The 288,358-nt window shown below is 48.1% G+C and overlaps 3 pseudogenes across 3 annotated transcripts in view; all 3 read right to left on the bottom strand.

The window, feature by feature from the left end:
• LOC146839463 (uncharacterized) overlaps positions 1-3,425 on the bottom strand; it is a 49,596-nt pseudogene extending 46,171 nt beyond the window's left edge. Inside the window, exon 1 of the transcript XR_014981085.1 lies at positions 3,242-3,425. The product of XR_014981085.1 is annotated as an uncharacterized LOC146839463 (transcript). The remainder of the gene's footprint in view (positions 1-3,241) is intronic.
• Positions 3,426-64,623: 61,198 nt separating this feature from the next.
• LOC146839462 (uncharacterized) lies at positions 64,624-188,169 on the bottom strand (annotated as a pseudogene). Its single transcript, XR_014981080.1, has 2 exons — positions 188,022-188,169; positions 64,624-67,606 (listed from the first exon to the last, which is right to left on the bottom strand). The product of XR_014981080.1 is annotated as an uncharacterized LOC146839462 (transcript).
• A 76,747-nt stretch (positions 188,170-264,916) lies between these two features.
• On the bottom strand, positions 264,917-287,338 carry LOC146839461 (uncharacterized; annotated as a pseudogene). The gene is made up of 2 exons (XR_014981081.1): positions 287,190-287,338; positions 264,917-269,058 (listed from the first exon to the last, which is right to left on the bottom strand). The product of XR_014981081.1 is annotated as an uncharacterized LOC146839461 (transcript).
• Positions 287,339-288,358: the final 1,020 nt, after the last annotated feature.

The following is a 288,358-nucleotide window of genomic DNA, read 5'->3' as shown; positions in this document are numbered from 1 at the left end:
CCTGTTGCTGTCCTAGCGCCTGGTGAGCGCTTTATTCCTTTGTCTAGAGCCAAGCGCTTTATTTTTCCCAGAGGAGGAGCGAGCAGGCTTTGCAGCGCTGGGCTGCGATCTCCGCCGAGGGAATCCCGACGTAGGGATTCCCCCGTGATGCTGCCTGGAGTGGGTACACACCCCACATTATGGTGCCTTTGATAGCGGGAGCCTACCCCGCTTTATTCTTATTTTTACACCGAGGAGAGGGAGCCTACCCCTCATTGCCGTTTTCGTTATCTCTGTTGCGGGTGCCCACCCCGCATTCTTTGGGAGCCTTTGCAGGAGCCCACCCCGCTTATACTTTTTAATGCGGGTGCCCACCCCGCTTTGGCGTAATTCCTTCACGGGAGCCTACCAAGTATTGCCCGCAGAGAAATCCCCGCCGCGGCTGTGCCTCAATGGAACCTCTTCCGGGCCGCTGCCCAGCGCGACCCGGAAGGAAGGTAAGACTGTTCTCGTGGGCAGGGCTTCCTCGCCGGAGGAGGGAAGCCCCGCAAGTGAGAGGAGAACGTTGCTGAGCGGGGCTCCCGTGACCGAGGGGAAGCCCCGCGTCCAGCTACTGAGGAGCAGAAGTCCCGGGTCCCCGGAGGGGGCCGGGTGAAGGAAGGCTCCCAGAGAGCCCCACGCGCCACCCCAGCCGTCCGGAGCCTCGCCGGTTCCAGGTGAAGTCCCGGTGAGTGGGGCTGAATTAGTGAGGCGGGAGGCACAGTGTTGGTGCCTGAGCGGTCCCGCCGTTGCGGGCCGCTCCAACGAAGGGGCCAGTTCTTACTCTGAATTAGGGCAGAATCATTTCAGGAGCGGGTGCGCTCCATGGGGGCATGTGTATTTCTAGAGCCCGTGCGTGGCTCCAACATTTCTGCATATTGGTTACAAGGGCCAGAGGGGCCCGTGTTTGCTCCGCCATGTATACAGATGTTCACAGCGCCAGTGCGCTCCACAGTATTGAGGGCACCTTCCAGTTTAAAACCACAGTACTGGGGGACATGTTGTGTTTAGAGCCTAGGTGGCTCCAAAGTTTTGACATTATTTCAAGGGCCATTGAGAGCCCAGGCCTCATTTGACTTCCACAGCTGCGCAGCACTTAGTGCCAGATGCAGCGTTTAGGCCCTGTTCTTGTCCCCAGCTGCCCAGCAAGTAGTGGGCAGCTGCTACGTTTAGGTTCTGGCGCAACCTGGACCCTAATGTGATTTAGGTGTTATTGTGATTAATATACTAATGCGTTGGGTGGTAGGAAATGATACTGTGTGTAGTATGTTTTGGGCACCCTGTGTTTTATACCTCTAGATAGGATTTCTGCATAGGAGGTTGTTTAACCTGTTTAGGTTGATGTTAGGGAGATTATACTTCCCTGTGTGATGTACTCCCCTAGTGTAGTTATACTTAGGAGGTTAGGTCTAATGCGTTAGACTAATGAGAAATTGCATAATGTGTTTATGCCCCTGTGATGGATACAGGATAGGTTTTATACCTGATTCTCTTGTGATAATGCTGAAGTCATTATTGCGCCAGTAGTTACTGGTTGTGCTCTGCAGTGATAATTTGTGTTACAGTTAGTATATGTTCTACATGTACAATTGGTGATTTGTGCTGATTCTGACAGTGGTCCATGTGGCCCTGTCTTGTGTAAATAGTCCCCTGTAAAATTCTGCCCAGTGCCAGTTGGCACAGTGTAAATTATGTGATTATCATCTAATGTGTTTATTATAATACAAAGGCTATTTTTTATATATAACCTTGTGTAGAGTTTCTTTTGTGGTGGGCCTAGGGTGTTGTTGCTGTGTGCGCGCGCAAACGCTTTACACACTGCCTCCGGGATAAGCCTGACTGCTCGTGCCAAGCTACCAAGGGGGTGAGCAGGGGTTATCTTGGCGTGTAACCCCCAGCCCTGACTCAGAGTGGTGGTTTCTGCCTGGCTTTGGCGCAAGCCTTAGCCAACCAGAAATCCCATTTCTAACAGTCTAGAAATAAATACATATATATACCTGTGTGGTGTCCTTTCATTTGGTAATTCAAGAGATTATAAAGGTAAAACAAGCTGTTTTACATTCCTCAGAGACTTAGCCTGAAGGCTGCTCTCCACAGCTACCACTAGGATAGCTTTCTTTAAAAGGTTGTCTTAAACCTATCTACCATAAGAGTCAAATTGGACTGGTGCAAGGTGGCCACTATAACTAGTGACCAGCATACGCCAGGCCAACTTCTCACAACAATCCTCATCAACACACCGTTGATGAGAGAGTGCAGCAACCTCTTGTAGCATTGTCATACAAGTAGCCCTGGGTGCTTGTAATCACTCACACATTTGGATGTCGTGCTGAAGTCTCACTCAAAACTGCCAAATTCTTCCAAACTGTGGAGAAGAACTAGAAGTTCACATGTGACTTTGCCCAGACATCTGCCATGAGCCGAGTAGTACCTGACTATTCTGCACAGAGCAGACCCTCTTACAGCAAGCGGTGCTAAAGATTCCTGTACAGAGAGGAGAGGCCAAGCAGAGTGACTGACAGTACCGCCAACATCTTCTAAAACAGACACACTTCAAAAAGACATACTTTAGATGCGCCTCAAACACACACACAGCCTGCAAAGACAACTCTACCCTGTTCAGATGCACACACACATCCAACCTGCAGAGGTACATCAAAAACACACAATTCCTGAACCAGACACACAACCTCTGCAGCAGATAATGCTATAAGCCAACATATGCCGCTGGAAACTATTGCAATGACTGAGGTTTTACCTAGACTGAGATATAAAAAAGAGGGGCAAAGGGGCATGGGGCAGCAGGGAAGGCTTGATGTTCAACTGCCTTGGTGACATGCTTCTGACATAGGGGTACAGGTGGGCAAGTCAACAAGCTAACAGCGAGAGCCGAGCAAAGAGAGTGCACAGATTTCTCATGGAGCACTAAAATGCAGTGCAATTTGAACACATTTTTCACAGTGCAGTAAGATGCAGTGCAGTGGCACAAATTTCTCAGTACAGTAAGATGCATTGTAGTGACACAGATTCCTCATAGTGCAGTAAAGTGCAGTTTGCACAGATCTGTCACAGTGCATTAAGATGCAGTGCAGCGTGCACAGATTCCTCATAGTGCAGTAAGATGCTGTGCACAGATTACTCACAGTGCAGTTAGATGCAGCGCAGTATTCACAGATTTCTCATAGTGCAGTGAAATGCAGTACAGTGTGTACAGATTACTCACAGTGCATTAAGATGTAGTGCAGGGCACAGATCCTCTCTCTTTAAATCAAACGATGACCACACACACCCCCAGGGCCGGACGGAAAGGCCCTCAGAGGTCCCTGGATTGAAGAGCCTGGCTCCTGAAGGAGATTTCCTCGAGGATTATTCAGTCTATTTCTACAAACACACCACAAGGTGCTGACAATCTCCTACCTGAGCAGAAACCTGTACAGACATTTCCAGGCTCTCTCCCCCTGCTATGGCTGGGGTGGGGCAGGTGCAGATTTGGAGTCTGGGGGAGGCGAAGGGACTATGTCGGGATGAAGATGACTGTACAGAGAGACAGGGCGTCCTTCCTCCTTTGCAGCAGGCTGGACACAAAGGGAGAAGCCGGAAATGATGTCAACATTCGCTGCTTGTACTGTCTCTGCCACCGCTGACCTGGAACAGGAAAAGCTTCTCCCTTTCATACAATGTGTTCAGTGGATTTCATCAGCAGGCGAGGTGCGCCCTCTGCTGGCTATTTAAGGAACCTTCACATCCAGTCTCCAGGAGTGAATATACAGAAACAAGCATTTTGTGGCAGGAAATATCTGGGTTTTTAGTTGTCACAGAAATGAATGTTTTTAAGATACACACAGTCCTCGCACAGGGTCTCACCCTTGGTTGCTGCTGTAAAAAAGTATTTACAGCTTGTCTTCATATGACCATCCTCAAAACACTGATGCAGAGGACTAAAGAGTATTTACAGAAATTATCAAGTGGAAGTGACAGTTTATATTTCATTAAATATATGAGAATATGTGTTAGTGGTGCAATTAAACTGGTCAGCTTATTAATTTTTTCATTTATTTTTTTAAACACTTTATTTATCGGGTTTTTCAAGAGCACATCATGATACATTGCAAAGTAAATAGAGAAAAATACTATACAATTTTATACACCAGACCAAATATAGTGTGGTATAAGTCATATGTCAAAGTGAAAATTAAAAGAACAGATTTTTTCTAATCTTCCTGTGTTTCGGGGTTATTTCTTATCATAGCTGCCAAGGTTTCAGATTGCTATGAGTGACATTTCAATGACTATGAGTGACACTTTCTAGCCAGCATAAGTAAGCGAAGAAGAAGTGGAAAGCATATAAATATCAGAAATTACACCCATCTGAGCAACAAGAAATTAAAACGTTAAGTGCTGCAAAGCACCAGAAATGGAAGGGCACTAACCTAGTGCCCTTGTACAGTCAGAGGCACAACACTACTGTTAAATGCTGCAACTAGTTAAAATATCTAAAACACTCCTAAAACCATTTATCATTTTTTTACGGAGTTCTATATAGCGCGAACTTGACCCAGTATCGGTATCAGAGTGCTTTACATAGTACCAGTTGCATTACATGAGGACACATTCATCATTTTGTTAAGCATGGGGAGCTTAAGTGATGTGCCCAGAATCACAGAATTTTCAGTGTCATTGACGAGCATCGAAACCGGTTCCCCAGATTCGAGGTTGACCGCCCTAGCCGTCAGGCCAAGTATGGTTTCACCATTCATTTTCACCATGCATGCCATGGTGTAAAGCTATTTCTGTGATACCGATTGATGGAGCTAAATCTGTTTGTCTATTTCTGTATTAAACATGCAGTACAAATGGTGTAATTCATAAGGATATATGCAGACTGCTGTGATTTCTGTCTTAAATCAAGAGGCACGCTGGACGAGAGAGGAGCTCTCTGACCTGGTGGATGTCACCAGCTTCAAAGTATTAGTGTTGCCATGCGACAGCAACAAATCCAGGGGCCCAGGCACGTAGGAAATTGAAATTGAACTAGGGACATGTTGCCACAGCCTCAGATACCTGTTGGGAGGATGGGCCGGTGTTCTACGGGCACACAAAGACGGGGAGATCAAAACAACGTTACACCCGCAGAAAAGCAATTAGTAATTACAGCTTTCACCAGCCTTAGTACACCCACTGGGCCCTAGGCCTTTTGCTGGCAATCAATCGCGGCAAAGGAGGAACATCACTGGCCAGGCGGATCTCTCTGTCCCACGCGTGACCTGGGTCCAGTCTTGTAGGATGTGAGAGGCCCCGACACAGATTTCCGTTGCCTCACTGTAGAAAGGGAAACCCCAATAAATCCAGGAGACTCTCCGCATATAATCCAGACTACTATTTTATTAGTATTTAGATAAATAGTAGTAAAAGGATGGAGCCCACGGTAACAGCAGTAGTAAGAGCAGGAAACCAAAGGTAACTGAACTAAAGCACAGAATACAGTGACATAACAGAACACTAAGTAAAGATACAGGCTGCTGTATTTCAAAACACACTCACTAGCAAAATAAAAATCATTAATTACAGCTGTGATTCTGACTGCCACATGAGCCGGCACAACACACGCCGACGACCTCAGTTTAGTTGCATGAGTATGGCCAGCCCTGCCACGTACCAAGCATCAGGCGTTAGACTAATGCATTTCAGTGTGGTGGTCTGCATCACTGCACTGAAATCTGAAGTCACACATTATAGCGCCTCCTCAGCTGCTATGATGCACCATGACTGAGTGGCAATGCATGTTGCACGCTGTTCCTGTTAGGTTTCAGGGGCATGCTCATGATCTGCTCCTCACCTCTCTCTACTTTGTTACAATGTATTGGGACTGGACACACCACGGGCCGATACGACACGGCATCACTGATGATTCACTACCCAATGACTTGGCTACTTAGATACTTAAAATATAATTGTGAAGCCTTGAGACATTTTAATAAGTGGGGGGGTGAGTCACGGGGTCAGTCCTGCAGTGCTGCCGGCCCGCACTACCCGCAGCGGTGCAAGTGCATGGCATTTCAGGAAGTGTTCGCTGACACTTGTCAGTGTGTTGGGCAAATTAATGTTAGTGCAGGTTCTCTTTGCCCCTCACACCACAGCATTGTGGATGAGGATCGATTCCCGGGCCCAGAGTTGACCACGCCTGACTTGCCATTTTGGTGAAGCTGCTCAGCATTGCCATATGCTCACCAGCCCGGCGGTATGGATTCCGTGAGTTACCATGTCACACACAGGCTGAGCCCACCAGCACAGGCAAAAGAGCTGATGCCAGTCCTAGTCAGCAGCCTGCCCCGCTGCCAGAGTGAATACTGTCAGCAAAACACACACAAAGGAGTAGGAAAGTGGATAATACAAGTTGGCACGCGCTCAGTGAGAACAAACTGCACTCATTTACAAAATTGTGACATGCATCATCATTGGGCTCGCTAACTAACAACCTTGTGTTCCATGATGCCCCCTTGCCCCATGAGCATCCATCTGTGAATAAAACTAAATAAAATATGAGAAATACAAACAACAGAACATGCTGTGTGGCTATAGGTAAAACTTGATGAACGAAAAGGTAGGAGAGACACAAGTTAATGCGAACCTTAGGAGTAAGAATATTGAAGTACCATTAGATGCCAGAAATCCAATACAGAGTTTACTACACACTACCTAGAGGAACACCACACAGTAAATGACCTATCCTGGACGGTGCTGGACTAATCCAGAATCATACCATCTACAGGAGATAAAAAGAGATTACTCCCGATGAGGGAACAGGAGTGGGTGTACAGACTAAAAAGTCACATGTTGGTATTGAATGATGTTACTCCTTGGAACACCCTGAATATATAACGTTGACGACTATATAGACTCCGATTTTGATTAGTGGCCCCCTTGCCCATGAGCATCTATCTGTGAATAAAACTAAATGAAATATGAGAAATACACACAACTGAATATGCTAGGCAGCAATAGAAAAAACTTGATGAAGGAAAACGTAGAAGAGAAACGAGTTAATGCGAACCTTAGGTGTAAGAAGGTTCCCTACATTTAACATTATCTATATATTGTATCGGTTTGAACATGTATAGGAATTATCCCCTTGTCAGTTTGACTAATAAACTTAATTAAACATCAGGTACTGTTTTTATCATTTATAACACTATGATGGGTGACCCCCCAGCCAGAAACAACATTCCTCCCGAAGGGAATCTGTATATTACATTCACGCTTCCAGTCGATTATAATTCATCGGCAACAAGATGGGGGCCATATATGTTTATATCGCCATGCAACCTTGAGGAATGGACAAGCATTCAATAAAGTTATCTTTCCAATAACCTGTAAATAAATCACAGTATAGATCTGCAGATCGGACGCATGACGCCGTAGACGTCAAAATCATGTGACTCCTACGTCCCCCACGTGACTGGAACTTCTCCCGTCTTAGGGTAGGAGGAGGACAGCAACTCGCCACCTACACAGCGAGAGTTGGAGAATGTCCAGGAAGTGTACCCACCTTGACGAAGTAAGGAGCTAGAGGTGGGGTTCCGTGGGACGGAACATCTACAAGATGTGGACATAGATCATGGTACTGGGTGTGCAGTTACACTGACAAATTAAATACGTGATTGCTTACTTTAATTGTGACTATGTGTAGTGGTATGCACATGTATATCATGAATTGGAGCATTTCCACTGTAATCCAGGCCTTCTTTCAGCGGTCATGACCCTTAAGACTATGTGAAATGACACTATGAGTTGCCTCCGAATTGACTGATTTTCCACATTTATACTGGGTAGGCAGTTACACCGACAAAGTATACAAGTGATTGACTACTTTACTTTTGACTATGTGTGGTGGTATACGCATTTATATTATGAATTGGAGCATTTCCACTCTTATCCAGGTATTTTTTTAGCGTCATGACACCTACGACTGTGTGAAATGGCACTATGAGTTGCTTCCAGATTTATTGATTTTCCCCAGTTATACATATCAAATAAGCATATCTATTTATAACACCATTATTTATATGTTTTATATCCTTATAGAGTTTGACTACATAGGGTCCCTCCCAACACCTCGCTAATTCTAGCGATTCGCTTGGTGCAACTCGGTGAGTGAGATTTTCTAGCACAGCATTAGTGGGCGCATTTGATTGAAACGGATTTTGGTGATGGTAAAAGCGTTTTCCTGAGTGTTATGTGGTGTGGACACTGTTCCACAATGAATGTTTAGTCCGATTTGGATGCGATGCTTAAAATATTATACCAATTGGGTACTGTGAGCTTTGAGGTGGTGCATGAATGTGGTGCAAAGAGGAAAGAAGCACCCTGGGGTTTGGATTTTTCACTCCCTGATACTTTGTGGAGGATCAAATGGCAATCTAGTAATAATTCTCTCCCCTCCGTGTGCTTTTCCCACAGATTACGAAGTTTGCGTGATATAGGGAACCCCATGTTGGAAGGAATGCATTCCATTGATACCTAAGGCAGCATCAGAGGGTACTACGTTTTGGGATCCGGAGGCTCCTGATGAATGCCTGAGTGACCCGACACTGTGGGCACGATTTAAACGGCAGAAACATGTTGACGCTTTGGCAGTAAGGAGGGGTGAAGAAATCTTAATCTTCTCCTGTCACCACCATCCTTCACGTATTAAAAACTAGCCAGATGACCCAGGAATAAAGTTTCGAGTGGGTACACATCCGAGCTAGTTTTAACTATCACTAGCTGCACTTTTCTTAGGTGATCCCAAATTTTCATTGTTTGTATTGTTTTCCACTCCCCTTTGCTCCACCCCATGCGTTGGTCTGCGCAGGGGTGTTATTAAGCAAGCCCAATGATGAAGAATGTCACAATTTTGTGAATGAGGGCAGTTTTTTCTCACTGAGCACGTGCCACCTTTTATTATCCACTTTCCCACTCCTTTGTGTGTGTTGCAGTCATCAATTGGGGAGGTCAGACTAGGTTTGTCACCGCTCCCCCCTTCAGGTTGTGTCAAAGTGAGTATAGTCACCATCAGTTTGTGTACAGTGGCATATGACCATAAATCATGCAGGGGTGGTGTTGGTTGCACCAAAGGCCCGGGAGACCACAACGAGTTGTTGCAGGCTGGCCATGAAGGGGGTCTGCCTGTCGCAGCAGCGCCAGTGTTCCGTTGTAGAAGTAAGTACCTGAGAGCGAGCCAGCATTCATCCGTCTTCATGTAAACCTGTGCCATATCTCTTATTCTTTGTTTATTTCTTAATTTCATTTGCACGTACACTTAAAACTCTACCTGTGACTGTATGTCATTGACAGATGCACATCCTGGACACATACATTTCTTTCAACCATTTAAAACCAATTTTCATATTATATATTTTTACTGACTTGAATTGCAACAGATTTTTACTTTTAAATATCTCTATTTACACAGCTAACTAGACTTATGATGCTACATCTTACCCCAACACCCGTACTACCAACCTGCCGTAAGAAAATAAAGAGCTATGATGCAGCCAGTGCTTGCCACGTCAGAGCGCTTTTTTCCTAACTGTACCTATTTGTTTTTGTTTTTTGTGAAATCGGTTAATGTTTGCACACTTTCGAGACAACACTGTTGCGTAATAAAAGTGTTTATCATCAACTGATATATGGTTTCTTTGGCTGCTATACGATAACTTACATTTATTTGACCGGCTAAATATATTTTCAAAGCTCCCAAAGTATTGCAATCTGTTCTTTCACAATCTTTTCATTTCATTATTTTAACTGACCTTACTGGTGAAAGAACCTGAAATATAAGTGACGGCACTCGTGAGAGGCCCCTGCGGTGAGCGGGCCTGAGCCAGCTTTATGAAACTGAACAGAACTCAGGGGCATATTATCAAGCATGGTGTTAAAATTATCGCCGCTTTAGCGGTAGAAAACTGCCGCTAAAGCGGCGATAATGGGCTTGATATTATTGCCTTGAGAATTCCAAGAGAAGCCCATGTTGACACCAGAACATGGGCTTCTATTGGAATTCTCCAGGGCATATTATCAAGCCCATTATCGCCGCTTTAGCTGCAGTTTTCTGGCGATAATTTTAACTCTGTTTCTTGATAATATGCCCCCTAATTTGTTGTGCAGACAGTCCGTGACTGCAGAGCTCTGAGCTGTGTCACTTTCACAATTACTTTAGGAGCTCCCAGCTGTGAAGTTACTTTGTGCAACTGCCTGCATACAGGGAAATGCAGAACAGCCTCTCAGCTAAACTAACAGTTACAGGCTTAATGAAGATGTGCGCTTGGCGTCCTGTGCTGCAGGAGACAATACGGGTTACAAAGCAGGTTGAAGATGCGGTCCCTCCTCCTGCCCCTGCAGACAACAGGTCTCTTCGGATTTGTAGTCCCTTTGCCAGGCAGCTGCAGTGGTGTGGCGTCCAGTGCTGCATTTGATAGTCCGGCACTATATAGCGGACTAACAGGTCTCCTGGGACTTATAGTCCCTTTAGCAGGCCGTCTGTTGACAGTGTGCGTGGCTCTTTGTTGATAATTAATGCTTGCCACAATGGGGTGCTCTCCAGACTAGGCAGAATGGGGCTTTTTGGGTGGCCAGTCATAGCTCCGATCCGGAGCTTTCCTGTCTCCTCTGATTCAGTACTCTTGTATGGACATGTACTGTCTGTGTTGTTACTGCTTTGGCCTTTTACGATCGCCACAGAAAGCACAGTCTCTAGAGCCTACCTGTCCCTAGGGGCGATAGCCAGGCTAAGGTATCAAGCACAGGAAATACATGCCTACTAAGAAACACTTTGCTTCGGGGGGCGTTCCCACAACGGGTCCAAGGGTTCCTTTGGTATCAGTCCACTCTCTCAAACTCAGATGCCTTTTTCAGCACCTTTAGTACTACAGCTGCCTCCAGGCCTCCTTCCTGTCATGCTGTTTCTCTCTCTTCTTACAATGTATGGTACAGACTTGGTGTACATAATACCCTACCAAGAGTCTTTTCAGACCCTGAAAGCCTCAATTTTATTACAGACAGCATTACTCCTCCACTACTGTGACTTATGTTGTCCTTGATGTTCAGAAATAAAGACTTCATAATAATTCTGTGTCTGTCAGAAGACTAGGGATGTTATCCTGACAATAAATGCGTACATTAAATAAAGGTATACTTATCTACACTAATGGTAAGCTGGGAACTTAATGCAATAATTATTGATACACAATATACGTTTGAGACTCTTACATTGATTCAGCACAAGTATTGACAATTAAAGTAATCTATAGGAAACAGGTATAGGATTTCTCTTTTAGCAGCGTTCACATTTTTACTATAGAGGTTAGGAGTAGGAATTTATTTTTAAGACTCAAAGATCTCTTTTTTCTGAGATAAATTAACAACATTAAACTGTTCTATTTAGTAGAACTTGTATCTCTACTCTAAAGAGTAAGTGGATATTTAGGTAACACGCAAAATATATTATTGTTTAAGTCATTTGCTTTATGGAAAAATATTAAATATGAATGGCTATATATTTAACAGAGGTCAGTGGTTAAGCCAAACCCATCAATGAGAGCACTCTTTGAAACTGAATAATTATCAGCATCCTCTTCTCTACCTTTATCAGCAAAGGAGAGCCAAAGAATAGCTGCCCGCTGCTCTTGGGGGATGTTCTGAACTTTAAAGGCCCTTTCTAAAGCAATTATCCATTTGTGCATGTCATCCCCAACATGGTAGGGAGGGACTGTCTTGCTCAGGTTCCTACGGTCATGAGAAATGTCCCTAACTCTAGGGACACTGTTGCTGCCACCATGGTACTCTAGTCCCAATTTCTTCCTAGCCCTCTGGACTTCTAGGGACTCTTTGTTAAGGGCCAGCTGCTCTTGCCTGAGCCTAAGCCTAGCTTTCTCAAGTTCATGCATTTAGTGTTCCCCATCCAAAGCGTTCTCCCTCTTATTAGAAATGGAGGTCCCTACTGACTGTCCTGAGGCATTGGATTCTGCAGAGAAGGATCTAGACCTCCTTGGTCTACTCTGCACTTTCCCAGGAGGAACAAAGGGAGAATCCTCTTGGCCACCTGCAGTATCCTCTGGGAGATCAGGGTTATCCAGGTGGGAGTCATCAGGCTCCACTTGGTCATGGTCGGATTCTAGGTCAAAGAGTGGTCCTCCTCCTGGCCTATCTCAGGTCCCCTGCCTACCCACTCTTTCCTGTTCATCTGAACCACTGGCTTTCCTTAGGTCATCTAACAGTAACACCTCAAGGAGGCGTTGAGTGTTGGCACTTTTCCCTGCCTTCAGCTTCCTAGAGGCACACAGGGCTTTCGGTTCTTGGAACGAAAGCTCATTGTATCTAGTAGGCAGAGAGCCACTGGCATCTCCTTTAGAAGACATACTAAGTGAGGTGTGGTGTTGCACCTACCTAACCTAGTGGGAACTATACTCTCTGATATTGGAGAAAGGGTGTGCTAGGCCCTTGACTTACTCAACCCTAAGGCCAGTAGAACTTACTATTCTAAGCTTGTATTATATGTGCCTAGTATTAGCAATAGCTTTTCAATAAAACAACACAAAGATGTATCTGGTAAAACAATGCAGGCTTGAATCGCAACTGATGCACACCAATGTGAGAAGCTGGCCTGGTATAGGATGTCCACTAATGTAAGTGGGCACCTTGCATCAGTCCAGACAACCCTTATGGGGATTTAAGAGGTCTTAGACAACCTTAGAAAGCTCTCTAAGTGGTAGCTGTGGGGAGCAGCCTTCAGGCTTCATCCAGAAGGAGTGTAAAGCAACTTGTTTTACCAGAAGGCAATCTTATAGTAAAGATTAAGTGAAAAAGAACCACACAAGGTATTGATAAAAATATGTATTTATTATATAATACTCTCTAATACGTTTAGAGGTCTTCTACATGGAGATAAACACAACGTACACAATACTTTACATAGAAATACAGTAAATAGCACGTAAAACACAGTGGACCCCAGGAAGGGCCAAACCATATACTAAGAAAGTGGTATAAGAACCACGACTTGGGTCAAGACAATGTTGAGAGGATGTAGAAGTGCTGGGGACCCAAGGAACCACCCACGGTGCGTGACTAGGAACCCTACGGAGCACGTGTGCAGTGTGGGAACACAACCGCGTGCTCCGTACAAGTCTACATGTCAGTCGTGGTTGGATTTTTAAAGATTAAGGACCCTTCCCAGTGGAGCCTGAAGAAACCCCATGGAAGACAGAAGGTTGGAGAGCCACCCCACCCGTGGATACCCTAGTACCCACGTTACCTACTCCAGGGAAGCCAGGTGCATACGTGTGAATTGGTGATGGAAACCACCGCCAAACCCATGGAGGACTTCAGGAAAGTGCTGTTGCTGAAGAAGAAGAAAGTGTCCGGTGGAATCCGAAGGTGGATTCTAGATGAGAGGTACCTGCAAGCAGAGGGGACAGAGTCTGTGTCACTCAGGAGTGACCAGGAGACTTGGAAGACGGATGCCCTCCGATGTCAGGTGTTGCAGGATGGGTGACTCAGCAGCTGTGAGGACCAAGCGATGCTGAGGAAGACCAGGAACCATGTATGAGCTGTCCCACGAAGGATGTCGAATGCTGAGGAGCACCAACAAGCCTTGGCAAATGCAACCAATGCAAGGAATTGAAGAAGGAGTAACGACTCACCACAAGCGGGGGAGTCAGGGCAGGCCCAGAGCAATCAGGGGAGTCCAAAATTAACAAAGGTGAGCCTCAAATGGACCCACAGGTCAGAGTCACTGGAGTCGCGAGAGGAACTCGAGCAGCTCACCAAAAGATATAGGCCACAGTGCACACGATGTGGTATGGCTGACAATTCTGGCCACTGGAGGTGCTTGAGGTTGAGGCTACTTGGAGCCCAAAGATCTTCTTGGAAGGAAGCCAACAAGCCTTTGCAACTGCAAGTTAACCTGGTGCACAGGGATGCGGTTATTGCAACCCCCACGAGGGATACTAGCCTCAAACTTGGTGAAAGGGCAGGGTAGGCCTGGGAAGCTTTGGAAAACTACCACCTGTGTTGCAGAACCTTACGGAGTCCGGAGGAGCTCAAGATCAGCAGACCGGTAGACTTAGTTGCGGTGCCTGCAATTGCAGGGAAGTGACTCCTTCGGGTGTCTTTGAAGCCCACAGGCCTTGGAATGTTCCTAAATGGTGCACAGGCACAGACGATGCAGCAGACTGGAAGAGAGACAAAGTTGGGCCCAACCGAATTCCAGCGAAGGACAGAGTGGCCAGACGGTAGAAGAAGATGTGGTGTCTGATCTGAATCTTGTCCCACAACGAATCTTGAGACCTACACCCAGGTAAGCCCTTCAGTACCCGAAAGAAAGGTTTGGGACGATTTCAGGGACCCTCCCAGGGGAGGGCCTGCATAGGTGAGAGGTTGCTACTATGTCCTTTGTCAAGGTTTGGGCCAGAGCGGGAGCCAACGGCTCCCAGAACTGGTTTGAACAGGACTATGCACTTGCATACCAAATGTTCCCCTCATACAGACTTTGTGGCGCTAGCAAGCACACCCACCGGGTCCCAATACACTAAATCCTGTCTAGGAGGTGGTCACACCTCCCTGTGACAGAATGCCCATTGTTCTGCCTTCCCCTGCTCGAGCTTGGCTCTGCAGCAGGAGGGCAGAAATGTGTCTCTGGTCGGCAGCAACCATTTTGTGCTTTCCGGGTCCAGTAGGTTGGCACCGGGAACACTGAGAGTATAACGGAGGGACTTATAACAGCACCCCAGTATCCAATCTGGGATGTATCTAAGTTCTGAACTCAACAATTTAGGGAGACAGCTGATAGACAGGGGTCTTGATTAGCAGGATCCCAGTCAGACTAGTCAAATACAGCTTAGCACCTGGCAGAAAGTGGAGGTAACCATAAAGGCAAATCCTACTTTCCTACAGTGATAATTGACGTTTTGACTATAAAATGTTTTGTTTGTGTATGTATTATGGTCTTGAAAATATGGTCTTATGTGAAGCAAGATGAAACATATGATAACTGTTTGTCTATCTGTCTTATTGTTGTGTTGCATAAACTAGGGTTCTGGCCAAGCTCAATAGGCTTTGGCTTTCCCACCCACGGGTGCCTGGACTAAGTTCAGTGCTCCATCGCTTAAACAGAATTCCAAGTTATTGTACCCCCCACACAACCCACTGGACACACGTGCCGGTGTGGTGTCCGTGCCTTCTGGGTTACTAACAGTTCTGCGAAGGGGTCAGGGATGCAGTGGTAATTCAAACACAATTTTGTTCTTTAGCATAGCACTCACAAGTACTGTACTAAGACAAGACACTCTATATGGTTAAAAGTGTTTATTTCAACAACCATTTAATCTTGTTGCTTAGTACATGAGTAATAACCACACAGAATAAAGTTAGAACAACACTCAAGTATGTTACTAGTAGTAAGAATAATATCAACATTTGAAACAAGAGTGGAATGCTCCTAGGAGCTTAGCAACTGGAATACTGCTTCTATGTGCTACACTATGAGAGTTTGGAGTATCTGACTTGCCTAAAGAGTTTCTTGGGACTCGGCACACTGCATACCTGGAGAAGCTGTGACTTTCAGACTTAAGTCGAGAAAGAGTGTTCCTTTGGAAGGAAAACACAAATCAGCTGGGCTTAGCTCTGCTCCGCTCTGAGTGGCTCTCAGCATAGGAACGGATGCTGCAGACGTCTGGCAAGAGCTCTTGCGATAAATTGGGGTGAAGACCTCTCTAATTCAGTGGTCAATTCATGAGGTACATAGAGTGTTAACCACTGACTTTTACTCTACAGTGGGGGACTTCCCATTAATCCGAGACATAACTGCTATGAACCAGCACAATGTAAATATGTCAAACCAGACTACATGTATGCTCAGAAGTCAGACCCCTGTGTAAGAAGCCCTCAGCAGATCCCACGGACTTCAAACACTACTGGCCCATCTCTCTCTTCCCATTCGCGGCAAAAGTCACAGAGAAAACTGTCAACACACAATTAACAAGGGTCATCGAAGACAACTCCATCCTCGACCCCTCCCAATCCGGATTCCACAGCAACCACATTACCGAGACCGCCCTACTTGCCGCCACTGACAACATCCACACCCTCCTCGACCAAGGTCACACCGCAGCCCTGACTCTACTCGAACTCTCAGCAGCATTTAACACTGTCACCCACCGCACACTCGCCGCCAGTCTACACAACACTCGCATACAAGAAACCGCCCTCAACTGGATCCGCTCGTTCTCACTGGCAGAAGCCAAAGAACCAGACTCCCACCTTTCCTCTCCGAACCCACAGAAACCAACTGCGGAGTTCCCCAGGGATCATCGCTCAGCCCAACCCTCTTTAACATCTACATGGCCCCCCTCGCCGCGATTGTCAGACGGTACAGCCTCAGCATTGTATCCTATGCCGACGACACCCAGATCATCTTCTCCGTCACCAAGGACCCCACCACCACCACCAGACTCAACTTCCAGGAAGGAATGCAGGACGTCACATCCTGGATGAGCAACAGCTGCCTGAACCTCAACTCAGAGAAGACAGAAGTCCTCATCCTCGGAACCACCCCATCAGCCTGGAACAACACCTGGTGGCCCACCGCCCTCGGCACCTCCCAACCCCCTTGGACCACTGCAGAAACCTTGGCATCATACTCAACTCCTCCCTCTCCATGAACCGGCAGGTCAACGCCATCACCTGTAGCTGCTTCAACACCCTCCGCAACCTCCGCAAGACCTTCAAATGGATTACCCCGAGTCCAGGAAGACAGTCACCCACACACTCATAACCAGCAGATTGGACTACAGAAATGCCCTCTAAGCCGGTATCAACAAGTCTCTACTCCGCAAGCTCCAGACATTACAGAACACTGCAGCCAGACTCGTCCTTGGCATCCCTTGACATGAGCACATCAGCCAACACCTATGGAACTTCCACTAGCTCCCCATCGAGAAGAGAGTCACTTTCAAGATACTCACCCACGCCTACAAATGCCTTCACAACACAGGACCCCAATACCTCAACGAGAGATTTGCCTTCCACGTACCCAAAAGAAACCTCTGATCCACCAACCTCGCCCTTGCCGAAACCCAGTGCATCCGCAAAGCCAGAACAGGAGGATGAGCCTTCTCCTACATCGCGGCCAAGACCTGGAACGAGCTCCTGATCGACATCAGACGGGCCCCCTCCCTGAACGCCTTCAGGAAGACCCTCAAGACATGGCTCTTCGACTGAATAGAGCTGCTGATCTACCCCTCCCCCCCCCAGCGCCTTGAGACCATCACAGGTGAGTAGTGCGCTTACAAATCCCTGATTGATTGATTGATGTATATTTTTCACATTCACTGTCAGACCTTGAAAGGCAAATATCATGCAGCTTGTAGCAGACTTGTGGCGCCTTGTGTGGTAGCGAAGTTATTGTTTGGATGAATTGACACATTCAAAAGTTCTCCAAAAGATTATGACATACTGAATATCGGCCAAACACAGACAGGCTAACGTGTTGCGAGTTTACAACAGTTGTGCATCTAGTTATCTATTTGAGGAAATAATATGGTCTTTGATGACCATATAATCGTGTAAACAATGTTAAGATAATATATGTATTTGTATTTTTGTGATTGAAGATTGTTCTAATGAGATATATGTGCTTCCAGAACGCTATATATTGAATTTGTTCTGTAAATTGGACCTTACATTGTGGAGAATGTAAATAAAACAAATTGCACCACCCAAAAAATGCTTTTGAACCTTTTTTAAGGCTCTAACAGTAGATGTAATACTGTGTGAAACAAGATGGTAGGATTATACTGGATGGGTTGGAAGAAGTACATGCAGGGTCACTGGCTCTCCTGGTCTGTTTCTTTCATATCCATAAATAGCCCAATTTATGAGTTAAATGTTAAAGACACAATACATTAGAGCAGCAGTTCTTAACTTTTCAATTCTGAGGCCCCCCACTTAATCAATACTGCAATCTAGCTATTATTGGAAGCCGGGGACCCCAGGCCTAAGCTATGTTTTTTGACTTGGACCTTAAAACAATACTCAAAAATATAGACACAAGAATACATGAAACAAATTCTCAAATATTAAAATCTTTTGTTTCATTTGCAATCAAATTTTTTTTAAATCTGTTTTTAAATAAATTTAAATCTGTATTGCTTGATTAATTAAAATCATACAATATAAAATCATCAATTACATAGCTATAATAGCAGCAATTTCTCTATTCCGAGAACCAAGAGAAGATAATGTGGACACATTTAATGCCTCTATATTACAAATCTACAATTCTTTGTATTTTTATAAAAAATCAAGTTACACCCAAAAAATCATAAATTATGTGAAAATTATCCTGTGCAAATTAGATTTCGATATTAAGCGATTTAAACTACCAAATAGTGTATACTCAAATCACAAGCTTCTAGTTTCTCTTTTGTTAAATTCAAGAATTTTGTAAAATTTGCATTCATGATTATATCAGTTGGCTTAAAACAAATGACCAGAGCTTGTCTGCAAGTTTGTACTCCTCGTGTATTAAAATAGTATTTTAAATATCTCCTTCTTTCCTCCTTCATTCCTGTGCATATACAAACTAAGTGGATCATATTTTCTTCCCATTGATTGCAAAGTCTGCAAGGAGTCGGCTTAGATGGTCACAGCCATGGCATTGAATGCGTTGACCCTGGGTGATAGTCAAATCCTGCTTTAATAAATACATTTTGTAATTTTGCTGACGACGGTATCTCTAAATAAGGCTGCGATTTGAGCATCTTCTTCTCATTAATGACCATCCATGCATGTGCTCTTTTAGTAAGCAGTTCTTTATCTTTCAACAGCGACAATCGTTTTGTTATTCCATGAATTGTCTTTTTGAAGGATGCTGGTGTTATTGCCACTTCCCAAACCTCATGTGCCGATAACTCCTTCAGTCCACTTTGTAAGTACTTTCAAAATTGTGACTTTTGATTCTGCTGTATTTCCTGGCAGAGTATGCAACACATTGGATTAAAGGTATTAGTTCTTACTCGTTTCCATACTTTTATATATTGACGCATCTATTCATTGGATCAGGCAAATGCGGGGTTGCCGATCTATCATCAGGGAGGATACTGTTGGGGCTAGAAGGTACTCCATCCTGGGGGGAGACATGGATGCCATAGCTCTCGTCCTAATACACCACGACCTGGTTGAGAACGTGGCAGCCTACGATTTATGGTCACAACATCTTCGGACGAGAGAATCTACCCCATACAGTTGTGCTGCTCTCCAACAAACGGTGTCCACGCTAAGTGAGATTGATTGACTGTTTTCCCCTCCCCTCTTGCACAGGTCTTTCATTTTGTTCTTCTATACTTCCGAACAATCATTCTCAGCAAAGGCAGCATGTATGCTGCCTTTGTTGACCTCAAATCCGCCTTCGACCTGGTCCCAAGAAATAAACTGTGGGTGGTCTTGAAGGAGATGGGGATGCCACTTGATCTACTCTCCCTGATTGCCAGTCTCCATGAGGATAATTATGCACAAATACGCTGGGGGGCGGCCGGAAATAAAACAGATCCTTTTCCTGTGTGAAAGGGTGTCCAACAAGGCTGTGTGCTGGCACCCACACTGTTCTCTCTTTTTTTAAAACAAGTTGCAACCTTTCTTGATGCCATTCACACTGATGCTCCTGTCCTAGCTGGAAGAAAAATCCCCATTTTAATGTTCGCGGATGTCATGCTGATAATCTCCAAAACACCCGGTGGATTGCAGCGTGCCCTCATGCGTTTTGAAGAGTTTTGCTATCTGAGGGGTCTTAAAATGAATACTGCGGAGACAAAGTTCATGGCATTTAAACAGCACAGATCGTTTAGAGGGAAAATGATGATGGATGGGCTACCCATGGAGCAGGTTGATGCTTTTGTCTATCTGGGCATCAAACTGCAAAACGATATGAGGTGGAAGCCAGACATTGAGGTCATGGCATTAAAGCATCGGCAGTTAGCAGGTATTGTTAGGAAAGAATTTAGATTAGTCCAGCTCAGTTGTTGTTGCTTGTCTTTATCCAGCCTAGCACCAAGATATTCCTACGGGGATGATTCGCTTGGCGCTATAATCAAACGCAGCTAGCATAACAACATGACAAGAGGTAATCAATGAAACTAAATAGAGGTTTGCATTCAGGTAGATGCAAAGTCTCACACTAAGGTGGAGGGGGTGGAGTTTTCATTAATGATTGCTGGTCAGTGCTGTAGATTTGCGTTTGTCTAACACCATCCGTTTCATCTTCAGTAATTTTCCGGTAATTGGTGTACATTCAGTTTCGTTACTGTGGTGCAAAATGTTGTGAAAGATGTTTGAATTTCTGTCCCTCCTGACCAGAATCTAGATGTTGCGAGTCTGAGACAACTAATAAAGGAAACAAGCGGGTGTAAAGGATGCTGATGCCGTAGAGTGCAGTGCACAGTGGAGGGTTTGCATTTTGGCCAGGAGGGCAACAACGTGTTGGAGAAAGAAAGGAAATCAAAAAGAAAGCAAACCCCTGTACATCAGAGCTTAGTACTTACTAATGGATAATGTTCTGGTCATCTGTGACAGGACTGCCCGGCCCAGGGAATTAGGGCACAACATCAATTTATTCTTATAATTGTCATGTTGCGATGGACTGAGATAATCGCTGGCTAAGGGCCTCAAATAGGCAATAAGAAGGGCCCAGTAGATCTCAAGAAAACATTTAATGGAAATAGCAGTAGTTTGCTGCAGTAATTCACGTTTAGCGCTAATCAAGAGAGTCAATAGCAGAAGTCAAGTCAGCCAAAAAGCAATACAACCCCCTGAGTCTGCACGATCAACAAAGAACTCAACTAAAGGTGCTAGGTAAGCACTCCCTTTACAATAGATAGTTGTGTGTTATCAACTTAGCAACATTAGAGTGGCGGTACCGCTACCCTAGCATGGTACCTTTTGGCTAAAATAGCTTATGCACGGAGTAAGGGCTCGTCATAGTGCCTATGATACTATACATGATTGGGGCTCAATGGAGCATCAACAATTAAATTGTTTCGTGTGTCTGTTCTGTTTCTTTTGTCCAATCGATGTGCACACAGTGGTAGCACATTATGAATGCATCAATATTTGCTGATGCCCACATCTGTGGTTGATTTCGTTTGCTTTTCCTAGGCATGGTCAGGAGCAGTCACGACCATACAGCTGTAGCCACAATGAGGGTATACAGATTTCTGCACTGCCCTGACTGAAGAAAAGAGGGTATTTTAATGTAATGTATATTGGTTCACGTGCACTACACTTTTTTGATGATTTTGGTCCTGAAGAAGCGCCACCGACCTTTATGGCAATCTAGGCGCGAAACATGTTGACCTATGACCTCTGACACCTAGGCATAGTGTGCCTTTGGGGCGATATTTTTACTACATAGGGTAAAATGTTTACAACTACGCTGCAAGTTTACCCTTGATTATTATTATTATTTTTTTGTATCACTTTGCACGCACCTTACCCTCAGAAGACCCCCCCTTCACACACCCTCATGCACCATCCGGCAGTCCTGAAAAGATCTCCGACAAAGTGACCCTTCGGGGGACCCGTAGGGAATTGCAGCGCCGGCCCTACGAGGAGCAATTGCCCGATGATGAAGCATGACACCCCTTGGGGTGTGTGAGGGCACTAAAGGACAAAGAATGATTTTTCTTTTCCCCTTTTCTATGGACTCTCCATCCCTAGGATTCTCTTTTCTCTTTCCTTTTTCTTCCCCTAATTTTATATGGGTGACTTTTGCACCCCGAAGCATGGGTGACTTTTTGCACCCTGCTATAGGAACAGTGTCCTTTTGTAGTCCAACTGTGTCATGCACAGCATCAGTGGGATGGCACAGTCATCAACACCCGCATCTGTCTCCTGATGCCAGGGACAGGGACACTCTACCAACTGACATGTCACGATCAGCGTGCCCCTTTGTGACTATGTCAGGTGTGTGTCATGTGTTCCCATGAGCTTGCTGTCAGTGTTCCGTCAACTGCATCTGCTGTTGGTGCATCCAACATGGGTCTGTGAGGAGATGGCCATGGCACACATCTACACACACCATGCCACATGTGGATTCCAACGGCTCTAGGGTCTGTGTGCATCAGACATCATATTTTCCCAGGCATACATGTCTGCGTTGTCTCAATGGCTGTGTTTTTCTGTTGTCACGTGTACCCCTTCATCGCAATGTGTTTGATATGTACATTTGACATTCCATGTGACCTGTGTGTGTGCCTTGCAGTCAGCTGTCTGGATGAGATGACATCCTTCAAATGCAGCTATGTGGATGTGTGTCACTCCAGTGATATCTCTGGCTGTTCACTCACACTGGCCCCCAGCTCATTTCAGGGCATGTCAGGTAGACTTGACAATCAACAGGTGTATCTGGCTTTTCGTAGGAGTGCCAGCAAGCTGGCATCTGTGTCCTGGATGTATTGCACACAACCGACTCCATAGTTACCTGATGTGTAGTAGCAGTTTAGCATGTGCTATGTTCATTGACATTGATGTTGGCCGACTCTCAATCTTCAATCTTCCAAACAATGTCTTGCAGAGCACCGCCTGTCCCAAGAACAATGCCAGACTTGGCTGCCATGAGGGAACGTGCCTGCATCTGCCGTTACAGATTCACTCGTCAGTTGATTGAGGACTTGACAAACAAGCTGGCACCACACCTCCAACCGCGACACAGGTATCCTACTGCGCTGACACCCAAGATGAAGGTGATGGTAGCCCTACATTTTTTTTGCCACATGTACATTTCAATTGACCATAGCTGATGTTGGTGGGATGTCACAGACAATGTTCAGCCGTGTCCTGCGTGATGTTTTGGCAGCCATGTTGGAGCACCTTGAGGAATTTATCAAAATTCCTACTCCTGATGAGTTGACAGATGTCAAGGGTGATTTCTATGCCCTGGGAGGGATGCCCCATGTCATTGGGTCCATTGATGGGACATATGTGGCTTTGGTACCACCACAGGCACAGGAGCAAGCCTATCTGTGCACGTTTTCCAGGATCAGCACACGATGGCTACATCATGAGGCGTAGCAGGGTGCCACAAATGATGCTGCACAACGAACGAGCATGTCTTGTTGGTGGGTATACTCTGTTTGTCCTGTGTTGCGGTATCTTTGGCTCTTACAGCATCTCATGACCCACTGATTTAGATGATCTTTCCATGTAGGGGACTCTGGATATCCCAACATGCCATGGCTGCTGACACCTCTCCGCAACCCAAGAACAGCTGCAGATCACCGGTACAACAATGCACACGGGCAGACCAGGCGAGTGATTGAGAGGACGTTTGGACTCCTGAAGAGCCGATTCCGGTGCCTTGACAAGACAGACGGGTCCCTCCCATATGACCGGAGAAGGTCTGCCAAATCTTCCTCGTGTGCTGCATGCTGCACAACATGGCAGTTGAGAAGTCAGTGCCACTCATCCTGGATCCGGATGAGCAGGAACATCCACCCGTGGAGGATCAAGGGCTTGGTCACGAGGCAAGTGATGAGGAGGAGGATGATGATATCCGGAGTCAGCTCATACGCAACTTCTTCTCATAATGGTGAGTCACTGGGTACGAGTGTGCAAGCTTGTAGCATTGAGTGGCATGTGTTGCAATGTGTGTGTCCAGCTGACTGAATGCAAAGTGACTTTGATGTGTCACTCGAGTGACGATGTCATGCCACACAGTTTTGCGGAGAGACTTTATTTGAAAATTGCACGTGTCCAACATTGTTCATGTTTCGTAAATGACCATGTGTGCGGGGAGAATTGTTTTACGTGACTTCTTGTGTGTCTGTCATTCCCAGGTTTTTGTGCCTGTTGTCTGCTCGTGTCATTGTTGTCCTCCTGCTATTCCTCATGAGGATTGCAACATGTGCAGAATCAGCATTCCATGCACGGACATGTGGAAATTTCAATTTGGGTAAGGATTGCAGCATGGCTTTTTGGTGGTGGTACGGGTTGGGAATGTGTGGGGACTGCTTCTGTGCATGTTGTGGTACCATGCATACATGTCTCCTCACCATGGAGCATATCACATGTAGCATCACTCACATGACATGATAGTCACCCTTCTTGTCAGCCATCTGTACTGGAGTGTGGAGTCTGATGAAGGCATCAATGTGTGTAAACCTTGCCTCTGAAACATTGTGGATGGTACGGGTGGACATAGTGTGGGACATCACAACAACAGGCTCTGTGGGGAATTGCAGCCTCTCCGTGTGCAGCAGGATGTGTTTGGCTCATCCCCTTAACTTGTGTGCCAGTTCATTGGGATTTACATCATCCGTGTTGTGAAGGGGGGGGTCCAGCGTATGTCCCACATGGTATGTCAACTGACCTGTGAGTCTGTTCATATGGATGCATTTCCCTTTGTGCGAGTTGGTAGAATAAAGGTGTTCAGCACAATCCAAAGTGCCTCTTCTCTGTCACTGCAGATCTGTTGCCAGTTTGCATGTGTCATCGATGGCATAATTGTCAAAGATTGAGCATATGGGTGTATGTGTACTTCGGCAACATGCATGCAGTTCTTCATGGCTAATAATATCTATTGTGCATGAAGTACCTGGTTGTGTGTGTGTTAGTGCAGGTTGTTCCCCACAACGGGACGTGAAAGCCTGTAGATGGTGTGTCTCCTGTGCGCAGCTCCGCATTTTGTTGCCTGATCCTGTGGCTGTCATTTTTGGTGATTGTTCATACATTTTCTCAGAGTGACCCATGAGTAACCTCACACTCCTTCCTTTACATACACCTGTTGCACTGTGCCTTTCTGACCTCTTTGTCTTTGTGTTCTACTTTTTGCCTAGTTTCTCACCCCTTCCGCCTGCTGCTACCTCACCTGCGGCACGGCCCCACAGAGTGCCTTGAGTCTGCAACCCACACGCCTCCTAAATGCTCCTCCCTTCCCCCTCCACCCATTCTAAATGCTGGCAGCAGCTTGTCTGTGCCATAGTTGCGCCAACGCCGTGCCAAAGGCAGGACCCTCTGTGCCTGCAACGTGCACAGCGCAGGACCCTCTGGTCTTTGCATGACCCACGTCACACAACAGGCTCATGGTGCAGCCACCCTCCAAGCAATGTCCTCCAGACAATCAACCGCCTGCTATCAGGCAACCCCTAAGCGCACACACGACACCTTCGCATGCTGAGTGTGCAACTCCAACTGCCTACACAGCGCTGGCCCGCCTACCAGACCCTGTCAGAACAACCAGGTCATGTGCCTCCAACTCCACACCCGCTCCGTCCACCAGCATGCCATTGGACTCTGTTACCTCCTCAACACAACAGCCCCACACATCACCTTCATGACAATAACCTGGACAAAAGCATCCTCAGCACACAACTTCTTCATTGCCATCTCAGACGGATACAAGATCACCCGCAGGGACGGCACCAACAATCACGGAGGATGAATTGCAATTTATTCCCAAGTACACCCTCAGAGTCAGAAATCCGATTTAGCACCAACCCCCTGGCAAACCTCAGAGTAACAGTCATCTACAGATCTCCAGGCCTACATCCACAATTCCGCTAAGCCATCAACACGTACATCTGCACGCACGCCCTCACCTCCACAGGCTACATGTGGCTGGGGGCCAGTATCTTCTTGCTGGAGGAGAACCACACCACCATCCATCATTGGTCCATCAACATTTGCATCCACATCTCCGACAAGCAACACACTGCCCCACACCCCGCTACCAATCCCCCAAAGATGCTTGATGTGAGTCACCACAGACAAGCTGTGTGGGACAGTCAAAACAACATCACCGCCACACCCTGTAACCTCAGACACTGGATCAGCAACTGATCCAACAATCTTGCCACATTGACGGACTTTCCTGTGAAGCACAACAACAGTTAGGCCACCTGGGACAAGGCAGACCTACTGGACTCATACAGATCTAGCGGGACTCTTGTGCAAACCTTGCAACACAAAGAACCATCAGTTACCTTACAGCCCTGGAAAACGCCACACACAGCCATCACCATATCATCAGCAAGGACAAGTGTAGATCCTTTAGATAGGTCAGAGGCACCAAAACACATGACATCAAGGAGCTCATCAGCATGGTGAGTGAACTGACAGCAGATCTCCATCCAAAAGACACCCCACCCTTGCAAGGCAGATCGCATCCCTTGCAACTTTCTACCACTACAAGCTCATGGCCATACACGACAGCCTTGGCACACAGAGGCAGAGAGCACTATTATCCGCGGGACACACCCCCCTCAGGTTCTCGACTCCCGTCAGCAGCAAATACACCACCTGGCTCATGTGCACCATCCACTCTGGCTCTCCATCAGGCCCCTTCCCACACAACATCTCAACCACATCATTCCCCATCCTTGAAGCCCACGTCCAGCGCGTCATGAATGTCTCCTTTGAGTTTGCCACATTCCATGGGAGCTGGAGGCATGCAGAGACCCAGGCCCTTCTTAAACAACGGACAGCAGTACCGCAGGATGTCCTTGAACATCACCCTGCTTCCCTACCCAGCAAATGTCATCAGGAAGACACTCAACGAGCAACTGACAAACTTCCTCCACGCAAACAGCTCCAGGCAACCGGCACCAGACCATCTTCCACCGTAATCCCACCACTGCAACCGTCATCATTGCCACCACCGACAACTTTGCCATGCTCAACAATGGTGAGACCACCCCCCTTGACCTCTCAACGGCATTCTACACCACGTGCTACCACACGGTCAGCCCACACATCTCCAACACTGGTATTCAGAGGAGGGCCCAGGATTAAATCAACAAGTAGCTCACCAGCAAGGCCCAGGGAGTCGGCCTCCACCCTGCAGCATGTAGTACACTGGGGTCATCTGGCCCATGCCCCAGGGCTCATCTCTCAGCGTGACGATCTTCAATGTCTCTATGACCCCCCTCTCCACCATCACATGCGCACACGACCTCATCATCATCTTGTATGCCATTGGCACCCAGCTGCTCCTCACCCAAGACCCAGCCATTGCCAGATCCAAACTTCAAGAAGGCTTGAGATCCGTTGACGAATGGCTGAACATCAGCTACCTGAGGCTGGACTTGGACAGGACTGAGGTCATCTTCTGAGGATTGTCCCCTTACGGCTGGGTCAACTCCTTGTGTCCCACTGGCCTGGGCACGGCACCAGCACCCAGTGGCCACACACGCAAGCTGGTGTACATCATGGACTCATCGCTCACAATTACCATGCAACTCACCACCATCTGTACCTCATGCTGCAACACCCTCCGCATGCTGCAAATGATCCACAGATAGATCCACTCCAAGGCAAGACAGACCGTCCCCCAGGTCCACGACACCAGCCGTCTCAACTACAGCACCGGCCTCTACGGAAAACAACAGCACAACTGCAGGAGAACTTGTCCACTTCCAGGGTGCATCCGCACACCTCATCTTCAACATCCCCCGCCCCAGCCACATCACCGTTCACCTGAGATAGCTACAATGGCTCACTGTCTGCTGCAGGATCACCTTCAGACTCCTCAACCACACTCAGGAGGCAGTTCACAACCCCAGACCCAAAACCGACCTTGGACGTCTGTCATCCAACCCCGTTGGCCCAACTCCGTGCAGCCCACCTTGCCCTGGCCACCATTCATCACATCCACAGATAAACTGCATGCAGGAGATAGTTCTCCCACCTCGCCAAACAGACCTGGGACTCCCTCCCCGGGCACCTCAACATGACCCATGACCTCTACACCTTCATGACACTCTTCCAAATTGGTCTGTCTGAGCAGTATTGCAAGCCCCCCCTCAGCAGCTTGAGGCCATCACGGGTGAGTATTGTGCTCCATGTCTGTATTTGGTGATACATTGTGACCCATGTGTGTCCTCGCCCGGACTCAGATCCCAGTGTATGGATGGCTGGAGTTAGTTCCACACTCAGGCATACTTTGACATATCCCCACACGTATGTTGTGGACTCATGCTAACTGACTGCAACATAAAATTTCAATTATAAATTTTTTAATTATAGGTCTGGGGCGTGATTTGTGCACAGAAAAAGGTGCAATACAGGGAGCATAGAATCCAAAGTTCACAGGGGGAGATGGGATCCTTGGCATTTGAAGTCATCAGAGTCCAGAAAACAGTGTTTGGCATCATTGGTCAGACTGTGACCAGCAAGTCCATGTGGCAGAGAATGTCAGTGAATGAGGTGCTGCTGTCGCACATGAAGGCCAGGAGCCAGGCCAGGTGACCTGGGAGATGTGGATGGGCCGCTGCCACTCACTGTCTTTTCCGTGGACGACCCACCTTCCTCGGGGGACCCTCAGATGCAGGCCTTGACGATGCTTGGGATGCTCCGTCGGACAAATCCTCCTCCCTCCCTGTGGCTGGTGGTGGTCTTCGCATGGTGGCACAGGGAGGGTTGCCCATGTTGTCGGCGATCCAACGGAGTGAATGGCTTATGTCCCTTTGCACTGCTAGGAGCTCGACCAGTCTTGCCTCCATCCGTCCTTGGTGTTCTTGTTGACTGGCGTTTTGCTCGGCCTGCTGGTTCATTAATCTCTGTGAGAGTCCCCTTCATCTCTGTGAGGGTCCCCACTACCTGGCTGATCTCCCTGGTGTCACGCCGGTATGCGTCCATGATATCGTGTATGTGTGACATACCGGTCACTTCAGCTGGCTGGTCAGGTTCTCGCCTCCGCATGCCTCCACTCTCACCACCCCTGCCCACACAAGCCTGGCATGCCGTTGTGGGCACATTGGGTCTACGGGACCCCTGAGGGATGGCAGTGGTGGTGTTGTCTGCCTCCTCCTGGGTGCCCGGCGAACCTTGTCCCTCCTGGTCAGACTGGCTCAGTTGTTCACTGCGGGCAGGGCTCCTCTGTGTCTCCTGGGATGTTGCAGGATTGGGGGTGGTGTTTGGCACTGATGTTCCTGAACCAGGTGCTGCAGGGGCTTGGCCACCAGAGGGTCCAGGTCGGTCGGGCTCATCCGCAGAGTGTTGAGAGGCGTCGCTGTCGGTGGGATCAGGTTCCTCCCGAGCCTGGGACTGTGATTCTTCCCCCCCCATTGTTGGGGGGAGATTCATCACGTTGCCCTGTGTGTGAGGGACAGACAATGTTAATGCTGTTTCATGCAACATGCATGTTTCATACACATTCAAGTTGGCACTGTTCCTCCAGGTAGTTGTATGTGCCTAGCATTCTCCTCAATGTTCACTTGTGGATGGGTATGTTGCGGGGGACAGATTGATATGTTCTCCTGAGTCTTTGACATGTACATTTTTGGCTTGGATGCTTCTTCGGCTATGTATTGGTCTTGTTGTGTTACATGTCCATTGTGACAGCGGGTAAATCCGTTGCCTGTCCCGGGGGTGTCTGCTTGTGTAAGGGGTGTGTGTGGCAGGGCCTGCTGGTGTGTGTAGTGTGATTTGGCACTGGGGCTCCCAGGTGATGTAGCTGTCCCCCATGGAGCATGCTGCCATGACAGTGAGTGTGGGTTCTTGTCCTAGATATCTGACCTTGTTGTCTTGGTGTTTGTGTTTGCACTGGTCACAGGAGGGCCTTGTGCTGCCTACACCCGGGCCGAGTGTGAGCTATCTTGTCAGTACTTTCCCAATCCCTGTGCATTGCGCATGGTGCATGGGTATGTACCTGGGCCATATGGGATGAGGGCAATTGTGTCTGATTTGGAGTTCAACAATGCGTTTTGTGAAGGGCACCCTCCCAGCGTACCGGACATCCATTCTTGGGTTGGTGCTTCGTGTAGCATGGGACATAGCATGGCCTTGCTTTCTCAATGTGCCATACACATGTTATTGGCATTAGCGTTGTTTTTGACTGTGGTTCTGGCGGGTGAGGACTTGGAGGTAGTTGCGTCCATTTTGTGTAGTTGGGGTGTGGATGCCATTACCCCCCATGTTACATAAGTTGTTTGTATACTCACCAGGCTCTGGAACTCCTTGAAGTCCATGTACTCCCACCGGAGGAAGCATGGCCATCACCTTCTCCTCCCACGGATGGAAATATACTGGCCTGCGGGGCCCACCACCTCCTGTGATGTTGCTCTGGGCGTAGTCTTCATTCATTTTTCGCTTGACCGCCCTCCGCAGATCGTACCACCTGGCTTGGCAATCAGTCCTGGTCCTTCTGATGGGTGCAACAGCATTCACCTTATCGACGATCCTCTGCCACAGGCGTGATTTTTCGGCTCTGCTGGTCTGTCTGACCTATGTTCCAAACAGCTGTGGCTCGACTCTGATGACTTCATTAACAAGGATCTCCAGCTCCTCCCTTGTGAACTTTGGATTCTTGTCTGTGGGCATGGTGTGGGGTGAGGGTGTGGATGGTTGTGGGTGTGTGGGTCTGAATGTGAAGGTGTGAGTCTGAATGTGAAGAGGGGGTATGTGTGAAGGAGGTTGTGTGAAGGTGTATATGTTAAGGTGGATGGGTGTAGTTGTTTGTGTGTGCTCTATAGCTGCAGTGAGTCTGTTGCAAAGGCTCATGGTTTGTGTGTGTGGGCCCTTTTTAATGGTCCATTTGTGGGTGGGCCTCAGTTTGAATTTTTGGTGGGTGTGTTATAAGGGGTGGTTGTGAGTTTGCACCTCTGTTTGCCTGTTTGGATGTGTCCAGGTCAGTCATTTCCATTTTTTTGTGCACTGTAGACGTGTTTTGTGGTGTTGTGCGAGTCGAATAGACCCTCCTTGTGCTGTTTTACAGTGTCCGTGGTTCAGTAAGGTACAGGGGTATGAGTCGTACTGGCACACACCCCCATGCGTTGCGTATGAACGGTGCGTACACCGCCATTGCATATGTACGGTGCGTACACCGACATTGCTATGTACGGTGCGTACACCGGCATTGCTATGTACGGTGCGTACACCGCCATTGCTATGTACGGTGCGTACACCGACATTGCTATGTACGGTGCGTACACCGCCATTGCTATGTATGGTGCGTACAACGCCATTACTATGTACGGTGCGTACACCGCCATTGCGTATGTACGGTGCGTACACCGACATTGCGTATGTACGGTGCGTACACCGACATTGCTATGAACGTGCGTACACCGCCATTGCTATGTACGGTGCGTACACCGCCATTGCGTATGTACGGTGCATACACCGACATTGCTATGTCGTTGCGTACACTGACATTGCTATGTAAGGTGCATACACCGACATTGCGTATGTACGGTGCGTACATCGTGTACGGGACGTTTTCCGTACAATTTGTAAATCGGAAAGCCGGTACGGATCGTACTTGTACGGTCGGACTGTATTTTTAGGCTTCGTACGGAGAAGTGTCCGGGTCCATCTCGTACAACTTTTCCAGATCAGATTCGTACGGATAGGGCAGATCCGTATGTATTTTTCACATACGAATCGTACTTCATGGGTCGGACGGGACTTGTACGATTTGTATGGAAAAATGTACTGATACAGGTCGTACGGACACAAAAAATACGGGATCGGAATCGGCTCCTATATGTATTAGTTATAATTTTAAAGTTTCTAATAATTCTAACAATGTTTATTTTAATGATATGTATTATTTAATTTATTTTACATTATTTTTTAAACATTAAAAAAAACAATATTTTTAACAACGATATTTTTAACAATAATATTTTTTTACCACTATGTATATATGACTTCTTTATTCTGGACATCGATATTTCGGGGCCTGTAAGACCTGGGGTCTCCAGGCCCTAAAGGGGTAACGTGACACGAGCGGCTGGGCACCCAAAGGCCTGTGTGTTAAGCGACCATACAACACACGCATCCCCTGAAGCACACAATAATGGACGCCACACAATAAGGTGAATGCAAATTAATCAGATTTTATCTAATCAAAGGAGCACACACGGTAATCTTGGAGGGCAATGTATCTCAACTTGTACACATTAACATTTGCATTACAGCTTCTCATTACCTGTACACTTTAACATGTGCATTACAGCATCTCATTACGGTTACACTTTAACATGTGCATTACAGCATCTCATTACGGTTACCTCAGCATTCCCTGCAGTATGAACTTCCCTAGTGCTGCGGGCCGGGGCCTGCACACGTGGCGCTACTGGTGTCTACGAAGAAACAGAGGCACATGAGCATAACTTGAGGTCGTATAATGTTGGCCTAGCACCATGAGCATTTCCAAGCCTACCCTGAGGATAAGCGTAGTGGGTACAGGAAGCGCCTTGCACTTGGGACCTCCACTGGAGAATGGAGCGCTTGAGACCACAAACTGAGGTTACACACTAATTGGACTTCGCACGCTCTGAGCGCTTGTGAATGCAACACGTGGGGTCAGCGCTCCTTAGACTTAGAACGCATTGAGTATGGGTGCGTACCAAGGACAGATCAGCGTTACTGCAACATAGAACGCATTGAGCACTGGCGAATGCAAATGGATGATCAGCGCTACGTAGGCATACAACGCATTGAGCACTGGTGAATACAAAGGAATGATCAGCGCTACTGAGGCATAGAACGCATTGAGCGCTGGTAAATACAATTGAACAATCAGCGCTACTCCAACATAGAACGCATTGAGCACTGTTGAATACAAAGGAATGATCAGCGCTACTGAGGCATAGAACGCATTGATCGCTGGTAAATACAATTGAACAGTCAGCGCTACTCCAACGTAGAACGCATTGAGCACTGGTGAGTCCTGCGAACGGCAGTCCCCAGGAGAGGGTAATCCCATGGAGGGGAGACTCACAATTACGGAGGGAAATCCCACGGAGGGGGGAAAGTCACAGTCTCTGCATGCGGTGTCACTCCCACTTGGCAGGGGGCGTACCGGGCCTTCCCACGACTCCTGGGGAGCAGGGGAGGGGCGAGTATCAGGCCGCCACACGGCCGCGCTACCTCCCAGCCCCCGGGGGTTACCTTTGGCTCGTCGCTCGGTTCCACTCCGGGTCCTTCGTCCGATGCGCGCAACGGCGCGGGACACTCCCGGACACTCGCTCTTCCTTCTCCCGCTGCGACGGCAGCAGCGGGGCCCCGGGCTTCTCCGCAGGCCCCGACTTGGCACTGACACGTCCCTGAGGCCTACGGGCCACGGCGGTGATCGCGTTGCGGGTCCTCGCACCAGGGGGGGTCACAAATTAAGCGGGAGCTCGGCCAGCTCCGCGCTCGACAGCAGATCCACGCAGGGGGTCCCAGGTCAGGTCTGGCAGCGCAGGAGACACAGCGCCAGTACCTGGTCGATCCCCAGCAGTCAGGCAATCAGTCGTTTCATGAAGTTACAATATTCAGCTTTGGCATGAAGTTTCAGGATGTCGCTTCTGCAGTTTCAAGATTCAGTCTTTGTGGCGCAGATGATACTGGCACCCTTGGGGTTCTGTTCCTTGGGGGGTAGGGGTTGAGTTGGCGACTAGGTCCTTCCTAGTCAGGCTGGGCAGAGGTTCTCTGGGTCCTCCTACTGCTGGGCAAGATCAGTGGGTTTCACAGGATCCCTCACTCACTTAAGAGGCAGCACCTAAGCCATGTCACTCTCAGAGGCATAAGTCCCTGGCTAGGCCCTACCGCCTACACTCCGGCATGGATTCTCCAGCTCTGCTTCACCCCAACTGGCCAACTGACTGGAAAAAGTTCCCTCCCTCACTTATGTATCCCTAGGTCAGGTGACCTCTAGCCAAGGCGTCAAAAGTAAAAACCACACCTCCCTTCTAGAAGGTTCCAGCACATTCCAGGAGCTTCCCCATTCTACCTATGGGACAAAAAAAGGCGGGCTGGTGTCGCAACATTGTTGTGGGGTTCCAGCCAGCTCCTGGCAGCTAGGGTGCTACTATGAAAGACCACTCTGCAGTAGCAGGGGTCTGTGGCAGCCATCTTGGGAGAAGGGAGCACCTGCACCTTAACACTGGTTGGCAATGAAAAGGCGCCCAGAGACCTAAGTCCAACATCAAAATGAGGGTGGAAAAAATGAGGCACGATCAAAAATAGAAGGGGAGACTACCCTAGGGCTGACAGGTCCAACACGCGTCCCCCCCAGCCGAAAGAGGGGAGAGCTACCCAACCTTTAGGGAGTTCTCATAGCTAAGGCGGAAAAACCTGGAGAGACCGTCAGCATTGGCGTGGTCAACTCCGGGCCGATGTTCCACCCGAAAGTCCATCCCCTGTAGGGAAATGGACCACCTCAACAACTTGGGGTTTTCGCCTCTCATCTGCATGAGCCAGCGAAGGGGGCGGTGGTCGGTCTAGATAAGGAAGTGAGTTCCAAAGAGGTATGGCCTCAACTTCTTCAGAGCACAGACCACCGCGAAGGCTTCTCTCTCAATGGTGCTCCATCGCCGTTCCCGAGGGAGGAGTCTCCTGGATATGAAGGCCACTGGTTGATCCTGACCCTCAGTGTTGAGTTGCGAGAGCACCGCACCTATGCCGTGCTCTGAGGCGTCTGTCTGCACAATGAATTCCTTGCTGAAATCCGGTGTTGCTAGTACTGGAGCGGTACACATCGCATGTTTCAGCGTGTCAAAGGCTTCTTGCCATGCAGCTGTCCATATGACCTTGCGAGGTTGCTTCTTCGAGGTCAATTCCGTCAAGGGGGTTACGATGGTACCATATCCCTTGACGAACCGGCGGTAATACCCAGTGAGGCCGAGGAAAGCTCGGACCTCTGTTTGGGTCTTGGGGGGCTCCCAGGCCAAGATGGTCTCTATTTTGGCCTGGAGGAGTTGCACCTTACCTCTGCCCCACCAGGTGTCCCAGGTACACGACAGATCCCTGTCCAATCTGGCGCTTGCTGGCTTTATATGTTAGGCCAGCACGTTGCAGCGCCTGCAATACCTCCTGGAGGTGTTGCAGATGGTCCTCCCAGGTGCCACTGAAGACAGCTATGTCATCCAGGTAGGCCGCTGAGAAGGACTCCAGGCCAGATAGTACCTGATTCACTAACCGCTGGAATGTGGCCGGAGCATTTTTGAGCCCAAAGGGCATCACTCGGAACTGGTAGTGGCCCTCGGGAGTGGAGAATGCTGTTTTCTCCCTTGCTCCATCGGCCATGGCAATCTGCCAATATCCGGATGTCAGATCAATGGTGCTGAGGTACCGGGCTGCTCCCAGCCGGTCCACCAGCTCGTCTGCACGTGGGATGGAGTGAGCATCTGTCTTCGTGACAGAGTTCAACCCCTGGTAGTCCACACAGAACCAAAGCTCCGGTGTCGTACCCGGTGGGGCCGCTTTCGGCACCAACACCACTGGACTAGCCCACGGGCTGCTGGAAGGTTCTATCACCCCCAGCTCCAGCATCTTTGCCACCTCACGCTGGATGCTATCTTTCACTCGGTCAGAGAGCCGGTAAGACTTGTTCTTCACCGGGGGGCTGTCCCCTGTGTCCACATCATGGGTACACAGATGAGTGATTCCAGGCGTGAGGGAGAACAACAAGGCGAACTGTCCCAGGACATGGCAGCAGTCCCTCTGTTGCTCTGGGGTCAAGGATGGGGAGAGGACTACACCTTCCACCGAACCATCCTTCTCTTGTACCGCTAGAAGGTCAGGAAGAGCTTCACTCTCGTCCTCTTCGCTCCCATCCGTCACCATCAGGAGAGCAAGCTCTGATCGCTCATGGTGCGGCTTCAGGCGGTTGACATGGAACACCCTGAGGGGCTGACGGGTGGTCTTCAAGTCTACTACGTATGTGGTCTGGCCTCGTCGCTCCACAATGTCGTACGGACCAGTCCACCGGTCCTGGAGGGCGCAAAGCTCCCCAGGTTCCATGACCCACACCTTCTGTCCCACGTCCAACTCGACCGTCCGAGCGTTGCGGTCATACCATTCCTTCATCACGGTCTGGCTAGCCTCCCGGTTCTCTGAGGCCGCCTTCCACAGCTTGGCCATCTGGCTGCGGAACGCCAGCATGTAGCTGACAATGTCACGGGGAAGCTTCTGCGAAGTCTTCTCCCACCCCTCTTTCACTAAACTGAGGGGACCCCTAACGGGATGGCCATAGAGCAACTCAAACGGGCTGAACCAGACTCCCTTCTGCGGTACCTCCCGGTAGGAGAATAACAAGCAGGGGAGGAGGACGTCCCATTTACGCCTCAAGCCCTCTGGCAGGCTTCAGATCATACCCTTCAATGTCTTATTGAATCAATCAATCAATCAATCAAGAAATTTGTATTGGCACTACTCACCCGGAAGGGTCTCAAAGCGCATGAGGGAGGGGGTCTGCTACTGCTCGAACAGCCAGGTCTTGAGCTGTCTCCTGAAGGCGAGGTGGTCCGGGGTCAGTCGCAGGTGGACGGGCAGGGAGTTCCATGTCTTAGCCGCCAGGTAGGAGAAGGATCTTCCTCCGGCGGTGGTTCTCTGGATGCGAGGGACGACGGCGAGGGCGAGGTTTGCGGATCGTAGCTGGCGGGTGGGCGTGTAGAAGGTCAGGCGGTCGTTGAGGTATCTTGGGCCAAGGTCGTGGAGGGATTTGTGTGCGTGGGTGAGGAGTCTGAACGTGATCCTCTTGTTGACGGGGAGCCAGTGCAGGTCCCTAAGATGGCTCGAGATGTGGCTGCGTCGGGGGACGTCCAGGATGAGTCGGGCGGAGGCGTTCTGGATACGTTGAAGTCTTTTCTGAAGCTTGGCTGTTGTACCGGCGTAGAGGGTGTTTCCGTAGTCTAGTCTGCTGGTGACGAGGGCCTGGGTGACCGTCTTCCTGGTCTCGGTCGGGATCCAGCGGAAGATCTTACGGAGCATGCGAAGGTTGTGGAAGCAGGCTGAGGATACGGCGTTGACTTGTCTGGTCATAGATAGGGAGGAGTCCAGGATGACGCCCAAGTTGCGTGCGTGGTCCGTAGGCTTGGGTGCGGTGCCTAGGGCCGGGGGCCACCAGGAGTCGTCCCATGCGGAGGGCGATGGTCCCAGGATGAGGACTTCTGTCTTGTCCGTGTTCAATTTCAGGCGGCTGATGTCCATCCATTTGGCGACGTCTTTCATCGCTTCGTGTAGGCTGGTTTTGGCGGTGTCGGGGTCTCTGGTGAGGGAGAGAATCAGCTGGGTGTCATCGGCGTAGGAGATGATGTTGAGGTTGTGTTGGCGTGCGATGGCAGCGAGGGGTTTCATGTAGATGTTGAAGAGAGTGGGGCTGAGCGATGATCCTTGCGGGACGCCGCAGATGACTCCGGTGGCCTCAGAGAGGAAAGGAGGGAGGCGTACCCTCTGAGTTCTGCCGGAGAGGTATGAGGTGATCCATTCCAGGGCCGTCCCTTGGATGCCGGTGTCGTTGAGGCGTTGGACTAGGGTGTGGTGGCAGACAGTGTCAAATGCTGCGGAGAGGTCTAGGAGGATGAGTGCCGCTGTTTCACCGTTGTCCAGCAGGGCTCGGATGTCGTCGGTGGCTGCGATGAGGGCGGTCTCGGTGCTGGTTGGCTCTGAATCCGGACTGTGATGGGTCGAGGGATCCGTTCGACTCGAGGAAAGCGGCCAGTTGCTTGTTGACTTCTCGATGACTTTGGTGGGGAAGGGAAGGAGCGAGATGGGGCGGAAGTTCTTGAGGTCGGTCGGGTCTGCTGTTGGTTTCTTCAGCAGAGCGCTGATCTCGGCGTGCTTCCAGCTTTCCGGGAAGGTGGCTGTGTCGAAGGAGGTGTTGATGATGTCTCGGAGGTGGGGTGCGATGGTAGAGGCGGCCTTGTTGAAGACATGGTGGGGGCACGGGTCTGTCGGCGATCCAGAGTGGATGGTGTTCATCATGCGTGTTGTGTCTTCGGGGGTCACCTTGGTCCATGTCTGGAGGATGGCGGCGGGGTGCGTAGGTTCGACCGATGGGTGCGGGGGTGAAACGCCGAAGCTGTTGTGGATGTTGGCGATCTTGCAGTGGAAGTACGAGGCGAGGGAGTCGCAGAGCTCCTGTGAGGGAGTGATGTCGTTGTTGCCGGTGCTGGGGTTAGAGAACTCCTTGACGATGTTGAAGAGCTCCTTGCTGTCATGGGCGTTCTTGTCCAGTCGTTCCTTCAGAGATTTCTTCTTGGTGGTGCGGATGAGCTGGTGGTGTCTGCGGGTAGCGAGTTTGAGGGCGGTCATGTTGTCGGCGGTCTTGTCGAGGAGCCAGGCCTTCTCGAGGGTGCGGCAGGCCTTCTTGGAGTTCTTGAGTTCGTCGGTGAACCAGGGAGCCTTCTTGCTTCTGTGCCTGGTGAGTGGGTCCTTCAGTGGGGCGAGGTCGTCGGCACAGGAGGTCAGCCACTGAGTGAGGTTGAGGGCTGCTGTGTTAGGGTCCGTTGTCCTGACAGGTGGGTTCTGGCTGAGGGAGGTGGCGAGCTGGTCGACGGTGATCTTGCTCCAGTTCCTGTGGGGAACCCGCTTCGGGTGGTGGTGGACCGTGTTCTTTTTGAAGCTGAAGTGGACGCAGCTTTGGTCAGTCCAGTGAAGTCCGGTGGAGTGGCTGAAGGTGACGTGCTTGCTGGATGAGAAGACGGGGTCGAGCGTGTGGCCGGCGTAGTGGGTGGGGGTGTTGACCAGTTGCTTCAGCCCGAGGTTGGCCAGGTTGTCCAGCAGGGTGGTGGAAGGTGGAAGGTATTGAAGCGCTCCACAAGTCCGTTAGTCTGGGGGTGGTAAGGAGTGGAGAACCGGTAGGTCACCCCACACTCCTTCCACATGGCCTGCATGTAGGCCGACATGAAATTTGTGCCCCTGTCCGACACCACGACCTTGGGGAATCCCACTCGGGTAAAAATCCCCAATAGTGCCCGCGCCACCACCGGTGCAGTGATGGTCCTCAGAGGAATAGCCTCTGGGTACCTTGTGGCGTGGTCCACCAAAACCAGAAGGAACCGGTGCCCCACTGCGGTCGGAGGGTCCAATGGCCCAACAATATCAATACCGACCCTCTCAAAAGGGGTCCTGACCACGGGGAGCGGTTACAAAGGGACCTTCAATTTAGTCCCAGTCTTGCCACTTGCCTGACAAGACTTACAGGTCTTGCAAAAGGTGTCTGAGGCAATCCTCATCCTGGGCCAATAAAAATGAGGGACCAACCGTGCAAAGGTTTTGTCCTGGCCCAGGTGTCCGGCTAAGGGAATCTCGTGCGCTAACTCCAGCAGGAAGGCCCGGTAACATTGGGGGACCACTATGGCCCTCGAAGATCCATGTACCGGCACCCTGGGCTCACTGTATAGGAGACCATCCTCCCAATACACATGATATCCTCCCATCTCCTGACTGGCCACTTGGGCTTCGGCCTGTCGCCGCATGCCTTCAAGCGTGGGGCACGCCCTTTGTGCCTGACAAAATTCCTCCCGGGTAGGGCCTCCTCCCACATGCCAGTCAGAAAGGGTCGGCAAGTCCTCCACGGGAACGACATCCACCTCCACGGACTCCGGGGGCACCTCTGCGGCCTCCCCATCCATCTCACGGGGCGTGTCCTCTACCACCTTCTTCTTTCCTCTTCTGGTGTTGGGTTGGGCCATTATTCCAGGCTCCAACCCAGGGTGAGTTCCATGCTGGGCAGCCATGGACCGCGTGACTACGCAAGTCCACCCTGGTAATCCCAGCATCTCGGTGTGAGCTCGAAACTCGACATCTTTCCACTTGGTGTGCTCCAGGTCGTTCCCTAGCAAGCACCCCACAGGCAAGGCAGGGCTCACCGCAACTCTTAGTAGGCCTTTGACTCCTCCCCACTCAAATGGAATACGAGCCACGGGATAGTGACTCACACTGCCGTCAGCCAATACGGCCGGATAGAACTCCTCAGGGACTACTTGGTCTGGGGACACCAGCCGCCTCACTACAGTGGTCATGCTGGCACCTGTGTCCCTCAGAGCCTCCACCTCCTCCCCGTTAATTCTCACCCTCTGCTGATATTTAGCAGTGTTCGGGGGCAGGGACACTACGGGGACCACCTCTCTATCCCCGAGTGAAACCAGGGTCAGGCCTGTCCACTCCCCTTCCCTATCTAAGGGCAGCTCCACCCCAAGCGCTATACTACTCACCCCGGGACTTTTCCCGCCCGTTGGGGCTGGGGATCGCTTGCGACACTTGGGATCTCCCTTGTAGTGTCCAATCTCCCCACATTCGTAGCACCGCACAATACTTGGCTGCTGACTCCTGTCAGGGTAAGTGGGTCTTGTGGAATTGGACGGGGGTGGGGTTCCTACTCCCTTCCCAAACTTATTTTGGGGGTCTTTAGAGAACTCCACCTTTTTATCTCCCCCCTCTTTCTTCTGGGGGAAACCCTGTCCGCCTTTCGAGCCTTCTCCCCCGGGGCCCTTGTGAGACACCCGGGTGCTCACCCAAATATCTGCCTCGTCCGCAAGCTCACGGGGATCCATCAACTTGCGGTCCACCAGATGTTGGCGCAGCTCCAGAAAGCACTTATCCAAGAGGTGCTCCCGTAAAAAAAGATTGTACACCCCTTGATAGTCCTGCACCTCGCTGCCACGCACCCAACCATCTAGTGCCTTTCTCGCATAATCAAAAAAATCCACCCATGTCTGTGTGGACAGCTTATGGCTGCCACAGAACTTCTGCCTGTACCTCTCGGGGTTAAGACCAAATTTTTTCAGTAAAGCCTCTTTCATGGGGGGATACCTGACCTGATCCGCCTTGGCCAAATATAGCAGGGTGTCCCTGACATTGGGAGGTATATACCGATATAAACCACCTCCCCAATTACTCTCGGGTACCCCATGGGCAGTCAAGGCTACCTCGTATGCCTCCAACCATTTAGCAGTGTCGTCCCCCACTGTGTAATTGGCAATGACTTCCTTAGGTAGGTAGAATTTTGACTCGTGAGACTCTTTAGGTATGCTGCCACCATTGTCCTTATTGGACGCATTCAATTGGAGGGCGCGCAGCTCCAACTCTTTCAGCTGAAGCTCGTGCGCCAGCTTCTTTTCCTCCATTGCCCATCTCTTGTTCTCTCTTTCTCTCTCTCTTTCATGTTCCAATTTTGCTAGCTCCCACTTTAATTGCCTCTCTTCCCTCCTGTCCTCGTACTCCTCCGGAGACGCGCTCCTCCTAGACCCTGTCCTACTACTGGCCCCAGAACGTCTCCCTGGGGGCACATTTTCAGACATATCTACGTTAAGTATGTCTAGTACTTCCTGGGCGCTCTCCTCCTGAGGTGCATCTGGCGCCTCCTGTCCCTCATCCTCTCTCCCTTCTGGGTGGGCCTCTACCCATGCCCTTATGGCGGTACGGAGTTCCGATCTTTGGCCCTCCGCACCCCAGGCACCCCCATCCCCTGCCCGAACTCTCTCAGTTGCTTCACCGAGTATTATTATTATTATTAACGAATTTTGTACCGCGCACGGTTACCCAGAGGCATCCCAGCGCTTATAGAGAATCAGAGCAAGCTGCCTGTGTGAAGCAGAACAGATTTAGAATTATTCTGGAAATAGATAAGTTTTCAAATGTTTCCTGAACCTGAGCAGGTTTGGTTCAGAGCGTAGTGAGAGTGGGAGGGAGTTCCAGGCGTGTGCAGTATGGATGGAAAAGCTCCTGCCACCTGAACGGGCTCTCCTAATTCTCTTTATCTGAAGGAGGTGTTTATTATCGGAGCGTAAGGCTCTGGTGGGCTTATAGGGCCGAATCATGTCCTTCAGAATAGCAGGTCCTTTCCCCTGAATGCTCTTGTGAGCAATACAGAGGGCTTTGAAGGTCACTCTCTCTTTGACCGGGAGCCAATGGAGTGCCTTTAGAGCGGGCCTGGCTGATTGCCTGGCCGGAACGTTCCGCAGCAGCCTGGCTGCCGCGTTCTGCACTTGTTGCAGGATTTTGAACGTTGATTCCGGTGCTCCGAGAAAGAGTGCATTACTGTAGTCCAGGCGTGAGATGATTAGACCTTGGACTAACAGCTTCCGGGAGAGTTCCGGTAAGAGGGGGAGAACCTTACGGGCCGAGCGGAGCAGTCCATAACACACGCCAGCGATCTTCTTGGCGTGTGTCCTAAAGGACAGATCAGGCTCCAGCCAGACCCCCAGGCTCTTAATTTCCTTCTTTGGGTCAGGCGGAGTGCCCATACAGTTGGGCCAGCTGCTCGGCGAGAGGGCGAAGTTTGAGTGGCCCAAGATCATCAGCTCAGTTTTTGAGCCGTTCAATTTGAGCGATGACCTGGTCATCCAGTCAAACACCTCTCTTAAGCATGAATGGAGCGTTTCAGGCTGCTTCTCCAGCTGTGTCAGACCCACCACTAGCTGAGTGTCATCCGCATAGCTTATGGTCTTAAAGCCAAACGGAGACACCACACCCTCAAGGGGTGCCATATACACGTTAAATAACGTGGGGCTTAGGGATGAGCCCTGAGGCACCCCACAGTGAAGTGGAAAGGGAGGAGATTTTGCGTTGCCTTCCCAAACCTCGAAGGTACGCCCCTCCAGAAAAGAGGCCAGCCATTCCAGGGCCGCTCCTGTGACTCCTGTCTCTGCTAGGCGTTGTGTCAACACTCCATGGTTGACAGTATCGAAGGCCGCACTTAGGTCCAGGAGGATCACTGCCACTGACCCCCCTGTATCCAAAGTGCTTCTGGCCTCCTCTACAACTGCTAGCAGGGCCGTGTCGGTTCCATGACCCGGTCGGAATCCCGTCTGGGAGTCTCTCAACCGACCATTCTCCTCGAGAAAGTTGGACAGTTGGCGGTTAACCAGTTTCTCGGCAACCTTACTAATCCCTGGTAGCAAGGAGATGGGCCTGAAATTGGCTAAGTTCTGTGGATCTAAGCCAGGCTTCTTCAGAAGCGCTTTAACGACTGCGCTCTTCCAGTCTGGCGGTACCGTGCCATGAGCGAAGGAGAGATTGACCAAATCGGTCAAAGGCTCTCCTATCGATGGGGCAGCCTGCTTTAAATACCGCATTGGGACTGGGTCTCGAGGCGAGCCACTCTTCAAGCTCCCGAGGACCTTCAGTACTTCGCCTGAGGTTACGGGGCCAAAAGACGTCAATAAATTTTCCGACATGCTTAAGTCTTCAGACGAAGTCGGGGTTCCCATCACCGGAGGGAGAGAACTAATAATGGTGTCAATTTTATTTTTGAAGTAAGTGGCCAATTCCAGACATTTTTCCTGTGGTCTGTCGTGGACAAGAATGGGATCCTGTGGTTTAAGAAGCTCCTTCATCACTAGAAAGGCTTCCCTGGATGAGGACGCAGCATGACTCACTCTCTCCCCAAAAAAGGAGGCCTTTGCTGCGCGTATAGCAAGTTTATACGTCCTTAATTCCCTACGGTATTTTTCCCTGCTCTCTGTCTCTGGGTTCTTCCTCCATAGTCTCTCCACCCGTTTACAGTTCTTTCTCAGGGTTCTAAGCTCTGGGGAGTACCATGGGGCAGACCCCACTCTCTTATCCCTAATAAGCATCTTCTTGAGTGGAAGCACATGGTCCACTGCGTTGGTCAGCCAGTTCCTCATCATAGCGTCTGCAGTCACTGGATCCTGACCTTTCTCAGGCTGGGAGCCCTCCAACCGGGCATTCCAGGCCTCTACCGGGAGCCTTGACCATGCCCTGTCTATTCTAAATTTCCTGGACGGGAGGGTATCATCTTCCTTTACCTCCCAGTTTGCCATGATCAGTGAATGGTCAGACCAGGGAAGAACGAGAGGGGGCATAGCTAATAAACCCCTCATGTTCGTAAAAAAGGGGTCCAAAAGGTGCCCTTTAACATGTGTGGGCCCGGTGTTTATCAAATTCATCTCCAGGGCGGTCAGCTCGCTCATTAAATTAGTTGCCATTGGGTCAGTTGCCTCATCAAAATGGCAGTTGAGATCTCCCAACAGAATAAAGTTGGACGAAGCTGAGGCCAGGAGAGTGGTAGTTTCCATAAGCGAAGATGTAAACTCCCCCACACTCCCAGGTGGACGATAAACTAGGAGGCCTGTCAACGTGCAGGTAGGGGAGAATTTAAGGGAAAATTGGCAGCTCTCACAATCTTTCACCCCTGCCTCCCATGCTTTACAGCCCAGTGATTCCCTATGGATAATGGCCAAGCCTCCCCCCCTCCCTGCGCCTCTGTCAAGATGGTAGATCAAATATCCCGGCGCTAGCGCTGTAACCACATCCGGACCCGAGGCGTCAGATAGCCAAGTCTCAGTGAGAAACAAGGCTTCAACCTTGTGGTCCAGGAGAAGGGAATTAATCTCCGTAGCGTGGCAGGGAAGGGATCTGCAATTCAGCAGGGCAAGACGACGCAGGGTAGTGGGGATAGTTACTCCTAAATCCGGTTGGCAGACTCTGCATCCCCTGAAACGTTTTCCCCCTTTAGCGGTATAGCAGCATGTGACATGCTTTGGTGTTCTATAAGATAAAAGCTCTTCCTTCGTGTATCTGACCGAAGAGGCTAGATGGGGGCTCGAGTCGGGCATAACCAATGGCCCTGGTCCCGTCTGGGCCCGGACGGGCACAGACGGGCTTGACTCTGGCGAAACTCCGGCGCAAGTCCGGCGCGCCCCCTGCGCGCGTCCGCTGCGCGGAGCCATAACGGGCTATTTTTATAGGGCAACTAGACCGGTCGTCCAATGTGACCCCACCTAAGATGGCCGCCAAAATGGGATCGAGCCCTGGACCTGGTCTAAACAAGCACCCAGGGATCAGGGACCAAGAGAAATGAATTCACAGCCCAAACGAGGGTAGGAGCGTTCAGTAGGATAATTCTAAAGATGATTTTAAAATAATTCCGTTTTTTTGAAGATTCCTAAAATGATTCTAAAAATGTGGTTCAGGTGCAGGGGGGGATCGGACACAAGGGAAAAATCAAATGCAGCTAAAATAAGCACTGAGCGCTCGACTAGCAGCCTCTCAAGAATGCTCTATCTCCGGTCTGGTAGCTAAGCCCTCCTTTTATAGGGCAACTAGACCGGTCGTCCAATGTGACCCCACCTAAGATGGCCGCCAAAATGGGATCGAGCCCTGGACCTGGTCTAAACAAGCACCCAGGGATCAGGGACCAAGAGAAATGAATTCACAGCCCAAACGAGGGTAGGAGCGTTCAGTAGGATAATTCTAAAGATGATTTTAAAATAATTCCGTTTTTTTGAAGATTCCTAAAATGATTCTAAAAATGTGGTTCAGGTGCAGGGGGGGATCGGACACAAGGGAAAAATCAAATGCAGCTAAAATAAGCACTGAGCGCTCGACTAGCAGCCTCTCAAGAATGCTCTATCTCCGGTCTGGTAGCTAAGCCCTCCTTTTATAGGGCAACTAGACCGGTCGTCCAATGTGACCCCACCTAAGATGGCCGCCAAAATGGGATCGAGCCCTGGACCTGGTCTAAACAAGCACCCAGGGATCAGGGACCAAGAGAAATGAATTCACAGCCCAAACGAGGGTAGGAGCGTTCAGTAGGATAATTCTAAAGATGATTTTAAAATAATTCCGTTTTTTTGAAGATTCCTAAAATGATTCTAAAAATGTGGTTCAGGTGCAGGGGGGGATCGGACACAAGGGAAAAATCAAATGCAGCTAAAATAAGCACTGAGCGCTCGACTAGCAGCCTCTCAAGAATGCTCTATCTCCGGTCTGGTAGCTAAGCCCTCCTTTTATAGGGCAACTAGACCGGTCGTCCAATGTGACCCCACCTAAGATGGCCGCCAAAATGGGATCGAGCCCTGGACCTGGTCTAAACAAGCACCCAGGGATCAGGGACCAAGAGAAATGAATTCACAGCCCAAACGAGGGTAGGAGCGTTCAGTAGGATAATTCTAAAGATGATTTTAAAATAATTCCGTTTTTTTGAAGATTCCTAAAATGATTCTAAAAATGTGGTTCAGGTGCAGGGGGGGATCGGACACAAGGGAAAAATCAAATGCAGCTAAAATAAGCACTGAGCGCTCGACTAGCAGCCTCTCAAGAATGCTCTAGGTCAGCTAACCGGAATTCCATCTTGACAGGTGGGGACCTAGATACTAAGGAAGAAATTCCTAGGATATGGGTGACAGTTACCAGCTAACCAGGATTCTCTTACACTCTCAGCCTGGACAGTGGAATCAATAAATGCAGCAAATAATAGTCGCAGCGCTTTGAAACAACAGGCGTTTAATTGTGGCGCCCTCCGCTTCACGGAAGGGTGCTGTATGGTCACAGGTCCTAATATCCCACCGCTCGCCAACAATGTAAGACCTGGGGTCTCCAGGCCCTAAGGGGGTAACGTGACTCGAGCGGCTGGGCACCCAAAGGCCTGTGTGTTAAGCGACCATACAACACACGCATCCCCTGAAGCAGTAAACGCACACAATAATGGACGCCACACAATAAGGTGAATGCAAATTAATCAGATTTTATCTAATCAAAGGAGCACACACGGTAATCTTGGAGGGCAATGTATCTTAACTTGTACACATTAACATTTGCATTACAGCTTCTCATTACCTGTACACTTTAACATGTGCATTACAGCATCTCATTACGGTTACACTTTAACATGGGCATTACAGCATCTCATTACGGTTACCTCAGCAATCCCTGCAGTATGAACTTCCCTAGTGCTGCGGGCCGGGGCCTGCACATGTGGCGCTACTGGTGTCTACGAAGAAACAGAGGCACATGAGCATAACTTGAGGTCGTATAATGTTGGCCTAGCACCATGAGCATTTCCAAGCCTACCCTGAGGATAAGCGTTGTGGGTACAGGAAGCGCCTTGCACTTGGGACCTCCACTGGAGAATGGAGCGCTTGAGACCACAAACTGAGGTTACACACTAATTGGACTTCGCATTCCTTAGACTTAGAACGCATTGAGTATGGGTGCGTACCAAGGACAGATCAGCGTTACTGCAACATAGAACGCATTGAGCACTGGCGAATGCAAATGGATGATCAGCGCTACTTAGGCATAGAACGCATTGAGCACTGGTGAATACAAAGGAATGATCAGCGCTACTGAGGCATAGAACGCATTGAGCGCTGGTAAATACAATTGAACAATCAGCGCTACTCCAACATAGAACGCATTGAGCACTGTTGAATACAAAGGAATGATCAGCGCTACTGAGGCATAGAACGCATTGAGCGCTGGTAAATACAATTGAACAATCAGCGCTACTCCAACGTAGAACGCATTGAGCACTGGCGAGTCCTGCGAACGGCAGTCCCCAGGAGAGGGTAATCCCACGGAGGGGAGACTCACAATTACGGAGGGAAATCCCACGGAGGGGGGAAAGTCACAGTCTCTGCATGCGGTGTCGCTCCCACTTGGCAGGGGGCGCACCGGGCCTTCCCACAACTCCCGGGGAGCAGGGGGGGGGCGAGTCTCAGGCCGCCACACGGCCGCGCTACCTCCCAGCTCCCGGGGGTTACCTTGGTCTCGTCGCTCGGTTCCACTCCGGGTCCTTCGTCCAATGCGCGCAACGGCGCGGGACACTCCCGGACACTCGCTCTTCCTTCTCACGCTGCGACGGCAGCGGCGGGGCCCCGGGCTTCTCCGCAGGCCCCGACTTGGCACTGACACGTCCCTGAGGCCTACGGGCCGCGGCGGTGATCGCATTGTGGGTCCTCGCACCAGGGGGGGTCACAAATTGTTTTTTTTTTTGAAACCGTTTATTACAATATCAAATATATACAGGTATGGGCCTACAACCTTCCGGCCGGCCGCTAAAGTGACAGAAATAAATGACATGTATACAATAAGGCACTTGGCGTTACAGAGACGCTAAAGCAGGAGGTATCAACAACGTGGGCCACATGACTCTGAGCCCACAATACGGTTTCGTTTTATACAACACAACAACATAAAACCACACCCGCAAGGCAACCCGAGAGCGAAAGTGACAACATATGCTCCTCAAATGGGGGGACCCCAACCATACACTAAAATCGAAGGAGGGGAAGGGGAATAGGTCCGGGACTGGGAAAAACACTGTGCCCGGGATTGAGGGAGGGGGTCATCTAGGGGGACGGAGCTGGTGAAGCGGGAGGCAACAATGGCGGCTCGCAAATACCCCCGCGGTAGGCGTTCCAGGGGCCCCACACCTTCAGCCACGCCCCAGGCTTACCCCACGCCACATACACCACCTTCTCTCGGAACATGCACCAATCCATGTGTTCTTTCCAGGCCGACACTGCCGGGGGCCTCTGGGATCCCCACAGTTGAGCGATGTCACGTTTAGCAATCATATAACCCAGCGTCACCCATCGCGTCTGCGGAACCGAGTAGTCGGTCGGTTCCCACACATTCAGCAGGCATCTCCTCGCTTCAGGCACCAGCACGACATGCGTAACCGCTCGCAGGACCTCATGCACACCACGCCAGAATCGCTCCACCCTCGGACATTCCCACAGAATATGTAAAAAAGTCGCCAATGCACCGCACCCACGCTTACACAGTCCATCCTCGGCATAGCCCATACGCAGAAGCCCTGGCCCCGTCATGTATACCCGGTGAAGTATCTTAAGCTGGACGAAGCGAAGGCGAGCCGGGATGGCCACCTCCTTCGGGGAGGCCACCGCGGAAATCCAGTCCTCGTCGTCCAGCTCCAACCCATCGGCAACCCAAGCCTCGCGGAGCCCAGTCAGTAAGCCCGAGCGGTCATTAATCAACTTCTTGTAGATGAGGGAGATCGTGCTGTCTGGAACGTGGCCATCTAGCACTCTATCCTCCAGTGGGGAGGACTCCGGGATGGCGGCCACGTCTGGGAAGACAGAACCCAGTGCGTGACGGACCTGCAGGTATCGAAAGTATTCACTGCCCTGCAGCTGAAACTCCGCCTGCAGTGTCTCGAATGTTTTGAATCCTCCCCTCGTCCAGAGGTCCCCCACTGTACTAATGCCTATCGTGTCCCACCTATCGAAGCCCTTCGAGGTCCATAGGGAGCCCAACCTCTCAGACGCATACAACGGTGACGCCCGGGTCAAACGGTCCTTCCATCCCATAGCTGCATTGGCCGCGTGCCATACTCGCACCATGACACGCGTGGGTCCCGTCAGGCGGGAATCGGGCACGCTAGTGTAGAGCGCTCGATTGTAATCGCCACCGGGCAGGAGCATCTTGTCCATTTCAAATGCCGGGTTTAAGGCGGGCCCGTAAAGGCCGTGATTAATTGCAGCTAATTGGGAGGCCCAGTAATACCGCTTAATATCCGGGAGGGCAATCCCTCCGTCATACCACGGGAGCGTCAACTTTGCCAGGGCTATACGCGGCCTCCCGTCCCAGAACAGGCGGCGCTGCAAACTCTCCACCTCACGGAAGTAACGCGCCGGGACCAGGTCCATCGAGTTCTGGAGAGCGTACAGAAAGCGCGGTAATGACATCATCTTGAACAATGCCGCCCGGCCGAGCGGCGAAAGCGGCAAGCGCCGCCAGCGCGCGACGTCCTCCCTCAAGCGCTGGAGGGGGGGAAGCAAATTCCGCTCGTAGCGGGCCACCGGGTCCAGCGTAATATAGACGCCCAGGTAACGAAACCCCTGCGAGGCAATCTGGATCGAGCAGCCCCGCGGGAGAACAGGAGCCTCCCCGGTAAGCACATAGACACAGGATTTAGCCCAGTTGATGACAAGACCTGAGTTACGGCCGAAGGAGCGCAGAACATCGACCAGGACAATCAGTGATTTACGCGGGGAGGCTAAGTACAACAGGATGTCGTCGGCGTAGAGGGACACGCGGTCCTCATACTCAGGGGTCCAACGGAGACCACGGATAGAAGGGTGCCACCGCAGCCACTCCGCCAGGGGTTCCAAGGCCAGTGCAAACAGGAGCGGCGACAGGGGGCAACCCTGTCGCGTGCCCCGTCCCAGCACGAATGGGGCCGAGACTCGACCATTCACCACCACCTGCGCCAATGGGTCAGAGTACAACAATTTGACCCAGCTGATGAATCCCGGGCCAAATCCAAATTTCGCCAACATCGCCCAGATGTACGGCCACTCGAGCGTGTCAAACGCCATGGTGGCGTCCAAGGACGCCAAGATGGCCGGCTCCCGCACGAACGGAACACGCGCGAGCACCCCGTGCAAGCGCCGCAGGTTAAGGGCCGTGTTGCGATGGGGAATAAAGCCGGACTGGTCTTGGTGGACCAGATCGCCCACCACGCCGACCAGCCGGTTGGCAAGCACCTTGGCGAGGATTTTAGGCTCCGCATTTAAGAGCGAGATCGGCCGATAGGATGTAACCCGGTCTCGCGGTCTCCCCTCCTTGTGGATAACCACGATGGTAGCTAGACGCTGGTCCGGCGGGAGGGAGCCCCGCGAGTGGGCCGCAAGGAACATCGCGCGGAGATGAGGTGCCAGTACATCCGGTCGCAGCTTATACAATTCGATAGGAAGGCCATTCGGGCCCATGGCCTTGCCCGAGGCGACCGAGCGTATGGCGAGGGCGATTTCATCCGAGGTGGGAGCGGCATCCAACGAATCCCGGTCCTCCACTGAAAGCGAGGGCAGCGCGATGTCCCGCAGCAGGGCATGGGAATCCTCCTCCGAGCAGGGAGAGACCGGGGAATATACCTCGCGGAAATAATCCGCGAAGCAAGAAACAATGCCATCCGGCTCAGTAATTCGTACACCATCCATCCTCTCAATCAGCGGGACCACACGACTAGCTCTCTCCTTCTTATCCAACCATGCAATCAGTTTGCCAGCCTTATCACCCACATCATACAGTCGCCCCTGTTGCTCTCTGCTAAGGCCCCTGGCCGCCTCCGTGACGAGGGCCCTATAGGCCGCCTGTTTAAGGTGTAGAACATGCAGCGCCGCGTCAGTCACCCCACTCCCCAGACCACCCTCCAATTCAGTAATTTCGGCCTCCACCCGGGTCACCTCCTCCTGTGCGCGTCTGCGGGCATGGGAGATAAAGGAGAGGGCCTCCCCTCTGAGAACTGTTTTGAAGGCTTCCCACAGGGAGATAGCCGACGGAACGGACCCCACATTCTCCTCAAAATACCGTTGCAATGATTTAATCAGGTCGGCACGAATAGTGGGGTCACGCAGGTACCAAGCATTGATTGGGGCTACCCTGCCCTCTCCCCTCGGGAAGACACCCAAGTGCAACAGGAGCGGGGAATGATCTGAAATACCCCGCGCCAGATGGCGCACCTCTCCCACCCTCCCAGCATAGGCCGCAGGAACAAGGACATAATCAAGCCGCGAGAGGCTACCATGGGCACCCGAATGGAAGGTGTACTGCAGCTGGGTGGGATGCTTTAAACGCCAGCAGTCCACCAATCCCAGTGTGTCCAAAAGGCCCGCTAACCACGCCTGTGCCCGGGGGAGGTCCCTAGGGGGATGACGATCCATAGTCCCAGAAGCCACCGCATTGAAATCCCCCCCAACCACCAGAAGCCCCCCCAGGAGGTCAAGGAGGAGGCGTCCCAGATCTGCAAAGGTGGTGGACTGTAGCCCCGGTGGGACGTACACAGAGACAAAGACAACTACCTTGCCCTCCATCCTCCCCACTAAGACAGTGTAGCGTCCCCTCTCATCATGGCGCACCTCGTCTATTTCTAGCGGGAGCGAGGTCTTGACCATGATGCCCACCCCCCGCGAGCCTGATGTGAAGCCCGAGTGGGCCACCAAGCGAAAGCCACGGCGATTCATGGCACAAAAGGAGTTACCAATAAGGTGTGTCTCCTGCAGAAAGACCACATCAGGCGAAATCCGTTTCAGATACTGCAGGACCACACCCCGCTTGATCCTATCACCCAGTCCGTTAACATTCCAGGACAACAAAGTCAAATCCCTACCCCCCATCACATAACGAAGCCATCATTTGTCCCCCCCCAGAGCATCTCAAAAACAACAATACAATAACGGGTTTGCCTTGCGGTAGAAACGAACCACACCCCACCCCAACCCACCCAACCCAACAGAACTCCCCCCACCCTGCACCCCTGCATGAGCCCAAACAGCCCCCCCAAAGTGCAGTGTGCCTGTCGCCCCATAGATAAGAAAACTAACTAGTCCCCCAGAGGAGGAGGGAGATCCCCCAAGAGACCCCACACGACCTCCACAGGAGGGGAACTTACCCTAACAGTCAATAGTGACAACAACGCAGTCCAGAGCAAGGCCTACCATTAGTCCCTCAGTCCTGATCCGGCGGGCCCTCCCCACCAACCGCACCCCCCCACCCCCCCGGCCCCGATCTCCGGGCAAAGTGTCTAGCCAGTCCCCGGCCACCTCGGGTCGATCAAAAAAGTGCGTGTGGCCATCCACCTCCACTCTCAGCTTAGCTGGAAAAAGCATCGCATATTTGAGATTCAGGTCCCTTAGGCGACGTTTAACACCAAGAAAGCTCAGTCTCTGCTTTTGGACTGCCGGAGTGAAATCAGGATAGAAATTGATGTCCATATTGTCAAGTTTGACCGGCCCTTGTAGCCTGGAAGTCTGTAGGATAGCGTCTCTGTCCCGAAAATTGAAGATCCGGGCGATGAGAGGCCTCGGAGGGGCTCCAACCTTAGGCCTACCCCCGGGGACCCTGTGGGCACGCTCCACCGCAAAGAATTTACTCAGCCCCCGAGGCTGGAGATGGGTGAGAACCAGGTCCTCAACAAAGAGATCCGCCGCCTCCGCCTCGCGTCCCTCCGGCACCCCGATAATGCGGACGTTGTTCCTCCGGGCCCGACCCTCGGAATCCTCCAGCCGACGATTCATCAGGGCGCTCGCCTGGCCAAGCCTGCGCACCTCCTGTTGGAGTGCCGCCACGTCCGTTGTGAGGCCCGTGGTAGAGTGGGCCAAAGAGTCGACCCGGTCGTTAGTTTTAGACAAATCCGCCCTCACGAGGCCCACGTCCACGAGGACCGAGTCAATCTTCTGCGCCAGAGTGTCGAAGCGCTGGTCCACCGAGGCCTTCATCTCGGCGATGGCGCCCATGACGTCTCGGAGGGTCAGGTCCGTGGGCAGAGCGGAAGCATCAGTCGGGCCCGTAGGGGACCTACGCGGCGCCTCTGGGGATCCCTTCTGGAGGGTGTAGCGGTCCATACTGTTGGATTGCTGGGCCGCGCCACGGCGGGTCGATTTTATCTTAGCCCGATCGCCATCTTGTTTTGTGGACATGGCTTCAATCCCCAAGACGAGTCAGTCTCCTCAAGAAAAGGGGGGGGCCGACAATCTAGTTCAAGGGGTCCAGGGGGGAGCGACCACCGCTCCGCAGGACGGACCGCAGCTGGCGGACCGGCAGGGCACCCCAGCGAGACCACACCACCGCACACCGCCCCGCAACCTAACCTCGCCTGGCAGCAAGGAGGGCGCAAAAGCGAAAGTGAAAGTGCGGGGTACGCGAGTCACCCAGCCCTGCCCGCCGCTGTTGTTCACTTTGTGTCCGGATCGCCCCACAACTCCAGTACGGGGGGCCGCTGTGGAGAAGGCCGCAAACCTCAATCGATGCTCCTGCCGGTGTCCGAGGTCCGATTAAAAAACGGAAAACGGGCGTCACCTCTGCTCGGGTTCACAAATACAGTCCCCTCATCTGGGACAGGATTCTGTCAGGATTTATGCAGGAGGTCGCGGAGGTCCTCGGGAGCCTCGCACCTACGCGGCCATCTTGGTTGCGCGCTAGGCTCCTCCATGAGGGGGGTCACAAATTAAGCGGGAGCTCGGCCAGCTCCGCGCTCGACAGCAGATCCACGCAGGGGGTCCCAGGTCAGGTCTGGCAGCGCAGGAGACACAGTGCCAGTACCTGGTCGATCCCCAGCAGTCAGGCAATCAGTCGTTTCATGAAGTTACAATATTCAGCTTTGGCATGAAGTTTCAGGATGTCGCTTCTGCAGTTTCAAGATTCAGTCTTTGTGGCGCAGATGATACTGGCGCCCTTGGGGTTCTGTTCCTTGGGGGGTAGGGGTTGAGTTGGCGACTAGGTCCTTCCTAGTCAGGCAGGGCAGAGGTTCTCTGGGTCCTCCTACTGCTGGGCAAGATCAGTGGGTTTCACAGGATCCCTCACTCACTTAAGAGGCAGCACCTAAGCCCTGTCACTCTCAGAGGCATAAGTCCCTGGCTAGGCCCTACCGCCTACACTCCGGCATGGATTCTCCAGCTCTGCTTCACCCCAACTGGCCAACTGACTGGAAAGAGTTCCCTCCCTCACTTATGTATCCCTAGGTCAGGTGACCTCTAGCCAAGGCGTCAAAAGTAAAAACCACACCTCCCTTCTAGAAGGTTCCAGCACATTCCAGGACCTTCCCCATTCTACCTATGGGACAAAAAAAGGCGGGCTGGTGTCGCAACATTGTTGTGGGGTTCCAGCCAGCTCCTGGCAGCTAGGGTGCTACTATGAAAGACCACTCTGCAGTAGCAGGGGTCTGTGGCAGCCATCTTGGGAGAAGGGAGCACCTGCACCTTAACACTGGTTGGCAATGAAAAGGCGCCCAGAGACCTAAGTCCAACATCAAAATGAGGGTGGAAAAAATGAGGCACGATCAAAAATAGATGGGGAGACTACCCTAGGGCTGACAGGTCCAACAGGGCCGATATGTTTGTCGTCGATATCCTGGTCGTCGATATTCTGTCAGTGATTCCTACCCAGGTTTCAGATTGCTATGTGTGACATTTTCAAATTTTTAGTTTTAATTATGAGTTACATTTCAATGACTATGAGTGACACTATCTCTGTCACCACTGACCAGAGTCACCCGACGTCACCGGTGCAGCCAAAGACAATTCTGATGCTGATAGATAAAAATTAGCATTTGGATATGCAAGTGTGGGACTGGGCCCCCGAGAAAGGGGAAACGCGGCGTGAGGCCATCGGAGTCAGTGCGGCCCTCCCCGAAGCAGCGGAAGAGCCACTGCTCAGATATGCAAGCAATGGGGTGGAAAGCGCCCCATATAGCCTTGCAGGGCCTGGGACAGCCTGGAGTGAAAACCTGCCCATTTTCAGCGTGTGGTGGCCCCAGGAAGATGGCAAAGGTGCAGGGGGAACTGCAGGAGCAACGCAGACTCCCCAGCACAAAAGTAGAACGTCCCCACCCTCAGTCTCTGGGGATTGAAGGAAAGAACCCCTCAAGGGTTATTCATGTTTAATCAAGCCTATCTAATGCTGGAACTTTTGTTCTGCAGCTGGGAGCAGATGCTTATTTAGCTGGAGATGGTTCGATATCATCCATTTGTCCACATGGGTCATACAGTCAATGAAGCGTTTTTTAGTTTCATTAGGGTCAGGACCTAACATGACCAGAATCTGAGTATCATCAGCGTAGGATATGACATCAAAGCCATACGTTCTTATCACTGTTGCCAAGGGGGCAATGTAGAGATTAAAAAGGGTGGGACTTAAAATAGAGCCCTGAGGACCACCCATCTTTACTGGACGTACTCTAGAGGAGGTATTTCCTATCTGGACAATGGTATTACGATCCTTCAGGTAACTGCTGAACCATTTCAAGGCCTGCCCCCTGACACCAGCCTCCCAGAGTCGCCGTTCGAGAATCCGATGGGATATGGTGTCGAAGGCTGCCGACAGGTCAAGTAGAACGAGGATAGCAGACTGATGTTTGTCTAAGACTAATCTAATGTTGTCAGTGACCTCAACCAAGGTAGTCTCAGTACTGTGAGCCACTCTAAAACCGGAATGCGAAGGATCTAGGAGTCCATGACTTTCAAGGTGGCACACCAACTGTTTATTTATCAAGGACTCCAGGATTTTCCCAAAATAGGGTAGAAGGGAGAATGGACGATAGTTCAGGAATACTTCAGGGTCTGCCGAAGGCTTCTTCAAGATCGGTCTGATCCTGGCTGTCTTCCAACATGACGGAAAATCCGATTCGGCCAAGGATTTATTGAATAGACTGACCAGCCTTGGTAGAACAGTAGGGGCCATAATAGAAAAAAATTTGGAGGGGAAAGGATCAGCGGGAGAACCAGATTTTATTTTTGACATGGCCGTGGTGACAGACTCAAGGTTGCACTCCTTAAAGTCGGTAAGAAATTGGCACTGATCAAGTGAGGAACACAGAGGTTCTTCAATGCACCTATGCTCTGAGGAGATAGAAAAGGTTTTATGAATATCCAGAATTTTTTTCTCAAATAATTCAGATAAGGAATCCGTCCCATTTTGCGAGACCGAGACAGTAGGTGTATTGGCAAGAGTGGTGAACTTTTTAAGGATATGATATAGTTCTTTTGAAGAGTTTTCTGCCATATTTCTCCGGTTTACTAGATGCGCTTTTTTGGCTAGTTTTATTTCGCGCATATAACCATGGTGTTGCTTTTTATAATTTTCTCGATCTATAGAGTTCTTTGTTTTCCGCCACAGTTTTTCTGCGGAGCGACACAGGTTTTTAGTAGTTTTTAGATGATCCGTGAACCAAGAAGAGGTTCGATTTTTGGACCTGAAGCTCCGGACCGGGGCAATAAAATCAAGCGTAGTTAATATTGCGGTATTTAGTTGCATAGCAGCGTGATTAACACTTGCAGCGGGGTCTAAGGAATAGGGGCAGAAGTGCTGTTCGAATAGTGGCGCCTTTACTTTATGCCAAGGCCTAAGGGGTACTTGGTTACAGTCAGATTTTGGTTTATTTATAGAAATTGTAGCAACGGTGAATTTCAATAGGGATTGATCCGTCCATAATAACGGCTCTGGGGATTCAATGACAATTTCTGGTATATTCGAAAAAAGGAGATCAAGCGTATGTCCAGCATAGTGAGTAGGCCCCACCACCCTTTGGACAAGTCCAAGGGAGCTCATATTAGAGAATAATTTCTCTGTGTCCGGATTGAGAAGCAATTCCGCATGGTGATTAAAATCTCCAATAAGGAGAAAGTTATCAGAGGCTATGACATGAGGAGCAATCATTTCGACTAACTGATCAGAGAAATTACATATTATACCAGGGGGTCGATAGTCTAACGCTCCTCTCCAAGATCTGTTTTGGAGACCAATGATTTTGAAAATGCTGACTTCCATCTGACTGAGTGAAGCATTTTCCAGGACACTAATTGTTAAGGAGCTTTTATAGGCAATTAGTAGACCGCCCCCCCTTTTCTCTTTCCTGTCAGTGCGTATAATTTTATATTCGGGCAGAAAGGCCACGTGCAGATCAGGACTAGCATGTTCCTGAAGCCATGTTTCTGTAATGAAACATAGATCTGGGTCAGTTTGATCCAGTAAATCCCATATCTCCAAAACATGTTTGGGGACAGAGCGGGCGTTATAATAAATTATTTTCAGAGAGGGGAAAGGAGCGTTACTATTCCTCAAAGGTTTGGGACTAGCGGGTGTAGTTAAATTAGTTGGAGCTGATGAACGTCTAATTTCTGGGCATTGAAGCAGATCCTTTTCATTTATGTAGGGGCTCTTTAAAGGAAAGGCATTTAGATCTTTCAGTTGGACACTAGAATATTGAATAAGAACCATCGTCCTCTAGTCATGAAGAGGGGGTAAATCAGAGGAATCAGTAGAGGAGAGAAAGGGGATATAACATAGCGTGGACGGAAAGACTGGCAGAGTTACTGGCCGCTGGCTGCGACCAGGCGCAGACGGGCGCAGACGGGCGCAGACGGGCGCAGACGGGCTTGCCATCGGCGTGCCTTCGGCGCGCCGCTGCGCGCCCCACTGAAATAGACAGAGTGTGGAGAAAGACTAGAGCGCAGCCCCGAGCTTCCACCTGAAACCGGATGTTGAGCTGGCTTTGCTGACCCCTATACGACCCTCCATACAATCGGCACACGCCGTGACGGACCTGGGTCAGGGGCGGTAACTATCGGACGAATTCAACTGTGACAGGTAAGTTAAAACTAGTATTAAAAGACAATATCAAGTTACGATTTTAAAAACAATTCATATAATTATTTGTGCAAAATACGCAATAGTGCAGGAGACTGATATTAGGGCATACAATACAGAGGCATAAAAATACAAAGGTATTACGAGCGATGCAGTAGCCGTTACCGTAACTATCAAGAATAGTGCTGCGCGCGTCCGCGCCTGAGCCCCACTGAAATAGACAGAGTGTGGAGAAAGACTAGAGCGCAGCCCCGAGCTTCCGCCTGAAACCGGAAGTTGAGCTGGCTTTGCGGACCCCTATACGACCCTCCGTACAATCGGCACACGCCGTGACGGACCGGGGTCAGGGGCGGTAACCATCGGACGAATTCAACTGTGACAGGTAAGTTAAAACTAGTATTAAAAGACAATATCAAGTTACGATTTTAAAAAAAATTCATTTAATTATTTGTGCAAAATACGCAATAGTGCAGGAGACTGATATTAGGGCATACAATACAGAGGCATAAAAATGCAAAGGTATTACGAACGATGCAGCAGCCGTTACCGTAACTATCAAGAACAGTGCTGCGCGCGTCCGCGCCCCACTGAAATAGACAGAGTGTGGAGAAAGACTAGAGCGCAGCCCGAGCTTCCGCCTGAAACCGGAAGTTGAGCTGGCTTTGCTGACCCCTATACGACCCTCCGTACAATCGGCACACGCCGTGACGGACCGGGGTCAGGGGCGGTAACTATCGGACGAATTCAACTGTGACGGGTAAGTTAAAACTAGTATTAAAAGACAATATCAAGTTACGATTTTAAAAACCATTCATTTAATTATTTGTGCAAAATACGCAATAGTGCAGGAGACTGATATTAGGGCATACAGTACAGAGGCATAAAAATACAAAGGTATTACGAGCGATGCAGCAGCCGTTACCGTAACTATCAAGAACAGTGCGCCTTTGGGGATGGGAAGTCACATGCACTATGCAAAATGATAAGTAAATTGGAAATTTGTTGCTAGGTACTCTTGCCATGGTGTCTGGGTGTAATTTCATAATCAAGTGATTATGAATACAATGCCTTTTAGGGGCTGTGAATGACTTGCATTGATCATGTTACCTAATAAGTACCTGTCATTCCAAGTGATGCTTAGGCATGTATTCTTGCTAATGCTTTAGTTGAACAACCAGACTGTCAGCCACTGTGATTGAAATATGTATACTGTATGGTTAGTATGAGATGCTCTCAGTCAGGCTTATGTGTCACTATGGCAGATGTTCCCATTATAAGTGCTTGTTGAAATAATGGGTGGGCTGCCACTCCAGTTTATGGTCAACCAGATGCATTTGGGGGATGATGATGTTCACACATGTTAGTGGTGGTACTAGATCCCCCCCACGGGAGGGATGGGAGTGTTTACGCAATGTCAAGAAGTATTTCCAACAACTTATGTATATTTGTAAATTGATGCATAGTATTGAATAGTGTGTGTGTAATAAATATACTCTTCCTTTTTATAAAGAAAAGTACAGACTGAAAAATCAATTATTGAGTGTTATTTCTGCGTACCTGTAAATGGCGATTACTACCCACACCACCTCCCTAGAGTAAGCCTTAGACTGCTCTGCAACGCTACCCTCTGAGAGTCAAGTGCTACATTGAGGTGTTTGGTTCCCAGTGAAGGAACAAATGTAGACTCATTATTTGTGCAGGCCTCACAACTAATGCCTCGTTTTACAACAAGGAGTAAAACAAAAACGTCTGTTGAGTACACATGGGAAACATGGCAGCCACTCAGCAAACTTTAGGAGCTTTTAGAGGAGCTCCTGTTGCGCCTCTGAAGACACAGGGATAGCCAGGTTGGAGGAGATCGCTAAATATGGTGGACGGTAGTCCACCGGGGTAATGGAAGTTGTTACGCCTGCTCCTCTGGCATACCGAGGGCCACCTGTCAAACTATAAATGAGGGGGGACAGTCTTCAAATGTACCTCAAAATAGAAAAATCAATAAAGAAAGACGGGCTGGATTCAGGGTGTGGTCGAAAGGGCACTCTATCAAAAATGCAACTAAGCATTAGACCAGCCAAACCAACGGTCCACCCACCAGCTTTGTTTAGAGTTGGACAGATTGTCAGCCTTTCATCGGAAATCCCATTGGGTATGTCGATGGAAAACTTCTTTCGAAGGAGAAAGGGCTCTCGAAGAAAACCCGTCAGATTTTATTAGATAAAGCAGCGCTATATAAGAACCTCAAAAATAAAAATAAAAAAAGTAAATTTTGTATTTGACAAATTCATGTTAAAATCCCTTGTATGGCAGACTGCTTTCAAGTACTCAACATTCTGTGGAATTTTTATGGATTATTAATATTTATGGACAAGAGAAGTGCCAGGATACAGACCTATTTTTAGCACCTCTCACTCTGAGAGAAGGCATACTGGCAAGAATAGTCCCCTCTAATACCACTTGCGTCAGACTCCTGCTGAAAGCAGTCATGCTATTGAGACTAAGCCCCTCTAATGCCACCTGCGGCAGACTCCTGCTGAAAGCAGTCATGCTATTGAGATTTGACCCCTCTATTGCCAAATAACCTAGGCTCCTTGCTGAAAGCACAAATTATCTTCATAGTTTAGGGAATAAATCACATTTAAGATCTATACAATCAGCAGTCAAATACCATGAATTTAAATAAATGTGTTGTTTTATTACATATCAAAAAACATACGTTTCTTATTCATATGTAAAATCTAGTCATCATTGTGTACATTTCAAAGCATCATGATTGTTCTTGCTGTATCATAATGTAGTTTATGCTAATGTTAAAGTAAATTGAGTTTGATCCTGGTACACACCTCTGTAGTGTGGTTTTTAAAGGCTCTTGGGTGTCCATACATGGGTGGTGTTTGGATGTTTGGTTATGTATCATTAATACAGATTTATTAAGTATTGGGTTTCAAATGTATTATGCCACTAATGGCCGTACAAGCCACTTGTTCCTAAATATAAATTGTCCAGTTTAGAACTTGTTACTGTTAATGTGAAACTAAAGTGAGTTTGACCCTGGAGCAAACCCCTGTAGTGTGTTATGTATAGGATGGGTGTGCTAAAGAGCAGTCTTGTTGCTGTTCCTCACTGGTTGGGTGGTGGTGGTGATGATGGTCGGTAGCAGGAAGAACTTTCCAGACTCAGCACTTTGTTGAAATGAACTCGGTGGAAAGCATTAGTTTCTACTATCTTTGGCTACGGAAGATGTATCCTTTCTTCTCATATGCATATTATATCGGTGAACACCTTCCTCTAAGCAAGGCTGGACTATGAGAACACTGTGTATTTGGCAGCTCCAGCAACCCAAAAGCACCTTACAGATGATTCAGAATGCTACCATCTATCTTATTTGTGGTCTGAGGACGTCCCAACTGCATCAAAAGTTTTGCTGTTTGCTCACGAGGCAGCACATACTTTTATGTCCATTCATTTACTGGCATTTTATAAAACGAGGGTTTCTTTTTGCTTGTTATGTTATGTTATGTTATGGGGTTTTATAAAGCGCGCAGCTGCCCCAGCAACGGGTGTCCAAGCACTAAAATGTCACTGCCATAAGCAAGCCAAGAACACCCAGGAGGCAATTATGCAGGGAAGAGGTGAGTTTTGATGGCTTTACGGAAGAGAGAATGATTTTGAATGTTTCTAATATGTGCAGGGAGGGAGTTCCACAGCTTAGCAGCACAAACATGGAAGGAGAGTCCTCCGGTCCGTACTCTCTTAAACCGAGGAACAACTTCTAGATGCTGTCACTTGGAGCGCAGCTGACGCGTAGGTCTATAAGACGCCATGAGGCTAGCCAGAATAGCATGATTCTGTGAGCAATACAGAGTCTCGGATGCATTTCTCCACCGGAAGCCAATGTAGTTTGCGGATGGAACTAGCGATAGAACAGATTCTTGGCAGACCAAGAAGGGCTCGGGCTGCCGCATTTTGTGCCTTTTGTAAACTCAGTATCTCTGCCCTGTTGACCCCGATATATAGGGAGCTCACATAGTTCAGTCTAGAGAGTACTGTGGCCTGAATGATTACCTGACGGATGGTAGGATCGAAGAAACCCAGCAAAGGTTTAAGCCCACGTAGGAGCCCGAAACAAACTCCTGGGTTTGAAAAGAAAGAGTGGAGTCTATCCAGACTCCTAGATTTTTTCATGCCGGTTTAGGAGCCGGCGGAGGGCCCAAAGAGGACGGCTACCAGAGGTCACTCCACAGATGGATGTCTTTGCCCACCACCAAGATCTCCGATTTCTTGCCATTGAGCTGAAGACAATTGGCCCTCATCCAATCTGCAATAGCTGTTAAATCTTCCTGAAACTTAAGTGCACCCTGCCCAAAGTCGTTAGACAATGCCACCACCAGCTGTGTCTCATCCGCGTAAGATACCACAGCTAATCCTCTGCTCCTGGACACTGCTGTCAGAGATTGGATATAGATGTTAAAAAAGGTTGGGCTTAAAGCTTGTAAATGCAAACCTGAATATCATTTGTGCCAAAACTCAGTATCTTTTGTGTTCCTTTACTTATAAATCCATATTTCTTTTCCAATGCAAAGGTTCAAGAAATGTAAAGCAGAAGGTACCGGATGACTCTGATGGGAGAGATGGAAAATGTTTTGGGGGAAACAATTCCACTCAGTCCTTCATTTGTTTTGCTGGGAATCTCCACGGATATTGACCTCCCTAAACCTAAGTTGGTCTTGCTGCAGCTAAGGTTGGTGGTCGCGAAACGAGATATAGCTAGGGCAAGGGGGGCCGCGGCAGTTCCATCTCTTGTTGAATGGAGAGAGCATGGACATGTATATGCTGGCAGAGAAGACAACCTATAAAGCACGGGGCTGCCCTAAAAAGTTTTGGAAAATATGGAAGCCTTGGCTTACACACTATGGACTCTCGCTCTCCGATTCACAATCAATCAATCACTCACTGCATTTGTAAGGCGCGCTACATACCCGAGAGGGTCTCAAGGCGCTGGGGGGGGGGGGGGGTGCTACTGGTCGAAGAGCCAAGTCTTGAGGAGTCTTCTGAAGGCCAGCAGGTCCCGGGTCTGTCGTAGGATGGTGGGGAGAGTGTTCCAGGTCTTAGCGGCGAGGTAGGAGAAGGATCTGCCGCCGGCGGTGCTTTTTCGGATGCGGGGGACTCTGGCGAGGGCGAGGTTGGCTGAGCGGAGGCTTCGGGTGGGGGTGTGGAAGCTGAGTCGGTTGTTGAGGTAGGTGGGTCCGGTGTTGTGCAGTGCTTTGTGTGCGTGGATGAGGAGCTTGAAGGTGATCCTTTTGTTGACGGGGAGCCAGTGCAGGCCTCTTAGGTGGAGTGTGATGTGGCTGCGGCGGGGAGCGTCGAGGATGAGTCGGGCCGAGGTGTTCTGGATGCGTTGGAGTCGTCTCAGGAGCTTGTTTGTAGTTCCTGAGTAGAGGGCATTCCCGTAGTCGAGTCTGTTGGTGATGAGGGCCTGGGTGGCGGTTTTTCTCGTGTCGAGGGGGATCCATTTGAAGATCCTGTGGAGCATACGGAGGGTGTTGAAGCAGGACGCGGAGATGGCGTTGACTTGCCTGGTCATGGAGAGAGTGGAGTCAAGGATGACCCCCAGGTTGCTTGCGTTGTCCGTGGGTTCCGGGGCTGTGCCTAGTGACGTGGGCCACCAAGAGTCGTCCCAGGCTGATGGGGTGGGTCCGAGAATGAGGACCTCTGTCTTGTCTGAGTTCAGCTTCAGTCTGCTGTCCTTCATCCAGTCGGCTACGGCCTTCATTCCTCTGTGGAGGTTAGCTTTGGCGGTGTGGGGATGTTCGGTGAGGGATATGATCAGCTGGGTGTCGTCGGCGTAGGAAATGATGTTGAGGTTGTGTTGTTGTGCGACGTGGGCGAGAGGAGCCATGTAGATATTGAACAGCGTTGGGCTGAGGGAGGATCCCTGTGGGACGCCGCAGATGATCTCGGTGGTTTTGGAGCGGAAGGGTGGGAGGCAGACGCTCTGGGTTCTGCCGGAGAGGAAGGATGTGGTCCAGGCCAGGGCCTTCTCTTGGATACCGGCGTCATGGAGGCGTGCTGATAGGGTGCGGTGGCAGACCGTGTCAAAGGCTGCTGATAGGTCCAGGAGGATGAGGGCGGCTGTTTCTCCTTTGTCCATCAGGGTCCGGATGTCATCAGTGGCGGCGATGAGGGCGGTCTCGGTGCTGTGGTTGCTGCGAAAACCGGATTGGGAAGGGTCCAGGATGTTGTTGACTTCGAGGTAGCGTCAACAACAATGGGGGCCACGATAATGATTTGGTGCATACTAATATTGTTTGATTCTCCTTTGCTGCTGACTAGATACACAGCTGATGTCTACTTGCATACGTTTACATATTATGCCGATGACCACTGTTATTGTCTTATAATCAGAAAAAATGTTAATAAACATATTTAAAAAAAAAAGAAATGTAAAGCAGGGAGTCAATATTTCTGGATTCCAAGAGCTGGAATTCTTTACTGCTCAAGATTCTTTACTTAACCATCAACCTTTCATAAACGTTTTAAGAACTAAACTTTTCAACAGCTTTCTCTCTGATCAATAATTTTGCCATCATGCACGGATTTTGTCCTTTCACCAGTTAGGAGTTGGTTGGGTGATTCTCTGTAAATAAGAAAGGTCTAAAATATATTCATATACAATTAATCTGGCCATGAATCATTTATAGTCAGTGGTGAGCCAGCAAATTTCCCAAGGCTCCAGCTTGATATTGGACACCTCTTGGGAAGTGCCACTAGGGTGGGTGCATTTACAGATGCATGTGATGAGTAAATTGAGCATCTTTTCTCCCTCGTCAGGGCTTCGGATGTAAATGTTGTGCACTGCAAGCATTATCTCACACAGTTACAGGTCACAATTTCCTACTTTTACTTCTTGTGGCTTTGGACGTTGTTCTCTAGCAGCTGTCATTGAACCAGTTTTTGCCCAAAAGGACCAAACACCAAAATCAGCTAGAAATATTCTCCAGTCTGTGCTTGTTTAACTTATTCAAGTGTGCTGTGTTTATAGGTTTTATCACTAATCCCTGTAGTTTGCTGAAATTTCTTCCAACTACTTCCAAATCCACTGCAATGGTATGGTTTATCCCCTGTATGTGTTTGCTGATGTCTTCTTAGAATTGATAATCGACTAAAGCTCTTCGCGCATCTGGTGCACTTGAATGGCTTTTCCCTTAAGTGTGTTTGCTGATGATTCCTTAATGTTGAAGTGTCACTAAAACTACTTCCACATTCACTGCAGTGGTAGGGTCTTTCACCTGTATGTGTTCTTTGATGTCTTTGTAGGTCTGATAATTGACTAAAGCACTTCAGACACTCACTGCACTTGAAGATGTTTTCCCCTAAGTGTGTTCGCTGATGATTCCTTAATGTTGAAAGGTCGCTAAAACTACTTCCACATTCACTGCAGTGGTAGGGTTTTTCACCTGTGGGTGTATGCTGATGTCTTTGAAGAGCTGATAATTGTCTAAAGCGATTCACACATTTAGTGCACTTGAATAGCTTTTCCCCGAATTGTGTTCGCTGATGATTTTTTTAATGTTGAAGGGTCACTAAAACTACTTCCACATTCAATGCAATTATATGGGTTTTGCCCAATATGTGTTTGCTGATGTCTTTGTAGGTTTTCTAATGGACTAAAGCTCTTCACACATTCACTGCACTTAAATAGCTTTTAAACTGTGTGTGTTCGCTGATGACGTTGTAGCTGTGATAACCAACTAAAGCACTTTGCACATTCACTGCACTTGAATGGCTTTTCCCCAGTGTGTGTTCGCTGATGACTCCTGAGATTTGAGGAATAACTAAAACTACTTCCACATTCACTGCACTTGAATGGCTTTTCCCCAGTGTGTGTTTGGTGATGTGTTTGGAGATGTGATAACTGACTGAAGCTCTTCACACATTCACTGCACTTGTATGGTTTTTCCCCAGTGTGTGTTCGCTCGTGGCTCCGGAGGGTTGATAACCGACTGAAGCTCTTCACACATTCACTGCACTGGAATGGCTTTTCCCCTGTGTGTGTTCGCTGATGACTCCTGAGATTTGAGGAATAACTAAAACTACTTCCACATTCACTGCAATGGTATGGTTTATCCCCTGTATGTGTTTGCTGATGTCTTCGTAGAATTGATAAGCTACTAAAGCTCTTCACACATTCACTGCAATGGTATGGTTTATCCCCTGTATGTGTTCGCTGATGTGTTTGTAGATTTGATAACCGACTGAAGCTCTTCACACATTCACTGCACTGAAATGGCTTTTCCCCTGTGTGTGTTCGGTGATGAATCCTGAGATTTGAGGAATCCCTAAAACTACTTCCACATTCATTGCAATGGTGTGGTTTTTCCCTAGTGTGTGTTCCCTGATGTCTTTGGAGTAGTGATAACTGACTAAAGTTCTTCACACATTCATTGCAATTGCACATTGCTTCTCCTATGTGTGTTTGCTGATGTCTCCTGAGATGTGAGGAATCAGTAAAACTACTTCCACATTCACTGCACTTGTATGGTTTTTCCCCAGTGTGTGTTCGCTGGTGGCTCCGTAGGGTTGATAACTGACAGAATTTCTTCACACATTCATTGCACTGGAAAGGTCTTTCCCCAGTGTGTGTTCGCTGGTGGCTCCGGAGGGTTGATAACTGACTGAATGTCTTCACACATTCATTGCAATGGTATGGTTTTTCCCCAGTATGTGTTCGCTGATGTGTTTGTAGATTTGATAACCAACTGAAGCTCTTCACACATTCACTGCACTTGAATGGCTTTTCCCCTGTGTGTGTACGCTGATGAATCCTGAGATTTGAAGAATCACTAAAACTACTTCCACATTCATTGCAATAGTATGCTTTTTCTCCTGTGTGTGTTCGCTGATGTCTTTGGAGTTGTGTTAACCGACTGAAGCTCTTCACACATTCAGTGCAATGGTACGGTTTTTCTCCTGTGTGTGTTCGCTGATGTATTTGAAGATTTGATAACCGACTAAAGCTCTTCCCACATTCAGTGCAATGGTATGGCTTTTCCTCTGTTTGTGTTTTCTGATGATCTTTTAGAAGTTCTAACTGACTAAAGTTCTTCACGCATTCATTGCAATTGCACTTTGTTTCTCCTGTGTGTGTTTGCTGATGGCTCTTCAGTAGTGATGACAAACTAAAGCTCTTGCTGCATGTGTTTGATTCTTCTTTCTTGGTTTGTGTCTCTGGGTCGAGTTTATATTTGTCTGCATCCCATGACTGTGTTTCCTGAAGATCCAACATGGTTGATAAAGCACTTGTGTTATTCTCACATTCCCTGTATGTGTGTGGTATTTTGGATGCTTGATTTCAGATTTCACAATGAAACACAAGACTCACCAACTACATATATAATAATTGTGGCAAGTAAAGCTTCTTTGTAGGTGGTTATGTCTTTAGATTACATAATGGTTTTGCATGTTTACAGGTAAAGATTAGTCTTCCTTCAGGTCGATGCAAATTGGGACAGTCTGTTGTAGATCAAAGTCCCTCTCTTTCTTTTACCCTTCGGTTGTCTGGCTCCACTCTGTTGTGTTTTTCTCTTCCTCCTGTGGTTTGGCCAGAAAGAGTATACAATACACCTAGCGTGCTGAATGGTGGTCTTCCATCATACAGGAAGCAGAGCAATGCTGTATCCACCTCATACCGAACACATGATCAAAGCTGGTGGTGCAGGCCTGTTTATACAGGAGGTGGTTTGTCAGTGTTGTTGCCTTAATTTTCTAGAGGTCATTCTTCATCCTGTTGCGTGGAGGTGCACAGCTCAGACTCTTAGATCCACTGAATTGCTCTGGACTGATTCTTCCAGGGTCTATCAGTTTATGTTCAGGTTCCTCAGTCTCTGACTGTGCAGATCTTTTCCTGAATATTGGAGCTAATTTTTTCTAACCACTTTTTTTTAGATTTGCACGATTACTGTCATTATTCAGGAACATTTGTGCATTCAAGGCTGGTTTCCTATTGGATGTAAAGAGATTTAAAATCACTAAATGGAAATGTAAGAGAATGTGAATACACAATATTTAACTAGTTGTAAAATACATCTCTTCTTTACCATTTTTTAAAGTTACCAAGGGCTATTTCATCATACACAGATATTTAACTAAGTTTAGTATACCGGTTCAAAATAGATTTGATATATTACCATCCCTGGAAGACATAGATTGACTTACCTTAAACCCTAGTTCTGTACCACAAAGGGGGTGTGAAAGTGATATTTTTAATACTTTAAAGGTTGCACCCGTGGCCCCAAAGAAGTTTATTTATAATCTTAAGAAACATACTGAAAATCAGGCCATCTGCCTTATCGATCAATGTATTGGGCCACTTAGGCAAATAGGGAAATGACCGACATTAATTATGTACCAGATAATAGTGACCAGGGGCCACTTATGCTAGACAGAAACAACAAAAACCTGCATTTAATGATTGATGTTAATTCCTGTACCACAAACTATAGCTCAAATTGTGACTACACAAAATGTCTCACTAGGGCTGATTCCAGAGTTAGCCACTTGACTATACTCTCATGGAATGTGGCAGACTTGAACACTAAACTAAGTAACCTGGATTGGCTGGATTTTATTTATGATTTTGATATTTTATGTATTCAGGAAACTTGGATAACTGAAACTTTACATATCAATGGGTTTAAAACCTTTCTAACTCCGGCTGTGCCTTCCAGGAGCAAGGGGGTCTGGGTATTTTTATATCACATAGGTTGAACCTCAGAAAGGTGGCTATTGTGGCATCTAATATTTTCTATCAAATTTTAAAATTGTACATTGATAAACAGTAATGCATTGATCTTATTAATTTTTATAACAATATTCCTGTTACAGCAATGAACGAAGTTATTAGGCAGTTTCTGGCAGACTTGTCGGCCATTCAAAGAAATATATCTAAAGAACTTTGTGTAATTTGGGGAGGTGAATTTAATGTGAAGCCTTGTAGTCAAGCGTATGGTGGACATTGTGGACTCTCACATGATGATGATATAGACATCTCTCATTTCTCATATTCACTTATTGGAGAAATGTTAAATATTCCTTGGATTTAAGCTTTGTTAATGATTTGTGCTCACCGCCAATCCTTTTTAGTAGTACATTTAATGGTCGGGAGGTTGTCCTCAACTATAGACTTTTTTCTAATATCAAATAGATATGCAGATAGAATTTCTAACTTTAAAACCCACACAGTAGCTTTTAGTGATCATTTTCCAATCAGTTTTAAGTTAGACTTGCCAACTAAGGTGGTATCTCTTGGACACTTACCTACAGAGCCACTAAAAGACATTGCTATAAATAGGACTAACGGATACTCCATCAGATCGGCGGGAGTGGATACCTTCCAACTAACCAAGACACTTCTAGCCAATTATAATCTAGCGTTTCAGACCTGCCTAGATAAGAAGGCAGCGGATATAGATATCCGTAATTCCTTTAAAAAAAAAATCTCAAAGGTTATTGAAACAAACCTAACGACAAAATCAAAAAGCACCTCTAACAGCAGGACACGTTGGTTTGATACTCAGTGTAGTAAGTTGCATGCCGCTCTGATATCGGCCTTGCATAAGCCGACTAGAGATCAGGATTAAATAAAACGGGCAAGGCTGGCATATAAAACATCCCTTAAAGTACGTAAAGAGGCCATTCGGACTGAATTGTGGCAGGGACTTAGGCAAGCCTCTGTCTTAAAGGACATGAAGGCTTTTGGAATGCTGTGAATGCACCGTTCTTGGCCCCCAAACACTCCCTTAGTTTCGAAAATACAATCGGGGAGGACCAATGGGTGTCCCATTTTTCTAGATTATATGGCAGTGGCTCTGTTCCTGCCATTGGTGTGGGCCCTGGTTTGGGCCCTTGTAGCCATCTCCCCATACGCCTCAATTTTGAGGTGGATGAGGTGATTGAAGATATAAACGCTAGTGCTGGGAACAAAGCTCCGGGCCCAGACTGTGTACAAGTGGACCTTTTTAAATTATGCCCTAAGATGTGGGGTCAATTTCTAACATTGATCCTAAGGGCATGATGTGTTCAAGGTTTTACTTTGACCTGGACAGAGTCCACCCTTGTTCCAATCTTTAAGAAAGGTGATCGCAATGACCCAGCTTGCTACGACCCCACTTTATTGCTGGACTCCCTAGTAAAGGTCGCAGGGCGTGTGTCCTAAACAGATTACAGACGCGGGCTGAGGACACAGGTATCATTTCAGACTTACAGTACGGATTACGCACTGGGCTGGGCACAATCGAACAAAGCCTGAAGCTGAGCCTCTTTAAAGGAAAATATGTCCAAGCAAAAAAAGGGTCTGTATATGTATTTAGCTGACTTGAGTTCAGCGTTTGATTGTGTCAATCACTCAAAGCTTTGGCAAATTCTAGAGGAAATAGGGGTGGAAGGTCAATTAGTTAATTTCTTAAAACAATCCTATCTAGAGGCCCGGGCCAGGGTTCGTTACGGCAGAATGGGTGAGCTTAGTTATAGTTTTCCCATTGGAAAGGGGGTAAGGCAAGGGTGTGTGCTTGCTCCATTCCTTTTTACCCTGTATATAAATAGCTTGGGAGACTTTTTAGCACGGAAATGTCAAGACCTGCCCAGCATTGGCAACAGGGCAATTGGCGTATTATTATACGCCGATAATGTGGTCCTGTTAGCTTGCACCCCGAACGGTCTGCAAAAAATTGCGACGAGTTTTGTATCGTATATGTCAAGCCTGGACCTTAAAGTTAACATCTCAAAAACCTTTGTCATGAAATGTAGTAAGCCCAGTGTAAAGTGCTGCAATATTTTCATACTTAGCGGGAAACTTGATTTTGTAGATCATTTTTCATGTCTGGGGGTTGTTTTGGACAATAGGGGTTTGTGGGCAAAAGCTGTCAATTGCATAAAATTACTTTTTGCTAAAGCTACAGGTGCTTTGATTAATTTTGCAAGGAGGTTGGGCAAGCGCCCTATTGATGACCTCCTGGTAATATATAAAGCCAAATGTATCTCTGTTGCCTTGTATGGGGCTGGCATTTGGGGCCATGTAAATGTGGAGGCACTCCAACAAGTTGAAAATAGTTTTCTGAAATACCTCTTGGCTGTTCCTGATAGCACAGCTACTTACATCTGCCATGCCGAACTGGGCCTGCCATACCTGTCTGACCTTATTAAAATCCAGCCGATTTTATTATGGCATAAGGTCTGGACAGGTGTGTCTACAGGTCTAAATCGGGAAGTAATTTTAGATTGTTTGAAACTGCAGCAGGTAAATCACATCCCCTGGCTCGCTTATATTAAAACATTTTGTTGGTGACCTTGACCACATTGAGTTGTTTGACAATCCTGACCCCATGCTTCATATCTCGAGGAAGGACCTAAAAACGTTATGTTTAAAACACCTGGAGACGATCAGGCTGTCCTCTAACGTTATGAAACAGACAGTCAGAGCCAATCAATTACTCTTGATTCAAACAGAGATACAACCCTATTTATTATGTACCCCAAGTAATTATGATAGGTTCTTACTGACGCGCCTACGCTTAGGCAACTTTCACAACCTGGTTACATCTCCCCAAATAAACGACTGGTCACGCTCCCTCTGCCTCTGTCCTTGTGACAATGTATCTAATCAGTCGACAATCCACATTATGTTTTTTTGTAAATTTTATACTGTACTTAGGAGAAGATGGATTATGCCTTATTTGAAGAAGGTAGGCTTGAGGCAATGTCGACCCGCATTTATAAGGCTTCAATCTCTAGCTGATGAAAATGTCACTAGTCACATTGCAAAATATCTGAAAGGGGGGGTCAGAACAAGGTCATCGATGCAAGGACTAATTCTTGTTGAAACTAACTGATTCACATGATGATTTTGTTCCTACCTGAGCATGTGGCTAACATCTTGTAATCTGTCTGTTATGTCATACCTATGGTAACTGTAATGGATTTTAATCAGTTTTTAGTTTGATAAACTTTGTATATGTTGAATGATATTTCTTGTGCTTTTATGATTTAATACTTGAATCGAATAAAGCAAATATTGATTGATTGATTGAACTAAATCTTCCATTGAACATGTCACTCTGTACCTAATTCAGAAAAGAAGGTGATTTTCCAGTGTTCACAGAGTAACTTAGTACAGAAAGAGCACTCACGGAGAGCCCTCTTGCTTGAAGGTCAGCTTTAGGAAGATGCACATGGCCAAGATTTCACTTAAACAAGAAGGGATTGTGTAAGAAGAGATGGATCAGAATGTGCTGCTGTCACTTCAGTTTCAGGAAGTGTATAACAACAGTAACCCTTTCAAGAACTATATGACAAAGAAAACTCTTCATGAAGTATATAATAAAGGTAACGCTTCAGGAAGTATATAACAAATGCAGCTCCATTCACACTCTTCTTGACAATACTTTCCAGTTCACACTGGAGCAGCTGAAGTTCCAACTCCTGTCTTTACTTATCTGTTTGTTAAGTTATCTTTGCCACATTCCTAGGGATGGTTCAAGCATTTGTTGGAAGATTGCAGCATTTATTATAGAGATTCCATCACTGGCAGTAATATACCTGCGCTATCTCTGCTGCCAATACGTGTCTGCTTTTTGTCCTTTTCTACCTTACCATGGTTTTTGACAATGTTTTGTGTTTAGTGCCAGCATGCTTCACGGTCGGTTGATGGAGCATTAGTAGAGTGGGACAAGATGTCCGTTGCTTGAGGGTGAGTGCAGCATTTACGCCGTTGCACATTTCTTACATTCAGCTTTACCTTACTCCCTGTTCATCACCTTCCATACTCCCTTATGTCTGGGTACTCGCTCAGCAGGGTTCATTGACAGCTAAAGCAGGGAAGTGACTTGATGCACACAGCAGACATAAGGTAATGGTCTGATAGTCAAACAGTCATGGTTGGCAGTACAAGGATCACAAGCGTAATTAGAGAAGCTCGCCCGGGGCATACAAACGGAGTAAGTGCACAGGTAGATACTTATGAGGTACAAACAGAGGAGGCGAACATGTAGGTACATGCTCCTTTATTTGGGTCTGTTTCAGGCCTTTACTGGGCTGGGTATTGGTGTGCACTGTCTCTTATTTCCGCTGCTGATATAGGCACTTACTGCATGGGTGTTACCGCTTTGACCCTTTACAAGAGGAGAGCAGACCCTTAGAATGCACAACACCTGGAGACCTCCTGCCTTGAAAGGAAGGTGAGGGTCTAGGTGTCAGATAATATCAGCTAGAGACATAAAAGGATCCTAAGAAACACAGCAGCAGAGAGGCAATATCGTCAGACCAGATGGCGAAGAGCCGGGTCTCCCACTGTTTCCGGATCAGTAAGAGATATTGAACCTTTCTAAGGTTAGGAGGATTAGAATTCCATTGGGTCAGAGCTAAGACATGGAAGGAGCAACCTCTTGTTCTGGCTCTGCTATGATGAGGGATGTGGCCAGGTTTAGATTGGCGAAGCGTAGTTTTCTGGAGGGCATGTAAAATTGCATCTAGGCAGCTAGGCTGGGTACTCCTTGGATCTCTGTTTTTTTGGAGTTAAGTTTTAAACAGTTGTCATGCATCCATCTGGCCACCAAAGTTTTTAGATTTGACACAAAAGCCCTTCGACTGCTGACAGGGAAATAATTAGCTGAGTGTCATCAGCATACAACACTAGTGAGATATTCCAAAAGATTTCACTACCTTCGACAGTGGTCCGACGGAAATATTAAAAAGGGCAGGACCGAGCTCCGAACTCAGAGGGATGCCAGGAGCCAGTACTCTTTGGGATGAGGCAAGGGGGGGGGCATAAATTGAAAGGCCTGCTCCTTTAAAAAGGAGGTAAAGCAGGCCGGAGCTTTGCCCTGTACCCCCAGGTCAGTGAGAGAAGTTAATATTATTGCATGTGAGACAGTGTCGAAGGCCGCACTTAAATCCAGGAGGTTCAGACCCTGGGATTTGCCAGCATCTGCCGAACTGCACAAGGATTCAATAACTGTTAAAAGAGTAATTTCGGTGCTGTGTGATCTAAATCCATTTTTGGAACAATCTAATATTTGATTATGTTCTAATATTTTGGTTAGGAGATTGTTTACACGTTTCTCCACAACCTTGGACAGAAACGACAGAAGAGAAAAGGGTAGAGAGTTTTCTGGCTGAGTGGCATCTAGCGAAGACATTTTTAGAAAAGAGATAACCTTGGCGTGTTTCCATGATATTGATACTTCTTCAGTGATCAGCGAGAGCTTGGCTAATTCTAGAAATATGGGTGTGACGCTCTACTGAAATTTAAAAATATAATCAGGTTTAAATGGGTCCTCCGGAGATCCAGATTTCACTTGACGCATTAAGGTGGAAATAGAATATGCGTCAAGTATAGCCAATTGGTCCAAGGTAGCCCATCTACTCTACACCATACCGCAGCCCGGGGACCGAGTCCTGATCCACAACTTTTATTGCCAGTGGAAAGAAAACAAGTTTGAACGGCCCTTCAAAGTAGTCTTTTCAACTCCCAAAGCTGTCAAGGTCGAAGGGAAAGAGTCATGGTACCACTTGTCAGATATTCGTTTGGACTCATCACTACCACAACAATCAAAGTAGTCACCATCACAAACTTTTTCTAATATGAACTATTTACACTTTGGGGACAGAAGCGCCCATAGGGCTTCCTCCGGACTTTGCGAACACTTTGCAGATAGGAGTGCCCCTAGGGCTACCCCCGGACATTACATTGACTCTTTCATATCCCGACTAAAAATATTCACCTGTGTATTGTCTTTTGCCCTATGTGCTTTTATGTTTCTTCAGCTACGTGTCACCGTACAGGAACAGGTCAAGATTCAACAAAGGACACCAGGTAAAGTGGTCCAGCATGTGTCCCGGGATCTAAACCGTTTAACATAGCACACTATTACAGAACACCTGGTATCAACACATGATCTCAGTGGGGAGCAAAGCATCTACCCAACTCCTGCTATGTTTGCGCATTCACACCCCATGCAGTGGGTTCAGACTATACCTGTCCCAGGAGGTACCGCCCTATAAAGCCTCATGCTGAATAAAAGCCAAACTTCAGGCCCAACACCATAGCACCACAGGAAGCCACAGTGAACCTAGCCAAGTACGATATCATACCTGAACCCCTTTACATCCTGACACAGCAGGATGAGATCCAATCCAATTTAGACAAACTCAAGAAAAAGGGGCAGACATGGTCTTAGAACACAGGGCCTAAACCCAGCCCCTATAAGGGTTTCTTGGAGTTCACAAGCCCTCAGCCCGGTGCAATAACGTGTCTGCACAAATACCAACCTGTGGACCAAGGCTAGCCCTTAGTGTAACTGGAGCTGTATTTATGAACAACAAGTGGAACCCAAATGTTCAGTTTACCTGCAGAGCCATCAATTTGGGGAACAAAAGTGACAACAGGTCCTGTGGAGTCAGGTTGAAAGACGCTTTCTTGACCCCATGCCAAGACTCCTGGAAATCAGAGGCAGGAGTTACACATGGATAGAAGGTAAGAAGAAACCCAGTATAGTCAGGAAGCTACCAGTATATTCCTTGTGTTTTAGGGGGAAGGGCACAATACCTGTCGGGTGAACAGCAAAATGCAAGAGTATAACCGATAATAATGATATGCAGTGGGGCACCTCCATCTTGACCACGCCTACACCCAGCTTGTCCCAGACTGTAGAGGGGTCTGCTCACTGGTCACCTTCTACATGCCAAAATTGGTCATACCCAGAGAAGGTCTTTCTGCACTGCATCACCACTAGGGGTGGGCAGAATTTGCGTAGTCGCGCTAATGCAAAGCTCCGCGCAATGGTAAAAAATCTCCGCGAAGAAATGCTTGTTCCGCGTGTTCACGATGCTTTTTTCCTGTTCGCAAATGCTGTTTGTGTGCTCGGGGAGAAATATCTTGCGCACCTGCATTTTGAAAGTGCTAACAGAAAAGCAAAAAAGTGTTCGGCATAGAAGACGCAGCACTGAGCAGGATACCACTTCCCACATTACACTTTGCGCGCGCACGTTGACTGTGGCTTCTAAGAAGTTACACAAGTGCAGCCACTATAATTTAAACAAACGGCCGTCTGCTACTTACAGGCCCCCGCCCAGCCACAGAGGAGTCGCGCTCCGCCGTCCTGCCCCGACCCCACCTCACTTCCTTACCTGGTGGTGGTGATCTGGACAAAGAAACAGCAGTCAGTCAGTGCTTAAAATGTAAGCAAGTGTAGTGTGGGCGCGTGGTCACTGGGCAGTGGGCTGATGATGAAAACGGCGGGTCCGGACGCCGACGTTGTATTTCTAAGCCAGCCTGATTGGATAATAATCTTGGCCGGTGCGCGGCCGGGTAACGGGTTCCTGGATTTAAAAGCAGAGGCTCAGCAGCGGCGTCACTAGGGTTGATGCAAAACAAAACAAGTTTTTGTTTAACACTCACTAACATCATTTTGGTGTCACCCCATGTGCTGGTGTCACCCGGTGCGGTCCGCACCCCCCGCACCTCCCTAGTGACTCCACTGTTGGTGACAAACCCTGATGCTGTGAGCTCGCACTGCAGATTGCGAGGCACTGCGGGCACCCTCCCAAGTAATGGCCCTGAACGCACCTCCGCCATATCCTCACTGTCTCGCCTTCCTCTTGTTGCTCACCATCTCCATGTGCTGTGCCACGACGATATAACGAGGGGTGCTCCACTGGCATTCGTGCTGTGATTCGCTACTGAATTCCTGTCACTGCCCAAGATTGTTGGCCCCTAGCTGGTAACGTCCTCACCATTCTCTCATTCTTTGGTTCAGCGCTTTTGCCACTGGGAAGTCTGAGCGCAGCCAACCACGCCTCACATTTGAGCCCCGCAAATCGGGCAAGGCATCTCAACACGCTGCCTCGGAGGCTGATGTTCCCAGCAACCATTTAACCAATTTTGATAAAACTCTTCTTGCAGTCCAGGCCAGCTTGCCGTCCATCGTCGGGAAAATTGATAACCTGAACTTGCGCATGGATCACATGTCCACGAAGCTGGATAAACATACGCTGCACCTGGTGGAAGCGGAAACGCATTTTTCCGGCACTGAACCACCAGAGCGACGTCTATGGAGAAGGTGCTGGCTGTTTTACAGGCCCGCAATGAGGATTTGGAAGCCAGATCAAGATGTAACAACGTGCGAATCACTCGCCTGCCAGAGTCCACGAACACAGGCCGTCTTAAGACCTTTGTGAAGAACCTCCTTCGTGGGATTTTTGGCGCGGAACAGCTGTCTCAGGTCTTGATTGTGGAGCGGGCCCATCGCTCTCTGGCTGCTCACCCTCCCTCGGGTGCCCCACTGTGTCCCATTATCGCCAGTCTTTTGAATTATAGAGATCGGGACACTGTCCTCCGCATGGCTCGAGAGAAAGGTACCATCACTCACGAGGGGAACACCCTTGCCTTTTACCCCGACTTTACCGCAGCTGTCCTGGAGGCCCGGTAGAATACCAACCTGTTAAGAAACTTCTGATCTCGGCGCAGATACCTTAAGTTATGCTCTATCCTGCACGGTTGTGTATAGAATAAATGGAAAGCCAATGATCTTCACCAGCCAGAAATCAGCGATGGACTTTCCCAAGACCCTTATTCGCCATAGCCGGTCCCCCAGCACTGAAGCTGGGGGCGACGGTGGGGGATCCGATGAGATGGCAGACGAACAATGACAAAGCCAGGTCACGTGAGTTGTGGATGGTGTGCACCTCTGTTTCGCTTCACTTCTGGGGTGACCTATATCAGCCTGTCTGGTATGGTGGGCTCTGGCACGCGAGCAGCAGACATTACGCAACCACTTGACCTGTATCGATGTTATTTCCCTCATTGTTGGAACTCGCAATGATTATTAATGTGGGTACTTTCGTATTGTTTTATGATATTGTGATATCGGTGGCCAGGAACTGTTCTCACACTTGCTCGGCCACCTCCCATTTCACCGGGTGGGGTACTGTGCTCCAGCGCTCCCTCATGGGTATTCCCCACAGCTAGTTATTTCCTTGGTGTTGCACTCAGGGATTGTTTTGGAGGGTTTGGATGACTTTGGCAGGTTGGGGATGCTGAAGTGGGTGGGTGGGGGTGCTGGTAGGTGGGTGGGATTTGCAGGGATAGTTTATGTGGCTGATCTTTTTATTGATGCTGTGAGGATTGCATATGTACCTTCACTCACTACAGTGGAATTATGCTCAATGTATAACACGCTAAAGTTCTGCATCTAGCTCACACTTTAATCACCTGTTTAACTTGGAACGTACGGGGGCTTAACTAACCAAAAAAGATTAGCCAGGTCTTAGCGTATCTGGATCGGCATGAGATTACAATTGCCCTTTTGAAAGAAAAACACTTAACCCGCCGGTCTGAAATTCACGTTGGGGAGCAGTGGGCTGGGTACCGTTTGGCCTCTTCCTACACCTAATACTCCCATGGAGTGCGCACGCTCATTAAGAAAAACCTCCCCTTCACGAAGATCAAAACCTGCGTCGACAATGTAGGATGATATGCCATGGTACATGGGAAGTTACCGGGCAGTTTAATCACGATTGTAAACACTTAAGACCCAAATATAGATGATCCCGCCTTCTTTGAGCGCATCATTTCCACACTACGGGATTGGCCCGATGCTGTGATTTTGTGGGGAGGTGATCCTAATACACACTTAGACTCCCCGTAGAGACAAGTCGAGCGGCAAGGGTGGTCAGTCTCCCGGGGCAGCCCAGGTTATTAATGAGGGAATTGCCGAGCTGGGACTGATTGATATATGGCATCAGCGAAATATGGAGAGGCGGGAGGGCACACGTTTCCACTGCACATGGTAGCTGGTCCCGGCTAGATTACTGGCTTCTAAGTGAGGTAGCGGAGGTTGGGTGTCTCAGATAGAGGGATTGCCTCGCACACTATCCAATCACAGCCCTGTCTGCCTTCGCCTACAAATTCCGTGCACTGTTCACAGATCATTCACCTGGCGCTTTCAGCCTGAGGCTCTGCTGGACTCCTTTTATGTTGAAACTGTTCGCGAGGCTATAGTGCAATACTTTGATCACAACAAGGGGTCCGGTTGACAGTGCAATGACCCTTTGGGAATCTTTTAAGGCCACTATTCGGGGCACTTCTATTGGCACGTCAGCTGGCATCTTCCAAGACTTGCACAGACAGCTTGCTAAGCTGGAAACCACCTTGCAGCGTCTTGAACGTGACTATGAGAATGCACCCTGCACTCAGACACTGGCGACAATTAAAGAGTCCATATTGGAATATAATGAGCTGGCGGAGTAAGAGGTCAAGTATGTATCTAAACGCCATGTAGCCCGCGCTTATGTGGAGGGTGGATGGCCGGGACGCCATCTAGCTAACAAAATTAAAGCTCGTATTGATCGGCACACTATTACTAAGATCACCGACGCAGCTGGCCAGGATCACTACACCACTCAGGAGATTCTAGCACAGTCTAAAACCACTTACGCTTATTTATATTCCACACAGGGGGCGACCGAAACTAAGGACCTAGATGCATAACTATCAGACACAGCCCTTGTGTGGCTTTCAGATGGGCAAAGGGAGTTTCTTAGCCAACCAATTACAGAAGAAGATATTTGCGTGGCAACCAAAAACCCTTCCAAACAAAAAAGCCCCTGGCCCTGATGAATTTCCTACACCCGACCACCTGGATCACCTCCGAATGTGACCTCCAGTTGGTATTTATGGTTCCTTCTATCAGGGTGGGATAAAGTATCTAAACACGATATCTATGACCCACTGTACCAGTATTTCCTGTCAACAGTGGGACAGGTTTTGCTTTATTGCACCCGCTGTACAGTATAAAAAACATGCCATGTACCTAATGCAAAGTGAATTTCAGGACACAGCTGTAGGAGATGCGGCAGCTATACCTCGCCATTATTGTTTAATTACACTTATACTGTTCCCGATTACTGAGCCTCGCTGTTCTCCTTTTTGATAATCAGAACCTGCTTCAACATAGCAATGGTTACAACATTCTGTGTCAGTCCACGGAGGCTTCAGATTATGCTTCTTTTTACTTTACTGACATAAACAGCAACCAATAAACTTTAAAACAGCATAACCCCGGAAGGACAACCCCCTCCATAGTATGCACCAATCACATAAGGCTCATTGGTATAAATGTCTGTGGCGCAATACTTCTTCCTCTTTCTTTGCTGCTGCAGCAGCAAGTTAAGTGCTTTATCTTTATAATTACTGAGATTCAATGTTGTATAATTTGTAATTGGATCGATATTGGTAATAGTCGTGTACTGTATTCACGCTCGACCCTTGAGATCATATGGGCTGCCAGAGTTATTACTGCCGACTATTGTGTTTAAAGTGTTATTATGGTAATTTGACAGCATTTGATCCGTAGGGTCTTAATATCATGCTGAGTTTCAAGTTATTGGCAGCGGTGGCTTGAGTGGAGCAGGAGCAAGGCGGGCTTTCTATTGCCATTCATCTCGCGCATGCGCAAACAGCCGATCAGAGTTTCTCTTCTTGATCGGCTGAACGCGCACTCGCGAGTAAGCACTGCTCAAACCCCGGTCCGACAGGGCTGAAAAACGTCACAAGGCTCTGCCCTAGGGGGAATTAAGGGGTGGCTCCCTCCACTAAGAGAAATATTAATAAAAAGAAGATAAGAATAGTTAGTTAGGGACATCAGGTAGGGGCTGCATTGGACCAGACTTTCAAAAGACTGTACTCAGCAGAGTTGGGTTTGAAGCTCAGATTAAGTGACAGTTAAATTAGCCAGGAATTCAGGGTCTGTTCATCCTGGTCATTCCTCCCCTAAAGTTCCTCCACATATTTCCTGTATCACGATGGCGTACTACGCCGAGGAGATTGATCAGTGGGCTGATTATGACGATTACACAGAGTTTGAGGAGGGTCCCTACGAGCTCCAGATGGAGGAACAATTGGTGGAAGCCCTGGATACCCACGTCCAGAGTTCTGTGAACAGGGCGCTCATCAATGCGCTACAGCCATTTACGAAGCCACTGAAAAGTTATGGAAAATGAAAGTATAAGGCTTCCCTGGGTGAGTCTTCACAACTATCCTCAGTGGAGGTACTTTCACAAGTAGCGTCCAGTGTCATTAAGGATCATGGGTATGGTGGCCCCATTCCTTTGGGAAATTCATCCCTGCTGATTCCAGGGGAGGCGGAGGAGTCTTCCCCGGCCGTCCCGGACACTTCAGATTCGGATCAGGACGCAGAGGAGCCTAAAAAGGCGACAAAGAGAAAGCACAAAACACATCATGTGAGCAGTGTTTCAACTAATAAGAACCTGCTTTTTGACCCCAGAAATATTGTACACCCGAGGTCTACGGAATGGGTCCCCTGTGTGGAAGTGGCACACTATGTACAGGAGGACCACCGACATGGCTTTGAGCGGGAGGTATGCGCCACACTGAGATCTGAATGTCCTAGACTGGCCTTATTGGGCAAGGTGACTGACCTAATATGGCCACGTTCCTAAAAACGTTTTCTAAAGAACCTGTTAGATTTGGGGGTCTCTAGTTGGCAGAGGTAGGTACCTTTGTCCAAGTAGGGGCCATTGCGTCTAGTCACGGTAAGAGGGTACACTCCTAAAATAACCCCTGCTCACCCCTTTGGTAGCTTGGCACGAGCAAACAGGCTTATCTCAGAGGCAGTGTGTAAAGCATTTGTGAACACATACAGTAACCAAGTGACAACACTACAGATGGACACCACACAAGTTTTATGTCAAAAATAAGTATTCTTTATATAGACTTATCACAAGACCACAAACGACAAAAATCCACAATACTGTACTTAATATGGTAGAATTAGCTTAGTTCTCTTTAGATGTTAAAATGCGACACTTTGAGTTCGATGTACCTTAGGATGCGTAACGCTATACAACAAAAGTTTTGCAGGGAAGGTGATGCGTCGGTTCCTTACACGCAAGAACGTGATGCGTCGGGTCCCTACTGCTGCACAGGGGATGTGTTGGTTCTTTTCTACGAGGGGAGGTGATGCGTCGGTTGCTTACTGCGATTTTGTGGCGATGCGGCACGCAACGCCATGATGCGATGAAGATCCAGTACAATGCAACAAAGATGGCGTCTTCTTCTTGATGCGACACGATGCAGACCGCGACAGGCACTGTAACATGCTTCTCGGTGATGCGGCGGCATCTGCTGCGACGTCGATCCTCTTCCCCGGCGACGCGGGACGCTTGAGCAGCGATGCGAGCCGCGACAGGCCCTGAGACACACTTCCAGTTGATGCGGCGGCGTCTGATGCGGCGGCGTCTGATGCGACGTCGATCCTTCTCCCCGGCGATGCGAGTTGCTTCAACAATGATGCGGGCCGCGACAGGCTCTGCGACACGCTTCCTGGTGATGCGGCTGCATCTGATGCGACGTCGATCCTCTTCCTCTTCTCCGGCGATGCCAGGCACTTTCTCGTCGGGAACCGACAGCGGCAGTTCGGCGACATGCTTCTTGCTCGTGAGTCGCGCTTCCAGCTCCTTGCGACATGCAGTCCCACAGAAAGCGTCGCAAAACAGCAGGCACTTCCAAAGAACTCTTGGGGAGCTGGTGGGTGAAGTCTGTTGTCCCTGAGACTTCAGCAGGAGGCAAGCTCTTTTCTCAAGCCCTTGGAGATCCTTAACAAGTTGAATAAAGTATAGACAAAGTTCCTTTCTCCTCTCTTTGGTAGTCAGGCAACCACTGCAGGCCAATCCCTCAAGCTTAGGGATAGTCTCTTTGGTTCCTCTCCTCAGCAAAGGTTTCTAAAGTTCTGGGGCCTGGGTCCCCTCTTTTATACACAGTTTCTCTTTGTTCTCTGAAGGCAGAGAGGCCTTTGCCTAGTCCAAACCAGTTCTGGTCAGTCCTGGAGCAATTTGTTGACATGACTCCTTCTTTCCTTTCACAGTGCAGGGCAGAGACATCAGACGCACCACAGGAGGTGGAGCCAGCATTGTGGAGGGAAGGCACAGCCCTATTCAGGTCCCAGGTGCAACTCCTCCCACCCATCTGCATGCAGATCTCTCTATTCAGCCCTGTGCTGACTCACCCTGTTTACTGGAATTCCCCAGCCCCTGTCACTCAAACTCCAGACAAGGAATACACAACCTAGCAGAGGCAGGTTTGGATGGTTAGACAAGAAAATACCTACTTTCTAAAAGTGGTATTTTCAAACACAGAATGTTAAAACCAACTCCACTAAAAAAAATATTTTAGCATTCTGAGTTCAGGCATACTAAACTAGAATTTCTATCTAGTTCCCTGAGTCAGATAAGATTATAAGATGTAATAATCAAACTGCCCATTCTCGCCTATGGAGAACAGGTGGCCTTGCAATAGTGAAAAAGGAAAATGGCTGTAATTCACTATTAGGACATGCCACACACACTGGGGCACGTCCTACCTTATACTTACAATGCACCCTGCCCTTGGACCTACCATAGGGGTGTCTGATATGAAGAAAAGGGAAGGTTTAGGGACTGGCAAGTGGGTGCACTTGCCCAGTCAGCATGGCAGTACCAGACTGCACACAGGCTCTGCAATGGCAAGCCTTAGACCGCAGGTCTTCAAACTGTGGGGCACGCCCCCCCGGAAGGGCGTGGGTGGGTTCCCAGGGGGGTGCAAATGCCTCTGCAAGCACATGTAAATGAAAACGCCTGGAAGTGCAGCGATGTTTATTTGCTGCATTTCCAGGATGTCTTCTTTTTCTCCAAAGCCCTCAGAGTGCTGTGGGGCCAGAGGTCAGTGGGTGTGCTGCTTGGGGCTCGGCTGGGCAGTGTCTGGAGTCTCATTAAGACTCCAGCACACCCCGGTTTTTCACAGGTCTGTAAAGACCATTTGCATACCTCTGGAAACTGGTTACGGAGGCTGTTTTTGTTTTCTTTTTCCAGTACGCCATGGGCCCCGACTCTGCCTATTCCTCCTTACATTTGTATTTTAAATATACTGCTGTGAAAATGCATTTCATGAAAAAAAATATAAAAAAGGGTTGCCAATAGAAAACATGCCAGCCATGTATGTTTAAAGAGCCTGCAAATACCTTGCTTTGACACTAAATAGGGTCTTAAATAAAAACGTATGTATTCATTTGTAATTTGACTTTGTCTGTTCCTTTTATTTTCAGTCATGAAACATTCAAGCAGCCCCTGAACACATTTAAAAGTGCTTTATATTTGCTTTTCGAAGTATGCACAGATAAGTGCTGAAAATAGGGCTTTAGGTGACTGTTTATTTTTGTACCGTCTGCAACATCAAAATAATGAGCTGGCAACCCTAATCATAAGACTGGAAGTTTGTTGCAGGATCAGCACATTATTTATTTCCTTCACCCTCGATTCCCTGATTTAATTCCATAGTAGCAATAGTTTAACTTATATCTGAAACCCTACGCCCCGTCAATAACATGCTGATTAACTTTAAGTGTCTGGGAATTCACCCTACATTCAGACAACTCACTCCTCATCCTCACCCTTCACTTTTACACTCACCCTGCACTCACAGCGCATAGTTATGGTTTTCCCGCATTTGCCACAAAATCCATCTTCTGCTGTATAATTTGCAGATTGAAAAATGCAGCAACACATGTTACCTCACAGTGGAAGGCCCTTTCTAAAGGTTGACTGGTCACCTTTCTGTTGCTTATTGCTATATGTGGGTGTTAATGTGGTACTTATGAGGGGCAATAAAGGCCAGGACAATGTTAACAAGTGTAAAAATAACAAAATTGTGTAGTAATGCTATCACAAAATATGCAGCATAATTTGCCTTTGCTTGCTGCAGAATTTAGTCAACCATGCTGCAAATTTGGTCTTCTCCTGCTGCCTAATTCCAATGGCCCTGTTTATAGTGCTATGAGGTCCCAGCTTGTGGCAGAAAGCACTGCGAATATGTAAGTCATTATTTTAAAACAGTATTTACATACTCTAAACTAGGCTGCTGTAACATGATGCAGTGACTGAGAGAAAACAAGTTCTTACAAAACATACTTTTTAGTAATAAGTAATCAAACTGTATCTAATGCAGACATTTTTGTAAGTGTCTACACTAGTCCAGATCCCAGCTGATAACTCCTTTACATTACATCTTAAAAAGAATAGATCTTTGCCACCATAAAGCTTTTTTTTTTTTAATTGTTTTATTTTTGGTCCTCATTTTCCGCTTTTGGTTGCTAAATAGGGGCGTAAGAAGTTGCACCTCTCAAGACAACAATTGAGAGCAGATAGAAGGAAGGTAAAGCAGCAATCAAGAACCCATTAAACACTCACGGGGGCGCCCTGATGGATACGCTGCACATAGGATACCTCAAGCAGCTAATCATTGGACCATGGGGAGGAAAAAAAAAAACCCCACTGCCCAGAGCAACAATTACACCCAATTCAACTGAAGCCAGAAGCTTCTTTTGGTAGAGTTACCAACTCTCTTTAAGTCAGTTTTAGAAGTTTGCAAAACTGCAGTACGCCAATCAAACTCAGTAGGTGGAACCGGGTCCTTCCATTTCCTGAAGATTTCCCTACGAGCCAATAATATGCAATAGAAGAGAAGGTTCTTCGCAGGGCCACGAACTTCAGGAGAAACTCTAAAAATAACAAGAGATGAAGTTATCGAGACTTCAAAGCCCAGGGACGATGAGAGTGATATACTAATCGCCTTCCAATACGGGGTCAATAGGGGACACTCCCAAAACATGTGTATGTCTGGGGCAGCAATCAAACCACATTTAGGACAAGCCACTAAGGCCCCGTTAGAAAATTTAGAGAGTCTTTGTGGAGAGTAATAGGCCCTATGAAGGGTAAACAAATGGTTCCTACGGAGCCAAGCAGGTTTCACAATGTCCCACAGGATCTTAAAGGATGTAGTCCACAGGTTCCCGATATTCTGATCCGTGATGGTAGGAGCCCATAACAGATCTGGCAGTTTAAATTCGCCATCCAGCTCTTCTAATAATAGCCCATACCAGATTGAAACCTCCTTTCGGGCTGGTGGTTTATCCAGTAGCTGTGTCACTAGGTTGCTGACACCTCCTAGCGAGCACCTGTTCCTAGCAGAGATCCGTGAGTGTGTCCAGTCTGCCATTTGAGGGAACTTGAACCTAGAGAGGCCTGGTCCTATTTTAGATACTAGAGCCTCCCATGGAGGCAAACTCTCTTCCACCAATAGATCCCCCCAAACCTCCAAACCAACTTCCCTTATGGGAAGTGCAAGGCTATCCAACAGCCAATCTGGAGAACCTGGTGACTCCCACAATGGTGCCCTACTTGTAAAGTAATCAATCTTTAGCAAACCCCTGAGTTTACTCCATGTTTTTGCCATGTCTCGCAGCACCTTCAATTTCACTTTTTTTTAAAATTTCGGGTCTCCAAATTTAAACAGGAAGCCCTGCTGGCTCACCCCCTCCCCTCTAAGCAGTGCAGCAAACATACATCCGATACCTGAGTTTGAGGGCTTTTTTTAGCAGCATCCTGGCATGAGAAAGCTGAAATGCCCATGCATATAGCTGAAAATCAGGTGCCGCCAAACCCCCCTTCTCTCTACGCCGCCTAAGTTTTTTCAAGGCAATCCTAGGTGTATGGTCATTCCAAATAAAGGAGCTAATATGACTTTGAAGTTTAGTAATTAAAGAAGGTTAAAAAAAAGAGGAATGGTATTAAACAAAAATGATATTTTTGGTAATATGGACATTTTTATTAAATTTACTCTGCCCAAGATTGTCAAAGGGAGAGAAGACCAAGATCGCATAAGTCTTCTACATTCTTTAGCAACAATAGTAAAATTCAAAGATGCAATTCCATTTATATCCCTAACGATATTTATCCCTAAGTACCGTAAACTAGAACTCAATTGTACCCCCATCATGGATACGCGATCATTCCAGACCATAATGTCCGTTTTGGAGGCATTAATCTCGTATCCAGATATTTTCCCAAAATCCAATGCCAATGCCATCACATTGGGAAGCGCCGAGCTTAGTTCCGAGGAGAAAACAAGGATGTCATCTGCATACAAGGCTACCCTCTTCTCCCAGCCCCCAAACATGAAGGATTTGATGTTACGATCATCCCTCAGTCGTTGAGCGAAAGGCTCAATATAAAGATCGAATAGGAGGGGGGAGAGAGGGCAGCCTTGGCGCGTACCACGCGATATATTAAACGGATTAGACAACTCCCCATTTATCAACAGGGAAGCAGAAGGGCTTTGATATAGGAGTTTAACCGTTCGACGGAATCTCTCTCCGATGTTAAACCTACTCAAGACCCTCGACAGGTAAATCCAATTCACCCTATCGAAGGCCTTGGTTGCGTCCAATGTGAGGATAGCTAATGGGAGAGACTCCGTTGTAGCCATATCAATGGCTGCAATGAGATCATATGTCAACTCATGTAGTTGACGTCCCCTTACAAAGCCCTTCTGATCTGGGTGCAGTACCCCAGTTACTACTGCTCCCAACCTGTCTGACAAAACTGACTTGAAAATTTTGTAATCGGAATTTAAAATGGAGATCGGTCTGTAAGAACCGCAGCTAGAAGCCGGCTTTACTGATTTCAATATTAAGGTTATAGAGGCACTGTTCCAAGAAGGTGGAGGAGGTATACCCTCCAAAAGAATCTGATTGAACAGTGCTGTAAGACACGGAAGGATTTTCGACTCCAAGGTCATATAGATTTCAGATGGCAAGCCATCCGGCCCGATGCCTTTCCCTTTTTACATTTTAAAATAGCCCGCTTCACCTCTTCCTCTGTAATCTCACGATCAAGGAAAGTACTCTGCTCCAGAGACAATTCTGGAAGGGATATATACCTCAACCAGTCATCCACTTGCGCTTCCTTGATCTTCTTATCTTCGTGATATATATTACAGAAGAAGTCCCGAAATATTCGTCTAATATCTTCGTCAGAAGAATATGTTTTCCCCCCAGAAATGACTGCATCAATATTGTTTCTAGTTTGGTCAGTTTTAACTTTCCAAGCTAATAGCTTCCCCGCTCCTTCACCATATTGAAAGTGGGCTAATTTACTCGCTTCCCACCTCTCAAGCATCCGTGAATTCAGAACAGAATCCAGTTCCCCTCTCAAAACCGCTATCTTATTCTGTCTTTCCTGTAAGATATTAACAGGGGCGTCCGGAAAGAGCCTAATTTCAGTCTGTATTCTACCCAACTCATCTTCCAAAGAGGTTACTAACTCTCTATAGCTCTTCTTTTTATATGTGGCCTTATTGCTTATCATGCCCCTTAAAAATGCTTTAAACGCATCCCTGACACACTCAGGGGAAGCTGAGCCAACATTATTATCCATGAAGTTCTGGACTTCGATATGAAGGGAGTCAATAATTTCTGACGATAAAAGTAAAGACCGGTCGAAAGACCAGCTTTTCATAGAGCTGTTGAGGAACCCACCTAGTTCTAAATAAACAACCGCATGATCCGAAAGATGGAATGGGAGATATAATATATTTTGTGTCAAGCTGACCAGTTTTTGACTGATCAGAATAAAATCAATTCTCGACTGATGGTGATACTTATAGTTACGAAATGAAATTGCTCTTTGTTGCCCAAACTTTACTCTCCATATGTCTATATATCCTAACTGCTTCATATTATCAAGCAGGAAGGACCTAGTTCTGGATAAAACTACAGCTGTACTAGACGGAGATTTATCCAATAGGGGGTCCAAAACTATATTAAAATCTCCAGCAAAAATAATTGGCTCTGCAAACAGAAGCAGGTGTGAAGAAATAGTTTTTAAGACTGACGGGTCATCACAATTTGGGCCGTAGTATCCAACTATGGTAATGGGTGATCCGGCTATAATTACTGATACGATAACCCACCTGCCACCTGGGTCAACCATCTTCGAGACTAGTCTAGCCTTTATGGATTTCTTAAAAATGATTGCTACGCCCCTAATATGTGATGTTTGTGAGGTCGCTACCCAAAAATCAATCCATCTATTCTTTTTAACTACTAGGAGTAACTCCCTATCCGTCAAATGAGTCTCCTGGAGTATAATTACCTGCGCATCAAAGTCACGCAAATATTGCATTATCTTCTCCTTCCTTGGGCTAGTGCGCAGACTGTTTATATTCCAAGAGATGAGCCTCACGTTACTCATAGTTAAAGAAACCTCTCCCCAACAATGTCACCATCCTCATGTAATGGCTCCTCTCACTCTTCATACCTACACTTCTGCTACTAGATCCACTATTGTACCTATTATCACTTTTACCATGGCTACCCCCCAAAAAATAAAGAAAAATAAGAGCGAAAGTGAGGAATTTTTTTGTTTTTACCCAATGCACACCCCCCTTGTGCCCCCCCACCCCCACTCCCCCCCTCCCATGGAAAACCCCAACCCTTACCCTACCTATCTGGAAAACCCAGAAAGTAGTGCAACCCCTCGCTTGCTCCCGTCCTAGTTGACTGAATCCAGTTACCATCTGTTGACTAAGTGCTAGGAAAGTATGTACCCACAAGTATATATATATACTAAGTATCTTACCACCGCATATATACTTCTCTTTACCACAACATTTTTCCTATGTTTACGATACACTTACCCCTGCCCTGATGTCCCCTTATCCTTCCCCATAATCATTAATAACTCATCTGCTGCCGGGACCGATGTTATATGGTGCATTTTATTTTTGTACATAATTTTTAAGGCCGCAGGGAAAACTAATTGGGCTACTGCACCGAAGCCTCTAAAAGCTTCCAGTCTACTACCAAGCTCCCATTGTGGTGGACCTGGAAAGGTCAGATCGAATCTGAAAACTGAAACCATTCCCACTCACAGACCTCTGCTTAAGGGCCAGGTTAAGAATAGTCTCCTTGAGAGAGTATGTGTGGAAGTTCACTAAGATCTTTCTTGGTTTGGTTCTTTGGGGATTTTTCTTAAAGGGCTATCTATGGATACGTTGTATGTCCGAAGTGAGCACCTCCACTGATTGGTCCAGCCTTAAGGACTCTTTCAATAGTAGAATGATGTATTTCTTTATATCCGAGCCTTCTCTATCCTCCGGGACATTCAAAATGCGGAGATTGGTACGTCGTGCATGATTTTCCAAAGTTTCCGACCTCCCGGCCAATATCGAGTCTTGATTTTTAAGCTTTACTATATCTGCCTTAGCTTCCTCTAAGTATAGAGATAGCTCTGTTACAGTGCTTTCGACCCCCAATCTTGTTGTCTAAAGATTCACAGAAACTTCTTATTTCCATGTGGTTTGCTGTAGATGTTTCGAATCCTTTTTTAAAATCCGCCGACAGGGAAGCGAACATATCCTGAAGAGAGTTAATTGAAGGAAGAGCTACGCTGTCCTGACCCTCAGCTCGAGGGTCTGAAAGAAAGGATATGCAGTTTGGCAGTGTTTGAGGACCCCCATGCTGTGGAGCATCACTGCTCTGGCCGGCTACTCCCTGTGTAGAAATAGTAGGAGCTACCGGAGAGGTAGATATGGAACTCGAGACTGAAGAAAGAGTAGAATCCAAAAGCCTATTAACGGGCTTGCTAACATTCTCAGCTGTATCCCCCACCATTGACCGACCCCCAACATCGAGAGGCGCCTCTTCTGTACCCGATCTACCACTTTCCAGGACCTCAGGCATGCCACTAAATGTGACAGCAGAGTCAAGTGCGACCCTAACAGCCAACTCGTTCCCTGGATGACCTTCCCCAGAGCCTTGCTCTACAAGATGTAAGACCTGCCGAACAACTTTAAAAAAAGAACGAAGGGACGGGGTTATTTTAGGACCTGTGTTGGTTGTAGATATAGTTTTCTTGATAGCCCTGGTAATTTTTTTGGTATATACCCTTTTAGCTTTCACCTGTCCCGTTAGGAAAGATGAGGCTTTCTTCTTATTCACCAAAATTAACGCAGGGCTAGACTGCCCAGACCCTGTATTGAGAGCTAGACCAGGAGTAGAATCAGGGGTTGAATCAGAAATACTTATACCTTTTACTGATTCTATATTAATTATTTTCTTTTTAGCCCCCTTGCTCCCCTTGGCCCCTTTAACACTTAAATTGGCCTTTTCTTTTGCTTCCAGAGAGTCACCGGAGGAACCCACAGGCTCAAAGCAGTTCAAGGGAGCCCCGACCCACCCACTGGAACCCCCTACCGGAGGCGTTCCCTCGTCGCTGTCCTCTCTCTCTCCTCTCACCGCTCCAGGGCAGGTAGCAACAGCGGCACCGCGTAAGTCTCCAATGAGGCTGCGGACCTTTCTTCCTCGCCGCAGCTCCAGGGCAGCCAACCTCCAACGTCGCAAGCCAACAACAGCCCGCTGTAGCGCAAAGGAAACAGTGTGAAGAGGCTCGAGCCGAGGCATCCCGGGGGCCTCGTCCCGCCGCCGTCCACACACATGGGTCTGGGCGTGCTCGGGGCACGTTAGCAGAGAAACAATGCAGTGAGGAGAGGGCAAAATTCGAAAGGTCTCAGGCCTCCCCAGATGTCAGAGTCACACGGGACCTCCAACGAAAGCGCCCAAACGACTAAGGCGGGTACGGTAAGTGTAGATTTCGACAAATTTACATGAACAAAACCCACATAACGGGACCTCGCGAGCAGAGCACTACGGCAGTTAGCTCACCGCCGCCATGTTTTCCCTGCTCATCAGCTCCACCATAAAGCTTTAGGCAGATCCACTGGAATTATTCAGCAGAAGAGAACAACATTAGCGGCACAATGCGCGACATTTTGTGGTTAGCATTACTTCATTATTTTGTCATTGTAACTCACGGTAACACTGTCAGGGGAAATATTTCACCTCATTAGTACCAGTGTAGCACCAAAATACAGCAGTAAGCAACTACAAGATTACCAGTCAATCTTTGCAAAGGGCCTTCCACTGCTCCGGAACACTTTGTCACGCTTTAAGTAACTTTTGTTCCATTGAGCTAGAATCAAGTTTTTTTTGTTGAAATCTGCAGATTATGTAGCAAATGCAGTACACTGATAATTATGTGGAAAACGTTGATGCAGAAACTCATAATTCCATGGTTTCTTTTTTAACTTTCTGCACTACCACCCACAGTTCAATTTCAGGCAGAGGCATCTCAAAGTCAGTTTTATGTTTAAAACGTTTTTATTGAAACAAAAACAAACCATGGGGGAGGGGGATAGGAGGTCAGGATACATGGAATACAGTCAAAGAAAAAGGGTGCAACTCCAGAGGGTTGGCAATAGGTAGCGCAGTAAGTCAGTGGGAAAAACACAGTAAATGAAGGCTAGAAATACAAGCTATGGAACCCCGCCCGCGCATCCGACACCCCAAATCTAAGCAATGAAAGCCATCAGCAACTCAACAGAACACAATCCCCCCCCCCCATCCCCCATCCTCCCAGTAACGAAAAAAAATCCCACACCCCCCCCCCCCGTCCTATGGTCCCGCACCAGAGTAATCCTCACCAGGAAGCCCCGCACCCCCCCCCCCTCCCTGGGAGGTCCCCGCCTCACATGTAAACTAGTCCGCCGGGGTCACCGGCGGCGTCAGCCTGAGAAGCCTAAGATACCTCGGGCAGGTGAGCTCCCGGAATTCAGTGGACAGCAGCGCTAGAAAGGGTTGCCACAGCTCTTCAAATTGGTCTATCTCCCCCGCAACCGTAAGCGACAGCTTCTCCATCCCCAGCACATGCCAAAGCCTATGCAACCAACCGGTGATGGAGGGGACGGTGGCTGTGCGCCAGTGGATTAGAATGTTCTGAACCGCAGACCCCAGCGCAATTGCGATCTGCCTACCCCTACGGGACTTCAGTGGGTACATTAGGTCATTGGGGAGGCCCAACAGGACATACGCCGGGAGTCGCGGCAGCTCTATCCCAAAGTGCTTATCCACCTCGTCCAGAACTTCCTTCCAGTAGGCGGTCAGCACTGGGCAATCCCAAAGAATGTGTGAAAGGGTACCTTCCTGCCCGCAGCTCCGCCAGCACCCCCTGTCAGTGTGCTTATGCATTTCATACAGTCTCTCCGGGGTGTAGTACCAGTATGTGGACACCTTAGTAAAGGTCTCCGTAAGGCCCGTGTGATATGCAGAGTGCCGCGCCCGATACGCAATTTTGTCCCATTCCTTGTGGCTGAGTGTCCTGCCCAATTCCCTGTGCCAGCGCTCCCTCCCCGGGTTGTAATAGTGAAACGGCGGGGGTTGTAGGTATTTGTACAGATCGGTAATTAGCTTAGCGTCGGAGGTCCGAGTAGCCAACCACCTCTCATACGGTGTAATTGGACGGGCGGCGGTGGCACGCACCTGGGGCTGGAGGGCCCAATGCCGAACCTGCATGTAGCGCAATCTGTCCAGCTCCGTCAGGCCGAACTCCTGGCGGAGTTGCTGAAAAGGAACCACTCCTTCCGGGCCATAGATCTGGAAGAGTGCCCTGCAGCCCGCCTGCACCCAGTGGGAGAAAACCCCCGGCTCCATCCCTGGGGAGAAGTCCGGGTTGCCCACAATGGGCGTGAGCGGCGAAGGGAAGGTGGTAAGGCCCCGGGCCTCACAGACCGCGTCCCACACACGCAGGGGGACCCGCGTAACAAAGGAAGCGTAAAGATTAGGGGGGCGATGCGCGCGGCGCAGGAATGGAACCTCTTGTAAGGTGCGGCCCGCCACTGCCTGGTCTTGGAAGAGCCAATGTTTGTCGGACTCCCACCTGCTCCACTCCACCAGATAGCGTAGCTGTGCCGCCTGAAAGTACTTACGGAGGTCTGGAATACCGAGACCCCCGCCTCCGGAGCAAGCGTGGAGAGGACCCTCTTCATGCGTGGCCTGCGGCCCTGCCAGACAAAGCGGGAGATGTCAGCCTGCATTTGTCGTATCCAGCCCACCGGGGGCTGGAGCGGGAGGGCCCGGAAAAGATATAGTATCTGGGGCAACACCGTCATCTTGACCGCCGCGATTCGCCCCAGCCAGGACAGCAGGCCTTTGTTCCAGCGGCCAAGCTCATCCTTGATCTTCCTGCTGAGGGAGGCATAATTGGCCGTAACCATCTCCGGTAATGTAGGCGCCAGTAGGATCCCCAGGTACGGCACCGTGGACGAGGACCACTGCATGGGGAAGAGCCGCTGAAGATCCCTCCTGGTATCCGCAGCCAGGGACACGTCTAACGCCATCGACTTGCTCATATTCATTTTGAAACCGGCCACCCCCGCAAAGGCGTCCAGCTCCCGGAGGCAAGCAGGCAGCGACCTCCTAGGGTCGTCCAAGGTCAACAGGACATCATCCGCGTAGAGACTGACGGTGTGGACGTACTGGCCCATCCGGACCCCTACAGCATCCGGATTATTACGAATCCTCTGAGCAAACGGCTCCATGTAGAGGGCAAACAAGAGCGGCGAAAGAGGGCAGCCCTGCCGCGTGCCGCGCTCGATGGCAAAGCCACCGGAGCTACACCCATTGACCCGCACCAACGCTGAAGGATGCTTATAGCAGTTAAATACCATGGTGCGGAACTTATCGCCGATTCCCAATTTCTTGAGGACCAGCTCAAGATACGGCCAGTGGACTCTGTCGAAGGCCTTCTCCGCATCGACGGACAGCAACATCCGCTCCCCCGAGATCCTTGAGGCCTTCTCCAGAACATGCGTCACCCGCTTGGTGTTGTCAACCGTCTGTCTGCCGGGCACAAAACCAGCCTGGTCCGCCTCCACCAGACCGGGGAGGTGTGGACTCAGCCTGGACGCGAGAATCCCCGTGTACAACTTTAGGTCGACATTTAAAAGCGAGATGGGTCGGTACGAGCCGCAGAGGGCCCGGTCCTTCCCAGGTTTCGGGATTACCGCGACCGTCGCCCTCAGGAGATCCGGAGGGATGGCTCCCGGTTCGGAGAAAGAGTTAAATAGCCGAGTAAGGACAGGGGCCACAACCGTGCAAAAAGTCTTGTAAAATAGCGACGTGTACCCGTCCGGGCCCGGGGCCTTGCCATGTTTCAGCCGCGCGATAGCGGAAATCACTTCCTCAACATGGATGTCCCGCTCCAGGTGGTCCGCCTGAGCCGGACCCAGTACCGGGAGGGTCACCGACTCCAAATAGCCGTCGGCATCCCGTGGCGAGGAGGGCTCCTCAGCATACAGCGCCTCGTAGAAGCCGCGGAAAGATTCCGCTACCTCCGCATCCCCGGAGACAACCCCCCCCGTCCGTGCCCACCAATTCTTTCACAATGCTACGCTGTTGCGCGACCCGGAGCCGGTGTGCTAGGAGCTTGCCACATCTGTCCCCCCCAGTGTAGTAGGCATGTTTCAAGCGTAGGGCGGCATACTCCGCCCTGTCAAGATCCAGAGCCGACAGGAGCTTCCTCGCTGCCTTCAACTGCCTCCACACCCTCGGCGCCCCCGTGCGGCGGTGGACCTGCTCAAGCTCCCGGACCTGAGCTGTCAGCTCATCCCTCTTCAGTTGCCGCTCCTTATTTTCAGCTGCAGAGATAGAGATAAATTCCCCCCGGAGGACTGCCTTCAATGCCGCCCACTGTGTCGCCTGCGAGGTGTCAGTGTTGCTATTGTGGGTGAGATAGTCCCGTATGACCTCCCCGATGCGTTGCACCACCGACTTCTTGTGTAGAAGGGTATCCCGGAGGCGCCACACCCCCCGAGAGGGGGAGGCCGCCGGCCACTGGAAAACGCCGGTGACTGGGGAGTGGTCAGACAGGGTCAGGACCCCGATGTCCGCCGCCGTGGCAGCGGCACGCATCGGTCCACTCACCAGGAGGTAGTCCAGCCGTGAGTAGGTTCGGTGTGCGTGCGAGAAATAAGAGTAGTCCCTATCCGTGGGGTGCATGGAGCGCCAGAGGTCGTGCAAGTCCATTTCCGCAATCCGGGCCCTCCCAGCCTGGGACAGTTCCCCCGTCTGCGGGAAGCGCTGCGCCGATCTGTCCATCACAGAATCGAAGACAATGTTAAGGTCCCCCCCCAAGATAATGTGGCGGTCGGGGGAAGCAGTGACATCCACCAGCGCGGAGTCTAGGAAGCGCTCTTGGTGATCGTTTGGGCTATAAACGGAGCCGACCGTAAATGCTATGCCTCCCAGGCGCATGCGATACGCAAGGAGCCTCCCCTTCTGTTCAGCACACTTATGCAAAACCTCCCCCCGAAAGGAGCTCGCTAGGAGAATGGCTACCCCCGCCGTCTTGTTCGCTGCCGAGGAAAAGAACTGGGTAGGGAACCTGGCAGAACGCATCCTATGGCAATCTCGGGGCAATAAGTGTGTCTCCTGCAAAAGGCAAATGTCCGCCTGCGTCCCCTCCAGCAACGATAGGATCGCTCTGCGCTTCACCGGGTTATTCAGACCCTGAACATTAAGGGTCACTACCTTTAGGCCCGGCATTCCTCGCGGGGATCGGGAGCGCCATGCAATGGGCAGGGAATCAGCGGGTGGGGCGCGCGGGGCCGCCGCGCAGGACAAGCCAAAACAAAGCGGGCATAGACAACATCGGACGGGACCTTCCCAACCCCAAAACAACCCCCTCCCCCACCCCAAACACAACCCTGGCAACTAGCCACCCACAAACTCAAACACCCCATTGTCTCAGTCAAGCCCCAAGACGGGCAAGTCCGTAGAAAAGAACGAAGTGGACGTCCAGCCACTCACCTCCATCCGCTCCCCCCCCCACCCCCCCGCCCCGTACCAAGCATGTAAAGAAGCTAAAGACATCTCCCCCCGGAGTGTGTGTTAGGCCGTCAAGGCCACGCCAGAGGAGCCGGTCGAGTCCCCGGCCGCCGCCCTCAGAGCGTCGGCCATGTCCGCCCTGATGGTAGGGGAGTCCGGACGCCCCACGCTGGCCGCTGAGCGCCGCCTCGTTGACCTCCGCCGGTTCCATCTCCCCGAGGACCTCCACGACGGCGTAGCTCCTTCTTCCTCCGCCGCCGTGAGCCCCAGGACACCACAAATGTCTTGCAAGGAGCGTAGCTGGTGTAACACCACATTCCACCGAAAAATCAGGCGGAAGGGGTGACCCCAAGAGTACTGCGTCTCGTGTTCGCGCAAAAAGTCAGTGGCAATCCTAAAGGACCTGCGTTTCTGCAGCGTGATGGCGGAGAGGTCCTGGTAAAGCGCCACCGGCCGATCCCGGAAAGTCAGGGGCTGTTTCCTGCGGGCCTCAGCCATGATGCGCTCCTTCAGTGGAAAGTCGGGCAGGAAGGCCAGAATGTCCGGTGGAGGTGCCGATGACTGGCGCTGCCGGCCGACCCTATGCGCCCTATCAATGCTGATGAGAAAGTCCGCAGCTTCCCCCAGGATCTCTCGGAACAGGGCCTGCAGGTAGCCCCTCATATCGGACCCCTCATCCGCAGTCGGCACACCACGCACTCGGATGTTGTTCCTCCGAGATCTGTTCTCAAGGTCCTCAGAGTGGGCCTGGAGCTCCACACACTGCTCCCGGAGGCGGAGAACGTCCTGCTGTAGGTGGACTATCTCCTCCGCTCGATGTTGGCCCTCCGTCTCCACCGCTTCAACACGTTCGCCAAGGCCCTCCACCTCCCTGCGCACTTCTCGGACCTCACTGGCCACCTCCCGCTTCAGTGTCTGGAAGTCCTCCCTGAGGGAGCTAAACAGTTCCTCCATAAAGGCCCTCGTGACGGGTGGCTCCCCCCCAGTCACATCCGCCGGAGCCCGGGAGGACCCCGGTGAGGGCTGCGTCCTGTCCCGCAATTGCTGGGCCCTGCCAAGCATGTCCGGCAGGGTACGGTCCCCTTTCTTCGGGCCGCCTCTTCCAGACATCGCTGGATCCGCAGTCGAACACAGATCCAGGCGCCCCAGGGGTGCTCAGCCGCCGGCAAGCACTCGACGTGGGTATCCCCCACGAGCGAAGTCGCTGCGTCACAGGTGACAAGATGGCGGCCCAGTCCGGTCACCGTCAGCCGCGGGAGCCCGTGCGAGACAACCAAGGGGGCCGCAGTGGGGGGGTCTCATCAGCACATCCCTCCGAGAGTCAGCCCAGCAGCAGCGGGGGTCACTTGCATCCAGCAGCCAGGACTCCGGCGAAGGCTGCCACCACTGCTCCTTCGGGGACAAAATGGCGGCAGGGCGGAGCAGGCCAAAATGACCAGGCCCGACGACACCACCGGGGCCCCTGAAGCACCCCACAGTCAAATAAGTTCCACCACCGGCCCCAGTCCGTCACGCACAGGGCCCAGATGGTCCAACCCCGTCAGGGAGTCCGCTGTACCTCGGCTAGGGGTTAGGGGCCCCCGCAGTGCGAGGTGTCGCCGTCACAAGTCCGAGTGCCGGGGCGCCCGTCTCAAGCCCTCCGCCCCGTCGGGTCCTCTCCCGCAAGGCTCCTTCGATCTCAGTCGAGCGGCGGGCCAGATCCCCTCCAAATCGCAACTTTCAGCACCAGGCCCAACCGAGGTGTCCGGACAGCACTCCAATGCGCTCCGCCCCTCGGGCTCGCCGTCGTCTCTTGAACTCGATCGAACTTTTGGGGGGGTTCCCCCGAGGCGATCCGAACCAAAACAGCACCAGTATGCACCCCTGATGCTCCGCCACTCTCCTCTCCCGCGCTGAGCCTCAGCAGGGGGAGAAAAGCGTAAGAAAAGGGCTCAAGCTTGGCCGGGCCGGAGGAGCTACGGGAGGAAGCGTCCGCTCACCCCGCCATCTTGGCCACGCCCCTCTCAAAGTCAGTTTTAACCATTCAGGGGCAGTTTTTGTGTGAAAGCTGAGTCCATGGGGTAGCAGGTAGAAGGCCAGCAGTGTTGCATTCAGATGCAGAGCCCTAATCCCCTCAATCCCAGGGGGCCTCTCAGTAATGGTCTAGGAGACAGAGGAAAGGAGTGAGATTCATAGATATTGTCAAAGAGAAGGCCCAAAATAGGGAGTACTGTATGCAGACTCATTTTTATGTTTACAAATGGCCAGAGACCGCTTCTTCAGCGAGATACCCCAAAGAAGGCGACAATATGTGTTTTTTTTTTTTTAAAGGGACATTCATTAGTAAAGCTGGTACTGCTGCCAAGTGTGTAAGTGGCCACTGCTGGTTATCATAAAGGAGCAGATGCAGCAGGACTGGGGTCCAGGGATTTGGGGGGCCCACTGCATCACAATTATGACTGTCTACCTTTAAAAAAAGGGGCATCGGAGCTTTATGTCCTTTCAAGCATTAGGACAGAGGTGATGATCCACCATGGAGGGGAAGAGGTAAAAAGGGCAAAGGAGATAGCCTGCTACTCAGGACTGCAGTTATCATAAGTGCAGCAGGTATAGTTGCATTGGGGTCAACGAGTGTGAGGGGCTCACAACAACCCAATTATGGGGAGCAGTTTGTTTGGGATATCGGTTTTTGTTTGATGCATTTGCTGTTTTATAAGTCTCATATTTGGTGCAGTTCATAAGCTATAGAAAAAGTATTCCTGAAATCATCTCTTAAGCCCCGCTCCCTGCACGCAGCCATGTCCCTCCCGCTCCCCCAATCCTTGTCATAAAGTTTTGGAGGGGGGCCTGACCTCAAAACATTTTGCTTAGCAGGGGCTCAGAGTAAAAAAGTTTGAAGACCTCTGCCTTAGACACACTTTAACAGGCTGTTTCTGTGGGTGGCACAACCAGTGCTGCAAGCCCACTAGCAGCATTTGGATTACCAGCCCTGGGCACTCCTGGTGCACCGTACTAGGGTCTGACAGGTAAACCAAACCAGCCAATCATGGAATCACTAATCCATACATCAATTTACAACAGGGAGCACTTGCACTGTGGCACTGGATAGCAGTGGCACAGTGCCCATAGCACCTATAACCAGCAAAAACACGAGGCAACAGTAAAAAATGTAAGAGAGACCCATGACAAAGTGCCAGGTCTAAAACGTGTCCCCTCCAGCTGAAATTTGGTGAGAACTACCCTACCTCCTTGGAGTTCTCATCACTAAGGCGGAAAAATCTGGACAGACCATCAGCATTGGAGTGTCTGTACCAGGGCAGTGTTCCACCATGAAATTCATCCCCTGTAGGGAAATGGACCACCTCAACAGCTTTGGATTCTCATCCCTCATCTGCATCAACCATCTGAGGGGGCTGTGGTCTGTCTGAATCCGGAAGTGAGTCCCAAACAGGTATGGTCTCAGCTTCTTCAGTGCCCAGACCACAGCAAATGCCTCACGTTCAATCGCACTCCACCTCTGTTCCCGTGGAAGTAACCTCCTACTGATGAAGGCTACGGGTTGATCAAGCCCTCTTCATTCATCTCTGACAAAACAGTCCCCACACCATGCTCTGAAGCGTCTGTCTGAATGATAAATTCTCTGGAGAAGTTGGGCGCCAGGAGCACGGGCGCCGTGCACATAGCAGTTTTCAGGGCCTCAAAAGCTTTCTGACAGGTGTCAGTCCAAATCCCTTTCTTGGGCTGCTTCCTGGAAGTCAGCTCTGACAAGGGTGTAACAATGCTGCCATATCCCTTGACAAACCTCCTGTAATACCCAGTGAGTCCTAAAAAGGCTCTCACCTCTGTCTGGGTTTTGGGGGGTTCCCAAGCCAGGATGTTTTCAATCTTGGGCTGTAGGGGCACAACCTGGCCGCTCCCAACCTGGTGTCCCTAGAACACCACGGAACCCTGCCCGATCTGGCACTTGCTTGCCTTGATCGTGAGGCCTGCCCTCCGCAGCGCCATCAACACTTCCCAGAGGTGGCGCAGATGTTCTTCCCAACTGGCGCTGAACACTGCAATGTCATCCAGGTAGGCGGGACTGAACTCTTCCAGTCCAGCCAACACCTGGTTGACCAACCTCTGAAAGGTGGCAGGGGCATTCTTCATCCCAAAGGGCATAACCCGGAACTGGTAGTGCCCATCTGGTGTGGAGAATGCTGACCTCTCTCTTGCCCCATCAGTCAAGGCGATCTTCCAGTACCCAGACGTTGGATCAAACGTACTGAGGTACCGGGCAGCCCCTAACCGATCTATGAGCTCATCAGCTCTGGGGATGGGGTGCGCGTCAGTCCTCGTGACTGAATTGAGCCCTCGGTAGTCCACACAGAACCGGAGTTCTGGCGCAGCACCCGGTGCGGGAGCCTTTAGGACCAAGACCACTGGGCTGGTCCAAGGACTGTTAGAGGACTCAATCACCCCTAACGCAAGCATTTTGGAGACCTCCTCCTTAATGCAAGCTCTCACCCTGTCAGTCACCCTGTAAGTTTTGTGCTTCACAGGAGGACTATCTCCAGTGTCCACATTATGGATGCACCAATCAGTGACACTGGGGATCAGGGAGAACAGATCAGAAAACTGTCCCAGCAGCTGGTGACAGTCATTCTGTTGCTCAGGGGTCAGGGTGGAAGAGAGGTTTACACCATCCACTGACCCTTCTCGCTCTGTCGCCGACAGGTGGTCAGGAAGAGGCTCAGTCTCCTCCTCCATTCCAGCATCTGTCGCTAAGAGCATGCCCACTTCGGACCTCTCCAAGTGGGGCTTCAGGCGGTTGACATGCAGGACCCGCAAGGGGTTCCTGGGAGACCACAAGTCCACCAAGTAGGTAACCGGACTCTTGCGCTCCACCACCTCAAATGGTCCGGTCCACTTATCCTGGAGCGCACAAGGCTCCACTGCGGCCATGACCCACACTTACTGACCAGGCTGAAGCTCTACCAGAGTGGCATTCTGGTCATACCACCGCTTCATCTCCTCCTGGCTGGCTTCCAGATTTGCCTCAGCTAGTTGCCTGAAATGCCTAGTCTGGTTCCTGAAGGCCAGCATGTCGATATAAACATCCTGGGGAGGTTTCCTGGAAGATTGCTCACAGCCTTCCTTGACCAGACTCAGAGGTCCTCTCACGGGGTGACCATAGAGAAGCTCAATTGGACTGAACCCTAGAGATTTCTGTGGCACCTCACGGTAAGCAAAGAGCAGGCATGGTAAGAGGACGTCCCACTTATGCCTCATAGGTTCCTCAAGACACATAATCATGCATTTTAGGGTTCGGTTGAACCTTTCAACCAACCCATTTCCTTGGGGGTGGTAAGGAGTGGTAAACATGTAGGTTATCCCACACTCCTGCCACAGGGACTTCATATACTTGGAAATGAAGTTTGCACCTCGGTCAGACACCACCTCTCAAGAGAATCCTACTCGTGAGAAAATTCCCATCAGTGCCCGTCCCACCACAGGGGCCGTCACTGTCCTCAGAGGTATGGCTTCCAGGTACCGGATGGCATGGTCCACCAAGACCAGGATGAACCTGTTGCCCATGGCTGTCTTGGGGTCCAGTGGCCCACAATGTCAATTCCAACCCGTTCAAAGGGGGTGCTGATCACAGGGAATGGCTGGAGAGGAGCCTTTTGCTTCCTCTCACTCTTTCCACTTGCCTGGCAAGTCTGACAGGTCCTGCAATGAGTGTCTGAACTCTTGCGCATTTGGGGCCAATAAAAGTGGGTGACAAGCCTCTCAAAGGTCTTGTCCTGCCCCAAATGTCCTGCCAATGGCACATCATGAGCCAGCCCCAGTAGGAAGGTTCTGAAGCGCTGGGGTACCACCAGCACACGGGCTGACCCAGACTCAGCAACCTTAGGCTCACTATACAGGAGACCATTCTCCCAGTAGATCAAATGTGATCCAGACTGATCACCTGCTGCCACAAACCCACAAGAGAAGGGCATTCTTTCTGCTCCTTGCAGAACTCTTCACTGGAGGGTCCTCCTTCTTGCTGCCAATGGGTCAGTTCAGGCAGGTCCCCCAGTACAGCTACCTGTTCCCCTGTAGGCTCCAGGGCATCCCCCTCAGGGTCTACCTCCTCCTGGACCGTGGGAACTTCGGGGGCCGGTTTCCCATGCCCCCTGCCTCTTCTCTTTAAGGCAGGTACCTGGGCCTCCCTCTCAGGCTCCAGGTCGTCTTGAGACCCTTTATTGGCTGCCATGGGCTGTGTGATGACACACGCCCAATCAGGCAGACCCAACATCTCCAAGTGAGCACTCCGCTCCACCTTCGCCCAAGGTGAGCTCTCCAAATCGTTCCCTAACAAACAGTCAACAGGCATGGCGGGCCTCACAGCTACCTGAAGAGTACCAGAGACCCCCCCCCCCACTCAAAGGGAACCTGGGCCACCTTGCAGTGGCTCTCTGTGTCGTCAGCGGCAACAAGTGGATAGAATGCCTTGGGGACAACCTGCTATTGAGACACCAGGTGACACCTGATAGCATGTCACACTGTCTCCTGTGAATCTAAGAGCCTCCACTCTATGGCCATTGATGGTCACCCACTGCCTTTACTTCTAAGTGTTATCAGGCAGTTGTGTCCTGGGGACCATCTCACAGTCTCCTAAAGAGACAAGGGACATCTCTGCTGGCCCCCACCCACCTTGGACACCCCTCTCCTCCCCCAGGGTTACACTCGCCATCTGCCGGGGCGGAGCACCAGTGGGTGCTGTCTTTCCAAACTGTGGGCACCGGGAATCATTAGACTTATGGCCCATTTCTCCACACTTGTAGCACTTATGGGGTCCCTTGTGAACATGGTTACCTGTCGGGCCCCGTGCTTCTTCTCAGGGGGAGGCTCGGAACCTTTCCCTGGTTCCCTTGGGAATTACTTTGGGGCCCTTTATGGAACTCCCTCTATTTACCCTTGTACCCACCACTCTTCTGCTGGGGACCCTGCCCACTCTTGGCTGAGTCTCCCACGTGACCCTTGTGGTCCCGGGTGCTCACCCAGCGGTCCACATCCTAAGCAAGCTTCCTAGGATTAGTCAGCCTACTATCAATCAGGTGCTAGCGTAGCTCTGGAAAACAATTACTTGACAGGTGCTCCCATGCAATTAAATCAAAGAGCCCCTCAAAATCATTTACTTTGCTACCCTTCACCCCACCACCCAGTGCTCTGCAAAAGAAAGTTACATACTCTACCCATGTGCTTGACTCCACCTTCTTGCAATTTCTAAACCTTTGTCTATACAACTCAGGAGTCAACCCATTCCTGGACATCAATGCTTCCTTCATGTGGCTATAAGAATTATGGCATTCAAAAGGCAAGTCTAACAGTGTATCCCGCCCCTCACTAAGGAATCGCCCCCACAACCCCGCTCCCCAATCCTTCTCAGGGACCCGGTGGGAAGACATGGCTACCTCATAGGTCTTAAACCACTGCCCAATGTCATCATTCTTGTAAAACTCTTTTACCACATCTTTGGGAATATACACTGTAGCTTTCACAGGCATTGACGGTGTGCTGCCACCAGAGGGAGTAATTTCTAAGCTCTTTGCTTTCAATTCCATCTTCCTCAAACTCTTCTCATGCTCAAACTGCATCCTCTTTTCTTCCAGAGCCAATTTCCTAGTTTGCAACTCCAATTCTAACTGCCCACTTAACTTGAGCTTGGTCAGCTCCATCTCATGCACTCTCCACCTCTCCCTGGCTTCCAACTCCTCTGGGGGACAGGCCTTTGGCAGAAACACTGCTACCTATTGGGGAAGTCGCTCTCCTCCCCCCTGGACCCAATGGCCCACCCAGCTGCTCCTCTGCATTCTCAACCCCTTCCTCATCCTCAGGGGTACTTCTTGCTGCGACCCAGGCCCTCAGCGCCTTCTGGTACTCATCCTTCTTGGAGAGACCGGTCATTGCAACTTTGAATCTCCTGCAAAAGTGCTTCAGCTGCTTGACATTGTAGCATTCCAGTTTCTCCTCTTCTCAATCATAATCAACAAATGCTATGGATGCTGCTTTACTCATGGTGGTTAAACTTGGCAGTTCTTGGCAAAAATAGGACGTCCCAGAAAAAAACAATCTACCAAAAGTATGGGGTCGCGTTTTGGTCTGCACTCACTAGTAGTGTTCACCAATCACTGTACATGAGTCACAAATGCAAGTCCAGAATCCTCACCGCAGACCACCAACATTAGATTTGGGGGTCTCTTGTTGGCAGAGGTAGGTACCTTTGCCCTAGTAGGGGCCTTGCGTCTAGTCAGGGTAAGGGGGTACACTCCTAAAATAACCCCTGCTCACCCCCTTGGTAGCTTGGCACGAGCAGACAGGCTTATCGCAGAGGCAATGTGCAAAGCATTTGTGAACACATACAGTAACCAAGTGACAACACTATAGATGGACACCACACAAGTTTTATATCAAAATTAAGTATTCTTTATATAGACATATCACAAGACCACAAACGCCAAAAATCCACAATACTGTACTTAAAATGGTAGAATCAGCTTAGTTCTCTGTAGATGATAAAATGTGACACTTTGAGTTCAATGTACCTTAGGATGCGTAACGCTAACCAAATGAAAGTGTTGCAGGGAAGGTGATGCGTCAGTTCCTTACACGCAAGAACGGTGATGTGTCAGGTCCCTACTGCTGCATAGGGGATGCGTTGGTTCTTCTCTGCGAGGGGAGGTGATGGGTCGGTTTCTTACTGCGCTTTCATGGTGATACGGCAGGCAACACCGTGATGTGATGAAGATCCGGTACAATGCGACAAAGATGGCGTCTTCTTCTTGATGCGACACGATGCAGACTGCGACAGGCCCTGCGACACGCTTCTCGGTGATGTGGCATCGTCTGCTGCGACATCGATCCTATTCCCCGGCGATGCAAGACGCTTCGGCAGCAATGCAAGCCGCGACAGGCCCTGCGACACGCTTGCCGGTCATGCAGCGGCTTCTGATGCAACGTCAATCGTTCTCCCCGGCGATGCGAGTTGCTTCGACAACAATGCAAGCTGCGACAGGCCCTGCAACATACTTCCCGGTGATGCGGTGGCGTCTGATGCGACGACGATCCTCTTCTCCGGCGAGGCGCTTCAGGGACCCTGTGATGACTCAACGGTTCTTCTGGGCCACGACAGGCCCTGCGACACACTTCCTGGTGATGCGGCGGCGTCTGATGCGACGTCGATCCTCTTCTCCGGCGATGCGAGGCACTTTCTTTGGGAAGTGACAGCGGCAGTTCGGCGACACGCTTCTTGCTCATGAGTTGCGCTTCCAGCTCCTTGCGACACGCAGTCCCTCAGAAAGCCTCACAAAACAGCAGGCACTTCCAAAGAACTCTTGGGGAGCTGGTGGGTGAAGTCTGTTGTCCCTGAGACTTCAGCAGGAGGCAAGCTCTTTTCTCAAGCCCTTGGAGATCCTTCACAAGTTGAATAAAGTATATACAAAGTTATTTCTCCTCTCTTTGGCATTCAGGCAACCACTGCAGGCCAATCCCTCAAGCTTAGGGATGTTCTCTCCTCAGTCTCTCTGGTTCCTCTCCTCAGCAAAGGTTTCTTCTTGCTTCCCAAAGTGATCTAAAGTTCTGGGTCCCCCTTTTTATACACAGTTTCTCTTTGTTGATGTTGATGTGGATGGTAAACCAGTGGGGGAACATCCTTTGGTATATAAGGTGGTGAGAGGCATCAGGATGGTGAACCCTCCAAAACCACGATATTCACAGCTGAGGGATGTGAATATAGTACTACGTTTTCTCAGGAATTGGCCAGCAAATGAGGGTCTACCTTGTAAACAGTTATCAGCAAAATTTACACTTTTGTTATGCTTAATTTCATGTAGACGAGTGTCTGACGTGCAAGCGTTGGACTTAGCAGGTAGGGTATTCACTCCATTGGGAATTTCATTTAATATCTCGAAAAGAACTAAAACGAATTCTACTTGTGTTTCTTATCCTGCGTTTCCGCACCACAGTAAATTGTGTGTTGTACAATGTTTGAAATGTTATGAGGATTGCACTCGAGAATTTAGAAATGATGTTGCAGGTCAATTGTTGATTTCCTTACAGAGACCTTTACGCAAAGTCACTGCCGCAACTCTAGCCAGGTGGGTCACTTGGTTGTTGAACCTGGCAGGTATTGATATGTCGTCCTTTGGAGCTCATTCTGTAGGAGGAGCTAAGGCTTCTAAAGCTTTTGCTACAGGTTCTCGCTTGGAAGATATCATGACTGCGGCGGATTGGTCTTCTGATTCTACTTTCAAGACGTTTTATCATAAACCAACAGTAGATGTAGCAACAGCGGTGGTGGAGCAACTTTAAACTAGCATAATCTGAAGCCTCCGTGGACTGACATAAAATACAAAAATTTCGAGCTAGCGCGTCAAGAATTTTCAATTCTATTAAGGAAATGGAGGCGAGGATTATCCCACCCTAGAATAGTGTTATAAAATATGAGGTTAATCTTCCCAGAGTAACAGGTGATTACTGGGAACAGGGAACCGTGGAAATGGATCCTCCACTTTCATTTCTCTTACTCACTCATGCATGCCCATAGTAAACATAAGAAAGACACAAAGAAAGTTTACAATACATTTATTAAAACTATCGTAGTCTATTTTGAAGCAAATGTGTTGCGATTATTAGGCAGATGCAACTAAACAAAGTAATTTGAATTACTACCAGTCTGCATAGGACAAACATCCCAACCATTGCAAATTATATATCTGCCTGGTTCTTCCCTTACTAAATGAGCATAGGGATATAATTGCGATCCCTGGGATTGGTCTAAGACCCCAGACCTGGTGTATGTAATTAGGTGGTCCACATCATGAGTGTAAACTTAGTTTACGCAGGGTTGCATGTCAGGCACTGATGTCATTCCAGAACAGTCCTCTCTGCCAGAATTCTCCTCTCTGCCTCCAAGGGGACGGAATATCATTTATAGGATAAAACTATTGTGCAGGAGATGCAGATGTGCGACCGTGTTATGTCTAAATATTAGTTGCTGTTTCTAAACGAGCAGAGAAAAGAGTACACCAAGTTGTTATGTATTCTAGACGACCTTGTACAAAATGTGTAGACAAAATCCCACGAAGAATCCCTGAATAACAAACAACATGCACAGCATATTCTCAAAATATTATCGCAAACACAAATGTGTTATATGTGGCTATGCAGAGTGTGCAGGGAAAGTCTAAAAATGTCTAAAACACATAACTAAGGGAGAGCCAAATTGTTAATCTTTTTCACCATTCTTGTAAACGAGTGGTCATGTTCGTGGTTGCTGATATCATGATATGATATAATAGGATACTTATGTTGTGTAGAACTACTCCAGTGAGTGTCCCGGTGCGGCACAAGCTGAAGGCCAGAGAGAAAACAAGCTCAGTTTACGAAGAAGAACCAGGTTTTCAGCTTCTTTTTAAACAGTTCTGGATCGCTTATAGCACGTAATTCCAGAGGGAGCTGATTCCAAGCCGCCACGCCCAAAAAAGTGAGTGAACTACCTCTTGTTCTCTGTCTGCGGACCCTAGAGGTCCTTGTCAGAAATGTTTTGGTAGTTAGAAGCTGTCTTGGCGGGTTGTAGATGCTAAATCTGGTACTTAAGTAAATAGGTCCTTTGCCATACAGGGCTGCATGAACCAGTGCCATAGACTTGCATTTCACTCTCTCCCTAGTGGGCAGCCAGTGGAGATGCCGAAGATGCAGCCTGATGTGCAACCGTCTTGGGAGATTGAGCAGGAGTCGAACTGCTGCATTCTGGATCACCTGAAGTTTGTCCTGGAGATATTCCGGAAGTTCTACATAAAGGGCATTGCTATAGTCAATACGGGATGTGATCAATGCCTTAATGACTGATTTCTTGGAATGGAATGGTAAGAGAGTCCAACATTTCTTTAGAGATCTCATGATTCCACAGTGAGTTCCAAACAAACTGTTAAATTTGGGGAACAAATGACAGCGTATTATCAAACCGAATCCCCAAATCTTTTACTGGATCTGTTGGGAATCCAGCGGGGGTGCATCGTCTGACTCTACCCCCCCCCCGAAGAGAATTTCAGTTTTATGCTCATTACATTTCAATTGCTCTTTTGCAAGCGAATGAAAGACTGTGGTAAGACAGGTTTCAACATGAGAGCTCCCCAAATATGTTTCCTTATTCCAGGAGAAGCGCAACTGTGTGTCATCCGTGTTGGAGATCACTGTGGCTCCAAACCTTTCTGCTAGCTGGATCAGCGGGGTGAGATAAATATTAAAAAGTGGAGGGCTCAACGCCAATCACTGAGGGACAGCTGTATCCACCTTTTGATGACTTGCAGAGCGGGGGAAATCCAGATGTGTTGGCTTCTGTTCTCTAAGAAGGATTTTAACCATCTCCAGGCTAACCCGGTCACTCCTATCTCCTGAAGACGCTGTAAGAGAAGAGCATGCGGGACTCTGTCGAACGCTGCCGACAGATCCAATAATATTAGTGCAGCTATACCCCCGGTGTCCAGGGTCCCCCTAATAAATTCAGATACCTCTACTAGAGCCGTTTCTGTACTGTACTGGGCCCTGAAGCCTGATTGACTCGGGTAGAGAAGCCCATTAATCTCCGTATATTTCTACAGTTGTCCATTTACCTGCTTTTATAGTATCTTGGAAAAAGCCGCCAGCAGGGAAATGGGCCTGTAGTTAGATGGGGCGGCAGGATCTGGTGTTGTGTTTTTTAAAAGGGGTAGAATCATTGCCGGTCTCCAACTCTAGGAACCGTGGCTGTTACTAGAGATGAATTAAGAATCTTCTTGACCAGTGGATTAATTATATCAGCCCCTGCAGTTAGCAGTTTAGGGGCCATGGGTCAATCAAGGAGCCTGACTGACTTTAAAGTTTCAAGAGCCTTCAAAGGAAGGAGCTCAGTTTTGGGTTGCTTACAGATAACTTCATATTTGGAGTTTCTACATCAATAGCCAGTATTCTGCCTACTCCTAGGCTTGCCTGAATACTTTGGATGCGAAAAAAACCTGCCAGTTCTTCACACCAATTACCCAAGGCCTCTTTGAAGTGAGTGCAGGCAGCTGGGGTCATAAAACTCTTAAACATCTGGTATCCTAGTAAGTTTAGGAGGTTCAGATGGGGCGCTGTGAGCTAGTTAGGAACCAGGCCAACAATACGTGATGATACATGTGAACCGAATTCCCATATTCTGACGTTTATGTTGTCCAAAACACACAGTCCTACTTAATTCATAGGAACCGTATAACATTCCCAGGGGTACGACACAGTCAAAGAAAGAATTGGATTTCAAGTCAGTACAAAAGGAAAAGAATATTCTTACAAGCTCAAAGGGATAACTTGCTACAGGGGTCACACTGAGGGGGCATTCAGTAAAGAACTGTCAGGTGACCGACGTGTCTCAGCAGCACCCATTATATTGAGTGTGTTGATTTGGGCAATGGGCCCCTGTTGGACTCAATATAGCAGCAATCACCATTTTGGAAGGGGACACAGATGTTCCTAGGTGCATCCATTCAAATATCTTGGGGTCTGTGTTGTGAGCTAGCCTCAAAGGGAGGAAGGTCATTACCCTGAAGGATGCAGGTGCTGACAGGACTATAGTTGGGAGGAGGTATCCCGAGCATGAGGAGATTCTCTCTAGTGCCGAATGGCACAGGCTGGCTATCCAGTGGGGATGATATGAAGTGCCCGATTGCCCGAGATGAGGTAGAAATTAATATCACGTCTACCACGGCCAATGAAGGGTTGAGCATGAAGCAAGGTGTAATGATGTGATTGACCCTGGTTAAGTACCAGGACCAGAATCCTCTCATGGATACATCTACGACTGCTTGGACGGACGGATCAAGCTTCATATTTTTGTCATTAAATAAGGCTGAGATTGTCTTTGTGACAAAATCTCTGCAAATGTCCAAAATCTTGAAGTACGAGTCCTGCAGCCACACCTTGCTAAGTTCTTTCACCAGTGCACTGGACGATAAACCTTCCGCTCACTAGTCTGGCTCCAAAGAGGAGATCAACAACCACAAAAGCAAAGAAACAGCTCAAGACACAGCGAGGAACAGCTGGATTCCTGATAGAGAGCACATGCAGCAACATGTGGACTTGTGAGATAGACCACATCAATAGGAATAATGTTCTCACAGATTAGAGTTCTCTCAAGAAGATCAACCTCGCTTAAGACTTTATGGTACCCATTTCACAGCAACAGCTATAAAAGTCAAGTGTGTACGCTTAGATATGACTTTACAATATGTAGTTTGGCAGATTTCAGTTCTAGTAGTAAATCCTGCTGACACTGTATCCTGTTCTAGAGTTGGAATAATGTCCCTGCAGTGACTTCGGATCAAGAGCTGGTGTAAATAATGGCAGCTATGAAATATATCCATTATTGTGTCATTTGAGGTGTTGAGACATTAGGTGAGAGTTGAAATACTGAGACTTCTGGAAATGATCAGGAAACCTGTGTGTGTGGAGAACAGTTGAACTCTGGACACCAATGGCCACAGGAAAAGTATAACGGAGCCAGTGAGCCTGGAGGCTTGAAAAGTTACAAACTATAGTAAAAGCTCTGGTAAGGACAGTAGAAGAAGTGCGAAAAGAAGCTACAGCATGGTAAGAAAGGCCGGTCCTGTGACCTGCTGGAATCAGAGAGGTCATCTTTGTGAAAATAAACCTGCAAAGGAACCAAGTGCAGTGCAATGAACAGGAGCGGCAAGAAATCCTGAGCAGGAAGACGTCCTGACCAGAACAGCTGAACACACCCAGCAGAACACTCCACCTGGGTACTCTCAGGCAGGAGCCGTCAGGTGCAGGAGCTGGAGAAGCATTTCCTTGGGGTCCCATGATCAGTCAGTGGTGACGTGGCACTATTACAGGCAAGCACAGTGCTTTCAGGGACACCAATGCTACAGCACTTTAACTAAATAACCAGGTTGCGTTCTGTGAGTAAATGACTCTCGAAGTAGTAAGGTCAAGCAGTCAAGGAATTCTCAGGTTAGAAATCAGACACAGCACAACATAGTGAACCACACGCAATAAGGCCAATGTCCAACACCAGCTACAACGTGAAAGATGAATTTGACTGTCACCAAGAGGTGCAAAAAGGAGCAGCTAAAAATATACACAAGGTGCCGGGACCCTCTTGGGGAGATACAAAGTCAAAAACATTTACTGTGTGTGGGAGCACAAATTGGGGTCTCAAATAACATTGAGTCCCATTTCCAATGATAACCTCGGGGATAGCGCTTGGATGTTCTCAGAAGTCTTTAGGACTCAGTGGCTCCTCCTACGTTTGTAAACAAAACTAGTCAATAGGAAATTGGTGTCAAATAGAAACTGAACAACTCATTGAGCCCGAGTCCTTGCGACTGTGTTTCAAATTATAAACATTCAAAAACTCCCTCCTTGCTGCCCACAGAAACATTTAAGACACAAGAGGACCAAGCAAAGTTAGTTTTATGGCACCAAGCATCCCAGTGTCCATCAGAAAGGTATTGGTGGATCTGTTGATGCCGACAGCGACCCACAAAAGAATACCTGTGAGGAGTAAATGTTTTGACACTGTATAATTTCCGGCCACATGTGCACAGAATTACACATGCATGGTTTGCTTTGACGGTTTGAACTTTTCACAACTTGGTAAATGTTCGATTTTACTTCATCAGAATGCTGGGGTAACTCTCCTACCATGGTGAGAAGGCAAATGGATCACCCACCAAACATTGTGGTGTGTACATGGGTGTCTCAAAGGGAAACTGAGCAAATGACAATATGCACTGGGAAAATGGCATGTCACCAAAATGGAATACATTTCCACTATAAGTGTTTACACTTTTTGTTTTCCAGATTGAGCGCTCTGTGTTCAGTTTATCACGGCCCAGTGCTTGGTATCAAGTCAAGACATAGTGCGGGGTTAGACTAATTAAGACCTCAACTGGTCTGGTAGTTGCAAGGTACTCAAATGGAGATAAAGGCAGTGCTGAGTCAGTGCCCTCTATGGAGTCCACTGGATTAGGATTCTGCTGCCGTGCCTTGAAAGCTTTCAGTTGCAGTCGCTGTTTTTAGTGCTTTAGGACGTTTAAGGACTGAGTTCAGTCTCTAAACTGCTTCAGACACTGTCAAACACTTGCTTTTGGTCGAATATCCCTCAATGGAAGGCACTGCAGGCATCAGTGTGGGGCTTCTCAGAACATTGCTCTTCCGCTCAGCAATATAACTGACAACTCAAGGGCTATGCTACCTCACCCTCTCTCTTTAACCTTTATGTGGCAGCACTGAGTGGTTAGTCCACTCCTTTGGTTTGAAAGTGTAAGCCTACGCCGATGACACTCAGTTCTTCCTTACAATGGGACCAGGATTCTGACAATTCCATCAGTCATCTGGGGTCTGCTTGACAGTCATTCATGTCCTGATGACTACTAAATGTATTCAGATGAACAGAGATAAAACGGAAGTTCTTGTCGTTGGTGGAACTACATCAGCTGGGAAGTTGGACCACTTGCCCATGCCGGTTGTAGCTGAAAAGATTAAGAACCTGGTCATCACATTTAACTTTCCATCCTTAAAATCAAAAGGTTTGCTCTTCTTGCATTTTACAACCATGGATCATGATATGGTATTGCCATTGCACCACAGCCCTAAACAAGTGGAGGGGGTAAGAGCCTTTATTTTCTACCTCGGCTTGCTGGAAACTGCATTGGGAAGACTACAATGTAGTCACAATATACCAATAATGCTAGAGTTAGGGATGCAGAAATGTCATCACGTTTCTTCAGTGGCTTACAGGCAAAAAACTGATCGACTTTAAAATTCTCTGTCTTACTCATCAGGTCTTTTACAGCGTGCAAAGGCAGTCCAACCTCGTTGGCTGATGTGTTGGTGCCCCACACTCCTATGTCGCTTCTGCAATCCAGTACCTGGGTCCGGCATCATATTCTTTGCTTCCAGAGGGCTAGATGTGAGTGGGTGGACCTTCGGTAAACGTAGGCAGCATCTACAAATTGAGCTATTTTTGGCCCCTCAACTCATTCCTTCCCATTGTAAAGTCATAATTGTTTCAGGAGATCTGTGACAATGATTTATTCTGCTACCATGCAGTCCTGATGGCTTGTGCCTTTCTGTCTGTTTCAGATCTATCAGTAAGTTCTTGGTTCCCAAGTCTCATGACACCTGTGGTCACAGAACAACCAACAGAAAATGTGTTTCTACAGCACCACTGCCCTGGATGATGCTTGTTGTTGCTCTGAGGCCAGCTGGGCTGGAACAAGCCTGTGGTTTGTGGTGGCTCACCGGTTTGCAGCCACCTCCAGGAAGGAGGTGCCTCGTGCTGATCTTCCAGAGCTTTCTTCCATTCAGGTGTTGCGTGCTCCTTTCCTGCCCAAGCAGTTCAAAGGTCAGGTAAGTCAGGACTGCCTTAGGTCACATTCCTCTTAATTGGCGTTTGACTGATAAAGTCACAGAGCTCAAACTGTCAGAAAAAGGAGGAAGCTGGAAGTCACTGAGCTCAGAGGAAAACTGCTCTTACAATGAAAGAGATTTCAAGATCACCCACCCACCACCTACTTCCAGTATCAGGTAGGGGCGCCAAACCAATAGAAATGGTCAGGTTGTCAGGCACATCAGGGACACAGGACAACCAGCATTTAACAGCCAGACAGACAGACACATACTTGCCCTCCCCATCCTCAGCCAGCAGTATTCCCCTTAGGGGTGCAAGTGAACACAGTGGTATCCTGATGAATAATCTGCTGCCGTCACAGCCAGTCACATCATAGCATTGTTAGAAGGGGAACTATCCGTCCTCAGTGTGACTGGGGAACACTTTGGCCGTTTATAGTCTCTTGGTAAAGAGTATGGGATCACAGGAGACTGGATGTGTATTCCACGTAGTATTCCAGACATCAAGTAATTAACCAGAGAGGATACAACGGTTGCTATCTGAAGAAGGTGACCGAACCCCGTGTGGGGAAAAACCCCCAATTTCTTTTCCCCCTCAGATGTTCACAAACTAAATGCGGTTCTCATTGGGTCAGAGATTGACGCATTCAACACCTTGAGGTCCATTAGGATGGCGGGCGGAAAAGCACCCCGACCGCCATGGAAGCGGAAAACAACCACCCGCCGGCACCGTGGGAAAACCGGCGGGCAAATTAGGATTAACCACCCAGAAAATCCACGGCAAAACGAGGCCAAGAAAAACCGCCCGTAGCGGGTGGAGATGGCCAAAATCCGTCTGTGGCAGTCGGAATCGCGGCGGAAAAACACCAACCCGCCGCAAGTATAGCGGAGACACCGCACCGGAAATTAGGATATCTCTGATGGTCCCGCGGTACGTTCCGCTGTCTCCAATCGCCGCGGTCGCACAATTGGATGAATGGAAGAGCCAGTGGAAGAGCTGAAGCACAGCCACGGTGGTGGACGAACCGTAATAAATATGGCAGACAAAGCCATAACCCCACAAGAATGCCAAAAAGTGCAAACAGAAAACTAGCCATGTCCCCCAAATACACAAAACACACCCCAATGACACAACCACATGGCAAAACGAAAAATACAAATCCCAGGACAATACACCTGTCAGCAACACCCCAATTGGACACACCCACATAGCGGAGTATAAAACTAGCCCCTTCCCGGACCACAATCCCTTGCAAAACTCCAGGAGAGAACGGACACAAACCACAGCTGACAGGAGAGGCAAAGGACACAACATCACTAGCCACACCACACACAGCACCACCTCCACACCAGCACAACTAAACTCCCTGCACAACACACACCATACACAGCACAACCACAACCACCACTCACACTCCTGCACCCACAACCACTTTGCACACCACACAGAAAATGCCCAAATTCACTCAGAGTGAGTTGAAGATCATGGTAGATGAGATAGTCAGAGTGGAACCACAGCTTTTTGGTACCCTGGTCCAACATACACCATTAGCCACAAGGACACAAATGTGGGCAAGGATAGTCCAAAGGGTCAATGCAGTAGGGACCACCCCAAGATCAAAAAAGGAGATCATGAAGCGTTGGCATGATCTGAAGAAGGTGGTCAAGGAGAGGAGGAGCAAGAACCGTGAGCTGTCTCAGAGGACTGGCGGTGGCCCTCCCATTCCACCGAAACCATTCACACAATGGGAGGAGAAGGTGCTTGCCATACTGCATCCAGGGAGTCTCATAGGAGTAGCCGGGGGAGTGGAGGCTGGTAAGTACAAACACATGACTACCGCCACTCCGCTATGTACTGTCTTGCACAACTACAAAGCTACACCACCTAGGACACATACCATCCATCTGCACACACACTCACAAAAACATGGCTCACAGATCCAACATTCACCCCAAACGTAGCTACCAACATTACCATGGGGGCATGTGTACAGACAGACAACTCTCACCAGGATCCCTGGCCGACAGCATCAGCAAGATGGATCCCTCCCCCCACCCCACCCAGAAGCATGTGTCAGCCATTACACAACCCACATCAAACTTACAGGTAGGTAGCCATTTTCCCTGGGAGGGTGTCTGGGAGTGGGAGGCCTGCACCACTACTCCCACCATGCCCCCTGTCCCACACCTCAGCAGGATGGAGCCCTCCCCCACCCAGAAGCAGTTGGAAGCCATTGCAGTACACCAAACAAACTTACAGGTAGGTAGCCATCTTCCCTGGGATGGTGTCTGGGGGTGAGGGGCCTACACCACTACACCCCCATACCCCCTGTCCCTCAGCCTACCAAGATGGATACCCCCCACCACCCCACCCAGAAGCATGTGTCAGCCATTACACAACTCACAGATAGGTAGCCATCATCCCTGGGAGGGTGTTTGTGGATGGGAGGTCTGCACTACTACTCCCACCATGCCCCCTGTCCCACACCTCAGCAGAATGGAGCACTCCCCCGCACAGGAGCAGTTGGAAGCCATTGCAGTACACAACACAAACTTACAGGTAAGTAGCCAGTACGTGCACCCACCCATTTTTCACAAATAAATGGTGCCATATGACAACACCAGCCCTCTCATTGCACAAAGAGGCATACCTACCCCACTGCCAAGCACAGTGTGCACACAGGTAAGCTAAGGAAACTGTCACAGCCACCAAAGTGTGACACACCAATGCACAAGTAGAAGAAAGTCAGGGCACAATCATGCACAGCACCTAGTTACATGTGCATCGCCATGGGGCAAGGGCAACAGGGACCATTCGAAAAATATGAAAGCATGTGTGGTGGCACAAATGGAGCTATGCACATGACAGGAAAAAGGTATGCAGGAGATGACAATGGTCAGTCCATGGCCAGATGTGACATCTGCTAGGTCAGACAAATAAACAATGAGTTCTCAATTAAACACATGTTGTGCCAGGCCCTAGATGGCAACAAGTCCCTGTAAACCTTAATTGTGCACGGGTCGCATGGTATGCCTTGACACCTTACACCATGGACAAGTAATGCCTGTACCACTAGATCATGTCAGGAAGCACAGTACTGCACAATAGTCAACAATGTGATGATATGTCAATTGTGCAGTGTACAAAAAGTGAATGACACACAGCTAACACAAAGCATGCCGGGTGCACTGCAATGACCATTTCACATCTGACCCACAAGTGACCAAGAACTCACTGCAGAGGACAACACCAGCAACCTGCAGAGCCAGGGAGCAACAGGTCCCATCGTCCCCCACCACCAAATCTGCGCCAACAACAACTCCACAGCAGGCCCCTGCTGTCACAGCCTGTGCGGCCACCGCCACCACCACCACCAGTGGTGCCTGCAACACCCTCTCTGTCCCAGAGGATGACCAGCACACACCACAGACGGAGGAGGGCAGGGAGAGGATGCGGGTGCCCACAGTGGTGAGGCAACATGTCCGTAGCAGCATGGCAGGTGGGAGGGGCAGGGTCACCCAGGGACACCAGGAGGCTAGGACCCACTCCATGGAACACATCACCAGAGGCCTAGGTGCATACGAACAGGCCCAGGGACGAACAGGCCGATCGGACGAACTGTTGCACGAGCTCATCCTGCTGATGAGTTCCATCGACACCCGCATGGGACAAATCATGGACCTCTTGGGCCAGCAAGTGGCGGTACTGAGGGACAGGCATGCGCCACAGATACCTCTACCTCCCTCTAGTGGGCCGCACAATGACAGTTCACCATCCTCCCCTGCGCCCACAGAGAGGGGTGAGTCCTCAGACCCCACTGGCCCTGCAGCAGTGCCCCCCCTGCCAAACGACGAAGGGGCCGTCCCAAGAAGACCCTGGGAGTATCTGGAGGCCAAGTACCTGCCAGGCGCCAGTCACGGAGCCAGCCATGATGGCAACCCTCTCCAACAATGCATTGACTTTTTGGACTGTCCTTCCCCACACTGCCTTGTGAATGGCATCTGTCTGTTGGACTGGGTCACCACAGCAATGTGGTGACTACTCGACTATCTCATCTACCACAACTGTCAACTCACTGCTCCACCCCACCCCCCCAATGGAAATGTACACCCCCCCGTCGCATCTCACCACTGTAAATAAAATATCCGCACACATATGTTGTCATGTCTGCTCCTTCTTTATTGCAGGATGTACAGTCTTCAACATGATCACAATGTACCAGGAGCATGGGCTGTATGTAGGCAAGGAGAAGTCGAAGGCACCTAGGGAAACACAACAGAACAACTGTCACTGGTCTGGGTGTGGCATCACAGACATCACACAACCCCCACCATCAGGATAACCCAACATGCACATGTCACAATGGCCACCAAGTGTCAACATACACGTCCTGTTGATGTTCCCAAATGACATGTCCCAGAAACATTTCCAACCACCACTGAGTCTACAACTGGCTGATGCTACAATTCTCACATGCCCCTTCACGACAACAGCAAAATCATCAGACAATGGGTATGTTGCACATTGACACCCATAGTTAAGTGAAGTAGCGGGTGATGAGCTGTTCACGTAGGTCAACACCTTCCTCCTCTCCACTGTCCTCATTACTGGACACGGCTTGGTTTGCAGCCTGGGGCCTTGGGTCCTCACCATCCTCCAGGAGCAGGGGAATCTCCTTGCGAATGACTAGGTTGTGGAGCATGCAGCATGCCACTACAATCGGACACACCTTCATGGGCGAGTATGCCAGTGCACCTCCGGTCTTGTCCAATGAGCGGAAATGTGACTTGAGCAGACCAAAAGTACGCTCCACCACACAACGTGTCCTCCCATTGGCCTCATTGTAGCGGACTTCAGCCGGGACCTGGGATTCCGCAGTGGGCTCCGCAACCAGGGACGGTTGGGATATGCAGAGTCACCTAGGTATGACAAACACAAAAAACATTGTAAAATCGCAGAGGCTCAGGGCAGCAGGTCACACAAACAGCACGCCACACGACTAGGCATACTCACCCACAATCCATGCACGCTCGAGAAGAAGATTAGCCATCAGCTGGGGCACTATGCTGTTCCGCAGGATGTAGGAGTCATGGGCCGAGCTTGGGAATTTGGCACAGACGTGCAAGATGGTCATATCTGCGAGGCACAACACCTGCACATTGATGGAGTGGTAATGCTTGCGATTGTGGTAATGTGCTCACTTGCCTGTGGTGGAACAAGACCGACATGGGTGCAATCAATGGCCCCAACAACATTGGGGATGAGTCCAAGGGGATAGAACTCTCCCTTCACAGCTGGCAATTCAGCACCCCTGGGGAAATGGATGTATCTGTCCTTGCATAGCATCATGGTGGACAGTACATCATGCAGCACCATGCTGAACATCGGTTATGACATCCCACCTGGGCTGGCCACTGTCTCTTGGAACGATCCAGTGGCAAAATGCAGGGCTTCCAACACCTTATATAAGTAGGGGTGAAAGCTGTTAGATATGTCCTGCGGGGCTGCAGGTGGGGCTCCAACAAATCACAAAGGGTTTTCAGGGTGGGTCTGTCCAGGCGGCATTTCCGTATGATCGCAACATCCTCCATGTCCTCCAGCACCGTCAAGTAACGAGTCAAATTTGGCCTCCTCCTATTTGAGATGATAGTGGAGACATGTCAATGCAATACATCATGAAATGTGCACAGCATATCACGTTCTGGATGACACAACGACAACAATGACTGACATCTATAGTGACTAACAGACCAGCTTACATGGAGGGACACCTTCAGCTACACAAAGGGCAGACGTGTCAACTTACACAAGACAAGTACCTCAAACACCACCTTGGTCAATGTGAATGCACATAGGGATATGGCCACAGTTCACATGGGCACGCCTGGGAGTATAGCATCCAGCATATGTGTAACTAATCAAAACCATTGTTTCATACCTAGCTGCTGTACCTGTCACACCTTAATGCGTCATTACAACCTGGCACACACCCACCACACAATGACCACAGTCAGCGCTGGAATGACGAATGTGTTCATGAGCAGACCTGAGAGGCAATGCTAAATAGATCATCATTCATTGAGACGAGCATCGCTGTGATTTCCACTGAACCTCAACACATTGACATGTGTACACATTGTACAGTCCAGCACAACACTGTCCTGACTACACCAACATCAAATCCATAAGTGACATGTGAGTGGGTACAGGCCAGTCTACGTTACACACACACAAACATGGCATGTGTAGCCATCAGTGGAGTAAATTGAACATTGGCATCGTGTGCACAATGATGTGCCATTGAACATGTTGGCACTGTGCACTGTTGATGTTTGACAGATGACCATTGCCATTGTATGGCACTCAAATCGTGGTAGCTACCACCTGGCCCCGGCGGTGTGTCACCAGCACACCCATTCACACAAGTGCGGTAGTGAGAGGCATGGAGACATGTGGAAATAGCGGTTGGCATGCTCCGCCGCCTGAATGGCGAAGCCTCGTGTCAATGTATGGCACCCGAATCGAGGTAGCTACTGCCTGGTCCCGGCGGTGTGTCACCAGCACACCCATTCACACAAGTGTGATAGTGAGAGGCATGGAGACATGTGGAAATGGCGGTTGGCATGCTCTGCTGCCTAAATTGCGGAGCCTCGTGTCAATGTACGGCCCCCAAATTGTGGTAGCTACCGCCTGGCCCCGGCAGTGGGTCACCAGCACACCCATTCACACAAGTGCGGCAGTGAGAGGCATGGAAACGTGGAAATGGCGGTTGGCATGATCCGCTGCCTGAATGGCGGAGCCTCGTGTCAATGTATGGAACCCAAATCGTGGTAGCTACCGCCTGGCCCCGGGGTTGTGTCACCAGCACACCCATTCACACAAGTGCGGTAGTGAGAGGCATGGAGACATGTGGAAATAGAGGTTGGCATGCTCCGCCGCCTAAATGGTGGAGCCTTGTGTCAATGTATGGCACCCAAATCGCTTTAGCTACCGCCTAGCCCCGGCGGTGTGTCACTAGCACACCCATTCACACAAGTGCTGTAGTGAGAGGCATGGAGACATGTGGAAAAGGCGGTTGGCATGCCCTGCCACTAAAATCGCGGTAGCGCACCCTAGGCTCCTGCGTTGTGTCACCGCCATGGAGCATGCCCTTACAGCCAATGGGAGCCATGATTGCGGTGGCATGATGCAATTTTGAAGATCGCGGTAGGCGTGCTCCGCCACCGCGGAGGCGGTCATTGGATGCATTTGAAAGATGCACCATCGCGGTAGCACGCCCCGGGCCCCAGCGTTGTGTCACCGCCATGGAGCATGCCCTTACAGCCAATGGGAGCCATGATTGCGGTGGCATGATGCAATTTTGAAGATCGCGGTAGGCGTGCTCCACCACCGCGGAGGCGGTCATTGGATGCGTTTGAAAGATGCTCCATCACAGTAGCGCGCCCCGGGCCCCACTCGTTGTGTCACCGCCATGGAGCATGCCCTTACAGCCAATGAGAGCCATGATTGCGGTGGCATGATGCAATTTTGAAGATCGCGGTAGGCGTTCTCCGCCACCGAGGAGGTGGTCATCGGATGCATTTGAAAGATGCACCATCGCGGTAGTGCGCCCCGGGCTCCAGCGTTGTGTCATCGCCATGGATCATGCCCTTACAGCCATTGGGAGCCATGATTGCGGTGGCATGATGCAATTTTGAAGATCACGGTAGGCGTGCTCCGCCACCACGGAGGCGGTCATTGGATGCACTTGAAAGAGGCAGACCTGGATCACCAATTGCTGCAGCTTGGCACCTTTGAAATAAATGACCCCAGGGGGCTATATACGTGTGGGAGTGAGCCTCACATTTCCACTGCTCCAAGAGTCTGCTGCCTGAGACCCCTCACCTGCTGCTGCCTCCAGGAACTGCTGCCTGAGAACCCTCACCTGCTGCTGCCTACAGGGACTGCTGCCTGAGAACCCTCACCAGCTGCTGCCTCCAGGGACTGCTGCCTGAGAACCCTCACCACCCTGTTGTCTCACGTCCACAGTGATGGCAAGGATAGAGAAGATCCGTGCCAGTCCCTTCACGAGCGAGGAGCTGGAGGTCCTGGTGGACGAGGTGCTCACACAATACCCAAGGCTAAGTGGTGCCCCAAATGTCGTGGTAAGTCTTCAACAGTGGTGGGGTAGGGCAGGGGGGGCCACACATGTAGTTGGACTGATGCAGTATGTGCCTGGGAGTGTGGGGTAGTGTCATGCACTGCCTGACATGCTGTCTCCAGTGGGAGGTGGTGTGTACCCAATGCCACTGCTTTCCCTCCCTGCACATGTATGTATGAGTGACCTGTGTTGTGTTGTCAGCCATACACTGACACAGAAGGTTGTTCATGCTGTAGTAAGGACAGTGATTGTTTGGCTGGTTGGCTGTGTCCCCGCCTACAAAGACAAGTACACCTCACTCAACTTACAGAGTATGACATCAGTCTTTTCACATTACACTCCAGCTATGGGCCATCTCAGCACTGTGTTTTGCTCACAACTGCCCTTGTGAATGGCATTTTGTATTTGTGTGATCATGTCCCTCAATGTGACCACCATGACACATTCATCTATTCACTGGACAGGGACATTGATGGCTGCGCAGTCTTGGACACAGTGAGTCCACCCCCAAACACAGGTTGACATGTGATGTATGTGTTGCTCAAGCCAACAATGGACTGGAGTGTGGGCAGGCTACATGGGTGTTTCAGTGCTGGCATCCTGCATGTGCGTGAGATGTGCAGGGACTGTGTTCCCCCTCACACCTGCATGTTTTAACATCAGATTTTCCCATGCAGGTGTCCCATGTGAGCTGTACTATAGTCTCTGATTGTCAATTTTGTTGGATATGTAATGATTTTGTATCTTGCTGCTATACTGATAGATGTCGTTACATGGGACTGTGTCACTGATTATTTCCCCCTCTTGTCTCCCATGCCTGCCGCTCAAGGTACACCAGCGTAAGGCCGTGTGAAGGGTCATTGCATGAAAGGTGCGAGACCTGGGGGTCTCAAACCGATGGTGCACCCACTGCCACAAGAGATGGGATGACATCAGCCGGCTGGCAAAGAATGTGGCGGAGATGACCTTCGGGCTGCGACCTCGCACTGTGCGCCTGGCACGGCGCAGTATGACACCACTAATGGGGCGCATCTTGGCGGTGACACAGCCGGAGCTGGATGCACATTTGAAGGAGCATCAGCAGCAAGCCAGGGGTGAGCATTTGGGGAGTCTGACTTTGGTCTGGAGTGGCTGCATGTGTACAGAGCCTGTGCCAGCACTGGCCTCTGTGATGTTGGTAGTGTGATGCTGTGGCATGTAAGTGGCTGCTGGCCTGGGTGCCTGTGGCATGCATTTACCCTACCTGTACTTACAAAGGTGATTTGGATGCTGTGCCTTCACATTACATTCTGAGTTGTGCTCTTCAGGTTTCTTCTGCATTGGTGTAGTCTTGGGAATCCCATGGGAGGGAACGGCAGTGTGCCCAATCTGACTGTGCGTACATCAATGCGTCCATTGCATGCACCCATATTGGGAGGCCTACACATCTTACAGCAATGTGCAGCATTATATTGTGCCCAAGGTACAACATGGTGGGTGGCATGGGCTAATGCCCATTGTGGACTGTCATGTTGTAGTCTGGATCTGTGTTGTCCCCTCCTGCTCTATCCAGTTCTGTCATTGGCAACAAGTAGTGTGCCCCCATCATGTCCCTAGATGTGCTCAGAGCTAGTTGTGTGTCTGTTTGAACAGAGCCACAAGCAGGTTGTTGTGCTGTGTGGTCATCACATGGCACACTCATGCCTGCTTGAGTCTATGTAGTGAGTTGACATGATGTGATTGCACAGGGTGGTGTGCAACATGTAGATTTGGTCAACTTTTGTCATGCATTGCTTTCATATGTTTGTTCTGTTGCTGCCACGTGACCTGACCCTACATCTCTCTCTCCCATGCAGCATCACCTGTGGTTACATAGGGACAGGAGATGGACACCAGTGGGGGTGAAACTAGCACCACAGCTGCCCAGGAGCCCAGTGACACAGATGTCACCAGCCCCTCAGAGGGGTACAGGAGTCTGCTGGAGGAGTCCCAGTCTGAGGTGCAAAGCACCACATCATCCGATGCCAGCAGGGATGCATCCATGTTGGAGGGCACAGGGAACGGTGACTCTGCATCGACTTCATCAGGGACGAGGTGTGGCGCAGCGGCCAGGGCGACTGACGTTGGACGCTGGGGATCACGGTTCGATCCCCGGCACCGGCGGCAGGTCAGCCCAGCACCATATGACTCTGGGCAATAGCTTGCTTAATCTTCCCGAGGGCCCCCAGCGCTGGGATGCCTACGGGTAGCTGTGCGCTTTACAAATACTGGATTTATTCCACCACACAGCGGCCATTGCCCACCCTCCTAGCCACTTCCTCTGGTGCTGCCCGTCTCCACCTCAGTAAGAGGGGAAGAGTGTCCTTCACCCCTGCACCGCTGCCCCTGCCCTTGTCCCCCCTGCTGCCATCAGTGCTGAGTCTGTGGACCTTTTGCACCAGCTGTGTGTAGGCCAGACAGCTCTCCTCAATGCCTTCATTGACTACGACAAGAAATTGGCCCAGGTGGTTGCTTTCATGGAGGGCATACATTCCGACGTGGGTGGGCTGCACTGGACAGTCCAGGCTTTGTCATCAACAGTGACGTCTGCCCTGCAACAGGCACATACTCACAGTCCCTTTGTCCACCCCCCTGGCAGTGGCCACGTCTGACGATAGTGACCACGGTCCACATACATCAAAGTCACGATACAGCACACGGAGCACAAAGCAGCAGCAACCCAAGCGGTCCCAGGCGCAGACACCATCCCCACAGAAGACCAAAGGCACCCCAGAGCGAAGGGAGAAAAGCCTGTCAGGCGACACCAGTAAAGCAGCAGACCTCAGGCACACATGCCTTAGTTGCATCCCCATCCAAGGACTCTCCTGCCACAAAAGCATCGCGCAAAGATAATCGTACAGTGTCTAGGCCCACCAAGGAGGTGGTGCATGCCAAGGGTACACCTAGGAAGGGCTCCAAAGCAGTATCACCAACCACCTCGACTCCCATTCCAAGCCCAGTGAAGCAGGGGCCAGAGGGCACTGTAGGGGTAACACCTAGTAAACAGGGGAAGGGGGGCAGAGGCGAAGCAAGGCATAGCATTCCACTGTGTCCAGCACTTCACCAGAGGGGCTGTCAGCGCCTGCACCTGCTGCAGCAATGGTGGTGAGTGTGCCTGTTGTGCCCACACCACTGCCCATTGATCCAAAGTCAGGCAAGCCATTTAGGATCCCCAAGAAGTGGAAGGGCACTCCTTCACAATCTCCCAGCCAAACCTTTTATCCCGTCTGCATGATTCCATCTCCACCTCCAAGTGCCACTACACCACCTGGTCCAAGCAGCCCTCCGGCTTGCCAAGCCATTGATAGCTCTACCTCAGCTGTTCCGCTCTCTCCCCTGTCAAGTGCCCCGACAGTCCCCGAAACACAGCCAGCCAGCTCCCAGTCCGCCTGACAGCCAAGTCCGAGTGTTAGTCACCCTCACACACCTGTCTCTCACACAGGTGGGCTGTACTGCACATTGTTGCCCCCTGACTGTGTTGCTGACCATGGAAAGGTACAGTCACACACATTCCCTGTGCAGCTTCTCATGGACTCAGTCTGCACCCTGGACTGGCCACTGGTCTTGTCGTTCACTGCTGTGTGCCCCCTGCCTGTGCAGCTTCTCATGGACTCAGTGTGTACTTTGTCCTGCCCACTGACCTTGTCATTCACTGCTGTGTTGGACCCTTCCCTGTGCAGCTTCTCATGGACTCAGTCTGCACTTTGTCCTGGCCACTGGCCTTGTCGTTCACTGTTGTGTGCCCCCTGCCTGTGCAGCTTCTCATGGACTCAGTCTGTACTTTGTCCTGCCCACTGGCCTTGTCGTTTACTGCTGTGTTGCACCCTTCCCTGTGCAGCTTCTCATGAACTCATTCTGCACCCTGGACTGGCCACTGGCCTTGTTGCTCTTTGCTGTGTTGAACTCTTCCCTGTGCAGCTTCTCATGGACTCAGTCTGCACTTTGTCCTGCCCACTGGCCTTGTCGTTCACTGCTGTGTTGGACCCTTCCCTGTGCAGCTTCTCATGGACATGCTCTGCATCGTGTGCCCTGCTCTTCTCTTCTCGTGGTACCTATCCGTGCAATATGTGAATAAAGACAGTTGCTCCTGTTGTCTATTTTGTCAGTGTCCTTACTGAATAAAGTTCTTTTGCTGTGTGCAAATGGTTTACTGTGCCACGTGGCACTTCAACTTGGTCAATGTTTGGGCTCACCTACTCTCTTTTTTTTTAGGGGTGACAGGGTCTTCATTTCTTTTTGACCCAGATACTTGTGGTGGCAATGGTGTCAATTTTGAAAGGGTTAGCAGTAGCCATTCACTTGATTGGTTCATGTTGGCTCTATTGTACACACGTTGGGGGAGGGGGGGGGGTCACTGCCAGCACAGAGTGGGTTTCTGCACACAGTATTGCAGGCAGGCAGTCCAGGGTCATCATGTGTGTGTGTTCATCCTTTATGTGTGCCCAGTGGTGTATGTGTGTGGTCATCTTGTGATGGCCAGTCATCCTAGTCGAATGGTTTACTTTCCACTTGTGCTCTTGGATGGCCAGGTAGTGTGCAGTGTGAAGGGGGTGAGTTTGTGGGGAGTGTTGATGTGTGCATGCCTCTGCAATGTCAACTACACACGTGTCACCTGGGAGTTGTGTGCCTGTTGTTTTGATTGTTCATGGATGTGGATGTGGATGTATGCCCATGTGTGAGTTGTACGTTGTGCACTGTGCAGTGTGTTGGTGTGTCCTTGCAGTTCTCTCTGACCCCTACTTGTTGTTTTTGTCACTTGTGAGTATGCAGAGAGTGTTACTGGCAAGTCAGTGTTGTGTTTTGTTGCACATCCATGTGTCTGGTTGCTGTTTGTGGGGACTGTGCAGACCTGCTGCTCCACACTGCCATTGTGCTTGTGTTTTCTCATGCCTTGCTGTCACATGGTGACTTCTTGCCTCCAGTGTGGCATGTTGTGTGTTGTCATGCCCTCCCCTATATGTGCATTCAGCTGCCTACCCATTGTGGATCTGCACTCCCTCTATTTGTGTATTGTACACTCCTGCCATGTCCCCTACTGACATGCAGTACACTTCACTTTGGTGTGAGCTGTCCCCTTGGTTTGTATGTGTGTGTGCCTCCCAATGACTTAATTTGTGCCACTGTGCTTTGTGGTGCAGTTCTTTGTCCAGGGTCAATGTGTCACTCAGGGCATTTTCCCCCCAAAACTGTGCTTTGTGGTGCAGTTCTTTGTCCAGGGTCAATGTGTCACTCAGGGTATTTTCCCAATGGGTCATGTGATGTTCTGGTGCTGTTTGTCAGTCATGGTTGCTCCAATGCAGTTCAACTGTGTGTGCTGCCCAGTCCTGTGGTTAAATAATTTCCACCTTTGTGTCCCAGACTTGTGCATCTATTGGGTGTTGTGTTGTATGTATGCGTGTTGTTGGTGTTTTTGCTTCACTTCCTGGGTGTGCTGTTTTCTTTGTGCTGTGCTGTATGGTGTTGTGTGGGTTGCTGTTCTGTCACTGATATCTGTGTGTGTATGTGTGCTTGGTTTGCACACACCGCTTGTTGTGCATGCAGTGCTGTGTGTGTATGTTGCCTTATGATTGCCTTGTGTGCATCCCCTGATGTCGTGCTGTGTTTGCTTTGTGATTGTTCTGCCTGTGCATCTGTTGTTTGTTTGCTGTGGCTGTGTTGTTCTGTGATGGTGCACTTCTTGTGCGTGTTGTGATATGTTGTCTGTGCATTGTTCCTGAGTGATGAGGTTGTGCACTCCTGTCGTGTCTGTGCTCCCATTGCCTTTCCCCAGTTTAGCTGCACAGGGCATGTCTGTTGTTGTGGCTCTGTGTGTGTTTCTGTTGGGCTATGTGTTTGTCTGTTGTATTTGTTTCCACATTTGTGGTGGCATCTGTGTGTGTGTGTGTGTGTGTGTGTGTGTGTGTGTGTGTGTGTGTGTGTGTGTGTGTGTGTGTGTGTGTGTGTGTGTGTGTGTGTGTGTGTGTGTGTGTGTGTGTGTGTGTGTGTGTGTGTGTGTGTGTGTGTGTGTGTGTGTGTGTGTGTGTGTGTGTGTGTGTGTGTGTGTGTGTGTGTGTGTGTGTGTGTGTGTGTGTGTGTGTGTGTGTGTGTGTGTGTGTGTGTGTGTGTGTGTGTGTGTGTGTGTGTGTGTGTGTGTGTGTGTGTGTGTGTGTGTGTGTGTGGGTTTGTGTTACTATCCTTGTGGGGACTTGGGTGTGATAACACACTCACGCTGTGGGGACTTGATTGCACTGTGGGGACCTGAACCCAAGTCCCCACAAGGCAATGTCCTCTAAATGATAAAAAATGGCTTCAGGAACATCTGTGTCAATTTTTACAACTTTTTAAAAAATTGCCTTGTGGGGACCTGTTTCCTAAAGTGTGTTTATATTTTTGCTCAGCTCTGCCCCTGTAGACAGGAGGCGGTACTGCAGTCTTAAACACACTTTGCATTTAAACACACTTTGTTCACCTGGAACACAAGTTAGCAGCAGAAAGCACAGATATTTCAAAGGAAAAGCTGCAAAACCCTGTGTTAAAAAATATTTTTACTGCAAAGTAACATTTTCCCCATTTAATAAAGAGAAACTTTATTTACATGAAAATTTTAAATTCAGAATATTTGAGTTTAAAAATTGTTAGTGATTTTATAAACATTGCTAAAAGCAATTTGGGGACGTTTTGAATCCCAGATTACGTCACTATTGCCGTTTGATCCTTATCTGCAATTAAAGAATGATGGTGCATTAAAACATGATACAATATAAACTGATCTGATAGTTTTTTACAAATTTGATTACATATTAATATGCACTTTGGAATATGTTCTTAAGATGATAGCACAATGCAACAATAGGCACTCACTCATCTAGCTAACAGCTATGCTCTCTTAAACGCCGAACTGCAGTAATGTCATGCCCACAGCATGGGTAAGTTTAATTTTAACAGAAAAAGCATGTTCTTAGAATATTGACATTCGTAGATAATATTTTCAAATATTGCCGTAAGATGACATCACATGTAAATCCTTTGTATTGCTTAATTTCCAAACTGTTCCCAATGCTTTACAAATTAAAGCAGCTTCATTCCCATAGATGGGTGAAGAACAGTCATATAACAAGCATTGGCAAAGCCAACTGGTGTCACCTATGAGACAGCTACTGGCTTTGACAGAGTTTTTTTGCCCTGTTGTACAGCAGCGTTCCTGCTCTGCCGCATGGATGAAATTGAAATTAAAGTTTTAAAAAGCAATATGATGCAGCCAAAACAGACCACATCATGACACTTATTTTTATTGCTGGCAGGAGGGTGAGGGCGTGTGAGGGGTCAACACTATCATTGGAGGGGGTGGGGAAAAGAAAAATCACTGGCGCTGCCAGATCACAGTATATCAAGAAGTTGTCAGAGCCTCCTTGGACTTATTCAATTATAAAATGCCGACTTTGATATATATCAACCTTAGTGAAGTAGGTGCAGAGGCACAGGGTCCTGGTTCACCTTAATTAGTGGCTATGTTTTAAAAGACGAAAAAGGGGAGGTGAATGGGCGACCAAATCCCTATATTGCATTAGGGCTCACAGTGCCCTTACTACTGCATTGGCACCCACACGTATTACAGTTTGGACTTAGTGCTTCAGCTAAGGTGCAAAGTTCTGCTGTAAAAATTGGCCACCTCATGTTGGTGTCCACTTCAATTTGCCCTTCCTGTGTATTTAAATATAGTTTGCCTTCCAAGATCCTACCAGTTTAACTACAACATACTGCAGTAGCATAGGCTGTGCTCAACCACCTGCCTTATGAGTAAGAAGGTCTTCAAGCCGGAAGTGTGGAAAGGATGTGGCGTTATGCTAGAGCTACAAACTTGAAACTCAATTCTTGATGTTGGCTTGACATTGTGTGATTCTGGTCAAATCACTTAATCTCCCCGTGCCTAAAGAAATTGTACGCAACTTAACTGGTGCACATGTAAAGTGCTTCAAAGTGGAGTGACCCAAGCACATCACTAGTAGGAATGAGGCATTTACAGAAGTATGTGAGAAGTGGCTTCTGTTGCTTCACCATGAGAACTTTTGTGTGGGTCAAGTCTACTAATGCTACCACAGCCATAGGCAGGGATGAGATAGACTACTGCTCAGGTCTCGAGATCTGCCATGAGGTAGCTGCAGCCTGTCCCACATCAGTACTAGACCTCCTTAAATTGGGAAAGTTAATATCTGCCTTGCGGAGAAACTCAGTCAGGGCTTCAGGGCAATGACCCTCGCACATAACAAATTTCCCATTAACAAGTGAATAGGCCGGTACACCTGAACATCCTCAAGTTGATTCCACTCCCATAGTGGGAGATGGGCCCTGCTGGTAAGAGCACACCTTTGAAAGAGAAGCAGAATGGGCTGTGCCTGACCTAAGACCTTGAAAGCAACTAGGCAGAGAATGAAGCATCTAAAAGGCCTCACCGATCAAAAACATTTGCTCACGGCATAACATACATCAATATCAAAATGTCCGGAGCACATATTTGCTGTACACAGCTGAAATATTTTAGCTACTACTCAAAGCCCCTACTATGACTATACACTTATTCTGTATAAAAACGACTCAATCCTGGAGAGCCTTATACTCCACCCAAGAGAAGAAGGGCTTTCACCTCAGACAGAGTGCATAAAGAATGGACCAGTATATCACACTTAGGGGTTGAAAAATGTCTTGTTTCGAAGTGAAATATTCCTTGGGACTAATATGTTGTTTATGATCATATTGGTCAGCAGTTGGGAGCAGAGATTGTGGGATTCGCTTAACTGCAGACTATTAAGAGTGTTTATAAGTTTTGAAGACCTACCTTTAGCAAGGAATCTACCATACGTGTATTGGAATTGAAGCATGAATGTTGCTGTAATTAGACTGTCATTTAAGGAGGGCAGTACTTTTTAAAATAAGGCACTACACTTAATATTTTGGGTAAGCTTAGAAAATTATTGGTATACATCTAAGAAGAAAGAGCCATAGCAGAAAACAGTAGATGTGTGTCTGTGTTTGAATGTAATTGCACTACATTACCTACAGCTCATACCCTAGCATGGAAATAGTCTAAGTTAGTGGCTAAGCTGTAGACAGTATATTATATAAATACAGCCATGATTTACTCACGTTTTGATCATGTGCTCGTGTGGCAATGAGGGGAATTCAACTTTGCCACACAAAATGCTTTTTGTGTCAAACGTTGATGTGAGTGCAGCACCAAATTCTCTGCTCTGTGGTGCACAACCCACTATCAGGGTGGGAACAGTTCAAAGACAACTATAATCCACACAAAGCCAGATCTACTTAACTAATGTGTCATGCCTTTGCATGAAGCTATACCACCAAATGAAACCAGGAGCAAACAATGGGTATATGGAAAAGCCTAGGATATTTCCTGATGTAATTTCTTCAAAAATATCCACTGGACACAGCTTACCCTTAGCCTCTTGACATTGTGTTGAAGTTTGTACTGGAGAGCTTCATCCTAAATACATTTCACAAAAGACACTACTAGCTTGGCTTAGCACTGTCGTGCAATGCTTAGAATCACACAAAAAGGCATCATTGGCATGCAACTCTTTGAAAATATGGTGCTGTACTATTTTTACTATTTGTCCAAGGGAGTGCAATGGAATATTACAAATGTTTATATAGCACTGCCCCATGTTTAGTTTATTTAGATCACAGGGTGGCACCACAGCTCCATGTTTCTGACCAAGAAAGTCGCCAGAAAATGAACATACTCCCCGATTTTGAACTAAAGCTCTGATGGCACCAAGTAAGCGAGCCCAACCCGCCCTAGAAGAGCTCCCTTGTCTCTTCCATCCAGGCATCATTTCACCCTATCGGTTGATATCCACTTTTTCACCTTTACATTGTATCAGTCATTTATTCTTTCATCCGTCATTCATTCGTCACCATTACATCCATAAAGCCATCCATCTATCCAGCCTGCCATCCATCCATCCACTTTGTAATTCATCCACTCTGCCATGCATCCATCCATCCTTCCACCCACTCTGTCATCCCTCTCTCTATTCTGCCATTCATCCATCATCCACCTTGCCATCCATCTGTTATCCAATCTAGCATCCATCCATTCACTCTTCCATTTATCCTCCCTGACACCCACCCATCCACTCTACCATCTATCTACTCACTCAGCCATCCATCATCATCCATCCATCCACCCACTGTGTCATTTATCTACCCACTCAGCCTTCCATCTAGCCATCCATCCATCCACTCTGCCATCCATTCAGCAATCCATCTACTCTGTCATTCATTTACTCATTCATCCAGTCTGCCATACATTAACTCCTTTCATCCACTCATCCATCACTTTAATCTGCCATCCTTCCACCCGCCCATCCACATATCCATTCATTCATACATACATACAGCAATACCTTTACTCTGCCATCATTTCACTTGCCCATTCACCTATCTATCCAGCTTTACTCTGCCATCTATCCATGTCTTACCTCTGCCACCCTTTCACATGTTCATCCACCTATTCATTCCCTCTCTCATCCATCCAGCCATTTACTATCCATTCATTTATTGCATCCTTTCACCCACTCATCCATCCACCCACCCACCTACTCATACACCCATCTTCCTTTCTTTCACCCATCCTTCCTTTAAATATTCCTTCTTTCTTTCCTTTTTCTCTTTACCCATCTTTTGTTCTTCCTTTCTCCTGTTTGCTTTTCTATTGAGGCAGTATTCCTTTATTGCATTAATTACGACATTTTGTCCGCCCAGGTCAATACAGAATAGGAACACAAAGAACTATAGCCCCCCTGTAGCTGCTGAAGCAACACGACACCCCTGTTTCTGAGCTGTGCTAGCTCCAGTTTATTTACTAACTTGTACTTCAAGTTATTTCATGCCCACATAGGCATTCTGGGTTAATTCAAAACAGGTACACTGCTCCCTTCAGCATGGCATGCCTTCCAGACTCTTTAAGCATGTAACTTGAGTAAGAAGAGTCTTAGACTGCCCACTGAACTGTGATCATCCACAACAGGTGTTTTTGTGGATTTGCAGCCAGCCAGGGAAGACTTCTCAAGAGTGGCTGAACATCCCAATAACTACACAGTATCTCTGTTGGGACTTGAACATGTTAGTAACCACACATTATTTATGGGGAGATTTTAACATTAAATTCACACACTATCTTTGTGGGGACTTGAATAAGATTAATTTCACACACATTCTGTGTGAGCTCTTGAACAGTCCTATCATCACACACTATTTGTGTGGGCACTTGAACATCATAATCTTCACACACAATTGTTGAGGTGACTCGAACATGACTGCCTTCACACGCAATCTCTTTGAGATCTTAAACATTCCTATAATCACACACTATCTCGGTGGGTACCTGAACATCATTTACTTCACACACAATCTTTTTAAGACTTGAACATTCCTATAATCTTCATTATGACGTAGTTCGGAAAGCATCTGACCGGCAGTCGGATTCCCCTTGACCGTGTTGGAACCCATCCGCCCGACTCAGTCAGAAACAATTCCGACTGACAGATTATGATGCTCACGGTCGGAAGGTGAATTCCGAATCGGAACTGATTCGTACAGCTCAACTGCCAGCATTTCTGCCTGACTGATTACGATGTCGGATTCCAACAGCCTTTCTGACTTGGTCTGTCTGACACGAAAATGCTGTTGGAAACTGACTATGGGGCCCCTAGAAGGCCCCCCTTCATCCTGAGTCTTCTGGTTTGGGCTCAGGGGAATATCCAGGGGACCCCCCCTATGTAACCATGCACAGTGTGGCAGGCACCATGGGGAGCCAACAACAGGGAGCAAGGTTTTCCGCAGCCACCCATTTTTCCAATAGGAGCCTGTGTTGTCGGTCGGAACAGAGGCTCCTATTGAAGTCAATGGGAGTCCTTCCGAACGGTGTTTGGAAGCATCGTTATTGGTCGGGCAAGAACCACCGGCCACAAGTCAGTCAGAACCGAATCCGACATGGAGTCGGGCGGTGTAGTTTCTGACCAACATCGTAATGAGGCCCTAAGTATGTGCAGGGTGAACATGCCTATAATGCATGTTTGAACGTGACCAATTGTACGTTCACATGCTATCTGTGTATGGACATGATGATTATCTTTAAACACTTTCACTGTAGGGACTTGAAGACTACAATAGTTGCACACTATCTCTGTGGGGACTTGAACATAATAATTAACACACACTATCTTTGTGGCTGCTTGAACACCCCAGCAACCATCTACTATGTCTGTGGGGAGATTTGACTATTATATTCACACACTATCTTTGTGGGGACTTGAACATGATTAACTTCACACACAATCTGTGGGAGGTCTTGAACATTCCCATAATCACAAATTTCCTGATTCACAGGTAAACTTACACTTCTGTGTATGTGGAGTCTCTGCCACGGGTTTAGAGGCTCTGCAGCCATAAAGATACTACTCGTAAAATGCCTTTGTGAATTGCAAAAATTTGTAAGCTTAAACAAAAGTTTAATTTTACCTTTATGAATCAGGACCGCAGTATCTCCGTGACACTAGAACAGCATTTTTGTGAAGACTTTAGCATGATCATCAACCACTATATTTGTGGTGACTTGATTACCTTCACACACAATGGCTGTGAGGTCTTGAACTTTCCTGTAATCGTTTCATTTCTTTGGGGACTTAAACATCATTATCTACACACAGTGTTTTTGTGGAGCCTTGAACATCATCTTCATGCTCTATCTTTGTGGGAACTTGATCAATCATTATCTTCTCACACCATCTAATTGAGGTCTTGATCATACCTAAAAACACACACAATCTTTGGAAAACTTCAACATCCATATAATCACACACTATTTATATGCAGATTTAAACATGCCTATAATCAGATAGTATTCCTTTTTAAATGTGAACATCATTACCTTCTCACACTATCTGTGAGGAGACTTAAAGATCATATTTAAACTCTACCACTATACGGACTTAGGGCCTGATTTAGATTTCGGCAGACGGGTTACTCCATCACCAACAGTGATGGATATCCCGTCCACTAAAATATAAATCTCATAATATCCTATGGGATTTATATTTTGGCGGACGCGATACCGGTCACTGTTGTGACAGAGTAACCCTTCCACCGAAATCTAAATCAGGCCCTTAAACACTATTATCTTTGCACACTATCTTTGTGGGGACTTGAACATCCTAATAAACACACACACTATCTTTGTGGTAGCTTGAACATCCCATTAACCATACACTATCACTGCTGTGACTTGAACATCCCTGTAACCACACACTATCTTTGTGGGGACTTGAAAATCCTAATAAACGCGCACTATCTTTGAGGCAGCTTGAACATCTCAGTAACCACACACTATCACTGTGGGGACTTGAGCATCCCTGTAACTACACACTATCTTTGTGGGGACTTGAAAATCCTAATAAACATACACTCTCTTTGTGGGAGCTTAAACATCCCAGTAACCACACACTATCACCGTTGGGACTTGAGCATCCCTGTAACTACACACTATCTTTGTGGGGACTTGAAAATCCTAATAAACATACACTCTCTTTGTGGGAGCTTAAACATCCCAGTAACCACACACTATCACCGTTGGGACTTGAGCATCCCTGTAACTACACACTATCTTTGTGGGGACTTGAACATGTTAATAATCACACAATTTTTATGGGGAGATTTGAACATCATAATCACACACTATCTTTGTGGGGACTTGAACAAGATTAATTTCACACACAATCTGTGTGAGTTCTAGAACAGTCCTACAATCATGCACTATCTGTGTGGGGACCTGAACATCATTTACTACACACGCAATCGTTTTGAAACTTGAACATCACTATAATAACGCTATGTATGTGCAGGGTTGACCATGCCTATAATCCCTGTTTGAATGTGAACAATCATACTTTTATATACTATCTGTGTAAGGACATGAATATTATTTAAACACTATCACTGTTGGGACTTGAACACTACTATAGTTGCACACTATCTCTAGGGGTACTTGAACATCATAATAAACACACACTATCTTTGTGGCAGCTTGAACATCCTAATAACCACATGCTGTCTCTGTAGGCACTCAAACTCATCACTAACCACACACTATCTGTAGGGAAATTTGACCAATATATTCACACACTATGTTTGTGGGGACTTGAATATGATCAACTTCACACACTATCTGTGAAAGGTCTTGAAAATTACCATTATCACACGGGGCCTGATTCACAAAGGTGAACTTAAATATTTGTGTATGTTTATGACATTTTGCAATTCACAAATCAATTTTACAAGCGATATTTTTACGACTCTATATCTTTTTATGTGTGGAGTCTCTGCCCCGATTGCAGAGACGCATCAGTCATAAAGATACTACTCATAAAATGCCTTTGCGAATTGCAAAAAAATCATTTTACCTTTGTGAATCAGGACCACAGTATCTCTGTGATATTAGAACAGCATTTTAATCACACACTAGCTTTGTGGAGACTTGAACATGATCATCAACCACCATCTTTGTGGTGACTTGAACATGATCACCTTCACATACAATCGTTGTGAGGTCTTGAACTTTCCTGAAATCGCTTAATTTCTTTGGGGACTTAAACATCATTATCTACACACACTATACTTGTGAAGAGTTGAACATCATCTTTATGCTCTATCTTTGTGGGAACTTGATCATCATTACCTTCTCACACCATCTCTGCGAGGCCTTTATTGCACCTAAAAACATACACAATCTTGTGAAAACTTGAACATACCTATAATCACACACTATGTATATGCAGATTGGAACATGTCTATAATCATATACTATCTCTGTTTAAATGTGAACATCATTACCTTCACACACTATCTGTGTGGGGACTTGAAGATTATCTTTAAACACTACAATTGCAGGGACTTAGGGCCTGATCTAGATTTCGGTAGATGGGTTATTCTGTCAAACAGTGACAAGTATCCTGTCCACCAAAATATAAATCCCATAATATCCTATGGGATTTATATTTAGGCAGGTGGGATCTTTGTCACTGATGTTGACAGAGTAATTCTTCAGCCGAAATCTAGATCGGGCCCTTGAACATTATTATCTTTGCACACTATCTTTGTGGGGACTTGAACAGCCTGATAAACACACTCTATCTTTGTGGCAGCTTGAACGTCTCAGTAACCACACACTATCACTGCGGGGACTTGAGCATCCCTGTAACTACACACTATGTTTGTGAGGACTTGAAAATCCTAATAAACATACACTCTATTTGTGGCAGCTTAAACATCCCAGTAACCACACACTATCACTGTTGGGACTTGAGCATCCCTATAACCACACACTATCTTTGTGGGGACTTGAACATGTTGATAGTCACACAATTTTTATGGGGAGATTTCAAAATCATATTCACACACTATCTTTGTGGGGACTTGAACAAGATTAATTTCACACACAATCTGTGTGAATTCTAGAACAGTCCTATAAATCATGCACTATCTGTGTGGGGACCTAAACATCATTTTCTTCACACGCATTCTTTTTGAAACTTGAACATCACTATAATAACGCTATGTATGTGCAGGGTTAAACAAGTCTGTAATGCCTGTTTGGATGTGAACAATCCTACCTTTACATGCTATCTGTGTAAGAACATGAAGATTATTTAAACACTATCACTGTTGGGACTTGAACACTACTACATCTTAAAACCTGGCTTTTTAAAAAACGAATCCTTCTCTGCAGTATGTGGTCCGCAATGCGCCTAGACACCTACGGGTAGTAGTGCGCAATATAAATGGTTATAACATAACATAGTTGCATACTATCTCTGGGGGTATTTGAACATTATAATAAACACACACTATCTTTGTGGCAGCTTGAACATCCTAATAACCACATGCTGTCTCAGTTGCGACTCGAACTGATCACTAACCACACACTATCTGTGGGGAGATTTGACTATTCTATCCACACACTGTCTTTGTGGGGAATTGAATATGATTAACTTCACACATATTCTGTGGAAGGTCTTGAACATTCCCATAATCACACAGGGCCTGATTCACAAAGGTAAACTTAAACATTTGTGTAAGTTTATGACATTTTGCAATTCACAAAGCAATTTTATGAGTGTTATTTGTAAGACTCCCTACCTTTTTATGAGTGGAGTCTCTGCCCCAAGTGCAGAGACTCCCCAGTCATAAAGATACTACTCTTAAAATTCCATGGGAAATTCGAAAAATCGTAAACAAGTGTAAGTTTACCTTTGTGAATCAGGACCACAGTATGTCTCTGATACTAAAACAGCATTACAGTCACACACTCTTTAAGGAGACTTGTACATTATTATCAACCACTATCTTGAAATGGAAAGGCACTATTCTACTGCAGCTTTGAAAGCTGATCATGATGTAAAACAATTGTGTAACCACACTCCAGTCGCACCCTACATGAGATTACACCTGTTCTGACCATTGCAGTTGCTTTCAGAAGCACCCACAAATTACATCTCTTGAAATTTGCCAGACCATGTTTGGTTATGGAAACCCTTATTGCAACTTAGATTTGCAAACCATCTCTTTTTTTATTTTAAACAGTACCATATTATGTGATCTCTCTGTAAACACAAAAATCACTGAACTCTGTAGTGCCTGCCCCGCCTGTAACAGGCAACACTGCTGGAAAAATGCTGCCTTGGGCTGACGCTGTTCTAGTAGTTTGTTAGCTGGGATGTGGTGTTATAAGTATACAATTTCAGTGATGGAATCATCCACGCCTTCCCTTTACAACAATATTTTAACTCTGCACCTATATACTTATCTCTTCAAAATTACCATTTTACTTGAAGCTGTTTATTTAATGTTAATTGGCGAGAAAGCAACGTCTGATGCGAACCTGTTAACTACCTTGACTGCACAGTGCGAGCACCACATAAATGCAAGAAGCCACACAGCGCCTCGAAGTCCACCTTTTAATTTCATTAGTAGAATAGAAGCAGTGATTAATCCAGTGGACTACAGAGTGGGCAATAATCGGCACACTGAAGCCCAACAAGAGCCCAGAGTACAGAGAGTGATTGCACTTACTCACTACTTCCTGTCTTATGTTTTTCATCACACTCCAAGTGCACGCACACAGGGACATCTTAAAGATTTCGGGGGCCCTGAGCAAAATGTAATTTGGGGCCCCTGTTAGGAACAGCTTTGGGATCATGATCTAATTTCAGCTCTTTTCTGCTCTCGTTGACCAGGTCACTCAACGTGCACAGGCTCACTGGTCCATATTCCATGGGTGTTAACATTTGATACTCAAGGATGGTGACCTGTTTTCAATATTAGAATGTACAGCGCCAGCTCACTAATATTATTGCAAATAGTCTTTGTAACTCCCAGTTTTGGCCCTGTTTTGATCTAAAAGATTTTTTTATGGATGTAGCTATTGTTGAGAATCAAACATTTCCCTGAAAAATGACTGTAATAACACACATTGCCCACATTAAAATGAAATTAAAGGAAAACAGTGTTTAAAACAATGTAAAATTTACCAAGGTCATCATGACAACACTGCAAAACAACGGTGGCTATATCAAGGAGGGTGGGCCCCCTGAAAGGCTGGGGCCCTGGGCCAGACCCACTTTGCCTATGCCTTATGCCTTAAAAAGTCTCTGCACCTATGCACACACTCTTTCTATTGGCATTTTAATTTGAGCATGAAATGGCCCCATCTGACTCTCTGACAGAAAAGGAAAGAGGAGAAAGGGTTTTGTACAGTAAGCTGTAGGGAACAAACGCTGTTGACAGCTGCTCTGCTCAGGGCTGCTCAGACAGTACAGTGCTCCAGTCAGTCGAGCAGCCCGGAGACCTCAGTGCTTTGACTGGGGACAGATCAGGCAGATGTTCCCAGAAGTAGACGTTGCGGTGAGTGACCTAACCGTGGAATGGTTTGTTGGACTGAGCTTTACCTTTAAAGACAGCACTCACTGTGACAAGTTGATCTGATGCAGAGCCTTGTCTGGAATCACATGATGTCTTCCTGGAGGCTCGACAGAACTTTCTTAAAAACATCCTGCCTGGTGCAAGTGAGGCATGCCAGCCTCCTAAACTACGTCATCACCAGCACTGAGGCTGACTCACACTACCCCACGTGGACCAGAGGGACACTGAGCAATGCAACAAGGAGAAGCAAAGCTCCTGCCCGTCGCCTCAATTACTCCAATACAATGTTGTATTTTTAATGTGGTGACGTGGGGCTGTGACGGGGCAAATGATACCTAAAGCAACCCGGCTGCCTGAATGGTAGCTTGATCAATGCAGCCCCCAGGCTGCAGTATCACCATCATTCTTTTAGAGTTGTAGCTGCCATGGCCATCAAATTTGCCAATATACTCAGAGTGCAGTCTATGCAGCATCATTCTCAGACAGCAGAAAGTGTTAATTCTTCCAGATGCTCACTTGCGCCGCTGCTAATGCAGCACCTCTCATGGTAAGGCTCGCACAGTGCTGTTGGTGTCAGCGAAGCGCTATAAATGCATGACTAACCTATTTTAGTTTGGTGATGTGGACACCACATTAAAATGCAGAAGTCTATGGTACTTGGCAGAACTGACATGCTATCCCTATTTGAATGTGAACATCATTACTTTCACACACTTTCTTAGCTGGCTGTGGTGAGACAGACGGAGTTCTTGTGTACGATGTTGAGTCCTCCTCCCAGGTGGTTGAGGCAGTCCTTCCTCTGAATCTTGTATTTGTTGGGGATGGCGGTTGCGATGTTTGGGGTGGAGGTGGCGTTGGTCAAGGTTTCTGTGAGGAAGGTGACGTCTAGTGACAGGGTGTCGAGGAGGTCCCAGATTTCAACTGCTTGTCTGTGCAGGGAGCATACATTAAGGAGGATGCAGCTCAGGGGTTTGTGTGCGATTGTTACCGGAGGGTTGGCGGTAGCTGTCGGGGCCCGGAGATGGGTGAGGCGGCAGTGTCGGCAGGAGAACGTTAACAGCTGGCAGTTGTTTCTTTCAGGGTTTAGTGCGTGGAGGGCAGCTGAGTCATAGCGGTGGGAGCTCGAGAACCAGGGTAGGATCGTAAATATGCAAGTTCAAAGATTTCAGTGGCAATTTAGCATCAAAAAGTACAAAGACAACTGTGATTTTTTGATCGAGTTGGACCTATATTGGAGGCCTAGGTCAGAGCTCCCAATTTTCCCAGTTTCAAACTAGTGTAGCACACTCAGGTAAGATTAATTCCTTTGCAATCTTGGAGTTGCTTTTGGTAATCATGTTTATACCATTAGGCAAAAGCAGTGACAGATAAGGATAGAAATGGAGGCCCTGCAACACTGCACTCCACATTAGGTAGAATCGCCCGCATCCAGATATAACTTGGCTGTGATATCTGGATTGGATCTACATTACATTTCAAACCAGGGATCATGTTAAAGAGGGCGATGACACAGATCTGGTCCCCGTAGTAATCCATAGAAGTGAGAAGGGGGGGGGGGGGAAATGGAATTGCTTTGGGATCGGCAGGAAGGGTCCCTGATGTGAGCATGCCCTCCAGAATGCAGGCTTTGGCACAGGGGCTCATGGTTGCTTGTGTTTGAGCTGCACTTTTGCCACTGGAACAGAGTCAAGACTGATTAGCATATGTCTGGGTCCCAAATGAGGTGGCATGATATGGGCAAAATAACGATGGACTTAGTATGTTAACAGAGTAGCTAAGGGTTATCCGTGTCATCAGTATGGTGACTTCTGTACTTTATATGTTTTATGAGTGTGGTCACCTGTTAACAGAAAGATAGAGGCTGGATGTGAAGTAATGGGCCATGTGTTTGAAATGGGACATTTACTGAATTTGAGTAGGTATGTGAAGGATTCTGAGTTCTGAAAGGTAACTTTGTATGTTTTCCAGTCTCATTACAACAGCATGGCTCATATGGACGGTGTTCCTAGCTCAGCTTCCGACTCCAAGAATTCTTGAAGAACAGGTGCCTTTTCTTCAGGGAGGCTATGCAATATCCATGTTGTACAAAACATTACAAAAAGACAGGCCTAAACACAGATGACTGATAAGAGAGACTGGATATTGAATGAATGAACAATTTACAAAAGGAGAGCGGCATTGGATGTGTCAATGTGTTCATTCTGTATATGGAAATACCAGATTCAAATTGACATAATTTAAAGTCTTACATAGAATGTGCCTCACACCTGAAGTGTTGCACATAATTTATCCCTGCTGAACAGACACTTACCACAGGTGCAGGGACAGAACTGTGAGATTTATGCATACAACATTAAATTGTTGAATCATTGCAATATGTTGGGTAATTGTAGTTGAAAATCTGAACAGATGGGTTAGACATAATGTAAGGTGTACTGTTAAGCATTGCTTGTTGGGAATCTATGCAGCGTCCCGGTAAGGCAAAATACAGCATAGGTTTGCAGTTTTATGTTTATTAGCTAGAGGGAGTAATGATAAAAGCTGCTGTTACCAACACATGACATTACCTCCTTATTAGGTGAGCTATTTCACAGTAAAGATGGGCAATAACAGCTGGTAACCTTCTTTAAAACAAACTTTATTGGGTTTTGGAAATCAATACAGTACATTTGGTTACTTCATCAATGGACAGTGTTCAATCGTACAGTACTTGTACCTTATACTCAGTGGCGGCTCATCTAGGGAATGCTGCGGGGCGGTGAGGAGGGGCCGGGTGGATGGTAGTAAACTCAAGTATCCAGCCGAACGGAGTTAAGTAAATAAATTAATAAAACAATTTACATTACATGCGCTGCATCGCCGAGTTGGCGTTGCAGCGCGCGCAATGTAAATTGTTTTATTTATGTATGCCGGAGTTTACTACCCCCCACCATGCCCCTCCCCCACCCGCCCACCGCCCTGCAGCACTCCCTCGAGGAGCCGCCACTGCTTATACTGCATCTATATGTAGTTTAACAGAGGGCATCATAATCGTTGAGTAATGTGTCATTTCATGAGTAGCATTTGATAATATTATCTGTCTTAAAACCCCATAAATTGGTGAACTTCTAAACTCCGTCCCCCCTTCCCACCTACTGATTCAGTCATGAATTATATCAGAAAAGAGAGCATGTGCTGCTTTGAAAACAATTTTTTTGATAATACAACAAGCATAGTTATACATGCCATAAGATCTTGGGGAACCGGGTCATGTGTTAGAGTTATCATGGCTGTCCTATTTCGGTACACCTGCAAACAGTGCACAGACACTCTAATTTCAGCAATAGGCTATACCCCTCATGTGGTAACAGCGTTGTAACCTTGCAGGGAGTTACAAGTTGCGGCAATCAAACAATAGACAAGTCCCGGGCTTTAAAGGACTCTAGTACCCAATCCCAGTCCATGGCTGCTGGCCTCTTCCGTAACCCACAATGCTCTTCCCTGTGGAGCGCTCCACTCTCCACCATTCCCCATTTCTCCATATCCCCCCTCTCTCCATATCCCCCCTCTACCACAAGACAGCAAGGGGGGATGCCTCTTTCTCATTAGACAAGTTGCTAGGAAAAGAGTCCGATCTGCAAATCTCGCTTTTACCTCATAACATTTTGGATGTGTCTATAGACCCAGAAGACAGCTCTTAGTTGTTCGCCAGTTATTACCTCCTACTATTTCCTCCAGTTATTGTGCTGATATGTGCCCAATAGGATGAAAGGGTTGGGCCAGTCCATAGCATATGCAATGGGTCAGCATCTTGTTCAGGGCACCTAGGATGTGCTGCAGAGATACTGGAAAATATAGCATGTAGGTTATATGGTGTGAGGTAGGCTCAATGTAAAAATTACTATTGTATACATTTGAATCTAGAATTTTGGGAGATTTTCTGGGGGAATTCAAAACGACAATTCCAGTCTTTGTCCCGTAATTCCCTGCCCATGTCTAGTTCCCACTGGCTCTTGAATTGCGACAGAGATATTGCTAAGTGCGTGCGTAGGTATCGGTATAGCCATCGTATCAAGTGTCCACCATTACCCAATGTACAAATTCATGTGTTGAGGGTTCTGACCCTTCTGGAGCCCAGTGCAGTTTGACATATCTACTGATATTTGAAAGTGTGAGAAACAGTGAACCAGTCAGCCCTGCTCATTTACAAATGCTGTGTGACTCAGCAGCATCCCATCCCCAAACAGTGCCCCCACCGTTGTTACTCCTGCTTGTTCCCATTTGTGTAGCTGGAGCTGTGTCAGCATTCCTGTTGGGGTAGGAAGACCTATAAACAGCTGGCAACTTATTTACTAGTTGTGAATGCTACTTCTTTGTCGTACCTGTGTCTAGCAGCGACCATATAATCCCAATTTCTGTATACATGCCTAATGTCTCATGTGGCTACCTTGATGTTTTTGCATATGAAATATCAGATATTACTTAAAAATAACCTACGATGACACGAATGGTTAACTGTGTGCATGCTGGAAATCCTGCCATCCCCTTAGAAAGAACTTTAGTAAGAAACAAACATTATTTGAGAGTTATGACTAAACAAAGTAAATAACATCATTAGCTATTGGACTCCTGAGGCGGAAGCCGGGAGAATGCATAACCTTGTCTTTTAAAATTTTAAAACTGTGATAACGTGTTTTTATCACCTCCCCTCCTACCTGCACTTCTGGGCCTCTCTTTGAACAGCGCTCCTCGCTGCAACGACCCCTCACCTCCAGACGCCATTCTCGAGCGCGAGGCGCGCCACAGACACGCCCACTCTGTTGGCCACGCCCCCTCGACCTCTTGTGTATATATAGCGAGCGCTGTAGCGAGGCGCTTCATTAGCTATTGGACTCCTGAGGCGGAAGCCGGGAGAATGCATAACCTTGTCTTTTAAAATTTTAAAACTGTGATAACGTGTTTTTATCACCTCCCCTCCTACCTGCACTTCTGGGCTTCTCTTTGAACAGCGCTCCTCGCTGCAACGACCCCTCACCTCCAGACGCCATTCTCGAGCGCGAGGCGCGCCACAGACACGCCCACTCTGTTGGCCACGCCCCCTCGACCTCTTGTGTATATATAGCGAGCGCTGTAGCGAGGCTCTTCATTAGCTATTGGACTCCTGAGGCGGAAGCCGGGAGAATGCATAACCTTGTCTTTTAAAATTTTAAAACTGTGATAACGTGTTTTTATCACCTCCCCTCCTACCTGCACTTCTGGGCTTCTCTTTGAACAGCGCTCCTCGCTGCAACGACCCCTCACCTCCAGACGCCATTCTTGAGCGCGAGGCGCGCCACAGACACGCCCACTCTGTTGGCCACGCCCCTTTCAACTCCCCGCCTCACGACCATAAAGATGTGTCTCGGTAGGAAGCGCAGCGGACGAGCGCAGCGGGCGCGACGATTGCGCGCCGAAGGCGCGCCTAAGGCAAGCCCGTCTGCGCCCGTCCGCGACCGGCCGGGACTAGGGGCCTTACACTCTGCCCCACCTATCACCTACAGCCCGGACCTACTTCGCAGCTACCAGGGCCCCTGGCCCATCACGATCAGTACCAGCTCTCGCATCTCTGCTCTTGGCATAGCCTCCCTCTCTCCCCTCCCTCACCCTCCTCCTATTCTGGACACCCTGCCTACGACCTGCAGGCCTGCTCCTCCGCCAAACCTTAAAACCATCACAGCTTTCTACCTCAACACCCGTTCTGCTGTTGCCCACTCGCATGAACTCTCGGTTCTGCTGAACTTACAGGCCCCAGACCTCCTCTTCTTAACCGAGACCTGGTTCTGCGATGACTCCCTCCCTGCACTCCTATCCACCCTTCCAGCCTCCTACTACGCCCTCAGGGCTGACCGCCCTTCGGGCAGAGCCGGGGGCGGCGTGGCAGTCATCGCACGCACCGATTTCCCTTTTCAAATTCTCCCTCTACCTAACATTGCTACCACTGAATTCCTGGTGATTCGCACAGTATCCACCTCCCCTCCTCTCACCTGTTTCCTTACTTATCGTCCTCCTCAGTCCCCCCTGCAGTTTCTCCCAGATTTTTTGGAGGTCTTGGCCACCATTGCAATCAACAATTCCTCCATCCTGCTCCTTGGCGACTTTAACTTCTGGCCTTCCGATCCTGCCGAATGTCTGTCATCTAAGGATTTTTCCGAAACCCTCCTCTCCCTTAACTTCACTCCCCATGTTCACTCCCCCACTCACATCAAGGGTCACCAGCTTGACCAAATCTGGTCCCTGAACTGCCCCGTGGAATCCTTATCTATCTCCCCTTGCACCTGGTCCGACCATCATTTGATTTCATTTCTCCTTCCTATCCTTCCCCCTGCTATGCCCCCCCGACCCAAAAACACCTGGGTCCGATCATGGGGCCGGGTCAATCTTGAGAATCTCTCCTCTCTCCTTGCTGATTCTCTCCCGCCTCTTCAGGGCCTCACCACCGTCTCCCAGGCTGACGCTATAGACCAGTGGCTCTCCCGCAGCTGCGACTCCGTTGCCCCGCTCAAGCGCATCACCTCTAAACGCGACAAAGACGCCAACCGGTGGTTTAACCAAGAGCTTAAAGCCACCAAACTTATAGTTCGCCGCGCAGAGCGGGCTTGGAGGAGAAACTACTGCCCCACTTTGAAACTGGAATATATCAATATCCTTAACCAGTACAAAAAAAGCATCCTGGAGGCCAAAACAGCTTATTTCTCCTCCAAAATCCTAGCAGCGGAGAACCAGTCTAAGGAGATCTTCTCCATCGTCCACAACCTGGCATTCTCGGACAGAACTACGCTTAAACCTGCCCCGTCAAATGATCTCTGTCTTTCTCTTAATAATTATTTCATCCAGAAAATTATCACCATTAAGGCCAACATCCCCCCACCTCCCCCTTCTTTTTTGGATCCCCAATGTCCCCCTCCCAAAGGCAAACTAACCACCTTTCCCCCTATCACCCGGGAAAACCTGACTACATTGGTGCCTCTGGTCAAATCTGGCTCCCCTCTTGATCCCTGTCCTGCCCACATCCTCCGCCACATCTTTGTCTCCTGTCCAGATCCCCCCCTTCACCTCCTCAATTGCTCCCTCGCGCAAGGCATAGTCCCTAGCCCATTGAAGTCTGCGGTAATTGTGCCCATCTTGAAAAAACCTGGGGCAGATCCTTCTGTCCCTGCCAATTTCCGCCCCATCTCCCTCCTGCCATTTCTAGCTAAGGTGCTCGAGCGCCACGTCACCTACGCTCTGAGCTCCTTTGTGGAGAAACATGGAGCCCTTGCCCCCCGCCAAGCTGGTTTCCGCCCCGCACACTCCACGGAGTCCGTGGTCATGTCGGTCCTCGACACCCTCAGGGAGGGTATGGACACCAATCATCACCAGACCCTTGTGCTCCTCGACCTCTCTGCCGCCTTTGATACGGTGGACCACAACATCCTACTTTCCCGTGTCAGGGCGGTGGGGATCGAGGGGACTGCCTTGGTCTGGTTGTCCTCCTTCCTGAGCGACCGCACCCAGGCTGTTCGCCTGGGTGACTTTACAGCGGACTTCCGGAAAGTCCAGTGCGGGGTTCCTCAAGGCTCATCTCTCTCCCCTCTTTTGTTTAATCTATATATCGCCCCTCTTATCTTCTCTCTCCAACAGATGGAGGTCGCCGTATTTAACTATGCGGATGACCTCCAGCTGGTCTTTGATCTCTCCTCTCCTTCTGCTGTCCTCAACTTTCAAACTGTCATGCTTCACATCAGGGACTGGATGGGCCACAATCACCTCAAACTTAACCCGGACAAAACCGAGTTGGTTTTGACGGGCGGCTCATCCAGCCCCTGGTCCCCCCTTTGCTGGCCTCCCTCTCTTGGTTCTCCTCCTGTCCCCTCCTCCTCTGTTAAAACACTAGGCATCAAGCTCAATTCCCAACTCACCCTCCACTCCCAGGTTAGCTCTGTGGTATCTTCCTCTTTCCTTTCACTGCGTACTATCCGCAAGGTGTCCCGCTTCTTTACTTTTTCCGCGCTCAAACTTATTATTCTGGCCATGGTGGTGTCCCGCCTGGACTACGGGAACGCTCTGTATGCCGGTATTCCTGCATACAGTTTGCGCCGCCTACAACAGATCCAAAACCAGGCGGCCCGCCTAGCCTTCAACCTTCCCAAATTCCACCACTCCACCCCACTCCTGAAATCTCTCCACTGGCTCCCAGTGCGGGCCAGAATTCAATTCAAACTCGCATCCATCACTTTCCTGGCCCGATTGGACCTGGCACCTGCCTTCATCTCCTCTGAGATTGTTCCCTATGTCCCCTCTAGGGACCTACGTTCTTCTTCTCAGTCCCTCCTCACCATCCCTCGCTTCCGGAGAAAGAAGTGGGGCGGCTCCAAATTTGCCATCCTAGCACCAATCCTTTGGAATTCCCTTCCCCTTCATCTACGTGCCATCACCCTCTATCCCCAATTCCGTAAAAGTCTTAAAACCTACCTATTCACAAAATCCTTTGAATAAATGCCCATCCCTCTCTCCCTGCTCTTAACCCTCAGTCCCCACTAGCTACAGCGCCAAGAAACCGCCGGTATACGTGCGCTTTATAAGTGCTTTTAAACTCAAACTCATACTCTTGTAACCCCAGTACAAAGTTTTTTTAAATCGGTTTTTTATCTTGATATACTTTTATTCTGTTTTACTAAGTGTTGTGCACAACCATTGGTCCTCACCCATCTCAGGGCTGACATTTGCAATCATGTATTTTTGAGATATTATTATCCTGACAAATACATTCATGCATTGTGATACTTTGCAAACATATATTCATTTGATAGCAAACAAAAGTGGAATGCCCTTCAAGACAATTAATCATTTCACCAAACCCTTACCAGACAGATAAATACCATGTTCAACAGAGAAGTGCAATGCTATCATCCTCTTCTTCATTGAAAAAGGTATAAAGAATTGCCAGCAAGTGGACTATACTTCAAATTAATGGCTTGGAAAGTCCCCTTCCCCTCTCTATGCACTGCAGCCCACCCTAAAACCATAGAAACAATCTCTGCCTATACTCTGTTTTTGGCCTTTCATATTTTGCCCTGTTACCTCTGGTTTAGGTTTGGGCTACATACTATATATATATATATATATGTATATATATATATATATATATATATATATATATATATATATATATATATATATATATATATATATATATATATATATATATATATATATATATATATATATCCAAGTATGCAGGATACCCAAGTTGCAATTGGACTGTGACTATGCACCCACTTGGGATAATCACGAGAGCACTACATCATCCATAAGGCCGTGAGGAAGGGCACGCCCACCGGGGCAGGTGATGGAAATTAAAGTCGTGCTCTCAGCTGCACTTCCAGTCATTCAGCAACAAACGCCACTGAAGAAAGGTTTACCCCTGAAACGCGTCTGGCGTAGAAGTATTGAACTTTGCTGTCCCTTGATGGTTCCTGCTGGCAGGCTGTCTACCAATAAATGCGAGCGCACATTTTCCTTCGTGTGGCTCTACTTCAAATGGGTTTCCTGTGATTGTGGATTTAAAGGTGGCCCTTACCCGGTCGCGAAGAGGAGCCCACGCTGCGTGCGGGTCTTTGGCAGCACCACGCTGGCGCTGCCACAGTTGGAACGAAGGTGAGCTGGAGCCCTTACAGGGAGGGAGCTGGTTCGAAGCTCCGGTTGGCAGCCATAAAGCGGGGCAGGTCCCTCCTTGGACATGTGTCAAACAAGTTGCAATTGGACTGTGACTATGCACCCACTTGGGATAATCACGAGAGCACTACATCATCCATAAGGCCGTGAGGAAGGGCACGCCCACCGGGGCAGGTGATGGAAATTAAAGTCGTGCTCTCAGCTGCACTTCCAGTCATTCAGCAACAAACGCCACTGAAGAAAGGTTTACCCCTGAAACGCGTCTGGCGTAGAAGTATTGAACTTTGCTGTCCCTTGATGGTTCCTGCTGGCAGGCTGTCTACCAATAAATGCGAGCGCAAATTTTCCTTCGTGTGGCTCTACTTCAAATGGGTTTCCTGTGATTGTGGATTTAAAGGCGGCCCTTACCCGGTCGCGAAGAGGAGCCCACGCTGCGTGCGGGTCTTTGGCAGCACCACGCTGGCGCTGCCACAGTTGGAACGAAGGTGAGCTGGAGCCCTTACAGGGAGGGAGCTGGTTCGAAGCTCCGGTTGGCAGCCATAAAGCGGGGCAGGTCCCTCCTTGGACATGTGTCAAACAAGTTGCAATTGGACTGTGACTATGCACCCACTTGGGATAATCACGAGAGCACTACATCATCCATAAGGCCGTGAGGAAGGGCACGCCCACCGGGGCAGGTGATGGAAATTAAAGTCGTGCTCTCAGCTGCACTTCCAGTCATTCAGCAACAAACGCCACTGAAGAAAGGTTTACCCCTGAAACGCGTCTGGCGTAGAAGTATTGAACTTTGCTGTCCCTTGATGGTTCCTGCTGGCAGGCTGTCTACCAATAAATGCAAGCGCAAATTTTCCTTCGTGTGGCTCTACTTCAAATGGGTTTCCTGTGATTGTGGATATATATATATATATATATATATATATATATATATATATATATATTATACAAACATACATACATACAAGGCTTTAAGTGTGATGGAAAAACTGGGGTCTCTCTCAAAGGGGCGTGGTCAATGTAATTAAAGGCGTGGCTTAAAAACACGCAAGCTAAAAATCTGTGTTTAGCACAGTGTGCTGCCCGACTTGTATTTTGCTGTTCCTGTCATTGCATCCAGATATATGATACAACAAGTCACATCATACCTAAAAGTCAGGACTATTGGCTTTGTCAGTGGTTGCTAATTGCACAAGATAAATTAGCAGCAACTATGGTGTGTATATAATATTGAAAAAATTTCCACTTTAAGCCCTGGTGACACCACGACAATGTTGCTGCTCCTGAGTTTCAAAAAGAGAAGGGAAATCCAGAGAGAAAATTACTCTCTTTAAAGGATTTCCCTTCCTCTACAACACTCAACACAAGCACATCGATGTGCCTGCTGTCACTGCAGTCCGGAAAAAAATTAGACCGCATGTGCCAGGGCACAATACAGAGCCCGATAGGGCCGGTGCTCAGACCCGGTGAGACCCGGGCCACTTAAAGCCCTGCATACATGCATACATGTATACACACATAGACACATACATACAAATACATACATGCATAGATACATACAAACATACATACAGTTATCAAGTTATTCTTCATTCAGCACTTGACCCATCTGCTTTTCTCATTGTGGTGCTGGTAGTACTATATCTCAGGGTAAAAAGAAAACTACAAGTATGAGAATGCAAAAAATAAAACAATGAATACAATGCTGAGAACCAATGCCAACACCACATAATAAAAAAATATTCATAGACATTGGACCTATAAAATTGATAACACGGAAAAAGCACACACTAGTTCACGTTTCAAAAATTCCCTCTCGCTAATACCTATAGACAAAGTATTATTCTAAATGAGATTCGAAATTAAATTTATTACATTTACTAGGAGTGTGAATATAGTTTAGCGATTTGAATTTCATAGTATTCTTAAAAGCACCTTAGAGTTACTACTGGATTTTCACAATCGATTCCCTAGTCAAAATATCAAGGCTCCAATGCACGCTTTTAAGAACCAGGAAATGAAAGTTCCCGTGCCCCTGTCCCTGCCCTTTCTGCTGACTAGAGAACACACAATGTGTATGAATCATGACTGAGGAGGACAGGCGCGTTAATCTGATGTACTCTGTTGCTAAACTCGCCCTCCTTCCGAAGTGCCCATCCTTTGTGGAACCCTCCCCCACAGTCAGGTTGATGCAGGGGCGAGAGCCTCTTCTGTCTGTCTTTGTTGTCATGACTATGGCCGTGAATCAGGTGTGAATGGGCGCTCTCCCAGGTTCAGCATAACAAAGGGCTAGAAACTTGACGCTCTCAGCTTCATTCTGACCTGGCCATTTCACACCCTGAGCCAGGGCGTGCACAGCAGCAAGACATCCCGGGACACCGTGCATCCCAGATTGTAGTCGTGTGGGAGGGGATTCAATGGGCTCAACATAAACACCCAAGCTGAAAAATGAACTTTACACGCATCTCGGCCTTTTCAACCTTTCATTGTGGGAACGGAAGGCAGGTGTCCAACAAAAGGTTATCAAGTGCATCTTCTTACATATGCTAAGACTATTTTCTCTCTCATGACAAAAAATATATTTCTCAGGCTAGGACCTTTTTCGCTACATGTGAAATGCTGCCATGCTGCTAGCTAGCATCATTTTTATTTTACACTAATTAATTTTAAATTGTAAAATACTTGAGGACCCTAAACAATTGTGACAGGAATGTTGATTGCTATTTTTTTTTGCTTCTGGAAACATGGGTTCTATTCGTGAATTCTGCAATCGGCAAAAAGATTTTTCAGTTTTGCGCAGTTCCTTTATCTCCCTTCTTAACTGTTCTGCTACTCTCCAAGTCCCTATCACATCATACTTTCTATAATAAAACGTTACTGATAATGCAGACATATTTTCTGCAAACAGCATCTCGTTTTAAAATAAACTAATACAATAAAATCATTCTTTATACACCTTAACACTATTCGTTGAATTATATGTCCGAGCTTCAGCAAATGCAAAACATTACATGGCAACAGGATAAGGGGAGAGGAAAGTATACGGAGATTGGAGTTAGAGATCTCGGCATCGGCTCAACATCTTTTCATTCTGGGCAAATAACCTAATCTTCCTGTGCCTGAAAAGTGAACGTGACCTTGTGTAATGTAATTGGGGCTCAAATAAACCACTTTAATACCTTTGAGTATAGATTGTGCTCTATGCAACTACAAATTTAAAAAAAAGCAACAGAACTTCATTTCGCTGATTAGTTCAATTCAAACCCTGGAAAAAAAACCATGAGGAGTCATGGCAAGGAGATGATGGAAGGTCAACACAAACCAAGCATTGGCAAAGTCAATGGATCTCGCCTATGCAAGAGTCATTGTTTTTGCCAATGTGTTTTAACCATGTTGTACACCAGCGTGGCTGCTGTTCAGCATGGCTAAAAGTTAGTGATGTAGAGGAGAGCAGAGTGAAGTGTCAGAGTCGAATGGTGAAGAGTGGAGAAGAGTGTTGTGACATAGAGGGTCATGAATTGGAGCGGCGGAGTGGAGTCACATAGAGTCTCGTTCACTGGAGGATTGTAGCGTAGAGTGAGCTGGTGTGGAATGCATTGGCATAGAGTGTTGCAGAGTACAGCGGCATAGAGTGCAGTGGCATAGAGTACAGAGGCATGGAATTCAGCAGCATTCAAAACAGTGTTGTATAATGAAGTGGCATAGATTAGAGTGTTGAACAGTAGAGTGCAGTAGTGCAGGGTGAAGTGGTGCAGAGTAGTGGTGTAGAGTGCAGCGGTGCAGGTTAGAATAGAGTCGCTGTGCGTAGTGGCATAGAGTGGTGCAGAATAGAGTGGCATAGAGTGGCGCACAATAGAAGACAGGGCTGTAGTGTGCAGTGGCATAGAGTGCAGTGGCATAGAGTGAAGTGCTGCAGAGTGCAGTAGCGTAGCGTGGAGTAGAATGGAGTGGCCGGGTCTGGTGACTTAGTGGACTGATGCGTCTACTGTAGGGGCCTGTGTTTGACAACATGGTCACAGGTTCAAATAATGGTTTAGAGTGCAGTGGCATAGAGTGCAGTGGCATAGAGCAGAAAGGCGCAGAGTGGAATAAAATTACATAGATTGCAGTGGCATAGAGTGCAGTGGCATAGAGTAGATTGTTTCAGAGTAGAGTGAAGTGACAGAGTGGAGTGGTGCAGGGTAAAGTGTCAGAGTGCAGTGGTGTAGAGTGGCATAGAGTAGAATGGCAACGGGTACAATCGGGCAGAGTAGAGTGCATTGGCATAGAGTGCAGTTGTTTCGAGTAGAGTGACAGAGTGCAGTGGCGCCAAGTGGATAGAGTGATATAGAGTGCAGTGGCATAGAGTAAAGTGACATAAACTAGATTGTTTCAGAGTAAAGTGAAGTGCCATATAGTGTAGTGGCACAGAGTGACGTTGAGTGGCATAGAGTGCAGTTGAATATAGTGCAGTGGCGTGGAGTAAAGTGTTTCAGAGCAGAGTGAAGTGATGTAGAGTGGAGTTGTTTAGGTAGAGTGCAGTGGCATAGAGTGCGACAACATAGAATTCAGCGGCGTGCAATGCAGTGTCATAGGATGCAGTGGCGTAGATTAGAGTGGTGCATAGTAGAGCAGTGGTGCGGAGTGGAGTGTGCTGAGTAGGGTGGCATAGAGTGCAGTGGCATAGAATGCAGTGGTGAAGAGTAGAGTGGCAGAGAGTGCAGTCGCATAGAGTGGTGCAGAGTGGAATGGTGCAGAGTGCAGTGGCATAGAGTGGAGTGATGCAGATTGCTGTCATGCAAAGTAAAGTGTCATAGAGTTCATTGGTATAGAGTGCAGTAGTGCAGAGCAGAGTGTCGTAGGGCCTGATTCACAGAACTAACTTAAGACAAAATCCTAAACTTACTACCATTTTCGTATTCACAGAAGGCACTTACTCATTTTGGTATTCACAGAAGACACGTACTCACTTCGGTATTCACAGAAGTTAGGAGTCCTAACTTTAGGACTCCTAAATGCCTTCTGTGAATACCGAAAGTCTTAAAATTAGGATTTTTTCTCAGTTTAGGAGTCCTAAAGTTAGGACTCCTAACTTTACTACTACTAAACTGAGAAAAATCCTAATTTTAAGGCTTTCGGTATTCACAGAAGGCATTTAGGAGTCCTAAAGTTAGGAGTCCTAACTTCTGTGAATACCAAAATGAGTAAGTGCCTTCTGTGAATACCAAAATGAGTAAGTGCCTTCTGTGAATACCGAAATGGTAGTAAGTTTAGGATTTTGTCTTAAGTTAGTTCGGTGAATCGGGCCCGTAGAGTGCAGTGGTGTAGTGTGGTGTAGAGTGCACTGGTGTAAAGTACAGTGGCATGGAGTACAGTGGTGCAGAGTGGAGTGCATTGGCATAGAGTGCATTGGCATATAGTGCAGTGGTGTAGAGTGCAATGGGTTTGGGTAGAGTGGCATGGAGTGGAGTAGAGTAATAGAGTGCAGTGGCATAGAATAGATTGTTTCAGAGTAAAGAGAAGTTGCGTAGAGTGGAGTGGTGCAGGGTAAAGTGCAGCAGCGTAGAGTGGAGTGGATTGGTGTAGAATGAATAGGGCAAAGAGTTGAGTGTTACAGAGTAAAATGCATTGGCATGAAGTCTATTAGCATTATGTGCAGTGGTGCAGAGTGGTGTAGAGTGGAGTGGCATAGAGTGGAGTTGTTCAGAGTAGATTGGCGTGAGCTAGATTGGAGTGATGTAGAGGGCAGTGGTGAAGAGTGCAGTGGTGTAGAGCAGAGTGGCATACAGTTCATTTGTATAGAGTGGAGTGCTGCAGAATAGAGTAGAGAAGCGTAGAGTGAAGTGGCATAGAGTGTAGTTGGGTGGAGTGCAGTGGCATACATTGATGGGGTGCAGAGTGGAGTAGAGTGCAGTGGCATGGAGTGGTGTAAAGTGGAGTGGTGCAGAGTAGAGTGCATTGAAATGGAATGGTGAAGAGCAGAGTGGAGTATGCATGGCATGGTAGGACACTGCCATTACAGACAACACATTTTTAATTGAAATGTCCATTACATTTGCACAGACATTCCATTTTACAAATAAAGCTATACAGTACACAAACAATATTGTGTGAAAATTCCATCACCTAGTGCATTGATTTGTTTTAATCATATTAAAGAATTTGTTTCCAAAACACTTCAGAGTTAACAAAAAATGTGCTTCACCTGTATGCTGCTATTTTACAATATTCAGAAATACTTGCAGTTATTTTAAATGTTGTATGCTAGAAAAAAACCTTTCTTGCATCTAGTATCCAGCAAGAGTGTCACATAATTCCTCTCACTTTTATGTCGGAAGAAGAAATGTAAACACCAAGCTCCCTCAGAAGACAAAGCCTGACATTTGACCTCTGTCTTTGAACACAGAGCAAATGTGACAAGATACGACAAGATGTGCCGTAAGTTTCCCTAGACATTCTCTGATGACATTTTATTCAGGAGATGTTCATTCGCAATTGTTTGATTTGCCTTTTGATGAGCAAAGATTGTTCAGCAAGTTTAGACTCTCATCTCCTATCTTTTTTGTACCTGGACATCCCTATAATTAGACAGCTTTCTTTGTGGGGGCCTGGCATCTCTATAATCACACACTATCTCTGGAGGGATCTGGGCATCCCTATAATCCCATACTATCTCTGTGAGACCTGGGCATCAATATAATCACACACTATCTTTGTGGGGACTTGAACATGGCTATTATCATGCACTAACTCTATAATCGCACACATTCTCTTTGGCAACCGTGGTAATACTATAGTCACACACCATCTCTGTGGGGACTTGAGCATTCCTGTAACTACACACAAGCTCTGTTTTGGCTTGAGAATCATCAGCTTCTCATTCTCTGTATGGGGCTTTGTGAATAGTGATAAGTATTAAAGTTAGACTTTTGGTCTAAGTTTACATTGTTGAAACTGAAAAGTAGAAAAGTTAGATTTTTTTTCTAAGTTTACCATTGTGAATCGGGCCCTATTTTAATGAGGACTTAAAAACAATCATCTTCATGCACTATATCTGTGGGGAATTAAACATCGCTTTAATAGCACACTATCTTTGTGGTGGCTTGAAAAAAAATTATAATAAAGCACTATCTTTGTGGGGACTTGAACATTACTATAAAAACATATCATCTCTGTGGGGACTTGAGCATTCCTGTAATTAAACGCAAGCTCTGTTTTGACTTGAAGCACCAGGGGGTGCCATGAGGCACAGGGTTAAGACTGATATGCATAGAACTGGTCTGAAATGGGGTGGCAAAGGGAGCTAAAGAACTATGATGGATTCAACTCAGATCTGTGACTGGGGGTGAGTGACTGAAAAGTTTCAGCACTCGGTCCATAATTTCTTGTTTTTGCTTTGTTCGCCCTAACTTGGCAGGGTATGCCCAGACGTGGGTCCCTTGCTCACTGTGCCACAGGATTCGAGCAAGCCTGGCTGATGAGGAGGTGTTACCCGAAATTGGTCCCAGGATGCTTGTTTCCGGTCCAGGGAAGACCTGGCCTGGAAGTTCTGGCTGGAATGCTCCCATGAGGCACAGTGTCAAGAATGATTTGCATATAGTGGGTCTGAACTGGGGTGGCGAAGTGAGCTAAAGAACAATGATGGATTCAACCCAGATCTGTGACTGGGGGTGAGTGACTGAAAAGTTTCAGCACTCCGTCCATCATCTCCTTGTGTTTGTTTCGACTTGAACATCATCAGCTTTACATTCACTGAATGGGGCTTTGTGAATATTGAAAAGTAGTAAAGTTAGACTTTTGGTCTAAATTTACCTTTGTGAATACTGAAAAAAGTAGTAAAGTTAGACTTTTTGTCGAAGTTTACCTTTGTGAATCAGGCCCTATTATAATGAGGACTTAAACACAACCACCTTCATGCACTATCTCTGTGGGGACTTAAACATCGCTATAATAACACAACATCTTTGTAGGGACTTGAACAACACTGTAATAACACACTATCTTTGCGGGGACTTCAACATCACTATAATAACACACCATCTCTGTGGGGACTTGATCATCACTATGATAACACACTATCTCTGTGGGGACTTGAACACCGCTATGATAACACACTATCTCTGTGGGGACATCATTGTTTTCACACTCTTTATATTGGGATTTAAGCTTTGAATGTACACACTATTTCTATGGAGACTTAAACAAAATCTTCACCCACTATCTCTGTGGGGACCTGAACATCTATTTTGGCAAAAATGTAAGCAGGTAATCAAGCTTTGGGTTCCACTTGACCATATTCCTTGGTTCCATATGTTAATTTCTTTATGTGTTAGTTCCCTTATCTCCTCAGATTTTAAGCACTAATAAATAGGTTAAATACAGCTTAAGTCTCTTTCTTTAACCATGATATGATATTTTCTGGCACATTAACATAATCTGTCTTTAATGTATACCCCTAGTACAGCAATTCACTTATGAAGAGATTATGAGGTTGTTTGTGTACATTGTTGATAAAATAAACATTTACCAATGTGCCTTCGACTGAATTCAATCACAAATAGTGTTACGGACTAGGTCCCCACAAGGATGGTAGCACTTGTTCAAGTCCCCACAAGGATGGTGCTGTGCGTACGATTAAATAACAATATATTTGCAAATTTGAAGCAGGATCCTATATCATGAATTTTTTCTTAACATTTTTCTGTTATTAGTCTGTTGTAAAAACATTCAGAAAGGTTAGTCCCCACAAGGCAGGTGTTCACACATAGTCCCCACAAGGATGGTAACACGTGTATGTGTGTGTGTGTGTGTGTGTGTGTGTGTATGTGATGTCTGTGGCTGAGCCCAGGGTGTGTGGTTGTTTGGGTGTGTATTGTCTGTCAAGTATTGCCAGCGTTCAGTGTGTTTGGCACTGGTGTTGTGTGCTGCTGGTGTGAGGGGGGTATGTGTGTAGATTCTTACTGGTGCTTGTCGGTCCTGATGTGTGTAGATGGACCCTGTGTGTAGTGCTGCTGGTGTGCTCCTGTGGGGTAGTTGTATGGATGTGTAGCTGTTCACAGTTTGACTTCAGGGCCTTCCTTTCATCCTTGTGCCTATACGTGGTTTGCCTTGCTGTCTCCCTGTGTTGCACTGAGCTGTCTGTGGTTTGAGTTTACTGACTGTGCCAGCCATATGCGCTTCGATGTTGTGAGGGTGTTGTGTTTTGTTCCTTGTATTGATGAGATGTACACATGCTTGTTGTGTTTCTCCATTGCCTTCCATTTGTGTGCAGCCCACTTTGGTTTCCCTATTTGTTGTGCTCCATTGCTGTTGGCATGTGGGGTGTGTATGTGTGTGTGTCAGTCTGTGGTATGTATGTGTGACTGTGCAGGCTGTGTGTCCATTTGGATGTTAATTCCTTGTATGTGTTCATTTGTTGCTTGTCCTCATTTATATTTCCCTGAGTGTGGTGTTGTGTGTGTTTCCCTGGCCATGTGCTACTGCGCTGTGTGTTCCTGTGCAGCCACTCCTGCATTGTGTGTCTCCATGATTGTTTATTGTGTGGTGCAGGGTGTGTATTGCCCTGGCTTGTTGTTGTGCATGGAGTGCACAGGAGGAGCACATGGCATGTGCCTTCATGGGGTGTGCTAGTGTGTGGTGGGAGTGGGTGTGGCCCTGTGGTATTTGCACCCTGCCCATGCCTGGCACTGGCCCTGCCTTCTGCATTGTGCGCAGGTATTTGCTTGTGTTCGCCGCTGCGGTGACGTGACCGGGACATTGCTGCATGGTGGCGGTAGCTGTGTGTCCAGGATCCAGCGATGTGACTTTGTGGCAGGTGGGTGATAGGTCGGTGCCCTTGTGGATGTGTCCCTGTCCCCCCTAGGGTGTCTGAGGTGGATTTGGACCCTGTGTCAGGCCGTGTGTTTTGTTTGTGTTGTTGCGTACCTGCGGCAGCGTTCGCGGCGGTCCATGCGTTCCTGGTGATGTAGCAGGTACAGCACCAGAAAGACGTGTAGAGCTGGGTCCATGGTGGTTGTGACCAGGACTCTGGTTTTGCGCTCCGCTGTCGAGCTTCCGCTGTCTCTCGTTGGGCGGTGTCTCCGCTGCGGTGCGTCTGGTTGCTTGAGTCATCCTAATTTGTGGAGCGAGGCGGACGTCATTCTGCACGGTGGTTAGTCTCCATTGGCTCCCACCGCCGCGGTGGCGGGCGCACTTTGATGGCGGTGCGCGTTGCACCGCGGCAGTCGGGAATTGGCCTATGTTTGTCCATACTAATATGGCGGGCGTGATGTCCGCTGCTGACGGGTGGAAAAAGGCATTTTTCCGTACCGCCAGCACCGCGGTGGTGCCACCGCCCTACATCCTAATGGACCCGATAGTGTCCTCAAACTTTTTGGAAGAATTACAGTGAACTAGCCAACTAATGTCTTTCTAGGTTAACGACAAAGTGAATTATCAAAAGCCAGCAGTCCCAAAGTAAAATACTGAAGAAAAATGGGAAAAGGCTTCTCTTGACTTTCATAATATAGAGATATTGGTCAATGTAACAGAAACACTGGAAATTGGAATGAATCTAGATCTGAGATAACCATCAACTCCAGCACTTTCATCCTCCTTTGAGACCAGAACTTTCATCTAGAGGACCGTAATGACTGAAATTCAAAAACCCTTCTTAAATGCCATAGAAACCTCAACCTTACTCAGCACCCACACACACCGCCGAACACTTCCTGGACCCTATTTTCTCCACACTAAATAGCATCAGAGTCTACAAATCAACGTCTATTCCCTGAACTGACAACACCCTTTTGAGTTTCAAGCTCACCATCCTGGATCACAGGAGACCCACCACCTCTGGACAGGCCGCCGCTGCGGGAAGAACATCTCAGAGGAGGACTGGGCTTCTGCCCTCTCCATACGCCTCCCCAAGCACAGCAACAACCTAGTGGAAGACATCAAAAACTTCAATGAATGGATCACCACCTGCACCAACAGCCTGGCCCCCTCAAGCACAGGAAATAAAATAACTCAAGATCACAAAAGCAAGCCAGCTGGTACACAGAAGAACTCTGGATTGTGATGCAGCACTGTAAGCAACTGGAAAGCAAGTGCAGAATGATCCAAGACACCGCAGACAATGACGTCTTCTAATCTGCCCTGACATGCTTCCACCAGCATGTCTGAAATGCCAAGTGAACAGCCCACACCCAACGCATCGAAGCCAGCAACAACAACAAATACATCTTCTTCATGATCAGAATATTCACAGTGCTGCAGCCACCACCAGCAAAATCACCCCTTACAGGAACCATTGCAACAATCTCTGTAACTTCTTTTGGAAGGAGATCAAATCCGCATACTCCAACTTCAACTTTCAACCTGACCCCAGCAATCTTGCAGGCAGTCTTCCAATCTCAGCTGACCTTGACCATGTAAAACACCATCTCCATAAAAGACACTGCCGCAACCATGAAGACCATCCAGTGTGGTGCCCCATTACACCCATGCCCCCACGACACTTTCAACAAAGGTCTAACCACCATCAGTGAAGTCCTCACTCCCATCCTGAAAGACTCCATCAATGCGGTCCTCTTCCCAGAAACCCGGAGGCAGGCAGCTGTCACAGTCCTGGACCTCAGGACCTCACCAAACTCTCCAACTACTGACTAATCACCCTCCTACCATACATGACCAAAGTCCTAGAGAACACCATCAAGAAGTGTCTGACCAGCTACCTCGTCAACCACCAGCTCCTCAATGCCACCCAGTCTGGATGCAGGCCCAACCAGAGCACGAAAACAAAGCTCAATGAACCTACCTACGCCATTCGCATGATCCTAGAGAGAGGGGAGAGTACGGCCTTCATACTATTGAACCTCTTGGCGGCATGTCACATGGTACCACATCCCATCCTCATCAGGTGCCTTCACATGATCGAGATTCAAGAACCTGCATGCAATTGATCTGCTCCTTCCAGGATAAAAACAACTCCAACAATCAGCCTGACGTCATACTCCTTGGAAACCGGAAATCTCATCTGCGGAGCACCTCAAGGTTCACCCCTCAGCCGGAAACTATTCAACACTTAAATAACCCCACTGGCCAATGCCATCCATACCCACTACACTGACGACACACAACAAATACTGTCACCCTCGGACAAAATCCACAACACAAGGAACAAGTTCACTGCCTGCATGATGGAAGTAGCCACCAGGATGAAGTTTAACTGTCTCAAACTCAACACTGACAAGATCAAAGTGTTGATCTTTGGAAACAACTCCTGTCCATGGGACTCCACCTGATGGCGATCCAACCTAAGACCTACTCCTACCTCCAGCTCGCGCGCCAGTAACCCAGGGATCATCATCATCAACAAAAAAGTGTACAGGTTCGGCCAGGTCAATGCCTTTACTGCTTTTACACCCTAAAGAACATTTTCAAATGGCTCTTAAGAATCCCCATAAGACCGTCATCCACACACTCATCAACAGTAGTTTGGACTACAGGAACTCTCTCTGTGCAGGAATCATCAGACAGCTCACCAGAAGGTTGAAAGCCACCCAAAACGCAGCAGCCAGACGTATCCTCAACCTCCCACTCAGAACACATAATACAGCTCCCTGGCTCCAGATACATAAGCGCCCAAAATTCAAACTCCTCACCCACACATTCACATTCAAGGCACTATCCAACCATTCCCTGCCTACATTAACAACTGCATCTCCTTCCATCAACCCCCATGCACCTGTGTTCAGCCAGACTCAAACTCACACACATCTCTAACATACGAATCACTGACGAAATATCGAGTTCCAAAATATTGAGGTACAAAAATATCAGGACAAAAATATCGAAGTCAAGAATATCAACATCCTATCTACATCATGGTAAGTACAAAAATATCGGAAAAAAATATCAATGTCAAATATATCGTTTTTTAAAGTTGTAAAATAATGTAAAATAAAGTAAATAATACATATAATTAAAATAAACATAGTTAAAAATAATTTAAAATGTTTAAAAATTATAACTAATATATATATAATGTAAAAATAAATTAAATATATACATATAATATATATACTTACTTAATATTTTTTAATGATTATTTTATTAATTTATAATTCGTTAAAAATATCTTATACATTATAATACATCTATATAAATAAAACAATAATATAAATAAAAATTAAAAAATATATATAACAAATTAAAACAAGCATTTTCAATGCAATAGGTCTCGCATTAGCAAGAGTTAAAGCTATTGGCATTGCAAATGACAATCTGGCACATGCATCAACAATGCCATTTGCGATTCCTTAATAGCGAAAAATAAGGATTCGCTAATAAGGAATAGCAAAAGGCTATGCATGTAGAAATCGCTTACAAAATAGCGATTTCTAAACATTCCTTAATTGCTACTCGCAAATTGCGAGTCGCAATTAAGGAATACCTCCCCATTGATTCCTATGGGTCTAGAGGCCCATAGGAATGAATGGGAGGACTTTCTCAATTTGCTAATCTCAATTAGAGAATCGCAAATTGCTCATGCTATTTCAAGGGTGCCAGGGCGTCAAAAAGACACCCTGTTGCACCCCTGAAATCTGCATATGAATACATCTTGCACACACACATGCCCCAAGGGCATGTGTGTGTGTAAAATGGAACTTTGAAAAATACACTTTAGTGCATTTTTCAAAGTTTTTGCAAATTACCATGAAGTTCAACTTCATGGTAATTTGCTCCCCCTATTAGCGAAATCGCAAATTTTTAAACTTTCATGCATTGCATTTAAGGAATCTCAATTTGGGATTCCTTAAATGCAATCGCAATTTAAGGAATCGCTATTTAGAGATTCCTTAAATAGCGATTTTTGCATTTGGGATGATGCATCCCAAATGCAAAAATACCGGTCGCAAAGGGGCAGATTCTGCTAATCTGCCCGTTTGCGAGCAGTTTTCTCGTTGATACATGTGGCCCATAACCTTTTATTTATCTCTTGTTATAATTAACAAATAAATGAAAGCCATTGTCATTTAAAATGGCAATAGCTCCTCGCATGTAAATGCAAGACCTATTTCCTTTGAAAGAAGCGGCTGCTATTGCCCCTGGCTGTTTGGAAAGTATAAGTGCACATAGCAGTGCAAGTTGCAGGAAAGCATGTCATGCCTGCAGCAGGAGAAACGCATCAAAGAAACTAATTTTTACAGACTAAATAAGATATACTGTGTAACAACAGAAGTAAAATGGCCAGTTCTTATCATTATATATCATTTGGTTTTGTATAATTATAGACAGAACGCTAGTCCTTGAAACGTAAAGATATACAAAACCCCGTGCGGTAGGTTTTATCAGTGCTTAATTCCGCACTATCACCAGCGAGCCGTTGGCTTTGGCAATCGGGTGGGGTGCTGAACAGGGGATAGTGGTGTCATAGCTCTATGAAGGTGTCAGAGCGCTTCACAATAGGAGCAGTAATGATACATAAGGAGAAATACAAGTGAGCATGTTACAAAATGAAACGGTACGTTACATGAGGCAATAGTGACAATTGTGCAAGTATCAGGAGCAAACAAAATACAAGAGGTAGCAAACCATACGTTTCAAAAGGAAAACGTGACGTGTGCAGGTTACAAGAGCATATAGGGTGCACGTAGAGGTAAAAAAATTGCAATAAATGGCAAATACTCAAAGCACTAAAACAAAAGTTACGTTACATGAGGCAGTGGTGGCCGTTGTGCATGTATCAAAAGCACACAAAATAATGTGTTGCTGAAATAAACTAGCGCCCGCCGCAAAAATGAAAGTAAATTTGTGGCGCGGCGGAGTGGCGCGCACGCTTGGCGGGGGTGGGGGAGTGCATTACAGGCGGGGGAGCGAAGTTTGATGCCGAGGGCGCCAGAGATGGTGGCAATGGTGAGGCAGGAGGGCCAGAAGGGGCATACCAAAGCCTACAGCACCCGCGCAAATTTCCATTTGGGAGAGGGGACAGAAAAGAAAAAAATTGACTAGCAGGTGTCTGGTTAAGCAAATGATTTTGCAATATAAAAGCAGATCTTACGAGCTTTGTAGGTGGGTTAGGTATTGATGTGTCTCCCTGCTAATGGGGTGCTCCATTGGCTGTTTCGACCGCACGAGGTTTGTTTTTGTGGGGAAAAAAATAATCATGGCTAGTATCAGAATTTAACAGCGAGCACGGTGGAATTTCACACGATTGTAGTGGAAAGAAGTGACTCAGGCAACCTTCACAGTGGCGCTGTTATTCTGCGTTCCATTGTACTTGAATAACCTGCTTTTGGTACAACCTGACAACCCAAGCTGCAAAGACCCTTTTCAGAAAGGGTCACCGAGGCAGCCACTGGGGATATTGCAAAAGATGTTCCTGAGTTTGCTCTCATAGTAGTCTGGCCCCCTACTGTCTTTCACAATTGGTTCCACATTCCTAAACGAGTATACTGTGCATCCAGCGGTGGAATGGAGATACGAGATAGGATAGGGAAGGGACGCCCGGAGGGAAACTGGCAAGAGCTATTTATTTATTTATTTATTTCATTAATGCGTTTTCATATAGCGCGGACTTTACCCGAAGGTGTCAGAGCGCTTCACAATAGGAGCAGTATTAATACATACGGATAAAAATTACAAGTGAGCATGTTACAAAATGAAACGGTACGTTACATGAGGCAATAGTGACAATTGTGCAAGTATCAAGAGCAAACAAAATACAAGAGGTAGCAAACGATACGTTACAAAAGGAAAAAGTGACGTGTGCAGGTTAAAAGAGCATATAGGGTACACGTAGAGGTAAAAAAATTGCAATAAATGGCAGATACTCAAAACACTAAAACAAAAGTTACGTTACATGAGGCAGTGGTGGCCGTTGTGCATGTATCAAAAGCACACAAAATACTGTGTTGCTGAAATAAACTGTGTTGCTGAAATAAACGAGCGCCCGCCGCAAAAGTGAAAGTAAATTTGTGACGCGGCGGAGTGGCGAGTGCGCTTGGCGGGGGAGTGCATTACAGGCGGGGGAGCGGACCCTTTGAAGTTTGATGCCGAGGGCGCCAGTGGGCTGAAGCGCTTCCCAAAAGCGGATTGCATGGCGGCACGATGCATGTGATTGTGCGCGTGCTCGCCATGCAATCCGCTTTTCGGAGCACTTTTGGGAGCCCCTTACTATAGTCTTGCATAACTATAGTCTTGCATAGCGATCGCTTACGAGATAGCTAGGCGAGACCTAAAAATGACAATTATTTTTAATATTTTTAAAATTATATACTACATTAACTAAAATAATACAAAAAATTATTGGATGGCGGAGGAAATAAAATTACTGTTCCAATGCCAAACAGTGCAACAGTAGAGAAAGTGTTGGATAGCGTATGGGGTTAAAATTACTGTTCCCACTCCACTGAGTGCAACAGTAGGGAAAGTGTTGGATAGCGGAAGTGTTAAGATTAGTATTCCCACTCCAGCGTGTGCAACAGTAGGGAAAGTGGTGGATAGCGTAGGGGTAAAAATTACTATTCCCACTTCAAAGAGTGCAACAGTAGGGAAAGTGTTGGATAGTGTAGGGGTTAAAATTACTATTCCCACTACAGTGAGTGCAAAAGTAGGGAAAGTATTGGATAGCGTAAGGGGTAAAATTACTATTCCAACTCCAGAAGGTGCAACAGTAGGCAACGTGTTAGATAGCGTTGAGGTAAAAATTACTATTCCCACTCCAAAGAGTGCAATAGTAGGGAACGTGTTGGATAGCGTAGGGGTTTAAATTATTATTCCCATTCCAGTGAGTGCAATAGTAGGGACAGTGTTGGATAGCGTAAGTGTTAAAATTACTATTCCCACTCCACTGAGTGCAACAGTAGGGAAAGTGTGGGATAGCGCAAGGGTTAAAATTACTATTCCCACTCCAGAGAGTTCAACAGTAGGGAAAGTGCACAAGAACACCATCCGCATCACGACCAGCTCCGACAACACTTTCACCGCCGCCGAACACCTCCACTTCCAGATACACACCGACCCCAAGACCACACTCAGAGGCACCCTCATCTACAGACCCCCAGGACCACGCACACGTTTCAGCGAAGACATCACAGACTTCATCAGCCCGCACGCCCTCTCCTCCGCTGACTACATTCTACTAGGGGACTTCAACTTCCACCTGGAGAACAACAAAGACAGCAACATCACCACCCTGCTGGACAACCTCGCCAACCTCGGCCTCAAACAACTGGTGAACACCCCCACCCACTACGCCGGCCACACGCTCGACCCAGTCTTCTTCTCCAGCAAGCACATCTCCTTCAGCCACTCCACCGGACTTCATTGGACTGACCACAGCTGCGTCCACTTCAGCTTCAGAAGAACCACGACCCACCACCACCGGCAACAGGTTCCTTGCAGGAACTGGAACAAGATCACCGCCGACCAGCTCACCACCTCCCTCAGCCAGAACCCACCTGCCAGGACAACGGACCCCACCGAAGCAGCCAACAACCTCACACAATGGATCACCAACTGCGCAGATGTCCTCGCACCACTGAAGACCCCTCCCAGCAGACACGGCAGCAAGAAAGCCTCTTGGTTCACCGACGAACTCATGAACTCCAAGAAGAACTGCCGCACCCTCGAGAAAGCCTGGCGCAACGACCAGAGCACAGTCAACTGGACTGCCCTCAAGCACGCCACCCGCAAACACCACCAGCTGATCCGCACCACCAAGAAGACAGCATTCAAAGAACGACTGGACAACAACGCCCACAACAGCAAGGAACTCTTCAGCATCGTCAAAGAGCTCTCCAACCCCAACGCCGGAAACAATGACATCACTCCCTCGCAAGACCTCTGCGACTCACTCGCCTCATTCTTCCACCGCAAGATCGCCGAAATACACAACAGCTTCGGCGCTCCGACCACGCACCCTACCACCAAACCATCGCCCCCCACCACCACCCTCAGAACCTGGACCCCGGTCAGCACCGAAGACACCATCCGCACGATGAACACCATCCACTCCGGATCCCCAACTGACCCCTGCCCCCACCACGTCTTCAACAAGGCCGACTCCATCATCGCACCCCAACTCAGAGACATCATCAACGCCTCCTTCAACACCGCCACCTTCCCGGAAAGCTGGAAGCACGCCGAGCTCAGCGGCCTCCTGAAGAAACCAACAGCGGACCCCACCGACCTCAAGAACTTCCGACCCATCTCGCTCCTCCCTTTTCCTGCCAAAGTCATCGAGAAGACCGCCAACAGACAGCTTGCCGCCTTCCTCGAGACGAACGGATCCCTCGACCACTCGCAGTCCGGCTTCCGAGCCAACCACAGCACCGAGACCGCCCTCATCGCAGCCACGGACGACATCAGATCCCTGCTCGACAACGGGGAAACAGCCACCCTCATCCTCCTGGACCTCTCCGCAGCGTTCGACACCGTCTGCCACCGCACCCTAGTGCAGCGCCTCAGCAACACCGGTATCCAAGAGAAGGCGCTGGAGTGGATCATCTCGTTTCTCGCCGGAAAAACTCAGAGAGTCCGCCTCCCCCCGTTCAGATCCGAGGCCACCGAAGTCATCTGCGGCGTACCACACGGATCTTCACTCAGCCCCACCCTCTTCAACGTATACATGAGCCCCCTCGCAGCCATCGCACGCCAACACAACCTCAACATCATCTCCTACGCAGATGACACCCAGCTGATCCTCTCCCTCACCAACGACCCAGCCTCTGCCAGAACCAGCCTACACGAGGGGATGAAAGACGTCGCCGAATGGATGAAGAACAGCTGCCTGAAACTGAACTCAGACAAGACGGAAGTCCTCATCCTGGGACCATCTCCCTCTGCCTGGGACGACTCCTGGTGGCCCGCCGCCCTGGGCTCCACTCCCAAGCCAACGGACCACGCACGTAACCTAGGCTTCATCCTGGACTCCTCCCTCTCGATGACCAGACAAGTCAACGCCTTATCGTCATCATGCTTCAACACCCAGCGCATGCTCCGAAAGATCTTCCGTTGGATCCCCAATGAAACCAGGAAGACGGTCACCCCGGCACTCGTCACCAGCGGACTGGACTACGGGAACGCCCTCTACGCCGGAACCACGGCCAAACTTCAGAAAAGACTCCAACGCATCCAAAACGCCTCCGCACGACTCGTCCTGGACATCCCCCGACACAGCCACATCCCCGGCCACCTGAGAGACCTGCACTGGCTCCCCGTCAGCAAGAGGATCACGTTCAGACTCCTCACCCACGCACACAAGGCTCTCCACGACCTGGGCTCCAAGTACCTCAACGACCGCCTGACCTTCTACACGCCCACCCGCCAGCTACAGTCGACCAGCCACGCCCTCGCCGCCGTTCCACGCATCCGCCGAGCCACTGCCGGTGGAAGATCCTTCTCCTACCTGGCAGCCAAGACATGGAACTCCCTCCCCATCCACCTCCGGCTAACCCAAGACCAGCTCTCCTTCAGGAAGCAACTCAAGACCTGGCTTTTCGAGCAGTGACGGCCCCCCCTCCCCCAGCACCTTGAGACCCCCCGGGTGAGTAGTGCGCTATACAAATGTCATGATTGATTGATTGATTGAGTGTTGGATAGCGTAGCAGTTGAAATTACTATTCCCACTTCAGAAAGTGCAACAGTAGGCAAAGTCTTGGATAGCGTGGGGGTTAAAATTACTATTCCCACTCCAGTGAGTGCAACAGTAGGGAAAGTGTTGGATAGCGTAGGGGTAAAAATTACTATACCCATTCCAGAAAGTATAACTGTAGGGAAAGTGTCAGATAGCAGAGAGTTTAACTTAACATACTTATTAATTATTTTTTTGTTCTAAATTAAGTAACAAATTATTAATTATTTACCTTAAAATTTTTAATAAATACCAAACAAAAACAAATAATAATTAAATAACATTAACCCCTTCGCTGCCAGGCCTTTTCCTCATCCTGTGCCACGCCCTTTTTTGGCTATTTGGGGTAGTGCGCGCTGAGGACCCTGTAACTTTTTGACCACATAAGGTATCCACGCCAAATTTGCGTCCTTTTCTTCCAACATCATGGGGATTCTGAAGGTACTCAGGGTTTGTGGATTCCCCTGGAGGGGTCATAGAAATGAGCCAAAATACAGCAAAATTTAGTTTTTTGGGGGGAAAATGGGAAAAACTGGCTACAAATGAAAGCATCTGGGTTTTTCCCTGCAAATGTTACCAAAAAAGGGTTTGTGGGGCTGAAATCACCATTTTCCCAGCTTTTATGGGATACCAGACTTTTGTCAGAAACCCAACACAGTTTTGGCATTTTTCTGGGACATAGCCTATTTTTGCTATTTTTTGTGCCTTCAACCTCCTTCCAGTTAATGGTACAAATGGGTACAAAAGCAATAATGGATCCTGGAAGGCTATAAATTTAAGAGAAGTAGATAAAATTCTGAATTCAGCAAGGGGTCATTTGTGTAGATCCATCAATGTTTCTTTATAGAAACTACCAGTTAAATATAGGATAAATTGAAAATTTGTTGAAAAAAAGCGCCTTTTGTGTCAACGTTTTCACCTGTAACTTCTTCTAATTTTGACAGCTCTTTGAAAGCAATATACCGTTACATCCGCTGGACAATACTGGTTGTGGGGATATATAGGACGTGTAGGTTCACCAAGAACCCGACGAACCCAGAGCCAAAAACTGAGCAGCAACTTGCAATGTTTTTTAATTATGTACCGGGTATATAGTAATTATTAGGGGTGGGCGGAATTTGCGTAATTGCGTTACGCAAATCTCCGCGAAACGGTAAAAAATCTCCGCGAACACGCAGAAATTCCGCGAACACGCGGAATTGCTTGTTCGCGATGGTTTTTTCCTGTTCACAATTGCTGTTTGCGTGCTCGGGGAGAAATATCTCGCGCACACGCATTTTGAGAACGCGAACAAGCAAAAAATTTCGCGAAATCGCGGAAAGCAGACTTTTGAGCAATTTCGCGTTCTCCGCGGAACGCGAAATTACGCAAATTCCGCAAATTCCGCGAGCGGAACGGAATTTACCGCCCAGGCCTAGTAATTATTCTGTAAAAATGTGTACATGGAAAAATCGGTATGAAAGACACCTATGTATTTCTGAAATGGGAACAAAATAGAGAGTTTAGAAACAGTAGATATTTGCACATTTCCGAAATTGGGATACTCATACTAGCATGAGAAGTATCAGTCATTAGGTTTCGCCTTGGCAGTGCATGCTCTGCATGCACTGTCTCAGCGAGACCTAAAGTAATCTGTATGTTGGGGTAAACTTAATGTAATCTGTCTTTCCGCTTGCTATTGGCTTAGTTGTCGTTGTGTTGTTGTTATCTCCCTTTCTGTTGGCTGTTGGTCATTTGCTAACTTCCTTGAAGTCCCGATACAGCGGCGCCTAACTACAGTGTTAGTTCGCTCTGCTTGCACTTCTTTTAATTGAAGTGCAGTGTGCCATCTGTTTTTCAGCTGTGGCCTGGTAACTGAAGACTGCTCTGTACCCAGGACCGACAACGCTTCCTGCACCATCTGAAGCACTGGTGTCCGCGCTCACCAAACGAATTCAGGCTTCACGGCCGCCGCCACGCTTCATGTTTCATGAAACCCAGCTAGCGTGAAGCGAGCGCTGTGATGCTAAAAGAAGACACAGACTTTAATTAAGAGCAAGGCCCGGGCTGTTAAGGAAGCGCCTCAGGCTCGAGACTCCAGCGTTCCCGACCTCTGTTAACATGTGTGGCCAGAAAGCGGCGGGGTTGCCAGCGGCTTCTCAAGGCTGCTTTGCACAAACCATTCGCAGGTGAAGAAGAGAGCGCGAGCGCCGTGAGATCCGACACTGTCAGCCTGCGAGGCCAGTGACCAGGAAGGCTGCTCTTTATTTGTTTCATGATTGGGCTTGTTGCCTTTGATAACAACACCATTAGGCTGATCTTCCCCCCAAACACAAGCCAGTTCCAGCTGTGCATGTGTGAGTTGCATTACATTATTTATATTTGATTTGTTTGTGTGTGTTGTTTCTATGACATCCCTGCATCCATCAGACTGTCGTATTTTTTTTTTATAAATGATGGATTTGGAATTAGAAACCCCGTACTAATGGATATGTATACAGGTGTGTTGCAAAAAACGTAATTTAAAAAACTACGGTATCTTTGTTTTATTTGGTTCCTGCTCGTGTGTTTGTCTATGGCGCACGCTTTACGGCCACCTTATCTGTCAGCATGGTGTGCTCTGGACAGACTTTGGTGCCAGAGCAGGATTTAAACACCACAGCACAAAGCCATCCAGAGCAGGCGGCAACCCAAGCCACTACACGGTCCCTTGGTCAGCATGCAGGAATGTAAGCTGTGCGGCCAAATTACATTCCAGTGCTGTTCTAATTTTTGTTCTCTTCATTTTTAAAAGGTCATTTTATTCTGCGACTTCTAGTTTGATTTTGGATTATTAAAGGGGCTGCTGGATTGACCCCTATTCTCCGGGTTCTGCAGCTCATTTTCATGCAGAATGTGTTGGAGGAAGGTGTTAACAGCTGGGGCCTAGGGGCACATATTCTTGCACCAGAATCGGCGCCCGGATTACGCCAAATTAACACACACAACATCGGAGTCTGCCCTCCTTATAGTGTACTGACCAACGAGCAAGGCTGGCTTAAGGTGGCACGCACTGTACAGGGCAACGTGGAATTGTGACCAGTCTTTACAAAAAGCATGTGACATAACATAGCCCCGAGCTTGAGGTGAGAGCGAGGGTGGGTCTCTAAATTAAGTTATATGAAGCAGCTCTGAGACAAAGTTCAGCCGACCAGCAAGGAGTTAACCCTGGCATATAAAAACGTGTTTGAAAAAGCTTTGCACTTCAAGAAAAAAAGACTAGATGTGCTGTCTGTGGCTCCCAAAGAAGACAAAAGGCAGATCACAAATATAGCTGCGTTGTAGTGTGTCCTGGTCCCGCCTCAAATACTCCCGTCTGCCAAATGTGCCGTTTAATAGCATTGAAAGACAATTGTTTTCGCCATGCCTACTGCCCTTGCTGTTGCAAGTTTTTAAAAGTAGTTGCTGACTTGAGAAAAACCCATAATTAAGTACGTTATTTAGTACGTCTCCTTAGTTCGGGATTGTGAAATTAAGATTGTTGCTGTGCCCATGGCTTGTGAATCTTATGTGTTCATGCCACCTACCCATAAGTGCTGCAGCCCTTCACCCACCAATCCCTACGCACCTCCCCACCCTCTCGGGTTCCTGCAGTGTGGTGCTGTGTATTGTGTACCATTAAATGAGTAATATCTGTACTCCGTGGCCATAGAAATGTTGGTAATTGGCACACAAATACACACAACATAATCACGTATGTATAGTTCTTGGAACCACAGATGTGTGGTATGAGGCGTTTAAAAAAAAAAAGTTGTATGGCCAAAGCTTTGCCCCTTTCTAGTGCCATCCCAAACTTTTCTTGGTTGGCACCAGGGTGAATAGAGCAAAACTACTCCTGCCAGTGGGAACGCTTTTTAGGTCTCGCCTGACCCAGCGCATGCGCTGGTCTGGTGAGACTTATTGAGAGGGCTCCAAAAAGTGCTACCAGGCCAGCCTAGAGCTACAGTGCATGTGCGCGGGCGCGCGCGCTGCGCTTTGCCGCCATTACTTTCACTTTAGCGGCCGCTTTGATGTTTGATCGTGATCATGATTACTTTCGCGGCCGCACGGCCAGCTTGCATAGCCAATAGGTCTCGCTTTTGGGACCTTATAAGTATTTAGTTATGCAGCTGTTGCATAGCTAAACACTTATAAGGTCCCAAAGGCGAGACCTATTGGCTATGCCAATGCTTGTTTTTTTAGAATGAGTTCTTTTTTACACAATGTCTTTCATTTGGAAGGCAGAAATGCATCGAAAGTCAATAGGTAATAACAGTTCCTTTACAAATCTGAATTACCCTAAGTCTCCCGATAAAAATGGTACCTCACTTGTAGGGGTAGGCATAGTGCCCACGACAGGAAACGGCTCAAAACCCAACGTGAACACACCACATTTTCACAATGCAAAATTACCCTTTTTTAGCAAAGTGCCTAGCTGTAGTTTTTTAACCCTAGCTCTGCCGGCACCTAGGGAAACCTAGCAAACCTATACATTTTTGAAAACTAGACACCCAGGGGAATCCAGGATGGGGTGACTTGACTACCTCCAACCAGATTCTGTTACCCAGAATCCCTTGCAAACCTAAAAAATTGCCAAAAAAAAACCCTTTTCCCCACATTATTCTGGTGGAAAGTTCTGGAATCTGCGTGGATCCACAAATTTCCACCCACCCCGCGTTCCCCAAAGTCTTCCGAGAAAAATGGTACCTCACTTGTGTGGGTCAGCCTAGTGCCCGCGACAAGAAACGACGCAAATCGTAAGGTGGACACCCCTCAATTTCGCTGTGAAAAATGACCCTTTTTTGGCAAAGTGCCTAGCTGTAGTTTTTGAACCATAGCTCTGCCGTCACCTAGGGAAACCTAGCAAACCTATACATTTTTGATAACTAGACACCCAGGGGAATCCAGGATGGGGTGACTTGACTGCCTCCCACCAGGTTGTTACCCAGAATCCCTTGCAAACCTAAAAAATTGCCAAAAAAAACACCTTTTCCCCACATTTCTCTGGTGGAAAGTGCTGGAATCTGCATGGATCCACAAATTTCCACTCACCCCGCGTTCCCCAAAGTCTTCAGAGGAAAATGGTACCTCCCTTGTGTGGGTCGGCCTAGTGCCCGCGACAGGAAACGGCACAAAACGCAACGTGGACACACCTCAATTTCGCTGTCAAAAATGACCCTTTTTTGGCAAAGTGCCTAGCTGTAGTTTTTGAACCATAGCTCTGCCGGCACCTAGGGAAACCTAGCAAACCTATAAATTTTTGAAAACTAGACACCCAGGGGAATCCAGGATGGGGTGTCTAGTTTTCAGAAATGTGTGGGTTTGGTAGGTTCCCCTAGGTGGCCGCCGAGCACCGGGCCAAAAACCCAGGTGACCCCCCTTGCAAAACCAGGTCGTTTTGAGGTAGGCAATTTTCATGTTGCCTCAATACGCTTTGGGCCCTTGCCTGTCGCGGGTACTTGGGCCTCCCACACGAGTGAGGCACCGTTTTTATCGGGAGACCCGGGGGAACGCTGGGTGGTAGGAAATTTGTGTCAGCCCGGTGATGCCACAGCTTTCCCACACAAAAATGTGTGAAAAGGGTGAATTTGTCAGCTAAATTTGAGGTTTGCAGGGCATTCTGGGTAAGAAAACGTTGGGGGATCCACGCAAGCCATACGTCCCTGGAATCCCCCGGGTGTCTAGTTTTCAGAAATGTGTGGGTTTGGTAGGTTCCCCTAGGTGGCCACCGAGCACCGGGCCAAAAACCCAGGTGACCCCCCTTGCAAAACCCGGTCGTTTTGAGGTAGGCAATTTTCATGTCGCCTCTATACGTTTTGGGGCCTTGACTGTCGCGGGTACTTGAGCCTCCCACACGAGTGAGGCACCGTTTTTATCAGGAGACCCGGGGGAATGCTGGGTGGTAGGAAATTTGTGTCAGCCCGGTGATGCCACAACTTTCCCACACGAAAATGTGTGGAAAAGGTGATTTTTTTCAGCTAAATTTGAGGTTTGCAGGGCATTCTGGGTAAGGAACAAGCCATACCTCCCTGGAATCCCCCGGGTGTCTAGTTTTCAGAAATGTGTGGGTTTGGTAGGTTTCCCTAGATGGCTGCCAAGCCCGGGGCCAAAAACTCATGGGACCCCCTTAGCAAAACCAGGTTGTTTTGTGATAGGTAATTTTGATGTCTCCTCAATAGGTTTTGGGCCGTTGCCTGACGCGGGCACTAGGTCTACCCACGCAAGTGAGGTACCATTTTTCTCTGAAGACTTTGGGGAACGCAGGGTGGGTGGAATTTTGTGGACCCACGCAGATTCCAGAACTTTCCACCACAGAAATGTGAGGAAAATGTGTTATTTTGGACACATTTTTAGGTTTGCAATGGATTCTGGGTAACAGAACCTGGTGAGAGCCAGTGAAGTCACCCCATCCAGGATTCCCCTCGGTGTCTAGTTTAAAAAAATGTACAGGTTTGCTAGGTTTGCCTACGTGCCAACTGCGCTAGGGCCCAAAATCCACAGGTATGCACATTGCTAAAAAAAACTCGGAGCCCAGTGGGCTTTCTCCCGCCCTGGGGGGGAATCGGGGAAGGGGTTTTCATCCCGATATGCCCCTAAAGGGGCAGAAAGACTGTGGCTATTTTTTGTGGGGGTGTGGGCATTGGTATGACCATTTTGGGCAGCCCCCACCCCCACGCATAAAAAAAGCCTGCGTACTTGCTGGCGCCTACTGGGCTTTCTGCCCCCCCAGGGGGCAGATCAGGGACCACTGCCACCATCTGCCCTCCCGGGGGGGCAGAAAGACTGGAATTTCTCTGGGGGTGGGGTGGGGTATTGTCATACCCATTTTGGGGAGCCCCTACACCAACACTAATAAAATGAAAAAATTCATGGTTTCTATCAGGCAGCCCACACCCTAAAAACAATTGCGCAAAAAAAATCCCTGGTGTTTAGTGGGCTTTCTGCCCCCCCCCCGGGGGGGGGCAGAAAGACTAATAATTGGGGGTGGGGTGGGGGCATGGGCCTGCCCATTTTGGGCAGCCCCCCACCCCTATTTTTATTTTTTGTAAAATTCCCTGGTGTCTAGTGGTCTTTTCGCCCCCCCGGGGGGGGGCAGATTGGGGGCCAATGCCCCATCTGCCCCCCAGGGGGGGCAGAAAGGCTGTAATTGTGGCGGGTGGGTGGGGGCATTGGCGTGCCCGTTTCGGGCAGCCCCCACCCTAAAACAAACTGAAAACAAATCCCTGGTGTATAGTGGGCTTTCTGCCCCCCCGAAGGGGCAGATTAGGGGCCAATGCCCCATCTGCCCCCCGGGGGGGAAGAAAGACTCTGATAATTGGGCGATGGGGTGGGGGCATGGGCCTGCCCGTTTTGGGCAGCCCCCACCCCTATTTTTATTTTTTTTACAATTCCCTGGTGTCTAGTGGTCTTTTTGCCGCCCCGGGGGGGGCAGATTGGGGGCCAATACCCCATCGCCCCCCAGGGGGGGCAGAAAGGCTGTAATGGTGGTGGGTGGGTGGGGGCATTGGCGTGCCCGTTTCGGGCAGCCCCACCCTAAAAAACAAAATGAAAAGAAATCCCTGGTGTATAGTGGGCTTTCTGCCCCCCCCCGAAGGGGCAGATTAGGGGCTAATGCCCCATCTGCCCCCCGGGGGGGCAGAAAGACTGTGATAATTGGGGGGTGGGGTGGGGGCATGGGTCTGCCCGTTTTGGGCAGCCCCCACCCCTATTTTTATTTTTATTTTAAATTCCCTGGTGTCTAGTAGGCTTTTTGCCCCCCTGGGGGGGGCAGATTGGGGGCTACTGCCCCCCAGGGGGGGCAAAAAGACTAAATTTGGCCAAAATTATTTGGGGGGAGCAAAGGCCCTTGCCCAATGGGCCGCTCCCCCCTCCCTGGTGTCTAGTGGGTGGATCCCTGCTTGGGGATCGCCCTCCTGTGGCGATCCCCAAGCATCTTTCCAACGATACCTCTCCCGTGTTTCTACGTGCTCAGGGGGCTGAGATAGCCCCCTGAGCACGTCAGTTTCACTTTCCCTGTAATGACGTTGGCGTGACTTGCGCGCCGATCGTCATTACAGTGAAGGGGGGGGGCCTCGGGAGCTGGGGAAGCTCTTCCCCTGCTCCCGAGGCTATTTTGAATGAAAGGGAATCCCTCTGGTGCCCGCACCAGAGGGATTCCCTAGGGAATGCCTCATGACGAGCTGGACTCCTCGTGGGCACAGTGCGACTGTGCTCCATGACGAGTCCAGCTCATCATGGGCACACAAGGGGTTAAATTACTTCCGACCCTATTCCCCTATAAACACACAATAAGCTCATAAAATAATTTAACACAATTAATATAATTATCAATTAATAAAAATTATTTACCAATTAATAAATATTTTAAAACAAAATAATTATCAATACCATTAAATAAAACATAATTACTTAATTATAATAAATTACATCCTATTCTATACCCCTCTAAACCCACAACCCACTGCACATAAAACCATTACACAATTAATACAATTATTAATCAATTATTAAAAATGAATTTCCAATTAATAAATAAGTTACAATAAATTAAAAATCAATACCAATAAATAAAAAATAGAAATACATTAATTATAATAAATTACTTCCCACCCTATTCCCCTATAAACCCACAACCCTCTCCGTAAAAATATTTACACAAATAATATAATTATCAATTCATTAATATTAATTAATTACCAATCAATAATCAATTAAAAATAAATTATCAATACCAATAAATAAAACATTATAATTACAAAATTATAACAAATTACTTCCCACCTTGTTCCCCTATACACCCACAACCCGCTCCGTAAACATATTTACACAATTAATATAATTGTCAATGAAACAATTCATAATAATTAATTACCAAATATATAAAACTAATTAAACAAAAATTATCAATACCAATAAATAAATAAAAAATAATTACTTAATTATAATTAAATTACTTCCCACCCTATTCCCCTATAAACCCACAACTCACTACAGAACTAAAACGCAAAATTTTATTTAAAATAATTAATAATTTCTAAAAAATATTATTTAATTCACTATAATTAAATTACTTCCCACCCTATTCCCCTATAAACCCGCAAACGGCTACAATACAAAAACGCTAAATTTACTTTTTTTAAAATGAATAACTTATAAACATTTAATACATATATTTAAAAATAAATAGAAAACATAAAAAATATTAAACACATACATATAAAATATATACTACAATACATAACACTAATATAAATGTCGATATTATTGACATCGATATTATTGCAAACGATGTTACTTACTTCGATATTAACAAAAACGATGTTACTTACCTTAAGGTCGATATTCTGTCCCGCCGATATTTAAAACTCAATATAAGTGTAGGTCGATAAAAAAACCTCAATATTTTGACTGCACACCAACACATACACAGAAACAGATCCGGTGACTACTTTTTCATACATCACTCCTAAAGTGTGGAACGACTTCCCTCAACACATCAGAGCCTCCTCCTCACCCCTTGAGTTAAGCAATAAGCTGAAGGCATGGCTCCTCAAAAACATGTCTAGAGTTGGGACAGATTAAGGTGGTCTTGGGTGCAAAATTGGTGCAGCTTAAATATTTTTTCAATTCATTTATTATTAGGAATTTGTTGGAGCCAGCGGTTTCTGGCTGGGATGCATCGAAGCCAGGCAGAATCCACTGTCCTAGATAGGATGAGTACGATACACTTGTTTGATAACCTACGCCCACCCTTGAATAGCTTGGTACAGAGCAGTAAGACTTATCCTCAAGGTCAAAGTGTGAAGTATTGGCACAACCCTCAACCTTGCAACACCCTGTGGACGCTACAAAAAGACTACACACGGTATGCATACAACACTGGTCTTTGAATTACACACACATTGAAATCAAAACGGCATACACATTGGATATATACTTTACAGTTATATGAAATTTTCAAACTGTTCCATTAGCAGCAGAACGGCATTAACATATATGCAATTGTCCTGGGTGTTCGCTTGCACCATTATCCCTTCAGCCTTGTAAGCAACATACACCTATGTGTATACGTCCCGAGGTGTTCCCAATACAATCAATCCCTTCCACATTAAAAGTAAAAGAAACATATCCAGGCTGTTCACTGGTTCTCTCTACACCTTGTGACTTAGCCCCTCAGCCACTCAAACTACACCAGCCAACGATACACGTTGCTCCTGCTGTCGACACTTTGATTACGTTAAGGGACCACCTAAAGCGGAAGGAAACATTTACGTGTTTTCGTCCATCCAGATTATGTCCTCAGGCACCCAGTGGCACCTTCACGAGTGCGGGATCACTATCCTCCACGCAGGAAAAAGACTGCAACACCAGAAGCTGGCGGGCTCCCAATTTGGAGAATGATTTCTCCTCTGGTGGGGGTGGGAGCTACAGCTGCTCCAGAGAGCCAGTCGTGGGTGCACACAAGGGACAACGAGACCTACAGTCATGTTATCCTTAACAACATAGTACCTTGTGGAGTGGGTCCGCGGAGGGTGAGCCGGTGACCTCAGACTGAGGCCGCAATGTCAGGCACTGTCGTCCTCCCAATCTGGAGGACGGACACAGTCTATGCTGCCAGCTTGGATATTGCGGACTCTGCAAACTTCTCTCAACACTGCTCGGACACAACACGCTAACGAATGTGAACTAGCAGAGATTTCCGGCTGTAAGCTCGGGCCCATTGGACCCAGCAAACTTCCCCCACACTCCTCAAACTCGTCATGCTACGGCCACCCCAGGTGTGCCACTGAACGTCACCAGCTTACTCTTTGGCACAGTCTGATCACTGCACACGTCAGGAGGGTCCTTGTCCCAACGACAATCACTTCCACCCATTTACGCCGCACTCTGCGCAGTCCTTACAATTGTGTGGAAATGGGGAGATCTTTTCTGTCCCTGGGAACTCGTGGACAGGAGGCCAGTCAACCAGCCCTTGGAGAGTGCTTGGGGACCCAGGCCACAACAGTTGACAATTAGCTGCAGGCCAGCAACATCCAGGAAAAATCCCCCAAGTGATTGTCCCCTTCCTAGAGCACAACAAGCCCAGGCCACTACAAGTCTGCAGATAATCCAGTTGCAGCCCCCCACCACAATAGTTCTTGTTGTTGATGTTCCAGCGTTGAACCATCGTAGTATGTTTCCAATCCCCAAAGCGTCTCTAACTCCTAAAGGTAGAGCCCCAGTGGTTATACTCACAATGACTTATGAAGATGAGATCAGCTCAAAAGGCCACCTTTGAAATGCACGGGCCCTCTCTAAATGTTGTCATGTCTGACATCCTACCTTGGGAGGCTTGATCAGTATCTTTAGTGGGGCCCCAACCCTGCCCTTGGAATGCAGGTGCCAATTCCCCCCCTCTTAACCAACACAGGAAGGCTCCTAAGAGTGAGAGGTCTACAGTATACCTTGAGCCCTTAGTTAATGGCTGTCTTATCAGAAATGCACAGATGTAGCCATCCCCCCAGCAGCACCTGTGAATTGGAGACAGGTGGATAGGCATACAGAGCCATGAGTATAGACATTCTTACTTTCCCAAAGTGGTATTTCCACCGTCATAATGTCGAATTCACTCGCACCACCGGAGCAAGTTCGCCATTACAAACTCATCGATATACTGACACTCTTCTGCATGCAGGAAGTCCAGCTCAATAGCCTTTCTACAGATCCCTCAGGCCAATCCAATGCGAGGAGTAGGCCCTACTGTACGAAACACACTACTCAGTGCCATTCACTACCAGTATATGTAGTGTACACACGCACATGCCCTAACTCTTCCCAACACCACACCCTGTCCCCCAGGGAGTACTCAGATATAGCAAGAGACATGCAGAACCTTGGCAAGAGTCTTCTTAAATGCCAAGCCTAGAAACAGTAACCTTCACACACAGGCCCCGTCATGGAAAAGCCGTGGCACATTTAAAGAACTACCTCCGTGGGTGGCACAACCAGTTCTGCTGGCACACGCAGGAGGTATTGAGTTACATGCCCTAGGTCTATATCTTACCTCTAGACAATGGACTAACAGCAAACTCAATTTAGCCAATCATGTATACACTAATCACCAGTATGTATATGCCAAGCACATCACTTTGGCACTGAATGGCAGTGTAAAAAGCAATCAAAGTCCTTAGGCCAGTACATAGATGTTGTAATCTGGTCCTTTTCCCGTTGTCCCTTTCCCCCCCCCCCCCTCTCCCTCCCCTAATGGGCTCGCCCAGGCTTAGAATGTTGGAGCTGAAGCTCCGCTTAGAATGTTGACAGACCACTGTGAGAGGCTGGAGGATCCTATCGAATAAACTACAACCTCTAACTATTTCTGTATTCTTGGGGTTATTTACTACATTAATTTTGCGACGATATAACTCACCGTACTGGGTGTCTCCGCCCCTCCTCTGACTGAATTCCCCAGAGGCCGCTCCGTGGAAAGACACTGCTCCTTATTTTCTTCAGGACTGCTCCCCCTGCTGGAAAAGATTAACTCTTTTCTCTAGTTTTTCAAGATCTTCTGGCCTGCCTCGTTTTTCGCTGACAGGCTCAGCACACGCAAGTTTCTGTTTCTTCTGCATTGTGTTTTTCTCCTTGGGTCCTTTCCTATTACACATTGGGGTGTACAACTGGTTTTGTAACTTATTCCCTTATTCCTTTATTGTCATCCAGTACCAGTCTACCACCCGTTTCTTTCGTTTCCTCACCTCATTTTTCCTCTCTTCTCTTTCTTTAGTCCTTTTCTCCCCTCTTCTACTTTTCTCTTCCTCTCTGTTCTTCATAATGTCCGCATTTGCTATGTCCCAACCCCCTCCATTCCTGGATGAGAGCGGGGATCCTACTATTCCCTGGAAAAAATGGGTAAACCTGTTTGAGTCCTACCTTATTGCCATTGGGGGGGACAGGTTTTCTGCAGTGCGTAAACAACATGTCCTACTACACAATCTGGGAAAGCATGGGAGGGATATCTTTGATGATTTGCCTGATGCTATTGTTGAAAATGCTAATGAGGGAGTGGGGGGCGAGGGAGATGTCCAACATGATGTATATCAGTTAACATTGTTGAAATTGGAAGCTCAATTCGGAGATAAAATTAATATTGTGTTGGAACGCCACAAATTTTTTATGCGTATTCAGGGAAAGAACGAAAAGGTGATAAATTACATTGCTGTTCTGAGGGGTTTAGCCTCTACGTGTGAGTTTGGTGTATTAACGGAGTCACTAATTAGAGATCAGCTTGTAAGGTGTACCAGTAACAAGAAGATCCAAGAAAGACTTCTTGCAGAAGCCCCTGATTTAAAACGTGCTATTGATATTGCTAAAAGCATAGAGCATACAGCTTATTGCATGAATGAAATGAAGGAAGCCGTGGAGGTAAAACAAGTTGCGGAGAGCAGTGTACACAAGATCTCCGTTAAAGACCACAAACACAAACCTTCATCTTCCAGTACTGAAGTACATACTGCATCGGGGAACAAGTTGAAATGTTACAGATGCGGAAATCCCAATCATCTAGCAAACAACGTTAGCTGTCCTGCAAGGGGTGTTATATGCAGCAAGTGCAAGAAAAGAGGCCACTTCTCCAAACTATGCCACAATGCGAAAAACAGTGTCACCCACATGATAGCCAGTGAGCAGGAACAACAACTACCTAGCGAGGATATAGTGTTCCAAGTTTCCAATGTTTCAGAAAGCAACGGCATTTCCTACCCCAAATGTGAAATATTTCTGGACAACGTCAAGTATGAGGTCTACGCTGATTCCTGTTCCCCATATACACTCGTCAATGAAGCCACGTTTCGGGCTAAGTCGGGAACAGGAGTGTATAGTCTGTTAGCTCCAGACATCAAACCAGGGGGTTATAATCAGGATCCCATACCACTGGTAGGAATGCGTCTCATGAACATCAATTTTAAGGACAGATCAACCGTGGGAAAGGTCTACATCACAAAGAACGGTTCCAACCTACTAGGGTGGAAACACCAAAAGGATTTAGGAATCAAACTGGACCCCAACGCGACGGAACCTGTGTACCTGATCGACAGGGCCAGTGTTGGAATGGAAGTCTGCAATCGTTTCCCAGAGGTGTTTACGGACAAGCTCGGACTCCTGAAAGGCTTCCTCCACAAAATCAAACTTAAAGCCAATGCTAGACCCATCATCCACAAACCTACGTCTATCCCGCTGTTGACGAGGGAACCGCTTAAGAAGGAGCTGGACAGGTTGGAAGAGTGTAAGATCATCGAGAGGATTGAGAGCTCTGAATGGTTGGCGCCCATTGTGGTAGCAGCCAAAGGGGGTAACAAGGGGATCCGTCTGTGTGTTGACCTCAGGGACTTGAACTCTAACATTTGGGTTGACCGACATCCCCTCCCCAACATCAACGAAATGCTGTCCGCCATCCATGGAGCCAAAGTCTTTACTGTTCTAGACCTATCTTCGGCGTACCACCAAGTCGCTCTCCACCCGGATTCGAAGCCCCTCACTTCATTCATAACCCCGCACGGAGCTTATCAGTTTTCCAGATTACCTTTTGGCCTGGCATCGGCGGCAGCGGTGTTTCAACGCGTCATGCAACACATACTACAAGGTTTGGGAAAAGTTCTCTGTTTCCAGGACGACATCTTGATTCACGGTGCGTCAGTTGAAGAACACAATAAAACTCTGGAAGCAGTGTTGACCAGACTCAGTAGGGCAGGTTTCACCACTCAGAAGGACAAATGTAAAATTGGGGTGGAATCTGTAGTTTATCTAGGTCACACCATCTCGAGTGAGGGAATCAAACCCAAATCCAGTCTGGTGGACTCTGTAAAACTAGCCCCTGCACCCACCAACAAGGATGAACTCAAATCATTCCTGGGGCTGGCGGAATACATGTCAAAGTTCGTCAAAAACTTTGCAGATCAGGTGCGTCCCCTCAGAGAGTTGCTGATGAAGGGGGTTGAATTCGAGTGGAAACAAGATCACCAATCAGCTTTCCAACTCATCAAGGAGGCCATTGGTGATGCACCCATTCTGAGTGCCTTCAATCCTAATGCAAAAACTACTCTCACCACTGATGCTAGCGCGAAGGGTTTGGGAGCTTCACTAACGCAGAGGTCTAACGGTCAAGAGAGTGTAATCGCTTTTGCTTCCAGAACGTTGAGAGACGCAGAATTGAACTACTCGACAATAGAAAAAGAAGCTTTGGCATGCTACTGGGCCATAAACCACTTTAAGTATTTCTTATGGGGCATCCCGTTTGTGTTGAGAACGGACCACAAACCTTTACTACCGTTATTCTCCACTAAACGCTTGGAAAATACCACTCCCCGTATCTCTAAATGGGTGCTGAGTCTACAAGGGTTCAACTACACCATGATATATGTCCCAGGAAGTGAGAATAGGGTAGCGGACTGTCTTTCCAGACTACCAATGACCAATGGGAACCCGATGCAAAACCCACCGGAGGAGACAATTCTGTTGGTTGAAATTCCAGCAATCAATCGAGAGGAGTGGGAGAAATCCATAAGTGATGACAGAGATTTCGCTACACTCAGGAATTGGATAAGCAAAGGTTGGCCTGCTAACAAACAGGAGGTGCCGGAGTCTATGCGCCATTTTTGGCCAGTACAAGATGAATTATCTATTGTTGATAACCAAATTTGTAGAGGAAGCAAGATCATTCCTCCGAAAAACATGTATGAAAGAGTAGTACAGATTGCCCACGAGGGCCACCCAGGGAGGAGCAAGACGAAAAGCAAAATCAGGCAACACTATTGGTTTCCCGGAATGGATTCACTAGTGGAGGATCAAGTAAAGAACTGTGCAGCCTGTGGTTGTTGTGACAAAACCAAAGTTGTTCGCAAAGCACCGTTAAGCCCGGTGGAAGTCCCCACCGTACCATGGGAAAAGTTGGGATTGGACATAATTGGTCCCCTAAACCTACTGAACCAATCTCAGAGGTTCATGTTTGTCCTCATAGATTACCACTCTCATTGGATTGTAACGAGAATGGTTTCTTCCATAACCACCGCGGCACTATTGAGTTTTTTGAGAGACGTCTTTTCCATGGAGGGTATACCAGGCGTCATAATAACGGACAACGGAGTTCAATTCGTTTCAGAGGAGATGAAGCAGTTCATGTCCATGCTGTCCATCTCACACATCAAGGCCCCACTCTACTGTCCCAAAGCCAATGGACTGGTGGAAAGGGCAAACAGGATGTTAAAGGACACCATCCAGCTTGCTTTGAGCACCCAGGTTCCGGTGGAGGAAGCCATTAGGAAAATGCTGTGGTCATACCATACATCGCCCAATGCTGTCTCTGGAGTGTCACCGTTTGTTTCTCTCAAAGGCAGGAATCCTGGTTCCAAACTCACCCCTAACTGGCTAAATGGAGGAACTCCGGTGTGGGTGGACAGAGATGTGGTGTTGGAGAAAACTCACAAACATCAACAAGAGTACAAGCGCAGGTACGACAGTCGATGGGGAGCTTCACAGAAAAAATGGAATGAAGGCCAGTGGGTGGTGGTTAAGAGGCCGTCCCTGTCTAAATCCAAGACTTCCTCATTTACCAAACCACTGAGAATAACTCGGGTTAACAACAACACAGTTGTGCTGGAAGACGGAGGCACATGGAGTATGGACAACATAGCTAGTTGTCCAAGCACTACAGGGGCCAAACCCATGTATGAGAATGAGCGTAGTCCTGTAATGCCCATGAGTGGGGAACCCAAAGTGACAAGGGTGCGTAAACCTCCAACTTGGCAATCGGACTACAAAATGGGACCTTAATTTCCCTGTCCCACTCTCATGTCTTTTGAGGTAGTAGCCTTCAGCTGTAAGGAACTGTTGTAGGTTTACTTTGTTCCTGGTGCATTATTCTCTAACTGAAACTGTAAAATGTAACTCTTATTTTTGGCTTTTGGGCTAAGGGGAAGTGTTCCCCTGATATGTTAACTCATGTTTAATTTTCTCTGTTTCGCAGGGAGATGTGTTGTAATCTGGTCCTTTTCCCGTTGTCCCTTTCCCCCCCCCCCCCCCCCTCTCCCTCCCCTAATGGGCTCGCCCAGGCTTAGAATGTTGGAGCTGAAGCTCCGCTTAGAATGTTGACAGACCACTGTGAGAGGCTGGAGGATCCTATCGAATAAACTACAACCTCTAACTATTTCTGTATTCTTGGGGTTATTTACTACAATAGATCAACGGAAAACCAGGAGGGACAAAAGCAAAAAGAAGAGTTGAGGGAGAGCAACCTAGAAAGGGCCACCTCCAACAGAATTTATTAGGATTGGTATGTTTGATACAAGGTAACACAGATCTGTGCAGTATGTGCATAAACACATTTATAAAGGAGGACGGTCGGAACCTGGGACCACTTAACTATCTCACTAGAGATGAAATTGGTAACCCAAAAATACATTGATCCCTCCCTTTGGTTCATTTATACCGTTCGGTGATTGGGATTAAATCACAGTTCCAAAGCTACAAAGTTTGTTCAAGTATTGGTACCACTAAACAGCACATTACACCTATAACACTTGAAGACTCACATTCACGTCAAACTTAAATCACATTTTTAGCTCCTAAAATATAATTCAACTTTTGGCAATTTATAAATAATGTTCATTACATTTCTTTTCCAGGCCATCTTTTAGAACTCTCGTTCCCTCCCGTACAATTTTCTTTCTTTCATATTTTGGCAGATATCTAATAATTACTTTACTCCACCCTTCGTGTTTTTTTCTCTCTGTGTCACTCTTCTTTCTCTTCTCTGGCCTCTTCTTGCTTTTTCCTGCTCGCTCATCTTGTTCTCCCCTTCCTGCTGAAGTGACAACTAGACCAGAATGACTTCAAGAGTCTCTTGGAATCCTTCATGTAGGCTTCATATCCTAGCACAATCCTCACCAACACACCGTTGATGAGAGAGTGCAGCAACCCCTTGTGGCATTGTCATACAAGCAGCCCTGGGTGCTTGTGGGCACTCACATATTTGAAGTCATGCTGAAGTCTCACTCAAAGATGCCTAATTCTTCCAAACTATGGGGAAGAACCAGAACTAAACATGTGACGTCTGCTGTGTGCCGAGTAGTACCTGACTATTCTGCGCAGAGCAGACCCTCTTACAGCAAGAGATCCTAAAGATTTCTGTACAGAGAGGAGAGGCCAAGAAGAGTGACTGACAGTCCCGCCAACATCTGCTAAGACAGACACCCTGCAAAAAGACACACTGTAGACGCACCTCATACACACACACAGCCTGCAAAGACAACTCTACCCTGTTCACATGCACACACATCCAACCTGCAGAGGTAGATCAAAAACACAGACATGTATGTTCCACTGCTTGAAAGGCCTCCTACCTGGCAGACCTAAGGTCAGAGCACACACACACACACACACACACACACAATCCCTGCAGCAGACACACAACCTCTGCAGCAGATAATGCTATAAGCCAACCTATGCCGCTGGAAACTATTGCAGTGACTGAGGTTTTACCTAGACTGAGATATGAAAATTGGGGCAAAGAGGCATGGGGCAGGAGGGGAGCCTTGGCGTTCAACTGCCTGGTGGACATGCTTCTGACACAGGGGTACAGGTGGGCAAGTCAACAAACTGACAGCGAGAGCCGAGCAAAGAATGTGCACAGATTTCTCATAGCGCGCTAAGATGCAGTGCAATGTGAACAGATTTTTCGCAGTGCCGTAAGATGCAGTGCAGTGGCACAAATTTCTCAGTACAGTAAGAAGCATTGTGGTGACACATATTCATTAGAGGGCAATAAAGTGCAGTGTGCACAGATCTGTCACAGTGCATTAAGATGCAGTGCAGCGTGCAGTGCACAGAATCCTCACAGTGCAGTAAGATGCAGTGCAGCATGCACAGATTTCTCATAGTGCAGTGAAATGCACACCCATAGGTCCCTGGATATAAGAGCCCGGCTCCTGGTAGAGGGCTCTTTCAGGATCATTCAGTCTATTTCTACAAACACAGGACAAGGTGCTGACAATCTCCTACCTGAGCAGAAACCTCTGCAGACATGTCCAGGCTCTCTCCTCCTCCTATGGCTGGGGTGGGGCAGGTGCAGATTTGTGGTCTGGGGTAGGAGGGGGATCTAAGATGAAGATAACTGCACAGAGAACCTGGGCGTCCTTCCTTCCCTGCAACAGGCTGGACACAGAAGGGGAGGCCGGAAATGATGTCAACATCTGCTGCTTTTACTGTCTCTGCCACCGCTGACCTGGAACAGGAAACCCTTCTCCATTTCATACCATGTGCTCAGTGGATTTCAGCAGCAGGCGAGGCTTGCCCTGCCCTCTGCTGGCCACTTAAAGAACCTTCACATCCAGTCTCCAGGAGTGAATATACATTTTGTGGCGGGAAATATCTGGGTTTTTAGATGTCACAGAGATGAATGTTTTTAAGATACACACAGTCCTGGTAAAGGGTCTCACCCTTGGTTGCTGCTGTAAAAAAGTATTTACAGCTTCACCTCACATGAGCATCTTCAAAACACTGATGCAGAGGACTAAAGAGTATTTACAGAAAGTTTTCAACTGGAAGTGACAGTTTATATTTCATTAAATATATGAGAATACATGTTAGTGGTGCAATTAAACTGGTCAGCTTATTACTTTTTCATTTTATTTTTTCAAACGCTTTATTTATCAGGTTTTTCAATTGCACATCATGGTACATACCAAAGTAAATAGAGAAAAATACCATGCAATTTTATACACCAGACCAAATAAAGTGTGGCATAAGTCATATGTCAAAGCGAAAACTAAAAGAACAGACTTTTTCTAATCTTCCTGTGTGTTTGGGGTTATTCCTTATCCTAGCTGGCAAGGTTCTAGATTGCGTGACATTTCAATGACTATGAGTGACACTTTCTGGCCAGCATAATTAAGCGAAGAGGAAAACGTATAAATATCAAAAATTACACCCATCTAAGCAACAAGAAACTAAAACGTTAAGTGCTGCAAAGCACCAGAAATGGAAGGGCACTAACCTAGTGCCCTTGTAAAGAGGCACAACACTACTGTTAACTGCTGCAACTAGTTACAAAATCTAAAAAACTCCTAAAACCATTTATAAGCAATAGCTGTGTCACCTATGGTTTCACCATTAATTTTCGCCATGCATTCCCTGGTGTAAAGCTGTTTCTGTGATATCGCCTGATGGAGCTAAATCTGTTTGTCTATTTCTGTATTAGACATGTAGCACAAATGGTGTAATTCATAAGGATTTAGGCGGACTGCTGTGATTTCTGTCTCGAATCAGGAGGCACGCTGGAAGAGAGAGGAGCTCTCTGAACTGGTGGATGTCACCAGGTTCAAAGTACTAGTGTTGCCAGGCGACAGCAACAATCCCAGGGGCCAGGGCAGGTAGGAAATTGAACTAGGGACATGTTGCCACAGCCTCAGATAAAAGTTGGAGGATGGGCTGGTGTTCTACGGGTGCAAAAAGACAGGGAGCTCAAAACAACGTTACATCCGCAGAAAAGCATTAGTCATTCCAGCTTTCACCAGCCTTAGTACACCCACTGGGCCCTAGGCTTTTTGATGGCAATCAATCGAGGCAAAAGAGGAACATCACTGGCTAGGCGGATCTCTCCCGGGTCCTGTCTTGTAGGATGTGAGAGGCCCGACACAGATTTCCGCTGCCTCACCCTTCATAATTATAGTCAGCTAACAGTAGTCTAGGTCACAGCCTGGCAGGCTGCTGTATTTGAAAACACACTCACTGACAACTCACAGTAGTAAAATAAAAATAATTCATTACAGCTGAGATTCCGACTGCTTTATGAGCCGGCGCGCCACGTGCCCACAACCTCAGATTAGTGGCATCAGTATGGCCAGCCCTGCCACGTACCATGCATCAGGCGTTAGACTAACGCATTTTAATGTGGCGGTCCGCATCACCGTACTGAAATCCAAAGTCACACATAATAGCACCTCCTCTGCTGCTATAAAGCACCATGACTCAGTGGCAATGCATGTGTGCGCTGTTCCCGTTAGGTTTCAGGGGCGTGCTCATGATCTGCTCCTCGCAGCTCTCTACTTTGTGACAATGTATTGGGACTGGACACACCACGGGCCGATACGACGCGGCATCACTGAGGAGTCACTACCCAACAACTTGGCTACTTAGATACTTAAAATATAATTGTGAAGCTGATGAAGCTGATGAAGCCGGATTCTTATCTTATCTTACCATCACTAAGAATCCTCAGGCCGACTGAACCTTTTTACCTGCTGAATAGTGTGAAGGGGAGAAAATCCAATTTTTCAATATAGCCAATTAACTTCAATCCTTGACTCCAAGGACCACTGACTCTCAATTCAAAATTTAAAGGGTTTTATTACAAAGCCAAAAATAACTGCACATACAAGCACCTTATCACGAGGTTAAGAAAATAGAGGGGCACTAATACAAACATTATCCTACGCAAGAGTCTCATCCGAATCAAATCTCTTGGCCCGCGCTCGTTCACGGTCCGTTGCTCAATCACACGACTCTCATTCCAACTCTGCAACACATCACACAACCAAAACAACACCGCAATCTAGCAACATCACCCTGTTCATACTCACGCTACCACGAACTGCTACTTCCGCTGCACTGTTACTCTCCATCGGTTTACTTCAACCGCCGTCGTCCTCCACTTACAATCCAATGGATTACCATCGCTAGGGGCTCTATGGGGCTCAGTAATCTCCTATCCTAATCTAGATCTCCCCTTACTATCAGAGGTAACCATCCTACTCTGCTACCAACTGATGAAGCCGGATTCTTATCTTATCTTACCATCACTTAGAATCCTCAGGCCGACTGAACCTTTTTACCTGCTGAATAGTGTGAAGTGGAGAAAATCCAATCCTTCAATATAGCCAAATTAACTTCAATCCTTGACTCCAAGAACCACTGACTCCGAATTCAAAATGTAAAGGGTTGTATTACAAAGCCAAAAATACAAGCACCTCATCACGAGGTTAGGAAAATAGAGGGGCACTAATACAAACATTATCCTATGCAAGAGTCTCATCCGACACAGAATAAGAAGAATAGGTAGCTCCAGAAGAATCAGACAAGCGATGACTGCTCCAGTCTCTGTTAGTCTTAATGAACCTAAAAGGAAACGGTTCAACTGTCCCTACACTAAATCTATGGTGACATCCCTACTTAGCATAAGTTCCAGGCAAGAGAGAAAAAGGTGTCAGTAGTGGAGTCTTCCTGAGAAGTACTCTCATTATGCATACTGAGCTCGTTCTAAGATGCTCCTTCCTACACAAGTCTGCTCTGCTCTGATCGCCCCAAATCTGCCGTCCTCCCTGGGGGCACTGTCCCTAATACAAAACCCACATACAGTAGAACATGCCCCTGTTACGCCTCTTCAAACAGGTATTCTTTCTTGTGATTTTCCATCGAAACTCTGACTTCATCCAGAGACCGTTGAAAATGTCCTTGGATCCCCGGCACCTTCCTCGCTGAAAGTATCATATCTGCATTCCGGTGCACTCTGATTGCATTTTCAGCAGTGCATTACGGGCGCGCAAGTTATAGTTAGCTGAACTAACTATAACGGGGGAATTTCTATGGTTTTGTACGAGTGAAAAGTCCAGCTAACTATATCGCCCCTGAAACCTATGGTTTTTTCAGTGAATTTCTAAGGTTTTTTAAATGCTAATTCCTAGCTATAACGTGCCTGAAACCTATGGTTTTTTCAGTGAATTTCAAAGGTTTTTTAAATGCTAATTTCTAACTATGCCTACAGAGATAGGACATGTGAAGAAAGAAGGAAAAATGCACAGAAAGAAAAAAAAGAAATGCAGAAAGAAGCAACAGAAGTCCTCAAAGACGAAGAAAAGTGCAGGAAGAAATATAACGTGCAGAAAGAACAAACAGAAGAGCAGAAAGAAGCCTTGTTGCAAAATCATCCTGTACCCTCAACTTTTTCAGACGGATACTGGTGGTAACTGAGTCTGCCTAAGCAGTCCTAGAGCCAGTGCTATGTTAAAAGGCACTCAGAATACAGTGAAAACACCTACATACACTAGGGCACACTATGCGTTGGGGTCCCCCTGTGATTAGCATGACCTCCTCTGTAAGCCCCTAGTATATAATAGGGCAGGGGATTAAAACTACCTCTTAAAACGCACCACAGGGCGTGTTTGAACACGTCACCTCATGCCCCGTCCCCTCCCTTCCCCACTGTGTAAACACACCCTGTAGCCATTTTAAGTTGGGAGATCAAGTCCCCTTGAATCCTGAGGGTCCCTAGGGTCCAACTAGACCACTAGGTACCTCCAGTAAGCGCCACAGAGCTGCGTTGCAGAGAGGTGTAAAAAGTGGCACGGCCTGCACCACCTCTCTGCAACGCAGAGCAGTGGTGCTTACTGGAAGCACCTGGTGGGCTAGTTGGACCCCAGGGTCCCTCAGGATTGAAAGGGAATTATTTCCCCAACTTAAAAATGTTCCACAGGGCGTGTTTGCACACGTCACCTCAGACCCCGTCCCCTCCCTTCACCACTGTGTAAACGCGCCCTGTGGCCGTTCTGAGTTGAGAGATTAAGTCCCCTTGAATCCTAAGGGTCCCTAGGGTCAAACTAGCCCACTAGGTACCTCCAGTAAGCGCCACAGAGCTGCGTTGCATGGAGGTGTAAAAAGTGGCGTGGCCTCAGAACACCTGTCTGCAACGCAGCTCCCTGGCGCATACTGGAGATACCTGTTGGGCTAGTTGGCCCTCAGGGACCCTCAGTATTGAAGGGGAATTAATTCCTCAACTTACAACTGGCCAGGGGGCGCGTTTGCAGAGTGCTGCAAGAAGGGGGCATGGCCTCCGGCGCGATGCCGGTCTTTTATTTATTTATTTTTAAGAAGGAGGGCTGTGTGGCCCCCTTTCTTTTTCTAATTTATTAGCCCTGGGGGCCCCCATCCCCCAGGGCCTGCACCCTAATTTTTTTTGTTGAAAAAAATTAATTTGGCCCCCAACCCCCAGGTCATGGCCTTTTTTTATTTTTTTATTTTATTCTTTAGGAGGGGGGCTGTGTTGCTGAACAAACCGTATGTACCTATCACCATGACGATTTGCGTGATATTCATTAAAAGGCGACTATGCATACAATGAATCCACGTAGAATGTATTCACACCGCTAGTGAAGCTCTGACATGTCTGACACCCTACCGTGCCAAATCCCGGCGCCCCCGCTGGTGGGTACTCTCCAAGTAGACACCCTTGTTGTTTATTTATACAAACATGGGTAGCTATTGACGGGCACATTTAATACACATACACACCAAGCCATTCAAAGGGGATTCGACAAAAATTCGACCAAACTATGCAAGAAACCCCCTCACGCTTAATAAAACACACAACCACCGCCGGATGTGTAATACTTTTTATTTTACTCTCTGGAAAGGAGACAAACCTCACTTGAGAGTCACAGCGTGCTCCTGGCTGAGCCCAATGCTGTGTTGCACCCACCATTGCCTGCCGAGTGCCACACACCTCTGTGTTGTATTCCACCATCTAGTGCTTATGCTATGACACTCTCTAGCCCATGTGCACTGTAACACCACCCCGTGAATATGTCATGCCACACTTGCCTTCGCACGGGTTATATTGCCCCATCTAACGTGCCTTCCTCGATGCCTATGTTATAAAGCACAGCGCTATGCCATACTTATTACAATCTGGGATCCATATCTTTATCACAGTGCATATGCAATGTTACACTACCCAGCACATATTTTATATTACAACTTTAGAGACTAGTTAGGTTACACAACACTGCCCTGTGCATATTACACTCCAAGGCGCATATCACATAGCAAGCGCTAGTGCCTGTGCTATCTCGCGCTCTCCAATGAATCTGTCATTGCGCACAATGTATTGCATATTATATTTCACGCCCCGGTTCATCTTATATCACACTTTTTGGTGCATAGTTTATACCATATACTATATCTAGTTTTCATTTTCAATCGTGCTCTCAGGACTATGTTCTATATAACACTGCGTCCACCTACCCTTTTCACGGGCATTACATTTTGCGATGGGGGTGGAAGGTCAGGGGATGTTTCTGCCAAGTGAGCCCGGAGTCACAGTCCCAAACGTCCTCTTCTTCCTGAATAAAAGTGAGATTATGCTGCATACTTGTTCATATTTTAAGTAGTTCGCACAGACACACATTTTAAAAACAATAAAGTTCCTAATACCCACCTTCTATGAACAGTTAGCTTGCTGCCCCATCCACCTCCTCCCTATCCTCTGTTGTCTGAATCCATGGACTAGCCTCCTCCCTCCTGCCATGCATGGTCTGGTGTGCTGCCACTGCCCTCCATTTAGCATGATGTACCAGTCATCTCCTCCTGCCCTCCATTGCCCAATTCTATGGGCAATCATTGACCTCCTGCTTAGCCTCTGTGCTTAGCTTGCTGCTCCTATTCTCCTTCCCCCTGCCCTCCGATGTCTTTGTGCATGTCCCTGCTCCATCCTTTTTGACCACCATGTTCCATGGACCTGCCACTCCTATCTACTCTGAGTGTTCTGTTGAGCTGCCACTCCCCTCCCACCTGCCTAGCATTGTCAGATGACTGTAACCTGTCCCTGCCACGTCCACCCTGCCTGTCCACATGCCATGCCCCTATCCCCTTCCTCCTGTCCTTCATGGTCCATTTTACTGCCACACCCTTCTGCCCTCCCTCGTCTGTTGTGCTGCAACTGCTCCTCCTGCCTGCCCCGCGCGGTCTGTTGTGAGGCCCCTTCCCCTGAACTTTCTTGTCTGTGGCCAGGTCCTGACCCTCCCTTCTATCCTCCATGGTCCTTTGTGCATGCCCCTGCACCCTCCTTCTTGCCCATCATAGCCATTGTGCTGCCACTAACCCTCCCGCTTGCCATGCATGGTTGTTTTCTGTGCTGCCATGGCCCCTCCCACCTTCCCTGTGTGGTCAGCTAGCTGCTCCTGACCCCCTCCCACCTTCCCTCCATGGTCTGTGTGTATGCCATCAGTCTCACTGTTGCTCTCCATGGTGTGTCTTGTTTCTAGTGCCAATCCTGCCTGACCTCCATGGTCATCTTGCTGCTCCTGCCCTACCCCCTTGCCCCCAGCCCTCTGTTTCCATGTGCAGACCTCTATTCCCTCCTTCCTGGCTTGTCGGTTCCATTGTAATGCCCCTGATCCGTCCCTCCTGCCCTTTATGGTCTGTTATGCTGCAGTTTTCTCTCCTGTCTGTCCATTATGGTCAGCTAGCTACCATTGCCTCTTTCCCCTCTGTTGTCTGTTGTCCATGTGCATGGTCCTGTCCCCTCCCTATTGCTTTCTATGGATTGTTGTGCTGCACTTCCGTCCCGCATGCCCTGTGTGGTGTATTGTGCTGATGCAAACCCTGATGCCTGCCCCGTAGGGTCAGTTTGGTGCACCTCTCAATGTCCCTCCTGTCCTCTGTTATCCGAGTCCATGTCCCTACCCCAATTCCTCCTGCCTACCATGATCCAATGTACCATACTTGCGAACATTTTGAACTTGGTAAGAGGGAGATTTTGAAATAAATCTGGGGTATTGATTTTCCCCTTTGAGTTACATTGAAAAAGAGAAGATTGTAGACAGGAACCAGATCAAGTAAAGCCCATTTGAGCTTAAAAACATTGGACGTTTCCTGGCTGAAACGGGTCTGTTGGCATGTATGGTTGTATGACCACTGCCTCTTCCTTCTGCCCACAATGGTCTATTACATCACCACAGCCTCTCTTGCCAGTCCTGTATTGTTGGTTTGTAGCCCCTGCCCCCCTTTCCACTGCCCTCCATAGTCTGTTGTGCTGCCACTGCCCTTCCTGCCTGCCTATTGTGGTCAAATTGTTGCCTCTGCACTCTCCTACCCGCCTTCAATTTTCAGAGTCCGTGCCCCTGGCCTCTGCCTCTCAACAGTATCCCAATGAACAACTAGATTGCTAACATTCTATATTTATTACAAAAGTGTGGAACGCCTGACGTCATCTTGATGTAATCAAAACTGTAATGCCTAGAGCATTTCCTTTAGAAATGACATATATGAAATGGTCTTATTTGCATCAAAATTATTGTTAGTGCTCTAAAAAACAAAAAATGAGGACATATTTTCTGAGTTTTCAAATAGCGACAAAGAACTTTTAAATTATTTGTAATCTTAGTTTTTTTATCCAGTTGACCACTTAATTAAATGTTCCATCCAAGGGGAGAGGGTGTGGTGTTACTTCCAGAGCTGCAGACTTTGCAACTGGGGACCAGGTTGGAGTTTCTGCTTTAGCACAACATTCTGTGATTCTGGTCAAATCACTTAATCTCCCCATGTCTACAACCAAAATGAATTTGATCTTGTGTGATGTAACCAATGCTCATGTAAAGCACTCCAATACCTGACAAGTCTGCACTATATAAAACTGCAAATACACAAAAAATAAGTGTTTTGTACACTTCTGTCATTGGGCTACATTTGGGCTACATTTCGGCTCTTTTGTCTCTGGTGGCCATTTTAGGAGATTTATTTGTTATGAAGTTTCCTAATTTCCTCATTTACTGCAGTCTCCTCAGTAGGAAATGCTTTCAGTTTTTTACTTTGATTTCATCAAGAAGGTATTCAGATATGTCACACATTTGCCATAAATTCGGAATGTTAGCACTCTAGTTGCTCATTAGATCACTGTAGTAAAGCTACTGCTTACCACGGAAGTCTGCTGCTAGTATTAGAAGTGCATGTTTCAGTCTGCATATCAGAATTTTTTAATGAAATAGAAGAGGATTTGAGAAGTCACTCAAAATATGCCCTAATTTTTCTTTCTTCAGCTCTACTCATAATTTCTATGGCAAAATGAACCCCCTCATTGTGTTCCTTTTTAAATTAAATGTTTTAAGTTTACCAGTTTATTCCAATCAAGATGGCTTCAGGTATGCCATACTTTTGTCATAAGTAAGACAGTAAGCGCTCTAGTTGATCTTAAGAACACTCTGGGACGTTCTGTCATTGGGCTACATTTGGGCTACATCTGGGTGATATTTGGGCTACATTTGGGCTACATTTGGGCTCTTTTGTCTCTGGTGGCCATCTTGGGAGATCAATTTTTTATGAAGTTTCCTAATTTCCTCATTTACTGCAGTCTCCTCAGTAGGAAATACTTTCAGTTTTTTACTTTGATTCCATCAAGAAGGCATTCAGATGTGTCACACATTTTCCATAAATTCTGAATGTTAGCACTCTAGTTGCTCATTAGATCACTGTAGTAAAGCTACTGCTCACCAGGCAAATCTGCTGCTGGTATTGAAAGTGCATGTTTCAGTCTGCATGACAGAATTCTTTTATGAAATAAAAGAGGATTTCAGAAGTCAAAATGTGTTTTTCTTTCTGCAGCACTAATCATAATTTATATGGCAAAATGAACCCCCTCATTTTGTTCCTTTGTAAATTAAATGTTTTAAGTGTTACCACTTTATTCCAATCAAGATGGCTTCAGGTGTGCGATACTTTTGTCATAAGTAAGACTGTTAGCGCTCTAGTTGTTCTTTAGAACACTCTGGGAAGCTGCAGTAGAACACACAGGAATCAACTGACAGTCTCTGCCCTTGTTGGATGTACATGTTTTACTGAGAATGTCAGACTTCATTCTCACATGACTGAGAAAGATAATGTGAATTTACAGAAAATATGCTCTCAGTTTAGCTTATAAATCACCTTCCAAACCTCTGTGGGAAAAGCATGAGAAAATAGTTTTCTCTAAAACATGGTTCATGATATCACAGCAGAAGGCTTTTTCACATGGTAAAATCACCTTAGAACACACCACAATTCCTTAAATGAGTATGGTACCATCAACAAATGATTTATAATGTAACTAAAGTCTTAAAACCTTCTATTAACTGCAATGCTTTTTAATGAGGTGCTATCATGTATATTGGTCCCAAGATGGCTGCCAACACTTCTTGGATGAAGTGCTGACAGCCAATCAGATCTCAGGATGAGATGTGTGGTTAGGTTCCGCCCAGATATATATATGATTTTACTTTTGATTTTCTCAGGAACTACTGAACAGATTGACTCCATATATGCAAAAGGCACATCCCTGAGCTGAGGACTACCTCTTTGCCAAATTTCAAGTAATTCTGTTCAGCCGTTCGGGCTGTACCTTGGACTAAAGGTCCCTATGGAAAATTGCATGGGGAAAACACGTTTTGGGACCCCCCTTTTTTCTCAGCCCACGCTTGGCGAATCCCCCCGAGACTTTCAGGGTAGGAGCGGAGCGCCCCACCTATTTTGACAATTTCCCAAGGATTCGTCAACCGGCGCCAAAGTTATTCCAAACAGAATGTTGCGGATTTCCTATGGAAACACGGTCCTAACTATATATTGCCAAACACCACGTCTCTGGAAAAAACGTGCGGCGCACTCAGGCTCAATCAGAAGAAATTTGCTTTATTCATTCTTCTCCGTGAAGACTAACACACGCGTTCCGGCACCCTGGCCTTCGTCAGTGTTAGTTTGTCATGTTCAAAACACACATATAAATAATAAGTACGGTCATTGGTCGATAGGACTAGCAAGTAACATCGACAAGGGACTTCGCGGAGGGTTAACCACAATTCATCGTATCCACAGCGGCCATATTTGAATTACCCTTCAGTCAGCAACCTCCAAAAGCAGAGCATTGGACCAAAGAGATACATCCGAGTCAGAGGTTGAAATCGAACAAGCAGAAATAGAAGCCATTCCGTTGGATCAAGGTGCGAGTGGCAGTAGGGAACCGGATTTTCCCAGGGAATCCGAAATCATGAAAGAATCATGGAGAAGATATCCGCAACGAGTGAAACCCCCAGACCGAAGCACCGGAAAACCAGGAGAGGTGGCAAGAAACGGAAGAGGGGGTGGAGCACCCCGAGCGACGAGAGGCAAGCGTGGGACCAACAGGAAATGAATAAGCAAACAGTAATTAATCTTTCCACGAGAACATTGACCAAGGATGAAATCTCAGTTCTCGAGAAAGGTCTCACATTCTGTCCGACTTCTGAATGGGACTATGTACAAACACGGATTGATTTATACTGTTTCATACGCAAATTAAAGTTGCAGAAAACATTCAAACTGCATCCAACCTTGCCTTCTCCGACCTCAGCATATTTATCAACGGACGAGCTTACAGGACATGACTCTGAGGCACTCCAAGCCTTACATGATTTGCAAATGGACATGACAACAACAGAGCCGGATGGACTCCCGCATCTTGGGATCGGACAGACCAGTGGTAGAAGTAAATTTAAAAAGAAATCGAGGTTTATCCCGAGAATGCCCTTTGATGCAATTGACTGCTTTCATGATTCTATGATTAAGGATCTGAACATTCTGCGCATGCAAGATAAACCATGGCAACACACTAACAAACGCCTCTTTAATCTATCGAAAGCCCAATGGACAGCAGTCAAGACCCTCAGAGAAGACACTGGCATCGTTATTAAACAGTCCGACAAGGGCGGTAATGTAGTTGTAATGTCCAAGGACCTCTACCGAGGCGAAGCATTACGCCTTTTGGGTGATTCTTCCAGCTATCAAAAAATCCAAAGGGAGAGATATAACACTAGTGTGTTAGCACTCTACAATCTGCTGGATAAATGGAGGAACAGTGGCATCCTGGAGGAAGATGAATTTCAGTTCCTTAAAGTGGACAGTCCGGTATTACCCACATTCTACCATTCACCCAAAATCCACAAGGATACCCTGAGACCTCCAGGACGTCCAATTGTTTCTAGCAAAGAGAGTCTGCTCGAAAAAGTATCTATCTATGTTGATCATTTCTTGTTCCCTCTGGTGAAGGATTTAAGTTCTTACATCCAGGATACCACAGATTTCATTAAACGCATTCAGGAAATACAGTGGGAACCGGACTTTGTGCTTATCACTATGGACATAACCAGTCTTTACACTTGTATTGCACACACTGACGGGCTGGGGGCACTCCAATACTTTCTCAAAGCCAGACCCCTGAAATATCAGATGCATAACACTATGCTTTTTGAATTTGCTGAATTTTGTCTGCACAACAATATTTTCTTGTTTGGGGGGCAACTGTACCTGCAGACCCAAGGTACTGCGATGGGCACGTGCTTCGCCCCCAGCTACGCGAACCTGTTCGTGGGCTGGTGGGAGAAGCACGTGGCCTGGTCGGAGGTCAACGAGGCATGGGTCGACAAAATTGCCCTATGGGCACGCTACATCGATGACCTGTTCATCGTGTGGAAGGGTACTCCTGATGAAGCAATAGAATATATTAATATTCTCAATACCAACTCTCTGAATCTGCATTTTACCAGCTTGATTAGCAAGATTAAAGTACCCTTCCTAGACCTCTCAGTATTTGTAGCAGATGGGAAAATTTGCACCAAGCTCTACCGCAAACCCACCGCAGGGAATTCAGTCTTACATTTCACCAGTCAACATCCACGGTCACTCATTAACAGCATTCCCTATGGGGAGTTGTTGCGTCTTAAAAGGAATTGCACACTCCCCATAGATTACACCCAGGCAGCAAGTGAATCGCTCAGAAGGTTTAGACAAAGAGGTTACACCAACACCCTCCTGAGTGAAACTGCCCTTAAGGTGCAATCAATTGAGAGACACTCCCTCCTTGGTTTGGAACAATCCAAATTGACCCAAGCAGAGGACGATCCGGGTGGTCCCCGACTTATTCTAGGCTTTTCAACCAAGGCTGGGATCATAAGAAAGCTAGTAGAGAAGAATTGGAGTGTATTGCAGACTGACAACATTATTGGTCAAGATACACCATGCAAGCCTGAGGTGACTTATCGTAAAAGCAAGTCGTTAAAAGACCTGCTGCTACACAGTCACTTTACTGATAAGGTTCCCAAAAACACTCCGTCAGGTTTTTACCCATGTGCCTCTTGCAAAGCATGTAAAAATAGCAAAAAGGTAAAAGAGTATACCGTTCCAGGCAGAATAGGAACACACAGTATTAACAAATTCCTCAACTGCAATACCAGTTTTGTTGTTTATTGCCTGGTGTGCCCGTGTGGTCTCCAATATATTGGGAGTACTATTCACCCTGCTAAGAAACGTGTTTTGGAGCACACACGGGCAATCACTAATCATGACACAACATACCCTGTAGCCAGGCACTTTGCAGACAAGCATGAATCCCGTAGTGATAAACTCAGCTATTTTTGTTTGGACCATGTCCCCATCACTGAAAGAGGAGGTGATAGAGTAAGAGAGCTACGCCAATTAGAGGCGCGTTTCATTATCGAATTACAGACACGCACCCCTGGGGGCCTCAATATGGAGGAAGAATTATGGTCCTTCATTGGCTGATTTTCTTTCCAGTTTCCATTTTTCTACATAGCATCATCATGTAGTTATGAAATGTCTGTGGATTGAATGTTTACCTCTGATTTCCTGATTATTGTATGCCATTCGTGATTATGCCCATTGGAGGGCTCAATTTTGCGTTCTTTGAATTACTGATTTATTTTTGTATATATTCTGTGTAGATTGAGTGAACGCCCTTTCACTTTTTGGTCCTTCTCTTTTTTAACATTTAGTTGGATATAGCACCATCGACGGGACCGGTAGTAAATGAATTTAGGTCTGCACCGTGTCCATCTCAGCTGTGGCTACGCCCATTGGTGGGCGCTATTGTGTATTCCATGCTTTTGGGAGCCAGATCTTTTTTGCCACAGACACAGCAAATCATGTCATTGTATGGTCACAAAATTAATCTGATTGACAAAATGGTATATCAATGGCATATGTTTAATTTCGTGAATGGTTATCGCCGATTTACTGCATATTTACAGTTGCCAACTGGGATCAAATGACGTGCTGTAATGTATTATACTTGATTTTCATGTCTGTGTGGTAATTCAAATATGGCCGCTGTGGATACGATGAATTGTGGTTAACCCTCCGCGAAGTCCCTTGTCGATGTTACTTGCTAGTCCGATCGACCAATGACCGTACTTATTATTTATATGTGTGTTTTGAACATGACAAACTAACACTGACGAAGGCCAGGGTGCCGGAACGCGTGTGTTAGTCTTCACGGAGAAGAATGAATAAAGCAAATTTCTTCTGATTGAGCCTGAGTGCGCTGCACGTTTTTTCCAGAGACGTGGTGTTTGGCAATAATTATTTGCGCTATCTGTGCGTGATTCGTGCAAGATCCATACGCTGCTGCCCCACGATATCGGCCCATAATTAAAGACCGCATGGCCCCCGGTTCTCTCAGGGTGGTGCTCCTCCCGCGGCAGGGTCACCGCGTAAATATCAAAGCTCAAAGTACCCTAACGTACAAGGAGCACTCGGGCCTCAGCTGCACACAAGGAGCCTTGATAGGTAAGCACGCCTCCAACACAACAATTCCTTTCACTGTTCAAAACTGCCCTGGATGCCTGACGCGTTTCGAAGTGTCCCCACTTCTCTTCAAAGGCTTTGGCAGTTTGGAAAAAGCGCTTAGGGCACCACCCCCTTAATTGCATAGATGCACGCCCTGGATGGGCTTGTGGGATTTGTAGTGCCTCACGTTGCGCAAATGTTCAGCTGGCAACCTTTCAAACTGCCAAAGCCTCTGAAGAGAAGTGGGGACACTTCGAAACGCGTCAGGCTTCCAGGGCAGTTTTGAACAGTGAAAGGAATTGTTGTGTTGGAGGCGTGCTTACCTATCAAGGCTCCTTGTGTGCAGCTGAGGCCCGAGGGCTCCTTGTACGTTAGGGTACTTTGAGCTCCCATGTTCTACATTTGAATCACCTGGTATAACTCGGTCACAGCCTTACACCCAGTGACAAACCTACAGGTGGGCTTACTGGTGGGCTTTTAGTAGGGTATTTGTGACACATTAAATAAAGGCATTTTTTGCTTAAAAAATCATGAGTATCCCACCAGAATCAGGTCTGTCGATATGTATGTTTCTGTTCATTGGTCAGCGCATTCTCCCATGTCATCCTCCGTTAATTTCCACCTTCTCTGAAGCATGCCAAGGTACTTGTGTGTCCTTCCACTGTTTGGGTTGTGAGATCTACTTTTCCCTGCTCCCTTGATGTCTGTTTACAAACACTTTCAGCCTCACAGGCATACTCTGTGTGAATGTATTTCGTTACCAGAGACTTTTTTTTTCTCTTTTTAATACTTCATTCAATAGTTTTGTTTTAATGATATTCACGCATATATTTTAAACTTGCCTTGTACCTATGCCCTTAGCAGATGCACATCCAGACCACATACTTTAAATACTTTGCTCAACATTCTTTGTTTATTTCTTAATTTCAATGGCATATACACTTTAAACTCTCCCTGTGACTGTATGTCACTGACAGATGCACATCCTGGACGCATACATTTCTTTCAACCATTTAAAACCAATTTCCATATTATATATTTTTACAGACTTGAATTGCAACAGATTTTTACTTTTATATATATATACTTATAATGCTACATCTTACCCCAACACCCATACTACCAACCTGCCGTAAGAAAATAAAGAGCTATGGCGCTGCCAGTGCTTGCCACGTCAGAGCACTTTCTTCTTAACTGTACTATTTGGTTTCATTTTTTGTGAAATCGGTTGATGTTTGCATACTTTCGAGACAACAGTGATGCGTAATAAAATTGTTTTTCATAAACTGATATATGGTGTCTTTGGCTGCTGTACGATAACTTACGTTTATTTGACGGACTCAATATATTTTCGAATGCTCACAAAGTATTGCAATCTGTTCTTTCACAATCTTTTCAGTTCATTATTTTAACTGACCTTACTGCTGCAAAGAACCTGAAATATAAGTGACGGCACTCGTGAGAGGCCCCTGCGGTGAGCAGGCCTGAGCCACCTTAATGAAACTGAATGGAACTCAACTAGTTGTGCAGACAGTTCCTGACTGCAGATCTCTGAGCTGTGTCACTTTCACAATTACTTTAGGAGCTCCCAGCTGTTAAGTTACTTTGTGCAGCTGGCTGCATACAGGGAAATGCAGAGCAGCATCTCAGCTAAACTAATAGTTACGGGCTGAATAAAGACGTGCATTTGGCGTCCCATGCTGCAGGAGCCAATACGGGCTACATAGCACGTTGAAGATGCGGTCCCTCCTCCTCCCCCAGCAGACAACAGGTCTCCTGGGATTTGTAGTCCCTTTACCAGGCAGATGCAGTGGTGTGGTGACCAGCACTGCATTTGAGAGTCCGGCACTATATAGCGTGTAGAAGGTATGGCCCCTCCTTCTCCATCAGCAGACAAACAGGTCTCCTGGGACTAATAGTCCCTTTAGCAGGCAGTCTGTTGACAGTGCGCATGACTCTTTGTTGATAATTAATGCTTGGCCGAATGGTGTGCTCTCCAGACCAGGCCGAATGGGGCTGTACAGGTGGTCAGTCATAGCTTCGATCCTGTGCTTTCCTGTCTCCTCTGATTCCGTACTCTTGCACGGACACGTCCTGACTGGGTTGTTACTACTTTGGCCTTTTACCATAGGACAGCAGAGCCACAGAAAGCACAGTCCCTAGAGACTGCCTGTCCGTAGGGGCGATAGCCAGGCTAAGGTGTCAAGCACAGAAAATGCATGCCTACTAAGAAACACTTTGCTTCGGGGGGCGTTCCCACCACTGGTCCAAGGGTTCCTTTGGTATCAGTCCACTCTATCAAACTCAGATGTCTTTTACAGCACCTTTAGTACTACAACTGCCTCCAGGCCTCCTTCTTGTCATGCTGGTTCTCTCTCTTCCTACAATGTAGGATACAGACTTGGTATACATAATACCTTACCTAGGTGCCGATTCCGATCCGTTAAAAATATTCCCCGTACGAATTGTATCCGGATTTTTTTACGTACGAATCGTACAAGTCCCGTACAAACTGGCAAGTACGATTCGTATGTTAAAAAATCCATACGAATCTCATTGGGAAAATTCCCCGACACGTCCTCGGGTCGGAAAAAGTGTCCGACACGTCCCCGGACAGTTTTACATACGAATCGGGAAACTGAAGTCCGAGCGCGCAAGTACGATTCGTCCCGTCCGTCCGAATGCACAACCGTATGGAAAAAACACCGTACGGAGCGAACTCCCATAGCAACCATGGAGACGTCCAAACATGTGCCCGCATACGCGCCGAACACCCCCCCAGCCCACCCCCCCAAGTACGCGCCGTACCCCCAGCCCCCCCATGTACGTGCCGTACCCCCACCCCACCCCCGTAGGCACGGAGCGTACCCCCACCCCCGTAGGCACGGAGCGTACCCCCACCCCGTGTAGGCATGGAGTGTACCCCCACCCTGTGTAGGCACGGAGCATACCCCCACCCCGTAGGTATGGAGCATACCCCCACCCCGTGTAGGCACGGAGCATACCCCCACCCCGTAGGTACGGAGCGTACCCCCACCCCCGTATGTACGGTGCGTACCCCCAGCGCATAGTGGGGGGTACGGGGGTGGGGGTACGCACCGTACATACAGGGGGTGGGGGTACACACCGTACATACAGGGGGTACGCACCGTACATACGGGGGGTGGGGGTACGCACCGTACATACAGGGGGTGGGGGTACCTAACCGTACATACGGGGGGTACGCACCGTACATACGGGGGGTGGGGGTACGCACCGTACATACGGGGGTATGCACCGTACATACGAGGGTACGCACCGTACATATGGGGGGTACGCACCGTACATACAGGGGGTGGGGGTACACACCATACATACGGGGGGTACGCACCTTACATACGGGGGGTGGGGGTATGCACCGTACATACGGGGGTGGGGGTACGGTGCGGACATGGGGGGGTGCTTGGGTATGGCGCGGACATGGGGGTGGGCTGGGGGTATGGTGCGGACGTATAGGGATGGGGGTACGGCGCGTACCAGGCCCCCTTTTCGCCGTGCACCGTGGCGTACTTAGCTTTCTGGCACTTTTTGGGTCCCGTAAAAATATTGCCGTGCGAAGTGCTGTGGGTACGAATCGTACTTGCTGGTCCGTAAAATGCTGCCTGACTCCGTGCTAATGTCACGTACGCGGTGTCCCGGATCGGAATTGTGGGTATATTTTAGCCGGTCGGTGTTTTTTAGGATTCATATGGAAATGGTGTTTCTGTACGAATCGTACTTGCGGGTTTGTAAGGTGGTTTTCCCGGGTACGAGTCGGACGGAGAAAACGCTCCGTCCGACGATTCGTACCCGGTTTTTCCAGGATCGGAATCGGCCCCCAAGTGTATTGAAAGCCTCAATCTTATTAAAGACAGCATTACTCCTCCACTAACGTGACTTATAGTCTTAATGCTGTCCTTGTTGTTCAGAAATAAAGACTTGATAATAATTCTGTGTTCGTCGGAAGACTGAGGACGTTATCCTGACAATAAATGCGTACATTAAATAAAGGTATACTTATCGACACTAATCGTAGGCTGAGACATAATGCAATAATTAATGATACACAATATAAGTTGGAGACTCTTACATTGATTCAGCACAAGTATTGTCAATTAAATTAACCTATAAGAAACAGGTATAGGATTTCTCTTTTAGCAGAGTTTACATTTTTTCTCTAGAAGTTAGGAGTAGGAATTCATTTTTAAGATTCAAAGACCTTTTTTTTTTAATGAGATAAATTAACAAAATGAAACTGTTCCGTTTAATAGAACGTGTATCACTACTCTAAAGAGTTAGTGGGTATTTAGGGATAGAGCAAAATATATTATTGTTTAAGTCAATTGCTTTATGGAGAAATATTAAATATGAATGGCTATATATTTAACCCGTTAACTGCGGTACGGGTGATTTATTGCACGGGCGGGGCCGCGTTGGCCAACGGACGTGCGCAGCGCTATGGAGGTAGTGCCTTTGGCCGACGCACGCATGCGAGGGGTTAACAGAGACAAATCCTGTGAAAAAACTTTTTGTGTCATATTTTACTAAGAAAATAATTACATTAAATGTGCACAGGTTTAAAATAATATCATTTAATCAATATAATCGTGTGGAAATTTATTGTGAATTTATACTATATATTTGGGATGTCATTCTTATTTACAATTGTTTTGATATCTTGAATGGTTTTCATGTTCTCTTTTTTGAGTGATAATTGACGTTTTAATTATAAAATGTTTTGTTTGTGTATGTATTATAGTCTTGAAGATACGGTCTCATGTGAAGCAAGGTGAAACATATGATAACTGTTTGTCTATCTGTCTTTTTTTGGATTGAAGATATTGTTTATGTTTATGATAACCCAATAATCATGTAAACAATATTGTTGTGTTGCATAAACTAGGGCTCTGGCCAAGCTCAATAGGCTTTGGCTTTCCCACCCACGGGTGCCTGGACTAAGTTCAGTGCTCCATCGGTAAAAATGAATTCCAAGTTATTGTACCCCCCACACAACCCACTGGGCATACGTGCCGGTGTGGTGTCCGTGCCTTCTGGGTTACTAACAGTTCTATGAAGGGGTCAGGGATGCAGTGGTAACTCAAACACAATGTTGTTCTTTAGCATAGCACTCACATGTACTGTGCTAGGAAAAGACACTATGTATGTTTAAAAGTGTTTATTTCAACCGTCTAATCCTGTTGCTTAGTACATGAGTAATAACCACATAGAATATAATTAGAACAGCGCTCATGTATGATACTAGCAGCAAGAATAATATGAACATTTGTAACACAAGTGGGATGTTCCTAGGAGCTTAGCAACTGGAAGACTACTTCTATGTGCTACACTATGAGAGTTTGGAGGAGCTAACTTGCCTATAGAGTTTCTTGGGCCGCGGCACACTGCATACCTGTTCACATTGGAGAAGCTGTGACTATCAGACTTAAGTCGAGAAAGAGTGTTTCCTTGGAAGAAAAACACACATCAGCTGGGCTTAGCTCTGCTCCTCTCTGATTGGCTCTCAGCATAGGTACGAATGCTGCAGCCGTGTGGCAGGAGCTCTTGCGATGAACTGGGGCGAAGACCTCCCTAATTCAGTGGTCAATTCATGAAGTACATATAGTGTAACCACAGCCTTTTACTCTACATCAGAGGACTTCCATCAACCCGAGACATAACTGCTATGAAACAGCATGATGAAAATATGTCAAACGAGACCACATGTATATTTTTCACATTCACTGTCAGATTTTGAAAGGCAGATATCATGCAGCTGGTAGCAGACTTGTGTCGCCTTGTGTGGTAGCAAAGTTATTGTTGGATGAATTGAACATTCACGAGTTCTCAGAAAGATAATGTCATGCTGCATATCGGCCAAACACAGACAGGATAACGTGTTAGGAGTTTACAACAGTTCCGCTTCTAGTTATCTATTTGGAAAAATAAGATTGTCTGTGATAACCATATAATCATGTAAACAATCTTTAGGTAATATATGTCTTTGTATTTTTGTGATTGAAGATTGTTCTAATTAAATATATGTACTTTCAGAACGCTATATATTACATTCTCTCTGAAAATTGTGCCTTGAAGCATGTAAATAAAATAAAATGTACTACCCAAAAATATATTAGAACCTTTTTTAAGGCTCGAACAGTAGATGTAATACTGTTTGAAACAAGACGGTAGGGTTATACTGGCTGGGTTGGTTGAAGTACATGCAGGTCACTGGCTCTCCCAGTCTGTTTCTTTTATTTCCCTAAATAGACCGTTTTAAGATCGAAATGTTAAAGATACAATACATTAGAGCGGCGGTTCTTCATCTTTTCAATTCTTAGGCCCTCCACTGAATCATTACTGCAATCCAGTCATTATTGGAAGCCGGGGATCCTCGGCCTAAGCTATTTTTATTTACTTGGACATCAAAACAATACTCAATAAGCATTGGCATAGCCAATAGGTCTAGCCTTTGGGACCATATAAGTGTTTAGCCAGAGCTATTGGCTTTGCCACCTTATAAGTGTTTAGTCAGAGCTATTGGCTTTGCCAGTGTATTTTCAGCTCTGTTGTAAAGCAGCGTGGCTGTTATGCAGCATGTTGAGAAGTTATGCTAAAAAGTGTTCTAAGCATTTTTGTCATCTTATATATAACCAATAAAACATTATGTACAACTGAACAACCCTACTAAACTAGATTTATGGGGAGGTGTGGGAACAAACAAAACTGATCCTTTATTTTTTGACCCATTTCCAGTTTGAAATCTCGGAACGGGAAGCAGTTGCCATACCTGGTAAACACCTCACCTCTGGGCAATATTATTTACTGTGTGTGGTAAATATTCCACCCTACTCTGCACGGGAAACGGCCACTACAACGCGGCAGTTTCCACGCATAACCATAACCACGCATGCATTACAACGCATGCGTGGTTACAACGAAAATTCTTTACCACGCATACCTTTACTACGAAATTCGTAGTAAAGGCATGTGTGCTAAAGTTAAAAGAAAAAAAGGGGGGTTGGGTGGGTCTTCCCCCCCAAAGAAAACAGCGTGGGATTAAAAAAGAGGGCTTGGGGGGCACCCTCCAAAATGAAATATACAAAAAAACGCACCTGTTTCCGTCATTTAAAGAAAGAGTGGTGGAGACAATCCACATCGTTAGAGCTAACGGAAGGATACTTCCGCTTCCTCTTAATGACGTGCAACGTCACCAAGGAAGATTGAGGAGAGGAGAGGTAAGGGGGAATGAGGGGGTGGTGTCGCGCAGGGGTAAATTAAAAGGGTACATTTTTAGTGTCATATCCTTTAAGATGAAAATGCCATTAACATGCATAATTTAACAACGAAAATCGTTGTAAAAGTATGCGTGTAAAAGGCATTTCCGTTGTAAAGGATATGCGTGGTGATGGCATTCGCATTGTAACGCATGCGTGTTAACCCTTTCCGTGCTCATGACGGAACCACTCCGTCTTGAGCCACGGTTGCGCTGTGCTCATGACGGAGTGGTTCTGTCATGCTGCGGCCGTTGGCGGCAGCTCCGCCTAGGCGGCGCAAATTCCTCGCCTGTGCGGGCGATTAGCGCAGTGGGCGGAGACGTGACGGAACCACTCCGTCATGAGCACAGCTCACCGTGACTCGTGACGGAGTGGTTCCGTCACGAGCACAGCGGACCCGCAACTGCCCCCAAACCCCCAGCGCCGCGGCGGAAGGGGTTAAAGGCATGCGTTACAACGGAATGCGTTGTAAAGTCATACAACAACTCTGCACACAGTGTGATCGGCACATTACAGGACAAAAGAACCTGCTGGAGAATATTTCTGCATTTGTCTCTTGATAACATATAACTAAGATTATAAATGCAGTCTCTTTAGATACAATTTAGCGAAGACTTTAGAGAAAATAGCAACTACCAATGTTTGCCTGGTTCTTCATTTTATTGTCTAACCCCTAACTACTGGCGTGTGCTCTGCTCCCTCCACTGCACACTTTATGACTCAAACGGTAATTCAAGGCAGCACTTGCATGATCCAAAGGGACCGGTTGCCTCAGCAGAGGTGAATTAGGAGAAGCTGCGCTCCAACTTCATATTCTATGTTTGAAAGAGGCGCAGAAAAAAAACTACAATATCAGAACAATTGCCTGGATGCGAGCACATTAAACGTAAACGACAACAGATTGAATCAAACTTCAAGTAATGCGAGACTTAGTGCAGTGCAAATGCTTGTTTAATGCCAACTGGTGAAATTATGCTGGAGAAAAACAACGTAAACAAACGAGACACTAATAACCAGGAAAAAGTCGTACCTGTAAGCAACTGGGATTTTGATCTCAGAAGTGGAGGTGTCCACAATTCCAGATTTCACTCTGGATCCCGCTGACACAAGCTCGGAGTAGTGAGCCTGAGACAACGGAAACGTCTGCACAGTGAGCTGTGACACAAAGACAAAGGCATCCGGGCATTTGAAGCGCTACACCACTGTCTCAGGAGTCAGGAGCCAATTGAAAACATGTATGCAAATGTGCAAAGATACCTGGCTGGCCTTCAGTAGCATGGACAGGAAGGGGAAGGGAGCGCGAGACAGGAGCAGGACTTGTAGAGTTTTAGAAATGCAATTCTGGAAGGAATGGGGGACTGAAGGGGGTCTGGAGGAAGTGAAAGGACCCAGGCCGGGGAAGGCAAAGCCGGACCCAATAGAGGCCTAGGGTAAAACGCCGGCCGGCGGCGGGACCCCTCCATGCCACGCCCCCGCAATCAGCAAAACCCGGCTAAGCCGGGGAGGGCATGATAGGCCCACAAACAAAGGAAGCTCCCACCCCCAATCAGGGGGCGAGAAAGGTAGGCAAGGGGGAGATTAAAAGGGGCCAACGGCCCAGGAAATTCAATTGCAAGGCTCCCCCTCGCTAAGAAGAAGAAGAAAAAGGACTGGACGTACCTGCGGAGCTTTCGCGCCAAACACCAGCAGGACTAAGGACCCCGGCAGGCTCCAGGCGACTTTCCGGCCAATGGGGCCGCGCTCCCACGCGAGGGGGACTACAGAGCAGCGGGGGAAACAGGGCGCGAACACGAATCGTCGACGGGAAGGGTATGGCCGCACAAGAATGGGAGCAGCGGGTGCAAGAGCCTCCACGCCGGCCGGCAGTATCTGAGCGGAAGAGGCAGGGACATCGGGCTGATGCACGCGAGGGGTCCAGATCAGTGCCGCTCTGCTCCGAATCCGAGACTTTACATGCACTGCAGCAGGACGTCACGACCTCTTCGTAAGGGAACCACGGCATCGGGGGTTAGGAGGGGGAAGCCCACCTGACCGGAGAAGAGGACGCAAGGACGCTACATGGCATTTCGCGCCGTTTTGTGGAAGGAAAAAATGCAGCGATCACCCCCGTCCCATCTGTCGTCGAGGGACGGGCAGGGTCCAACACAGTTTCAGGACACACGAGCACTTGTAGCCAATACGGCGGTGCCCGGAGCAACAGGAGCAACGACCTGGGCAAGGAGCTGGATCGGTGCCACCCGGAGGCACAGGGAGCAATTACAGCGGGCTCACGTTAAGAAATCACGTGACAATCCATGGAAATATCTTCTTCTTTGGGTATAGATACCATTCCTCCTCCGCTCCGAGCAGTCGTGTCTACACAAGGGCCCCTCTATGGTAAGAAGACATATGCGGTTGGCAAACCTCGAGCCAGTTGCGGCGGAAAAGCACGGCAGGACCACGCGGGGGTCGGTGCGGGCGGCAGTGCCCCCAAAAAGGCGGAAGACTGGTGCGGGCGGCGGTGCCCCCTTAACGAGCCCGGAAGTACAATTAAGCGAGTGAGGTAAGGAGCGGGGCTGCACGTAGCCAGGGTACAACCAAAGCAATCTGCGAAACAGAATTGCGGCAAAAAAAAAAAAAAAAAAGTAACCCGCTTAGAAAAACAAATGAAGGAAATTATAAGGTATATTTTGCGGGTATAGGCAGTTCCGGGATGAAAGTTAAGAGCTCATTATTCGATATTGGAGCTTTAAGTTACAAAGCCCAAGTAACATATGATGTCTCTTTTGAACGAAGTAGTAGTCTGCAATCTACGTTGGGACACGCTTTTGGCAGCAGGCAGAGTAACCCTCTGCAATAACTTCGCCTAAGTCGGAACCTCAACTGTACAAGCAGGGAGCTCGCTTTCGAACACGGCGCCGTAGGGAAGCCATCACCCGGGCGGCAGCACCTGTCGCGCCGCTCTCCCATACCAGGATAGGGGTCTGAGCACTTCCCACCGCTGGGAGATGGGGTAGCAGGTACGAACGAACCGCTCTGGGAACGAACCGCTCTGGGAAGAAAACAGGGCCAGCCTTTAGTGCGGGGGCGCCCTGGGCAGCAACGTTGGTGGGCGCCCCCCCCCACCCCAAAGACCAACTCCACCACGCACTCGCTTACTAGCACCCGGAACAGCGACCAAGTCACCATAGCAACACGCTCGCAGAGGAATTGAATTAGTCATATAGCGCCTTCTTAGCAGTGGGGGAGGTCCGAGCACCTGGCGTCACACACGCATTACACAGAGACAACCAAGCATAGGGCGAATCCGTGTATAGGAAATGAGAAGCAGCCGATTAATGAAATGAACTAATGGAAATAGGAATCGAGCTATAGCCAAAGTAACATGGAAGAATGTACTAATAATGTATATTGTCGGGGTATATGCAGTTCGGGGAGGGGAGTTAATAGCTCACGGTTCGTTAGTGGGACTTTAAGCTATAAATGGCAGATAACTTAAGACGCCGCTTTGGGAGGCAGTAATCGGCTGAGCTGTGTACATTATATGCAGTCTGCACTCTACGTGGTACACGTTCTTTGCGGCAGGCATATTTAACCGCTGCAACACCTTTACTAAGTCAGAACGTCAACCGTACAAACACCGATCTCCCTCCAGGGAGATAATTACTGATAATTAATTGCACAAGTTTTTTCCTTGACAGTTATGTGAGGCCGGGGAATTGCCGGCGGGAGGAAACGCTGCAGCAGGTGCTGCAAAGGATTAATAAACGTTCAAAGTCGGCGAGAACACGTCCCTCTGAAACATAAATTTCGCGGCATAAGGAGGGGTTTATAGTCATGCGGATATCGTCTGCTGATATCGGAATAAATTAATTCCCACCCTGTCAGATGGAATGATTCACTCAAAAACCATGAACAGGCTGCGCCAATAGATGACAAGCATCATACATGAGGGCAGGGGAAGAAGCTACGGAATGTTTTGCTGAAAGGCAGCACAACAGGTTACTGCAGCTCTAGAACCAGCCATTCGTCCATGTATAAAAAGGCAGGAATTGTTGCAATGCAAATGTGGAAAAACCACCGCAAGATATTTGCGAATACCCATGGGGTTATTCTGTTCCCCAAAGGGAGTGCTTTGAGCTAGTAGCGTTTTGAACTAGTAGTGATGTCCAATTACCGCAACCTTGAGGTACTGGTAATGTGCTGTACGTAAAGTAACATGGAAGTAGGTGTCCTTGAGATAGAGAGCCATCATGTTATTCCCAAAGCACAGCACGGGAATGGCGACTTGTAGAGTAGTCATCTTTTAAAGGTCTGACAAAAGGTATCTGTTAAAAGACCGGAGAGCGTAGATTGGTCTGGGTGTACACCCCCCCTGTCGCATTTGGTGCAGAGGAATTAGGGTAGGGTCGCAGACACCGCGAATCTCCCCGTGCCCGGGTACTGTCGCGCAAGAGTCACGGCGACAGCGGGGGTCTCCTCCAAGTTAGAAAGATCCGCGCTTAAGGCGATAAACGCGCACATGGCGATTTCGAGGGCAGGGAATTGACTTTTAGGCCAAATATAGGCCGAACCATGAGGGGGGGGTCTCCTACGCCCCCTCAGCTGTACACAGGGGCACTAAGGGTACACGGGGCACAAGGGAAGAGTAAAAAAAAAAAAGAAAAAAAAAAAAGCCCCGGGTTAGCACATGGGGAGGTTGACTTACCCGATGAACAAGGCAGTGCCAAGAGGGGTAGCAGACCACCATGCTCTGAGATTGATCGAGGGGGTGAGGAGTGGCCTAACGAAGGAAGCATTGACAACTTTCGGGTTTCCGGGCAGAGCATGTAGTCTCCACGGGACTAAATAGACGGGCTAGGGTTCGGGCATGCAGAGGTGGCTCTAATTGTGAACCCACTGGAACCCACTTGAAGCTGTGTGAGGACAAGGATTTATTCGGCTGACGGGAGCGGGAGTTTGGTAGATTGGGGACAAACATTCCCTGGCGGATGCAAGTATAGAGGCGCCAGGAATGCGATCGTAAACTAGGACCTGTGGCTGGATTGTGACAGGCGGGCTCCCAGAATCAGGAGTGTTTATGTCGGTACTATGCCGCAAGGCGCCCGCTCTGCTGTGCTCCAGCAGAGGCGCGAGGCCAAACCAATCCATCCACCTCCCGTAGATATATAGCAGGGTTCAAAGGGTGGCCGGCTTATCAAGGCCAGCCCCAAGCACCTGAGATGGGAAGCTTGACAACAAATCCCATGCTGGTTTAGCACAGCCATGACAAATGACCCAACCACCCCACAAGTCCCAGCACCTTACAGATTACCGTTCAGAAGAAACTCAACCTGTACCACCAGATTAAGTTGCCCAACTAGCAGAGATAAACGCTATTACATGGAGTACACAGGGAGAGTTGGCTCCTGGGAGACCTTCCTTAGCCAGAACAAACCAGATGTATAGTGTCCAGCGGAGGTGCTGGCACTTTCCATACTAACCGTAGATCTGTGAGTTGCAAATCCCTGCAGGCACAAGACGAGTTGGTAAGAGAAAACAGAGCAAAAAAAAAAAAAGAAAAAAAAAAAAAAAAGGGAAAAAATATATACGCATAGCGGCGGTAGCAGCAACAGTGGGGCATACACGAAATGATAGTGATGTGTCCCTGAGGTGCGCAGGTCAACCCAATTGTTGTGGTCATATTAAATATCATAAGTTTCGAAAAGAGCAAGACCCGGACAGGGCAGTGCAAAAGCTACCCGCGGTCTGGGCGATGGTCAAGTTAAGATCCTGGGGAAGCCGCGTTTAGGCTAGGTGAGGGCTCCCCCCAATCTCCCCAATGTCAATTACGATCATGTAGCCCAGCATACCTGCGCCACGCAGCAAGCATAGTTAGAGGAGGCAAAGCCAGAGGGCACAGGTAAAAATCCGGACGAGAGCTGAACACCATCAGGGACAAAGCGTGGATGTCAGGCAGCACGGGTGCATAAAACTGGTAGTAGTCAGGGCAACATCCCGATGAGGGGGTATGCCACACGGGGACAGGAAGAGACAAGTTCACGCGATACATCGTGGGCATATTCGAGCTAGGAGGTGGCGAGTAGGTAGCGAGGTTAGGCCGAGCTAAGGGGGGAGCTCCCTCCGATCGAAAAACCGTAGAGAGCGTGGCGGAGCTGACACGAGGAACCTAGTAGAGAACGAAAGTACTAGGAGATAGATGAAAGGCTCACACAGTGTCCTTGGATGCCTCACGCCAGGGGCACTGGGGGAGCCATTGGGCGGCGTGCCGCCAGAGAAAGGACAGAGAGGACACTCCCGCAGGACCCCGGGGATGCCTCACGGCAGGGGTATAGACGGAGAAGATGACAAGGACCCAGCCGCAAGAAAAGAGAGTAGATGCTCAAGTAAGGTCCTTGGGATGCCAAACGGCAGAGACCCCTGGGAGAAGGGAGGGCCCCGAAAGGATACAGGACGAGCGGGACGGCACTTGCAGCCCGGGCATGCCCAGAAAGGGACACCCTACAAATCGGTAGCAAGTTGAAGCCTAGACCCGGGAATCGAAACACAGGGATTGGGGCCCCTCCCTCCCCTCCCGGGCAATTGGGGCGGCTGGGTCCAGAATGTGAATAGAGAAAAGAATGGACAATAGATAGAAGTGAAACATGGTCGTTGAAGGACTATAGTAAGACCATGAATGTTGAAATTTGAAATATGAAGATTTCCTGTTACAAAAATGCTTGTTGTAAAAATAAAACTGCGACCTTTTCAGGCACCAAGAAGTGGTCAAGTGCTGATTAAGGGAAAAGCGCGCAGCGATGGCAACAAACAGGGGGGGAGCGGGGAGGGAGTGCACGCCGCCTGGACGGGGTTAGGACCCAGGCCGGGGAAGGCAAAGCCGGACCCAATAGAGGCCTAGGGTAAAACGCCGGCCGGCGGCGGGACCCCTCCATGCCACGCCCCCGCAATCAGCAAAACCCGGCTAAGCCGGGGAGGGCATGATAGGCCCACAAACAAAGGAAGCTCCCACCCCCAATCAGGGGGCGAGAAAGGTAGGCAAGGGGGAGATTAAAAGGGGCCAACGGCCCAGGAAATTCAATTGCAAGGCTCCCCCTCGCTAAGAAGAAGAAGAAAAAGCCCACCCACCCACACCTATGGATACGGGCGTCGCAGCCGTAGGGGGGAAGGGTAGCGGAGCTGACACGAGGAACCTAGTAGAGAACGAAAGTACTAGGAGATAGATGAAAGGCTCACACAGTGTCCTTGGATGCCTCACGCCAGGGGCACTGGGGGAGCCATTGGGCGGCGTGCCGCCAGAGAAAGAACAGAGAGGACACTCCCGCAGGACCCCGGGGATGCCTCACGGCAGGGGTACAGACGGAGAAGATGACAAGGACCCAGCCGCAAGAAAAGAGAGTAGATGCTCAAGTAAGGTCCTTGGGATGCCAAACGGCAGAGACCCCTGGGAGAAGGGAGGGCCCCGAAAGGATACAGGACGAGCGGGACGGCACTTGCAGCCCGGGCATGCCCAGAAAGGGACACCCTACAAATCGGTAGCAAGTTGAAGCCTAGACCCGGGAATCGAAACACAGGGATTGGGGCCCCTCCCTCCCCTCCCGGGCAATTGGGGCGGCTGGGTCCAGAATGTGAATAGAGAAAAGAATGGACAATAGATAGAAGTGAAACATGGTCGTTGAAGGACTATAGTAAGACCATGAATGTTGAAATTTGAAATATGAAGATTTCCTGTTACAAAAATGCTTGTTGTAAAAATAAAACTGCGACCTTTTCAGGCACCAAGAAGTGGTCAAGTGCTGATTAAGGGAAAAGCGCGCAGCGATGGCAACAAACAGGGGGGGAGCGGGGAGGGAGTGCTCGCCGCCTGGACAGGGTTAGGCCTGATCACCCAGCAGAAGAAACAAAGAATTTGACATGAGCAGGTAAGCTAGGGCTTTCTGTACATGAGGCTGTTGCAGAGCAAGCAAACCGCTCTTCCGATTAAGCCAAACTCAACAAATAAAACAACAATTAAACTGGAGAATTTCAGAAAGAACTGTTAATAAGAGAAGCACAATATTGAGGCCAGTTATTACATTCTTGATCAAGCTGGAATATACTGTGTGCACGTGAGACTGCCGACCGTGAAGAATTGAGACATGCAGCACCTTATCTAAAACACGCACAGTACAATTAAGAGAGGGATTGAGGGGTGGGCATGAGGCAGTGATCGAAGGGTTCTAGCGCTTCTGACACCAGAGACGTACCCGTGGAGAACTCTAAGATGACTGGCGCAGTTTCATACTTTATGTTGTGTTTCACTTCCTGACCTCTGCCTAGGAAGGGTGAAGCCCTGGGTCAGCACCCTCGTGGTCTGGGGATCAGGGGGGGCCTAGCGCGCGCACAGCGCAATAACCACACTGCCCCCGGTTGCTTGGTTGGGCGCGAACTGACTGGCTCGCCCGCCCGTTTATTATTTATATACGCGCTCACGTCCCCGACGTGAGCGCAACCTACGCGTGTCCTTCAGCGCTCTAGCTGAAATGCAAGAGCGCTAACTGTAACATCTTACAGGATTTTAAATCCTGTGAAACAAAGCGAAGCTGTAAAGGGTTCTACCCATGTCTATGCTGTACTTACCCTATGCGAGGGTTGACTGCACTTCTGCTGACCGGTCGCTCGACCGGTTCACCACACTTCAGTGTAACTCTGGCTTTGCTAATGCTTGATGTCTGATAAGCGGTGGTTTAGCGCCGTTTTCCCTCGACACAAATTAAATCCTTTTATTGCACTAAGGCAGGCAGGTCAGGCTGCTCATCGGAAGCCTGCTGAGAGCATCTTGTTAGGAGGCAACGAGCTAAACGGGCAGCAATGTTTACTGCAAATGCTTGTCATCTGAAGCAATCTGCATGACGTCAGCACTAGGGTTACCTACACAGGTCTCACTGCTGCATTTAGCGAGAAGGGATCGCTCAGCCTCCTTGATGTTGGTATGTAGGAGTTCTTCCCCCTAAGTTCTGAAGGGAGAGAGAGATGCGGGCACAGGCACAGCGCGCACATGCAACAGGGAGGCGTGTCACACAGCGTGACCGGGCGTCATCAAAGCTGAACGGGAGGAGGCGAGGAGGGAGGTGTGTTTAAAAGCAGGGCCGTGGCGAATGATTTGTTATTCACAAATGTTATGACACATTCCTCGGATAGAGCCAACTTCAGCTCGAGTGTGCGTAGGACATTCCAACACACGCAGATGACGGGGCGCATGCTTCCCCCGCCCCCGGTGCAGCAGATCGAGGGCACGGGTTAAATGTGCCCAAGCACAGCGGAGCCCCGCTCTATCACGGGTCACATGGGCTAAAATGAATCTTGCTCAGTGGCATTCGAAACCCTGCCTGATGAAGCGGTCTAGTTTATCACGAAACATCCCTGTCCCAGAAGCACCACCACACAATGTATCACTCTCTGGCAAGGCGTGGCCAGAGAGCATAAATAAAGAAGCCGGGGTCGCTCGTGACCTTCCGGCTCATACCACCGACCACGAGTGTTGTGTCTTCTCATTATTAATAATATTGCATGCATTAACATAGTGCGACATCAGGCTGTGCCTACCTGCGCCACGACACCGGCGACGAGGGTGGGATAACATCATGCCCACGACTCCGAGACATTCCAGCCGCTGAAGCACTCTGCCGGTAAGAGACAAACACGTTGCTGCTGTGAGGGTAAACGCGCCCGCTCTCAAGGGAGGACTCCTGCTGAGGGCGAAGGTTAAAGAGCCCAGGCTGCCAGCGTCATCCTCGCTGCCAGCAACTGATCGCAAGCGGAGATCCCAGCGCCCGCTTGCGCATTCAGCAGAAAGACGCGTTCGATGCTCCCGGGACACAGGCCGGTCGAGCACGCGTCAGTGAAATCAACGCGCGCATGCGCATTAGGCCCCTGCTGCCTCCAGGCGGAGAAGAACAATTGAAAAGACACAAGCGCATTGTCAGCGCTGTAATAAATCAACGCGGGTGGCGCACAACATAAAGAGGGGCAGATTGCAAACAAGCCCTAGCAAATGCAAGTCTCAAATTGCAAAAGAGGCAAGAGACACTAAAAATTAAAATAATAAATGTACATTGGGAGCAACACACAACAAAGCACTGGCAAATGCAAGCTCCAGGGCAGAGAAACAGCAGAACAACAAAGGCAGAAACGCTCCAGTAAAGCTAGAAGTGGCACAGAGAACTGGCAGCAATGTCCAAAATCACACAGTGACCACACAAGAACTAACCCACACTAGAAGAGACAGCAAAGTAAGCACCAGCTATGGTTGATCAGGCAGCAGCAGCACCAGTACAGCAGCCAGTCGCCCCTGCATCTCCAGCTCCTCACCTACATTCACAAGTCAGTGCACTTACCCCCGTTTAGTGAATTAATCGACCCTGCAACGGCGTCACCTAGATGGAAAGTGTGGATTGGCCGTCTCGACAACTACTTTATAGCCACCAGAGAAACAGATGGGGCAGAAAAAAGATCACTTCTGTTGCACTTTGCGGGGGACGAAATATACAAGCTGTTCGCACACTTACCAAATACAGGAACACAGACGGACTACGACGCAGCTGTCAGAGCGTTAAATGCCCATTTTGACCCTCAATTCAACCCTGATTATGAACGTTTCAAACTCCGACAGGCTCGGCAGAGGGAAGGGGAGTCAATGGACACGTTTCACGCTCGCCTCCGTGAGTTAGCCAGCACGTGTACCGAGGATGACCAAGTGAAGGAAGTACGGGCGCAACTCATCCAAGGATGCCGCAACAAGACTCTGCGGACTCTCATCCTTCGACAACCTCGTATATCTCTTGAAGACATACTGATCTTAGCTCGATCGCATGAGCTTTCAGACGTCTGAGCGTCTGCCATGGAAGCCGAGCTCAACTCAACAACCGAACAAGCAGTGACCGTCAAGACAGAACGAGTAGACGCTGTTTGCGCGATGACTTGCGGAGGGCAGGAAGGTGGCCCAAAAGGAATCCACAACAACCGCAGTGCGGATACTGCGGGAAGGAGGAGCACCCCCAAGACATCTGCCCGGCGAGAGGAAAGACCTGCACAAAATGCGGCATTCCCAACCACTTTGCGAGTGTGTGCCGGGGAGGTACTTGGTACAGAGGGACGGGCGGGCGAACTAACTGGCTCGCCCGCCCGTTTATTATTTATATACGCGCTCACGTCCCCGACGTGAGCGCAACCTACGCGTGTCCTTCAGCGCTCTAGCTGAAATGCAAGAGCGCTAACTGTAACATCTTACAGGATTTTAAATCCTGTGAAACAAAGCGAAGCTGTAAAGGGTTCTACCCATGTCTATGCTGTACTTACCCTATGCGAGGGTTGACTGCACTTCTGCTGACCGGTCGCTCGACCGGTTCACCACACTTCAGTGTAACTCTGGCTTTGCTAATGCTTGATGTCTGATTCCCCGAAGCGGTGGTTTAGCGCCGTTTTCCCTCGACACAAATTAAATCCTTTTATTGCACTAAGGCAGGCAGGTCAGGCTGCTCATCGGAAGCCTGCTGAGAGCATCTTGTTAGGAGGCAACGAGCTAAACGGGCAGCAATGTTTACTGCAAATGCTTGTCATCTGAAGCAATCTGCATGACGTCAGCACTAGGGTTACCTACACAGGTCTCACTGCTGCATTTAGCGTGAAGGGATCGCTCAGCCTCCTTGATGTTGGTATGTAGGAGTTCTTCCCCCTAAGTTCTGAAGGGAGAGAGAGATGCGGGCACAGGCACAGCGCGCACATGCAACAGGGAGGCGTGTCACACAGCGTGACCGGGCGTCATCAAAGCTGAACGGGAGGAGGCGAGGAGGGAGGTGTGTTTAAAAGCAGGGCCGTGGCGAATGATTTGTTATTCACAAATGTTATGACACATTCCTCGGATAGAGCCAACTTCAGCTCGAGTGTGCGTAGGACATTCCAACACACGCAGATGACGGGGCGCATGCTTCCCCCGCCCCCGGTGCAGCAGATCGAGGGCACGGGTTAAATGTGCCCAAGCACAGCGGAGCCCCGCTCTATCACGGGTCACATGGGCTAAAATGAATCTTGCTCAGTGGCATTCGAAACCCTGCCTGATGAAGCGGTCTAGTTTATCACGAAACATCCCTGCCCCAGAAGCACCACCACACAATGTATCACTCTCTGGCCAGGCGTGGCCAGAGAGCATAAATAAAGAAGCCGGGGTCGCTCGTGACCTTCCGGCTCATACCACCGACCACGAGTGTTGTGTCTTCTCATTATTAATAATATTGCATGCATTAACATAGTGCGACATCAGGCTGTGCCTTCCTGCGCCACGACACCGGCGACGAGGGTGGGATAACATCATGCCCACGACTCCGAGACATTCCAGCCGCTGAAGCACTCTGCCGGTAAGAGACAAACGCGTTGCTGCTGTGAGGGTAAACGCGCCCGCTCTCAAGGGAGGACTCCTGCTGAGGGCGAAGGTTAAAGAGCCCAGGCTGCCAGCGTCATCCTCGCTGCCAGCAACTGATCGCAAGCGGAGATCCCAGCGCCCGCTTGCGCATTCAGCAGAAAGACGCGTTCGATGCTCCCGGGACACAGGCCGGTCGAGCACGCGTCAGTGAAATCAACGCGCGCATGCGCATTAGGCCCCTGCTGCCTCCAGGCGGAGAAGAACAATTGAAAAGACACAAGCGCATTGTCAGCGCTGTAATAAATCAACGCGGGTGGCGCACAACATAAAGAGGGGCAGATTGCAAACAAGCCCTAGCAAATGCAAGTCTCAAATTGCAAAAGAGGCAAGAGACACTAAAAATTAAAATAATAAATGTACATTGGGAGCAACACACAACAAAGCACTGGCAAATGCAAGCTCCAGGGCAGAGAAACAGCAGAACAACAAAGGCAGAAACGCTCCAGTAAAGCTAGAAGTGGCACAGAGAACTGGCAGCAATGTCCAAAATCACACAGTGACCACACAAGAACTAACCCACACTAGAAGAGACAGCAAAGTAAGCACCAGCTATGGTTGATCAGGCAGCAGCAGCACCAGTACAGCAGCCAGTCGCCCCTGCATCTCCAGCTCCTCACCTACATTCACAAGTCAGTGCACTTACCCCCGTTTAGTGAATTAATCGACCCTGCAACGGCGTCACCTAGATGGAAAGTGTGGATTGGCCGTCTCGACAACTACTTTATAGCCACCAGAGAAACAGATGGGGCAGAAAAAAGATCACTTCTGTTGCACTTTGCGGGGGACGAAATATACAAGCTGTTCGCACACTTACCAAATACAGGAACACAGACGGACTACGACGCAGCTGTCAGAGCGTTAAATGCCCATTTTGACCCTCAATTCAACCCTGATTATGAACGTTTCAAACTCCAACAGGCTCGGCAGAGGGAAGGGGAGTCAATGGACACGTTTCACGCTCGCCTCCGTGAGTTAGCCAGCACGTGTACCGAGGATGACCAAGTGAAGGAAGTACGGGCGCAACTCATCCAAGGATGCCGCAACAAGACTCTGCGGACTCTCATCCTTCGACAACCTCGTATATCTCTTGAAGACATACTGATCCTAGCTCGATCGCATGAGCTTTCAGACGTCTGAGCGTCTGCCATGGAAGCCGAGCTCAACTCAACAACCGAACAAGCAGTGACCGTCAAGACAGAACGAGTAGACGCTGTTTGCGCGATGACTTGCGGAGGGGAGGAAGGTGGCCCAACAGGAATCCACAACAACCGCAGTGCGGATACTGCGGGAAGGAGGAGCACCCCCAAGACATCTGCCCGGCGAGAGGAAAGACCTGCACAAAATGCGGCATTCCCAACCACTTTGCGAGTGTGTGCCGGGGAGGTACTTGGTACAGAGGGACTTCAGGGCAGAACCCACCATCCAGACAAGTGAGGCACCTCGCACTGGACGAACCAGCCACTCCAAAGACAACAATGACAACAGCACACCATTGACACTATCTGGAAGACTCATCCTCAGAGGGTGAGGAAGAATGCCACTTTGTGTCGTTCGTAAATGATCTCAAACGGAAACGTCGTCCACAACCGACATGTGCTATCGAGATAGCCGGGACACCTGTCACATCCCTCATTGACACAGGGGCCTTAGTGAATGTCATGGGATGTCAACACTACAAAGCACTGAATCCAAGGCCGGCACTAACGCCATCCAAAGTCAAGATCCTCACATACGGAAGCCAGACTCCAAATCCTCTGAAAGGAAAAATGTCTGTACAGGTCAAATCAGAAGACCATGAAGTCACCACAACATTCCATATAGTTGACAGGGGAGCAGACATATTAGTTGGGAGTCACACTCCCGAAGATCTGTGCCTGGTCACATTTGCGAACGCAGTGAAAACACTTCAAACAGATGACATACTGGAGCTGTTCCCACAGCTATTTGAAGGCCTAAGGAGTATAAGAAGACCACCCGTCAAGCTACACATTGACACTGCTGTGAAACCCGTCGCTCTACGCAATCGAAGAATACCATTTCACCTGACGCCATTGGTAGAACAAGAGCTGTGGAAGCTTGAGCAGCAGGGTGTTATAGAAAAGGTGACGGCCCGACCCCGTGGGTGTCTCCCATGGTTATCGCCGAGAAGCCCCGGCAACCAAGGAAAATTAGGATCTGCATCGACATGAGAATGCCTAATCAAGCGATTAGGAGGGAGAGGCACTTGACGCCTACAGTCGACGAAATACTGGCTGACCTCGACAGGTCGCAGTGGTTTTCCAAGTTGAACTTAAATGCTGGATACCACCAGCTGAAATTAGACAAAGAAAGCAGATATATCACCACGTTTTCAACACACCTAGGTCAGCGACGATATAAAAGGCTGAATTTCGGGATATCTTCAGCAGCTGAAATATTCCAGAACGCAGTGAAAGAAGTACTGTCGGGACTTCAAGGAGTTATTAATGTCAGTGATGACATCTTAATTCACTCAGCAACACTTGAAGATCATCATCGTCGGCTCAGAGCAACCCTAAAACGTCTGGCAGAACATGGAGTGACTCTCCACAAGGAGAAATGCCAATTTTTCAAAAGGTCCATCTAATTCTTTGGTTATGTCTTCAGTCAAGACGGAGTGAAAGTAGATCCCAGGAAGTCGCAGGTGATTCAACTTGCACCAGCTCTCACCACTGCATCGGAAGTCAGAAGCTTTATGGGCATGGCGACATACTGCGGGAGGTTCATCCCGAATCTTGCCACGATTGCAGAACCACTACGAAATCTGACGAAAAAAGACTCTGCCTGGCGATGGACTCAAGTGGAGGAAGAAGCGTTCCAAAAAGTAAAGTCAGCACTGCTAGCAAGCACCACCATGACATACTTCAATATGACTAGGCCAACGGAACTGATAGTGGATGCCAGCCCAGTAGGGGCCTTACTAACCCAAGAGACTGAGCCAGGGACCTGGGTTCCGCTGGCGTTTGCTAGCAAGGCGCTGACAGCGACCGAGACTCGTTATTCTCAAATAGAACGAGAGGCGTTTGCCATCAAGTGGGCCTGCAACCATTTTCACTTGTATATCAGTAGTCATCCATTCAGAGTAGTGACGGACCATCAACCACTACTCCCGCTCTTCAAAGGGACTGCACCTCATCCCCCACCCAGGATTGAGCGGTGAACGATACAACTCCAACACTATCAACTGGAACTTGTATACAGACAAGGGGCCAAGAACCCGGCCGACTTCGATGTCACGTCATCCGGCATGTGGTTGTCCTTTCATTTGATCATTCAAGAGATTATAGACTGGTAAAACAAGCTGCTTTACATTCCTTTAAGACTTAGCTTGAAGGCTGCGCTCCATAGCGATCACTAGGATAGCTTTCAATAAAGGTTGCCTTTAACCTATCACCATAAGGGGTTGTTTGGACTGATACAAGGTGCCCACTAGAACTAGTGGACAGCATATATCAGGCCACCTTCTCACATTGGTGTGCAGCGTGTGGTATTCCAGCTTGCTATTGTTTTACCAGATAATCTCAATTGAATTGATCAACTGAAAACCACTAAAGGTACCTGAGGTACATATAATATCAAGTGTAGCTACAGTAAGTTCTACTGAACTTAGAGTTGTGTGTTAAGGGATAGCACACCCTTTCTGCAACTCAAGAGAGTTTAGTAGGCCACTCTAGTGTAGGTAGTGCAATACACCACACCACATTAGTAATGTCTAACCAGCCAGAAACCAGTGGGTCCCTACCAGGAACCAGTGAGCTCCTTCCCTATAAATATGAGGATCTCACCTTTGCTCAGCTTAGGGCCTTATGTTCCATTAGGAAGCTGAAGACAGGCAAAAGTCCATCCACCCAGCATCTCATAAAGATACTGAAACTGGATGATATCACAGGGCCTAGTGGGCTTGATGATTTAGACAGTGTGGGTGAGGCAGCATCTGAGGGTGGGTCCAGGGGTGGCAACTCCCCTCACCCTAACTCTAATGCTGACCAGACTGGTGACAATGACCAGACTCTGGTGAACACAGACCACCAGGATGACGATGAAGAGGATAACAATAATGCCACTTTCTTTATTCCTCCTGGTAGGCCTGACAACAGGGCTAGAAGGGATAGATCTCTGTCAAGGGGATCTATCCAGTCTAACTCCTCTATAGGAACCTCTGTTTCTTCTCACAGAGGGAGGGAAATCTCCCAGGAGAGGAGAGAGAGACTGCTGAAGTATGAGCAAGACAAGTTCAACCACAGAAAGCAGCAGATGGCCTTAGATAGGGAAGCCCTGGAGCACTACAGAGCTAGTAAAAAGGAGGGACTAGAGTCCCTTGGTGGCAGCAATTTCCCTAGAGATAGGGAGAGGTCTTATGACCATAGAAACCTAGTAAGATTGTCCCTCCCTACCAGAGTGGGGATGACATCCACAAATGGATAACTGCCTTGGAGAGGGCCTGTAAAGTACAGAAGGTCCCTCAAGGTCAGTGGGCAGCAATCTTATGGCTCTCCTTTGCAGACAAAGGTAGAGACAAGCTCCTCACTGTAAGAGAAGAGGATGCTGATGACTACAAAGTCTTGAAAAGTGCTCTAATAGATGGGTTTGGCCTAACCACTGAACAATATAGGTTAAAGTTCAGGGACACCCAAAAAGCACAAAATCAGGACTGGGTTGACTTTGTTGACTGTGCTGCTAAGGCTCTAGAAGGTTGGTTATTGGGCAGTAAAGTGTGTGACTTCATAGGATTGTACAATCTGATAATGAGGGAGCAGATTCTTAATAACTGTCAAAATCAGCTGTTGCACCAGTACCTGGTAGACTCTGATCTGGTGGTTGGTGGTGGAGTCTGATGTGCCTGAGACTCCAGCAGGAGGCTAGCTCTCTTCTAGCCCTTGGGTGATTGCTTTAGCAAGTTGAAATAAAAGTTCTCTTCAAAGTCCTTTTCCTCTTCTTCCAAGTCCAGTAGTAACCACTGCAGGCCAATCCAAGAAACAGCACACAAGCACAAGGACAGTCACCTCCTGCAGATTCCTTCAGTTACACGGGCAAAGGTTCTTCTTGTTGTCCAGGAGCAATACAAATTGTAGGGGTTTCAGCACAGATATTTATACCCCAAAAGTCTTTGTTCTCAGAAGCTACAAGTCACTGAACCCAGCCAGAACCAGTTCTGCCCAGTCATGGAGCACTTTGTTTACCAGGCTGCATCCTTCCTTTCAGAAAGAGGGGGTCTGCCATCAGACGCACAGTGGGAGGTGGAGCCAGCATTGTGGAGGGAAGGCACAGCCCTATTCAGGTCCCAGGTGCAACTCCTTCCGCCCATCTACATGCAGATCTCTCTATTCACCACTGGGACACCTCACCCTGTCTCCTGGAATTCCCCAGCCCTGTCACTCCAAAACCAGACAGCCAGTACACATAACAGCAGAGCACACTGGAAGGCTTAGGCAATAAAATACCTACTTTCTAAAAGTGGTATTTTCAAACACAGAATATAAAAATAGACTTCACTAAAAGGTGTATTTTAATATTCTGAGCTCAGGCATACTAAATTCGTTTTTCTACCATGTTCTTTGGGTCAGTTAGGACTATAGAATGTAATAGTCAAACTGCCCATTCTGGCCTATGGAGAACCGGTAGCCCTACAGTAGTGAAAAACAAAAGTGGGTGTAATTCACTACCAGGACATGCTACACACAGCAGGGCATGTCCTACCTTACACATACAATGCACCCTACCATAGGGGTGACTCACATGATGCCAAGGGAAGGTTCAGGGGCTGGGAAGTGTGTGCACTTCACAGCCAAGATGGCAGTTCTGGACTGCAGACAGACACTGCAGTGGCAGGTCTGAGACACACTTTACAAGCTGCTTCTGTGGGTGGTGCAAACCAGTGCTGCAGGCCCACCAGTAGCATTTGGGTTACCAGCCCTGGGCACACACAGGCCACACTACTAGGGACTAACAGGTTAACGAATAAGCCAATCAGGGATATACCAATTCACTGTCATATTTACCAAGGGAGAGCATATGCACTTTAGCACTGATCAGCAGTGGTAAAGTGTCCAGAGTCATAAAGCCAACAAAAACAGGTTAGGAAAATTCCAGGAAGGCAAAAAGCTTAGGGATGACCCTGCAAAAAGGGCCATTTCCAACACGACCCCCTTCGAGCCAAAATGCAGGGGAGACCAATCACTACCTTGATGGGCTTCCCTGCTTTGGGCGATAGAACACGGAACTGGCCCGCAACTGCAGGGGCATATTCCAGTTCTACGCCAATCTGAACCCTGGTGGATCCCTCTGTCCACACTCTCGGGGCCCAATAAGACAACCAATGGGGAACTCTTCCCCTCACCTGTGGACACCACCTGTGCAGCATCTAACCCTAGCTTGCTCACAGGTGTGTCCCAACAGAGAGACAGCAAGCCACAGTTTCCACGGACAGTAGTCAGAGATGAGACCCAGGTCCTATACCTCTCAGGGCTCTCAAACCTCTGTGGCATCCGAGAGCGGGGGGCAGTAGCTCCAGGTGCCCAGCTCCTGTTGTCACCTCTCCCTTCTGTCAGGTCAGGCACGCCACCCTGACTCTGACCCACCAGCCCTGGGCCTGTACCCATCAGCTGGTTGAGAGACTGGGGTGGGCTTTCCCACACCCGGTCCTCCTCCTCACCTGTGGACACCACCTGTGCAGCACCTAACCTTAACTGGCTCACAGGTGTGTCCCAACAGTCAGACAACAAGCCACAGTGGCCACTGACAGTAGTCAGTGATGAGACCCAGGCCTTATGCCTCTCAGGGTTCTCAAACCTCTGTGGCATCAGAGAGTGGGGGGCAGTAACCCCAGGTGCCTGGCCCCTTTTGTCCACTCTCCCCCTCATCAGGTCAGGCAAGACACCCTGACACTGACCCACCAGCCCTGGGCCTGTACCCAGCGGCTGGGCGAGAGACTGTTGTGGGCTTTCCTACACTCGGTCCTCCTCCTTGGGGCTCGGTACCCTCCCACCTGGAGCGGTACCCCCTTCCAGAACTGTCAGGGCACCTGTGGCAGGTGTCCTGCACAATTCGCCCACCAGTTCAGGGGTTCTATCCTGCAACTAGCATCCCAGCCTAGGGTCTGTACCCTAAGACTGGGCGGGGGTCAAGGGTGAGGCTACCCTCTCCCCGCCCCCCTTACTGGGGCCCTGCACACTCCCACCTGGAGAGGTGCCCTCATAACACAAACCGGTAGAAGCACTGTTAGCAGTGGCCCCTTCCTCCAGGTCAGGGGGGACACCCTGAACCTGGTCCTCCAACCCAGGGTCTGTACCCTTAGGCTGGACCTGTGCCTGGCAACCCAAGATTTCTGGGGGAGTACACCAATTCCCCCTAAGGAAAACACACTCCTCTAGAGTTGTGCAACAGTCTGCCTGGCACACCAGGACCTCCTGGGGAGCACACAGGCCCCCCTCGAGGGACACATACCCCTCCACCAGTTCAGGGCCTTGACCCTGCAACCGATCTACCAACCTGGAAAACCCCTCAGGTGGCACCGGGGTCAGAGGCGAGGACTCCCTCCCTCTGCACCCCCTTCCAGCATACTGCACCCTCCCACCTGGAGTGGTGCTTTTAGAAGGAAAAATGGTCGGGACACTGCTTACAGTTGTCCCTTTCTCCAGGTCAGACAACACCAGGACCTGACTTACCAACCCAGGGACCAACCCCTGCGGCGGAACAACTGCCTGGCCAACCAGGACTTTAAGGGGCGCACACAACATCAACCCCACGGGCCGGACACCACCCATTGATGTTCTTCCCTCCAGGTCAGGAATCGCCTGTACCTGGCCTGCCAACCCAGGGACCATCACCTGCGGTTGATCAATTGCCCGGCGAACCAGGACTTCTTGGAGAGTACCAACACCCTCCCTGAAAGTAACACATAACTCCTGTGTTGCGTGACAGTCTGCCTGGCGCAGATCTCCCGACCCCTGTCCACTTGACAGTGTGCGAAGATCCCCCAGGACAGAAGTGGTGTCACCATGGTCACTCCTCTGGGGCTCAGCCCTTCTGACGGGCCCCTGACCCACTGGTTCTCCCACTGGGGGCTCCTTCCCCCTCTCACCCCTCAAGTTGGACTTCTGCACCCTTCCCCTAGGAGTGGCACTGCCAGACACAAGAACTGATGGAGGCCTGACTACAGGCACTCCCGGCTCACCTAACACAGGGAGACTCCCCACAACTGACGGTCCATCCGGACAGACTAGATTCCCTACCTGGTGTTCCCTCATGGAACCATCCAGTACTGCAGACTGAGGTTGTGGCACTTCGGGACCTATCCCAGTCTCACTCCTGCTCCCACGAGACAGGATGTGAGGCCCTACAACCTCCTCTCAACAAGGGGACCTAGCTGCATCACTCTGCACCTCTCCCACCACTCTGGGTTGGAAGACATCTGAACCACTCCTATTAGGGTCATTCCCTAATGCCTCTACAGAGCCTCTGGTACTCACCCAGAGGTCTGCCTTCTATGCAAGTTCCTTACGATCAGAGAACTTGCGCTCCAACAGGTGTTGTTTTAGCTCTGGAAAACAGGGACTCACAATATGCTCTCCCACAATTGGATTACACAGTTCCCTGCAGGTGCTAACCTTCACCTCACAATCCGGTGCCTTACACACGTACCCCACACCACTCTCCTGAAATGGGCGAGACATTACAGCCACGGGGGAACCCCTCTCCCTGCACCTCACATCTAGAGTCGGTAGGGTGTCCCTCCCCTTACTAGGACCATGGGCCCCTGTCCTAGTTCCCCAATCCACCTCAGGGACACTGCACACCAAAGGAGCTACCTTATATCCTTGAATCCCCTGGTGTAGATCAACCCCCTCCTTTAAGTCAGGTGCCACATCTCTCGGTGGGTGTACTACACTGTCATCACTACATAACTCAACTTTGCTGCCACCACTGGACCCCACCCTCACTGGTGAATCCAGACAATTAACACTGCGCTCAGTGGATAACCTACCCTCCAGAGCTAACTTTTCCTTTACTGCTATCTGTGCTAGGTGTGCCTGCAGCTGGGCAATCTCCATTTGGAGGCACTCTAATTCCAGCTGTTGCTCCCTCTCCCTCTGTCTGTCCAACTCCTCTGGGGACTATGAAGGGGATTGGGCACTACCCTGGGCACTAGACCTAGCAAGGGACTCCCTACCTATGGAACCCTACCACCTGTCCACCAACTCCTCTGGGGACCATACAGGGAATCGGTCACTACCATAGGTACTAGACTCAGCAAGGGACTCCCTACCTATGAGATATTCCATAACACTTTCTTCCTCCTCTTCCGACTCTCCAGAGCCACCCTCAGACCAACTACCCTCTTGGTGGGTGTACTGGGACTCCAAAAATTTCCATCTGTCTTGTTGCCAAAGCCTCAGAGATGTCTGCAAGGATAGCTGAGTCTCCTTCCTACACACTGCTAAACCTCTCTCTTCACAGAACCCCTTTAGCTCCTCTAGACTGTCGGTCAACAGATCAGCTATATAAAAAGTAGGTCTCATTGTAGCAATAACTGGCAATATCAATCAAAAATATAATCAAAAAACCTAAAAAACGTATGTGGTTACGTTATGGTCTGCACTCACTAGTAGTGTACACTATAATTACTGTATGCGGTCATAAATGCAAGTCCAGATCCTCACCGCTGAATACCAATGTTAGAAATGGGGGTCTCTAGTTGGCAATGGCTGGCCACTGTCCAAGTAGGGACCCTTCTTCCTAAGTCAGAGTAAGCGGGCTACATCCTTTGATAACTCCTGCTCAACCCTGTGGTAACGTAGCACGAGCAGCTAGGCTTATCTCAGAGGCAGTGTGTGAAGCATTTATGACCATACACAGTAACACAGTGAAGAACACTACAAAGGGACACCACACAAGTAGATATAAAAAATAAGTATCTTTATAAGTAGACTTAACACAGGACCAATAACAGTAAAAAGCCACAACACTAGAAAAATAGGGTTACTCTTGAAATGCTGCAAAAATAGTTCAAAGTGTGCAAAGAGGAGTTCAGTTCAAAACAGTGGTCTCTGCGACCCTTTTACTTACAAAGTACCTGGATTCTGTAGCAAAACAACCAAAATGTCGCAAAGGAGCTGTAGCGATGATTTTCCTCACGCGAGGCCAGCGATGCGTTGAATCCTTGCCGCAAGGGAGGATGATGCGCTGATCTGCAGAAGCGTGTAGGACAAAGCGACAAACTTCTCCACGCTAAGCCGGCGATTTGTTGAAATCCTTGCCGCGAGGGAGGATGATGCGCCGGGACTGTTGCGTGTGCAATCTTGTTGCGATGAAAAGAAATGGCGCGAGGGAGCGACAATCCGGGCGCGATGCGATGAAAATGGCGGTGAAAATGCGATGTTGTGATGCGATGAACTCGATGATCTTTAGTTAGCAAGCACTTGGAGGCCCGCAAACATGCAATGCGACAATCTTTGTGTTAGCGAGCAGTTGGCAGCCCGTAAACGTGCGATGCGATGATCCTCGGGTTAGCGAGCCTTTGGCAGCCCGCAAACGTGCGATGCAATGATTTCCGGTAGCGAGCCCTCAGCGGCAGCAGCACGATGATTTTTCGTATGAGCTGCAGCTGCGGCGGCTCGCAAACAGACGTTAGCGACGACTTTCAGCACTCTTTTCTTTGTAGTAGAACTAGAGGCCCTGAAACTCACAGGAGCCTCACCTGCAGATAGAAATCCTCGCTGGGAGGAAACAGGTGGCTGGTGGTGGAGTCTGATGTGCCTGAGACTCCAGCAGGATGCTAGCTCTCTTCTAGCCCTTGGGTGATTGCTTTAGGAAGTTGAAATAAAAGTTCTCTTCAAAGTCCTTTTCCTCTTCTTCCAAGTCCAGTAGTAACCACTGCAGGCCGACCCAAGAAACAGCACACAAGCACAAGGACAGTCACCTCCTGCAGATTCCTTCAGTTACACGGGCAGAGGTTCTTCTTGTTGTCCAAGAGCAATACAAATTGTAGGGGTTTCAGAACAGATATTTATACCGCAAAAGTCTTTGTTCTCAGAAGCTACAAGTCACTGAACCCAGCCAGAACCAGTTCTGCCCAGTCATGGAGCACATTGTTTACCAGGCTGCATCCTTCCTTTCAGAAAGAGGGGGTCTGCCATCAGACGCACAGTGGGAGGTGGAGCCAGCATTGTGGAGGGAAGGCACAGCCCTATTCAGGTCCCAGGTGCAACTCCTCCCATCCATCTAGATGCAGATCTCTCTATTCACCACTGGGACACCTCACCCTGTCTCCTGGAATTCCCCAGCCCTGTCACTCCAAAACCAGACAGCCAATACACATAACAGCAGAGCACACTGGAAGGCTTAGGCAAGAAAATACCTACTTTCTAAAAGAACTAAAAGGTGTATTTTAATATTCTGAGCTCAGGCATACTAAATTTGTTTTTCTACCATGTTCTTTGGGTCAGTTAGGACTATAGAATGTAATAGTCAAACTGCCCATTCTGGCCTATGGAGAACAGGTAGCCTTACAGTAGTGAAAAATGAAATTGGGTGTAACTCGCTACCAGGACATGCTACACACAGCAGGGCATTTCCTACCTTACACATACAATGCATCCTACCATAGGGTGACTCACATGATGCCAAGGGAAGGTTCAGGGGCTGGGAAGTGGGTGCACTTCACAACCAAGATGGCAGTTCTGGACTGCACACAGACACTGCAGTGGCAGGTCTGAGACACACTTTACAAGCTGCTTCTGTGGGTGATGCAAACCAGCGCTGCAGGCCCACCAGCAGCATTTGGGTTACCAGCCCTGGGCACACACAGACCATGTAACTAGGGACTAGCAGGTAAACCAAATAAGCCAATCAGGGATATACCAATTCACTGTCATATTTACCAAGGGAGAGCATATGCACTTTAGCACTGATCAGCAGTGGTAAAGTGCCCAGAGTCATAAAGCCAACAAAAACAGGTAAGGAAAAATCCAGGAGGAAGGCAAAAAGCTTAGGGATGACCCTGCAAAAAGGGCCATTTCCACCAGTTTGCATGTACATTAGGTACATATCTAATTGGATTCTGGAGTGCCTTATAAGCCCCTAGTATATGGTATACTATGTACCTAGGGCATAGGTACCTCAGAGGCCTACCAGGTGCTGCAGCATGTATTATGCCACCCCTGGGAAGCACTCCAATATGGCACCGCAGGTCTGCTACTGCAGCCTGGGTAAGGGTGTGCTTGCACCCCTTACTGTGGTATAGGCTACCTATATCACTACCCTATGCAGACACATATAAACCTATAAGCCACTCCTATGGCAGGCCTTGAGAATCCTGAAGGCAGAGTGCTTGGTTTTATGCGAGAGGGTGCCCAAGCATGAGCTGAGCCCCTCTGCAGCTTTCGGAAATACTTCCTTATGGCTGTTCTGTGATACAGCCATACCATGTACTCTTAAGTGCATTATAACCTCGCGGTAAATGCTAACTTTGGAATGGCTGCATCAAAACATGTTGTGTTTGGTGTCAAATGCTTTGGAATACTACCCCCCCCCCCCCACCAATTCTGGCGGCGGGGTTAGCATTCCACCCTTCTAGAGAGAGAGACATGTTCACACTGGCTAAACCCGGTAGGACTTTCCTGAGCCCTGCCATCACAAAATGGAAGCCTCGGCCACAGACATGGGTCTGGCCTCCTGCTGCTGACCGAAACTCCGGCAGGGGAGGCCTGGACAATAGGTTTCCTGCCGAAGGGAGGTGTGAGCACCTCCCCAGACAGGCTGCTGTGTATTGGGGCTGGGCTGGAGCACTCTCTGGTGCTTTAAAGTCCTGCACTGGGGGCACGTTTGCTGTCCCTGTGCATAGCCCAGTTCAAACCGGTTGCAGGGGCTACCTGCCCCTGCTCTGGTGTGAAACTGGACAAAGGAAATCGGTGTAACCACCCCTCTTTCCAAGCCCACCCATAGGTGGGGCCTTAGAGTTAGTCCATCCCCTAAACTTACTATAAGTATAGGAATCGAGTCCCTAGGACTTTAGATTACCCTGGATGAAACTCTCCAACATATATCCTGGACCTTCGACGTTCTATCCTGACTAGAAGACTGAAGAAATCTCCCTTGGGGTCAAGGAGTGACTCCCCTGCTTGGCAGGCACCAAAGAAGCAACTGACCGGTCTGCATCGCTGAAGCTCCCGCCAGACGCAGAAGTCTTTGCATCACCAGAGGTGGATTTCCAGACTTCCCCGAGGCTACCCTGAGTCCACAGCAAAGCTGAGGACCGTGGCTATCATGGGTGACGTGGAACCGTGACCCCTGCACACCATGAACTTTTGCAGCAACACTATCTTCCTGGTCCTCCTTGAAGTTGTGCTTTGGGCTCCGAGAAGCCCCAGCCTTGAGCACCTCCTGCACCGAAGATTGTTGGCCTCCACTCCACGAGTGACCTGTGGGCCAGCTTCAAGTGTGACCGCTCGAGGCTCCTTCGCGATCTATAGCTCGTTGGCTAGCAGGTCCCCTCGAAGGCGACTCCTTTTCTGATTGGGCTTACCTGGTTGCTACAGATGTGCCCTGACTTACCCTCGCTGGGTGAGTCCCTCAGACGTTGCTGGTCTGCACCGCAGTACTTTCTCTGAATGACAGTGACTTGCCGTTGCCAAGGCTTGTTGGGTCGATTCTGGTCACAGACACCGCAGCACTCGACAGACTTCGTTGGACAGCTCGAATCCGGCTCATGGACTTCGTCGACACCTCCTGGACCTCGTGGCTGAAGAGTCAAGACACCCATCAACTCACCTGAAGCACCCATCTGTGGGCATTGGTCCATCCTGCCCTCAGTCACTGGCAAGTGACCCAGACTCTGTCCGCTCTGCTTTCAGGTTCCTTACATCCTAGATCCAGGCCTGGATCTCTCCGGACACTTCTCTTCACGGCAGCAGCAGTTCTTTGCAGGCTCCCATTGAAATCGACAACGCGACCCGACACCAAAAGACACCTATGCACCCGGCTTCCCTGGGTGAGGTAACTCGAGTACTCCGGTGCTCACGTCGGTGCTAGCCCTAGAACTACCTAAGTCGCAAAGGGTTTGGTCCTGACTCGATTAGAAGTGTCCCTAATCTTTAAATTTCCAACCGCGGCATTGCCCATAGAAGATAACGGGAACCCGCGGTTGTGTTTATACACTGCATACAGTCCCTGTGGGTTCCCTGTGTCACTACCTTGGGTGGTTCCTTGGGGTCCCAGCGATTCTAGAGGCAATAGACCTAGTGTCTATTCCAGTCGTGGTTCTTATACCACTTTTTTGGTATATGGTTTGGTACGCCCCTAGGGCCCAAACAAGTGTTTGTGCTATTACTGATGATTGCTATTTTGTAACCTAAGTACTTCAAACTCCAGTCTCATAAAGAGACTTGAGGGGTGTGTGTTAACCTAAATACATATATTTTAAATATATACCTGGTGTGGTTGTCCTTTCATTTGATCATTCAAGAGATTATAGACTGGTAAAACAAGCTGCTTTACATTCCTTCAAGACTTAGCCTGAAGGCTGCTCTCCATAGCTACCACTAGGATAGCTTTCAATAAAGGTTGTCTTTAACCTATCACCATAAGGGGTTGTTTGGACTGATACAAGGTGCCCACTAGAACTAGTGGACAGCATATATCAGGCCACCTTCTCACAGTATCCCTGAGACTTTGGTCAGGAGGCAAGCTCACAACAAACCCTTGGAGTAGTATTCTGCAAGATGATGAAAGATCTTTAAAAGTTCCTTCTCCTTTCCTTGGCAATGAAATGCAGGCCAACCGAGCAAACATCACACTGGCAGAGGGGCAGTCCAAACTCCTGCAGCTTCCTTGGTTCTTCTCCTTGGCAAAAGGTTTGTCTTGTTCCCAGAAGTGATCTAAAGTCTTGAGGTCTGGGTCCCCATATTTATACTCACATTCTCTTTGTTCTCTGAAGGCAGAGAGGCCTCTGCCTAGTCCAAACTAGTTCTGGTCAGTCCTGGAGCACTTTGTTGACAAGACACCTTCTTTCCTTTCTCAGTGTAGGCCAGGGACATCAGACACACCGCATGAGGTGGAGCCAGCATTGTGGAGGGAAGGCACAGCCCTATTCAGGTCCCAGATGCAACTCCTCCCACCCATCTAGATGCAGATCTCTCTATTCAGCACTGTGCTGACTCACCCTGTCTCCTGGAATCCCCCAGCCCATGTCACTCAAACTCCAGAAAAGGAATACACAACCTAGCTGAGGCAGGCTTGGATAGTTATGCAAGAAACAACCTACTTTCTAAAAAGTGGTACTTTCAAACACAGAATGTTAAAACCAACTTCACTAAAAGATATATTTTATCATTCTGAGTTCAGGCATACTAAACTAAATTTCTACCTAGTTCCAGAGTCAGTTAGGATTATAAAATGTAATAAACAAACTGCCCATTCTGGCCTATGGGGAACAGTTAGAATTGCAATAGTGAAAAACGAACATGGCTGTAATTCACTATTTGGACATGCCACACACACCAGGGCATGTCCTACCTTAAACTTACAATGCGCCCTGCCCTTGGGCCAACCTTAGGGGTGTCTGACATGAAGAAAGGGAAGGTTTAGGGACTGGCAAGTGGGTGCACTTGCCAAGTCGACATGGCAGTCACAGACTATGCACAGGCTCTGCAATGGCAGGCCTGAGACAAACTTTACAAGCTGCTTCTGTGGGTGGCACAACCAGTGCTGTAAGCCCACCAGCAGCATTTGATTTACAAGCCCTGGGCACACACGGTGCACTGTACTAGAGTCTGACAAGTAAATCAAATAACCCATTCATGGAGGCCGGGTAGGGCTACCCCCCTGATGTTCAGCTCCAGGAACGCTTGCCACCATTGAAAGCTGTAAAGGTACTGTGATCTGTATTATCCCTCCTGGGGCTCCTGGGACCTGTATATAGTGACTTTTGTCATCCTTTTTGCTTCTGCCTGGACCATCCTACGCATCGGTATTTGCTGTTTCGTCTGTGTTGTTAGTGGTGGCTATCAGCATGGGTAAGAGAAAATCCACAGAACGGGGTCTGGTGATTAGCAGTAAAAAAGGGAAAAAACCTAAGAACGCTACACATGCTGCAATGAATTGTGTCCTGTGCCGAATTGAGGATATTGTTAATGAATGTGAGGAGTCTTTGACCACTGGGGTTGTTGACGTCACGACTCAAGGGGGGTGTAAAGTGGTGAAGCCTGATCCTAAAAAAGGCAATAAAAGGATCCCTGCGATGTTTTTTAACCAACATCAAAGCAGTAATTTGCCAGGTACAGCTGCTGTTCCATCGAAGGACGTTGTTGACCCCTCAATTATTAAAGCTCAGGTTATTGCACCCACTGCACCAGTTTTACATAATTATGAGCTTCCTCCCAATCCCGTTTTATGTTCTAAAGGTTTTCCTTATTAGATCCTAATCCCGATATTCATATTTTTCCTTCCGATAGGGTGCTTGTAACTTCTGATAGCCCCGTTAGGTCTCCATCTACATCTGGCTCTCTAGAAGACCTACTGGATAGGATCAAAAGGTTGGAAGAGCTGGTTGCGGTACTGAATACCAGGGTGGAGATTCTGGGTTTAAATCAAGGTATGCCCCAGGTAATTTCTGCTCCGGTACCATCTTCGGGATTCATACCCATTCAGAAGCTGATTGACCCGGCCCCTCTTATTTGCCCCCAGCCGAAAGATTCCCTAGCTAAGGCCCAAGGCAGGGTGTCAGGAGAGGCTAAAAACAAATCAGTGCCCACCTCCAGGTCCTCCGCCAATGACACGCGGATTTTGGCCCCCAATAGGCTGCCAAACATACATTTTCAAACTAGGGCTAATATTTATGCTACCCCATCCCCCTAGAGCAATGGCAGGCCTGAGACAAACTTTACAAGCTGCTTCTGTGGGTGGCACAACCAGTGCTGTAAGCCCACCAGCAGCATTTGATTTACAAGCCCTGGGCACACACGGTGCACTGTACTAGAGTCTGACAAGTAAATCAAATAACCCATTCATGGGGGCAGGGCTACCCCCCTGATGTTCAGCTCCAGGAACGCTTGCCACCATTGAAAGCTGTAAAGGTACTGTGATCTGTATTATCCCTCCTCGGGCTCCTGGGACCTGTATATAGTGACTTTTGTCATCCTTTTTGCTTCTGCCTGGACCATCCTACGCATCGGTATTTGGCCCCCTTCCTTGCCCAGTGGTTGGTGGTTCCACGTCATGTTTTCCTCTCCCAAAGCCCTCTATTTTCATGACTGGTGTCCCGAAACTGATTAATCAGGGGGGGGTATGAAAGTAGTGACTCACTGCACAATAAAGTCATCCATTGGCTGAGGCACACTAGAGGATGTAGATCAATTATCAGAGATGACATATTGAGAGTGCGACGACTGTCTAGAGAGGATTCACAACTGGACTGTGTGGAGGTTGAGCTCAGAGATCTAGCCCTAGCGGAAAATCTAATATTGCTAGAATATAGGACATCACCTCCTGCACACTCCAGCATTCAAATCCGTAGCTCCCCGGTTTGGTCTTATCATAGCGAGCAGGGGGACTCTGGGCTCAGACAGTTGGACTGACTAATTAATCCTTAAGCAAACACCGTTTCACCAACTCTTGAGTGTACCTGTCCAGAGGGATTGGGCCACAATCCTGGTCCCTTTTTAGATTCTATAGGGGCTGGACCTGTTTTGCCAGTGACTTCTGGCGCAGCTCCTGGGAGGGGTCCAGATGGGAGGGGCCCAGAGACCAGGGAAATAGTTATAGCTCCCCCCTCCACTATAAACCCCCCAATAGCTATTCAGCTCATCTCTTGGAACATCGCCGGATTAAGAAGGAACCTTGCTGACTCTGCATGGAATGACTTTATCGATAAATTTGATATCGTTCTCCTGCAGGAAACTTGGAGCCTGGTTCCTTTCTATAGACCCGGGTTTTCAACCTTTTTTGTTCCGGCGATTAGTTCCCCTACAGGACGTCCATCGGGGGGCCTTCTAATCTGGATAAACATTGATTTGAATTGGACAGTTAAGCACAATGTATGTGCGTCCCATGATATTCTCCACTTATCCACCGGTGGGTCAGAACGTCATCCCGGCTCAGAAATTTTTAAACATTTACGATAGAGGGTCGTCTGGTGCACAACCAAGTCCTACGTTAACAACTCTTGAGACCGAACTTTCAGCCATCCCCGTCGCGTCCGGTGTCATTGTCGCCGGTGATTTTAATTGCACCTTTGAGCCCCTTAGCAACGATGACATCTTGGGCACGGACGAGGTTGACTCTAAGCGAGGCATTCCTTCCCTTAGCCTCCAAACAGTAAAAAAGTGGACAAAAAGGGCTGTGCAAATTAACGCCCTGACCCTAGAGTTCAATCTAAGGGCAACAAATGGCAGAACCCGCTCAGATACTAAGGGAGCACCTACATTCACTAGAACTAGGGCCCCTTCGCGCATAGACTACATCCTGCTGGATGTCAAACTGTGGCCGGATCTCACTGATATGGAAATTATTTCCAGGCATGAGAGCGACCACGACCCGCTTATCATGCAATTTAAGCGCGAGCTGTCCACTACATCCATTGAGCCTGATAGTGCCCAGACATTATGGTCTAGAGAGGTTGTTCCATCTAATTGTAATAGACGCCTCAAATGGTCTAGAGTCGCTAAGTGAGAGTTGGATTTGGGCAGGATCAAAAATATTGTGGAAGATAGCATAAGTTCAATGGACGCTGCCCCTGCTAGTTCTTCCAATATCTTGCTTGCTAAGGGTTTTAACCAGATTTATTTGGAGACCGTGGTAAAGGTGGGGAAGTTTTTTGAATCAAGTGTCAAAGGGGATCGCAAGCCACCCAGACTGAAAATGGTAAACCTGTGGTTTTCAAGTGATTGCAGGGAAAGGAGACCGGTACTTGCTAGGGTCTTAAAAGCAAGGGATCAGCCCTCCATCATTCACGCCCGGAAATCCTATTATAGCACCATAAAGAAAGCAAAGCGCCAATGGGAGAAAGATCACTGGCAGGACCTGAAGCGCGCGGCACGTTTGAAAGATTCATCCCCGTTTTGGGATCTTATTAACATCAGCGCAAGGGGTGGGGCAGACCCAATCCCAAATCATATAACGGGGCGCCAGTGGTTTGATCATTTCTCTGGTCTATACTCTCCCGGTGATGAATCACCTCCGGAGGAGCTGGGTTCAGTTCCTGAGCCCTTAGCTCCTCGGGGGGTGGAGGGCCAGTTTGGTCTGACTGAGATCCAATTAGCAATTAATGTCCCGTTCCGTCCACGGTCCAGTACTCCTCAGGATCCGAGCAATGCTATATGATATCCACCTCTTGATATCCCCAACTCCTGCACTAATGGCACGGAGGATTTAGGGCGATCAAGCGAGGGAAGGGAAGGAAGGGAACAGCGGGGAGTAGAACCTGTAAAGAAAAATACACAAAACAAACAAACCCTATAGGCACATAATGCTACTCTCATGAATTCTCGCTAACCTCAGACCCGTCTGTGGGCTATACATCTTGAAGGGTACTCTGTCCTCCACAATATTCCATCATAAGCGTACAGACAAAGAACTCATGAATACCTCCAGATACATCATTCCTTCATGGCATTAGAACATAGCATTGGCAAGAGGGTGACATCATTCATTCATGGCATGAGAACACAGCAGTGGCAAGAGGGTGACATCATTCATTCATGGCATGAGAACACAGCAGTGGCAAGAGGGTGCTCCCTCTCTCATATCATTCGAAATTCCCTACTATAGTAAGGACTAATTCTGATGGGCTGATCAGTGTTCTAGCAGAGTCTCTATTTAATATCCCTTACGGAAGTCTCTCAAAACGCGGTATGTACCGCTCGTAATTAACAGTTTGTCAAAGTAATCAAACACGCTGGTCGAATTCCCCCCCTTGATAGTGGGAATTTGGCGTGAGGGTTTCAGGCGGGTTCTCTGCCCGCTTGGACAGCTCAACAGCGCTCAAGTAACGGCGCTCTCTGTTGCGCTACTTAACGCCGTAGAACTAAACTAACATGCTCCCATGATTCAGAGCCGAGGCCATGGGTCTGAGACAGTCCTCCCCCGTCAGGGAGGGTGGTGCACTTATCTTTCTCTTCAATATGAAGTCCTCCCATACTTTCTCATTCGTTAGGGGAAAGCCAGCCTGCCTGCCTCCTAGAAGCCCACTGACTCGTTGCCTCGAGCTGCTACGGAACCAACGGATCCCGTTCTCCTCTCGGCGGTAGAACGCCAGTGCTGGGACGCTTCCTCTTCAGGCTCCACGACGGACGTGCTTCCGGGAATTACGCACAGCGTCACGGATGCGGACCACGGGCATGCTGGGTGTCGTAGGCAATGCAGGCGCACGATCCTTGCTTCCTGACAGTAGGTCCCCCTGCCCAGCGCCTCCTAGAACCCGGTTTGTCAGGGTGCCGACGATAGAAGGCCCTAACCCTGGCCGGGGCGTGTACGTTCCGACAGGGCTCCCATGAATCCTCTTCCGCCGTGTATCCTTTCCACGAGACCAGGAACCAGAGGTTACCACCCCTGTATTTGGAGTCCACAAATCGCCGTACCTCGTACTCCTGTCCTTCTTCCGCTGAGATAGCCGGAGGAGTTTTCTTCAGTCCCCCCTTGGCCGGCTTCAGGAGACTGCAGTGGAAGACGGGGTGTATGCGAAGAGAGCCTGGAAGGCGTAGTTTGTAGGCCACGGGGTTGATCCTTTTCACCACTTGATAAGGGGCGATATATCTGGGGTGGAACACGCTCCGTAGTTTGAAGCTTATATTCTTCGTAGACAACCACACCTTGTCCCCTTCCTGATACTGAGGCCCTTCCACACGATATCTGTCTGCCCATTTTTTGTACGTCAGTTTCGCGTTAATCAAGTGCTTCCTCACTTGCGTGTGTCCTTCGCGCAGCAACCGCATTCGAGCTTGAACCGAAGGTTGATTACAAGCCCCTCTGGGCAGAACGATTGGCAGGATATTGGCGTTGAAGCCGTAATTGTCTGAAAAGGGAGATGCGCCTATGGAGCTGTGCGTCGCGTTGTTGTAGGACAGTTCGGCCATCCACAGCAAAGAAACCCAGGAGTCCTGCGCCTCTTCCGCGTAGCATCTCAGATACTTTTTTAATGTTTGATTAAGTCTTTCCGTTTGACCATCTGTCTGGGGGTGGAAGCTTGTGGATACCGCCGACTCTATGTGCATGGAATGACACCACCCCTTCCAGAAACTGGCGATGAACTGGGGGCCCCTGTCCGAAATGATGACTCGCGGGACGCCATGGATCCGCACCACGTGTTGCAACAACAACTGGGCTGTTTGGCTAGCCGTAGGCAGGTTTTTGCAGGGAATGAAATGCCCCATCTTTGTCAGGCTATCTACCACCACTAGGATGGCGGAACACCCTTGATCCACCGGGAGCCCTGTTATAAAATCCACGCTAATGTTCTGCCAGGGTGACCGGGGCGTGGGCATGGGACAGAGCAGTCCCCTGGCTGTGGCGGTGTTCGATTTTCCTCTGGCGCATTCCCCACAGCGGGTTACCCATTCCGTTATGTCCGAGACCATCGTGTCCCACCAGAAAGATCTCTTCATCAGGAGGAGCGTTTGGTGTATGCCCTGATGCCCTGCTAACGGAGAGTTGTGACACCAATCAAAGGCCTTTTTCCGAAGGGACTGTGTGGGTACAAACAGACTATTCTGTTGAAAGGGCAGACCCTGCCGGAGCTGTCGATCCGGTCTCTGTTCAGCCCATCGGGCCCATGCCTCAGGGCTCCTGTTGCCTCGTAAGTCATTGAGATAATTCTCTGCCTTGAGTGCGCAGAGAACCTTGGCGGGAGGTATGATAGCCTCTTCGGGGGCATCCTCTTCCCCTTCTGTGGTCAACACCCTGGACAGGGAATCTGCCTTCCGGTTATCCACTCCCGGTCTGAAGGTGATGACAAAGTTGTACTCCTCGAAAAAGAGCATCCACCTCATCTGTCTGGGAGACAGGTGTCTAGCTGCCTTTAAATACTGGAGATTTCGATGATCGGAGTATACCGTGACCGGAAACCTGGCTCCCCACAAATAGGGACGCCACTCCTGAAACGCTTTCTTAATGGACAGCAGCTCTTTTTCCGCAATATTATGGTTCTTTTCTGCTGGGAGCAGATTCCTGGAGAGGTAAGCCACTGGATGCAGCTGCCCGGTGTCTTTGTCTCTTTGTGAGAGGATGGCCCCAATGGCCTCATTAGAGGCATCTGCCTCAACTATGAAAGGGGTGTCGAGCTGAGGGTGGCTCAACACGGGCGCCGTAGTAAAAGCTTTCTTTAGATACACAAAAGCCTGTTCCGCGTTGGGGGTCCAAGCAAACGGCACGCCCTTTCTGAGAAGCCTGGTAATCGGGAGGGCTATTAGCGAGAACTCGTGAATGAAGCGCCGATAATAATTAGCGAAGCCCAGGAAACACTGTACTTCCCTCACATTACCCGGAACCGGCCACTCCTGTAACGATTGGATTTTCTGCTCTGCCATACACATACCCTCAGGACGGAGTATCACTCCCAAAAACTCGACTTCAGACACACCGAACTCGCACTTACTCAGCTTGCAAAACAACCGATGCTCACTAAAAACTTGCAACACTTGTTTCACATGTTCCTGGTGACTGCTCTTGGACTCGGAGTAAATCAATATATCGTCTATGTACACGACGACTGTTCGGTCTATGTACTCATGCAATACGTCGTTTAAGAAGTACTGGAATGCCGCCGGGGCGTTACACAACCCGAACGGCATTACCAGATACTCAAAAAGACCGTACCGGGTTTTAAACGCCGTCTTCCACTCGTCCCCTTTGCGGATGCGCACCAAGTGATAAGCGCCCCTGAGATCGAGCCTGGTATATATCCTTGCCTCACATGCTTGGTCCAACAATACGGGGATGAGCGGCAACGGATACCTATTGCGAATGGTGTTCTTGTTCAACATGTGATAATCACAGCAGGCTCTCAAGTCTCCATTCGCCTTAGAGATAAAAAACAGAGGGGACGCCGCCGGGGAACGTGAAGGACGAATAAACCCTATTTCTAGGAATTGGTCCAGATATTCTCTGAGGTGTTTCGTCTCTGGTTCCGAGAGAGCGTATACCCTACACGTGGGCATGCTGGCTCCCTCCACCAGGTCTATCTGGCAGTCATAAGACCTATGGGGCGGAAGTGATTCTGCCTGGGATTTGCTGAAGACATCCGCAAAAGCAGAGTATTCTCTAGGTAGACACACTTCTCTTTCCACAGCCGTAGCTGCGACGAACGGGCAGGCTAAAGCAGCAGCACAAGAGCCCCACCCGGGAACGCAATGCTCTTTACAGACTTCGGACCGGAAGAACACTGTCTTCTCTTTCCAGTCTATGGTTGGGTTGTGAAGACTGAACCATGGCATACCCAGGATAACCTCATACTGAGGCGCCTCAATAATGTTTAAGGCCAGTGTTTCCACATGTCGCCCTTCTTCTGTTCTGGTTGTTAGGATGAGGTCCTCGGTTTGTTCAATGAGTAGTCCCGAGGTAAGCGGCTTTCCGTCAACCGCCAATACTTCTTCGGGAATCTCCCTAGCTACCTTTTGGATGCCCAACTGTTCCACCAAACCGTTATGTATGAAGTTTCCCGTTGCTCCGGAGTCCAACATAGCCTTAACCTGATAATGGCTATGGCCGTTGTCTAACCACATAACCAGCTCTATGTGTTTTTCTGTATTTCCCTGTCGCGTGGTAGCCAGAGAAGGGATTCTCCAGTGTTTGTCCTCCTGATTCTCGGGAGCTTCCGGTGATACTGGGTACCCCTCAGGACTTGTGACTACGGCTATGGTTTTCCGATTTCGGTTGTTTCCCCCTGGTCTCTTGGGCCTAGCCGGGCATTCTCGAACATAATGTCCTTTCTTCCCGCAATACATACAAAGCCCCTGAGTTCTCCTGCTCTCTCGTTCCGTACGAGACAACGAGGCTCGAATGGCACCCACCTCCATGGGCTCGGGGGCCAGGTCGGTACCGGCCGTCTCTTTCTTGCCTCGTTCTCCCCGAAACCTGTCCCCACCCCGATCCGTAATGCGCCCATCTAACCGTAGGGCCAAGCTAATCAGATCGGCGCATGTACGCGGTTGAGGGTCTATTCGGGCTATGACATCTTTCAATTTGTTACAAAGTACCTGGTAGAAGAGTGACATCCGTTTCTCTTCAGGCCAAGGGGCTTCCGCCACCAGCCGATTAAATGAGGTCAAGTTAATCACTAATTCGTTTGAGCCTTGTCCTAGGTCTAGCATCTCCCTGTCTGCACTAAATGTAGTCATGCGTTTGTCGAACACCCCTTCCAGAGCGACCCTAAACTCGTCCCAATCGGACAATACCGGATCGTTGTTCCGGACCAAGGGCACCGCCCAATTGGCGGCGTCGCCAGCCAAATAAGAGATGGCAAACGCCACCCTGGAGTGATTGTTTGGGAAGGAGGACGGCCTTCAGGAAAAATGCATCAAAATCTGTGTTAAAAACACCTGAATCTTCTGTGGGTCTCCTGTATATCTTTCAGGGTTGGCTAATGGAATTGGTGGGGGTACAGTTACCTGGATGGGATGTGACCCTGTGCTCGCATTAAAGGGGTTCCTAGACAACCTGTCTACTTGATCTCGTAAAGCTGCGGTTTCAACTCGGGATGCGGCCAGTTCCTGCTGAACGGCGGCTAGTGCCTGCAATACCTCCTCCATACTGCTGCCCTATAGCCACCCCCCGAACCGGGAGGAGTATTAATACGTGGGTGCGTAATTCTGTCACGTTCCGTCCACGGTCCAGTACTCCTCAGGATCCGAGCGATGCTATATGGTATCCACCTGTTGATATCCCCAACTCCTGCACTAATGGCACGGAGGATTTAGGGCGATCAAGCGAGGGAAGGGAAGGAAGGGAACAGCGGGGAGTAGAACCTGTAAAGAAAAATACAAAAAACAAACAAACCCTATAGGCACATAATACTACTCTCATGAATTCTCGCTAACCTCAGACCCGTCTGTGGGCTATACATCTTGAAGGGTACTCTGTCCTCCACAATATTCCATCATAAGCGTACAGACAAAGAACTCATGAATACCCCCAGATACATCATTCCTTCATGGCATTAGAACATAGCATTGGCAAGAGGGTGACATCATTCATTCATGGCATGAGAACACAGCAGTGGCAAGAGGGTGCTCCCTCTCTCATATCATTCGAAATTCCCTACTATAGTAAGGACTAATTCTGATGGGCTGATCAGTGTTCTAGCAGAGTCTCTATTTAATATCCCTTACGGAAGTCTCTCAAAACGCGGTATGTACCGCTCGTAATTAACAGTTTGTCAAAGTAATCAAACACGCTGGTCAAATTCCCCCCCTTGATAGTGGGAATTTGGCGTGAGGGTTTCAGGCGGGTTCTCTGTCCGCTTGGACAGCTCAACAGCGCTCAAGTAACGGCGCTCTCTGTTGTGCTACTTAACGCCGTAGAACTAAACTAACATGCTCCCATGATTCGGAGCCGAGGCCATGGGTCTGAGACAGTCCTCCCCCGTCAGGGAGGGTGGTGCACTTATCTTTCTCTTCAATATGAAGTCCTCCGATACTTTCTCGGTCGTTAGGGGAAAGCCAGCCTGCCTGCCTCCTAGAAGCCCACTGACTCGTTGCCTCGAGCTGCTACGGAACCAACGGATCCCGTTCTCCTCTCGGCGGTAGAACGCCAGTGCTGGGACGCTTCCTCTTCAGGCTCGACAACGGACGTGCTTCCGGGAATTACGCACAGCGTCACGGATGCGTCTCGTCGTCTTTGTACTCGTGACTCCTCCCCCTCTGGACCTCGGGCATGCTGGGGGTTGTAGGCAATGCAGGCGCGCGATCCTTGCTTCCTGACAATTAACACGATAGCATCGGGTAAGGCAGCGGGACCCGATGGTCTCCCTGGAGACCTCCTTCTTCATGACAGGGAACTCTGGGCCGAGTTTATTTTACAAACTCTGAATAATATAGCGTCAGGGTCCCCAGTACCAGATTCCTGGAAGGGGGCGGAGGTGGTGCCCATCTTTAAAAAAGGTGATCGAGAGGACCCTGCCAACTACAGACCAATCAGTCTAATTGATGTGATTCAAAAAGTGGTAGGCAGGGTCCTCCTGACCAGGATTAAGGCCTGGATTGATGAGGATGGTATTCTCTCACATTTCCAGGCCGGATTCAGGCAAGGGGTCGGAACGATCGATCAGGTTTTCAGATTCTGCACTATTTACTGGAAATCTGTTACCATTGAAAAGGGCAGCTTATACCTGGCTTTCATCGACCTCAAAATAGCTTTTGACCTGGTACCTCGGCCAAAGTTGTGGCAAGTCCTGGCCGATTTGGGCATTCCCCCCTTAATTTTGGACCTTCTTAAAAGGCTGCACGAAGGCAATTTTGCGACAGTAAGATGGGGGCATCAGGGTCAGTTGACTGAGAGAATAGCAGTGAGGCGAGGGGTCCGCCAGGGCTGTGTTTTGGCGCTGACCCTGTTCTCTCTCTTTATAAATGGGGTGGCAGACTACTTGAGAGATGATGGGGTCGACGCCCCAGTCTTGGGCGGTGAAAAATCACCCTCTCTGCTTTTTGCAGACAACACGCTGCTGATCTCAAAGAGCCTCATGCGTCTTCAAAAATTGCTGTCCCGCTTTACCGAGTTTTGTAACATCAGGGGCTTGAAGATCAATGCATCAAAGACCAAGCTAATGGCCATGTCCCCTTCGAAAAGATTTAAAAATAACATCAAGGTCGACAATTGTAATCTGGAGCTTGTGTCAGCCTTTGATTATCTTGGGGTGAGGATTAATAATAAGTTGAAATGGGCACCTCGCATATCCAAAATGCTCCTAAATCACAAGCGAGCCGCAGGAGCTATTGCTAGACACCAGAGGCTGTCATATAGTCGGCCTATAGCTGCAGCAACCAAGGTATACCAGGGGAAGGCGCTATCTGCATCTCTCTACGGGGCGGAGCTTTGGGGATTTGAAAATCTAGCAGAGATGACCAGATCCGAAAATAAGTTTTTTAGAGATATAGTCTCGCTCCCTCTGTCTACCCCACTTGTTCCTCTCCGTAGCGCTCTTGGCAGACATCCCATAAATGATGTGGCTAGGCTGCGTCCCCTATTGTACTGGGTGAGGCTCAGGAGGTCCCCGGACCTATGCCGATATGCCGCCACTCTGGATGATATATTACATCTTGGAGCCTGTCATAAGATCCCGTGGGTATCCAATTTACAAAAACTGGTGCTGGAGCTGGGCGACTCCTGGGTGAATCAGCAACCACCTTCTAAGCCCATTGTTAAAAAAATGTATTGGGATTGGGTCATCGCTATTACTCTGCGGTCCCAGAGAGGCATCCTCACTGAAAAATTTTTGGATGCCAAACCTGCCCCCAGATTAGAGGCTTTTTTAAGTTTAAAACGTTTTTATTGAGACAAAAACAAACCATGGGGGAGGGGGATAGGAGGGCAGGATACATGGAATACAGTCAAAGAAAAAGGGTGCAACTCCAGAGGGTTGGCAATAGGTAGCGCGGTGGGTCAGGGGAAAAAACACAGTAAATGAGAGCTAGAAATACAAGCGGTGGAATCCCCGCACGCGTATCCGACACCCCAAATCTAAGCAGTAAACCCCCCCCCCATCAACACCCCAGCAGAACACAATCCCCCCCCCCTTCCCATCCCCCATCCTCCCAGTGACGAAACAACAACACTCCCCCCCCCCCCCCGTCCTATGGTCCCGCATCAGAGTGATCCTAACCAGGAAGCCCCGCGCCCCCCCCCCTCCCCGGGGGGTCCCCGTCTCACATGTAAGCTAGTCCGCCGGGGTCACCGGCGGCGTCAGCCTAAGAAGCCTAAGATACCTCGGGCAGGTGAGCTCCCGGAATTCAGTGGACAGCAGCGCTAGAATGGGTTGCCACAGCTCTTCAAATTGGTCTATCTCCCCCGCGACCGTCAGCGACAGCTTCTCCATCCCCAGCACATGCCAGAGCCTATGCAACCAACCGGTGATGGAGGGGGCGGTGGTTGTGCGCCAGTGGATTAGAATGTTCTGAACCGCAGACCCCAGCGCGATTGCGATCTGCCTACCCCTGCGGGACTTCAGTGGATACATTAGGTCATTGGGGAGGCCCAACAGGACATACGCCGGGAGTCGCGGCAGCTCTATCTCAAAGTGCTTATCCACCTCGTCCAAGACTTCCCTCCAGTAGGCGGTCAGCACTGGGCAATCCCACAGAATGTGTGTAAGGGTACCTTCCTGCCCGCAGCTCCGCCAGCACCCCTTGTCAGTGTGTTTATGCATTTCATACAGCCTCTCCGGGGTGTAGTACCAGTATGTGGACACCTTAGTAAAGGTCTCCGTAAGGCCCGTGTGATATGCCGAGTGCCGCGCCCGATACGCAATCTTGTCCCATTCCTTGTGGCTAAGTGTCCTACCCAATTCCCTGTGCCAACGCTCCCTCCCCGGGTTGTAATAGTGAAACGGCGGAGGTTGTAGGTATTTGTACAGATCGGTGATCAATTTAGCGTCGGAGGTTCGCGTAGCCAACCACCTCTCATACGGTGTAATTGGACGGGCGGCGGTGGCACGCACCTGGGGCTGGAGGGCCCAATGCCGGACTTGCATGTAGCGCAATCTGTCCAGCTCCGTCAGGCCGAACTCCTGGCGGAGCTGCTGAAAAGGAACCACTCCTTCCGGGCCATAGATCTGGAAGAGTGCCCTGCAGCCCGCTTGCACCCAGTGGGAGAAAACCCCCGGCTCCATCCCTGGGGAGAAGTCCGGGTTGCCCGCAATGGGCGTGAGCGGCGAAGGGAAGGTGGTAAGGCCCCGGGCCTCACAGACCGCGTCCCACACACGCAGGGGGACCCGCGTAACAAAGGAAGCGTAAAGATTGGGGGGGCGGTGCGCGCGGCGCAGGAATGGAACCTCTTGTAAGGTGCGGCCCGCCACTGCTTGGTCTTGGAAGAGCCAATGTTTATCGGACTCCCACCTGCTCCACTCCACCAGATAGCGAAGCTGCGCCGCCTGAAAGTACTTACGGAGGTCCGGAATGCCGAGACCCCCCGCTTCCGGAGCAAGCGTGGAGAGGACCCTCTTCATGCGTGGCCTACGGCCCTGCCAGACAAAGCGGGAGATGTCAGCCTGCATTTGTCGTATCCAGCCCACCGGGGGTTGGAGCGGAAGGGCCCGAAAAAGATATAGTATCTGGGGCAACACCGTCATCTTGACCGCCGCGATTCGCCCCAGCCAAGACAGCAGGCCTTTGTTCCAACGGCCAAGCTCGTCCTTGATCTTCCTGCTGAGGGAGGCATAATTGGCCGTAACCATCTCCGGTAATGTGGGCGCCAGCAGAATCCCCAGATACGGCACCGTGGACGAGGACCACTGCATGGGAAAGAGCCGCTGAAGATCCCTCCTGGTGTCCGCAGCCAGGGACACGTCTAATGCCATCGACTTGCTCATATTCATTTTGAAGCCGGCCACCCCCGCAAAAGCGTCCAGCTCTCGGAGGCAAGCAGGCAGCGACCTCCTAGGGTCGTCCAAAGTCAGCAGGACATCATCCGCGTAGAGACTGACAGTGTGAACGTACTGGCCCATCCGGACCCCGACTGCATCCGGATTATTACGAATCCTCTGAGCAAACGGCTCCATGTAGAGGGCAAATAAGAGCGGCGAAAGAGGGCAGCCCTGCCGCGTGCCGCGCTCGATGGCAAAGCCACCAGAGCTACACCCATTGACCCGCACCGACGCTGAAGGATGCTTATAGCAGTTAAATACCATGGTGCGGAACTTATCACCGATTCCCAGTTTCTTGAGGACCAGCTCAAGATACGGCCAGTGAACTCTGTCGAAGGCCTTCTCCGCATCAACAGACAGCAACATCCGCTCCCCCGAGATCCTTGAGGCCTTCTCCAGAACATGCGTCACCCTCTTGGTGTTGTCAACCGTCTGTCTGCCGGGCACAAAACCAGCCTGGTCCGCCTCCACCAGATCGGGGAGGTGTGGACTCAGCCTGGACGCGAGAATCCCCGTGTACAACTTGAGGTCGACATTTAAAAGCGAAATGGGTCGGTACGAGCCGCAGAGGGCCCGGTCCTTCCCAGGTTTCGGGATTACTGCGACCGTCGCTCTCAGGAGATCCGGAGGGATGGCTCCCGGTTCGGCGAAAGAGTTAAATAGCCGAGTAAGGACAGGGGCCACGGCCGTGCAAAAAGTCTTGTAAAAGAGCGACGTGTACCCGTCCGGGCCCGGGGCCTTTCCATGTTTCAGCCGCGCGATAGCGGAAATCACTTCCTCTACATGGATGTCCCGCTCCAGGTGGTCAGCCTGAGCCGGATTCAGTACCGGGAGGGTCACCGACTCCAAATAGCCGTCGGCATCCCGTGGCAAGGAGAGCTCCTCAGCATACAGCGCCTCGTAGAAGCCGCGGAAAGACTCCGCTACCTCCGCGTCCCCGGAGACAACCCCCCCGTCCGCGCCCACCAATTCTTTCACAACGCTGCGTTGTTGCGCGACCCGGAGCCGGTGTGCTAGGAGCTTGCCACATCTGTCCCCCCCGGTGTAGTAGGCATGCTTCAAACGTAGGGCGGCGTACTCCGCCCTGTCAAGATCCAGAGCCGACAAGAGCTTCCTCGCTGCCCTCAGCTGCCTCCACACCCTCGGCGCCCCCGTACGGCGGTGGACCTGCCCAAGCTCCCGGACTTGAGCCGTCAGCTCTTCCCTCTTCAGTTGCCGCTCCTTATTCTCAGCTGCAGAGATAGAGATGAATTCCCCCCGAAGGACGGCCTTCAATGCTGCCCACTGTGTCGCCTGCGAGGTGTCAGTATTGCTATTGTGGGTGAGATAGTCCTGTATGACCTCCCCGATGCGTTGCACCACCGACTTTTTGTGTAGAAGTGTGTCCCGGAGGCGCCACACCCCCCGAGAGGGGGAGGCCGCCGGCCACTGGAAAACGCCGGTGACTGGGGAGTGGTCAGACAGGGTCAGGACCCCGATGTCCGCCGCCGTGGCAGCGGCACGCATCGGTCCACTCACCAGGAGGTAGTCCAGCCGTGAGTAGGTGCGGTGTGCGTGCGAGAAGTAAGAGTAGTCCCTATCCGTGGGGTGCATGGAGCGCCAGAGGTCGTGCAAACCCATTTCCGCAATCCGGGCCCTCCCAGCCTGGGACAGTTCCCCCGTCTGCGTGAAGCGCTGCGCCGATCTGTCCATCATAGAGTCAAAGACAATGTTGAGGTCTACCCCCAAGATAACGTGGCGGTCGGGGGAAGCAGTGACATCCACCAGCGCGGAATCTAGGAAGCGCTCTTGGTGATCGTTTGGGCTATACACGGAGCCGACCGTAAATGCTATGCCTCCCAGGCGCATGCGATACGCAAGGAGCCTCCCCTTCTGTTCAGCACACTTATGCAACACCTCCCCCCGAAAGGAGCTCGCTAGGAGAATAGCTACCCCCGCCGTCTTGTTCGCTGCCGAGGAAAAGAACTGGGTAGGGAACCTAGCAGAGCGCATCCTGTGGCAATCTCGGGGCAATAAGTGTGTCTCCTGCAAAAGGCAAATGTCCGCCTGCGTCCCCTCCAGCAACGACAGGATCGCTCTGCGCTTCACCGGGTTGTTCAGACCCTGAACATTAAGGGTCACAACCTTTAGGCCCGGCATTCCTCGCGGGGGTCGGGAGCGCCATGCAATGGGCAGGGAATCAACGGGTGGGGCGCGCAAGGCCGCAGCGCAGGACAAGCCAGAACAAAGCGGGCATAGACAACATCGGACGGGACCTTCTCAACCCCAAAACAACCCCCCCCCCCACCCAAAACACAACCCTGGCAACTAGCCACCCCCAAACTCAAACACCCCATAGTCTCAGTCAAGCCCCAAAACGGGCAAGTCCGTAGGAAAGAGCAAAGTGGACGTCCAGCCACTCACCTCCAACCGCTCCCCCCCAACCCCCCCGCCCCGGGCCAAGCAAGTAAAGAAGCTAAAGACATCTCCCCCCGGAGTGTGTATTAGGCCGTCAAGGCCACGCTAGAGGAGCCAGTCGAGTCCCCGGCCGCCGCCCTCAGGGCGTCTGCCATGTCCGCTCTGATGGTAGGGGAGTCCGGGCGCCCCACACTGGTCGCTGAGCGCCGCCTCGATGACCTCCGCCGGTTCCGTCTCTCCGAGGACCTCCACGACGGCGTAGCTCCTTCTTCCTCCGCCGCCGTGAGCCCCAGAACCCCACAAATGTCTTGCAAGGAGCGTAGCTGGTGTAACACTCCGTTCCACCGAAAAATCAGGCGGAAGGGGTGACCCCAAGAGTACGGCGTCTCGTGCTCGCGCAGAAAGTCAGTGGCAATCCTAAAGGACCTGCGCTTTTGCAGAGTGATGGCAGAGAGGTCCTGGTAAAGCGCCACCGGCCGATCCCGGAAAGTCAGGGGCTGTTTCCTGCGGGCCTCCGCCATGATGCGCTCCTTTAGTGGAAAGTCGGGCAGGAAGGCCAGAATGTCCGGTGGAGGTGCCGATGACTGGCGCTGCCGGCCAACCCTATGCGCCCTGTCAATGCTGATGGGAAAGTCCGCAGCTTCCCCCAGGATCTCTCGAAACAGGGCCCGCAGGTAGCCCCCCAGATCGGTCCCCTCGTCTGCAGTCGGCACACCACGCACTCGAATGTTGTTCCTCCGAGATCTGTTCTCAAGATCCTCAGAGTGGGCCTGGAGCTCCACACACTGTTCCCGGAGGCGAAGAACGTCCTGCTGGAGGTGGACTATCTCCTCCGATCGCTGTTGGCCCTCCGTCTCCACCGCTTCCACACGCTCACCAAGGCCCTCCACCTCCCTGCGCACTTCTCGGACCTCGCTGGCCACCTCCCGCTTCAGTGTCTGGAAGTCCTCCCTGAGGGAGCTAAACAGTTCCTCCATAAAGGCCCTCGTGACGGGTGGCTCCCCTCCAGTCACATCCGCCGGAGCCCGGGAGGGCCCCGGTGAGGGCTGCGTCCTGTCCCGCAAGTGCTGGGCCCTGCCAAGCATGTCCGGCAGGGTACGGTCCCCTTTCTTCGGGCCTCCTTTTCCAGACATCGCTAGCTCCGCAGTCGGGCACCGATCCAGGCGCCCCAGGGATGCTCAGCCGCCGGCCAGCACTCGACCTGGGTATCCCCCACGAGTGAAGTCGCTGCGTCACAGGTGACAAAATGGCGGCCCAGTCCGGTCACCGTCAGCCGCAAGAGCTAGTGTGAGACAACCAAGGGGGCCGCAGCGGAGGGGTCCCAACAGCACATCCCTCCGGTAGTCAGCCCAGCAGTAGCGGGGGTCGCCTGCATCCCGCAGCCAGGACTCCAGCGAAGGCTGCCACCACTGCTCCTTCGGGGACAAAATGGCGGCCGGGCGGAGCAGGCCAAAACGACCAGGCCCGGCGACACCACCGGGGCCCCCGAGGCACCCCGCAGTAAAATAAGTTCCACCACCGGCCACCGTTTGTCACGCACAGGGGCCCAGATGGTCCAACCCCATCAGAGAGTCCGCTGTACCTCGGCTAGGGGTCAGGGCCTCCGCAGTGCGAGGTGTCGCCGTCACCAATCCGAGTGCCGGGGCACCCGTCCCAAGCCTTCCACACCGTCGGGCCCCTATCCGCAAGGCTCCTTCAGTCACCGTCGACCGGCGGGCCAGATCCCCTCCAGATCGCAACTTTCAGCACCAGGCCCAGCCGAGGCGCCCGGACAGCTCTCCAATGCGCTCCGCCCCTCGGGCTCGCCGTCGTCGTGCCTTGATCTCGGTCGAACTTTTGGGGGGGTTCCCCCGGGGCGATCCGGACCAAAACAGCACCGATGTGTGCCCCTGATGTTCCGCCACGCTCCTCTCCCGCGCTGAGCCTCAGCGGGGGGAGAAAAGCATAAGAAAAAGGCTCTAGCTTGGCCGGGCCGGAGGAGCTACGGGAGGAAGCGTCCGCTCACCCCGCCATCTTGGCCACGCCCCCTAGAGGCTTTTTTAGACATCATTGAATCGCCCAGCGACAGGTCACTCTACCTTAAATTAAGATATGGCACATTACCACTTCATGATTTTCAAACAGGGTGGAAAGGTGGGAAGGGGGGTGATATAGGTTGTCCAGGTTGTGCCTCCCCCTCGGAATCCATCGGCCACTTATTGTTTGCATGCCAGGCCTACAAACAACCCAGATCTAGATGGTTGAAACCCGTATGTGTTAATCTGGGCTGTAGGTCACATAGGGTGGCCTTGCGCTTTCTAACTTACGAGATGACAGTCCCTAGCGTCATAATCGGGACCGCAAAGTTTCTGGGGGGAGCCTGGAGGATAAGGCAGAGACTTCTCAAGAAGCATTAAATAATTACTGAGAATAATTTTTATCCCTTTAGCCTATCTCCTAGCTTTTAGCTTGTAAAGTAACATCATCTACAGCCCTAATTCCCCCCCTCTTCATGACACTTTTATCTTTTTTACCCTGTACCTTGATGTCAATGAACTATGCTGTATTAGATATTGTTAAAATGTTATGCTGTACACATGGGGAACCCAATGTTGTAGTGGGTTCTTGTTTTTTTTTTTTATTCATTTTTTTAAAAAACTTGTTTTTATAATGTTTCTACTTTTATGATATTTTTATATCGAATAAAGTTACTACAACAACAACAAATCAAATAACCCAATCATGGAGTCACTAATTAGTACAACAATTTAACATAGGGAGCACTTGCACTGTGGCACCGAATAGCAGTGGCACAGTGACAAAAAGCATCTAACCAGCAAAAATATATCAAAAAAAGAGGAGGCAATCAGTAAAAAATGAAGGGAGGCTCACGCCAATGGTACCAGGTCTAACAGTAAGTAAGATAAGAAGTTCAGCCCCACGAGAAGCAGCATCCTTGCCACTCAGCCCAAACACTCCAACTGTCTCTCTGTCACCCACACCAGGCACCCATGCATTCCACTACCTCATGAAGCATTCCAACATTCCACACACACCACATCTATAGTGGCTGAGCAGCAGGGAACAGGGAACTAAGGGAAAGGATGCATAATGAGGATACAAGTCATAACACGCCTCCTTACAGCAGCCATGGAGCTGAGAGGCACACGGCAGTCAGAGGCAGGTTTGTTACATTCTGCACTGAAGCAGGCTGACTGACTCTGACACACTGGGCTCTGGCGCCATAAACAGAAGTATCTCTCATTCTTCCTTTGTTGCATAACAGACAACATGACACAGCACATTAGAGATGTGGAATGCACAGGTCTCACTGCATTCTCCTCTGGCTGTGTTCCTGGACGGCCTTCTTACTTTTTCTTCTTTTCTCAGTATCTCCCTTACAAAGCACTGTATGAACATCTCTCGGAGAGTTACTCCGCAACTCTCCAAGTCTGTCAGTGCTCCTCTAGATGTGTTGGGGAGCGCTCCATTCCTCAGTCAACAGTGTGAATAGGAGTAGGCCCAGGAAGAATTATAATTACACTTGCGGAGTTAAGGGAAATCAGAAACTCCGCGCTACGCGTGTAACGTGGAGTTCCTGGTAGATTCCACCATCTGGCGAGTAGCAGAATTATAATTCCGTTCGCATGTACTTGTGTTGGAGTGTGCTGGCAAGTGCAATGAGATTTTCTGGTGCGGCTTCCGCTTGCACGGAGCCTACCCGTGCCACTTTTGTGATGCTGGCGAGTGCCTTCTGCTGCTTCTCGAGCAGATTCTATTCTCTAGAAGTAGCTAAATCAACTCAAACATATGTTTTGAGTGACTATTCTACTCCAATGGACCATTCAGGTTGGTTTTTAGAACTTCCTGTTCTTGTCCAGCAGTAATTTGTCCATCTCTTGGTCACATTTCATTTGGATTTTAAGGTGAAGGATCACTCTCTTTGTCTACAATTTCTTGTGCATATATATCATTGGATTTTGAAGGACTTTGTTTTTGCGATATCACAAATAAGTCCAAAAACGTTAGTATGAGGTGTTGTTTGATTGATAGAGGGCATTCACCAGTATTTATTTGTACTTTTATTCATTTTTAGGTCTTGCCTGGCGTAGGCTGCGCGCATGCGCAGTCTCGCTGGCGAGATTAAATGAGATGTGGTATTTTCTGTAAGGGGCATTAAGCCCTGCTCCTCTTTTCCATTGGCTGGCGTCACCGGGCCAGCCATTGGAAAAGAGGTGTCGGTGACGTATTTGCTTGGCTTCCTGAGCCGTCCCTCTTGGACGGCCTCGCCTGCTTTGCGTTGGTTACTAAAGGTTTCTTATCTTTATGGGGCCAAACACATGGCCCCATAAAGACAAGAAACCTTTTGGCAGGCGAGGCCGTCCAAGTGGGACGGCAGATGAAGCCGAGCAAAATACGTCATCAGTCACGAGAAGGTAGATTTCTGATGAACTGAAGTCTGCTACAGTTTAGCGATTGTTGTAACTAAATCCAGAGAGTGGCCTCTGCGCGGTGCTGATTCCCTTCAAGCGAGTTGTAAATAACACGAAGACGCTGGTGATTGACAATCAGTGATCTGACAGAGTCACCATGAGAGTGGAACTGGGAGTCCTTTTACCCTGGGTATCGGCGGCTCGCTTTAATCCGGAGTGGTACCGTGCACACACCAGCACAATGCACAACGGTGCACCCGAGCCGTCGGGCACACACACTGGGCTAGGCTAGCTCGATGCAGCTCTTCCTGACAACACGTGCCACGCAAGGAGGGACCATTCGGTAAACAGTAAAGTTGTCAGTGCTTTTGCGGTACTCCATAGGCAGACTGCGAAGTCGGGCCTTGTATGATTTTTAGATATATTCAATAGATTCGGCGTGGCTTACTGTACCTGAAGAGGGGGGGATACATGCAAAAACTTAGTATAAAACCATAGCTTTTCAGTGAATGACTACATATATGTATTTATATAAAAGCTCCTCTCACGGAGGTCTCTATAAATACATCCAGTAATAAATGCCTGGCCTTCTCTGGATCCAGGGAACAAGCTGAACCGGATTTTGAACGACTCCTCTGGAGCATTCGTCGGCCCTCGCCCTCCCCTCCTTACGGCCCGGTACCACACACAGACTCCCATTGTCACCTCTCCTATGTCATGTACAGCTTCGGTCCTTTTCTATTAGACATTTTTGGGAGGGTTTTGGCGTGTGGGGGGAATGAATCAGACTGGTTATTTTGGAAAAGACCACCCTCTAATCCCAAGCATTTCCTGCCATTCATGCCCCCCACCCCCTTAGTTTCACCTCCACCCTTGCCCGTGCCATTAAATGGGCACTTTGTTTGCCAATCAGGGAGACAGAGGAGCAGGAAATTACGTGGTCAGTTTAAAAATGCCCCTACCCACCTCTTGCGTGTTTTTTTTCAGCACAGGAGCAATTCATGTGGCAGTGAGGTCCTGAGGTAACCTCGCTCTTGTCCTTCCTCTGGAGGAAGGGGCCGCTACAAATAAGGAGGGTAGGTGGTGCTAATCTCGCACTACAGTCTCCTCCCTCTTACTACAGCCCTCCGCCCAACCACCGCTCAGATATTCCAAGCAGTATTGATCTGTGCCTGGGCACTCCGAGCCGAGGTGCTTCTGGGCGGCACCTGCCTAAAAAGGGGCCCAGGCGGAAGAGAAAAACACTTTGCCTGTGCCACCACTGGCGTGACGACAAACACCTTTTCAGGAAACGTGGTGTGGCACTCCCACATCAATGCCACCACCCCAACCTAAGCCCAAGGCCATGTCTCCCAGTGAGGCAGCCACTGCCATCATGGCGACAAGCACTGCGTCTGAATTGGATTTGTCTCAGCCGTAAACTAGTACCCAGTCGTTGCAGGAAACTGAGCAAAGTGAACAGGAGAGGCAGCCAGCTATACATCTTTCTGAAGTACGAGGAGAACAGGAGGTTGAGCTTCCTGCTGAGCGTGATGTACCTCTTCTTGAACCATTGGATTTCTGATCTCCGGCAAAAAAAAAGAAAAGGTACTCCAAAATCTTCTCCAAATTCCAAGCACCCCCTCTGATGATCTGGACATGGATGGGACCCTGGCTGAGTCCAAGACCCGCCATGAGTGACAAGGGAAAAATAAAGTTCCTGAAAGCCTTAGAATAATGGATGGGGATGAGGAGGAAGAGCCAGCCATAGTCATGGAAGCTGGCTCAGAGGACACCTACATTACCTCTCCAATTCAACCTGCTCCGAGGGATGTGGCAATGGTTCCACCACAACGGCCAGCTTCCATATTTGTAAGGAGACCGCTGAGACCTGCATCCACCACTACCACTAAAGTAATCACTGCAGAGGAGCAATCAACTTTTGTTTAATACATAATCAAATATTTAAAAAGGTTTACAATTTTCAGTTCTGCTTCTTCATTCGTACATCCTTTATTAATTTTAATATTATTTAATTTTGTAAAAACATTTGCAGACTCCCTGAGAAGGCCTCGCAGAGCCCCAGGGGTCCTCGGACCACAGGTTAGACCACTGCATCAGAGAACAAATTAGGGAGGGACAATACATATTAAACAGAGTCAAACCGCTATCCACAAAATTAAAGATAGTCGACTAAGTGCATTTAATTAAATTAGGACTTTCCATCATAGACACTGGGAACACCTGGATTTTCTTGAAAGACTTGAGACTACCATCATGCTATTTTAAAACTGCTTAATAACAGAAGAAGCATGAACAATTGGTTTGTAATGGAAAGTTTTGAAAGTGGAAGCCGAAACCAATTTGCTGCTCTCACAATGTTCTTTTATTGGAAAGGTTTAGGAAGCCAAAGCAGGCCTAGAGGAATGACCTCATGAAACAGGTTCTATTAATTGCAGATTGTTTCATGGACCACGTAACCCATCTGGGGAGTGGCAAAGGATAGAGGACAATGAAGTTTCCTAAAGTAAATAAATAAGTAAATAAGGATTTGAGAATCAAGCACTCGATGTTCCAGTTTCCTACTCTTTACTGGATGCTTCCCCACAGGATTCTCATCAATGAAGTGTGGTGCATACAATGGTCGATCTATGTGTGTTCACCATTCTGTAAGACTTACATGAAGGCGCTGGGTATTTAAGATATTTGCCACAATAGTGACAGAGCCACAGTTTGAATGAATTGTAACTTGTCATTGTGATCTTTAACATTTTAGTAACAACACATTATTAGTGAATCCTCATGCCCTTCTTTCTGCAGCTCCTGCGTCTCATAATGATGGCGACAAACAGATAGGATCCCAAGTGGAAGGGGGACACTACAACGCCACAGTTGGAAGCAAACAGATAGGATCCCAGGTAGAAGGTGGACACTTTGACGCCGCAGTCGGCAGCAAACAGATAGGATCCCAGGTAGGAGGTGGACACTTCGACCCCACAGTCAGAAGCAAACAGATGGGATTCCAGGTAGAAGGTGGAAACTACCACCCTGTATGCAACACACAAACATAAACTCTCGGGTCTGAGCAACTTTAGAACTAGAGCATGAAAGGAGAGATACTATAGTCAAGCTGTGTCTAAAATGACAGTGAACAAATCAGAAAGGAAAGGAATCCCTTTAAGGATGAATGCCCTCACTCACCCGAAGGTGACATGCTTCATCATTTAGGCTTTCTCCTCTCAGTGGGAAAACCTAGTCCCACTGAGGGCTACAACCACCGCACTGAGAAGTGGGAGCTCAGGGATGTTTTTGTTTAAGATTTTAGGATACTCAAATCCCAAAGATGAGCACTAATGTGAGAAGAGGGCGCAGCGCAAAGAAATTCAAAAGTGTGTGAAGTGTGAGCTAAAACTGGCTAGCGCTATTGAAAAAATGATTTTTATTGACTCATTAGCCCTGCCAGAGATAAAAAACAGTGCAAAGCAGTTACTATTGAAAACTGCTAGATGACAAGGGTCAACATGTTTCAGCCAATGACCATCTCAAAAGTATGTGTGGCTTTCATCAGGACCAAAAAACAAAGCTGCTGCTAGAAAGTGTTACACACGTGCAAATAAAGTTTGAAAAAAAGACCAAACCAGTTAATGCTTTAGCGGATACAATCTCGCTGGAACTTGTCTGAAAATAAGAAGACACATATAGAAAAAGTAAATCTCCAAAACTCATTAGTTAACAGTCAAGTCTGAAACACTGGTATATGTGGCTCAAACATAGTACTTATGTCCAAACTGTTAGAAAGCTCTAGTAAAAAGACTCCCCCAATCTGTGGGACGAGTGAGCCCACCTCAACCTGGTTACAACTCAGGGAAGGGAGCCCCGCTCTGTGAAAATAAGCAAGTGTAACCTAATCAGTATAGTTTACTTGCTCAATAGTGCCATAAAAAGTGAAGAATATCAGTAATGTCCAACAGACTAAAACGGACTCAAAACGACATAGAGTGTTATAACGATGTCACTCCCCTTATATCCTGGAAGTGTATGTACATAAAGCACTTGTTAAGATTTTACAAAAGTGGTCAAGGACGAGGGAAGTCAAGTGTCTGAAAATTACGAACTCATGTTCAAGCCAAGAATCTATACACCGAAAGACTACACCATGACCAAACACAGCAACAATTATCAATAACTTAAACCGAATCATCAAGCAGAAACTCACTAAAATGCATATCAACACACTCACCTCTCCGTCGGTACTCCGTCGATGTACAGAGATTGCAACCGGAGGAACCGACGGGGTGGGAAAAGTGAGAATAAATACCCAAACACTGATGGCTCTGAATGGAGAAATAAGGACCCCATAGGTGTCTATCCTGACTGCCTGCATTCGTGAAGGGACATAAGGACCCCATAGGTGTCTATCCTGACTGCCTGCATTCGTGAAGGGACATAAGGACCCCATAGTCGTCTTGCTGTAATGCCTGTCTCTGGCAGGACGCTAGTGACTTAATAAAGCAGTGTACGGCAAAGCGCGCATGCGCACTAGGATGCATTTATATCATGGAGTTTTGTTAGCGAAGCCCGACCAGAGACAGCAATGATTGTTTATCTGTAGCCTAGCAACGAGAACATATAGTTTTTTCAGAAGACGATACAAACCGGAACACAAGCTTTATTAGTCAATAAACCCCACAGCCGGAAGCAAACAGATAGGATCCCAGGTAGAAGGTGGAAACAAATACGCCGCAGTTGGCAGCAAGTGTATGGAGACACAATGGTTTTAGATAGGTCTTTATGCAGCCAAAGAAGGCTGCACACTACTTTTACACATAGTCTGATTCAACAGCTAAGCCTCGTGGGGTGGCACACTGCTTTTACACAACATTTGATGCAACAGCACAGCCTTGGAGAACGGCACACTGGTTTTACACAACAGCTCATACAAATTACTGGGTGTAGTATGCCACTCAGAGAGGGGTTTCCCTTTTAAGGACGGTGCCCCTTCATGATGAAGCATGACACCGCTAGTGTATGAGGGTAACCATCCTTAAAAGGGAAATCCCCCTCTGAGTGGCACAGTACACCCAGTAATTTGTATAACCTCCTGTTGATTTCGGACCCGTGGCCTTTTTTGTAATATGAATAATTAGTGGGGAGTTGGTCCACGCAGGTCCTGAAATCTCCTCTAGCCCCCTTGTGTGATTGTGTGTTTACACAACACCAGACACAATGTTGCAAACTTCCAACCAAGGTCTCTAAGGAAGAATCTCCACTTTCAACAATTTTACAAATTTGGAGAAACTGTTCTAATAAGGCTCTTTGAAAAACAACAGAAATCCTTGAAGGATAAATTGGTGAAAGAGGTTATCCCAGAAGGACTAAAGCAGGCGAAGAAGAGGCCAAGAATCATAGACAACCTCCTGATCCCTAATGAATGAGTAAGAGAAGAAAGCATGGCCATGGTTCTCATGTGTAATCCCTTAGCAAATTGTATTAAACGGATTACAAAAATAAATTGGAGAATGTTTGAGGTTGGTAAGAAGAATCTATCACAGTTCCCCTCTGATTGAACTGAGGTCAGAACCTCAGGAACCCTCACAACAATGACCGACAAACCTGGGGCGGTTGGTGTAAGTACATCAGGCCGTCCGCCCTACTTATGGTAGGCATTCTGACCTACTTGTTTTTCTTCAGGAGCACTATGAAAAGACTGGCAGTCTCAAACAGAAAAATACTAGGAAAAAATGACCCTTCCTCCGAAGGAGAAAGGGCTCTCGGAGAAATCCCATCTGGGATTATTAGATAAAGAAGCGCTGTATAAGAAGCTTAAAATAAAAATATAAGTCAATTTTGTATTTGACAAATGCATATTTAAATCCCTCGTATGACAGAATGCTTTCAAGTACTCAGCATTCTGTAGCATTTATATGGATAATTAACAAGAGGAGTGCCACGATACACGCATATTTTTCGTTTTCCAAAATAAATCCGGTATTTATTGGGTAAAAACGACTAACTTAAATTCCCAACAAAGGAGTGAAGCCCAGATCTCAGTATTACAGGTAGCACTTCTCTCTTCATTAACACAGATGCAGAGGTAGTACCAACTCAAGCAAAGAACCGTCTCTCACTCTGAGAGAAGGCACACTGGGAAGAATAGTCTCCTCTGATACCACCTGCGACAGACTCCCTTCTGAAAGCAGTCATGCTATCGAGATTAGACACCTCCATTGCCAAATAATCTAGGCTCCTTGCTGACATCACAAATTATCTTTATAGTTTAGGAAAGAAATCACATTTAACATCTCTTTCCATACAACCAGCAGTCAAATACCATGAATGCAAATACATTTTTTTTTATTACATATCAAAAAACATACATTTGTTAGTAATATGTAAAATCTAGTCATCATTGTGTACATTTCATAGCATTATGACTGTTCTTGCTGAAAAATAAATTAGTTCATGTTAACGTTAAAGTAAATTAAGTTTGATCCTGGTACACACCTCTGTAGTAGGGTTTGTAAAGGCTCTTGGATGTCCATACATAGGTGGTGTTTGGATGTTTGGTTATGTATCATTAATACAGATTTATAAAGTATTAGGTTTCAAATGTATTATGCCACTAATGGCCGTACAAACCACTTGTTCCTAAATATAATTTGTTCAGTTTAGAACTTGTTGCTGTTAATGTGAAACTAAAGTGAGTTTGACCCTGGAGCAAACCCCTGTTGTGTGTTATGTATAAGGATGGGTGTGCTGAAGAGCAGTCTTGTTGCTGTTCCTCACTGGCTGTGTGGTGGTGGTGGTGGTGGTGATGATGATGGTCGGCAGCAGGAAAAACTTCCGAGACTCAGCACTTTGTTAAAATGACCTCGGTGGCTAGCATTAGTTTTTACTATCTTTGGCTACTGAAGATGTATCCTTTCTACTGATGTGCATATTATATCGGTGAACTCCTTCAATTAAGCAAGGCTAGGCTATAAGAACACTGTATATTTGGCAGTTCCAGCAACACAAAAGCACCTTAGAGATGATTCAGAATGCTACGATCTATCTTATTTGTGGTCTGAGGACGTCCCAACGGCATCACAAAGTTTCAGTGTTTGCTCACGAGGCAGCACATACTTTTTATGTGCATTCATTCACCGGCAGTTTATAAAACAAGTGTTTCTTTTTACTTGTAAACACAAACCTGAATATCATTTATGTCAAAAATCTGTATCATTTGTGTTCCTTTACTTCTGAATCCAGATGTATTTTCCAGTGCCAAGGTTCTAGAAACGTAACGCAGGGAGTCGATAGTTCTGGACTCTAAGAGCTGGAATTCTTTACTGCTCAAGATTCCATCTTTACTTAACCATCAAGCTTTCAGAAACCTATTCAGAACTAAACTTTTCAACAGCTCTCTCTCCGATCAATAATTCTGCCATAATGCACTGATTCTGTCCTTTCAGCAGTTAGGAGTTGGTTGGGTGATTCTTTGTAAATAAGAAACGTCTAAAATATATTCATATACAATTAATCTCAAGGTGAATCATTTACATAGTCAGTGGTGATCCAGCAAATTTCCCAAGAGTCCAGCTTGATATTGGACACCGCTGAGGAAGTGCCACTATGGTAGGTGCTTTCACATATGCATGTGATGATCGAAATGAGCATCATTTTTTCCCGCGTCAGGGCTTCGGAGGTAAATGTTGTGCACTGCAAGCATTAACTCTCAGAGTTACAGGTCACATTTTCCTACTTTGACTTCTTGTGCCTTTGGACGTTGTTCTCCAGCAGCTGTCATTGAACCAGTTGTTGCACAAAATGGCCAAACACCAAAACCAGCTACAAATATTCTCTAGTCTGTGCTTGTTAAACTTATTTAAATGTGTTGTTTTTATAGGTGTTATCACTAATCCCTGTAGTTAGCTGAAAATCCTTTCTGCAACTACTTACAAATCCACTGCAATGGTATGGTTTCTCCCCTGTATGTGTTTGCTGATATCTTCGTAGAATTGATAATCGACTAAAGCACTTCGCACACTCACTGCACTTGAATGGCTTTTCCCCTAAGTGTGTTCGCTGATGATTTTTTAATGTTGAAGGGTCACTAAAACAATTTCCCCATTTACTGCAGCGGTATGGGTTTTCCCCTGTGTGTGTATGCTGAAGATTATTTAATGTTGAATAACGACTAAAACTACTTCCACATTCACTGTACTGGTAGGGTTTTCACCTGTGTGTGTTCGCTGATGTCTAGGTAGGTCTGATAATTGACTAAAGCACTTCACACACGCACTGCACTTGAATGGTTTTTCTCCAGAGTATATTCGCTGATGATTCCTTAATTTTGAAGATTCCTTAAAACTACTTCCACATTCGCTAAAATGAAATGGTTTCTCCCCTGTGTGTGATCGCTGATGTATTTTCAGGTGTGATAAACGACTGAAGTTCTTCACACATTCACTGCAATGATAAGGTTTCTCCACTGTGTGTGTTCGATGATGTCTTCGCAGGATTGATAATTTACTGAAGCTCTTCACACATTCAATGCAATGATATGGTTTTATCTTTGTGTGTTTAAGCTAATGTATTTGGAGGTGCGATAACTGACTGAATCTCTTCACACACTCACTGCAATGGTATGGTTTTTCCCATGTGTGTGTTCGCTGATGTCTTTGGAGTTGTGATAACCAGCTGAAGCTCTTCACACATTCACTGCACTGGAATGGCTTTTCTCCTGTGTGTGTTCGGTGATGAATCCTGAGAGTTGAGGAATGACTAAAAGTACTTCCACATTCATTGCAATGGTATGGCTTTTCCCCAGTGTGTGTTCGCTGATGTCCTTGTAGGTGTGATAACCGACTGAAGCTCTTCACACATTCACTGCAATGGTATGGTTTTTCCCCAGTGTGTGTTCGCTGATGTCCTTGTAGGTGTGATAACTGACTGAATCTCTTCAGACATTCACTGCAAAGGTACGGTTTTTCCCCAGTATGTGTTCGCTGATGTGTTTGGAGTTGTGATAACCGACTGAAGCTCTTCACACATTCACTGCACTGGAATGGTTTTTCCCCTGTGTGTGTTTGCTGATGAATCTTGAGAGTTGAGGAATCACTAAAACTACTTCCACAATCATTGCAATAGTATGGTTTTTCCCCAGTGTGTGTTCGCTGGTGGATCCGGAGGGATGATAAATGACTGAATTTCTTCACACATTCAGTGCAATGGTATGGTTTTTCCCCAGTGTGTGTTCGTATATGTGTTTGTAGGTCTGATGACCCACTAAAGCTCTTTACACATTCACTGCACTGGAATGGCTTTTCCCCAGTGTGTGTTCGCTGATGATTCCTGAGATTTGAGGAATCACTAAAACTACTTCCACATTCATTGCAATGGTATGGTTTTTCCCCAGTGTGTCTTCGCAAATGATTTTGTAGATTTGATAACTCACTGAATTTCTTCAAACATTCACTGCAATGGTATGGTTTTTCTCCTGTGTGTGTTTGCTGATGTTTTTGAAGATGTGACAACTGACTGAATTTCTTCACACATTCATTGCAATCGTATGTTTTTTCTCCTGTGTGTGTTCGCTGATGTCTTTGAAGATTTGATAACCGACTAAAGCTCTTCCCACATTCAGTGCAATGGTACGGTTTTTCACCAGTGTGTGTTCGCAGATGATCTTTTAGGAGTGCTAACTGACTAAAGTTCTTCACACATTCATTGCAATTGCATGATGCTTCTCCTGTGTGTGTTTGTTGATGGCTCTTTAGTAGTGATGACAAACTAAAGCTCTTGCTGCATGTGTTTGATTCTTCTTTCTTGGTTAGTGTCTCTGGGTCGGCTTTATAATTGTCTGCTTCCCACGACTGTGTTTCCTGAAGAGCTAACATGGTTGATAAAGCACTTGTGTTATTCTCACATTCTCTGTATGTGTGTGGTATTTTGGATGCTTGATAACAGATTTCACAACAAAATACAAGACTCACCAACAACATATATTATAATTGTGGCAAGTGAAGCTTCTTTGTAGGTGGTTATGTCTTTAGATTGTATAATGGTTTTGCATGTTTATGGGTAAAGATTAGTCTTCCTTCAGGTCGATGCAAATTGGGACAGTCTGTTGTAGATCAGAGACCCTCGCTTTCCTTTACCCTTCAGTTGTCTGGCTCTACTCCATTGTGCTCTTCTCTTGCTCCTGTGGTTTAGCCAGAAATAGTTTACAATATAACTAGCGCACTGAATGGTGATCTACCATCATTACAGGAAACAGAGCAATGCTGTATCCACCTCACACCGATCCAATGATCAAAGCTTTGAGACTTGTTTATACAGGCAGTAGTTAGTTATTGTTGCTGTGTTATATTTCTAGAGGTCATTTCTTCGTCTTGTGGTGTGGAGGTGTACAGCTCAGGTTCTTACATCCACTGAATTGCTCTTGACTGCTTCTTCCAGGATCTATCAGTTTAAGTTCAGGTTCCTCAGTCTCCGACTGTGCAGCTCTTTACCTGAATATTGGGACTCATTTTTTCTGACGGCTTTTTGGAGATTTACACGATTATTGTCATTATTCATAATCATTTGTGCATTCAAGGCTGGTTTCCTGTTGGATGTAAAGAGATTTATCACTAAATGGAAATGTAAGAGAATGTAAATACACAATATTTAAATATTTGTAAAAGACATCTCTTCTTTACCATTTTTTAAAGTAACCAAGAGACATTTCACCATACACAGATATTTACCTAAATGTTCTATTGAACATGCCACATCTTAATTCAGAAAAGGAGGTGATTTACCAGTGTTTACAGAGTAACTTAGTAAAGAAAGGGTACTCACGGAGCACCCATTCGCTAGAGGTATAGCTTTAGGAAGATGCACATGGTCAAGATTTCATTTAAACAAGAAGACATTGTGGGAAAAGAGATGAATCAGGATATGCTGCCGTCACTTCAGTTTTACGAAGTGTATAATAACGGTAACTCTTCAGGAAGTATATGGCAAAGGAAACTCTTCAAGATGTATGTAATAAAGGTAACACTTCAGGAAGTATATAACAAATGCAGCTCCATTCACACTGTTCTTGACAATACTTTCCTGTTCACACTGGATGAGTTGAAGTTCCAACTCCTGTCTTTACTTTTCTGTTTGTTAAGTTATCGTTGCACTTACCTGGGGTGGTCCAAGCATTTGTGTGAAGATTGCAGCATTTATAATAGCGATTCAATCACTGCCAGTGATATACCTTCGATATCCCTGCTGTCAAGAAGTGTGTGCTTTTTGTCTTTTTCTACCTTACCATGGTATCTGACTTAATGTCTTACGTTTGCTTTAACTCGTCTAAGAAGCGGTCAGACGGACGCGCGCTGCTCGCTGAAGACATACAACTATTTTGTCATCACTGAATATTTAGTCAAGGCTCCCAACATGTGACTCCAACCAGCTGCTGGATGTCAATTGAGCCCATAGATGAGACTCCAACCGGCTGGTGGAGATCCTCTGAGCAACAGTGCTATTGCAGTTAGGAAGAACTCTCCTGATTGCGGTACTACTACTGAACTTGAACATTAGTGAAGTTTAACCTTGGAATTGATTCACGCCTCCAAATTCCTGATCTCATTCATTGAAGAGTCTGCTTTGTGGCTGTCCACTCCTCCGTTCACAGTCCTGAGGAAGACCTGCTCTGATGCATACCAGTGTGCGCTGCTTCCAGGGTCGAAACGTCGACATCTAACATATGTCCACACAGTTCTCTTGATCACGATTTGATTCATCAATGGGTCTCGCATTCCATGTGTAAAATCATATAGGACAATACTTTAAAGATTTTTTTCTTCCTTTTTTCATGTCACCAATGTATTTGTCATGTATATAGTGTACTGTTCATTTCACTATTCACTATATGTCACTCTCTCACGACAGTCACTCATTGTCTTCCTGCAATTTAATTTGTATTTGTGACAGCCAGCGGTATTCAATACCCTTTACAATATATGATTAAATCTATTTCTCTTGTTGGTGTGTTTGTTTCTTTGTATATGCTATAAATACTCTTTGGTTCGTTAAAGTACTCTAAGCAATTGTATAAACCCGATAGAACCATTTGTTCTATTTAATTCCGTTTGCTGCCAGCATGATACTCTGTGGGTGGTTGGGGCGTTGGCAGAGTGGGACAAGATGTGCGTTGCTTGAGGGTGAGTGCAGCATTTAAACCTTTGGGCATTTCTTAAATTCAGCTTTACCTTATTCCGTGTTCATCACTTTCCATACTCCTGTCACGTGGGTGCTAGAGTCATTGTCGACATCTTTTAGTTAGCATGAGCCCAGGTAGCCATGATGCTGCTTTTGCGCACAACACTACATGCCTTTATTTTTACGAAACTCTGTTTATGCCTTTCACATGAGAACTCTCTGCTGTGCTTGGTCTCGGTCTGTTCCTGGAGTTTAGTCTAAATATTGTGAGCAAGGTCGATAAACTCAGACTCTTGTTATTCTGTTCTGGCCAGGCCCTAGCATCTTAGACAAAACATACCAAGGCATCTGTTCTTGCTGGAAGCTTGTACTTTGATATTATGGGGATACACATTTGGGTGACACACACTTGGAGAGGGACCTTTCCAGGGAGAAGAGCAACACGCACCTGTGATGTAGAAATGCGATCCATGGCATGAGGTATGGGGTCTGCTGACAAAGCCCAGAGATCTTCTATTAGATAATAATACCTCTGCTTACCAAGGGGAGGGTGGTTAGGCTTTATAGTCCTTTATCCACAGTCTTTATAACATGACATCTCCCCTTATGATACATGGCCTTGCTGCAATGCTAACTGTATCGATATTATACATTTTGCTGCTGGTTGTGGCACGTATACTGCATTTTTGAGCACGTTAGTTAAAATAAATATTTAAACTATTTTCGTGTCTCTGTCTGATCTTATTGTGGACAAGTACGAGAGTGTGAGAGAAAAGGTGTGTCTTGTTACCGTGATTCCTGAGAGATACGGGAGTGTTGTGTTCTGGCGTTGTCTAATCATTGGTTCCTTCGTTTGTGAGTAGGAGAGCGAGTGAGACACTATAGCTAGTCAGTCCTGGGCTCGTGGGCACTAAGGTGGTAGGAAGGCTTAGCCCCTATACACCGAGGTCCCATAATCCTGCGCATGGTTCTGTGTATGTGCAGAAACCCTGCAACACTCCCTTATGTCTGTGTGCTCGCTCAGCAAGGTTCACTGACAGCTAAAGCAGGGGAGTGACTTGATGCACACAGCAGATATCGGCCATGGTTGACAGTACAAGGATCACAAGCATCAACAAAGAAGCTTGCCCGGGACATACAAATGGAGGAAGTGCACAGGTAGCTCCTTATGAGGTACAAATAGAGGAGGTGAACACGTAGCACACATTCCTTTTTGTGTCTGTTTCAGGCCTTCACTGGGCTGTGTATTGGTGTACACTGTCTCTTATTTCCGCAGCTGATAAGGGCACTTAGTGCATGGATGTTACCACTTTGACCCTTTACAAGCGGGGGTGGGGTGAAGAGCCTTAGAAAGCAAAACATCTGGAGGTTGCCTGCCTTGGGGAGAAGATGAGGGTCCAGGTGTCAGAAGATATCACAGAGGCAGAGAAGCAAAATCGTCAGTCTGTTTGGAGAAAAGTAAAGGATTTTGAATCTTTCTAAGGTTAGGAGGCATAGAATTACATAGGGTCGGAGCTAGGACATGGAAGGAGTAACCTCCTGTTCTGGCTCTGCTGTGGCGAGGGATGTGGATGCACTGACAGAGAATAGTATTCTGAGGGCATTTAAAATTGCATCTAGGCAGCTAGGCTGGGTGCTCCTTGCTTGCATAGGATTTTGTGAGAGATGCATAGGGCTTTGAACTTTGAGCGCTTTCCAATAGGTAGCCAATGGAGCTTGCTCAAAAGTTGGGAAGCAGAGGTGAATTGGTTCAGAATAGGTTTCTTTGAGCCCAAATAGAGACCGCAATATTCACTTCACCTGCAGAGCCATCAATTTGGGGAACAAAAGTGACAACAGATCATGTAGAGGTAGGTTGAATGACACTCTACTGACGCAATGCCAAGACCCCTGGAAATCAGAGACAGGATGGTACATATGGATAGAAGGTAAGAAGAAACCCAGTGTAGTCAGGTAGCTGTCAGTGCATTCCTTGTGTTTTAGGGGGAAAGGGACAATACCCGTTGGGGGGGGGAACAGCAAAATGCAAGAGTATAACCTATAATAATGATATCCAGTGGGGCACCTCCACCATGATGAACTAATACTGGTAATGCGGTGCCCACGCCTACAGCCAGCTCGTCCCAGACTGGAGAGGGGTCTGCTCACTGGTCACCCTCTACACGGCAACATTGGTCATACCCGGAGAAATATTTCTGCACTGCATCACCATCCCATCAGCAAAGGCACCCCGCTTCTACATCAAGTACGCAGAAGATGGTCAGCTGAGTACTTTAGTTTGGACAGATTCAAGACATTTCTGAAGAGTTCTGACTCTTCACCGATGCGCAAATAGGTGTAGGAGGTTCAACCTGCTTCTTCACAGTGCAAACCAAGGCCTACACTCGGTGGCTGCAGATCAACAGGTGGGAACTGCTGAAAATGATGAACACCACCGAAGATGGCCTCAACAGAAAGAAAAAATGCGCACCATCCTGCAACCTACAACTAATATGTGCCTGTGTGAAGAAGGCTACCCAGAAAACAGGGGGAATACAAATGATTAGGACAGCCAATGCCAGGGGAAACGCTCGTCCCACAAGCCAGAAAGAGGAAACGTCCATGCTCAAGACACTCAATTAGATGGGGGAATGTTAGCTTTGGATTAATTTATAGAAAGGTCCCGCTCTTAGGAGTCCAGCACACCACAGAACAACTGTTGCCTGCGCTACCTAAATTCACCATAAAACACTTATTACGGTTTCAGAGTGACACTTTATCCGATCAACATAACACAGCCCCCTCTGTTCACCCCTAGCACTTGATGTGATGGAGACACCAAGGGCCAGATGTACTACCATGACAATTTGTGACTCGCGAATTGCGCTCGATTGGAAGTTGCAATTTGAGAGTCGGAAAACGCCATGTACAACAGTGTCCGAGACACTGTTAGCGATTCCCAATGGGGTCACAAATTTCATGCCTCATGAATATTCCACTCGCAATTTGCAACCCCATTGGGAATGGCTGGCCCTCCCAGGGATGGTGGCCTGGTGGGTTCAGCAGACCTCCATGTCTGGGACTGCTTTTAAATTAAGCAGCTTTTATTTTTTAAAGCAGTCTGTTTTCCTTATAGGAAAAGGGGACTCATTTCAGGGAAAAAAAATATTTACCTGTGCAGTTGCAAATGGGACCTCTTCCCTTCATTTTTTAAAGGCTGGTTGTGGCCCCTGGGACCCCTAAAAAATATTTTCCCCTGCATTTGTAAAGGGGACCCTTTCCCGTTTGTGAATGGGTTACCACCCTCTTGAAGAGGTTGGTAAATTACAAGTGTTTTGCAACCGCAATTGTGGTCACAAAACATTCGTACATAGGATAGCGAGTCGCTATTAGGAAGGGACCCCCTTGGAATGGCCCTTCCTAATAGAGAGTCTCAAATCCTATTTAGCGAGTTGCAAAAAATTGTGACTCGCTACATAGGGGTTGTACATGGCCCTATTGTATTTTGCATGCGCAAACGGGTCGCAAATCCGTTTGCGCATGCAAAATAAGGTCGCCCATCTGGTCCGAGATATGGAACAAGTCTCAACACACCTGGAAGATTGCAGCAGTAAATCTCATATGGCCCCAGGATGTAATACCTAAAGAAACAAGTCAGATGCACACACTCATAAACACAAATAAATGCACAGCAGAGAGCCTGCATTCCGGCTAAGGACGATGCCAGAGCAGCCAGTCAGTTGCACTCATCAAATAAAGCCCAAACAATGCCTAGCAGTAAGCGAGATAATACACACAACACACCCAGCCACCTGGACCACCTCAGAATGTGACTTTCAGTTGGTATTTATTGTCCCTTCTATCAGAGGGAATCAAGCATGTAAAGACACAATTTATGACCCACTGTACCAGTATTTCCTGCCCAAAGGGGGACAAGATTCACTTTATTGCACCGGGCGTACAGAATAAAGCATGCCATGTACCTAATGCAAAGGGAATTTCAGCACGCAGCTGTAGGAGATGTGGCTGATGTTTCTGGTCATTATTGTTTAATTAAATGTAAACTGTTCCCGATTGCCAAGCCTCGCTGTTCTCCTTTTTGATAATCAGAACCTGCTTCAACACAGCAATGGTTACAACATTCCACATTATCTGCAGTTACGGAACATCTATATTTCCTTTCTGATGACATGGGTTTACAAGATTTCTTGTTGGGTCTTAGGTCACCACATTCTAAAAGATTCATATACACCACTTACAATGAACTGTGGAAACCGTTGAACGCTTAAGATAAATTGTCAGGATTAATTTGGAAAATGCATTGGCTGTTGTGGACAATGCCTTGACAGCATGGTCAAATCACATATATTCTTTAAATATTATTGTATCTTATGCATTCTATGTTACACTTAATGACACGTCTCTCTTACAGCATGGACAAAGTCAACTGAGAACGATTCTGCCATTGAGTGGAAATAGCAGGTTTTAAAATCAAACCGTGGGCCTTAGAAATGTCTAAACACAACAGAATTGTTTTTGCCTTAAAATTTAACACACACACAAAGACTGATGCAAAAAAAGATGGAGGCTAACCATTCTACACAGGCTGGCTTTGTGATACATATTAGTCGGGTATGGCAGTTTAGGCTAACCCAAGGTATCTGGCAAAGGGTACTTCCACTATGCCAGCAATCGTATAGATAGTGTTAGGTAGGAGTAGAATAATATAATCATATAACCACACAGTAATGTTATAATGGTGAACTTGTTGCACTGATTCCGTTGGTAAAGCAGAACTGTTTGTTAGGGCGACAGAATGTCAGAGTGTAGGGACTGAGTCTCTCTACAACGTCAGTACTTGTCGGCTCAATCCTGGCAGCTCAGAGTGCCTCACTTGAACGCCTAATCTTTCCAGAGTAACAGGTGATTTCAGCAACCTCAAACATGACCCTCTCTCCCCAAGGGCACTGTGGAAACGGATCCTCCCCTTGTGTTACTCACTTACTCACTCATGCATGCCCATTGTAAACATAAGAAAGACACAAAGAAAGTTTACAATACATTTATTGAAACTATCATATTCTATTATGAAGCAAATGTGCGGCGATCATTAGGCAGATGCAACTAAAAGTTATTAGAATTACTAACTGATTGTATAGGACAAGCATCCCAACCACGGCAAATTATATATGTGTCTAGTTCTACCCTTACTATGTGAGCATAGGGATACATTTGCGATCTCTGGGATTGGCCTAAGACCCCATACCTAGTGTACGTAGTAAGATGGTCGGCATCACAAGTGTAAACTTAGTTTATGCAGGGCTGCATGTCAGGCACTGCTGTCATTCCAGAACAGTCCACTCTGCCGGAATTCTCCTCTCTGCCCCCAAGGGGACGGAACACCATTTATATCATAAACTATTGTGCTGGAGTTGCAGTTGTGCGACCGTGTTATGTCTAAATGTAAGGAGCTGTTGCTGGACGAGCAAAGAAAACAGTACACTATGCTATTATGTATTCCAAGCACCTTATGTGAAATGTGTAGATGAAATCTCAAGAATAGTCCTTGAATAACAAAAGCGTACAGCGTATTCTCAAAATAATATCACAAACACAAATGTGTTATATGTGGCTATGCAGAGCGAGCAAGACAGCCTAAAACGCAAAACTAAGGGAGAACCGAAGTGGACCCAACAGGGAAAGCATTACATCTTTGTCTTTTACACCATTCTTGTAATGCTGGTTACACTGCTTTGTTTGTTTTGCCTGATAATTGCAGCACACTCTTTTTACACAAGAATACGATTGTTTCAATAAATGTTTGAAAAGCCAATTTGTATCTTTCTTGTGTTCACCTTGGGCATGCAAAAGTAAACAACAAAAGGGTAGGTCTGTTTCCATGTTGCCCTTGGGGAGTAAAAAAGTGGTCATGTTCGTGGTTGCTGATACCATCTGGTCCCCTAGTGAGTTTAGGGGGTTCAGATCGGGCACTGTGAACTAGTTAGGAACCAGGCCAACAATTCCTGGTAATACTCGTGAACCAAGTTCCCATATTTTGACGTTTATGTTGTCCAGAATACACAGTCCTACTTAATTTGTAGGAACCGTAGAACATTCAAATCGGTAGGACGCAGGCAAAAAGGAATTGGGTTTCAAGTCAGTACAAAAGAAAAAGAACATCCTTTCAAGCTCAAAGGGATAACTTGCTACAGGGTCTCACACTGAGGGGGCATTCAGTAAAGAACTGTCGGGTGACAGACGTGTCCCAGCAGCACCCATTATAGTGAGTTGTTAACTTGGGTAATGGGCCCCTGTTGGACACAATCTAGCAGCAATCACCGTTTTGGAAGGGGACACGGATGTTCCTAGGTGCATGCATCCAAATATCATGGGGTCTGTGTTGTTAGTTATCCTCCAAGGGAGGAAGGTCATTACCCTGAAGGATGCAGGTGCTGACAGGACTATAGTCTGGAGGAAGTATCCCGAGCATGAGGAGATTCTCTCTAGTGCCGGTTGGCACAGGCTGGCTATCCAGTGGGGATGACATGGAGTGCCCATTGCCCGAGATGAGGTAGAAATTAATGTCACATCTACAATGGCCAATGAATGGTTGAGCGAGAAGCAAGGTGTAATGATGTGATTAACCCTGGTTAAGTACTGTTGTGTCCCCAAACACAATTTAACACCACAGGACACAGTAGCTTAGTCTTCAGTATTTATTCGTGGGAACAACGAGCCACCGCTCCTCTCACGACAGAAGAGAGGCACCAACTGTCTTGCTTAGAACTCCCCGCATCCCAACACCATGACAACACATGGGGTTCTGTATAGAACCTTAAACAAGCATATCTAGGTACAACATATTACCTCCTTTTGTTAAAAACAACCAAATTAAAAGCATACAATAAAAATAAACAAAGAAACAAAAATTAACCCCTTCCCTGCTCATGACGGAGCCGCTCCGTCATGAGCCACGGTTGCCGTGTGCTCATGACGGAACGGTTCCGTCATGTTACGGCCGTTGGCGGCCGCTCCGCCTACGCGGCGCTGTTTCCCCGCCTGTGCGGGGGGACAACGCAAATGGGCGGAGTCATGACAGAACCGTTCCGTCATGAGCACAGCTCAACCGTGCCTCATGACGGAGCGGCTCCGTCATGAGCACAGCGCCACCGCGCTGCCCCCCGCACCCCCCAGCACCGCGGCGGAATTCCCGCCGCGGTGAAAGGGTTAACAAAAGTCAGAATGCCTGAACATGGAAATACAAGAAAAATATCTAGTATAGAACAACTAATGCAGATGAGATAACATAGAAATTTTGAAAAGTTCATCGTAAACTCCAAGGAACACGTCTAACACGAAAGGACCTCCTTGGCACATGACTTGTCATAATGGTTTCAGAAGCATTACCTGAAGGTACATTAGTTGGTCCAGAAGGAGAATTATCTGCAGAAACATTAGTTAGTCCAGAAGGCAAAACAACATCACCCCTGGTGCCATTACAATTATGTACAGTAGACTGAACTTTCACAACGTTTCCCGCATTCCACCAATGCCCACCACGTACCATAATGGCACCACTACAAACTTTCTCGACACAGACAGGTTCACCAAAGGACATACCACCTTTTTTGACAAAATTAGTGTTTCTGACCCGAACCATGTCCCCAGGACGCAAATTGACTGTCTTGGCTGACTTCTTTTGATAATACCTGTCGGACATCTTCTGCGCAACTTCGACTCGAGATTCTAAAGCAACATGATCCACCCAACATGAAACTTTGTCACAAACAGTTCTTAAAAGCCAAGCTGGATAAAGAGCAGAAGTGGGTACTCTACCTTTGAGTGAAACAAAGGGTGCAACTATTGTGAGAGAATGTGGCGTTGTGCGGCAACACCACAACATGGATCTGACAGCACCCTCCACATCAAAACAATTATGTTTAGCCCACTTAATGCATCCACCACAACCCTGTTCATCCTTTAAACTGACTGACTGACTGAATTATTTTTAGAGCGCTCTTATGCCGAGGCGTCTTGGCGCTGTGAGACGGAGAGATAGAGGTGGCAGAGTTTAGGGCAGCACAAAGAGCCAGGTCTTCAGCTCTTTCCTAAATTTGGCTATGCTCTTTTTCGGAGCATAGTGAGGAGGGTAGACTGTTCCAGAGCTTTGGGACTTGATAGGAAAAGGACTCTCTTGATCCTAGGGATGTGAAGTAGATTTTGGGAGCTGGATCTAAGTAAGCGCTCCGGAACATGTGGGGGAGAGAAGGTTGGAGAGCTGTTTAGAGGTCTGTCCAAATAGGGATTTGTGGGCTAGGCACAAGGCCTTGAATTGGATTATTTTCCTAACTGGAAGCCAGTGTAGTTCACTTATTGCTTTTGAGGTGGGGTGTCGTTTAGGAAGATTAAGCAGAACTCTGGCCGCCGCGTTTTGAATGGACTGGAGTCGGTTAAGTTGTTTTTCGCCGGCACCTATGTATAGGGCATTACAGTAGTCTACCTTAGACATAATCAGAGCACCCACGACTGTTTTCCTCAGGGCGAAGGGGATGTAAGGCAAGATTTTTCTAAGGACCTTCAGTGTGAAGAAACAGGACGAAGTTACCTGGTTGATTTGGGCTGTGCAAGAGAGGTCCTTGTCCATTATGAAACCAAGGTTTCTGACCTTGTTTGCCGGGGTGGGACATACACCTGCTTCTGGGGGCCACCAGAGATCGCTCCAGATGGAAGGTTTTTGGCCAAACACAATAACCTCTGTTTTTTCGGTGTTGAGTTTGAGGAAGTGAGAGTTCATCCATGCCTTAACGTCTGACAGACAGTTTCTGAAACTGGTGGCAGTGGCTTCTACAGTCTGAGCCATTGAGATCACCAGTTGTGTGTCATCAGCGTACGAAACTAAATGTAGGCCGTGGGATTTAATCAATGCGGCTAGGGGAGTGACATACAGATTAAAAAGGGTTGGTGACAGAGCCGACCCCTGGGGAACTCCGCAGGGTAGGAGGAATTCCTCGGACAGAAGCCCGTCCCAGTGGATTTGGTGAATGCGTGCCTGCAAAAAGGTCTGGAGCAGTTTTAGGGCGGTATGGGAGATGCCCAGCGCTGTTAGTCGATTTAAAAGGACGTCGTGGTTCACGGTGTCAAACGCCGCTGTCAGGTCTAGTAAGATCAGAGCGGCTCTGCCTCCTTTATCCATGGATTGACGAATGTCATCAGATGCAATGATCAGAGCAGTTTCTGTTGAGTGACAGGCCCTGAAGCCGTGCTGCGTGGGGTCTAATAGGTGGTTGTCCTCAAGGTGTTTTGTTAGCTCCTGATTCATTGCGTTTTCTAGAATTTTGGCGGGTAGGGGTAGGCATGATATAGGGCGGTAGTGCTTGGCTTCCTTGGGGTCGAGGGACTCCTTTTTGAGTATAGGCCTGATGCACGCCTTCCTCCAGCTGCTGAGGAATTGTCCGGAGTTTATTGCAGTATTAAGAAGGGGGTTAGGGCTTGACTAATGGTCTCAGGGACCATATGTAGGACATAAGGGGGGCATGGGTCCAGTGGCGAGCCAGACTTAGTCTGAAGAAGCAGCGTGGCAACATGGTCACAGCTGAGCTGGGAGAAACTGGGGAATTCCGGAATTTGTGTCTGTGGATCTGAGTCATGGGGGACCGCTTCGCAGGGAGGTAGCGATCCAAGGTCATTATACACTGTCTGAACTTTCTGTTGAAAGAATTGGGCAATGTTTTCCACAAATTCTTGGTGCGGTTGGAATGTAATTTCTCTCGGACTTTTAGCTAAGTGAGTCACGGTCTTAAATAGTTCCTTTGAGGAGTTTGAGGACTCTTGGATTTTCTTAGTAAAGAATATGGTCTTAGCTTGCTCTATGGCGAGCTTGTATTCATGTAAGGCAGCCGTATTCTCCTTTTTGGACTGAGGGCTGTAATCATTTCGCCAAATTCTCTCAGCCCTCCTGCATTTCAATTTTATCAATTTAACCTCTGAGGTGTACCATTGTGAGGTTGCAGAGCGGATCTTGGGTTTTTTTAATTCTTCCGGGGCTAACTTGTCCATTGCTTGTAAGAGCCAGGCGTTAAATTTGCGGGCTCCATCGTTACTGTCTGTGCTGACGTTGATGGGTGCGTCCTTGCTGAGAAAGTTTGCTAATGAAGTAGCTTCTAGTTTTTTCCATGGACGGGATTTATTCGGAAGTACAAGGTCCTTTCTCCTTGCATTGGACAGCGTGATTACTAGAGTAAAATTTATGGCGGCGTGATCGGACCAGGGAAGAGGTGTGGTGGAGGTGACCTTAATATGGCGATTATTGGTGAAGATAGAATCCAGAGTGTGACCTGCTGTGTGAGTGGGTCCTGTCGCTAGTCGGGTTAGTCCGTAGCTACTGAAATTGTCTATTAGGGTGGTAGAATCACCCGAGTTGTTGCCTTCGAGGTGAAAGTTGAAATCTCCCAATACTGTGAAGGTAGAGTGATTTGACGTGGTTTCCAGGAAGGTTAAAAGAGCGTTGGTAAATGGTTCTCTAGGTCCTGGGGGTCGGTATAACAGGAGGCCATTAAATATTAGTTGGTTGTTATATTTGACCATAAAGGATATGGCCTCTGATTCCAATCCTGGCTGAGGGAGAATATGTACTTTAAAGATTGAACGGTGAATGATAGCCACACCTCCACCCATAGTTCCTTGTCTGTCTACATGTGCAACAGAGTAGTCTGAGGGTACTGCGGTATTCCAGTCTGGCCCAGAAGAGTCTGTTGCCCATGTTTCGGTTAGAAAGGCCAGATCAACCTCGTTGTCCACAATGAGAGATTCAATTTCATGTTTGTGCCTGGGCATTGACCTGACATTTAGGAGTATGTTTTTTAGAGATTTGTTGTTGGGTTTAGATCGGCAGTGCGTTGGCTGAGTGTGAGGGTTGGGAGAGGTATTCGAGGGTAGAGAGTAGAGCCCACTGAGTGAGGGGTGGGGTATTGTATAGCAGCAAAATCGACATCTACTGATGTACGGCATACCTCTCACTAAGGGCTGTGCTGCAAGTTGGCATTCTTTGCATCTTAGGTTAAGGAGTGTTTCTCTCGTGTAGCAGTATTTCAGGTGAGCCGGTGGGAGTTGGGCAGGGGTTTTGGCCCTGGGCGCTGGTCTGGCGCGGACGGGCGCAGACGGGCTTGCCTTTGGCACGCCTTCGGCGCGCCACCGGCGCGCCCGCTGCGCGGCCGGGAAAGACACATGATTTAAGTAAGGAGAAGTGGAGGGAGAGGTGGGTCCTATCGTAGAGGGGGCGTGGCCTGACCAGGCTTCCCCTGGATGTCGTCAATGAGTGTAGCGGCCCGCGACAGCGTTCAGATCGGCTGTGCGGGAGAGTATGCTAGCGAAAATGATGCCAAGTACAAGTAAGTGAAGTTAAAAACACAGAAAATGCAATTTTAAAATAAACTCTCGTTGCTCCCGGCTTTCCGCCTCAGGAGTTAGTCTCTATCTGTCTGCGCGAGGCTGTTTGGCGCGCTATGAAGGCGGGGGCGTGGCCTATTGTAGAGAGGGCGTGGCCTGACCAGGCTTCCCCTGGATGTCGTCAATGAGTGTAGCGGCCCGCGACAGCGTTCAGATCGGCTGTGCGGGAGGGTATGCTAGCGAAAATGATGCCAAGTACAGGTAAGTGAAGTTAAAAACACAGAAAATGCAATTTTAAAATAAACTCTCGTTGCTCCCGGCTTTCCGCCTCAGGAGTTAGTCTCTATCCAGACCGTTGGTTTGCAGATGTCCAACCGAACTTCTTAGATGTTTCACGCCAGATTCATTCAAAAACACGCTCATTTCCTGATTAACAAACTGCACACCATTATCAGAAACTAGAGCCTCTGGAAACCCTTCTCTTATAAAGATCTATTTAAGGAAAAGAATAGCATTGCTTGCTGTGGGCGAAGCACAAAACTTGACTTCAGGCCACTTGCTGTGAAAATCCATTAACACAAACGCAAAGCGTAAGTTGTAGGGAAGAAAATTGAACGGACCCACCAAATCAATCCCCACCTTAAGCCATGGCTTTATAGGAAAAGAGATGAGCTGAAGAGGAGATCTGGGAATGTTGTATTCTGGGGTGTCTAATCACTTGTTTCTCTGTGAGTGAGTAGGAGAGCAAGTGAGACACTATAGCTAGTCGGTCCTGGGCTTATGGGTACTCAGGTGGTAGGATGACTCAGTCCCTACTCACTAAGAACCCATAATCCTATGCATAGCTCTGTTCTTGGGCAAAATCCCTGCAACAGGGCCCTCTCTAAATTGTGTCCTGTCTGACATCCTACCCTGGGAGGCTTGATCAGTATCTTTAGTTGGGTCACAACCCTGCCCCTTGGAATGCAGGTGCCAATTCTACTCCTTCTTAACCAACCCAAGAAGGCCCCTCAAAGTCAGAGGTCTGCAATTTCTTTTGAGCCCCTAGATTATGGCTGTATTATTAGGAATGCACAAATGTTACTGTCCCCCCAGAACCCAGCTGTGAATTGGAGACAGTCAGATAGGCACACAGAGCCACGAGCACAGAAATGCCCACTTTCTCAAAGAGGTATTTCCAACATCGTAATGTCGGATCTACTCGCTCCACCGGAGAGGGTTAGCTATTTTGAATTCATCAATATCAAACACTATACTGCCACACTTCTGCATGCAAGAAATCCAGCTTCTGCGCCTTTCCACAGAACCCTCACATCAATCCAATGCGGGAAACATGCCCTACTGGACCGAACACACCACCTGGTCCCATTCATTACCAGTGCATGTAGCACAAACGCACACATGCCCTACCTCTTCCCGAAACCGCACCCTGTCACTAGGAAGTACTCCGATATAGCAAGAGAATTGCAGAACCTTTCCAAGTAGCCTTTTAAATCCCAAGCCAAGTAACAGTAACCTGCACACACAGACCCTGTCATGGCAAACCAGTGGCACGTTTAAAGAGCTACCTCCGTGGGTGGCACAACCAGTGCTGCAGGCCGATGGAGGAGCCTTTGAGTTACATGTTCTAGATATATATCTCACCTATAGACAAAGGATTTACAGCTAACTCAATTCAGCCAATCATGTCTACACTAATGACCAGTATGTATATGATGGGCGCAGCGTTTTGGCACTAAATGGCAGTGTCAAAAGTGCTCAAAATCCTAAGTCTAGCACATAGATCAGCGGAAAACCGGAAGGGAAAAAAGCAAAAAAAGTCCAGGAAATGCACCATAGAAAGCGCTATTTCCAACAGAACTTATTAGGACTGGTATGTAGGATACAAAATTACAGATCTGTGCAGTATGTGTATTAACCCACAAGGACGCTTACATTTGGCAATGAACCAACGTTATATGCTGAACTCACAAGCTGTTCCAGTAACATCAGAGCCTCGAGTGAGCAAATCAGGTTTGCCGAAAGGGAGTAGCCTTGACGAAGTTAGTAGACGTGCTCTGCCCAACATCTCGTAAGCGATTTGTCACGTCGTTTTAGACAGTATTCTAACTTCCGAGAATTTCTCATTTATTAACGTACCTTCAGGGTTTGACTACAGGCGTCCCTTCAACTCCTCGAAGGACTCATGAGGCCCAGTGAAGGTCTCTGATCATGTATGTAATTAACCTCAATCACCACGGTAACATGACGATGTGCCAGCAATTTATGCTTTTTGAATGTTTATATGTTTGTAATGTCTTGTTAGTCCAATTATCACAGCATTTTCCCACTTTATACGCACTGTTTTGGTGTATTTTCTTTCTCTTCGTACCTCTGCAAGACTTTTGAGATTTAAAGCAAACCAATTAGGTCCTGTATATATTTCTGTCCTTATTTTTGTTTATCACTTTAACTGTGCTGATAGCAACATCAGGAGTGGGAGCATCATTTCTCCTTTGAGGTCCTGACGAAAAGCCTTGGGGTAGGGCCTGAAACTAGTCGACCAACCAGGGAAACAGTAGGTAGTCACGCCTCTAGCATTTCCCGCTTCTCCCCAGATTTTTGTAACTCATTCAGGGGTAGAAAAAAAAAATTGTTTTTGTCACACTATTTTGATATGTTTAACGTTCACTTCCAAAACCCACTTCATCTTCATAACAAGACCACATAGGTGTATAGGTGTACAGGGACACCCTTATTTTTCTATTAAGTGCTCCCGCATATTTGTAGGTAGCAGCATGCCCCTGTCCATAGAGGGCAGGGATGGACCATGATGACGCATGCCACCGAGGGGAGACCTGGGGAAGGGGTGAGGGTTATTTGAAAGAAAACGTTTTTATTTTCTTTACAGTCCTAGCAAGGAGTGCGCTTTCCTTCTGCAATACAAGGGACTCTCTTTCTGGTTATTTGACAAGTTTCGTGTAAGACGAGTCCCTATGTCTCCTACCTCTACTCTCCCCCCTTGTGATTTGACATTAACCTATTTATACAGGAGGACGGTTGGAACCTAGGACCATCTAGCTATCTCACTAGAGTTAAAATTGGTAACACGCAGGAAAATACATGGATTCCTCCATTTGGTTCATTTACACAGTTTGTTGATTGGGAATAATTCCCAGATCCACAGCTCTAAAGTTGGTTCAATTATTGGTGCCACTAAACAGCACATTACACCTATAACTCTTGAAGACTCACATTCATGTCACACTTAAATCACATTTTTAGCTCACAACATACAATTCAACTTTTGGAAATTTCCACATAATATTCATTACATTTCTTTTCCTGCCCTTCTTTAAGAACTCTCAGTCCCTCCCCTACAAACGTATTTCTTTCACATTTTGACCAATATCTATTAACTACTTTACTCCACCCTTCATGTTTTCCTCTCTGTGTCACTCTTATTTCTCTTTTTCTGGCCTCTTCTAGCATTTTCTGCTTGTTCATCTTGTTCTCCCCTTCCTGCTGAAGTGACAAGCAGAGCAGAATGGAATCCTTCATATAGACTCCTATATCATAGTACAATCCTCATCAACACACCGTTAATGAGAGAGTATAGTAACCCTTTGCAGCATTATCATACAAGTAGCCTTGGGTGCTTTTGTCACTCACACATTTGGAGGTTGTGCTGAAGTCTCACTCAAACCTGCCTTATTCTACCAAACTATGGGGAAGAACTAGAACTTAACGTGACTTTGCTGAGACGTCTGCAGTGTGCCGAGAAGTATCTGACTATTCTGCACAGAGCAGACCCTCTTACATCCAGTGATCCTAAAGATTTCTGTACAGAGAGGAAAGGCCAATAAGAGTGACTGACAGTCGCCAACATCTGCTAAGACAGACACCCTTTAAAAAGACACACTGTAGACGTGTCTCATACATACATACACACACACACACACACACAAACACACACAGCCTGCAAAGGCAACGCTACCTTGTTCACATGAACACACATAAAACCTGCAGAGATTAATCAAAAACACAGACACATACTGCTTGGAAGGCCTCCTACCTGGGAGACCCAAGGTCAATGCACATACACACAATCCCTGCAGTAGACACACAAAATCTGCAGCAGATAATGCTATAAGCCAACCTATGCCGCTGGAAACTATTGCAGTGACTGAGGTTTTACCTAGACTCAGATAGGAAAACAGGGGCAAAGGGGCACGGGGCAGCAGGGAAGCCTTGACAGTAAACTGCCTGGGGGACATGCTTCTGACACAGGGGTACAGGGGGGCAAGTCAACAAACTAACAGCGAGAGCCGAGCAAAGAATCTGCACAGATTTCTCATAGAGCGCTAAGATGCAGTGCAATGTGAACAGATTATTCACAGTGCAGTAAGATGCAGTGCAGTGGCACAAATTCCTCAGTAGAGTAAGATGCACTGTAGTGACACAGATTCCTCATAGTGAAGTAAATGCAGTGTGTATAGATCTGTCACAGTGCATTAAGATGCAGTGCAGCGTGCACAGATTCCTCATAGTGCAGTAAGATACAGTGCAGCATGCACAGATTTCTTATAGTGCAGTACAATGCAGTGCACTGTGCACAGATTTTTCACAGTGCAGTATATGGCAGTGCAGTGCATAGATTCCTCATAGTGCAGTAAGGTGCACTGCAGCATGAACAGATTCCTCATAGTGCAGTAAGATTTACTGCAGCGTGTACAGATTCCTCACAATATAGTAAGATGAAGTGTAGGGACACAGATTTCTCTTAGTGCAGTAAGATGCAGTGCAGTACACTGATTCCTCACAGTGCTGGAAGATGCAGTGCAGTGGTACAGATTCTTCAGTGCAGTAAGATGCAGTGCAATGACACAGATCCCTCATAGTGCAGTAAGATGCACTGCTGTGTGTACAGATTCCTCATAGTTCAGTAAGATGCAGTGCAGTGTGGTCAGATTTCTCACAGTGCAGTAAGATGCAGATTTCTGATAGTGCATGCAAAGCACCTTGCACAGATCTTAACACAAATGATGACCACAAACACCCACAGGGCCAGAAGAAAAGCCTCCGTCCTCTCCCCCCCCCCCCCCCCCCCATAGAAGAGCCGGGCTCCTGATTGGGAATTTTCCAGGATTATACCGTCTATTTCTACAAACACAGCAGAAGGTGCTGACAATCTCCTACCTGAGCAGAAGCCAGTGCAGACATTTCCAGGCTCTCTCCTCCTATGGCTGGGGTGGGGCAGGTGCACATCTGGGGTCTGGGGGGGGTCTGTGAGGGTCTGAAGATGAAGATAACAGCACAGAAAAACAAGTCGCCCTTTGCCCTCTGCAGCAGGCGGGACACAGACGAAAAGGCCGGAAGTGATGTCAACATCTGCTGCTGATGCTGTCTCTGCCATCGCTGACCTGGAACAGGAAACCCTTCTCCCTTTCATACAATGTGCCCAGTGGATTAATCTCAGCAGGCGAGCTGCGCCCTCTGCTGGCCACTAACAGAACCTCCATTTCCAGGCTCCAGGAGAGAATATATTTCACACGAACAAACATTTTGTGGCAGGAAAGACCTATGATTTTAGATGCCACAGATATGGATGTTTTTAAGACACACACAGTCCTCGTACAGGGTCTCACTCTCGGCTGCTGCTGCAGAAAAGTATCTACAGCTTCAATTCACATGAGCATCTTCAAAACACTGATGCAGAGGACTAAAGAGTATTTACAGGAAGTTGCCAACTGGAAGTGAAACTTTGTTTTTCATTAACTATATGAGAACATGTGTCAGTGGTGCAATTAAACTGGACAGCTTATTTCTTTTTCATTTTATTTTTTATCGGGTTTTTCAAATGCACAGCAGGGTATACAGCAACGTAAATAGAGAAAAATACCATGAAGTTTTATTCACCAGATCAAATTCAGTTTGGCATAAGGCATGCTTTAATGCGGGAATTAAAAGAAGAGCCTGGAGGATTCATTACGGCAGTGCCAACACGTAAGTGTATTGTTTTGTTTGTGTTTGCGGGCTCTGCCTACAGCCCGTACACACTTTTCATTGAGGACTAGACATGTGGCAGACGTTGGGCTCTGCAGGTGACAAGGCCAGGGTTTTTCAGGCCAGCTCAAGTCACACTTCTTTCATTTCACCGCTGCGCCTCCTTATCTCACTTTCCAGACCTATGGCAGCAGGAGACAGCTCAGCGCCAGCCTCTGGTGCCCCTCCCCCCATCCTGCAGGCTTGAGCAGAGCCCACTGTGACTCTGCTGTGCTTTTCATGCTGTCACCTCAGGTAGGGTTGACCCCTTTCCACAAGATAAATACCGACCAGTTGTTGTTGTTTTAAGAGTCTGAAAGGCC

Source organism: Triturus cristatus, chromosome 4_1 (assembly GCF_964204655.1).
Source record: "Triturus cristatus chromosome 4_1, aTriCri1.1, whole genome shotgun sequence".
NCBI classification, from domain to species: Eukaryota; Metazoa; Chordata; class Amphibia; order Caudata; family Salamandridae; genus Triturus; species Triturus cristatus.
The sequence above is the reverse complement of the archived record's forward strand: the minus strand, read 5'-3'. Positions and strand labels throughout refer to the sequence as shown.